This window comes from Gavia stellata, chromosome 16 (assembly GCF_030936135.1).
Source record: "Gavia stellata isolate bGavSte3 chromosome 16, bGavSte3.hap2, whole genome shotgun sequence".
NCBI lineage: Eukaryota > Metazoa > Chordata > Aves > Gaviiformes > Gaviidae > Gavia > Gavia stellata.
In genome coordinates, this window is record NC_082609.1 from 2,092,290 (window position 1) to 2,377,798 (window position 285,509).

General features: G+C 48.8%; 6 protein-coding genes across 8 annotated transcripts in view; 3 read left to right on the forward strand and 3 right to left on the reverse strand.

Annotated features, from left to right (window-relative positions):
- Positions 1-20,978: 20,978 nt before the first annotated feature.
- On the forward strand, positions 20,979-24,124 carry LOC104262856 (uncharacterized). Its single transcript, XM_059825571.1, has 4 exons — positions 20,979-21,104; positions 21,228-21,299; positions 23,555-23,689; positions 24,032-24,124. The coding sequence occupies exons 1-4, from the start codon at positions 20,979-20,981 to the stop codon at positions 24,122-24,124; spliced, it is 426 nt and encodes a 141-aa protein (XP_059681554.1).
- A 19,362-nt stretch (positions 24,125-43,486) lies between these two features.
- On the forward strand, positions 43,487-50,467 carry IRF1 (interferon regulatory factor 1). The gene is made up of 10 exons (XM_059825264.1): positions 43,487-43,574; positions 44,830-44,921; positions 45,841-45,940; positions 46,136-46,312; positions 46,659-46,708; positions 46,835-46,970; positions 47,157-47,282; positions 48,122-48,165; positions 48,762-48,897; positions 49,360-50,467. Exons 2-10 carry the CDS (start codon positions 44,835-44,837, stop codon positions 49,458-49,460), a joined length of 957 nt encoding a protein of 318 aa, XP_059681247.1. The 5' UTR covers positions 43,487-43,574; positions 44,830-44,834; the 3' UTR covers positions 49,461-50,467.
- A 51,457-nt stretch (positions 50,468-101,924) lies between these two features.
- On the reverse strand, positions 101,925-128,712 carry LOC104262369 (organic cation/carnitine transporter 2). 2 transcript variants are annotated; one of them, XM_059825218.1, is made up of 10 exons: positions 128,320-128,712; positions 118,812-118,915; positions 116,455-116,609; positions 114,969-115,140; positions 113,899-114,025; positions 109,452-109,552; positions 106,010-106,224; positions 104,601-104,783; positions 103,981-104,116; positions 101,925-103,362 (listed from the first exon to the last, which is right to left on the reverse strand). In XM_059825218.1, the coding sequence occupies exons 1-10, from the start codon at positions 128,710-128,712 to the stop codon at positions 103,275-103,277; spliced, it is 1,674 nt and encodes a 557-aa protein (XP_059681201.1). In that variant the 3' UTR covers positions 101,925-103,274. The 2 variants fall into 2 exon arrangements, with proteins under 2 accessions (XP_059681201.1, XP_059681202.1); XM_059825219.1 differs by having other exon boundaries at positions 103,337-103,362; positions 104,027-104,116.
- A 4,461-nt stretch (positions 128,713-133,173) lies between these two features.
- On the reverse strand, positions 133,174-158,257 carry LOC104261422 (solute carrier family 22 member 4-like). The gene is made up of 10 exons (XM_059825473.1): positions 157,865-158,257; positions 150,805-150,908; positions 148,933-149,087; positions 143,983-144,154; positions 141,193-141,319; positions 139,096-139,196; positions 137,884-138,098; positions 137,019-137,201; positions 134,487-134,622; positions 133,174-133,249 (listed from the first exon to the last, which is right to left on the reverse strand). The coding sequence occupies exons 1-10, from the start codon at positions 158,255-158,257 to the stop codon at positions 133,174-133,176; spliced, it is 1,662 nt and encodes a 553-aa protein (XP_059681456.1).
- Positions 158,258-167,250: 8,993 nt separating this feature from the next.
- PDLIM4 (PDZ and LIM domain 4) lies at positions 167,251-222,388 on the reverse strand. The gene is made up of 7 exons (XM_059825256.1): positions 222,296-222,388; positions 206,061-206,212; positions 194,535-194,619; positions 176,450-176,628; positions 173,186-173,343; positions 168,884-169,004; positions 167,251-167,917 (listed from the first exon to the last, which is right to left on the reverse strand). Exons 1-7 carry the CDS (start codon positions 222,386-222,388, stop codon positions 167,713-167,715), a joined length of 993 nt encoding a protein of 330 aa, XP_059681239.1. The 3' UTR covers positions 167,251-167,712.
- A 34,140-nt stretch (positions 222,389-256,528) lies between these two features.
- P4HA2 (prolyl 4-hydroxylase subunit alpha 2) overlaps positions 256,529-285,509 on the forward strand; it is a 29,834-nt gene continuing 853 nt past the window's right edge. Inside the window, exons 1-14 of one of the 2 annotated variants that reach the window (XM_009814784.2) lie at positions 256,529-256,624; positions 263,774-263,873; positions 265,606-265,702; positions 267,756-267,907; positions 269,709-269,846; positions 271,089-271,328; positions 273,042-273,253; positions 274,038-274,214; positions 278,163-278,233; positions 278,466-278,565; positions 279,748-279,801; positions 282,234-282,293; positions 284,545-284,613; positions 285,070-285,166. In XM_009814784.2, the coding sequence (XP_009813086.1) occupies positions 263,792-263,873; positions 265,606-265,702; positions 267,756-267,907; positions 269,709-269,846; positions 271,089-271,328; positions 273,042-273,253; positions 274,038-274,214; positions 278,163-278,233; positions 278,466-278,565; positions 279,748-279,801; positions 282,234-282,293; positions 284,545-284,613; positions 285,070-285,166 (1,549 nt within the window). In that variant the 5' untranslated portion in view covers positions 256,529-256,624; positions 263,774-263,791. Of the gene's footprint in view, positions 256,625-263,773; positions 263,874-265,605; positions 265,703-267,755; positions 267,908-269,708; positions 269,847-271,088; positions 271,329-273,041; positions 273,254-274,037; positions 274,215-278,162; positions 278,234-278,465; positions 278,566-279,747; positions 279,802-282,233; positions 282,294-282,361; positions 282,428-284,544; positions 284,614-285,069; positions 285,167-285,509 lie in introns of both variants that reach the window. The other variant, XM_059825159.1, reaches the window with a different exon arrangement.

Consider the following 285,509-nt stretch of genomic DNA (forward strand, 5'->3'; position numbering starts at 1 on the left):
GGCCAAAAAGAACCCTTGAAGTGTATGAGAAACATGCTTTTTTCCACATCACAAAACCCACACACACGTGCTTTCAGAATGCCCCAAACACAACAGAGGCCCCAATATTTTTTTCCCTTTAAAAATCCACTGTTGTACTGCAATACCCAACACTGGGCCAGCTTCACTACCGCCTCTGTTTCTCTCAGGGCCGCATTCAAATCTGCACGGGACGGCAGCATTACCTTAGTCCTGGTGCGAGGGGGAAGAAGAAAGGCAGGAGGCTTTGCGGGCCACAGCTGCAGGGGCAGGCAGGGCCCGCGGGCCTGGGCACGGCTGGGAGCTGCCCCTGCCCCGGGGGGGAACTGATGGAGGCAACTCCTGCCCTCAGGCCCGATACTGACCCATGGTAAACACGTGTAGTTCAAGCGCGTATCTGTGTATTTCAGCTATGTTTCATACGGCCGAGAGCGCGTTGCTCAGAGCGCTCCCACTCCCCCCTCAGGGCCCTCCCCCGGGCAGGGCCGAGCCCAGGCGCCTGCCGGGACCCCCGAGGCGCCTCAGGGGAGGCCCAGCGGGGCTCGGCCCTGCCCGGCCACCGCTGCGGCTGGAGACGGGCGGCAGCGGTGGAGGGGCCGGGCGGCAAAGGGCATTTCCTGGAGAAACCCCGCTGCCGGGGCAGAGGTGGGCAGCGGGAGTTTCCCGCCCGGAGCCCCGCGCTGCAGCGGGGGTGGACATTTTCCAGGGAGCGACGATGGCACCGCCGCAGCGGAGGCGGCCCTTCCCCTGCCCGCCGCCGCCGCCGCCACCCGAGCCCGCCGCCTCCCCGCTCCCCCAGCCCGGTCACCTCCGCTCGCCGCCACGGTCCCGCGCGCCCCGGCAGCCACCGCGGCCGCCGCCGCCACGCCCCGGCAATGGCGGGCCCCGCCCGGCCGCCCGCCCCGGCCCGGGCTCGCTACCGCCCCCCGCCGAGCCCGGCCGCCCGCCGCCGCGGACAGCGGCAGCCCGGCGGCCCCGGAGAAAGGGGCGGCCGCGTCGCTTCCCCTGGTCCCCTCCCCTGGTTCCCCGCCCGCGCTTCTTCCACAGGCCCTGTGGGGCGAGGGGGGAAGGGGCAACGATGAGGAAACCCCGTTCCGGCTCTTCCCCACGGCCCTTCTCCTCATACCCGCGGCCTCTGTCATCCCTCGGCCCCTCTCCTCATCCCTCAGCCCCTCTCCTCACCCCCACGGCCCCTCTCCTCATCCCTCAGCCCCCTCTCCTCACCCCCACGGCCCCTCTCCTCATCCCTCAGCCCCTCTCCTCATCCCCATGGCCTCTCTCATCCCCACAGCCCCTCTCCTCATCCCTCGACCCCTCTCCTCATCCCCATGGCCTCTCTCATCCCCACAGCCCCTCTCCTCATCCCCACAGCCTCTCTCATCCCCACAGCCCCTCTCCTCATCCCTCGACCCCTCTCCTCATCCCCATGGCCTCTCTCATCCCCACAGCCCCTCTCCTCATCCCTCGACCCCTCTCCTCATCCCCACGGCCTCTCTCATCCCCATAGCCCCTCTCCTCATCCCTCGACCCCTCTCCTCATCCCCACGGCCTCTCTCATCCCCACAGCCCCTCTCCTCATCCCTCGACCCCTCTCCTCATCCCCACAGCCTCTCTCATCCCCACAGCCCCTCTCCTCATCCCCACAGCCTCTCTCATCCCCACAGCCCCTCTCCTCATCCCTCGACCCCTCTCCTCATCCCCACGGCCTCTCTCATCCCCACAGCCCCTCTCCTCATCCCCACAGCCTCTCTCATCCCCACAGCCCCTCTCCTCATCCCTCGACCCCTCTCCTCATCCCCATGGCCTCTCTCATCCCCACAGCCCCTCTCCTCATCCCTCAGCCCCTCTCCTCATCCCCATGGCCTCTCTCCCGCCTGCCCTGTCCTGGGGAACCCCAGTGGCACCCATCAATTCCCGTTCCTCCCCCCGCCCCTGCTGAGAAGCCCTTAGTGCTTTTATTAAAAACGCAATTGTAAAATAATAATTTCAGAGGGTTTTAAAATAATGTTTCCAGGCTGCTGCCAAGGCTTGGTGCCCCCACAGCGCTGCTATGGCAGCTATGGTGGTGGAGATCTCCAGCTGGCCCCAGCTCCAGCCCTCGCCCCCGGAGCGGACAGATTGCCTGTTGGAAGACGAGTCCTCCAGCCCCATCCTCAAACGGAGCCAAGCGACAGCGGGTCATCCCACAGACAAGCACAGCCGCCTTTTTCTGACAGTCTGATTAAGCGATGAACAGACCTGGGGGTAACTGAGTTGTGGGAGCGTGAGGCTGTACTGCTGAGCCCCACTTTTAAGGCAGATCTGCAGATCCCTGCAGCATTCAGCTCAGTGCTTCTGGCTCAGAAACCACATTTCCGATGCTGGCTTTGATGTCCGCTCATTCTGCCCATTACGTGCTGTTGAATCAGAGCCAGCATGGGATCAACGACTGGCATGCAAAAGGGTGGCACAGTGTCATTGGAGCTGCCATAGCTACCTGGCTGGCTGCAGCACTGCCAGTCCTGTTCGTAAGTCTCCGTGCTCGAGTATTTCCAGCAATACCATGAGTCCTCAGGGCTGTGGGTGAGCAGTGGTTCACTGTGACGCTGTCGGTAGTGTAAGTGTGATGCATCCCTCTATCGCAGCGACAGAGGAGAGTCAGGAAATGGTTTACAGGTCTGAGGTGTTATGTGATCTGGTAATTCACCTTCCTTAGTAGGAAATCTAGAATACAAGCTGCAGAAAATCCACATCAATCTCTTTGTGCTCAGTGTAGGAAGAGGATAAAGTGTAGTCATATATCTGATTGTAGGATTGCTCCATTTAGGTTTAATTTGAGGCAAACTTTCCTTCAAGTCCACATGAAAAACAGGGAAAGAATGACTAAACTAAGTGGTATAAGATCTTTTTGAAGTTAACATCTTAGCAGGACTCAAAAAAGCGTTGGGCATACAGAGAAGTGCTGTTAGAGGAGATGAAATGCGTGAGGACCCTCCGCCACGTTCTCCCAAGGAGAACAGCTTCTCTTGCACAGGGCAGCTGTTGCGGGGCACTAGCCTTCGTACTTCAGCTTCCTATTTTAGAAATGTAATACAGGTCATTGTGATCGTTCAAATAGCGTTCTGATGCACGGAGTGTGAAACCCAGACAGGTGGCCTCTCACGAAGTAGAAATGTTTTGCTTAACAGCATGTAGTATTCTTTTCCACATTTTACACCTGCCTACAAAAATCGTTGGAAATACAATATAAGCCATTTGTAAAGAAACAGTATTACCTTCATTACCAAACCTACTTTTTATTTGCTCATAATTTTCTGAAAATCTGTCTTGTGGACTCACAGTTGTCTTGCACAAAAGTGAATTTTATCGGGCTTACCAAAATGTGAAAAAAAATTGCAGCAGCTTTTCACATTAAATGCAAACAGCTCCCATTCTTCCACAGACAGCTCAACGGTAGCTGAGCAAAGCAACTTCATGCTTCTAGGTGAGTGACTCCAGCAATCTCTAGAATCTGGAAAGAAACCCAAAGAAAAACCTCATTTTCCTGATTAAATTAGAAAGCATTCAGAAATGCCTCCTGTATGTATCTGAAGGGAGAATGCTAAATAATGTAGTCGAAACTCCATTGAGTTTTTTGCCACTAAGCCCAACTGTTTTATATACTTTCTTAGTCACAGTGCTAAGTCTGAATTTTAAATTTTTATTTTAGAAAAATAAGAGGAAACGAGAAAAAATGAAAACAGACACAATACCTTTAGCAAGGGTGCATGTCTTATACCACTGGCAGGTAGTGTAATACAGATCCTGCTCTGAACAGCAAAACAAGTACTTACAAAACTGGCATGAAATAATGCAACTGAAACAGCTAAGGAGGAAATCAATGGATAATATGCATGTCCGTTATTGGATACAATGACAAACTGCTGCAAGAGCTGTTGTTCCTAGCAGTGTTCACTAGGATGAGGAAATAGAAGTTCAAATCACTTTAAAATGTGTAAGTTATGCCTTACTCTGCAGAAGATAGGGAAAGGGGAAATAACCACTTTCCCTGCAATACAAAAAACTTCGGCTGCTTCCGGTTAAGTCTGCAATTATCTATCCTTTTCTGTGTACCTGTGAAAACATAAACTCTAAACATTGCTGATTTTCTGACATTAATGTATTTACTTTCAACATTCCAGTCTGTCCTGGAAAAGAATCTGAGGAAAAATCCTGGACATTAGGGAAGTCCAAAATTCTAAGCCAGATGTGGAGTTTTGCAACTGACCTTTATTTCCATAATGAGAAAGTTAATCTCTCACAATTTTAGATCACCAAATAACATTGTTAATAATGATCACATGCACAAAGCGCATTAAGAAGTCACCTAATAGAGCATTATAAGGATAACAGTGTGTCAAGAGCTGCACATCATCAAATCTAGAAGATGTGGTCTGTGGACTCCAGCTATAGCATAGCTAGTGCCTTTGGGCCCCATTTAATCAGAGGTTACTCAACACTTCATAGATGCTTTGAGGTCTACAAAGGGATTGGAAAGGAGAAGCAGAGTTTTGAGGAAGTTTTGGGGACTGTAGAGAGGTTCCAGGTGACTGGGGGTAGGATCTTTCCCTTTGGCTGCTCATTTCTTTCTAGGGCTCACAGACTTCCTCGCCCCCTTGTACCAGTCTTCTCCCACATCCATTGCAAGAAGCAACTCTTCCTCTTTGCTCCATAGCCCCTATTCATCTGTCAGTTAGAAAAAAGTCCAACCAGAACAAAAAAACCTCAGAGGACTGTCCCTTCCTCCCTTCTCTGGGGCTTGCTTACCCTACTCCTGAGGACCAGGAGTCCCTCCAGGACTAACTGCAGGGACAGGTTGCCGATGCCATGAACACCCTCACCTCTTCCCGGCAGCCCCCGGCCAGGCGGGAGCCATCTCAGGCTCACCTATAGGGAAACCGGGCAAGCTGCCAGTCTTGGGAATCTAATTTGCCTACGCTTTCAGCCAGCTCCAAAATTGATTAATAGCTTTATTTTAGTGCTTACTGTGCTTCCTCTATGGAGGGAAACAAAGCAGCCAGTCTTGTATCAGGTCAAGTTCACGGTTAGGTAACGGAGGCAAACTTTGGAAAACAGCCCTTTGTACTCAATCTCTGCATAATTTGTAATTAAAATGAGTAACATATAAATGATAGACGAAGTAAGCCTGGACCTTATCATAAACTGTTAGCCAGCAGGTGGTTTTGTGGCTAACAATTCAGGCTTTCTCTCTGGTTGTAGTCTGGTGATAATACTACTTTTTATGAGTGCGAAAAAGGTTCACAAAACTACAGGTCTTGAGACGAGAAGAGGTTAGTATTCACTTCACTGAGACGTTACTGGCACAGTAGGCTGTAAGAACATTGCCAAAGTAAAAGATAAAAGTCATACCCATCTTTCAGAAGCAAATACAACTCCTCTAGACAGATGATACTAGTTTATACTCCATTTGTGTGTTGTCTCCTGCCCTGTAGCTGCCTCCTTATGCCTCAGTTGTTCAGGAGCACAATGCTGTCAGTCTCTGTTGTTGCTGCTTTCTCCATGGCAATGCTTTTTCACCTTGCTGATGGTTGATGCACAGACCATATCCTGACTCTGCAACCAGTCGGACCTCTGGAATATTCTCCAAAAGTCGTTAATTAGAAGACTTCGTTATTGGTGTTGTTTCCTGTAAGATTTTTCTGTTTCGCACACACTATTTTCCCACCAATTTTAAATCTATTATCTAAATCAGTGTTTACGCTACTGTGAGATGGTTTAGTGGGAAGGATTTCTTCACTGGTGATCTATCTCCCTTGGCTGACACTCAGCACAGTTATCAGCCTTTCAGAGTATATAAATATGTGAATGTGAAAGTATGAACATGAAAGGCTGAGGAGCAGAAGAGACTACCTGAGTCACTGTTTCCAGTCTCCTGCAATGCGTATTATCGTGTTATCCCTTCTAGAAATCTGTCAACGCTCCTTTATAAAACTGGTTGGAACATTAGGTAGAAGACCAACTAGTGGTTACAAACTTTTATATTTCCAGTCTAAACATCTGGTGGCTGGAGTGTTCCCTGTTTGACTTTGTCTGAACGCTGTCCTGTATCTAAGATACCTTCTTCCTGCTCTTACCTCCCAATCTGTTTGTAGACTGCACATATTCTCAGCCTTCATTTTCCCAGATAATCAAGCCAAGCCCTTCCATTGTCTGAGTTCTGTGTTCAGCTGCTCAACAACATTGTTAATGAAAGTAGGACAGAGACTACATCTTGAGGCCATTCATTAGTTACCTACTTCAGCCTAAATAACTTCCCTTTTCAACACAACTCTTACCACAGCCCAGCTAACTATTCACCTGCCTTAGTACTTTCACATCTTCTCCAGATTAACTAATATGTTATCATTTGATACAGTGCTATACTAAACCCCAGATAACCTAGGATCCTTGTCTTCTTACAGGATGAACTTTCTTATCAAATAAGGATATCTGGTCACTCCGGCATGATCCATCTACAGCAATCAATGTTACGTTCTGTCTTATTCTACCATTTATTTCTATGTCTTTAACATATGTTTCTTTCCAAACTTGTTCTAAAGGCCAACATATCAGAAGAGCCAGCCTTCACTAGTCTAACTTGGTTTTTATGTGTAACTTAATGCATCACTTTATAGAGAATTGGGGGATGTAGATTTTATCATCCTCTGATTTGAAAAAGTTCAGCTCCAAGTCAGGCCTGGAGGAATGCCACAGACTGTCTCCCCAAGAGCAGCCAAATGATTTTGTCTTCTCATTTCTTTGCAGTCCACCCCATTGTTTCAGATGCTGCTTTTCACTCACTGCACCGCCTATCTCACAACATGTTATATCAGTATTTTTCCTCCGACTGCCCATCCTTCCTTGACACTTTTTAAGCAGTATGATATCTTCATTTATCTGATTTTTTCTGTAATTCATTTCTGATTTCACTCTACCCTACAGGATAAGTATGGACACAAAGTCTGACAAACAAAATATTGGCACTCAGCTGGGAAATGGAACCTTACATATTGATCTCATTTGTTTCTGCTGCAGTTGGGTGAATGTCATTTTACTGGGAGACACTTATCCTATGTTGCCTTCATACATTTTTTCCATTCTACTCCCACGTACCTTCCATAATGTCACAACTCTTTCTTTATTCAAATTCTGCAAGACTCATTGATACTGTGATACAAAGAACTGCCATGGTTCTATCTATGGATGATGGACAAAAGTCTTCCATTATTAAAAATCATGTGCATCTTTTTCCTCTCCCGAATCATACCTTGGTGGTATGTCACCATGGGTGTGATCAGTCTGGGGCAAAATTTTTCATTATTTCAAAACTGGCTAAGACATTGTTGGTGATTCAGATGCTGGTGACAGCCCAGAAAGATTCAATTATTGGCCAATATAGCAAGAATAAACAATTACGCCTTTAATTCTTGTTAAACATAATAAAATATATACTCTATTAGCATATGATATGATAGACGTGCTATTTTCTATACTAATAATTTTATTAAAACTACCACTATTTGTGAAATATAACAAAATGCTTGCTTTATATCCACACCGTGAGAAAGGGAAACCTTTCAGAACATCTGCTTTTCTTCTGCCTAGTTTATCATAGATACTTTTTATCCCTCTCCCTCTAGGAAAGAGTGGCCATACCAGGTCAGGCAAAAGTCCATCTTACTCAGCGTCCTGTCTCTAAGAGTAGTCAAATGCTGATTTCTATGGAGGAATGTAAATATATATTGTGTTATTCCCCTCGTGCTCTTGAAGGAGCCAAACATTTTCAGCTGGGGAGCCTCTTGTGTTCCGTGGGATGTCCTCTGACAACAGGATGCTCTATGAGCCTAGTGTTAAAAGCTTTTTCAGGAGCTTTTTCAGTTAGGACCAAAAGAGCCTTTCAAGAGGGTTTTTTTAACCTCTAGTTACACTTCTCTTGCTGAATTTTAGGACAAGAATAGGTATTTTAATAAAAAAAAAAATTTAAAAGCTTAGTGTAGTAATGTTTTCAACAAGACTTAAACAGATCTGTTCATAAAATTATATATCAAGAAATTAATTATTTGATGTGCACAGGGTCACCTTTGTTTCTGTGACTCTCAAGCAGATAGCTATGGAAAACCAGATGACTCTTCTCACATTCTTGAGTGATTTGTCTGATTTTACCGGAAAATTGTAACCTTTTAATGAGTGACTGTTACCCTCTCACAAGGACTTGCCAGATATCTGAAAGTAGTTTTTAGCCATTTATACACACTTCAGTATTTTTCAGTACATAGAATTTTTCCGTTAATGTTAAAGGACTTCTTTACATTCAAACAAGGTTTTTAATTGATGCCCAGGACTGCTGATTTCTACCATTAGTGTCTACCGTGCTTTCAACATTTGGCTGTTGCTAATTAAACCCATGCTTTTCCCAGCTATGTATTATATGCCGAATTTCACAGAACAGTGAGGGTGAAGGAGGAAGGCTAAAGAAGTCAAATTGGTTAAGTGGTCTTAGGGTCTGTGTATATCTAAGAATTTGCTATTATTTTTTACTATACCTAGAACTGCAGTTTATGTTAGAAAATCCTATTGAACAAAGGATGTTAGAGTGGAATTTAAGAACTACTCAGGTTTCCAGATCTCCATCTATCTGATTACATGATGCAAAAGTAAGAATAGAATCACATAAAGATGTGTGTTATACAAGGAAGACTCCTATTTCCTGTGATGAGTTTTTGATATCGTGTAAGAAAATGACATCTCTTATCTACAAAGGTATTTTCCCCTTATTTGATGTCAGAGGGAAGGAAACCCCCAACCTGTCCCCACTGAGGCATCCCACAGTGCCTATAATAATTCACACTCTGTTCTTGTGCCTTTTCCTATATGAGAAAACTTTCCCTTTGATTTAATATTCAAGGTGTACATGAGTATATATAGGCAGCATGTGGTGTTAAAAAGGCATAAATCAAACGTAGCTTTCCTGGAAGCAAAAATGCTGTTGCTCTATATCTGCTTATTGAGTTGCTGCTTATCTGGCTCAATGGGCAGTGCAATAAAAGAATTTCAAGTAAACTTCAAGGCTCTAGTGGATCAAGCGGATCTAGCAAACAAGGAGGTGGGTCATTATCTTGTCTTCTTAATTTTCTACCGTTCTTTTGATGGAAGTATAAAATCGAGCCTGGGCTAGATTCAGCTCTAGTTTGCGTGTCCTGTGTTTTGTTTGTTAAACTTGAGATGCTGAAGGCACTGCGTGTCAACCTCTCCTCAGAAGCTGGTGCTGCAATTGTTTCCCCAAAGGAAGTTCAGAAATAGAAAACCTGATGAAGACGATATGTACTTAGAGATGCTTAACAATGTGGCAGACACTTAGAAGAGAAATACCTTCTAACACTATTTTCTTTTTTAAAATTTTAGATCTTTCTTCCAGTACCTGTCGGGAAATTTCAGGTAAGACTTTTAAAGCTTCTTTATTACTGCTGTTGTTAATCATTTGGAAAATGATGATGCTTTGTAGCAGATCTTGAGACAAAGAGAGAGTTAGACTACTAAAAAAGACCGAATCTCACAAAAAGGGAATACATGTGCTAACAGTACGTTCATGAGCAGCTCTCTCAAATTCAGTGAAGTTCCTTGTATGCAAAAAGCTATGGAAATAAATAACCTATTTTGAGACCAGGGTCTCTGAGACTTGGATATACTCCTACTGAAATCAATCTCAGGAGCTCTCACAGAGAGCTTAATACTGAGGCTGTTCTCAACATTACTACATGAGGCGCAGACCCTGAATGTGACCTGCTGTCATTCAGAGCAGAAGGCAGTGAATACGGTTAGTACTGGAAGTAGTAAAATCTTCTTACCTCTCAGCAAACAGACGAGTCGAGTGTTAAAAAGCATAATGGAGTTTGTCTCCGAAGGAAGCGATTTGCAGGCATGACAAGTATTGCGCACTGCCTTGTTGATCAGTGGTTTCAGCCTGTGGTCTGCAGATTTCTCAGGCCCTGTGACCTGAAAAAAGGTTCATGAAAAATAATTAAGAACAGGCAGCCTGTTGCTGGCAGGCCTTATCTTTAGAGGAAAAAATATTTAGAGTTTGCAACTTTAAAGAAGGTGAAGAGCAGGACTTTGCAGACAGAAGAGTACGGTGCTTCTGTCGTTCCACACAGAGGTGGTAGCTGTGAAAGGCAATTAGCAGATCTAATCTCCTCGAGCTACTCAGAGTGATTCTGATAAAACTACAACCCCAAAGGATTTTATTCCTCTTTTACAACTCTTTTCCCTGTTTTTCCTTTATAATGATTTTTTTTAATATGCTGTAGATTTTTATCAAATCCCAGAAAATATAGGAAAGTACTGCTTTCCCTAATTCTACAGAAACAGAGTAGACAATAGGTAATTTCTGTATCTGCTCTGCATGCAGTTAGTTATTGAATTCAATGAAAGATAAAATTTAACTCATTTGACAGAATATAATTTTGCTGCTGTTTGATATATTTTTTTCAGTGCTACCATGTTCCCTGTCACCTTGAAAGAACCATAGAATGGCTGAAAGGTTACTTTAAGAATGATCAAATGAGAACACACGTTTCTCTGATGGAGAAAAACATGGAGCGCATAATATCAACGTTAAATAAAGCGCCTACAGTAAGTTTCTCGTCAGTTACTTATAGTGATTAAACAGGTAAAAATGTGAAATTACTGTGAATGGCTCCTTTGTTTTCAAAACATATGAAATTAAACAACTCAGCATCCTGGTCAACTGAAGTCAATAGCAAAATTTTGATACCATCTCAGTACACTCGTAATTTCGCACTGTTGAGCATTACAGCTGCTGCTCAGCAATGGTTTTATAGAAAGTACTTACCTGAAATTCATAAAGCCTGGATGAAGTTACAGTTTTCTGAAAGATGCATCAGCCTTAGACAAATTCTGGACTTGTCATTAGCCAGGAGATTAATAAGAAAAGGCCCTAAGCCACACCTCAGTAAGCAAAGTCAGCCAGGAGGAAGTGTTCCTGATTCTCAAAAGTCTTCTCTCCGTTCATTTGTGAAGATCTATCTTTCCTTTTGATTAAAAATTGCCTTGTATAACCACTGACAACTCCGCAGCAATATGCTCTTTTTATCCTCTCCCTTATTATCTCTATTACCTGTTGTTATTATTGTTATTATTCTAGAAACCCAAGAAAGACGGTTCCTGTCCGACCACCGAGTTGCCCCTGCAGAGAGCCCTGAAGCGCTACCAGAAGTTCTTTGAGAACCTGCACGAGGAGTGCTACAAGCCCTCCTGATGGGTGCTGGCAACCCAGCTCGTCGGAGACGTCTTTTACCCAACACTAGAGCCGGTTCTGACAGAATACTGCAAAGCCACCACAGAGCGCCGTGAAGAGACAGCACAACATTAACATGAATGTTTTATAAGTCTATTATCAGATATTTATGTCTTATTGCAGGTATTAACATATTTATTTTATTTATAGAGAACTTTTATATTTGTACGGAGTCATAATGGTCGAAGTGATAATGAATAAAATAACTTAAAATTTGTAATTCTGTTGTGGGTTTTCTCCACTATAATAATTAGAGTAAATGTCAAGGCTTGAATAAAACTGAGTGAAATGAAAAAAATACAGATTAGAAGGCAGATCCATTAACATGCTTTCCTGCAGCCATTCACAAAATTGTCAAAATCTTTATTTTCTGGAGGCAGGAGAAAAAAAGAGAAAATACTATCTTTTAAATATGTGCATAATTAAGTTAGAAATCAGCGTGTTTTCCTGAAATTCTATGACATAATTGCAGTGCAGTATAGCTGCATGCCACACATTCTTTATTTATTTAATAGCTTTATTGTGACAGCAGATCATATTTATTTTACTATTACTCCAAATTTATTTTTAACCCATGTTATCTTCAAACTTTGGAGCAAAGCGTGAGGCATTTCCATTTGTCAGCTCAGTGCCAGGCCAAAATGAGACCTTGAGCAGGTCTCTCAGGGGTTATTGCAGTAGAAATGTGGTCATGGTGATTGTAACAACAGAAACAACAGTGGTAGCAAAGGATGTCTAATTGGATTTGGTTTTTTCCTCACGACTGCCTTAAGCTGTATTTTTCATGAAGTGAAGAATGTATTTGCGAGTGCCTTTTCTTAAATAAAGATACTACATCGTAGTATCGTAACAGACAAGACGTGACAAGTAAAGAAATGAAAGGGTGCACAGCAAAGTGATTCCGCCCTTGGTGACTGAGAAAAGCCAGGATGAAACCAGACACTGTTATTAGCAGTGTGACAGTGGTTAATCCATCAGGTTGTGAAACTAATAAACCTTAGCTGGAGCAAATAAATACAGTGGTAAAGAGGAAACGCAAAGGACACTGTCCCACAAGTCAGTGCCCATACCGTTAGTCACTGCCGGAGGTTTAGCAAGAGCAGGCAACAGCAAAAGATTGAATTTTGAAAGAGCCAAACATGAGAAGGTACCTCTCTAAACAGTGCTCCTCTGACGCAGCTCCTAAGGAAACGACAGCGCATCCTCGGAGATGCAATAAGCCGGGAAACCTGACCCATGCAGAGGAGGTGTTAAACACATGAACGACAGCTTTCACAAGTAACTGGAAATTATGCACGACCGCTAAAATTGATGCAAGGGTGGAGACCATCAGTTTTTTCTTTTATTTTATGGTTCATTCCAGCTTCCTGCCTAAAACTGAAAAACAGCAGCAAAGTCGGCGTTTTACCACAACGTTTGCAGAAACAACATTATCTTAATCAAAATTAAAAAATAAAAACCCCTTTCAACCAGCCGTAGCTGAGTGACTGTAACATTACTACAGGTCATCCTAAAAACTCACCTTTCCTTCCAAAGCATGCTAAAACATGTTAGAAGTGTCAGCTATAATGTGATGTACCCATGGTTGGGGACGATATCGCTCACCTATGCCAGGCTAAACCTCATGAGGCAAGCACGGACAAATGCTACTGACTGCTTAGAAGACCACACTGGAGCTTAAGTAACTAATTAAGCAGAAGAGAGCTCTAATTACAGCATATTTTAATGCAAACTTGTGTAAGCCTAGCTCATACCTGCAAGCGTATTCTTTCCCTTTTCTTTCGCATTACCTGGCAGTGGGTCTCTCCACGCAGGGCAGAGCACAAGCAAATTTGGTTTCTTTCCATTTTGCTCTTCTGGAAGCATTTTATTTCCTGCATTAGCACAGGTTAACAGAGTTTGGAGCACCTGTAATTCTCATTTCATGCTATCTGCTCTTCAGGAATACTAGTGCCAGGATTAGAAGACAATTTAGAGTCCTCGGGAGCATTTTAAAGTACCCTGAGCGGGAGAAGTGGATTTTCGGTGTGCAGAGGGACTCTGCTGCCAGTGTGGTGCATCATCCACTTGCAGTCTGGCCAACCCATTGAAGAGTCATTTCAGAAGGGAAAGGAAAGCTGCTGTTTCAAACCAGAGCCATCAAGACACGTGCATGAGGTTTTTTAGGAGTCCTGAGGGGAAAGGCTGTACGCGCAAGGGCAGAGGAAGTTATGAGGCTGGCTGTGCAACCTTTCAAATTCACATTCAATATACACAACGCTGTTCACTGCTGCGAGTGAAGAGGAAAAGCCTTAAGGCTTTCATTTTCAAGATCTATAGGCAAAAAAATCAAACTCAGGCAGAGCCTGATCTTGGGAAGGTCTCTCACTGAATGCAGAGGGCACCCCGCACTGCGGCAGACTCCTTCTGCAGAGCCTGATGTGCCGTGTGGGAGCTGAAACCCAGCGCATCGCTTCCATGGTGAAATCAGAAAACAAAGAAACAAAAAACTACAGACAAATATACTGAATTGTTTAAGCTGAAAGAACTATCATCACAGGTTTCTGAGCTCCTACCAGTGTCATGGTCTGGCTGGGGAAGCCAAAGAATTTTAGAAACCAGAAGAGATGTTAAAGCTGCCAGAAGGAATTGCTGAGATCCGAAGAGGTGAGCGTCTGCTCCTCTGCCTCGTCGCTTCAGGGACTTACAGGACAATTGTTTAGATTTTCTTTTAACTATTCTGGTTACCATTCCCACGACACTGAAAAGTTTTCTAGTGCAGCCCGGGCCGGCCAGTGGTCATGCCTGTGCTCCAGACTGGGGCACAGAGCGAGCAGCAGATGACATCTGCGTTCCCATTAGTTTTAGCTGAGTGATGAGCAACAGCTGGCTCCTCTGGGTCCTCTTCCTTTCCCCGGCTTCCCTCTTCTCTTCGGCCTTTCATTTTCTCTGTAGGAAGCGTCCCACATTGGGCACCAGCTTGGTCAAGCTGGGCTTGGGGTGGCATCTGACAGTGTCCCACTGAGGACAGTGTCCAGTGCTAGACAGGAACTGTGCTGCTCTCCTCACCTACCCGAGCGACTTCTGCCCTGGCTCGCCTTTCAGAAGCGGCAATAGTGGACTGCAAATCAAGAAGTCAAGGTCATCTGGCCAACGTTTTCTCTTTTCTTCCAGGCGTCTTAAACACCACCGAGGAGCCTGGCAAAACCAGGCGTTTCTTGCTACGGGTCACTTTGTGCGAAAAAAGGGAAAATCTGTGAAAATAAAAGCCTTGGTTAGTCCTTGCATTGAAAATCATTTATGCTTTTGTGGTGTATTTGGTAATACATACTTAATAAATTACGTACATTAAGTAATTAGTACATAATAAACCTTACATACTAAACTAATACCATAAACCCCAGTCACAGCATCATTCCCAGTGTACCCCTGACCCAGTTCACCTCTGCGTGGCAGGCTCCGATCTCCCTAAGCAGAGTTAAAACCTTTCTCCCCACAAAAACTGGCCAGATATTGCACACGTTGTTTCCAGAAAACAGTCACTCCCACGGACCATTACAGAACTGTAAACAACATTCCTCCTAACAGCCTGTTTCCTAAGAAAAGATTTTGCTTCACGTAATTTAGGTCAAGACCAGTCTTTACAAAATTTCTCAATTTCCCTGGCTGGGGACTGGCCTTTGAACAAGCACCAGAGCAGTTTCTGTGGCGGAGGTGCTCCAGGAACTGCACTATGGAGCAGCACTTCTTCAGGATGCTCTTCTAGCAAGAACTAAGTCCAGGGGTTTATCTTTTATCTCCATTGCACGACGCAGGATTTCTGCTCGCTGCTGGAGCAGCCCAGCCTGGGTTTGCATGTGCGTACGTACCAGCCGCCCCAACAAGGGGCATGCGCTGGTGGGAGGCAGCGGATAGCTACGTAGTCACTCCCTAAATACTGTGAATACGACTCAAGGGCCCTGCTAGTGATCTGCTTTTTGCACTTACCTGGCATTTCTCTATTGCTGTCTGTTAGAGGTGAGAGTGTAGCTAAAGGTTAAAACAGTCTCTGCAACCCCAGGTCAGTTTGGGGCCAGAAAATTTGCCAGGATAAGAGAAAACGCCTTTTCAGCTGGATTGCTTTCAACTAAGCCCACAGCACAGGTTATTGAAACATAACCACGGAGAGAAAGCATTTCAGAGCATTTCTGCAGGTTAGTAAAAGCATATTGGTACCCTGACAGAAACGACAGCGGGTGGCTGGGAGCCCTCCTGGCCCCACCGAGTCACCGGCTCGTCTCTGCCCGCTGGGCTGGATCCAGCTCGGGAGGGGGCAAACCCTGCGGTCCTGAGCAGCACTGCTTTCCCGAGAGCGGAGCGAAGAGCCGGTCAGGAGGGGTTCCCACAAACCACGGTTGCAGCTTTTTATGTGGCCAAATACATGGCACTGGCTGCAGCTGAAATCCATACAGGGCCACAGAGCGTCAGCTCAGGTGGGACATCGCAGCCACGTCAGAGGTGCCCAGGAAACACTTATCTTTAACAAAAGAGACATAACATTTACTAATGAGGTTAACTGATGAAATGTAGTTTCCATGTGCGGGATTACATTAGTCAAAAGCTGCTCATTGATTAAGGACGGTTTAAAAAACAAGATATGGTCTCCAAAACCCCATGATATCCTCACACATCTAGCTAGCCTGCCCTTTCAGATAAGGGAGGAAAAGGACACAACGCAGAGTCTGTCACAAATGTCACTCTGCCCTAGGGCTCTGTTTACCCCCACACATTCGTCCCATTTACCACCGAAACACCCACACGTTTCGCACTGCGTCTCTTCGATAGCGCCCAGGGGCTGCACGCCCCAGCCAGCAGTGCTGGGGCACCAGAGGACCCCCCTCGGACCCCCCTGGGACCCCTCTGGGACCCCCCTTGCTCCTGGCACCTCAGGACAGGAGGGGAGGGGCAGGAATCGTGGAGGGCTCCCTACCCCGAAGCACCCGGAGCATTACCTGCGCCCTGTGGCGCTGCTCCGACCGAGTCCTCCACCTCCCCTGGGACCTGCCCCGGCAGAGGAGCGCAGGCAGCTTTGAGCAGCCATTGCCATCTTCAGGGGCAAGACAGTCTAGGGAATGAAGTCTCTTCCCTGATTGTCAGAAATTTCCGTTTTCTTGAGCCTGGCAGGCTAGAGGCGCAACTACTACACCGTATCCATGCTGCATTACGTACTCGCACCAGTGAAGAAACCTTATCTGAGCATCGTAACTTCATGCTTATCTAGATGAAGGAGCAAAATCAGCTACTGCAAACAGTTGCAGCTTCCAGCTAACGATGCCAGCAAAAAGATACGTAGGTGACAGTAGCATATGATAGCTTGCTAGTGCCTGTGTGCCCCTTTAGGTCCACGTCCCCTGAGCACTGCAGTGTTTCAAGCCGCCGTGGTTTCCGCAGGGGCTTTGTGGCACTACTACAGCTTGGGGGGGGGGGGAATCAATCCTGCACTGGGGACCAGGCAGCGAGTGCTGAGCAGCTCCCACAGCTGCCCAGGTGCTGGCAATGCAACTGAGCCACAAGCAGGTTGAGAAAAGTTTGCGCTTAAGCAAGCTGAGCATTAGTCTTGCCTGTTCCTGGCTTGGGGAGCACGCTGCAGTGGCAGACCGACTTACTCTATTCTTACAAGGCTTTCGCCGAGGCTCTCAAGCCTGTTAATGCAGGCACGCACCCACGGGAATCGCCATTTCTGGATGCAGAGAAGCCCTTGCCCCGGGTGATGATCCAGCTTGCAGCTCTGGCATCAGCAGCACCTTGCACAGCTTTTAGGATAGCTTTTCTTTTCACATTTGTAGCATCATCTCATTCTTTTTTCAATAATATTCCTAAATCAGCCATAACATGAACATTGCTTACCACAACCTGACTCCCACTGAAATACCTATTTCATAAGTATCAGAATTCATGAATTCACTAATTAATTACATTATTTATTCACTTCCATACTCCTGCTCATTCCAAATTCAGACTAGGTCACTTTGGATTAGTCCAACAGTTTGGATTTCCACTTACTGTCTTTTTCTCCAGCCTCAAGAGTTTCTTCAGAAATATTTTCTTTGCTTATTCTCATTCTCATTCCTATTCCTACCAATTCTATCAGTGTTTGTGGTGCCCTCGCTCTGCCCATACTCACAGAGCAGACAACTTCTAGAGCTATAGGGAGCAAAGGTGTACAGCATCGAGAAGGTCAGGACCTGTTCCTTACATTGCCCTATTTTGTGCTTACATCGCCCTTCAGCTTCTTAACCCTGCATTCCCACCAAAAAAACCCCAAATCATCTGAACAATAATGAACCTGAGGCTGGAAGATGTGACTACAGTTTGTGCAGGGACAGAGCCAGCTTAGAGAGAAAAACTAGCACTTCAGCAGTTCTGTTGTCTCAAGCAGAAGAGGGAAAAAAAGGGAGGGAAAAAAAGGAAAATAAAAAAACCCGTGCATTGCAAAGTCTAATGATTTTGGAGTATGTCACCAGAAGACAGAGTGGTTATACAATGATGAAGAGCCAGCCCTGTTCCTTTGGCAGCTAGCCAAAGCCCTGCTGGAAGACCAGCTCGAGCCACTGATACGTGCCACAAAAATACCCTATAATTCTTGGGAACTGGGAATTATCTCCTGAACACAAAGAACCAAAATTTGCCAAGGAAAAAAACAAACAATAATCACACGGTTCATACAAGGTTCTGGGACAGTGCTAGGATTCTGCAGAAGTGGTTGAAAATCCCAAATGCAAAAGAGGGGGGAAAAGGAAAGGCCTGAGGCATAAAATCTGTCAGCAATTGTGCTGGCCAGGAACAGAAGTGGAGACAGATGTGCTCTCTGCTCCCAGCATGGGGAGACCTGAGGTGGGGGGGATGGCAGCAGCAGCAGGCAGCTCCATGGGTGATCCCTCACAGTGGTGACGGGAACTGCTGCGGTACAGGATGGACCAACCGTCGGCCGAGGAAAAGGTGAAAAAGAGAGATTTCCCAACCAGGCTTGAGGTCCCACAGGAATTCAAAACCAAGTTGTCCAAGGAGGTCTCCAGTGGCAGGGTCAAACCTCAGCCTGGTTGGCAGGTGCAGCCCAGGTGCTGACCAAAGATGGCTTTGCCCAAAAAATCAGTAGGAGTTTGTAGGAGACCAAAAGAAACAAGCTGTAAACCACCAAAAATCACAGAATCACAGAATCACTAAGGTTGGAAAAGACCTGTAAGATCACCAAGTCCAACCACCACCCCAACCCCATGATGCCCACTAAACCATGTCCCGCAGTGCCACGGCCACACGGTCCTTGAACCCCTCCAGGGATGGTGACTCCACCACCTCCCTGGGCAGCCTCTTCCAGTGCTTCACCACTCTCTCAGGAAAGACGTTTTTCCTAATATCCAGCCTAAACCTCCCCTGGAGCAACTTGAGGCCATTTCCTCTTGTCCTGTCGCTTGTCACTTGGGAGGAGAGACCAACACCCACCTCCCCACAACCCCCTTTCAGGCAGTTGTAGAGAGCGATGAGGTCTCCCCTCACCTCCTCTTCTCCAGACGGAACAACCCCAGCTCCCTCAGCCGCTCCTCATCAGACTTGTGCTCCAGTCCCCTCACCAGCTCCGTCGCCCTTCTCTGGACACGCTCCAGCACCTCAATGTCCTTCTTGGAGTGAGGGGCCCAAAACTGAACACAGCATTCGAGGTGCGGCCTCACCAGCGCCGAGTACAGGGGCACGATCCCCTCCCTGCTCCCGCTGGCCACACCATTTCTGATACAGGCCAGGATGGCGTTGGCCTTCGTGGCCACCTGGGCACACTGCCGGCTCACATTCAGCCGCTGTCGACCAGCACCCCCAGGTCCTTTTCCTCCGGGCAGCTTTCCAGCCACTCGTCCCCAAGCCTGGAGCGTTGCAGGGGGTTGTTGTGACTGAAGCAGCAGACCAAGAACAGGGCTTAATATTTTCAGCTGCATGATAAATTCAGCCTAAGGGCAACTGGTAGCGCCGGGCAGGTTTTCCGCAGAGCTCCCAGTGATCCGCTGATGCAGAGTCCATGTTCCTGCAAGGATATGATGCTCGGAGCTGTGTGATGAGAAAGTTCTGCAGATAAGCATGCAGTGTAGAAAAAACCCTGCTGTTCTTGTTAGAGGTGACAAATTGGGTACAGTGAACTGGGCAGCAATCAGCTTGCAGGTTAGCTTGAGCGAAGCCACACAACCACTAGTGACTTTTGACTTTCCCAATTCAAAATATTGGGATGTTGAGGTGCTTACTCGTAACTGCTGCAGCATCGGGCTGCGAGCCACCCGGCCACGCAGAGCGGAGCCAGCAGGTCTGCTCCTGCCCAGCAGAACCAGGGCTGGACCATGTTGTGGGTGCTGGTCTCTTCTCCCATGCAACTAGCGATAGAATGAGAGGAGATGGCCTCAAGTTGCGCCAGGGGAGGTTCAGGCTGGATATGAGGAAAAATGTCTTTCCTGAGAGAGTGGTGAAGCACTGGCAGAGGCTGCCCAGGGAGGTGGTGGAGTCACCATCCCTGGAGGGGTTCAAGGAACGTGTGGACGTGGCACTGCGGGACATGGCTTAGTGGGCATGGTGGGGTTGGGGTGGTGGTTGGACTTGATGATCTTACGGGTGTTTTCCAACCTTAATGATTCTGTGATTCGGTGATTCTGTGGACCGCCTGGCGCCGCGGCTGCTGCCCTCACAGGAACCTGCAAGCAGAAAGCAAATGACAGCACTTTTTGAAAAATGACACCATTCTTTCTGAATAGGAATCGGAAAGGGCTTTCTCCAGCTTCCAGGAAAGAGGGAAACACAAGTCACTGAGCTGGCTGATTTGGCCAGATAACAAGCTGTAACACCTCCAATGAATTAAGACCTTAGATGTGACCCTCGCAAACCCGGTGGACTTCCCCCTTGTCAGCTGCTGGCCGGCGAGCGGGGCAGTGAGGGCACCACCGTCCTGGCACAAAATCAGCTCCCTGGCCCTGACTGCGCCCACGGGGTCCCGGCTGGCACGCTCGGGGCATCCTGCATCCCTCCTTCCCCACCCAAAAGGGGCCACTTCGCTGTGCCCACCCCAGGGCCACCCTCCTGTTCCAGCACGTGCTCCAGGGCAGCGGCTTCCCCTGCTGTGAATTAATGAATTCTTATGGAATACCTGCATTATGGCAAAACTTTTCCACAAGTACTGCAGAAACGCTGTCATTTTCCCTTTCTAGGCAGTGGTCCACGTACTTTGTGTGGGGTTTTGGTGGTTTTTTTTTTTCTTACATCACAGTCTTTTTCCTATTGTCTATCAGAAGACAGCATGCTGTTATCAGAGAATCTCCGATTTCTAGAGAAGTGCCGTGGAGATGGCAACTGCTCAGTCATACTTTGGCTGGTTCTATGTTTTACTGATCGTAAAATTAAAGGCCACGTCCTTATATCTTTGTTACCTACTTCTGTGGAAGTGCTGATTGGGTAAGGAGTGTGCCCCAAGGTTAAACACCAAATTTACTGGAACCTTTCTCTTCCAGAAAGTCTCAACAAATGGCCTTCCTTCTATCAGTTTCAAAAATCAAACTAAACTGTTATTTCCTCATAGAGAGACCATAAAATGGTAGAGGACTGGTCCAGCAGCACTTACAGGTTCTCTGAGCACATCAGGAGGATGAAGACCCATCTCTACCTTCTTTTGCTGGCTGCAGGCGTCTCTGCTGCTCCCCAGATGAGCAGCATGGCTGAATTACTGACACTGTTACAGCAAATGTGCGAGTCCGTGACAAAGGACATTCGGGTGAGTTCAACTTGCACTTTACTAATCTAAAATTTGATATTCTTAATCCTCCTCTTGAATATTTAACTTTTTAAAAAGTCAAACAATCTATGTGACATTTATTTTTTATTGGTGTTAATGCAGATGATTCTTGAAAGGCTTAATGGATACATTATTTTTCAGAATCTGAGGATTGAAACTCCAGACAATATAGATGTAAGTAAAACTCCTTTTTTTAAATAAAACTAACTTTTTCATAAATTTAGCCATTGGAAATTGAGATAGTTTTTAAATTGTTATCTCTTAAAATACTCTATTTGTATTTAAAGGCAAACAACTACTTTAAATGTAGCCATTATAAGATATTAAATGTTGTTGAAGATATTAAATGTTATTGAAGATATTAAATGTTATTGTAAGATAGAAAATGTTATTAAAAACAATCAAATGTTGAGTCAAAGAAAAATATGCTGTGATGTAAAAGCAGCCAAGGACAGCAAATATTCTTCTTCTATGTTTTTGTAAATCTCACAGACACAGAGTGATTTTCTGAATCAGCTTTGTAAACAAAGGACAGTTAAAAAGGAAAGAACAAACTTGTTCACATTTCTTGCTTGTCCGTCTGCAAAAATACTTCTTTTTAGTCTACTTTGTTTAGTCTACTTTTAGAAACGGCTTTTTATACCTTTACCATCAGTAAGGGGATTCAATAGCTGTATTACCACCTCTTGTCTGAAGGATGGTGTTAATGCCCCGAGAACAAGACGCCAGCTACCGCGTGTCCGTGACCGAGGTCTGTCTTAAAGAAAAAATCCCCTTTTATGTGTCTGCCATCTTCTTTTGCATCTCCAATAAATTTCTCCTGCTCCCTCTCAGAGTAAAGGCTCTTTTCTTTGCGAGCTGACTTTAATCAACATCCCCCTGATGCAGATGCTGCCAATGAGACTTTTTTCTGCTGTGCATCAACGGGAAAATTGCTTTCAACCTGAGATCACAGCCCAGCCCAGAGCTCTTCAGATAATATCACGACCAGTTGGCTATTAGTGGGAATGCAATCTGAGTCATTAATTTATTGAAGGAGCAGAATAATTCACATTTGTGCCATAAGGTAGCTACAGGAGGGTGGGGTTTTATTTTGGTGGCAAATCCAGCCTATGCCTTGTAAATTAGGTGTAAAGTTCCCAGCTCTGACACTTCTCTCTGGATCCTGTCTGGAAGAGCTCTCTTCCCAGGCTGGGGCTTGGGCTGGGTTTAACCCCGAGGTTTTAATAAGGAAAACAGACCCAGAATCAGCGGTGCCGAATGCCAGCAGCTCGCTCGTCCCTTTCCCTGCCGAGGTCCCCGGGGGTGCCACCACAGCCCACCGCGCCAGTGCCCAGCTCTCCTCCGGGGAGAAGAGCCGCTTCGCTCTCACCTGTGCTTCGGATACAGAGATGACGGAGAATTTCCCAGCATCTCTGCATTTATTGTTCGTCAGTGGCAGAAGCGAGCAGCTTCCAAGCAAGGTCATGGGAAAAATGGTCTTCCTCATCATGCAGCATCCAGGAATGACTAACAGGAGACCACGCGTTGGTCGGGAACACCATGGGCATGATGCTGGCCTTCGGCAGCTGTCTGCATTTCCTCCAATCTGCGCTGATTAGTTTTTGCTTCATTTTTCATCACTTTCTTCCCCCATTACACTTCAATCTGTTCCTGCTGCTGACTGTCGTGTCCTCTCCTTCTTTCCTTCTCCGAGAGTTGTGCTGATCTCTTCTAAAACAACTCCGCCCTATCAAGTGCAACCCTCATCACTCTGCTTCGCTTCCGCCCCGTATCCTCTCTAGCCCTTCTGGCCGCCTTGCCTAGACCATGAGGTCTCAGAGACAAATGCCAGCTACCGCTTTGTAGAAGAGGACCAGCGTGTCTGGTGCATGGCCACCCTTGGGACGGGACAAGGCAAACAGGGCTGCGAGATGAGAGTGTGACCATTGTCCCCATCTCCCCTGGCATGCAGACATCAGCTGTCGCAGAGGTTAATGTATGGAGTAGTTTCAGGTTCATTTATTTTCTTTCTCTCATGTTCAGAGAGCTCTAGCTTCTGGGGCAGAAAGCATCTTGCATCCAAACTGAAGACATTCACCAGAATTGTCTGCTGACACAAGCAGATGTGAGAAATCAAACTGGTCTTCATATGGCTGCAAAAGAGAGAGGACTAAGTCTTTAGGCAATTATATGGTTCATCTGGACATTACAAAACATAGCGCTAGCAGAAACTATCATCTGCCAGGTTTCTGTCTGCAGAGTAAATAAATGTGCACACCAGTTAAGCATGTTTGCCTAAGTCGTTTGCAAATACAAGCCCAGAAGTCAGTAACAACTTATTTGCCACCCGGACAGCTGGACGCAACTCAAGATGATTTTTAATAAACTTACCATAGTTCATGGTTACAAATTCTTGTATCTCAGTTTTGCTGTTTCTTCTATCTTAGGATGTGAATTGTGTCAGCACAATCTTTGAAGGAACAGAACAGCTGAAAACTAATCCAGCTATGAAAAAATTCAGCGTTTTTTTCCAAAAATTTGAAAGACTGAAGCAATCACTCTCACCAAGTCCGGCAAAAGAGGTAGGAAATTTTTTCTTGTCTGTCAGAGATCACGCAGCAGACATATAACAAAATGTGATCCATAATTCATAACTAAGGCCTTACGTTTACGAGAGAGAGTAATTTTTGTACTCGCTTGTGTTGAGTACATGGAAGAAGAAATCCTGGCGTTATTTCACGTTTCTACCCTTCCCTTGCTCTAGTCTTCAGCTTGACCCACCTCTAAAATAAGGATTCCTATGTGTATTCAGCATATTTAAGGTTTAAGGAAAATCATATCATTTATAACATGATTTCAAGATGAGGAAGCTCTACATAACGGTTGAATATTAAGTAATTTCACTTTCTTGATTAACTTTTCAGGGGAAATGTGATACAGAAAGAAAGAATGCAACAATATTCATGGAAAAGCTGATGACATTCATCCGAAAAGCATCCAAAAACGCAAGAGCATAGTGTTTTCCGTTTCTAGAAATGCTGTAAATTTAAACAAGCAGTAAAATGCGTATTTGTTTTAAAAGTACTCTTCCTTTGCGTTAAAATCTGGCAGGGCACATCTTTAGTTTCAGTGGTACTGTACTGGTTCGTGTTTGGCATGTAACCTCTGAAAGTATCGATGGCAAAATGTCATTTGTGTTTCTAGACAAAAATTTAAATGCTTGATAAAGCAAATAGTGCAGGGGTTATGGAAGGACCTGACTAGGCATAAAACTTCTGGGTTTCTCCTGAAAGGGTGAAGTTAATTTCTGAACAGTCAGAGCGAGACTGAATATAGATGGATGCGAGCAAAAGCAGCTGGTTCACACGAGGCGCCTTATCTCACCAGTGCCTCGCCCCGTGGGTTTCGCATGCTGTGCCATAAACACAGACTGGTATATCGAGATGTGACATGAATATACTTCCTTTGCCTTTCTTTAAGACCAGGGTGGACCAGTGTCGGGGGAATGGTGTGCATTCTAGCAATATGGGTTGGGGATCTATAACTTCTCACGTTTAAGGTCAAATTTCTGCTGGGAAGTTTTGCTGGTATCCTATAACCTCAGCAGAATGGGTATTATTCTCGATGACATGCCTAGAAGAGCAAGAACCCGTGTATAGACCATTAAACCAGTACACAACTGATTCTGCTGAAATACGTGATTTAGCTCAGGGAACTGGTATGGCTGTACTGGGAAAACCTCAACGTTGTAATACCCATCTACAGTAACGAGGATTAATCAATATAATTACGTGAGCAAAACTTTTCTAGCACAGAGCTGGCTTTGCCACAGCTTTGAAGCCACATGAGGATGAACTGCAAAAGTCGTATTCACACAGTATTCCACCTCTTGAGCTCTGCCTGAGCTTCGCTATCTATAGGTCTATTGCTTATCAGCAAGGAGTCCAAGACCATGGTGCTCACGCGTCTAGGGCCACCTTGATTTGGTATGCTTAGCACTCTGCCCAAAATCTTTCACACACTGAGAAACACATCTTGAGATTCTCCTCTACCTGCAGCTTTGTTAGATCAGTGTAAATTTGGCAACTAAAGATTTGTACGGATCTGGGCATATGCCACTTACAGAATTAATGTTTTTTCTAAAGCTAATGGTGATGATAGGCGTGTTTAGATCAGTATGAATTTATTTCTGTGGTGTCAATTAAATTATATTACATTTTATAGATATATGTGTTTTGGAGAAAATATTTATTCTGTATTTTTACTACTTTTAATAAAGTGAATAAATGTTTGTCTCTGACTTTTTTTCCCCACAAATTTCTTCCAAGCTATTTCCACACTTGAGCAAATCTAGTTCTTGCAAAATCTCTGGTGGGCAAGGGAATTAGACCCTCGAGGTGAGTGAGCAAGTGTCTTGCTAGAATCTATTGCTAACGACGCACAAATTAAAAACCAGAGAGACCTTAAGGCGCGCACCTCTGACGGAGCTGAGCTTGCACGTTTGGTTTTACTGTAACGGAGCTGTTGAGGAGCCCCTGCTAGAACATGGACTGATGGGCCACAGAGACCGAGGTGGCTGCTTGTAGGAAAGCTTGCTGGTCTCTCTCCCTCCTTTTTGACAATTAAAACAGAAGGGGAGAGAATCCAAGCGACAGTCTACCTGCAAAACCTGCTCCAGGTGGCAGCAATGGCTGAGGCTCGACGCTGAACGGTTTTTCAGTGCTTACTCTCAGACGCAGACACCTGCCAGCACCTGAACAAGCATCCCGCGTGCCCAGCGTCCGACTTAGCCTGAGTAACTCCAAGCAATGGGGGTAAACATGCCGCGATCAGAGGAACAAACAGCTGGTGAGGTTCCTAATGTAAAATAAACGCCTTTAAAATAAATAAGCAAGCATCTCCTCAGACCTGCCGCAGAAATTACAGCCCTCACCATTCACAAATGGACATCTGCAAAGAAGGTGCCTTTGGTGGAAAACGTCTTCACCCTCCTCCTGGGGGCTGGAGGCTGCCCCAGCGAGAGCAGCCCCCGAGCTGTCCTGACCCACGCCTCCGGAGCCCCCGGCTAAGCAGAACCCCCACCACGGCCAAAACGCCATCGCTGACCTCTATTGCTCTCATAGCTCAAAAGGAAACCCCAGTCCGCACAACCCCCTGACGGTAGCTCTGCACGGTGCAGTCCGCCTATTCAAACTACTAGAAACAGGACGTTGTAACGAAGAACACGTAATAAAGCAGGGAACGCCGAAGCTGGGTGCCGGCCGTAGGTTCCTCCTGCGCTAGCTGCGTGTCACCCAGAGCACGGGCAGAGCTCCCCGGCCCTACCCAGGGTTTTAGGCACCCAGCTACGATCAGCGCTCCAAGCAGGCAGGGAAAAATAACACCAATTAGAATGGATTAGGAAAAAAAATAAAAGAACCAAAAGAGATTTCCCAGCATTTCAGTCCGAATTGGGATAAGACAAAACATCTAAGTATTTTACATGAACGAAAACTAAGGAAAGGTGGGATTCAAAGGGTCAGCAGCTTTCCTTGCAGGCTGAGCTCCGCTGTCCCGCACAACAGATCCCACCAGACCCCAGCGGACCCTCCATCAGCGTTTTACCACCTTCTGTGCTCCGCTCCTGTTTTTCCCCCTTCGCCCCCTCTCCGGGGCAGGCTGGGCGGGGTCCCGGGGCAGGCTGGGGGGGGGGGTCCCGGGGCTGGCAGCCAGCACCACGGGCTCGCTGTGCCCTCCAGCGTTACGGCTGGGACACCCACACTACATGGACCTGCATTTCCTTCTTTCGTTTTTGGGCATGAGCTCCCATTGCTGGGTGTCCCTGCGGAGGCTGCGGGTGCTGAAAAATAATTTGCCCTGATTTTTTTTTACTTCATTTTGTAAATTATTCCATGGTCTCTTTTAGCTTGCACAATGGTGATTCTGCCTTCTATCTGCCAGGTGACCACCTGGATGCCATTTGGAGACAGTTTCAGCCTTCTGAAGATGCTTCCTAGCTTTGAATGCTCTCCTCTGCCCTGCTGTATAGTTTTCCTGGATTTCTTTCACATTTTCTCAAGGTATTTTGATCAGTGATATGCGCTTGTATACTTGTATTCAAAATACATGTCGTTAAACAGCTTCTAATCACCTGCAAAAATCTGGGCACGAACAGATGGAAGAAAGGGTTTTGATGCTTGTATTGGATGTATCAGCTCCTAGAAGGCACAGTAGGTCGGGGAATCTTAAACATCCAAACGGGCTTTACAGAAACCCTGCAGCCGGGGGAGTCCCGCACACTCATCCTCCTTCAGCTCTGCAGACAGGACAAAGCCACTCCAAAACTTCCAGCCAAAGCAGCTTTCTCAGGGAACACACCTGCAGGCTTGTGGCTTGTAGGGTGGGACTGTCCTTAACCGCAGCCCTAAAATCCCTCTTAGCTGCCAGCTCAGATCAGTAGAACTAGCAATTTCACCCCCGCAAGAGCAGCTACAAACCTGGTTAGCAGCTCCTACAGTTGTGGGCGATGCGTCTCCTCCCAGAAAACCCTGGTGTCAGGTGCCTCAAGGGAACCTGCCTCGCGTTCGTTTCTGCTTCTCAAGCAGAATAAAACGGGATTGTATAATGCATTAAAAAAAAATGAAATAAACTTTCTGAGAACCTGAAATCTAGTTGGCATTTTCGGGGCAGACTCCGTAATTCTCCCAAGCTGTTCCTGAGCTCAGGGCAGCAAAAATGGGCAGGTACTCACAGGGGCAATCCCCCCATCCGCTGCTGCGGCTTGGTTTGCAAATCAGCCTGAAATACGGCGTGCTGCCCGACGCGAGCAGAGCCTGGAGGAGGCAGGACACCGGTAATACTGTCACTCCACAACACTGGTGCCAGGTATATTTAAAACCCTGATACTAATCACAGAATCACAGAATCACTAAGGTTGGAAAAGACCTGTAAGATCATCAAGTCCAACCATCAACCAAAAAAACCCACCACCATGCCCATTAAGCCATGTCACACATTACCCTCCTATTGGTCTGTCTTCATCCCAAATTTCATTCATCGCTGCAAGAAAGGCTCCGATTTCAGCTGGAGAACACAAAAGGAGAGCTCTAGAGAAACATTTGGGCTGACTTATGAACGGGTTTCCTCTGACTCCCTGGATGACGCTTGCATTTTTTGCTATAAATGTCCCAGCGTAAATTAATTCCTTAAAAACAAGTTTTAAATATAGGAGAAAGGAATGAGAAGCAAATTGAGAAGAGATTTTTCGTGAGAGAGAGAGAGGGGTGGTTTCCTCCGGTGTCCCTCTAATCACAGAAAAAGTTTCTTGCAAAACTTACCAATTTTGATATCATAAAAAAAGAAGCTGAGCAAGGCACTTGTAGTCGCAGTGTTCCCAAGCGTTCATTTTCATTTGTTCTGAATTCCTGGGTCTGAGACGTCCTGATACAACATGTCAGCGTTGCTACTCCTTTTTCGGGTGCATCCCCGGAGATCGCCGCTGAAGCACAGGCGAGAATCCTGTGACAGCAGAACAAATATGCAGTAGTAAAACATTTTCTAGTCACATCAATACTGATTTTCCCAGTGTTTTCAAGTATTATCATCCAACTTTTACGAAGGAAAAATATGGTTTTTCACAGTATAGTTCCGTAAGATGGGGGGGCAGGCACAGTTGCTGGTGAAACCAGGATTAATCAGCAAAATCATTTATAAATTATTTGTGCAGGCGTAGATCTAGAAGAGTGTTTACTCACCCTGCCTGCAATCCAGTCTCCAAAACACAGCAGCGGGAGCAGCCTCCCATAGAGGAGCCGGAGCAAGGCGCCCGGGCGGCTGACGGCAGGTGGCAACAGGAGACCAGAAATGCAAAATGCACAGTCCGCGTCGGGCAAGCTTTTGGGCAGGAAAAATCACAGCCAGGGATTTCCTTCTGGTGTGCGTGGAGCCGGTGCCGTTCACAGAAGATGAATGACGATGCCCGGCGGCCCTCGGGTAAGGACGGGGCTGGGGGACGAGGCTCAGTCTCTGTCCCTGGGGCGAAGCTTTGTGCGGCTGAAAGCATCGCGGGGTGCCCACCGCCCGTCCTCGGTGGGGACCCCCCACCCGACTGCACCCCAGGGTGAACCCCTCCTGCCGGCAGCCCCGCGGCGGGTCCCTGCCGGGTGAAGCAGAGCCGGTTGCCCGTCAGGTCACCCCTTCCTCGGCTGCCTGTGTGAGCCACGGCTCCAAAACACGCCTCCCTCTCCCACACCGCCTCTCGGAAGCCAGCCTTTTTCCTCAGACGGGCTTTGAACTACAAGCCGGCTTCTGAGGGTACGGAAGACTCAAAACCAGAACCCCCAACGCTGCCTCTCCTCCTGCCCTGGCAATCCCTGCCGCAGGCTGTGCCCTGGGTCAGCGCGTCGCCGTACAACCCGGGGACACCGGCACCTGCGAGTGAACGCCGCGGTCTTTAACTGCTTCTCCTCTTTCGGCAGCGTGCCCTCCCCTCGACGTCTCCTGCCCTGCAGACTGAATCCAAGGCTCGGCCCCCTCCCAGGTCTGGTTTGGGCTTCACACAGCTGCTGTGCCCCCCCTGGGCCGCTGTGCCCCCCACATTCAGAGCTGTGACCCCTCCATATAACGGGGCGATGGCACTGGCCCTGGCACTCACCCCATCCCGGGGGCCCAGAGCAGTGAACCAGCCTCAAGGTGCTGGAAGGTGCCTGGCAACCCCTGATATCCTTGGGATATGGCGGATAAACGTCATCCCCTGGCAGCTGGGGCACCTCTGGAGCGATGCCAGGCATGAGCGTTATCCAGCAGGCAAAGATTTTGCTTTCCAGCAGTACCTGTCATATGGATGCAACCGCTCAGCACCTCAGGGAATGGGCTGGGAGAGGCTGTTGGTGTCCCCAGCCACCGGCTCATCCGGACATACGGATCCTCAGGTATCCTGGACTCTCTGGGAAAGACAGGAGGTGGGAGGCTGCATGCTGGCACCCTGGGCAGGAGCTGAACAGGAGCCGCTGTGGCCGGCACAGCCACGCCAGAGCCAGCCCCTTCCCACAGGTGCTTGTTTTCCACCTGTGCGGCCAACACGGGAGCAGAGACACACGCTCGGCTCCTGGACGGTGCCGCCGGGGGTCGGGGCTGATGGCGAGCTGGGGTCCTCGGCCCCGTGTCAGCACAGGCAGCACCCTGGGCACGCAGAGAATGGTTGGGGTCAACCACCCACCCAGGAGGGTCGGATCGGATACCAGCGTGGGACGTGTCGGAGAGAGAACGGTCAATGCCGAAAGAGGAACATGTGGGTGCTGGGCTGTCAAAGCCACGCGTTCCCCGGAGCTCACCAAAACCCTTCCGAGGTGTTTCAGTAACGCAAATGCCTGCTGACACCCAACAACAAACCTTCAAGCACTTTGCAATAGGATACACAGACCCGAACACTTGTACCGAGATGGGAAAGGCGGGACCGCGGCACGTCCAGCCGCACACAGCTCCTCCGTCCTGCGCCTTACCCTGCGCCCCACGAAGCAGCAGCACCGGGCAGCCCCGGCACCGGAGAGCCACCGCCTAAGCCAAGGCAGGGCTGGGCTCTAACTCCCAAAGGCATTTCTGAAGAGCTGAACTGTGACAAAAAGCAACAAATCAGCAGAAGGAGAAGGCAGCACTGCTGCAGCCTCGAAAAGTGAAAGGCGGTTTCCCAGTAGTGCTCCAGAGGATGTATAGACAGCCCAGCACGATGTCAAGCACAGCACGAGAAAACCTCCAAAAGAAGCTCCTACTGACACCGCCTCTTTCAGTATGTTAAGCTTTTTCGCGTTTTTATTGTTTTCCGTATTATTTTTTATTACCGCTGAATGGGATCAGGTTCGGAGATCTGACTGCACTGGATGCTATGCCAGCACAGGAGCCCGTTCTTGCCGCATTTCCACGTAGCTATCACGCTTATTTTGATTCTCACTACCTCTTATTCAACTAACTGTTCCTGCAAGACAGGTAAACCCCGTCACAGCCCTGCCCCTGACAGCCGGCGGAGCAGCAAACCCGCAGGCAGCTCCAAGCAGGAGCTGGCAGAGCACTTGGACGTGACGGCTCAGTCTCTCCGGCTCCGGCCGCTGGACCACTCCTGCCTCCGTGACCAAGCGTTTCTGTCGGGGCGGGCTGAGATGGTCCTCGGCGGGGTGCCCGGCCATGTCCTGAGGGCTCAGCCCAGCACTTCTGTTTGTTAGAACCAAGAAGCAAAGGTAAAGGAAGAAAAAAAAGTTTCTGCCCTCGTTTACCTACATTTTCATTCTGGGAAAGAATGACCCGGTGGTGCCCCTCGAATGCCACGGCCCCGTTTCACAGCGCTTCTGATTCCTGAAATGAACCAAAGTCCCGTTCGCCTTCAGCACATCTCCGCAGCAAGCGCTGCCTCCCCCAGCCCTTCCCGGGCCGAAGCCACGGCGGCCCCGGAGGAGGGCAGTCCCGGTGGGATGTGAGCCACCGGCCTCATCCGTATCAACCTTTTGCCCCAGGTTTAACTGGAGCAGGAAGGATGTGCCGGGCAAAAATACAAAGTCACTGATTAGAAAACAAGCGGGCACGAGAGTAACAAGTGTAACCCCGCAGTACAATCACGGCATAAAAGTTAAATATACACAGACCAATACTCAGGTAAAGATGCCGGGTGGGATTTCACTGGGTTCAGCGTGTGCGTTTCAGAAGGGCTGGAAAGGTGGAGAAAAGGAGAGGTCTCACCGGCTGCCGGCTGTGGAAAACACCCGGGAACAACAAGAAATCCGTGTGCAAAGACCTGAAAAGGTCAGGCAAAAACTACCTGCGACACAGAAAATATACTACTCCCCATCACTTCCACGAGCTGAGCAGGACAAGAGCAGTATCAGCTAAAAAAAGGAACTTTTTAACTTTAAAGCAGCCGGTAGCGCTACCTGGAAAGCAGCCTGCTCCTCCTCCTGCCCCAAACCACCTCCTCGGCTACCCGAGTCCTTCCTCAGGTGTGAACCGTTCAGCTGTGTTTTAAATATTGACTTTATATAAAAAGCTCAAAATAAACATCTTTTCCAACATGCCCAGGAAAAATCAGCATGTACTTCACGTAAAATAACATTCTTTTACCTTAATTAACCTTTTAATACTTTACTTTGATACTGTATTGAGCCTGGTAAGCATTTTACTCATTTCCAGAGAGCAATTCTGTATTTCCTATTATTATTTCTGCCGCAAACACAGAAGTTGTCTCTAAAATGACGATACAGATGCCCTGGGTGGCTTGGAGAGCGTGGAGGGGGGTCAGTTAGTCACAGTCCCTTCCAACAGGGACCCAGGCTCAAGGAATACAGCTCGCTCGGCACGGGCAGCGTCCCCGCGCCGCCTTCTCTGCCTGGCGCTGGAGCAGGAACGTCTGCCCCGGTCACATCGCCCTCCAGCTCAGTCCTGCCGAGCTGACCCACGGCACAGGGGTCTGCAAGCCCCAGATGAGACCCACGTTCTTCAGTGGGAATGAGCTCAGCTGTCAGCCCTCGCGTCTGTCACCTCCTCGCCGTCCCAGGACGGCCCCGCGAAGGGGAGGTGGGGAGAGCACCTCCATCACCGCCGTCTGCTCGAACCGGCAAAAGCCAAACCTTCGGGCTGTGCCCCGGGGGTACTGCAGCACCGGGACACGACCCACGGGGAGCTGCGAATCTGGCTGAAGGCCGCCATCTCCGGAGAGCGAGCCGGCAAAATCAGTCTCCGGCTGCCAAGAGGGGTTTCTGGGGAAGACGGAGCACAGCAGCCGCCGCAGAGCGTCAGGGTGCTGGTGATTTGGAGGAGGAGGGTGCCGGGGTCCCACGGCACTGGTGCGTCGGAGTCGGGGGCCACAACCCGCACGCACCGACTCCGTCTATAAAGCTTTTTACCAGCATCTTTATTTTTGGGACCTCACCAGCGTCGCTCCATCTGGAAAGCTCCATGCAGAGAAACAACCGAAAATCCTTGACGGTTTCTTAGCGCGTCTCCTGGCCGGAGAGCGGGGCCGCCGCGGCCGCCCACCCCCGGGCCCCCGCCGAGCCAGCACCCGCCAGCGGCGGCTTCGCCCCATTTCAACCCGCAACGTCCTCTCCCGTGACATAAAGGCGAGGGATGTGTGAGACAAATTAGAGGTGCGAGGTAACGAACTGGCCCGCCCCGGCGCGGGGGGTTGTGGCGGTAACTCATCGCTTCATCCGCCGCGTTGGAGGGCAGGGTGGGGCCGTGCCCCACCCCAGGCCCCGCGCCCCACCCCAGGCCCCGCGCCCCACCCCAGGCCCCGCGCCCCACGCCCCGGCTGCATGAGGCTGGGCCCCGCTCGAAGCCAAGCGGGTGCTCGGGCGTTGTGCTGTTCCTTTGGGTTTGGGTTGTTTCGGGGGTTTTTGGCTCGCCCGGGGGGGCAGCGGATGGAAGCGGTGGCAGTGCCCCCCCCGGGGCGAGCCCCGCCGGCCCCCCGGGGGTCACGGTCCAGGTGCCTCGGGGGGGTTCCCGGCGCGGGGGATTTTCCCGGCGGGCGGCTGGAAGTCCCGGCGCATTCCTGGCGCTGACTCACGGCCCGGCCCGGGCTTCCCCCGGCGCCCCCCCCGCCCCGGCCTGGCGCCCCCCCGCGGCCGCGCGCGGCACCGCCGATTCCCGGAAGCGGCTCGCGCTGCCCGCGCCGCCGCTCCTGCGGGAAACCGAAACTCGGCGGCGGCGGCGGCGGCGGCGGGGGGGGCGGAACGGCCGGGCCTGCCCCGGGCACGCGGCCACCGGCTGCGCTCGTGCTGAGGGCGCGGCTGCGGGAGGCACCGGGCGAAGCGGTTGTGCCAAAACACGGACGGAAATAAACGGGGTGCAAAGAAACGGCCACAGACCCGAAAAAACAAGAAAAAAGGGCAAAAGCAAAAGGCAAAAAAAGGCCAAAACAAAAAAAAAGCCCCCCCCAAAAAAGGGGGGGAAAAAGGGGGGGGAGAGGGGGGAGGAAAAAAAGGGGGCAAAAAAAAGGGGGGGGGCAAAAAAAAGGGGGGGGGGCAAAAAAAAGGGGGGGGGCAAGGAGGTGGGGAGAAAAGGGGGGGCAAAAAAAAGGAGGAAGGGGCAAAAAAAAGGGGGGGGCAAAAAAAAAAGGGGGGGCGGCAAGGAGGTGGGGAGAAAAGGGGGGGCAAAAAAAAAGGGGGGGGCGGAAGGAGCAAAGAGGAAAAAAAAAAGGGGCGAAGAGAAACAGGCAACGGGGGTGGCCGCGCTTCAGAAGGCCCTGGTGCGATGCGCAGGGCCGCGGCCGCTCTCGCCCCGGCCGCCGCGCAGCCCCGCTGGGCGCTGTGCCTCGCCTCGACGCCCTGCTGCCGCTCGGGCAGGGACCCGTCTGCCGAGGCGGCCCGCAGCCGCCCCGAAGCGCTGACTCAAGTCCGCGCCACCGCAGCGCCTCGCCTGCGCGTGAGCTGCCCACCGGCCCCCCGCAAAGGGCAACTTCTCCATTCCCGCCCGGTAAGTCAGCGATTCGGCGAGGAAACCCAGCCGGGAGTCACGCGCTGCCCGCCGCGGGCACGGCGGCTGCCTCGGGTGGCAAACACAGGCTGGGGGCTCTTGCCCGCCGGCCCGAGGGAGGAGAGGGCGGCCATGTGCCAGGGACGGCCACGCCACGCTGAGATTTCAGCCGCGGGAGGCGGGTTGGTGGCCGGGGGTCTCCATCGGCGCATGGGAAGATGTTCAAAAAGAAGAGTTAAAAAAAATCCCTGCTTTTTTCAGAAGAAATCGCACCCACCTGACGGGGGAAGGAGACCTGTCGGAACAGGGGATCCGCGTGGGACGGCCGTTCCCTGCGGGGTGTCCCCTCCCTGGGGGTCCCTCCCAGCCGGTGGGTGCTGCTGGGGGGGTCCCCCCCTTCCTTGGAGGGGAAAAGGATGCGAGGGGTCCTTCCCCCTGCTGCAGACCCCCGTGTCCCTTCAGCAGACAGTCATCTGCACGACCGTGAGCTCTCCAGTGTCCAGCCGGACACATCCCTCAGCTTTTCCCTTTCCCAGGTCGGGGGGAAGACCAGCACCTACAGTAGCCCCCTTTTTAGAGCGGCAGTGCCCAAAAGCGACAGCCGTGACGGGCCCGACCCCAGCCCAGCAGCAGCGTACCTGCCCCGGTGCGGGGCCCGCGGCTCTGCTGCCTGCCATGCTGGAAGGACACGGGTGTTTTCCACGCGCCAAATTTGCTTACGGAAGTCACGTTATTGTCAAACACAGCTGCTGTTCTCACCTGCGCTCTGCGTGGGACAGAGGTGTTTGCAGTCTGCTTCAAGGTTAATAGCCAATAAGTAATTAATAGCGAGGGACTAAGCTGCGGATGTTTTAATGTCTGTTGCTCGCAGCGCATGGTTTTCACTATTTGCCACAGACGCCCCGTGAGGTGCGCGATCCCAGCCTGCCCTGGTCCCTTCCCAGTGCCCGGCAGCACAACCGGAGCTCCCGTTCTGCCGCACGCCAGCGGAACCTGCCCCGGCTGAGGCAGCAGGCTGGGGGTGAGCCGCCTTCCCGGCGTGTCCTGCCTGTGTTCTCCCGGCCCTTGGCTCCGAACGGCGCTAACGTGACAAGCCTTACAGATGCTGAAAAGCGCTGTCGGAGCTTCCTTTCTGGCAGCCCCTTCACAGGCGGACGGGAGGGAGTATTTCAAACAAAGCAGGGGTTATTGGTGTTCCTCCCCAGGCAGAGCAGAGGTGAAACGCTCACAGGTCGCTGCGCTGCAGCCTCCGGATCGAGATGGCTTTTCCCGGAGAGCCACAGTCAGTTGCCGGGGTCTCCCTGCCTCCGTGCCCGCAGGTGCCCTGGCCCGCTTGAGCTGCCGGGCTGGGCTGGTAGGCAGCAGCGGGGTGCAGGCAGGCGCTCCGTGCGGGCAGGGGCATGCAGAGGCTGGGCAGGAGGCGGGTGGCGGCCCCGGTGAGCCCCCAGCCCAAGCTGGACCCTGCCTATGCCTGCGATGGGCTGGAGGCACGGCACCATGCTGCCGTGGGCAGCCCCTGGCTCGGCTGGCCTGTCCTTCCCTTTCCGACAGCTGAGAAGTTTGGCACCTTTTCCCATCAGTCCAGGAAAGAGAAAACCCTCCCAGCTCGGAGCCAGACACGAGGTAGCGTGCTGCTTGTCCGGTAGGCTGTAGCTCCCTTTGGTTTAGCTCCTGCTCTTCAGACGGTCGGTTGGGCGAGGGGGAGCCTTCAGACCTGTTACCTTCTGGCAGGTACTCTAAGGGCGTATAAAAATAAAAATCTTTAATACAGAACTCACCTTTCCTCTGCTGGGGTCATCCCCAGCTGCACCAGTGGGACTTCAGCAGCGTAGGATGAATGGACTCCCCATTCGACTTCACAGGGGTTAGCTGCCAGGATCACAGAGGTTGGAAAAGACCTGTAAGATCACCAAAGTCCAACCACCACCCCAACCCCACCATGACCACTAAACCATGTCCTGCAGTGCCACGGCCACACGTTCCTTGAACCCCTCCAGGGATGGTGACTCCACCACCTCGCTGGGCAGCCTCTGCCACTGCTTCACCACTCTCTCAGGAAAGACATTTTTCCTAATATCCAGCCTAATGGATGCCAGGACCCCCGGGCAGCCCTGGTCAGCGTGGTCCCAGTGCTGCCCCACTGTGCCCTCGGCTGGGCAGGCAGAGCACCTCGGGGAGGAACGCTGTGGCTGCGGCTCCTGACTCCCACAGGCACCAGGAAAGGATGGAGCCTCTCTGAGCTTTGACCGCTGCAGGCCTGCACCCTCGTTAGGCAAACTCGTCACAGCTGCCAGGTGCCTGAGCTCACAGGACTTTCCTTGGCAAATCATGAAAGGTCTGTGTCCTCCTGCAAGGTTGGGAGGAAAGTAAGGAGTGGGCAAAGTCTGAGAACACAAGTCAAATTCTTGGAATTTCCATTTTTCCCACCAAACCAAGCCCAGAATCTCATTTTGGCTTAGTTTAAAAATTCACCGTGCCATCAGTGGGGAGAACTGAATTGATTTTGGGTCCTGAGATAGGTCTTTCCAATTCCAGGAAACCGTGGCTGGCCCATCCCAGGATATATTTATTGTAGCCGGGGGATCAGAGCGCTCGCTAGTATTACCTCATGCCATCTGGGCAGAGTTTCAACATTTCTGACATTATTCATTCTCCTGCATGTGCTTCAACCAAACTTCCTTTCTGTAAGAGAGGCATTTATAAGAAATGGAAACAGCTTGCAGCAAGTCCTGCGCTCTCAGGGCTGCCGACCGAGAAGTGGCTATTTTTTGTTGTTAGCCTTTGCAGTTTTTAAGGCTGATACTCCATCTCTGCTCCTTAAAAGTCCGTTCTGCATTAACCCCTCTCAGCCCAGAGAGCCGGTGGGAGGGACACGCACTGCGGGCACGCAGGTGACCTGGGACACGATCCTGTGACGGTTGTTGAGTGCTCATTAGCAGGGAAGTGTGGCATTCCCCAGGTGCCAGTGAAGGCTCCGCACCCGTTTTGTATGCCCCAGTTAGCTGCTCCCTTGCCAGGGGAGGTTTAGGCTGGATATTAGGGAAAATGTCTTTGCTGAGAGAGCGGTGAAGCAGTGGCAGAGGCTGCCCAGGGAGGTGGTGGAGTCACCATCCCTGGAGGGGTTCAAGGACCGTGTGGCCGTGGCACTGCGGGACATGGTTTAGTGGGCATGGTGGGGTTGGGGTGGTGGTTGGACTGGATGGTCTTACAGGTCTTTTCCAGCCTTAATGATTCTGTGATTCCAAAAAGAAAGAATTGTTTCTGAGTTTGATGGGGAAAGGGGAGGAAGGCAAGTGGGGGAGAACTTGAGACAGGATTTGCGATAGAGCAGGTTTCTCTTAAAACAGGTAGAAAGGAGGAACAAACCCTTGCAGAGCGGGGTCTGGAAGGACTGTTGGGTGCTGGTGGGCATGAAAAGGTCACGATGCAGCAATGGAAGGAAGCAGCCAGGCCCGCGAGGAAGCAGATAAGAGGCTCTCCCTCACCGTGCTCCCGCTCTTCCCCTCCGTGAACCCCCACTCCATCCTGTGGTTGTTCACTTCCCCCACCCAAATACTGCCCCCCTCCCGGGGCTCGCTGCCATCTGCCAGAGGCAGATTTCTATGGCAGCCCCCGTCCCCATCTCCCCATCTCCCCATCGCCGGAGCAGGGATTCCCAACTGCAGAGCTTCTCCGCTGGTTGGATTCCCAGGAAGGGAAAAATCTTCAAAGCAAAGACTGCCATCGACACTTGGCGTAATGCTCAAGCTCTTTCCCCCCAAGACACCTTAGGGATTTAAAACCTGAGGGTCACCTGCCCTATCCACACCTCCTGCATAGCACCGGGCGAGCACAAGCCGATGCATCGGCTGCTGCGTGGTACGTGCACCAAACGAGGTGCTACGGAGGTAGCCATACGGGGTACGTATCTCTGGGGTGTCTACCCACTTCTGCAGCTATGTTTGCACTGGAGCGTGCTGGTTTTCTCCCCTTCGCTCCCCAGCTCCTCAGAAAGTGCTCCCAGATGCTCAGAGCCTCACGGGTTTGCCTGGGGGTAAAGGATGGAAGGTCTCATCCCCGCTCAAGGGTAATTTTGCAAGGAGGAAAGAGCATTGCAGAGAGAAGGTGGAAAAGATGCTCCTTCTGCACTGCCAGAAAAGCATCCTGCTCCCAGCAGCCCTGGCACCAGGCTGGGTACCCACGGGTGAGATCTGTGCCGCTTGTCCCGAGGGAGGAGATGGCCGGGGGCAGCAGGCTTGGCTGGCCGGTTCACAGTCCCACGGGCTGGAAACTGCCCATTTCACGGCACACGGGGTCAAATATTAGCCACTATTTATTTTCTATAGCACAGGAGCGAAGCCATCTCGAGCTGCTTAACCAAGCAGAGCGGTGAGGACAGGGAACAAAGAACCGCGTTAGAGCCTGTATGCCCGGTTCGTAACCCTCCCTTCTTGTAGGCTACGTCCGGAGCGCTGCGGTTGGTGCCATGCAGCTCGTGCTTTTTAGCATTACGTGAAATACAGCCTTCCTAGGAGCACCTTATTTTTATTATTTCAGGGCACTACTGACTGAGACGGAGAGGTGCCCATTATAGAATAATAAATACCACTTGCTGGAGCATCAGTTGGGGATTTGACTTGGGTTTAAATAAAAATATTACTAAATATGTCCTCTGCATTAGGAAAACAATCCCAGACTTGGGATCTCCCTGGATCGGGTAAATGTGAGAAAATATTTTAGCGGTCTGTTTCTCTGCATCTCAGTTTACCATTAAAACGAGAACTGGCAAATCACGGGGGGGAATATGAAAACGGGGGAATGTTAGAGGGTGTTTGGAGCCAAAAGGCCAAGCAGGTGTCCGAGATAAGGCTGCCGTGAAATAAAGCTGGAGCAGGGCTACAACTCTGCAGAGAATCCGAGATGTTGGCACTCATGGAAGTTCTTGCTGGGTGATAAACTGGGTGGAGCGGAAGGGTTTTATGGCCAACCATTTATTGACTCTTGAGGTGCGTGGGTTATTCCTTGTTCACACTTTTATACACGTACATGTCGAATCTAAGTGCATATTCTTGCTACATTAAGTCAGTCGCTAAAACAGTTGTTAGTGTAGCAGTGTAAATGGAAGGACGGAGTCGGTTTTGTAAGGAGGAGGCTTCGTAACCCTCGAGTGCGGAGAGCCTGACAGACAGTAACATCGGGGGAGACAACTTGTTATTTCCGTGTTTCAGCTGAGAGATGACAAAGAAGCAAACAAACATAAGGCATCCCCACTTGGGCAGGTCGTGCTCCATGGAAACTTGTGCCAATCTGGGACAGAAGACAGTTCTAAAGGTCAATTAAGTTCCACCGAGTAGGATCTGTATGGGTTTAATCCGGAGGAAAGAAGTGGAGGGTTAGGGCTGGGACTGTTAACCTTCCTTCGTGCATTTCTATTCTAGGTATATTTATGTGATGCCTGGTGCCAATTCCTGATGAAGTTACAGGCTAAGAATAACGAGTGAGGATCATAGCAATGCAGAAGTCACCTATCGAACAAGTCACTGATCAAAATTCCACCCTTTACAGTATTTAGGACACGTGTAGTGCCTGCACACCTTGGCCCCTCAGACCAGGAAGCTCAGAATTCTTTTTTCTCAAAGGTGGCCAAGGGGGTAAAAACAAACAATGGGAGGTTGGAGCTTGAAAGGAAGGACAGCATGATCTTTTTTGTCAATAATTAGGTTGTATAAGAGGTGTTGTGACTATTTTTGTAGATGACATTTGCACTAGACCCTCAAATACCTTCTGGCATCTCTTTTTCAGGCTGCTTTTATGTTACTTCTCATGACTCTAGATTTCAGGACATCTTATGCTCAGGAGTGAACCTATGACCTCTCACAGACCATGAACTACAAATGTCCTCGCACTGTCCCTACCTCCTCTGTGTTCCACTCTCCTTCTTTGGTTATTTGTTTAATTTACCTAATATGTTATATCTTTACCTATGGTGAAAGCTCGCTGAACGGTGCCTCACCCAGCACAAAGACCCAACTGGGGGATACTACCGCAAGCTAAAAGTGTCAAGCAGAGGAGAAAAAAATTAGTTTAGAGGAAGCGTGGCACACCTACAGGGTCTTTTTCTGCACTTTAATCCAAGTTTGGGCTTTTCTTTAATCTTTATGATAAAAAAAAAGAAGAAAACTTGCCAGGCAGGCGGTGTGGCAGTGCCCGGCTCTCTGGCTAGGCTGCCCACACATCTCTACCTCTCTCCCAATATACCTTCCCGTTGCGTATGACTTCAACCTTGCCCTGAAAGAATTGAAAATGAAATAACTAAAAGTGCTCTAATATTCTGCCGGATTGAAGGCACCTTGAAGACATCGGATGCAAAGCTAATATTGTCACCCAGATCCAGTGGATTGGAGAGAAATCCTGATGGTTTCAGTAGCCTTCTATCGAGCTGCCATTCCCCTTCTGCACCCTTCATCCATGCGCGGTAGGAGAGGCCAGAATACCAACGGTCACAGTTCATGTCTCCTAACGCAGTTATTTCGGACCAGCCCAGCCCGACACACAGCCCGGGCCAGGGGAAGGTGGGAGAAAAAACATTCTCAGGTTTTGCTCTCATTGCCCTGCCTCCCGCCTTTCGCCAGCTACGCTGAGAACGGATGATCAGCAGTAGATCTCCTACTATAATTGCATGACCTATGGCAAACGAGTGCTGTGAAATCAGAGCATCTGTTAGTCTTAAAGCCCTACAGCAAAGCAACTGAGACCGGGTCTCAGCTGGGAGCTTTATGAGAAAAAGTGCTGGAAACACACTACGGTACAGCTAGAACTCGGCTGAGGAATCCTGTTAGACTGTCGAGGCTTTCAAACCAACGGCAGAGCAAGTCCAGGCAGTCCGTAGGACTGCTGCTCACCTGAGAAGTGGTCTGCTGAGGGACCTGTGTCACACGCCGGTCCCCGGGATTGGGGGCACCATGATGTGCACAGGACTCTGGCGACTTCACTGACCCCTTTCCTTCAGCCGTGCGTTTAATGAGCGTTCAACACTGGAATGCAACTGCCACACTCCTGTACGTCCTGCGCCATTGGGAGGAATCGGGCTGGCGCCGGACAACTCGTTGCATACTGACCGCCACACGCCATGAAGGCGTAAGTGCAGAGGAGGCGGTCAGGAGCATCACTACAAGCTTCACGTATTTTCCTTTTCTATGGACCTTTCTACCACCCGTGACAGTTTCTATTACTGCAGGCGCTACCGCATCCCTTCTGCAAATCGCTAACACTGAATAAATAAAAATACAGGTTTGGCCCTCCCTGTTCATTAGTCCTGCTGTCAACAGCAGAAGTGCTCTTCGGAGCCGGTACCAACGCAGGGTCCCGCGGCAGCGCTCAGGGGAACCGGGCTGCTCAGGGGCGGCACCGGGGCCGGTTCCTCGACACTTCACAGCGAGTTGACCGGGAGCAGCCCGACTGCCAGCCGAGCTCCCACCCGATTCAAAAGAGCCTCATCCAGACCCTGCACTTCATTCATGTCCTTTCCTAATTTATGGGGGTTGCTATGGGCTGGCGGGAAGTCTGGGAGTCCACGTGTTGGCATTACCGTGCTGCCTCCGGCTGCCTGGGATGCGTGTGAACAGCGGCCGTGGAGGGGGAGCACGGGCCGGGGCTGAGCCCCTCGGGGGGTACAGGGGCTGGATCCCTCCGTGGGGACAGGGGCTGGATCCCTCCGTGGAATGGGGGCTGGATCCCTCCATGGGACGGGGGCTGGGTCCCTCCGTGGGATGGGGGCTGGATCCCTCCATGGGACGGGGGCTGGATCGCTCCGTGGGACGGGGCTGGATCCCTCGGGGGCTACAGGGGCTGGATCCCTCCATGGGACGGGGGCTGGGTCCCTCCGTGGGACGGGGCTGGATGCCCCCGTGGGATGGGGACTGGATCCCTCCGTGGGATGGGGGCTGGATCCCTCCGTGGGATGGGGACTGGATCCCTCCGTGGGATGGGGGCTGCATCCCTCCGTGGGATGGGGGCTGGATCCCTCCGTGGGACGGGGGCTGGATCACTCGGGGGGTATGGGGGCTGGATCCCTCCGTGGGACGGGGCTGGATCCCCCCGTGGGATGGGGACTGGATCCCTCCGTGGGATGGGGGCTGGATCCCTCCGTGGGATGGGGACTGGATCCCTCCGTGGGATGGGGGCTGCATCCCTCCGTGGGATGGGGGCTGGATCCGTCCGTGGGACGGGGGCTGGATCACTCGGGGGGTACGGGGGCTGGATCCCTCCATGGGATGGGGGCTGGATCCCTCCGTGGGATGGGGGCTGCATCCCTCCGTGGGATGGGGGCTGGATCACTCGGGGGGTACAGGGGCTGCATCCCTCCGTGGGATGGGGGCTGGATCCCTCGGGGGGTACAGGGGCTGCATCCCTCCGTGGGATGGGGGCTGGATCACTCGGGGGGTACAGGGGCTGCATCCCTCCGTGGGATGGGGGCTGGATCCCTCCGTGGGACGGGGCTGGATCCCTCGGGGGCGGCGCTGGATCCCTCGGGGGCGGCACGGGCCCAGGCTGGGATGCGGTGCGGAGCCCCTCGGTGGGACACCGGCTCAGCAGGGCCCCGAGCGGAGCCCCCCGGTGGCGGAGCCCGCACCCACGCAGGAGAGCGGCCGGGCGGGACGGGCGCGGGACGGGCGCGCGGCGGGGCGGGGCGGGGCGGGAGGGGCGCGCGGCGGGGCGGGGTTGGGGGGGGGCGGTGCTCCCCCCGCGCCGCTGGTGCTACAACAGCGTGATTTCCCCGAAGTGATGCTGGCGGCGGCAGCCAATGGGAGGCGCGGCCGCCCCCCGCGGCGGCGCTGATTGGCCGGGGCGCAGCCGGGCCCGGGGCGGCGGGGAATCCCGGCCGCCGCCGCGTTATACCCGAGGGCGCGTCCCGCGGGCGGCAGAGGCGGGTCGGCGGGCAGCGGGCGCGGACGGCTCGGCTCGGCTCGGCTCGGCTCGGCTCGGCTCGGCTCGGCTCGCGGCACCTCTGCCCAGGATTGCACGGCTTGGCACTGCACTGCACGGCACAGCGAGGTGGGTCGCGGTGCGTCCCGTCCCGTCGCTCGCCCCCCGCTTTTCACGGCACCGCGGCTCCGGATGAAGGCTCTCCGCAGGGCCCGTGGGAGCGGCCCCGGGGGCACGGCTCGGCTCGGCTCGGCCGAGCTTGGCTAACCTCGCCAAGAGGGGGCAGCGTTGGGTTTCGCCGTGCGGGGGCGGTTCGGGGGCGCGGGGCTCCCGGCGCCGGCAGCCGTCGGGTGGGCACCGGGCGTCCCTCCGGCGGGCGGCGGCCGCGGCCCCTTCCACAGCCCACGGGAGGAGACGGGACGGGGCGGGATGTCCGCTCGCACCCGCGGGGCCGGGCACGTCCGGCGCGGCTGCCGCTCTGCGGGCTCAGCCGGAGGCTCCGCTCCGCCGTTCAGCCTGTGCCAGCGCCGAGCCCCGGGGCCGGACCCGGCGGCCCGGAGGGAGCCGCGCTCCCCGCCGGGGGCTGACCTCCTCCCCGGGGCGGGCGCTCGCCGGGCCGCTCTCCCGCCGCCGCCGCCGCCGCCGCGCGCGTTGCTGGTGGAAGTGAGAGATGTATTGTTTGGGGAAATCTTGCTTGAAAAAACACGGCGAACAGGAAATTATTTCTGCAGAGGAAGGGCCGGAGGGCCGCGCCGCCCCGCTCCGCCTGCGCGGCGGGGGAAGGGAGGGGAAGGGAAGGGAAGGGAAGGGAAGGGAAGGGAAGGGAAGGGAAGGGAAGGGAAGGGAAGGGAAGGGAAGGGGGGTCCTGCGCGGCCGGAGCGGCGGGCGTGGTGCTGCCCGGGCTGGTGGCGCTGCTAATTGGGGCTCCCCCCTTGCGCAATCTAATTAATAATGAACTTTCAAGAAGGAGCCCGGGCAGTTAGAGCCTCTCTGTGGCCGTGGGGCAGGGGGGGGTCCCGCACCGGTCCCCGCGGGGGGACACCCGCACCCACGCCCGGGAAGCGCGCCGGTGCCGGCGGTGGGCTCCGGCCGGGGCCGCGCTCCCTCCGGGCTGCCCTGGCCCCCCCGAGCTCCCCCCGGCCCTGCAGTCCGCCCCTGGCCGCAATTCAAAGCTTGGGAGGCGGTTTCGGTGCTCCCCGGGCAGCGCGGCCCGACGCGGGTGGAAGATGCGGAAAAAGAGTTCGGAGGCTGGAAAAGGGGGTTTGGGGGCACGGGTGGCGCGGGTGGGGATGCCCGCGGTACAGAGGGGACGGGAGGAGCGGCACTGCGGAAGCGTTAAAATAGTGATTGAGTGATTTTTGCTGACCTGTTACTTCTTTCATAGACAACATGCCAGTGTCAAGAATGCGCATGAGGCCCTGGCTGGAAATGCAGATTAATTCCAATCAAATACCAGGACTGATATGGATCAACAAGGTGAGGGTTGTTTATTACTATTATTATCATGATTATTACTATTACTTCTGTATCATTAACCATCCTTGTTCTTAGATGATGCTAAACATGAGTCAAGATTGTAAAGGAAAGAACAGGGAGAAAACTTGCAAGCATTATGTTTAAAAAATCAATTATTTTGCTTTCAGAAAAGGCAGCTCTGGTTGGTACACAATGTAGTAGTTCCATTTTTTTTCCTGGGAAAATTCCCAGGAGGGAAATGGTAAATCAAAATAAAAGCAATCCAAACGTGATGGAGAGCCAAGAAAACTCCAAGATCTCTTTTAACTCCTGCTGCCCACTTGAGCCAAGTCACCTCCTGTCCCAGTTAAGTAGCTGCTGTTACACTCCCAGTTGCTCCCGGTTTTAAGATTTGGCCTGAAAGAAAGTCCGGATTTGCCTCTTTTTGGTCGGGAAGGCGCATCCCTGTACCTGCACCGCAGGGCGAGATCGCTGGGCTTGCTGAACCAGGTCTCTTCCTCTGAAGTTCCCGTGTCGGTCCCAAGGTGCTGTTTAAGCTTGGACGTGTTGCTCTTAGGATTCGTGCAAGATCTTACAGGCAACTTTAAAAAGGGATTCTCTACCAAAGTGTACCTGGAAAATACACTGTTGTTACTGATACATTAATAGATTAGATGCAACATATTTAAATTATTCTGGGATAGAATTGACACTATTCTTCTACTGTACCGTACCGCGTGCAGCTTTCCCAGTTTCCGAGCTCATAAAAACCCCTAGCATGCATTGAAAAAAATAGATGGACCAATGGATGCTTAGTTAAGATACAGAGCAGAGGGTTTATAAAATTCCTGAGCTGCTGCTGAGAACTCTTTGATTAAAATCCATCATTCCAAACTGGCATGTAATGCTTCAGTTCAAATCTCTATTGGTTTAACTTCAGGATAAGATGATCTTTCAAATCCCCTGGAAACATGCGGCTAAGCATGGCTGGGACATGGAGAAAGACGCCTGCCTTTTCCGGAGCTGGGCCATTCATACAGGTGTGTGCTGGCTTTATATTTCCATCAGTCATATCAATGTCTCAAACAAGGCGGTTTTTTGTCTTGACTTACACCTCAGGTAGTTATATTAACTACTAGTATATGGGTCAGGGAGAACAGAAAAATGGTTTTTCTCTTTGGTCGGAGGAACTAGCGCTGAAAAGTCCGAACACTCACCCCATCTCTTATTTACAGGCAGATACAAAGTGGGTGAGAAAGACCCTGACCCAAAAACCTGGAAGGCGAACTTCCGCTGTGCTATGAATTCGCTGCCTGACATCGAAGAAGTGAAGGATAAAAGCATCAACAAGGGCTCCAGTGCCGTCAGGGTTTACAGGATGCTGCCGCCCTTGACAAAGGACCAGAAGAAGGGTAAGCCCTCAGCAACCCAGCTGGGGTTAAGCAGCTCTACTTCTGCGCTTAAACACCGCTTACGTTTCCTGCTCCACATAGGCAGGGGTGTAACAGACCTGTTGGTAGCACCTACTGGGGTTAGTCACTGCTTACTGCCCTGGCTAACAGTTTGTACAGACGGTTCAGTTTATCCCAAATTCTTTAAACGTGCCGAAAGGCATCATCGGGAGGCGACCAGGACTCGCTGCTGCCGACAGCGGTAGCAGGGCTTGCTGAGCAGGGCTCAAAGCTGCAAGAGCTCACGCTCGCCTGAAACGTCAGCCATGCAGCCCTTTCTCACATTTGTCTTATTTTTATTTAACAGAAAGGAAGTCAAAGTCTTCAAGAGATGCAAGAAACAGGAGCAAGAGAAAGGTATGTGTCTATAGAGGCGGCTGAAGAAGCTCAAGGTTTTGGTGGTTTTCATGCTTAATTTTTTTTTCATATGGGAACTCGTGCATTCTTAGACCAGTCTTTCATGCTTTGCCCTTATTTTTGTAGTCGTATGAAGACACGAGGATGGAGGAGTCAGCAGAAAGACTAACCAACACTCCTCTGCCAGATGACCACAGTGGCTACACCGTTCATGACTACGCGGGGCAGGAAGCGGAGGCTGAGAGCACGTCCATCACCTTAGGTGAGACTCAGTTTTTAGCTCTCTGAGCGGAGTGGAAAGTGCTGTTCGTGCTAAACCCACACTCTCTGCACCAAAAGACAAAGCTGACTCTTGGGGCTGGGCCCGGCTGCGCCGTCAGACGGGCAGGGAGGAAACGGAGGTGGTTGTGTCTCTCCTGTGAGGGCCAACTCCTGGTGCATCCCGCAGACCTCTCCCCGTGCGAGGTGAGCGTCTCCCTGAGTGACTGGAGGCCGCCGATGGAAATCACCATGGCTGACAGCACCAATGACCTCTACCAGCTCCAGGTGTCTCCCCTGGCTTCGTCCTCGGAGGGTGAGTATTTCTTTTTTCCTACCCTGGTCTTGCATCGGTCTACTGGAGGCGGGTTGGAGGCAAGGCAGCAGGACGAAGGAGCGCCTGGGGCATCAGGAGATAGAAGAGTTGTTTTGTAGAAAAATCACCCTCCACCTGATGGATCTGAGTGCCTGGAGCTCCCAAACTGGCCAGGTTACAGACCGGCACGTGCCACCCGCAGAAGTAGTTGCTCGTGGGTGAAAGGCTCCGAAATGCCATTTACTTTCCACGTGTGGGCAAAGGGGCAGGCTTCGTCCCGCAGGCTCAAGGCGATGGCACGGACAGGTCAGGCTGGGAGGAAGAGGAGAGATTTCTGAGCCGGGAGGGTGGGACTGGGGGTTCCCGAGGCCGCTGGAAGGAGGCGATGCCAGAAGCAGGACAGAGATAGGTGCGGTAGTGAGAGTGGAGGTAACGGCACTTCCCAATGGGGAAAAAAAATAATAATTAACATGGGTATATCAGAGTGCTTCTTACTTGGGGTGCAAATCATCTTCCTCCCGCATACCAAGCGGGCTCTGCTTTGGTGACCCTTGAGGAGGCGTCAGAGCTGGCCGGAGCCATGCACCCCAGCGCGCGGTTGTTGAAGAGCATCTGAGATGAAGGGCCGGGGGAGCCTGGGGCAGGGAGCTGCTGATGGGCCTCCCCGCCTCAAACCCATGAGCCCCTCCGTGGCGGGGGGGCGTAAAAGGTAGTGGTGGTGTGTGACAAGAGAATGTGAAGTGGGTTGTGTGGTGAAGAAGCAGAAGCGCGAGGGCTAACGCGCAAAAGTTGACATCTGTGTCTGTTTTCTTCTCTCTTTTTATGTGCTTACAAAACAGTCACAGACGAAGATGAGGAGGAAATGAATTCGGAGATTTTTAAGGTAAACCCAGCCCTTACGGTCAGAATAAAACTGGCCAAAGTTGCTATTTGCACCAAGAGAGGAAGGGAAGCAGCTATCTGATCCAGTCCTATACGGGCTGAACATAAACACTTACGTAATCCAAGACCCTTATTTAATGAGGGAGCCTGAAAAATTAAAAAGAAGGCTGCTTTGCAGACGTGAGCTGGAGAGGACACATCCATGGAAATACTCTTCATGTTAAAGTCAGAGAAAGCTATTGAGTACTGCTAGAAGTAGAGGTTGCTGTATTAGAGTCTGCAAAGGTTCTCTAGACTTTTTTATTTTGCCCTTCCCTCTACCTCTGACACGTATGACGTTTAATCTGCGTTTCCAGACGTGTCACGTTCATCCCACTGATAAGACGGGGGTTTCATCGCCAAAGGTGCTCCAGCCCTCCCTGTTTTGCATTAACTTTTTTTTTTCAACTGGGAGTAAAACAAGTTTTATATAGTTTAGCATGAGAAGATATAATTTGATCTTTTTTGCTTACCTGTCTTCTAGTGAAGAGAAGGGAATAAAACATTGCACCCACAGAAGGGAGGAGCAGCTTTTACCGTCTCCTTCTTCTCTTACAGCTGCTTGAACCAGCCCAAGACTGGCACACCACCAGCGTGGGGGGGAAAGGCTTTCTCACCAACGAGCCGGGCACGCAGACCGTGTGCGGCACTTACAGCTACAAGGAGCAGGACGGGGAGATTGACACAACTTCAGGTACAGGCTCCGCGGTTATCAGCCAGAGTCAAGGACGATGCAGACGAGGGGTTTCGTGCAAAGACACTAATTGGGAGGGAGCAAAGCAAATGGAGGAATTCACACATCCCTGTATTCTGAGATTTCCAAGCAGGCTGTCAGAAGGCTGTAATTTGTTGATAAAAAAGGAAAAGGAGAAAAATGCTTCCAGTAAGAGTATACTACAGATTTGTCTTGGGGTCATATCCATGTGAGTTATGTCAGCTTTCAGGAACTCCTTGCAATGTAACTGAAGAATTTCCACTAGCGATAGCTTAAATGGGACAGTTTAATAGAGAATGTTTGGAGTATTTTAGCAAAATACTAGTCTAAAGTATTTCCTCTCATCTGAGAAATCTTTCTTTTTTTATATATTAATATATACTGACTATTTTGCTCTTGCTGCCTGTGATTCAGTACTCACTTTTGGTTTATTTTGTCTAGGAGAGCTGGAGTTCAGGTTCTTCGACCAGAAAAACAGCCTAGACTTCTCCTGGCTGGAGACAGTGAGACCTAGCATGCAAGTCATTCCCTGTGGCTTGTAAACCCCTGGCTTCCTCCGACCACGAACTGCTCTTGTGTAGAAACTTTGACAAGCCTGAGGAGAATGGAAGAAATTGTTTGTTACTGACTGAATGAAGAAAGTAGCTTTTATATTCCGTTTAACTTTTAGGCCTGAAAAGGTTAGCAAGAAAAACTCCATTATAAAAAAAGAAAAAAAAAAAAAAGGACTCCCATCTCACTAGCAGGACTCCTGGCACTGAAGATGCTCGGCTGCAGTACGCACCTTCTCATCGCTGCGGAGGTGAAGCTTTTGTGGGAAGGTTGCCGATGCGCCGCGGGGTCTGACCTGGTGGGGTACCGCTGAACGGCGGCGTGTGCCGGAGGCCTGGGGAGGAGGTTCCCGTCCTCCCCGCGCGGGACGTGATGAGCACCTTACCCAGGGAGCGCTTGGGAGAGACACCGCAGATGAGTCTCTCACCTATTAGTTTTGGTTGCTGCTTACTTGTGCAACACTGGTGACATTGAGCTTAACAACTGTCATTACACTTAGTAGAAAAATTGCACTAATTGGCCCTCTCTTCTTTGATTCACGCCATCACCTAGTTCATCTTTCAGATTGCTCAACTTTAAACCGTTTAAATAGTTTAGACCAATAAAATGTGAAAATTCAGTTTAGGCTTTGCTTCCACATAGTACACTTACCCAGGTCCACTCACAGTATATTATCTGCTCGTAGGCATGCCGTATCTATTTCCACGTAATAGTTGAAGAGCTGCTGCATCGAATAATTTTTGCACTGAGGGGGGCAGAGCTCTTTCTTTATAGCATGCCTTTCCGTGATCGAGTCTAGGGCTCACCGAGGATCCCGACAGCACTGTAGGCAGCGAGCTGTAACGCCCGCAGACCCCCCTGGGCCAGCGTGCGCGAGACAGAAGAGGATCTAGTTTGTCTCTGATACGTAGGAATCAAATCACTAAGCTGTAATAGACTTTTCTTGTACATTTTATTTTTGTATATAAAGTGGTGTATATTTGTTTTAATAAAAATGTTTTATATATGACATGTTTACTTTTTCTCATGGGAGAGCTGGGAGAATGCATTCCAGATTCCTTGAAAAATACCCAAACAGATGTGCTGTTGACAGACAGTTGGAGGGTTTTTTTTCATGAGTCACGAAAGCACAGGGAATTTAGTACAGTTTGCTCTCATTTTCCACCCCCCTCTTCCCAGTGCAGCTGAGGGGTGGAATCCTGCTTGCCCAGGTCCTGTGCACATCTTGGGCAGCGCCTTGTACCTGCCATCACCTGCAACAGTCGGACCTAACTTAGAGCCGGGTTACAGCCTACGCTGTTAAGAAAACCTAGGCACCAAGTCCCTGCTGTGGCTGTCCCCAGCAGCAGCACCCTCAGCTTCTGCGATAAGACCAGCAGTGAAGACCTTGCTAAGTAACTCAGGTTTGCCTTCAAAGAAAGCAGATGCACGATTCAGAAGGCACGGGAAAAGCAAGCTGGTTTTCCCCTGTGTATTTGATTAATTTATTTGCCATACTTTCAGGCTGAAAAGGTCTGACATGTTATTGCATTGTCTGGGGTGGGAGACAAGAAACAAGTGTGGCTGATGCAGTGTGTCTCCAGCTGCAGCCACCACATCTGACACTGCCTGGAAAACCCCCGCACTGAACAAAGCTGTGCCGTGATGGCCTTTGGGGAGTAACTTCATTCACTGAGCAAGAGCGAGGGCGGACGGAGGAGAATATCAGGCTGCGGGAGAGGAAGACCCAACCCAAAGGGCTGAAACAAAGTGGACATTTCCTACCGCCTTTGGCGCAGGCTTTGCTGCGACTCGACCTGCAGACGCGCAGGGACAGATGCGGGGTTTACCCAGGGAAGAGGGAAAAAATAAGCGGCAGAGGAAGCGGGTGGTGGTGGGTCTCAAATGCAGCACAGCTGAAAGGTTTGGCTACGGCTCAGCGAGGTGGACGGGCAGCCCGGGGAGGGAGAGGCTGGGCAGGGTTGCGGCAGCGCCTGTTAGTCATTAACCAGCCCTATCCCCCAGACAGCCCGAAGCGGGCAGCTGCAGGCAGCACCCTTCCAGGCAGCACCAGGCAGGGAGCAGCTCCCTACGGCCTCATCCTGGCTCCACATGGGTGGCAGCCTGGGGGGCGATGACCCCGCTGTCCCCCCACAGCGGTCACGCTCCCTGGCAGGGTATCTGGCCCACGGGTCCACCTCCCGGGAAGGGAGCCATCCAGCCGGGAACCCCCCCGGGTACCAGAGCAGAGGCCACGGCTGCCTCGGATCACACCCACCTAAAATCCCGCACAACTACCCCAAGCAGATCTAGAGCAGGAACGTTTTGTGCCCGGGCAAAGAAGATCACCCACCAGCTCGGGTCCGTGCCCTGGCCGGCTGCGGCAGCGGAGAGCGCATGGGCTGCGGGCTCTAGAGCCACCCTCGTACGCCCAGGAAGGGACACCACCTCGGTGCCACCACCTCGGTGCCATCGGCACAGCCAGAGGAAATCGGTTTGTTTAGGAACTGCTGCAAGTTTGTTACACCTGGGGGGGGGGGCAGGAGCGAGAAGGGAAACTTTCTGTGATGCAAACAGTGCTAAAAATAAAGTAGAGATTTGCCCATTCATGCATTAAAAAGACCAAGTTTTTCACAGTTATGCTCAGATTAAAAAACCCAGCACTTAAATTTTCACAGATAAAAGGTTTGCCCAAGATCTGAGGACAGAAGAAAAGAGCAGCTCCTGCCTCACGCCCAGGGATCGCAGACACGCTGCGCATGTGGTTTCACCGGGACAGAGGACACGCTTCCCTTCGTCACCTGCCAAGGCACCTGCGTGACCGACCGCACGTTACGTGGTTTGCCAGTGAAAAGTGGTGAAGTCCTACGACCGGGTGGAATTTATCTGTCCAGTTGCTTCACTGGGTGAATAACTGCCAAGTTCAAAGTATTTTGTTGTTGGTTTTGTTGGTTTGAACTCTTTGGGAGGGGGGAAAAAAGCAGAGTCGAGCTCCACAGTGCCAAGGGGTGTGACTTGCCGAACGCCGGCTGAGGCTCAGAGGCCGCTGTGCCGTGCCGATGCCCGACTGCCTCCTCCAGCACCTCCAGGCCGGTGGGATTTGTAGAAGCGCCATTTCTTCTCCCAGTGCAAAGTAAGGAGACCTTTAGGCTGCTTATACCCAGAGGAGCATCACAACCTCTTTAGGATAAACCTCCTGCATAGGCTATGCAAGGAAAACAGTTTTAAAACCTTGGCATTGGATTCTTCCAAACTTGCCTATCCTAATCAAACTCTTCATAAACCCAGTAAACTTCAGGTGGCTTTCCTGCGTTGGAATAGGAGTTGTTTTTCACCTCTACAGCTGGGAAGCAATTACATACCAGGAGAGCAGGTCAATGGAGAGAGTTCACTCCTGCCAAACCCAGACAAAGCTATAAAAGGAAAGCTTTTATGAGCAGGGCTCGAAGGGCAAGCGGCTCTTTCTTGTGCTATGAACGCTGCCTGACAGTGAGAAAGATCTATAGGCAATGCAACTGTTGTAAAAATAAAGAGCGATCACGTCTCTGTGGTGGAAAACAAAAAGGAGTCGTTATATGATCAGCGGTCATTTGGGAAATGAACGGAGCTAACGCTGCAGGCTTGGCAGGCTGCTTGCACAGAGGCTCTCCGTCGCTTACGCCGTACTTAACACCATTCACTGGCTGCAGCTTGCTTGCAAACCTTGAAACCATTTAAAAACAAATCCCAAATTCTCCTGATTTAGTTTTAGAGCTTTAGGGTGTCAACAGGAAAAAACCTCGTGAAAAATAACACGGCACTCTCAGACACAGTCTCCCAACCTGAACCTGGGAAAGCCCTACAGCAACTTGGGCACAGATTTTGCTGCTACAGCATCCTGCATCAAGAAGGCAGACCTTGGTTCATGCCGACAGAGATTTTCAGTGCTGCAGAGGCAAGGATGTCACACATCTGTTAACTGCAGCTTTTCCTAGTGAAAACCCTTGACCTGCAAATAAAGACGTGCTACTTTTCCCCCGATCTTTGTCCGAATGGCTTGTTAAAATGCCCTTCCATAATTAGAGGGGAACATAACTTCCTTCCCTGTGGTGCGCTTAGCCCATGGCTCATAATTTAATCGCTCATTAGGAGCAACCCGTGAGCGGCTCAGCACCGCCCTGTCTAAAGGAGCCTTTTGCTCTGGGTTGCCCAGAGCGGTGGCACCTTGCGTGAGCTTTGCCCAACAGGCAGCAGAGCCTGCAATTATTGTTTCACCTTTATTTGCCATGGTGATTGAATCCTGATAACTGGACACATTTCCAGGCAGTCACATGATTTACAGTATCACAGCTATAAAGGACCAAAGGTATGAATTCATAACTGCAAAAAGTAGTGGAGTATTTATGGTGCAAAGGCAAACTGTTGCTTAGCTAGCAACTGAGTGTCTTGGACTGCAATCGTGGTTTCTCTGCTCTTGTGCTGGATGGTTCCTCCTCTCCGGTTCCCCAAGGGTCTGTTTTTCCCCCCCCCGTCTTTACACACACAACACAAGGAGGACAGAAACATCTGTAGGACAGAAACCTCTCCTAGAGGCTCACAAGGGCCAAGGGAAGAAGTGTTACCTGTAGAAAAGTCGGTTTTAGAGCTTAGATGAGGAAAAAGCTTCCCCAGAAAGGAAGAAAAGTGAGGAAAGTCACATTTTCATGGATGAATTGTATCTAAGTTGTGTTTTTTCCTACACCAAGTGCTTCAGCCCACTCCATACCCTCTTCCACCGTGGCACCACACTTCAGAGCTCGTTTTCCTCCCACATTTTTTCATCTCCTTCAATATTTCTCTCACCGTTAAACTCACTTCGTCCCTCCCCAGCCTTCCCACGCGCGAAAGAAACAAGGCAATAATAAAAGCACATTTGTGCAGGCAGCATGGTGTGTGTAGCTCAAGCTATCTGCATGCTAAGTCCCTCTCCTCCCTCTAACCTTTGGTCTTCTCTGTTCCGGTAACATCAGGATGCCAATTCAGCCGACGCGGTTCCCTGCCACACCGGGCTGCGGGTGTCCACCCCATCCCAGCAGCTGGGAAGGGTCAGGGAAAGCTTCCCACGGCCCTTTTCAGAGCTCAAACAAGAGCATGGGGTGCGCTGCCACCGAGCTGAACACTCAAGGGCCACAGGAACCGAAGCCAGCAGAAGCCATAAATCACCCAAAACCTAGAAAACCTGCTCATCCCACAGGGATGCTCATGATCATAGAATCATTTAGGTTGGAAAAGACCTTTAAGATCATCAAGTCCAACCGTTAACCCAACCCTGCCAAGTCCACCACTGAACCATGTCCCCAGGCGCCTCATCCCCATGGCTTTTAAATACCTCCAGGGATGGTGACTCCACCACCTCCCTGGGCAGCCTCTGCCAGTGTCTGACAACCCTTTCGGTGAAGAAGTTTTTCCTAATATCCAACCTAAAGCTCCTCTGATGCAACTTGAGGCCATTTCCTCTAGTCCTATCTCTTGTCACTTGGGAGAAGAGACATGTTTGGTCACCAGCTGGATGTAAGCAGAGGTGTCAAACCACGGCATCAAGGACTCAGGACTGCCAGGCATGGACAATCATACACTCATTCCACTAACTGCCTTGCTGACCAAGGCGAAGAGCAGTGCCAAATCACAGACAGCATGACAGGAGTTAACAAGGAGGACGGGGTAGGCAGGAGGATCTGTAGCCACAGGGCTAGGAGACAGTGAGGGCCAGGGAGTGGGCGAGGGGGGCCGATCTCATCACCCGCCCGTCCAAAACCACTGCGGGCTGGGACCCAGGTGCCAGAAGCTACCGGGGTCTGCCTCTACGTGAATGCAAAGGCAGTGATCATCCCTTCTGGAATATAAGGCTGGTAAACAAAGTCTGGGCGAATGCATGGATGGAATAGGCATTGGACAACAGTTATCAGGAGACTTCCAGGAATAAGGAATCCAACCTGCAGGGAGCAAACAGGACAGCAGACCCAGCCTCTCTCCCTGCCCTCGGACAGCTGGCACAAGCGGTTGGGTTCTCTTCAGCCTCTTCATCTTGGAATGATCCACCCCGTTTATCTCACTCATGATTCATAGAGAAACTTCAGCACGAAGCCTCTGAAGAGCCTGACAGTCGGTACCCGGGCAGCCCGGGTGCGGCTGCGTGCAGCCGCTGTCACCCGCCAGCGGAGATGCTGGCGAAGGACGTCAGGCGGGGTTAGGGGTGAGATGCTGCACAGCCCGCGCAGCACAGCCCTGCCTCCCGCAGCTCACCGGTGTCTCCTCAGTTGCCAAAATCCAGCGGGGAGGAGAAGGCTGAGCTGGTGGCACGTCAGGTTGCTGGAGGCTCTTCCCTGGCAAGCGGCACCCAGCTCCCGGGCCAGAACAGCAGCTATACACATACAACACGAGCAGCCCGAACAACCAGCAAAACCCTGCCAGCGCCTGCGCAGAGGATGCTCAGCCATCGCAGAGGAACTCAGGACCTATTTCGGTATAGGAAATTTCACACTTCAAATAAGCACTCCTGCCTATTGTACGTTGTTCCTCACTGCACGGCCGCGACACGCTACGCTGCAGGCACGTGGCCACAGCATCAAAGCACAGAAACGCTGGGGCAAGCCGAGCTGCGTGCAGCAGCTTCTGGGGATCTTCCAGGGGAATTCAACCTCGACAGCTTTACACGACTGCCTTAGCAGAAACAGCTGCATTGCCAGCCGCTGGGAAAAGGAAGGACTTTGTTTTCTCTGTTTGCATGGAGCAATGGTTAAAAATACAAAAGCAAAGGAGTGGTTAAAAGGCAGGTTTCACTGGGAGGAGGATGGGGTAATGTTCTGAGGAGCTCCGGGCAACCAAAAAGTCGATGGAGGTTTTGCTCCTTTCAAAGCACGCGGTGGTTTAGCAGCAATAGCACGGAGAATGAAGCACAGAAAACAGCATAAGGATGCTGGCCCTAGTTCAACATGAATCCAGCACAAACATTACACATACTAGCTGTTTGCAAAGCTGGGCTATTAAATAACAAGAGCAGGCTAACCACAGGCATAAACACTGAACATGCCCAGTTTTACCATCTGCATTGCAAGAATACATTTCACTGAGTTTGTCATGAGCTAAATACTATAGAGTTTTCACCAACAGTCTTCAGGCAGAAAAAAATTAATTGAGAAGCCAAGTTCAGACAGGTACAACTTTGTTTTCACCAACTTTATCGCTGAAGAAAGCGGAGGGAGCAGAGAGTGGAGTGTGGACTACGCTGGCCTGTTCCCAGCCTTGTGGCTGGTAAACTGGTTTTTAGGATAGTTTTTAAAATTTTTGGAGGAAGATGGCATAGATTACCAGTGGCATTATTTAAAATCAGCAAGTGAACCCTGTTAGCACATAAACGTTTCTCATGGCAATAATTCAGTATGATATCCAGCAGCTGCCATTCCTGCCCAGAGCAATCCTTTGCCATTGGCTTTGGAAGAGCCTCTCCGGGGTTTCTCCTGCTCCACGTGCCGCACCCCACGCTTCTGGAAGCCCACCGACAGACTTTCCCGGGGCTGTACCTGGGCGACCTGCCTCCGTGCGAGTGATTCACACCATTTGCTCTGCCCCGCAGCTCCACACGCCTCCCGCCCTCACCCCACGGTGAGGTCCCGGCTCACCCGGTGGCGGCCGGGGCAGTGGCAAAGCTGTGCTTCATTTGCCTAATGTTCCTGTGATGGCTGTATCATCTCGGGCTGCGCGCCAAAATCCCAGCACAAGCTGCATCACATCAAGAGATCTCATGTAGTTTGTGTCTACTAATGCGTTAACATCCATCAAGCTCATGCCAACAATCAACAACTGCATCTGAGCCATACCAAAAGCATCTTAGATGTTGCCCGTAGAATATTACCCAAACGACGAGGGTTGCAAACATTTTACAACCACCGGCTGCACCAGAAACATGCTGCTTCCCAGCCGCTGTGCCAAATGCCCCGGGGTAGTCAAGAGGAATGGGCCAAACCAGCGCAGCTCACCAACGCTACACCCACAATTCCCACGCACGGCTGATCAGCCTGCCTCACCGACTGGCTTTTTCTCCATGAGGCAGGGAGAGGAAAGCAATCATCAAGAAGAGGAATTTAAAAACCCACAGCAATTAATAGGTATGTTTTTGGACCTATTTTTAATTCACATCTTGTGACTGACCAGAGTTCAGACTGGTGCTGTGTTTAATTAAGGCACTATTACTGAAACTGCCCTTTCTTAGCTGATTTAATGTTGTCTTCCCCTAGAGCTAAAGACAACAGAAGTTTTTTCCATTGATTTTAAAAGGCTTGGGCCCACCTAGATTATACCCTTGCCCAGCTGTACGCAGAGCTGACTAATTTTTGGGCCTTAATTCCCAGATCCTGTTTGCTTCTGGGTGCATCCCAACATTTTGCAACCCAATGGCCTCATCCCTGCGGCTGAAGTCCTCCCACACCTCCGCTCCGAGATGGGCAGTGGCACATGAAAGCCACATGCATGTGCAAAGCCAAGGCAAAGCCTGAATATAATTCCTATCCCTCAAAACATCAATTCCTCATGGGAAGGGGGGAGAGCTTTGCTGGAAGCACAGGCTGAGCCCCTCATCCCCAGCTCACTTTTCTCTGTATTTTACTTGTGATAAACAGGTAGCAAATCTCCTACCTAATTAGCATCTGGCGAGAAGCAACTCATTGAGGAGTTTTGAGCCAGCAGTGTGCCCAGGTGGCCACGAAGGCCAACGGCATCCTGGCCTGTATCAGAAACAGTGTGGCCAGCGGGAGCAGGGAGGGGATCGTGCCCCTGTACTCGGCGCTGGTGAGGCCGCACCTCGAATCCTGTGTTCAGTTTTGGGCCCCTCACTCCAAGAAGGACCTTGAGGTGCTGGAGCGTGTCCAGAGAAGTGCGACGGAGCTGGTGAGGGGTCTGGAGCACAAGTCTGATGAGGAGCGGCTGAGGGAGCTGGGGTTGTTCCGTCTGGAGAAGAGGAGGTGAGGGGAGACCTCATCGCTCTCTACAACTACCTGAAAGGGGGTTGTGGGGAGGTGGGTGTTGGTCTCTTCTCCCAAGTGACAAGCGACAGGACAAGAGGAGATGGCCTCAAGTTGTGCCAGGGGAGGTTCAGGCTGGATATGAGGAAAAATGTCTTTCCTGAGAGAGTGGTGAAGCACTGGCAGAGGCTGCCCAGGGAGGTGGTGGAGTCACCATCCCTGGAGGGGTTCAAGGACCGTGTGGCCGTGGCACTGCGGGACATGGTTTAGTGGTCATGGTGGGGTTGGGGTGGTGGTTGGACTTGGTGATCTTACAGGTCTTTTCCAAGCTTAGTTACTCCGTGATCACAGTGCATGCACCTTTACATAACACGAGCATCCAGGGGTTAGGGCTGTGGACAGCCCTCGCACTGTGCACAGGGATGAGGAAGCCGTTTTCGATGTCCCACATCAGGGTGCCATCTCCTGCTGCCATGGAGGAGCACAGCCAGGCTGAGCGGGCGGCCTTTCAAGGCGGTCTTCCTGGGATCAGGAATGACTCTGCTTTTGCCCCTTTCGCAGGGACTACAGACCTCACAGCAGCAAGCCCGCAGCGGGACGGCAGCAGGACCCTGCCAGTGCCGAGGCTGCGGCGTTGACACTGCACCACGTAAACACATTGCACAGTGCCTTACAGTCAGATCCAGGTAAAGGCAAAGCTCCTGTATTTCAGGGAAACCTGCTAACTGCCCTGGGGAAGGTTCTTGCCATGAACAAGAATAACTTACACCCCAAACCATGTTTAAAGGCTGTGGGGATCATGTTGCTGCAGAGGTGTCTCCCTGCCGGCCCCAGCAACAGCCGAGCACCATCCTGTACCCTGCGGGAGAGGCACGGGTGGGCTACGCTCCACTTTAACAACCAGCTCCTTTTCACTGCGTGGCCGCTGCAGGGGTTCTGCATCCCTGGCCATCTTGAAGGGGCTGGCTGAAGGCCACCTGTGGAGAGCCCTGGCTCACCTGCAGTGTCCCAGCCCCGTGACTCTCCCGGGGTTATCAGTGCTCGCCAAACCCGCACCGACTGCTTTACAAATTAGAAGGTCTCTGCAACCGCAGAAGTGGTGGGAGCAGCCGGGCTGGCAGGCAGCGGGGGGCTGCGCTCCAGCCTCCTCCCCAGGGCCCTTGGCTGGAAGGAGTCGCTCCATCATTTCCATGACCACTTCACATGGCCCTTGTAAAGGCGAGGAGGAAGACACTGGTCTTCCAGCTTGTTTCTTTTTGCTTTCAGTGCAGGACCTGCCCTAGTGAGGCTGTGTCTGGAGGACTGTGCCCAGTTCTGGGCTCCCCGGTTCAAGAAGGACAGGGAGCTGCTGGAGAGGGTACAGCAAAGGGCTACGAAGATGATTAGGGGACTGGAACATCTTTCTTACAGGGAGAGGCTGAGGGACTTGGGTCTTTTGAGTCTGGAGAAGACTGAGGGGGGATCTTATCAATGCTTCTAAATACTTAAGGCGTGGGTGCCAGGAGGATGGGGCCAGGCTTTTATCAGGACGAGAGGTGATGGGCAAAAGCTTGGTCATAGGAAGTTCCACCTAAACATGAGGAGGAACTTCTTTACTTTGAGGGTGGCAGAGCCCTGGAACAGGCTGCCCAGAGAGGTTGTGGAGTCTCCTTCCGTGGAGATACTCAAAACTCGCCTGGACGCATCCTTGTGCAACCTGCTCCAAGTGAACCCGCTCTGGCGGGGGGTTGGACTAGATGATCTCCAGAGGTCCCTTCCAACCCCTCTCATTCTATGAGACAGAGGACCCAGGTGTTGTCCTTACCACGGCTCTCTCTTCAAAGTCGAGAGGACAGTGCAGGAAACCCGCTGCTGCCCTCCCTCCCACGGGACGGGCACAGCATCCGCCCAGCACAGCCCTGTGCTTACCTCCTGACTTCTTGGTAAGGGCCTGAACAGGACTGACTTCACCGCGGTTTACAGAATAACAAATAACCCATTTCGGTGGCACAGTTTCACAGTGAACTCGCTGCGGTTCAGCAAACCTCAGGCACCCTGCGTCTGAGGAACAGGAACCTCAGCGACCGAGGTCTGCAGGACGCGAGCCCAGCCCTGCAGGAAAACGAACTCGCTACTGTGTCAAAAACCCAACAAAACACCCGAGAGCTTGGCAGTGGGACATGTCCCCTGCTGCGGGTGCCCCGAGCCTGCACGTGCCACCTGGGCTACATCACTGCCCTCTGTGCAGAGCCCAGGACAGCTTTCTGCTCTGGAAAACAAACTCAAAAAAATCAAGAAAACGATGAAAAAGGCTACTGTTATACTCGATAACAACTTGCTGCCTCCTGCACCTCTGCTGAGCAAACCACTATTTCCTGAATTGAGGTGTCAGGCATGAAATATTTCGCATGCTGGAGCAACCGTCACCATCTGCTAAGTGACAAACAGAATTTAAGTCTTTCCTGGTATGTAATGCATAAATCAGGGTGCGTCCTGTGTGGCTGTTTGCAATTCTGTAATTGAAAACTCCCTGTCTTGCTTGGGGAGGTGGCAGTAAAAATGCTTGTATAGCTACCATAGACTTAGTCTAAACCACGTGCTGTGAAAGCATTTCTATAGCATGCCTAACTGGAGTGTGCAGTCTAATGCTACAGCAGCAGGAGTGTTGCCAGAAGTGCCTCTGGGCATCAGGTGAGGCCATACCTGAAGAACCAAGAGCTTGCTTCCTTGGATATCCTCTTTTCCCCACAGCTAATATGGTTTTATCCTTTCCTCCCCCTCTACGTCTCACCAACCAGGTGAGTAGGGACTTGACCATTACGCATGGCCCCAGGCTGATCGCTGCACAAGCCTTTATTTTTGCTCTTATCCCTCCAGGCACTCTTTGATTGTCCTACCAAGTCCATACCCAACAAGTGCCCAGCAGACAGAGTTGCTGGGGCCACCAGCCACATGCAGCGAAGACGAGAAGACAGACCTCCACACTTGGAAAGCAGTGGCTTTGCATGATAACCCCCTACCCACAGGAGCTCTTGGGAGGTCTCCTGTGCAAAAGCCACATGTTGTGTATTGTCACTTAAAAATACACTTCACCAACATTATTCACAACACTTGGAAGAAGCACAGAGGAAAGGCTGTTGCTGGTGTCAGTCATCAGCACAGGAGGGTTAGTGCTGGGGGGGCACAGGGGCAGCTCCGGCCCTACCTGCTGCAGTCATGGGAGTGTCAAATTCAGCGTGTCCATCATTCATGCCCAAATTCAGCACTTCCCCTGCTCTGCTCTCCACCTCAGAGCACCAGGTCACCTCCTGCTCTGGTCTCCAGGTCACACAGACTTGTCTATTCAGATCTCCATGTCAATATACACAAAGAGAAGCATCCCCAGCAGATCCAAGGAAGGGATTATCCCCTCCACCCAGCACTCACTAGATCACACCTAGTGTGATGCTAGTGTGATGATCACACCTAGAATGCTGCGTCCAGTTTTGGGTCCCCCCAAAGACAGACATTGACAAACTGGAGCAATAAGCCCAAAAAGCTTGAAGCCACCAGTATGGCCAAGGGCGCAGAGCCCTTGCTGTAAGGGGAGGGGGCAAGGGGGCTTGTTCTGCCGGAGGGGAGGCTTTCGGGGGCTCATAGCACCTTCCTGCCAGGGGCTTATTGACAAAGCGCATGGTAGGAGCATGAGGGACAAGGAGGAAAAGCTGAAGCGAGAGGTTCAGCCTGGATATCAGGGGATTTTTTTTCCTGCAAGGACAGTCCAGCAGTAGGACAGGTCACCCAGGGAGGTTTCCAAGACTGGAAACAGCCCTGGGCAACTTGGTCTGACCTTGTGACTAACCCTGCTTGAGCAGGAGCTTGGACTAGAGCCCTCCCAAGGTCCTTTCCCATGTGAATTATCCTTCAAGATTATTCTGCTATGTTCTTCCAACAGCAAGCAGATCATCGCAGGTGGTGCAGTTCACAAGAAGCTCTTTGCTTTCTCCTCCTGATTAGTGCACTGATTTGCTATCTGTTTATCATCTTCCCTCAATCAGCAGCTGGCTTCCAGACCATGCTTTCAGAAGAGCTCTTTTCTTGTTAAGTTTTGATTATGTTTCAGTTAAGGTCTGGTAGTAAGTCTCCCGTTCTTCCATGCCTCACAGCCATAGAAATACAGCTATCGGTGGCCATTCCCCCACTTGTTGTATGATGTTTCTCTGCTGGACAGAAGTGCAGCAGCATAAAGCTCCCAGGTGAAACCATCTGTATTAGCTTCAACAGCAGAGGCGAATCCTAACCACACGTTAGATGGCATTTCTACCCAAGTCTTTCACACTAGCTAAGGCATTCTAGGCACTGAAGTGCTGGCTTAATATTTGCTTTACTAAACTGCAAAAAAAGGACCCTAAACTTACTATCTGAGTAAAGCTGAATCATCATCCACAAGAAACCCTCCACCCCCCACCCAAGAACTATCAGACCAAAAGCTTGCACTGAATTGGAAGGGGGCAATAACCTCCACCGGCTGGTGCTGCTGCTGGAAGACACAGAGGTCACAGAATCACTACAGCTAGAAAAGATCATCAAGTCCAACCATCAACCAACCCCACCATGCCCACTAAACCATGTCCCACAGTGCCACGTCCACACGTTCCTTGAACACCTCCAGGGATGGTGACTCCACCACCTCCCTGGGCAGCCTCTGCCAGTGCTTCACCATCTGCTCACCCCTGTTTCTGTCTCCAGAGGGACACCGAGGAGAGCACAACCAGCAAAGCTGCAAAGCCTTGAGAAGCCCTGCCTGCCCTGGGCTTTGCTGGCACTGCAGCTTTGCTCACGAGAGCTGTTAACTTCGCATTAAGCCTCTCAAAATAATCTAGATGGAGAATACTAAAGCACAAGAGATCCCTTGACCTCCAAACAACGTCAGAAGCTCTTCTGAAGGCACTTTCAATGCACGTTATTACTAGAGTAAGCCACAGTAGACAATTCCTCATTTCTTACTGAAGTATATAGGAGCAGAGGGCAATTGGCACAGACAGGTCAGGAAAAGGTATTCGGTGCCTTGGAAGTCCTTTCCTTGTTAGCATGACATTCCCATTCACCCAGGGGCAGACATTACCTGCCCTCAGGCTTGGCCCCCATCCAGAGCATTGCAACAGGAGAAATACACACAGGGGAAGTGTCCTGTAAAGTGGAAGCAGAGAAAAGAAGAGGTAGGGTGAAAGGAAGAGAGGAAAAAAACAGAAATACTGAAAAAAAACCAGAAAAGGAAAGCCTAGAGCCAGTAAGAGTTTGACTTCTGTCTATGAATGAGGGGGGGGGGGGGGGGGGAAGAGGAAGATGCAGTTTCATTTTGTCTTAAAATGCAACACCCTTAATGTGCTAGAGACCCATCTGTGCAGACAGCTCCACCAGTAACGTTTTCCTCTCATTCTCAGGACACTCAGCAATGCTCTTCAATAATTTTGATTCATGCCAATCAATTATAGCCCACAGCACCCACTGCATGGCAATGATTATGTTTATTTATTAATCTTCTGAGGGTAAAAGGGAATTAAAGCCAAGAACAACTGCAGCAGTTTTAAGCCACATGTAGTTCAAACAACAAGATGCAAAGTTCCTTTTAGACATAGGTCATGTCTAAAACAGGCATTAGAAAACCCAGATCAAGAGTTATTAAAACCCAGACCCTGTAGGTTACCTGCCCTTATTTCTCAACCCAGTGTCCCACAAAGTGAGCTTGGGGTCTCCTCCCTAACCCCAGGATACCAGCAAACCAGCGCATCCCCACCACCGGGCTTGCACTCCTAGTTTTTCTCAACCACTTCAATCCTTAGGTAACAAGCAACAAAAACTCCAAACAATATCAGAGTACCTGGTGCAAAGAGTAGCTGACGCGAAGCAGGCTCCCAGCCCGGCTCTGCTGCACATCGCTGCAGGGGCAGACCCACTCAGCCCACAGGCAGGGCTTTGCGGAGCTGGCCCAGCCGCCCCAGGAGCCCTGCTGTCGGATAAATGGATCTACTGGCTCTCTTCCTTCCTCCCCGTGCTAAATAAGAGAGCAAAGCCCTTGCTGATAGCAGGATGCAGCTGCTGAGATGTGCCCCTGGCTAAACTGCCCCACTGAAAACCCAGAGTATGGCAGAGCACTGAGCTCAGGTGAAGAGCTGCAGCTGCTGATTACAACATTCAAATGCAAATGGAACAAAAAATACTCATAAGGTAAACAGCAATGCATTTGAGCATACCAGCAGCATACAGAAATGCATTACAGCAGCTCTACTTCCGATTTCCTTTTCCTTACAGCTCTGAAAATAAGAGCTGCAAAGGTCACGGCTTTTTGGGACGCTTGCTCGTCATCAGCCAGCTGAGACCCTTGCTGCTGCGGGGCCAGCTGAGCACACTTGGGAGCCGGGTCCCAAGCCCCCACCGTTTCCAGCCTGATCTTTCCTGCTGATTTCCTACCTGGTTTCCCACCAGGGTGCAAAGCACTGCGGCGCAGAGGCTGGTTTATCAGAGGAGCTTTGGTGACAGCAATACCTGCAGTGGGGCACAGCGATGCCCAGGGTGGGGGCACCAGCTGGGTGATGCAGCTTGGCTCTGAATCTGCTCCTTTCTGGTAGTGCCTGATGAAGGGTCTCTGGGAAACAGGCAAATTCTTATTGAATTTTTATGTTGAAGCAGTACCAAGGCTCCGGGCCAAAATGAGCAGTGAATTGCGTTAGATTCTGTACAGATACGAGGTGTGTTCGGTCTAACAGCCTGGGGGAGAGAAAGCACAAGCACAAGGAGCAAGAATTAACACCCAGAGCCCGAGTGCATGTTGCACCCTCAGGAGAACCGCTTTCCTCCCCCTCCTCGCTGTGGTGCCAATGATCCCAAAATGGCAGAGCCATCCCCGGTGGAAAATGAGGCCCCTGGGCACTGTGGTGGAACTGGTACTAATTAAATACCCAAAAAGCTCCAAACTTGCAGAAGCAGCAACACAGGGAAGAGATGATGGGAGCGTGACTGCGGGTAGCGCTCGGCCAAGTCCAGTCTGAGTCCCGGCACATATCCGAGCAATTTTCTCATAGTGTGAGACTCACAAAATTTACAGGGTATTTGAGATAGGAGTTGGTGCCCATTTTACTTTAATATTAAAGGGCAGGGAAGTGGCACAAGGTTTGATAGAAGAGAAAGCTGGCAGAAAGGTCTAGCTAAAAGGAAGAGTGGGGAAAAGTCAGCTGTAGGCAAGAGGAGAGGAGGACAGAGGTTATTTCCATGCCCAGAGCCCTGCAGATAGCATGGTGTAAATATCTTACTCTATCTTGCATTGCTAGTCATTATAAAAGAGGGAAGAGACTTGTAGAAAGGATGAAAAATGCCCATTTGAAGGCAAAATGCAATAGGAGTATCAAAGATTTCATTTAAAATAGCTAAAGTATGTCTTGGTCCAAGGGTCCAAAATCCTTGGCAAGCAACTGGTGAAAAGGGCCTGAAGCTGATGAAAGAGGCGGTATTAGGAAACGGGAACTGAAGCAATATCTACTGATGGGAAAAGAGAAGTGGCCGGGATATTTCTCAGCTGGTTTCACATCCAGTCACCTCCTTTCACACACAATCACTCCTGCTTTATAATGAGTGGGAAAGCGAGAGGTCCGAGCCGGACTCCGGATCGCCAAGGGCATCAGGGTGCCGATGGAAACACACCATCGCGTGGGGACTGATTCTCGGGGCACTTCTTGTTTAAGATACCGTTTTCCCTCTCGTGCAAAAACTGCAATAGGAAAAGTAACCTCTCAGTTGCAAAGTCTGGTTCACTGCTGCCAACCTTGTCTCGTTTTCTACCCAGGAGAGAAAACACTGAAAACAAAAGGATCTGTTACTTGTGCTAGGTTTTAGGGACTATTTTGGTGTAGTAAATGAATGTGTAATGATAGAAGCAAGATGCAGAGTAACGGGCACTGCAGGTCCAGGTGACACGTTGCGGTTTGGTGCCCAAACGCAGATGGATGCCAGGAAGCGTTACGGAATTGCCGGTGCGCATTAGCACCGGACTTCTATCCAGCAGCATAGCTCCCTGGCCGAGGTACCCAACGTACACCTAAAGCACCAGGAGTTCCTCTGGGATATGGATGCGTATCAGGTTTGCACGCGGGGATCACAGGGCACCCCCAGAATGATGTAACCCCAGGCTCGTACCCGCGGGGACAGCACAAGCCAGCGCAGCAGGCTGCAAGCAGGGACACTGGCACTTGTCGTGGTTGTAGCATCTGTGTTACCTCTCTCAAAATATGTGGCTGCATGCGTTTATTTTAGAATAGCCAAGTACACAGGAGGGTTAATGTTTCTGCTTTCTTATATTTACATACAAATAAAACATACAAATATATCCCAGCACCACAACAACCAACCACATGCAACAAGCCAGCAGACAACAGCCTGGGCTTGGTTTAATTTCTAACGTAACTCTGCCAAACCGGGGAGTCCCCACTTCTTCCTATTGCAACTCACGGCTATTTATGGTCTTTAAAGACACGTATGGAGAGGCTGTTTTATTGCAAGCGTCTCTTCAGCACCAATTTGTAACTCGTATTCTCCCCTATCAGCTGCTTCACAGAATCACAGAATCGCTAAGGTTGGAAAAGACCTGTAAGATCATCAAGTCCAACCATCAACCCAACCCCACCATGCCCACTAAACCATGTCCCGCAGTGCCATGTCCACACATCTTTTAAATACCTTCAGGGATGGTCCCTCCACCACCTCCCTGGGCAGCCTCTTCCAGTGCTTCACCACTCTCTCAGTAGAGAAGTTTCTCCTAATATCCAGTCTAACATATTTCCTAATATCCAGTCTAACATCATTGAGTCTTCATCTCAATCTGCTTTGGATTTTGGCAATGAAGTGTAATGAGGTTAAAGCAAAACCTCTCAAAGATTGAGAAAGAAAAAGCTCTTTGCATTTTGGAAAGAAAGGGGTTTAAGAGCGGCTGCACAGTTCAGGGCACAGGCAGTGAGAAAGTGAGGTGCTGCTCTAGGATTTCTCGGTTCAGACTGGTCCCACACCACTTGAACACTTGTAGCTGATGGGGGTCCCGTGCACAGTGCCTGGGCACTTCCACCCGGGGCAGCTTTTTATCCTCCATCAATGAGAAATCTGGTGTCTCCATGACCACTAGCTAATGCAAAATTTCTGGTGCAAAGGAGGAAAACAGCATGGCTAGAGAGGCGCGGTTATGCAAGTAATTCACAGCAGAACGCAGCGGGTTTGCACCCACAGTGGGCTGTGCCAGCTGAACTGCGCCGGCGGCTGCTGCAGGGATGGGGAAGGAGTGCAAGGGAAGGCTGAGCGTGACCCGGATGCACGGCTTGTGTTGTGTTCCCATCCTAAAATGCATAACAAGGATGATGCAATTTACCACAGGTCCATTTTTCATAATCTTTTATCAGAGTCATTTAGAAACAGCAGCAGAGGCTGGTGCAGCAGCGGTGCGATGCCTGAACTTACACTCACCTCTAAGCAGCCTGGGAAATATTAACCACAAACTTGAAGTGAATATATCCAAAGCCACAGGGTTTTTTCTTTTTTTTTTCTCCTTTTTTTTTTTCTTTTAGCTCGTCAGCCATGATACTTTATATAGGCATTTGTAACACTGCAGAAAAGAAGAACTGAAAATTCCAGAGGTGCATTTTATGCAGTATGAAGTATGGTGTCCTCCAGTTTCATATCTTAAATTGGCCTTTTGCTGTATTCGAGTATAATATTCAGCTTGAAAGGAGCTGTATAATGGCATATCTGAACAAATATGTTACATGTACAAAGGAGAAATGAGTCCTGCCAACATCTTTGAGGAAATTGAAATTTGAAATCTGAACTAGAATAGGTATCTTCACAGATTTTTTTCCCCCAACACCTCTTTTCTTTAAACTCCTATTTAACACTCTTAATTTAATTTTCAGTGCAGCTGGTGTTACTTACCAAATAATTTCTAAATAATATCTGATTATTGTATAGTACTAGATTTTACATTGAGAAATCTATATGGAGTTGCAGAGTTAGTTAAGTGAGGACCCAATGCCTGCTGTGAGATAAAACTGGTCCCTGTTTCAAACCTCCTTCAAACAGTCCGACAACCCCAGAAGACTAAGTTATTAAGATACAATACGCACATTCATTTCACCACGTCCCCATGTGCCTGTGGGAATATGTGGTCTACATTTCTAACACATTCAAAAGCCCATTTTCTAATGAACCAGGTGGTTCCAGGAAGGCAAAGAGACCTCCTGAAGAGAGGGATTAAAGTGGGATGAATTAGTTCAGCACAGGTTGGTCTTTATTTTGTGTTAGGCAGAGGAAGCCCTTGCTGGGGGCCTCTGCTTTTGAGCGTTTGGCCACTGAAATCCGGAGACGGTCTGATAATGATCTTGGTAGGGTCAGAGTCTGAACGTCGGTGAAGATAAATCAAGCAGTAACAGATGTGTGGGCAAGGTCAAAAACTCCAACAGCAAGACGATGTACGGTGGAAACTGTCCTTCATCGCCATCCCAACACGCTGAGTCCCGAGGCGGTGGGCTGGTTCCATTTAAATGAATCCACTTCTTTGGAAGTGACCTAAAAACACACACCCGGCATGCCAGCGTTCCCAAGGCTCTTGCACAGAGCAGACACGGGCCGTGTTCTGGCTGCAGAACGCACAAGAAATGCCCAAAGTAAGATTTTCATCTTTACCGGTTCCAAAGCACATGGCTGTGAACCTGAATTCAGATTCAGGACTAACTTGACTGTCTTTCTTCCACGTTTCCCTGCGGTGTCCCCTGGTCACATCAGACACCCAACAGCTGCGTATGGCCAGAGCTTTCCCTTGGCCGTCGCCCAGCCGCTGGTCGGGAGCACCGGAGCTGCTGGGTGTGCGGACCACCAACTGCTGCTCCACCAGAAACCTCCGCTGCATCCCCACTTCCATGGGGAAAGTTTCCCAGCCTTGGCTTCATCCCATGCCTCTTCTGGGTATAAACCATGTATCAAGCGCTGTAAGGAAAGGGACAATGTTAATATATCGAATATTACTGTATTTCTAGTTCAGCTGATAAAAAGTATTCCTTCTTTGCCAAAGTGTATTCATTTCTTCACATGCTGATATCCATTCTCCCTGCAAGTGTTGTGTGTGTGTATATACACACACACACACACATTTTTACAACACTGGCATCAAGACAGCTGACAGAATGTTACCTTTGGTACATTTTAAAAAGCTGTTCTCCAAACACCGTCACTGAAGCAGCCGCTGGCAGGTCTGGCTTCACCCTGCCAACCACCTCCCATCTCACAACCTTATTCTGGCTATATTCCCTTAGAGTGGGAAACCGCCATCATCCTCCTCATGCTAGAAACCATCCCATGTGAGGCAGGCAGCGGGCTCTGCCCTGCAGAAGGCTTCAGCATGGCAAGGTGTGAAGACGGAGAACTGCATTTTTCTAATGCTCCTACCCTGAAGTCATTTCCAAGACAAAAATTCTCTCCTTGCAGTCCAACTGGAAGACAAAAACTTAGATCAGGGAGCCTAAAATTTTTGTAGCCCTCCACCAACAGCTGCGGGAGTCCTTGGCACAGTCTTTACTTCCCAAAAGTTTATCCATTCCATCCTACCCAGCCCACCATGAAAAATAATTTCCCATATTCCTCACCTCCTGCACTGTCTTAAGGTGCTTTACCTGTCTAAGATCTACTTTCCCCATGACCCGAGATAACGTTTAAATGCCTGGACAGACACACCTCGCACACCGTCCAGCTTGTAATAAGAACCAGCTGGAGGGGTCCGACCGCGCTGGGACTCGCAGGCTTTCCACCGCCTCGTCCTGTGCGATGGCTTGGGAAAAAAACAACAAACCAACCAACAAATGATACCTGGCTTTCTTCACCAGAAAACAGAAAAACTCTGTCTGGAAAGTGTAGAAGAAGTTGTTTGGGTGAGAAGAGGGAGGAAGCAGTGCAGGGGAGAAAGAAGAGAGCCAAGCAATTTTCCATAAATCACAAAAAAATGGACAATTTCTGAGGAAAGCAGATAATTTATACAAAGATTTTTGTTTGCTTTCAACCCCCTCTAATCCCTTATATTTTTAAATCAAATGTAAGATGAGAAACTTCACAGGAACTTTTCTCTGCTCCCCAAAAAATCACAAACCAATAATTTTCTCTTTGTTAATGAAGAAGGTTATGAAGTACACTGCATAGGAAGATGAACTTTGGAAAGATTATGGGGAAATATTAGCCCCTCCATCAGGGCCAGCGGGACAGAGAACACAGCAACCAAATCAGATGTCGATTTTGGAAAGTCCCACATCACACAAGCTATATTCCATTAGAAAAGCAAAGACTGATTACCCAAGAATGAACTTTAATTAAATTAAAAGTAGGAAGTTCTTTGCTTCCAGGAGCCAGAATATTTAAAGTCTGGAGCATCTCATAATGTTTTTTTACGCAAGGTGAGTGAAGTGTTTTGGATATCTGTGGCTAACTCAAATCAAAAAGCAAATTTCCCTTTACCTGCTTACGGGCTTGAAAAAAAGAGACTTCAGCTTAAAAAGATTAGAAATGCTTCTCCACATTTCCTGGCCTGGGCCAGAGTGAGAAATCAGCAATCCCACCCTTTCACTTCAGGTTTTAGCCACACCAAAGAGCAAGTACCAGAAATCCCAGTGAGACGGGGGAAGGGGATGGGACACAAGGTCCCTATGTGAAATTTTCTACATTTTTGTGTTTTTTGACACACCAGGAATGTTCAAAATGCTCAAGTATCTTTCAGCTAAGCCAATAACAAAATTTAGCCTCCAAGTCCTTCTTGAACGCCTGCTCAGTTCCAGTGGGTCCATAGTAGCATATTCAACAGGCAGCACCGAGGTTTGATTTCAGGCAGCCTCAGGCGTCGGATAGGTTTGGACACATCTCCTTTGCAAGGAGATACCTCTTGCAGTAATCTAATTTCCTACAACTCAGATGACACAAAGCCTCGTGCGCTGTAAGACGCCCGAGCTGCGCTTTGTCCCTCTTGCTCGTTGCCATGTTGAAGTCTTTGCTTAGCAGGTGAAAAGATGGGAGAAGTCCCTGGTGAGGCAGCACACCTTGCAGGGTATCTCCAGGCATCCGGGGTACCACGCAACTAGACCATTTCAGACCGTTCAGAATATCCATCATTTCAGACACTTAGAGAATACCATCTTAGTGGTTTTGCCTCCTAGTAAAACCTTCTCCCCAGGCTCCAAATCCCATATTGTCCAGTTTGCAAAGGATGCTGCTGAGGTCTCTGCTGCTTTGCCTCCCCTGACGGCTGTGGATGGCCGCGCTGGGCTCCCTTCCTGCAGGCGGGAGCAGACGGACATATAGGGGAGTCCTGACCTAACTCTTAGTCAAGCTGATGGTGGACTCCGGGATCTTGTTGCCAACCAGCAGAAACCAAACATGCTTTAAGGTGAAATGAGCCAGAAGCACTCGTGCCGGAAGGGAAGAACTGATTTCTTGGTGGTTTTGGATCTACCACTGGCATTGTCCAAGCTCAGGACTACATCTGAACTCTCCCTTTTGAGCTCTTGAAGCGTGCAACATCTCCACGTGAGCAGGCGGGGTAAGACTGGAGCCATGTCTAGTGTGGGAAGCAGAACTAGCGAAGAGCCTGACATTTAACGGCAGAAGTCACCATTGCCTGGACAGCATCTACAGAGAGCGGTCTTGGCCTCAGAACAACCCCTCATAGTACAACCATCAAGCAGCTCTCTGTCACATCAGATGGACTAATCTTCATGACCACAAGATCAGATTAATCAAATTTATCATACTCTTGCAAAAGAAGATAAATCTGTATTATTCTGAGACTCTTTGCTGACTGAATAGACCATTCCAGCATTCTGGATAAAAATGAAATGGGCCTAACACTGTCCTATTTTTTTCTCATGTAAGTGAGAATTAATTTAAGTGGTGTAATTAAGATTACATCAGTGCTAAGTGTGTAAAAAATAACATCAGAATCCAAAAGCCTGTCCTTATTTCGTGCCAAATACTGTAATGATAGATGGCCACTCAAAAACACCCCTTATTTGTGATAAATCTCTAAATTCTGTTGTACGGCGCCATGAAGTTCAGCACTAGCATGACGGAAAACTGATATTTTGAAGAACAGCTGTATGAAACAGAGGGAACATGCTATCGAGATACAGATATAAAATTGAACAAATAAATCAATAGACTTAAAATAAACATTACGTATTACAGCCGTAAGTTACCCCAAGTCTTTATGTCCTGTTATCTTGCACATTAAAAAACCAAACACAATTATTTTCTTGCTCAGCAGTGTCTGCTCATGTGTGCCTTTGGAGGAGCTGACTGGAAGAAGTCCAACAGCTGATGTATCTATAGTGTTTACATGGGGGCCCAATCCAAAATGCAATGAGATGGAACAGGGGGAATGATACAGGTACTCTCCCCACCACCTGGAAGACAGCTTCACATTAGTCTCTGAGCACGTGCACTGTTCATCTCCCATCATCAAATCTTTTTCCTTTTTTTTAGCATATGCACAGAACTTGATTTGAAGTGGTTTATTTGATAGAGGAAAAGCCCAGTTTCATACCTGCATCCTCTCCAGCACACGGGACTGTCGACACGACGGGGCAGACGGACCAGCTCCTCACCGACAGACAGCCACTATTCGAGATGGTCCCCGTGGCTGCGCACGCATCTCCCAAAACTCATTGATTAGAGTCTGATATCTCGAACCGAAGTCCTGGTGAGCCACCAGACCATGAATGCTTCAGGAACCGGTTCCAGCTTTGGCTGCTCCCTGTGACACCGGCTGAGCGGATGAGCCCCCAGCTTCGCCAGCGGCCCCGTCCCAGGGCAGATTTCTACTAATTTGACATTCAATCTGTAAAACCGCTGGAAATCCTGCAAAGTAGCTCCTCTCCTTTATTTCCGGCATTTTCACTCTCTGGAAAAGGGAATATAAATAACAAGTAGTAAGTCAGATTGTTCTGGTCCTCCAGAACTTTAGTATTTGGTATGTATTTCAGATTATTTTCTTCAGTAGATACGAAGGCACTGCTTAATGGTATCCTCTCAACAGTCATCTGGACGTTCCCGCTCCAACGCAAAACACGCCCTTTGAATGATGCAAAACTCTTTGAACAATTTTAATAAGCAACAACCATCAGATAGAATAATACTGGAAAAAAGAAAAGAACAAATTCTTACAAAGCCTCCAGTCAGTGATGATGGGATAATGGTTTTGACGAGTGGCATAAAAAGGCAACCCTTTTCCTAACATCTCTTTTCTTAACAGTATTTCTCACGCAGCCACAACCAGGTGCATCCATCACTCATTTAAACACGGTCTTTAAATCCAAAGTGATGGTACCATTTTCAGGACACATTCATATGCAAACACACATGCAGGACACCTTCCATGCGTGACTACAGAGGTCCTACAGCACACGCACATTCCTTGGTTTCCTCAGCCCAGCTCGTTTTCCTGTTGTCCTCTACATCAGAATTACCCATATTCCTATTTCGTAAGTTATTTCCCTATGCAAAATGTTTAGAGACAAAAGCCAGTATGCCTGCCATTTAAAGAACAGCCTCCGAGACTTCGAGCTGTGTTACCTGTAAAGATGGCTCACAACAGTGGACGGACGTTCCTCAGCCACAGGGTAAACGGTTTCAAAGGGTATATTATACACATTATTTTATTTTGCTAGTTGGCGTAGTTGCTCTTCCAGTAACAAAAGGCACAGCCACTAAAGAGAAGGCTGGAAATAGCTGATATAAACTCCAGGACAAGCCCTTGGAGAAGCTTGATCACTCCTCAGCCACCTCCGCTCGGTTGGGATTGACTCATGCATCATCCTGGGAAGAGGCTGCATTTGTACGCTGTATTTACGGGGCTTCAGCCCATGTTTAGGCTGAACTTCCCTGTATGGCAGTGATGGCTGGTGGCAGTCCTACTTGTTTATGTAGCTAGTGGGAAGTCATATAAACCGGCATTGCTCTCGCGGCATCTGTCACCTGCACCTTGTACCCAGCCAACACCATTTACGGGGAATAAAAAGCACATGAACATACAGGGATCACTCAGTTGCATCATGAAACAAGATGAAATCAAATACTTTAATGTGCAGAGCATCGTTTGTCTCGAATAACTAAAACAAACGTTGAAATATGAGTTGTTTGGAACTTTCTCATCACAGCACTTTTGTCTCAGAAAACATGATTTAGATCAGAAGGGGATTTCCCACAAGCACATTTGAATTTTGCTTAAATCACCCCATATAAATATAAAATCAAAATAAAATGTTTCAGTTGGGTTTATTAAAAAACCCCACAAAGAACAGCTGTCTTGTTGAAATGAGCTGAAATATTTAATTTTTGCTCAGCCTGACTGTGACCTGTGTCCACCTAAGCTACCATCAAGCCACGAAGTTTCTAAGTAATTTTTGCACGTCCTGACCTCACTTCTGTGGTCAGAGTCCTTTGCCAGACTACATCACTCATAACACAATCTATTTAACCTTTAATTACATCTTGGTGCTACCCCACCGATGTTCATGACCACTAATGAGACGGTTCCCAGGGGATGAAGCTCTGCTTCCCGACACACCCTGCCCTGTTTTGGTATCAAGGAGCACCACGGTGGGTGACTGCCCCCGGAGCGGGGCTCTGTGGAGACCCTTCCTATGCTGTATTTGGAAAGGGTGACTGAAAATCCTGAAAATTTGGATATTCAGCTTCATACCTGATAAATTCTTTTATCTCCATTGACGCCCAGTAGCACACTCACAAGACAAGATAAGAAAGCGTCGAGACCAACAGTTACATAATACTGCTAATATTAATAAGTTGAGTCACAGTAATTACGTCAAAATTTCCTGTGGAAATTGTGTTTCATTTGCCTTTTTTTTTTTTCCCAAAGCTCATGCAAATACCTTTTGAGCCAATAAATGCAAGTTAACCTTCAAACATGCAAGATGCTGAAACAGGTGAATTCCTCAAGACAGAGCGAGCCCTCGCCATGAGATGTGGCATCATCTTCCTCCTGTCACCCCCTGCTCCTCACGCTTCAGCAGAAGCCACAGCTCTCTGAAGCTTTGCTCACCACGACGCAGCCTGGCTTTTGCAGCTATTTTCGGCACCGACACTGTACAGCAGCCAAGTTCACAGATGCATTTGTGTGATTTTTTCATAACTTCCTCCAAGTAGGTTTTTTTTTCCATACTAAACCCAACATTTTTACTCTTCCTAGGTCAACAAGAAGGCATCTTGCCTTGGCACCATGCCTATCTGCCCGGCCCACTCACAGCATTTCTTATGAACGGTGCCAGCTCCCAGGGCGGGTGGAGCAGGCTGGGAGATGGGGACTGACTTATTTACTAAAAGCCCATCAGAAACTATCTCTGTAGAGCAGACTCAGCCCCTTCAGAGCTAAAAGGGCAAGGATTTGGGTGCTTCCCCATGGGAAGGCAGTTCCCAGGCAGCTTCCTGCTGGATACACGCTTTGGGGACTGAAGGCGATGCTGGTTTTCTTCCATTTTTATGACCGTTGTTGAGCCTGTGTTGGGTTCCCCGTCCTGCTGGGGACTTAACCGAGTGCCTGGTATGTCCCAAGGCTCTGAGCTATTGCCCTGCTTGAAAGCCGAGGGGAAGGCGGAGGAAATGACACTGGCGTGGTGTTAGTGCACAAGCACTGCGAGCAGACACACATCCCTGACATCGGACATCCGGCAAAGCACGGAAAGCTCTAACTGCCCTACAGCCCTACAGAACTCCAACTCAAACCCACGGTACACAAGATCCATGCAAGAGTCTTGGATGTACATGAAATGGCCTCCAGTTGCACCAGGAGAGGTTTAGATTGTCTATTAGGAAAAATTTCTTCACTGAAAGGGTTATCAGCCTTAGAAGAGGCTGCCCAGGGAGGTGGTGGAGTCACCGTCCCTGGAGGTATTTAAAAGCCATGGGGATGAGGCGCTTGGGGACATCGTTTAGTGGTGGACTTGGCAGGGTTGAGTTAACGGTTGGACTCGATGATCTTAAAGGTCTTTTCCAACCTAAACGATTGTACGATTCTACGATCAAGCAAGGGCTGTTATTACGCTTACACGTGCCGGTTTACAACAGCAGAGGATTGACCTTTAATTCTCTACTCTCGTACACCAATAAAAGGCTAAGCGTAGGTTTGGAGTGGGTTGGAGGTGCCCAGCGCTGTGGCTGAACTCAGGCTCTGAAACCAGCTCGGGGTCCTGATGGCCATGGACAAGGAGCTGCTGCTGGGGGGTTTTCCCAAGTGCTAATTCACCCCGTGGGGTCCAGAGCTGCCCCGAGCTGCGGCCGGGGCTGCAGCTTCCTGCCCTGGAGAGCTCACCATGTAGTTCAAGTTCAGAGGTTATTAATAAAACACACAAGGGGAGGGCGAAGGGCGAGTGTACTTGTGGGATGGAAGCAACCAGGCTGAAACGCTCAGAGCATCAAACACGAGCAGACATTTGTCGTAATCCAGTATTTTTCCTCCCTTTTTCAATTGCTGCTTTGATTCTTTGACTTTTTCTCTTTTTTTGACATGCAAATGTTACTTCAAGCTCTTCCTGTTCTCGCCTCAGGTGCATCTCAAATGCAGTAAGCTTTCTCACAGCAAAATTGCCCAAAAGCTTTAAAACCTATAAGACAGGGGGATTGCCAAGGAGGAGAGACTTCATCTACGCCCTTGTCTAACACCCTCGGCTCTGGAAAAACACCCCGGAGGCTCCCGAACCAGCCTGGCCCAACCTCCAGTGCAGCCAGCAGCGAACAGCCCCTTTCCAGAGATGCAGATGAGTCATTTGCTTTTGAGGATAGACAGCGAGAGTCTAATTCTCAGCTGATCCCACAACACTCGTTTCCTCATCCATGCTCACCAGTTTGCCAGCTGCAAAAAAAATCTGCTCTTCTTGGACTTACACCACTCGGCCACCAAGCCCCCACAAAAACCAGAGCTTTCCAGTTCAACTACACTGAAACCCGTGTGTAACCCTGGCCTCAGCCCCAGCTCCTCCGGACCGCTGTAACCCCACGCACCCCCCAGCATGCGCAATCCCACCCCTGCATCCTTCCCACGCAAACAAAACAGCCATGAAATTATAGGGGTATGAACGCTACCACCAGAAATTCATTGCGATGCTATTGGAAACACACTGTGGTTACCCTGCTACCGAAAATAAGCGACCAAAAACATTGAAATGTGGATATTGGTGTCAAGGCTTGCGCAGCCCACGATACTCGGGGTAGCTGGTCGATGGATCAAAAAGCTCGAGAATCGCCAGACCCTCGCAGAGCTGGGGTACCCATGCTGTACTTCCAGCTTCCTAAGAGATGTGCTGGGCAAAGCTTTGGCAGTCCCTGACGATGCCCTTCCAGCTCGAGGTGACTCGATCTCCGTATTCAGTTCTATGATTGAATTTTGGCCCCTCAAGCTCCCGGGACAGGTTCAGCCCTGGGCGAACTCCCGCTGTCCCCAGGCAGCACCCACCAGCAAGTGCAAAAGGCAGGGCAGGGCTGCCGGAGGGACGGGGCACAGCCGGCAGCTATCACAGCCCCGAGAAACAGCTGAGTCAGCTTTACCCCTGATAAACCCTTGACTCATATTTTCAGTTTCTTTTGTTTTTAATCAAAATGCATCTGTTGCAAACTCATGCAATGCCACGTTCTCCCACGAAACCCCCCAGATGGATTTGCATCATTTGGAGTAAACCCCTTATTACCTAATTACCTTAAAATGTTCACTGCAGCGTTTCTCGACAGCAAACGCAATTCCTGAGGTCATGCTTTCTGAAGGAGCCCAGACACCTAGTGAGGACAGAGATGCTGACAAGGACGAGCTAAAGCCATCGCTCACAGCTCGGGCAGGGAGATCTCAGCCCTGCGGTTCTGAAGGCGCAGAAGAAAGCAAGAGGCGATTCAGAGGGAATTACATGAGAACAATTAATCAGAGGTGGGAAATGGCACACATCGAGGGGGTTAACCGCAGGAACGTTCGGCGCTACCCGCCAGGATTACAGACTCCAGCAGGTGAGCTGGAAAATGGGCGCCTTGCTGGAAGCCTCCACCAGCTTCATGGCGTTCACCCTTTATCTGTTGTGCTTTGCCATATGGGCCTGTGCCAACACACATACATACATTTTCCTGCTTCCCTAGCAGGTTTGTTTCTATTTTTCAAGGAGGTAACAGGCTTACAATCCCTGTGCATGCCAACGTGGACGGAACCCCTGACTCTGAAGGAACCCCTACCCAGGCACTTCCCGCGCTCCTCTGACGTGCTCCGCATCAGCTCCCGTTAGACATTTCCAACAGCTCCCAGAAGCCGCCCAGCTAGTTGCCACTTCTGCAGGCTACGGGAGATGATGGGCAACAGCTCGTTCTGCGAGGCTGCTCGACGAGCTGTCAGCGGTGCCTATTTGCGGGTGCACGTGTATGTCCGTATGCCCAAAAGCTTCCAGCTCCCATTTTTCCTGCGTGACATAACATTTATTTTTCAACTGCCTGAGAATTTCTGTAGGAATAATGCTTCATCTCAGGAACACCTGAATATCTAATTATCACCTTAATCAAGCCTTCATTCATTCTAGCAATTAAATTAAAACAACAAAGCAAAACCAAGAGTATGGGAAAACCTAGGCTGCCTGACTTTCTAAGTAACTCCGATAATCTCATTCACCTCAATCATGTGAATCAACAATATAACGAAGGTCATCGGGGGAACTGCTCTGCATCAACAGGAAGCGCAATGTAACGTTTAAAGCAGAAAATTAGGATCAGGAAACCTGCCACTATTTGCTTTTCCTCTCCATTCTCTACTTTCAGCATCTATAAAACAGGACACTGACATTTTTCCTAGCCTACAGATGCGTACTAAACCACTTCATTAATGTTGATGGGGCAGTTGGAGAGGTTCAGATGAAAAGGGCTGACGATATGAAACCATGAAAGGTTGTGAGTGATTCAGAAGAGCCGGTGCCCTGGAAGTGCCGGGGCGCAGCGCGAGTGTGGGCAGCAGGTTCCTCCGCAGGCAACGCAGGGGCCACGGCGGGTGCGAGGTGAGCGCCAAACCAGGGGAGGGAAGTGCTCTAGAAACAGATGAGACAAGGCAAAAAGCTACGGTGAAGTACCTCGGAAGGTGTCCCAACCCAATATTCCTTTTCAAATTTATTACGTGACAACGCTGTTAGATATACCTAGCGGGAAGACTTTATTTTTCCCTCACTGCCTAGAAGTCGCACTTACGTAGGCCATTGCTTCCTGTCGCTGGAGTCTGGGATGGGAAAAGGTGCTCCACATGGCAGCTGGAAGGGTTACTAAGGGGTTAAAATGGTAAGACTAAAATAAAACTAAATTATATAAATAAGTCTAGGAAATATTGGCTGTAACACAACTCCAAAACCAAAGTGCTAGCCGGATTTGTTAAATAGTCATAATTAAATCAAATATATCTCCATTAGCAACTTATTATGCTGTAGAGCAGGATTAATTTAGCAAGATGGTTCACATTTTTTATGAGTACATTTTATTACACCTGGACATCAGAGCAGTTTTCTGCGTACACAGTCCAGCAGTCAAAATTACGATTGCTATTAGGCTGCAATTAATTGGGTACAAAGCACTCTGCCCACGTCATTGTGCAAGCACAAGGATGAGCCAAAACTTTTCTGTCCATCTGGGGTTTTTTAGCAGAACACTGAGTTTCTGGTGAAAGAGTTTCCTTGCAGCCATTATTTGCTTTCCAAGAAAGTTCCCTCAGTGATGTTTTTAATTTTCAGTGGGTTAAATGCTGTCACAGCTTTCTGTAAGAGAATTAAAATAGTTTTGCTTTGCCAGTTTTCTGGCGAGCGGGTATGCACTTGTACCCCACTTTGGGCTTAGTTGTGTTCTTTATCCAGACCAGCCCGAAACAGCCTCCATCAGCCTGTGTGCCACTCGGCTCTGCGTGCCTCTGCCACTTCACCCTGCTTTACGGGAAGCGATATTTTACATCTTGATGACTCAAGGTTCATGTAGCACATCATAACTTCTTATTTATGGCACAGTGACTCTTCACCTGGGTCCAGCGATACGCAGCACTACCCGTCCCAGCAGGTTTAAAGCGACCGTGGACGCTCCTCGCCGCAGTAACCCTGATCATCGTGGTTGGGTTTGTTCCTTCAGACCACAGGATTTACTCCCAGGGTGTCTAATTCCTGCTTAATTCAGCCTCTCCCATCCCTGTGGCCGGGCTTCCACAGCAGATTTGGGGTGGCCGTGGCAGGGGGGGGTTCTGTCGACCCACCGTGGTACAGGCGCGCACGAATCCCTCCAGCCCACCCGCACGCACTGAGCTATTTCTCATCCACTTATTGCCTTCCAAGTTATACTGAAGCTATACAGGATTTGATTACGTACTTCAACAGCGCTAACGACCAGCTCATGGGAGCAGGAATCAATGACCCAGCAGTGGTAACCCCAGGTCCATCACCTCGCCCGCCTCCTGCCAGTTCTCTGTGCTTTCATATTTGATTTGCTGATCAGCTTCAAACCAACATTAAAGTCAACACAGAATACTGCTTCATCCCTTTTTTTTCCCCTTTTTTTTCTATTTTTTTTATCTTTCCTTAGCAGGGTGTTTTTTCCAGATCATAACAGCAACAAAGGAGAGTTTCTGCTCATGTGGACTCGATCATCAGGGCTGTCTCTGCGTTGCAATGCAATCTGTTCTCAGAAACGGCAGCGCCAAGAGGAAACCAGACGCGTTCACAAATACGTGTCCAAATCAAACATGTCAACATTACAAGCCCTAACAAACAAAAAGCTCACTTAGAATCCACAATCCTTCCTGCTCAAGGCCATAATAGAGTCATGTTCTTGGGCTCACCTTCATCCGGCTCAAAATAGCCCGAAAGTCCCCAGCCGACCCAGCCCGCACCAGCAGCACCGGCAGCACCAGCCCGGCTCCCGCGGTGGGGCCATACAGCGCTTTGGGAAGGCAAAACTCATCCCGGGGCACGCACAGGGTGAGAAACGTGGCTGCAAGGTCTGCAAAGTCAGCCACCCTTCCAGCCCGGAGTATTTGTAAGGCGGTCTGGCAAACCTGGCTCCGCTCCTCCAGCTGTCTCCATTCAGATGGAGACCTGGATGCTCCAGTCTAGCCCGAATGCCCTCTAATGCAAAGCAGGGCATGAGGAGAAGGGGGACAGGGCAGTGGTGCACACCCCTGCTTTGATGTGAAGGAGACCCAAGACCAGGACTCCGACAGCCCAGAGCGTGCAGCGAGCAGCAGCTGGGGGCACGACCCCCAATCCAAAAGCTTATCCATATTCCAGCTGTATGGCTTAAATTAAAAAAAAGTGCTAGCCACCAGGGATATTTTTGTTTTCTTTTTCCTATCGTGCTTCCAAGGCAAAAGAACAGACATTATCAAGCAGATTTGCTGACTATAACAGAGAAAAGTCATATTATTGAACACTCATACAGGCTGTTTCTGTCCCTTGCTCCGTGTACGCTCGTGGTTCTAAGGAGAGGAAAACAGGCAAAGTAAATTAAGGGGGAAGATATACTTCAACAAGCCCATACACTTTTTTTTTCTAAAACTGTCTCAAATCTGTTTATACTGGCTAGGAGACAGCATCCTCCATTCTTCTCAAACAAACATACCAGACAAAACCCGAGCTAATGACGTGATTCCCGTAATCAAGGTCACAGGCCTCGTTTTGCCAGAGCGTGCAGCTGAATGTTATACCCGGGGCGGAACTCAAAACTTCATTTAAAATGGCCTAAGTATCAAAACCTTAAATAATTTGCTTAACAGGAGGAAATGCACTTAGGGAATGCTTTCCTCTCAGAAGAAAGAAGGACAGTTGGAAAGCTTGCGGGTCCTCGAGTGCTTCATCTAGAGGAAGCTGCAGAGTAAGCTGTGATGCTGCTAAAGGCAACAGCAAAGCTCCTCTCCACCTGGGTGAAACCAGGATTTTGCTCCATCTCCTTTGGGCTACACCCAGCTAGGAAGGAGGGTAGTTCAAAGAGAGAAAGGATGGCTCATTGCTCAAGCCCTTCAGCAAAACAAAAAAAAAAGGAAGTAATTTCTCAGCTGAGAAACTCACCTGGGGCATCAGTGCCTTAAAATAGCAGCTGTGACCCTGCCATCGCAAACAGCGGCCACTCCCTTCGTGCGCTGCACAAGACGGAGGCATGCCACGGCTTACGGGCAATTTCGCTCTAAACAAGGAAACCAACAGAAGAGGAGGACTTGCAGATTGGGTTGTTGACACAAGAAAACCTGCTTCAGCTCACAAGTCAATAGTTTGCTTGATACAGAAGAAAACAAGTTGGATTTGAACCGAGCGGTCCTGGTGATAAGGCTCGGCAGCTCGGCTGGGAGGGCTCGGGGCGCGGATGGAGGGGAGTGCGGTGCCCGGGGGTTTGCACCATGGCTGCTTGGAAAACAGGCAAGCACGAGTCCTCCCCTCCTCTCCTGCCAGCCCGACTCCACCGCGCTGCCATGCGTGCCAGCTGGAGAGGGATGCCCGGGGCTGGCAGGAGCTCTCGGGGAGGAGAGAGGGGAACGGCTTTTCTGCGGGTGATTCCAGCTCGAAGTGTTTGTGAAACACTACGTCTTGGCACCTGGCAGAGGTGGCTGGTTCTTCTCGAGGTGAGCTCGCGTGAATCATACAAGGAAATACAACCGTATAAAACTGGCAAAGCTGAAACTACTGCAGAGAGGGCAAATTCAAAGATGGGTATCTGTTCTTCTGCTCCTAGACCCACATTTGGGTGAGAGCAGCGGGACAGTCCCACGCTGAGCACGCTGCAGAAGACCATGGAGGCACTGGAGAGCTCAGTGCCTCTGACCAGCAAGGCTGCACTCGTTTAGATGATGAGCATCTGCTGACTCTCCTCTTCAAGGCAAGAGGCAAGAGACACTTGCTCTGCTCTCCCCAATAGACTTTGGTCATGAGGAATAACAAGGGAACACAGATGAGTCAAGTCATCTCCACTGATCCATCATTCAGGGAAAAAAACAGGTTTCTTTTCACTGCTGTATGCAGCAGAAAAGATAAGCAGAAAAAGAAAAGCCACAGGGAATCCCACACAAGTTTCTTATAGTGCACTGGACTTCATCTGTCGGAACTAATAAAAGCAGTTACAGCTGCAGAGCATATATTCATGCAGCTGGGTATAACATATCACAGTCACTGCGAGGAAATACTTCATCAGCACTATGGGAATAGGCTGTACCTTCAGACCAGCTCCTAGCCCTCCGTACAATCCAGATGGATGTGCAGGAGCATCCCCTAAAGCAGCTCCCGTAGCCTGTCCAGCAGCTCCGTGAGACCAACGCCTGGGTGCGTGTGCTACCTGTGCCTGCAATGCTTTCTGCACAGCACGAGCTACTTTTATTTGCACTGTATACTTGATATAAATCAAAGCTCTTTTAGAGACAGGTCCTCCAGAGCACCTTCATGTGCTGAGGGACCTCCTGTGTTTATGCTTGTTATTGCCGGCTTGTCACACACTACACTTTTATTAACCACAATACTTGTTCAGAGGAAGATGATGCAACGGCTGCATGGGAAGTGTCGGCTATTTTGTACAATGCTGCTTATTGTTTCAGAAAAGAGACTTTCAAAATGGAACAGTCGCTGCCGTGTTTACCGCCCTCCTCAAGAAGGCTTTTGGCCGTGCCTTTTCTTTCCTGAAAGGGAGGCAAAAACGTCAGGATGCAAAAATGAGTGCGCGCCGGAGAGGCAGCGAAATCAAGCAGCACCGTCCCTGACCCGTGATTCCCCCCCGCTGCACCCGCTCCGGCTTTTCCGGGGGGCTGAACTCCAAGGGTTGAGCGGATAAGACAATCCTTTTTCTCTATCTAATCTCTTCTCTGCTGCACTATCTCAGCACAAACACACGTTGGTTTCTCCACCGCTCAGTTCAACAGCCAGGGTGGGAGCAGCAGCCACGGCGCTGCTCAGGGTGCAAACAGGGCTGGGGGAGCTGGTCCACCCTCCGTTGTACGCTGCTGCCACGGAGCCGAGGTGGCACCGCTCTCCCCAGGAAAGGATCAGGCAGGGGAACTTCGATCCGTGCAAATAATGCATGTGGAATTAAAATCTCTGCCTGCTTTCTTTTATGTAGCTTGCAGTTACCCTTCTCTCATAAGGGGTATAAAATCAGTTCAGCTTCACCAGTTCCAGCCATCTCCACCAGTTCCAGCCATCTCCACCCCTTCCAGCCATCCCCACCATCGCTAACCTCACGGGAGCCTGCTGCATCCAGGCACTTTACATCATACGACAACAAAGAAATGACTTAAACCACAACATAATACATCGACAAACCCAGATATAGGTGATAAATAGTAACTTATGAATGTGCATGAAAAGCAGGCGGGTAAGATAATAACGAATCACTAGAAGCAAAATTATTATATCGGGGGCTGCTCAGCAAAGCCATTTCCTCAGCAGCAGAAAGCGGCGTGTTGAGGCGAGCGCGGAGCAGAGAGCAGCAGCTGCAGTGGCATGCCGGGCAGAGCACTGTGGTGTAAAGGAGCTGGCAGGCACGCTGCCGCTCCGGCGACGTTAAATAGTCGGTAAAGTAACCTTTCCACTGTATGGCTGAGAGCCATTACCTTTTATTGCCCTCTGGAAATCATTAACTCTATATCCAAAAGACTCCGCAGACAGAAGAGGATAAATGGAGACTGATAAAACTCAGTTTTCTCCAAATTAGAACTAAATTCAGTTTTCAGATTTCTAGTGTACTCTCACTCTCAAAAGTGAAATCGTGTGGTCGCCCTTCACCCGGCAGCTGCTTAATAACTCCTACCACATGCAAAAATCACAATTAGCACGAGTGGCCACGGAGACCCGGCTGCGGGTGCCCGTGTCCTGCAGGACCTGCTGGCAGCCACAGCGGGACTCGGACTCCTGCGGACATACATTCCTGCCGCACCTCACGGGGTTTTGGTGCAGACACGCAAGGATGGCTACAGTCAAATTAATTAAGGCACATTGACATCACGCTAAAACCAATTTCACGCTTTCAGAAAGCAACGTCAGGCCAGTTCAGTGCTTCCCGACAGCGGGCGTCACTGCCTCTGTAACGACCGGAGGGTAATTAGCAGGCTGTCCAAGCCCACACGCCGGTGACCGGCAGGACGGTGCAGCCTGTCCCCCTGCCCCAGCCTGGGTAGTCCCCCAGCGTCACGGCTCAGCAGGATTCGGGCAGGGTGAAACCCAGGACGCACGCATCTGCAGTGTCCAGGGCTCATAGCCCACATTCCCCAGGAAGGACCAATGCCATTTTTGAAACCGGCAGAAACGCTGCGGGATGTGGAGGTTACCGTATTTCAGTAATCCTGCGGGCAAGTGCTTTAGGCAGACAGAATACAGCTAATGCTTTTTAACCGGTACGATGGGAAACCCAGAGAAAAGAAAGCAGAGGCTCAAAGTTTGCCACCTCCGGATTTCCCCGTTCGGCACCTTCCACCATCAGATGAGGCAAAGGCAAAAGCTGTTTTGTCTGCAGAGTCAAGAGCAGACAAAGCTGCTGAGTCGCATCCAGGCGACAACAGACACCTCTGATTCACACAACACTTCGTTATGAGACTCTCCTACCTAAGACGATCCCTTTCCTGTAAAAGAGTGGCAGAACTGGTTTTGCAGCCCTCCGTCATGCTAACGTGGTGGTGGAAAACAAGGTGCTTGTAAGGCAGAGCAAGCAAGTGAGCTTTATTCAGCTTAATCACTGGGTTAATTAATTGTATACCAGATGAATACCATTTAAGTTGTATAACTAGTATAAAACCTCCTTAAGTAGGGTTCACTTAAAACAACAGCCTCTCGCCCATGAAACCATAGCCTTCTCTGCAACAGCACGTGACCGTCACTCCCAACAGCTGGTAGAGGTAAAGAGAGGAAAAGCTGCCCCGAGGCTTTTCACCACACCACTAAGGTCCATGAAGTCACACGAGGTGTGCCCCTTTCTCCAGGGACAGAGTCATAGACTCACTAAGGTTGGAAAAGACCTGTAAGACCATCAGGTCCAACCACCACCCCAACCCCACCATGCCCACTAAACCATGTCCCGCAGTGCCACGGCCACACGGTCCTTGAACCCCTCCAGGGATGGTGACTCCACCACCTCCCTGGGCAGCCTCTGCCAGAGCTTCACCACTCTCTCAGGAAAGACATTTTTCCTCATATCCAGCCTGAACCTCCCCTGGAGCAACTTGAGGCCGTTTCCTCTTGTCCTGTCGCTTGTCACTTGGGAGAAGAGACCAACACCCACCTCCCCACAACCCCCTTTCAGGCAGTTGTAGAGAGCGATGAGGTCTCCCCTCACCTCCTCTTCTCCAGACTGAACACCCCCAGCTCCCTCAGCCGCTCCTCATCAGACTTGTGCTCCAGACCCCTCACCAGCTCCGTCGCCCTTCTCTGGACATGCTCCAGCACCTCAGTGTCCTTCTTGGAGTGAGGGGCCCAAAACTGAACACAGCATTCGAGGTGCGGCCTCACCAGCGCCGAGTACAGGGGCACGATCCCCTCCCTGCTCCCACTGGCCACACCATTTCTGATACAGGCCAGGATGCCGTTGGCCTTCGTGGCCACCTGGGCACACTGCCCGCTCACATTCAGCTGCTGTCGACCAGCACCCCCAGGTCCTTTTCCTCCGGGCAGCTTTCCAGCCCCTCGTCCCCAAGCCTGGAGCGTTGCAGGGGGTTGTTGTGACCCACGTGCAGGACCCGGCACTTGGCCTTGTTGAACCCCATACAATTGGCCTGGGCCCATCGATCCAGCCTGTCCAGATCCCTCTGTGGAGCCTGATCCCAGCTGGGAGAGACTCATCTGGGCTCTTAAACTTAGCAGCGTAAGGATAAGTTGTGGACAGATTTTGCTAAAACAAATGCAAAGGCTCTGTAAGGCAAAGGGGACTGACCCAAACTCCTCTGAAGTCACTCAGCACTTTCACCAGCAGCTTAATTGCCTTCAGGTGAGGAAACCCCACCTCTCCCCGCAGATTTGCCTTTCATAGCAAAAGAAACAGCTACGAACATTACGATGAAGAAATGTATGAGCTCCTGATCAGGGAAAACTAAAATGCAATCCATATTGGGGGTTTAATGGTACATCGCCTACAGAAAAAAACATCCTACGGCAAATCAGCACAGAGTGTGCTATGCTGAAGATTTCTCAGTTGTTTTTTCCCAGCCATGGAAAGCGAACGGCCTTCTCCATAGCTATGCCAGAATTGGAGGAGGAATAGATTATGCATCGATGAATTAGAGGGGATTGACAGGCTCATTGGCAGAGTAATTTAACGGGCTCATGAACGCAAGTTCTACGCTGCACAACATGGACCGGGCAGCGAAACGGCGGTTACAGGAGTTCTGTATCATGATGAATTCATCTCGAAGCGGCGGCTGGATCGCATCTCTGTAAACAGAGCTTCCTTTGTGTGGCCTCAGACACTGATCCAGCGGGAAGATATGGCAGAGGGCGATCCCGCAAAGGCAGGCGACGGCTCTGCTCCGCTTGATCCCTGCAAACCACGGCCTTGGCAGCAGCACCCGGCAGTGAGGGCCTGGCCTGGCCAGTGATAGCACGGTAACGAACTGGAGTAATTTTGATTCATCTGCTGAAGAATGACTGTGCAGCGAGCGTATCTGAGCCAGAGAGGGAAGAACCTGCTCTTCTCTTCCTCAGCCGCAGTGTGCCAGCGAGGGCATACAGCGCTTGACATCTCCTCTGCCTGTTTCTTCAATCAAATCCACCTGTATTTTCTCCACCAGACCTGGCCCACTTCTGCAAACCTCTCTTCTGCAAATAACCCCCCTTCCAGGTTCCCTCCTGTCTCCCGGGTGGCAGAGCTCTGCCTGCATTCGGTGTCCTGCCATTTCCCCACAACGCTCCATAGCGCCTATATTGAAAAGCCTGGAGCATTTTTAAAAATGCACCTATTTGCCTTTTTTAAGCTATTGTGGCTGAGCCAGCTGCAGGATGGGGCTGTATTTGGCAAATGTCCACGGCTGCTACGAAGCGATAAGTGTGGCTGCCGCAGCAGCTCACCGTCCCCCGCAGCAGCTCGAGATGAGACAGGAAAGGGTGGGATGGGTGTCAGCTCGAGAACAAGCTGTGACAAACATGAGGCAGGAGACTGAAACTCCTGACATACCAGAGATGCTGAAAGGGCGACCGCAGACCTCCTGCGCCATGAAGGAGAGGAAGCCCCGCAGCACTGCCCGGCACACATTATGGGTCCCTGGGTGGCACAGATCCAAAACCAGATGTGTTTTTCGTGCTTTTCTACATGTTTCTCTCCAGCCATGCTGCAGCCTATGTCAAAGCTCTTTGCTGTCACACCACGGACCTGAACTTGTCCTCCAGCCCTGGGGATAAACTCAACATGGGGGTGAAGCCAATGGTTTCTGTGCGAGGGTCCCAGGCCAGCTGGGAGATGTGGCTCCCACCCTACAGCTCAAAGCCACTGCTGGAGGCTGACTTTGGCTTCCAGAGGGAAAAAAAAAAAGGGCAGAAACAAAACGGAACCATGGCCAGGCTTTGTGAACTGGGGGCTGCAGCTGGAGGTTTGGGCCCCAAGGGTAAGGAAGTCCATGTGGGCACAAGCTTGGCAGGGGCTGAGGGAGGATGGCAGACAGCGCGGCTATTGTGTGCAGCAGTTGTTGGGATTAAATACGAACAGAGAAACACTCTGTTGAGGAAGAGTGACACCTGCAAGCTGCACTTCCAGCAGGCGAGAGAAAAGGAGATGAGTAAAAGGAAGTGCAGAGAAGGGCAAAGAGACTGGCAGTAAACCACATGCTCTTCCAAGTGCTCAAGGCAAAGCTCTGGCACAGGATTTTGATCGCAGATGGGTAAAACTGAACTCAGTGCATTCATTTCTTCCTGACAGCTCTGATAGGACCAGCAGCTCTCTACCCTCAACCCGAGATCTTCCTCCAAGACCTCTCGGAGCTGCTGATCTTCTCCCAGGACTCCTCAGGATCTGGAAGCTCTTCAGAGTGTCCAAGCCCCCCACAAGCAGCATATGTTGCGGTCTCCTAGCTCAGCTCCTCCTTCAAACCCTTCCTCCAGATGCGGATGTGGAGGCTACCATGAAGCGACAGATGATGGTGGGTGTCTCCAAGGTCCGAGACCACATGGACTGCATGACTGCAGGGCCTCCCTCGTTGCACTTAGAGCATCTTCCAGTCTCTCCGCCTCTAAACCTCACCCCAGAAAACTCTGCACGTTTGTGCTCCACAGGCTCCACGTCCTCGCCCTCCCACCCTGCCCAGGCAGAGGGCAGCTGCTGCTCCCCGTCTTATTTCTGCATGAGCAACCAGCACCTGCAAAGAGAGCCCAACCGGCTGCCAGACCCCTCGTCTTGGGTGGGGAGATGCTGGGGTGGGGCAGGACGGGCGCTGTGTGTGCTCTGCAACTGTCCTAACCCGCGCCTTGCTTCAGGCATTCGGAGGCTCCTTCCCAGCGGAGCTGGCTCCAGTAATCCCACTGGGGGATGGAAAGAGAGGGCAGGAGGGAAGAGTGCACTGCACTTAGTCCACGTCGCCGTTCTAGCAGTGCTGATCTTGACCGCAGCTGTTTCTCATTGCGGTGGACAGCGGACCATGTTCGCCATCAGGGCAGCAAGGGAAGCATCATGGAGGTGGTGAAGGGAATCATCACAGAGGTGGTGAAGGGAAGCATCACGGAGGTGGTCACTTATGTCCTGTCTTGAGTGGATGTTCCCCACTGCCTTGGCAGAGAGGGACGGCAGCCCAGAGGCTGGGACACCAGGGCAGCCCTGGGAGCCCGCAGCGAACCACCAGCACGTGCAGTAACTTGCAGAGACGCTGCAGAGCACGGCAATCCAAGCAGAAAGACGGAGCCCAGCGAGGGATGCAGCGACCCGCGTTGCCGCCCAGCACCACCCCAGGGCTCCCACCCAGCTGCCAGGAGCTGCTCGGGGGCAGCCCCTCCAGCCAGCACCCAGGGCCACCCGCACTTCTCGTGGGTGCCACTGCCCTCTGCAGTCCCCAGAGGAACACGCAGCCGGGACGTCCCTCCCGCGTCCTCTCCTTCCAGCCTCACCTCACATGGGCCTCCCCACGAAGTCCCAGGCCAGAAGGGAATTCCTCCGAAGAAACGCATTTACCTGCAGCGGGAGCACTGGAAATGGGGCTGGGGCCAGCGGGGGCTCTGACCCCCCCACCCCGTGCATCGCACCAGCTGGGAACCCCCAGCCCAGCCGCGGTTCTTGCAGAAGGTGCCGAGGAGCGGCCGAAAGCCTGAGCAGAGAGCGTGTTATCCCACACTAATCCCTCCACCCATGTCCGTTCGCAGGAAACCTTCCCTCTTACAGCCGGTCCCAAGAACGCAGCTAAACGTGTCCCAGGCATCCAAGAGAGGAGCCGTGGCCACGCGCTGCCTTCGGTCACATAGTTTGGGACATGCCTGACTCAGCGCGGATGCCTCGGTCTAAACCGGCTACTTTAGGCTGCGTTTATAGGCAGCAGAGACTCCGTCAGTGGAGTGTAACACACTTGGCTTCAGACGAAAGTGGAAGTCGAAGCAGTCGAGGTGCGGAGGCAGAGAGCAGCACCAGGAGGGGACACGCTGCAGAGCACAACAGCTTTGGCAGCTCACGTAAAGGTCCTTATTGAAGCTTTCTGGACCGCCGAGACCTGGCTCGGTCAGGATCAGGGCAGCACAGGGGGCAGGGCAGCGGCAGCTCAGAGGAGCCAGAATTTCTTCAGCCACCCACGGAGATGCATCGCTCCAGAGGCAGAGAGCGGGTGAGCCATGAGGACACCTCCAGAGTCCCTCCAGCTGGCTGCTGAGTTGGGGGGGCAGTGGCTGGGAGCTCCCAGGGAGCCGCAGGGGACAGTGATCCTTCACCAGTGCCGGGTTTTCCCCTTTTCCAGGCATTGGGATCATGAGGTCCCAGCCAAAAGCATCTCCTGGGCCCTCCAAGGCTTTGGGGAGCCTGGCATCAGGGAGACGCCAGACCCCTGCCTGTCTTGCTGGGTGCTGCCCACGAGCCTCGCCCCGTCCTGCCCCAGCTCTGCGGTGGGAGATGCTGCCCCTGCACAAGCCCCGCTCCTTCTGCTTGGGAGTGGTGGACCCCCTGCAAACCCAACCCTATCCCTCCCACCACCGTGCTGTATTCCTGCTCTGCAGAGCAGAGCTCCGCACGCCAGCGGCTGGCAGCCACGCAAGCCCGCAGCTTTCCTGGCTTTCTCTTCCCGCGGCTGAGAAGAAACATGCCCTGCAGTGCAGCTGAGAGAGAGGACCGGCCTTGGGAGCACCGCGCCGAACCCCTGCTCTTCCCCAGGCTGCATGGAGAGACCAGGAGAAATCCCCAGGGGGTCTGCTGGCTGCAGGGGACTGGTTTTGGAGGCGCCCCGGCAAGCACCCTCCCTCCAGCCCAGCCTGGCACTCCTGCCCAGCCGCCTCGCAGGCTGCCGGCCGGGATGGACCTTGCTCTGAGCACATTGGCCATGCTGGTGAGCTAGCAGCTACAGTTTTGGATAAACATTTCTGCTTTGAAGGCTTTTCTTAGTAAGCCAGTCGAATTATTACATATAAAATCTACACCTTAATGCAAAAAGCAGAAATAGAGCCTCTTGTTTTATGTGTGTATCAGCACAAGCGCTGAGCACTATTTGCTTTGCAGCAGCAAGCGAATCATGAAAGCAGCCTAGTCTGTGGCTTGTTTGCAAAGTGGAAAGCAGAAGATAAGAAAGGGCTCTGGCACCCGGGTGCTTTCAACACCGGTCGAACAGAGGCTGAAGCAACAGCCGTGGTCCCGCGCCTGCCGCGTCCCACGGGGCACCCCCCTGCCTCCCGAGTGCAATTTTAAAAGCTCTGATAATATCGCTGTTATAAACACAGTAAGGGTAAGAAAGACAGCGAGGCTGGGCTCGTTCCCGGGGGAGAAGTGGAAGAAGGATGCTCCCTGACAGAGCTGGAGCTGAAGATTCAGATATCCACCACTGTCCCCTGATCCCAGTGCAGCGCAGAGCGCTCAGCTCCCCAGTTCCATAAACTGGTGCCCATTTTCAAGACCCGATAAGCTGAACAAGAACCTGTGGGCCAAATTCATCCAATGTTTAGTTGTGTTAGAGCTCACACAGTTTTACCAGTGATGAATTTGTATCTCCAGGTACAGAATCGTAATGGGCTCGAGCGCTCTGGGAGCAATGTCTCGATGGAGAAGCAACAGGACCACGGTCATGAACTCAGACTCTGAAATCCCCAACTCGCATCGTTACAGGACACTCGGGCAACATAAATGCACGTCTGTTGTCCCCTGCCTCATTCCCATCAGCAGGTGAATGGTGCCCGCTCGCTCTGCAGCGTTTCTCCGCATTGCTCGAGCCTGGCATTTTCCCTGTGCTGGTAAAACCCTGCTCTGAGGACAAACCGCGTCATCTCACCAGCTCTTCCGCAGGACGTTGCCAGAATACTTATTGTGTGATTCCAGGGCTTGGCCTCGCGGTCTCACTTCTTGGGCTGAGACAGAGCAGTGACAAGAATGCTGCCGTTCTAGTGACCAACCTACAGACCTAATTTTCAAATGACATCAAGAAGCACTTTACATATCCAAAGCTCAGCTCTCTCAGCTCTGAGATGCTCCAAGCACTTCTGAAAGAACATCTCCTCGGCTGCTGCTCCTGCCTGCACCATCACCACTGCCGGCTCTGTTAGCAGGTCGGGTTCTGGAGACAGCTGCCTCCTCCAGCCTCCGCTCCCAGAGCTCCCTCCATCCCGGCTCCTGGCCACAGCTCCCTCCATCCCAACTCCTGGGCACAACACACAAGCCTGGGAGAGGGATGCCAGAGCAACCTTCGCTCCGCGGTGGCCTGAAGCACGTACCCGACCCCGCAGCCTGGCTCAGTGCCTGCAGGGTACCCGGGGCCAGGCGCACACCTGGGGTCAGCACATGCCCTCGGTTTAAAAATAAGCAAACGTGAGCGCACGCTGACAGCCAGCCCACGGCGCGAATATTGGCTGAATGCAGACAGCCTTCCCAAACACGTTCGCTGGGTGGTGAAGGGGGTTGCCTCCCCAGCTGCAGCACCCGTTTTTGCTTGCTCCAACCGCCCTTGGCGGGGGAAGGAGAAGGGCGTTACTGTCTCTTCACTAACCTACAGCTGGGCTGGGGAAAGGCAAAAGTCCCGAGCGTGGCCTGAGCTGTTCGACATGTTGAGGGCTCTGTTCTCAGAGGGAGAGCTGTTGCTAGAGGAACAAACCGACCTGCCAAAGGCCAGGGTAAAGCCTGGGGCACCCAGCTCCGGCAGCGGCTGCCTGCGAGGGGACCCTGTCCCCACTGGTCTCCGTCCTCAGCAGCTCTCAGTCTGGTCTTAGCCTAGCCTAGCCTCAGCCTTACCCCCCTATCCCAGCCCCCAGGTCGCACAGTTCCACTGGTCTCCTCTAAACCCCCATTTATTTCTCACCTTTCAGGGTCCTGACCTAAGCTATCCTTCCCGCTGCGGCACCGCCAGCAGCACTGCGCACCAGAGCTACAATTAGTACTTGACCTGACATAGGCCAGAAGGAAACTAAGCTTATGGTTTACTATAATTTGTGTAAATCAGCTTATATTTGGGCAACAGACCTTTACAAAATCCGTTCTCCCTTCCCAGATGTAAATTCCTTGCTGGGAGCAGAGCGGGAGGCTGGGCGGGCAGCGCTGCTCCAAGGAAAGGTCACCAGAACTACGGCCATCCGAGAGACAAGGGTCAGTCCTTGCCTCCCGCTTGGCTGGAATAAAATAAATAAATACAGAAATGAAAGCCAAGCTGAGGCGGACATCCAGGACGGAACATTTTCAGCTCAAATAACTAAAGTTAGCAGAGTTATAAGCAACTGGAAACATGAAAACAGGAACGTGCAGTGGGATAAACTGAATGACCTGAGCGACGGGCAGCAGTGCCCGGCTCATCCACTGTGGAAACCCGTTATCTCTGGGATCACAACACACGTGCGCGAGAAAACTCCCCAAATGAGAATTTAAAGGTCAGATTTTCACAGGTGCCATGCTCAGCAGGAGCTCCCAGCAGCCGGAAAAGCAGGCCCTTGGGGTGCAGGAGCCTGGGGACCCCGGCAGCGCCGGGCGGAGGCAGCGGGGGGGACGCGGGGGAGACTTCATCACCGTCTCGTCCCCCCGCTCGGCCCTGCCCAGGGCAGAGGAGGGGAGCACTGAGGGGCCGAGAAGGGCGCCGGGGCCGGCAGCTCCCCTCCGTCCCCCGCCGCGAAACCCGCCCTGCCCCGGCCCCCGCCCGCTGCGGGCAGGTCCCTATAGACCCACAGGCGCCCGGCCCCGCTCCCCGGGCACGCGCAGCCCCTTCCCGGGGCATCCCGACCCTCCGCTCCCCTCCCCGCAGCGCCGGCCCCCGGGGTGGCGTCCGCCCCCGGCTCCCCCCTGCCCCGAGCCCGCGGGGGATGCCCGGGGCCCGGCGAACGGCACCGCTTACCTCCCCGGGGGGGCTCCGGGGGGTGCGCTCCGGCGGGGGGTGCTCCGGGGGAGGATGCTCCGGGGGGTGCTCCGGGGGTTGCTCCGGGGGGGTGCTCCGGGACAGGATGCTCCGGGGGGTGCTCCGGAGGGGTGCTCCGGGGGAGGATGCTCCGGGGGAGGATGCTCCGGGGGTTGCTCCAGGGAGGTGCTCCGGGGGAGGATGCTCCGGGGGGTGCTCCGGGGCGCGGTGCCGGCCGAGCGCCCGCCGCCCCCCGCTCAGCCCCGCCGCGGCCCCGCTCCGCAGTGGCACCGCGCTGCGCTTTCGCTTTCCCTTTCCCCGCGGAGGAGGGGCGGCCCCGGCTGCCGGCCGCCCTCCGGGGAAGGGGCTGGGGGGCACGGCTCGGCCCCCGCAGCCCGCCGGGCCCGAGCCGCAGGGCCGGGGGGAGCCGGGGCGGGGAGCAGCCCGGGGGGGCCGGGGGTCAAAGCGACTCCTCACCCCCATGGCACACGGGTTGCTTTCTTCCCGAGCTGCCCACGGGCGGCGATCCCCTGGCACCGCAGAGAGGTCCCTTAGCTCTTCCCGAAGAGACCGGAGTCCCTGTAGACGGGACCGCGCCGGCCCCTGCGAGGTGATTCACCATTTGGGACCTGGAATAGAGGCACCTGGGGCGCAGGGAGCGACCGCCTTCAGGGGAACAGGCTGCCCGGGGAGGTGGTGGAGTCACCATCCCTGGAGGTATTTAAAAGCCATGCGGATGAGGCGCTCGGGGACATGGTTCAGTGGGGGACTTGGCAGTGTTGGGTTAACGGTTGGACTTGATGATCTGAAAGGTCTTTTCCAACCTAAACTATTCTACGATTCTATGCAAGCAGCCTCGTAACAGAGGAGAGCTCCTTCTCACTAACCCCTCTCTGCAATTGTAAGCAGGAGCTGTGTGAACTCTGGTAGCTTGGAAAAAGCTGTCAGAGCCGTAAGATTTCTGATGGCTAAGGACAATTAATGAATAAACCAAAAGGAAATTAATTTGGTTCCCCCCCAGGGTCAAAGAACCCTCCAGATGGTCACAATTAAGACGCCTCGAGATGCCTCACTCCCAGCAGGGACCCAAGAAGGAAAGAGCTTCCCCCCCCCGTGACATGGCCACGGCCGAGGGGAGGAGAGCCGGGGCTTTCACGAGCAGCTAGCAGGAATGACAAACCTCCTCCTCAGCTCTTCCGCTTCAGTCCTCCCGCACGGCCGCGCGCTCCAGGAGGCAAGCTGCTGCTATGGGGAACGCTCACTTAATGACTGCGTGCGATTTTCTTCAGGAATTTTATCAGTTCCCCGGTGTTCTTGGGCATTTTCTGCTTATCGCTCTTATTATTTACCTTGCCTCGAAGTAAAGCTAACATAGGAGCTAGCAGCAGGTACACTTGCAGGTTTTTAGAAGGCAGGCAAAGAGGCGAGTGACGGAGGCAAGGTCTGCTAGCGAAAGAGGTTACATGGTGCAAGTGAGGCAGGCAAAAGGTCTCCCTACAGCTGTGGACACCCGTCCCCAGAAACTGCACCGGCTCAGCAGAGCACAGCCTCTGGTTTCGGGGTTTTTCAATCTTCTCAGAAGCGCTTGTTTCCACACGGGGATTTGCAGAATGCCACTCGCAGGCCCCGCACAGAACGACTCCAAACCTAAGAAACACCCCAGTGCACAGGCTGGTAGAGGCACCAAGGATTTTACATTCTTAGAAGGGTTTTGGTTTGTTTTCTTGATTTTTTTGCGAGGGAGGGGAATACCAAGGGGAGGGCTCGGCCTTGGATCCCAGGCAGCAAGTCATGATTGCACAAGTGCTGCTGGCGGCGGTCTGGGTCTCAGCCGATGGGCGCCTGGGGGCCTGCGGGACTGTTGCTATTTGGATGTACACAGCAACCCCTTACACAACAGTCCAAGAGACATCGGGCTGGCTGTTAAACAACGAAACCTCACACTAACAGCGCTGCAAATAGATTCTAGGATGTATATCTAAAATCTGTCGCAACCGGGTTAAATAAAAGGAGGAGACTGGTATTTGGTGAAGCAGCAATACCTTACCCTCCTCAGATGTTTTATAAACTTGCAGAATCATGATCCTTATTTTGCAGGTGCAAAACCAGCTGTGGGAAATGAGAGGAACTTCCCAAGGAAGCAGCCCCAGAGCTCCCAGTCCCAGTATAGCGTCCCGTGGACTACACTGGATTCCAAGAAGAGCTTAAGTGATCGGGGAATCCAAGGCACTGCTTCAAAGGTGACTCGTTACCTGAATTCTAGCTACTGGGGAGACCTACCGAACCTTCAGTTAGCTAAACCGTATTTGAAACGTGAGTCACAGGAACCAGCCACCCAGTTACTTAGGCCACCGCTTGCCGCTGCAATACCTGGACACACACGCCTCAGGGCTGGGGTTAGTCCCGGCACTCGGCTTTGTAAAGTTTCAGACCCTGGCCCAGGATCTGCTCCTGGCTGCCAAAAGATCTCCCAGTGGCACCTGGTGCACAGCTCAGATTTCTGGTGAGGGGTCTGGAGCACAAGTCTGATGAGGAGCGGCTGAGGGAGCTGGGGTTGTTCCATCTGGAGAAGAGGAGGTGAGGGGAGACCTCATCGCTCTCTACAACTGCCTGAAAGGGGGTTGTGGTGAGGTGGGTGTTGGTCTCTTCTCCCAAGTGACAAGTGACAGGACAAGAGGAAATGGCCTCAAGTTGTGCCAGGGGAGGTTCAGGCTGGATATGAGGAAAAATGTCTTTCCTGAGAGAGCAGTGAAGCACTGGCAGAGGCTGCCCAGGGAGGTGGTGGAGTCACCATCCCTGGAGGGGTTCAAGGAACGTGTGGCCGTGGCACTGCGGGACATGGTTTAGTGGGCATGGTGGGACTTGATGATCTTACAGGTCTTTTCCAACCTTAATGATTCTGTGATGACTCTTCTTTTATCCTTGACAGAATTGAAGGGGAAATAGGGAACTTGGGAAGAATTATTTAGACTGATGGATGTGGAGAGAGGGAAGTGGGTGTACTTCGTGATTCATAAACTCCTCGCAAAAACTGGAGTCCTGCTTTACCCGAGTCATGGTTCTGGACTTCTCCAAATACAGGAGAGCAAAGTGTGTTATTCCCTCTGCTATCACAGCTGCTCAGGGCAGCCTCTTCCTCACAGGAGACACAGAGCTGTGAACACCACGCAGAGACGCTTGTGACCCTCTGAAATAAAAGTCAGATCTCTTCTACAGCATAGGAGCTTTGTCTTACAGGTATCCACTTCTCTTCACATCTCAAGATTTCTGTGCTACACATCTGCACTGCTTCGCTTATTTTAAAGAATAAAAAAACAAAACAACCCACACCCAAGCTTTCACACATTGCCACAGGGGGAATCTCATCCCCTGCGCTGCCCAGGGCCAACACTGCTGCACCCTACTCCTGTCCGAGAGGAATGCCTGCCCTCGCCTCCCAGCCTTGGTGCTCCTTTCAGACAGGGGTGGGTTTCTTGAAAGCAAACTGGGAAGGGTCTCTCCAACCCACCTGCTGCTAGATAAGGGGTTCTTCTCCCTTTCTGCCAGCCTTGCCTCCACCCCTCCCGGAAGGGTTAAAATTAACAATTCAGGCTACAGCCAGCAAGGGTTTATTTATAGACAATCGGCCAAGTATTTAGTTCTGTAAACATCTTAAGTAAATTCCTGCTGCCCTGTTATCTCACCTTCATACTTCCTTACTGGTTTACTGCATTTATTTAAAAGGAAGTAAGAAAATGTATTAAAAATAGAAGTGACCCAGCTTTTAAAGATAGTTTATGGAGGTTGGTGCAAACTCAGAGGAGCTATTTCTTCACAAGATGGGCAAAGATTTTTTACAGACAGACCAGGCCTGTGTGTACAACGTACAAGATGGGCCAAATGCTAATTACTGATTAAGAAAAAACAGGCAATGATAGAGTGCCTAAACTGTTTCTTAAACCTGCTAGTATGTCAAACTCAGCTGACCTTGCCAGTGGTACTTCTGCTTATCCACAAGCATACAGCTTAACGTAGCATGGGTGGGGGGAACCCCACAAAACCCCAGAGACTGAATCTAGCAAGGATGTTTGCATGGCTTGTTGTCTCGGGCCACGTGAAGACTCCCATACCGTTTTGCTACCAGTATTTAAGTAGCACCTTAGAGAAACTCCTTGCAATTTTTCAATAACCTGTCATTTCTAAATAAGTGTTGAATCACTGGTTCTCTGTGTTGCTGACATTTGGAAAATGCTCCATGACAACAGGACCCACAAGCCGACCTTTCAGCAGATCACTCTCCGCAGGGAGGAGAGGAAGCAAGTGCCCACACTGCTGCTCCAGCACCCATGTCCCATTCACCTCTTCCATGGGCAGCAGCCACAGACAATGCTTAAGTTATGAAGACCACCTCTCTGCTTAGAACAAGTATTTAGAAAAAAAAATTATGGAAAACAGTTTTTATATATAATACAAGATTAATCAAGGTAAAGCCTACAAGACCACAAAAAAAAAGTAGCTCTGTTATACAAATAACACATTAAAACATGAAGATGTAAAAAAATTATAAGAATACTTCATTTTAAAGATTATTCCAGATATGATTTTATTCTGAATGTTACAAATAAGCATTTTTCTATAAAAAACTAGGGTAAGAATCAATTTAGCTACAGCTAGGAATATTTACATTCTTAGAAGAAATGTCTTTATCTTTCTATATAAAAGGCTGTGGCCGTTAGTAGTTTCAAGTACCTCCAAAGGCATTTGTAAGCAAGGCATTATGGTGCCTGAGCCGATTCTATGTTTTAAGAAAACCGTTTACAACTGCCAAGATTAAGGTTCTGTTCTACAAATACTGAAATACAAATTTATTCACAAAGACAGTCCCATCAGTTTCCTCACATGCTTACTGTGCTCATGTGCGTAGGCCCCTGGAGAGCGTTAAAAAAAGAAGAGCCCCTCTGGGTAAGACTATAAAATGGAACCGACTGCAAAGCGGAGATGGGCGTAACTCAACTTAATATCGAATTCCATGAGATCAGCAATACAGTATTAGCATCATCATATCTCAAAATGAAGGTTCTCTGAAAAAAACCAGTATTTTTACAATGTAGTTAGGTGCACAGTGGAAATGTTCAATAATACCTCACAGGTGGCACGCTGAAGGCAGTTTCGTGTACAACTATGAAGGGGTTGTGCAAGTAAAAGTATATGATTAAGCATTCAAAACCCAGTCCTTGGCTTGACTTACTGCAGTCCAACTCCCTGGGCAACGCACCACCTCCCCACGCGTTCTTCTTCCAACTTGGAAACCGGGGAGGAGGTCTTCACACCTCTTAACAAAAACAGTGTCAGAAGTCATCCAAAGTTTCCTGCTTCTGAAACATGAAATACTAAATGATGCTCATGTCAGCATTAAATTCACCGTCAGCAGAGTCAGAGAATCTAATGAATACAGACTGTGGAGCACGAACATCACAAGCGCTTTATTCTGCGGGTATATCCGTAGCCACACTCAGTGCTGCAAATCTCACCTGTTGCCAGCACTGATGCCACTCTACGATTTGCCAACAACTGGGTCAGTTCCTCTCATCTACTTCTTATTTGCACAGATCGGATCAGCCACCTATATTAAAATATTCCCTCAATTTCTTTTGGCAATAGGTATTAGCTGGAGCCTGCCTACCCACTAGAACAAGCTATTTGTTTTAGAGATAAACTTGAGAAAAGTAGAATAAAAAAGTAAATACAAAATAACCCAGGATGCTGTATTAAATATGACTCATAATTTTTGTTTTTAAAAAAGATGAACAAGGAAAAAAAAAAGGGGTTTTTTGACAAAAAGAGTTTGCCATTGTGTTTTGTACTATTAGGCATACCCAGGAAATTCCCCAATTTGGGTGGTTAAAAAAAAAAACAACCAAAAAAACAAACCACAAAAAACCCGTTAGTAAGTATCAGAATATTTAAATATTCAAGAACAAAAGTCTCACTGTCAAGGCACATACCTGGATAAAACAGTGGGTAAGAAACTGCAGCTAAATCGGACGTTAAATGGACTCTGCGCTTCAAGACAGGAATTTTCATACTAGATCGTGTATCAGGCAAACACGTATCTTACATTTCAGGATATTTTCTGGAACAGTTTACAGAAGAGACTTACGGAACACGGTTGTTTACACTGGTAAATTCATTACAAGGAAGTTGCAGCTAAATGTCTTTTGCCTCAGATTCCTGCGGTTATCAGATAATAATTCTACAACACACAGAAAAGAAGCTGCTTCTAAATGTTCCACTGCCTAGAAATTAGGTTTACAAAGAAAAATATCTGTACCAACTTTTAGAACGTATTCTGAAGACCATATTGCAATGAATATTTCAAAAAAGGTGGTAAGCCTGACAAATTGTATCATGTCTTGTGGGCAAGGGAGACTGGCTGTTACATGCCTTCTCCTGTCATGTAGTTGCTCATGTCAAGGCTATTATACGATGTGCAGAGCAGCTTGCAAAATCCAGATTCTCTATTTTCACACTAGCTTTGAATCATACGCTGCATTTTAAAACCGCCTGCCATGGGCATGTCAACCTATTAAACTGGAGTGACACTGAACCTGCCCAAATGTTGGGATTTCTCTCCTCGGAAGAACTGACAACACGACAAAACGACGTTTCTCTGTATCATTCTCTGACCCGGTGACATTGGCCAACTTCCTGCTGCATCCAGAAAGTAAAACACTAAACAGGTAGGTGAGAAAACGCAGGGAAAGCGGAACAAACCCTGAAGCTCAAGACACTGGTAGGAAGAGTTTAAAACCAAACCAAACCAAACCACACCACTATAGTCTATACAGTTTTTTCTACTTCCTTGTTTTTAAGACAAGCAGTCTGGAGGGCACGCACCAGTCTGACTACTGGAGCTGGTTATCAGGGACAGAACACAGGGTATTGTTTAACGAAAGACTGCCATCAGCCGATGCCATCTATGTATTTAAATACAGTAGGAAAATGCAAAACTTCCATGACCAGCTGCCGCAGCAGAGAGTAAGGCCCCTAACGGCTTTGGCTACAAAGGTTGAGGTTCTGTTTATTAAGTCTCCACAAGACAGAACACACACAAGCAAGTGCCACAAGAGAGAAATCTTTCACCACTCACATCTGTCAAAGTATAACATAATGCACGATCAGAACAGCACAAAATGAGGCTAAATATATACTCTCTATGTACACTCAAAGAAACACAGGTAATGCCGAGGGTGCTTCTGTGACCCAAGGAACAATTTCTTGGCAGACTGTCAACAAGGTTTTGGGGTTTTTTTTAAGAACAATTTGAAAACAATTCACTGATTACATGAATTAAGTAAAATAACAGCCCTCATAGCAATCGTACAGTTGGCACTTGAGAAATATATACTGAATTTTGTTCTCAGTACATTCCACCATGAGGTCAATGCAGTGGCATAGATTAACACAAAAATTTAGCTCTTAATATATTAATTGTGTGCGTGTGTATGAGGACGTGTGTGAAAACCACAGAACAAAGACAGCAGAATTGTTTCCATCACCCAAGTTGCACAGAAGACGTTGAAACAATTGAGACATAAAACTTCCAACACACATCGAAATGGAAGAACCCCAAACTAACACCGCTCCCTCCACATACAGATGAAACCTTCTGCAACTTTAAAAATAAATACGGCCTGGAAGCAGGCCACATCCAGGGTCAGATATAAACAACTTCACCATACAGGTGCCGTTGAAAACCAGCATTGGAATCAAGTGAATTTTGTGAGCAAAACTTTAGTGCTACAAATATTTTGTGCAAGACAATCCTTTCAGTCTATGTTGAGTTAAAACATATCAAGTTAGGATTAATTCTCAAAATCTTTCTTTGCATCTTTCTGAATTTGGTAACAAATTCAGCATGTGCAAAGTAATTTGAGTAAGACCGCAGAGAAGAACGTTCTCATAACCTTCACTATAATAAATAAGTTTCCTGTCCAGAGACAGAAGTCAAGGAATCAAACCCAATTAGCAGTTTTTTCTGGCAATCTTTACTTCTTGATGTGCATTACCTCTGGAGAAGGTCCACTGAGGAATCAGGTACCCTTGCCAGCCCTTGAACTCATTTTCAAGTATCTTTCAGCTGAACTATATGCTTAAAGTTACGAAGGATTGATCAGATACTGTTCCATTGTACTACTGCATTAAAACAACTGTGGCTGAAAAATCTCATTGAAGGCTATACAGTATTTATGTTCATATAAAAAGAGAATGTACGGAACACAGTGTTTAAATTAATAAATAAGGTTAAAATTACAGGAAACAAAAGTGTTGCCACTAGCCCTTCCTAGAACGAATATTAGAGGAAAAGTCCATTTAACTTTCAGTCCACCAGGAAGTACACAGAAGTTCCATCAAAAAGCTGTGCTTTTAAAAATCTCTGGATTTTCTTCTTCCTCCTTGGAATCCCTTGCGCTACTAGATGCAGGCCTGTATTCTAATCTGGGAGAAAAGAAAGAAAAAAAAAAAAAGAAAGAAAAAAGAAAATAACTTAAAAAATGTATGAGAACAGAGAAAAAAATCTTTGATATCCTGAGCCCTACTTGACATTACAGCCTCCTAATTTTAATATCCTGTTGGCTTCAGTTGGACAGGTGCCCTTCTTACACCAGGTGTATGCTACGTGCCATCTTCAACCAGAGCCGGGGCAAAAGGCCAAATGCTCTCAACACCCTTTTAGGTCAGTTGGACCGAATTGGAAGAGTTCAGCCCTTCACCAGTACTTACATGACTTTCAGAACCTAGAAAGATAGATTATAATCCACAAATCCCATACCTTTAAAAGCAACTATATAAAGCAATACACTTTTACAAATACATTCCTCATCGATACTTTTATTCAGTCCTCAGAATAAAATCATAAATTTGGAGACGAGATATGTACATACGAACATACACACTTAGGAAGCGGGACCAGGATTCCAGTCAAGCTTTTACATCTTCAACAGAGCACTAACCACACTACCGAAACCGGCCCCTCCCTCTGACAATACCTAGGCAAGTCCAATCCTCTTCTCAGAATAGAGAACAGATGTGTTAAGATCAGAAGGTGACACTTACCCTTTCACCAACAGCATTTGCTCAATTGTGTCTGGAAGAGGCATACCATAGCTTTCTGGCAGAAATAAAGTCAGAATTCCTGATAGCACGGTCAGGCTCCCCATCAGGATGTAAGGCAGGAATCGATCATAGGCACCTGGCAGAATACACACACACACACAAAAAAGCTAGCATCAGCTTTAAGTCTCTGATCATGTTTGTACCTAGGTGCAGAGCTTTATCCATGCAAGATTTATGCTTTCAGTAAAAAGCAAACAAACCAAACCCCCTCACAGTCTGGCACTCAAGGCATATGCTGTTTTAAATGTGGTTTTAGGAACTCAAGAGGCTGGGAAACAATAGTTGTAAGAGCTGTCCCTATTGAGTCAATAAGACTGTGAGTCTTCAGAGCATCTCTTCAACAGGACATGAAACACAATTTCTCTACGTTATGACTATTGCTCAGAGATGTTGAGACCCCATCTTCACCTGCAGTTTCACCAGACACCTAGATCTGGAAACCTTTAAGAACAGTCACAAAATCCCAATGACCCACAGAGGCAGGACACTGATCTGGGTAAAAAGCATTGCTTTCCACCCGCCGGCACCTCCCCAGTGCAGGCACAGATGAGTTAACTTACCGAGGTAAACGAAGTAAGGCGAGAGGATGCTGCCCAGTCTAGAGGCCATGGAACTTGCTCCAACTCCCATGTTTCTCACTACCGTTGGGTAGAGCTCAGCCGTGTAAACATAAACCATTGAAAAGGCAGATGTGATCCCAAATTTCCCTAACATCACTAGTAGAATAGATAGCGCACGAATATCTGAAATCAAAACACAGTAAGGATTTCAATAAAGCTCTGACAATTCATGGTATCTCTTAATTCCATTGTGTTTGTATAACTCCTGCCTAATTAATTCCAGTATCTAGTGTCTTTTTTTCTCTGTACATGTCTACAAGCATGGGCAACATTTTTTATTTACTTACTTATTTTTAAATTACTAGGACTCAACATTTTCATTTCCTTGAGAATGGGGCTTCCTGCCAAGTAAAACATAAGGAGAAGAGAACAAGAACTGGAGAGGTCCTCTCAGATTTCAGGGGCCAGATCCCTGCTATTGCAAACAATGCCATATACCCCTTTTTAATAATGTGAACAAAGTTAAACATTTGAAACAACTTATTTTTTGTTTCCTGCTCTGGTTTTTCATTAACATTCCTAGCTACAAGTCAGTAATTTAATTATAGGAAGCCGGGCTGACTTTACTTGGGACAGTTAGATTTGAAAATCAAAACAGATCGTATCAGTGTCCAATTGACTCAAAGGACTGGAGAAAGAGAATGCAACACGTATTGCCTGTATAAAATAAGGCACTTCTTGGGCATTCTCTTTTGTTTATTCTTTGATATGTAAACAAGTGCTAAGCAACAACACCCCCTCATCATATTCAACACCGTTACCAGTAAGAGTCCATAACCCTCTTAATCTAACTGGCCTAAAGATACATATGGTTTGATATCCAATAAATGTTATTTTGCCCTCCTTTCCAGTTGCCAAACATTATTTTAACTATCAACACTACTTCAGTACAAGCGTTTTTGCTTATCAAAAATACTTCCACAATGACTCCCTCAAATATAACTGTTTAAACAAGCCATAAAGAGACAGTCATTTACAGTTGTTTGGGATGTAAGTTCTGCAGCCTCTTGGTAACCTCCGCTTACCAAATTCTGGTTGGTCTAGTCCTAGTTTTACACTTGGACCTTACCAGGACACCTTGCCAGGGATGTATGTTAAGGCAAAACCGGACTACAGAGCTGATCCCAACAGATCACGAAGCCAATGACCCGCCTTTAAAAATGTATCTGAAGTGACGTGTTGTGTGAGCACCCTGTGCAGCAGCACTGAGAACCAAGGAAGAGGGGCAAAGATAAGGAATGAGTATCTGTATTTAGTCCCCCCAGGACACTTTGCCTCCTTATCTGCCCAATGCACGCTACTGCACTTCACCTATCATACATATTTGAGATCAACTAACGATTCCATACGTGAAGGCACCAGCTGAATGAAGAGAAGAACACAGCCTCCCAAGAATAACGCAGCAGCCATTGAATACCGTCGAGGGAGATTTCGAAGCAGCAGCCAGGAAATAATGTAGGCTGGAACTTCAATCACTGCCGAGAGGAAGCAGTTCACATAGACATCTCCATGCAAGTTAGGTGTGTCAAGAGAAAGTCCAAAATAACCAACAGAGATTATCATCCTGAAAGAAGCAGAGTAACAGGATCAGACAAATGTCTCTTCTTCCTGAGGTCGCCATAAACCTCTTTTACATCTCTGTTAAGCACGGAAATCACTGTGTAAAGCAAATTCAGCATCCGCCAGATTCGTTCACCTCTGATGCAGCTGACTTCAGATGCATTTCTGACTTCAGAAACAGCAAGATAACAGTTAAATGGTGCTGATGCTTTTCATCTTTCAAGTTGCTCTTGAATTCAAAGAATAAAACATATTTAAAATAATTAAAAATATCCGATTCAGCATTAACACAATTAGGTAACTCCAGAGCTGTTGCTAGCCTGGCTGAGGCACAGGCCTATGAGCCCACCAGCGCTAGATGGTCCAGCAGCTATAGTGGTCGTATTTAATTTCTGATGCCATTGCATGACTTTGCAACTGTCCACTCCACTCTCATTCAGACCTTGCAAGGAAGCTCTGGTTATTTGTCACTTTTAGACATCTTATTTGTCTCTGCTAGTCACCCACTCTCCCTCAGCATGACTACTTCTTATGTACGCCTCCATATTTCAGGTCACCCCTGGGAGAAAAGTGATAAATCATTCCCAATGCAGTGATACAGCAGTTCCTATTATTAGGAGTTAGAGCCTTAGCCTGAAAGTTTGGACTACTGACTGTTACTGCTGCTGAGGCCTACCATAGCTTGTCATTATGTTTACCAGGGAGCTCTGGGTGGAGAACATTGTTCCAGGGTCATTACCCTCCATGCTTTGTGTATAAAGTCAGAGAGGAGGAGTACGGTATCCTGGCAGACCCAAACAATCCGGGACTTTCTCTGCCATGACCCAAGCTGGCTGGGCAGCATCCAAGTCACGTTCGCGTGGCTCGGTGCCTGGGCTGGTCAGTGTAGCAGGACAGAGCTGCGCGGCTGGGAATACTGCCATCTTAACCGTGCCACTGCCAGATGAGAACTGGCTTCTACGTGATCAAGGGAAACACACAACTGGCCTTGGAGACAAATCCTGTCGTGTCTTGGGAGATGCTGGGAAGAGAGGGTTACGCTTCACCAACAAGCAACACGTGGCAAGCAAGGAAGTAACAGGCACTGGGTCAGGATGTGTCCAGGTGCAACGGTGAGGCACAGAGCACTCGGCACTTCATCTCCTTCAGCATCTATGTTATAACAGAACCCGGAGCAAAAATCACTGCACAGCACAATGTGGATCACTGATCAAAGATTAGTTCTTCCTCCTCCTCACTTCACGTGGGAAGAGCCTTCACGGCCCAACTGCTTAAAATAAGTTGCCTAGTGTACCTGGGAAGATACGAAGTCATACAGCTGAGGGTAACCCCCCCCGCTGCTGTGTGTGCCCTGCCAGCTAAAGCTATTCTTCTCAAAAGCAGTTATGCTGTGTTTTCCACAATGCTGTGCAATACACCCAGCCCTGTGCTCCGAGGAGTTCTTTTTATATACAATAAAACTGTGCTCGCTGGAACTCACTTTCAGTAGCAGTTTGCCTTAGCTTATCACATTGGCAAACCCTGGTATAGTTACGCATCTTCTAGGAAAACTTTAGGGGTATTTACACATCCCAGGGTGACATGAAGCCAAACTTCCTCCTCCCTGATGCAAATGCAGCAAAGGGATTAGTTTATCAGCCTGCTACTTACTCAAAATTAACAAAACACTCAGCAGTATATAAAGATGATATACTGCTATCTGCAACCATCCTCTTTTACAGAGCTTCTTTTACGAGATCTTTTAATTAATAACGCAGACTATACTATGGGTTGGAAAACATTGCTGTGAGTCAGCACGGGATGCTTTTATATTTTTGGAAATTAATTACAAGGAGGTTAGGCAACTGACATGCAAGGTAAAAATAGTGGAAAAACTGCCCAAATCAACTGAATACTTTTCTGCAAGAGGAGGCAAGATTGTGTAAGTCAACTGCACATGTTTGACTCTTTCTGCCTGTCATAAAACTTCATTTATCATGTAGTAAAAAGCCCTTCAGCATATGGAATGGATTACATACTGCCACGTATGTAATCAGACGCTTTGCCCTACCAGAAATGCTGTTCAAACAGGTTTTGCATTTGATTTCTACAACCACACACACAAAATTGGCTGTGCCTAGGAACTCGCTACTGATCCACTCCAAGCAGATTAGAAGTAGGGCAGTCTCAATTCTCTAGTCCACTTCCAATTAAAGAAGAGAGTCAGCAACTGGACAACAGTATATGGAAACTGCATTGACATTTCTGCAAAGAACCAGCATTACTTTTCTTTTTTGAGCTGTTTTCTGCTCAAGTTCCTTTCTCAGTGTGTTTGTAGCACTGTGCTTGGTGATGGGCAAGGAAGTCTGGCTTAAATATTAGCCAAGTCATCCTTTGACCCAAAAAGCCACATCAGCTTGTACGCACTGGCAGCCCAGTGGACTGAACTCCAAGGCTGTGCCTCACTAAAGCACAGGAGCATTGTTCAATAAGGCAGGAAATAGACTTCATTAGCTCCGAAGCACTTGAGAGACCTTCTTGGTTAGGACACTGTAGGTACGTGCACTAATTAAACCTCACTTTTATAGGCTCTGGCAGGCTGTAAGTTACCCTCTCCGTTTTCTCTCTTCTGAGCAATTGCATCTTCACCGAGATTTCCAGTAAAAGAAAATGACAACCATTTAATCAAATTGAGCATAAAGTGTGGCTTCAGCTAGGGCAAAATCAAGCTGAAGATGGCAGGTAGACAGAGTAGAGAGCAGGAAAGTCTAGGGAAATCTCAGATTAGAACTTCAAAGGCAGCTTTATCCCTTTAAGAGACAATACAAAAGAGATGGGAAGATTCTCCCTGTAAGTCAGGCATCACGGCGTTCAGACCCCTGGGCGGCAGTTCTCTGACTGGGGGACAGGGCATGACTCACTCCTCTTAAAAGACTTTGTTACAGTCAGATGAGGATTCCCCAAGGCCCAGTATCAGGCAGGATTCCCACGCATCATTGCCAGCTGATCTGATTCTTGCTCAGTTCAGGATACGCCTGACTGCCTCAGAAATAACAATCCAGATGTGTTTCTAGACTGTTACTGAAATGAAGAACCTACGTAACCAGAGTTTTGTTGCTTCAGCCAGCAGGTCACTGGTTTTTGAGCTGGTTTTGCCTGGTATTTCTTCAGAAAACCTTCGTGTTCAAAGAGTGGTTTTTTAATTGTTTTGCGGCTTTTGTGCTTACATACTCCTGAACCACACTTGCTTACCAAAGAATCACTGACATAATTGTGATAGTTAGGATATTTCGGGTTTTCATTAGATCCAAAATGGTGTACGTCTGTTGCTTCTGGGAATTCAAATCTTGCAGCTGGAAACAAACAAAAAAAACAGGGGAACATTAACTTCCTGTAAGCAGAATTACTGTGAAAATAAGTCCCCCCCAACTTATAATACATCAGTATTTTGATACGCTGCAGAGCTGAGACAGGTTCATCACTTTTAACCGAGCACCTGTAAGCCATAACAGCCAACTACCTGTGAAAGTAGTTACTCCTGCCTAATTTAAAGTCACTTAAAATTTAGGCTGAAATTAGTAATCATTTTCTCTGCCTGAGGCTTCACAAGGCAACTGCTTATTGTCAGTTAGTTGTTTTGAACAGGCATCAGCAATAATTCACAATTTATATGTCACCGCTGGCAGCGTTCTTAGGTCCAGTTTTGAGCAGTACCCCTTGAGGATCATGCAGATAACTGCATCCAGACAAGAAGAGTGCAACAAGGATGATGAGACATTTGAAGAAATGTGATCTGTAGAAGTAGAAGGTTTATTTAGCCTAAGGGCCAGAAGACTGAGGGCGTCTTAAAAGACCAAGAATTGTCTTCAAAGACCACCAAAAAAAAGTGATAAACTATCCTTTATGTCCACTGCAGACAAGGCAAGAAATAACAAGAATAAACCGCAGCAGGACAGATTTAGTAAACAACTCCTCATGCTGGACCTAATGGTAATGTACTTAAGCGGAGACAAACTGGCTAATGAGCTGAAGAGTCCCCATCATTATGTAGCCAGTTTTTGGGATCTTCTTCTAAGAATATAAGCAAAAAGGCAACAGACTTCTCCTTTCTCCATGAAACTTTCCAGCTCCTCAAAATAAAACCACTTCCATGTAAACAATGCAAAGATATTAATCCGTGAAGCATCCGAACAAGTTTTGTGCTCGCTAAGAGGGTAAAAAAGGAAAGAATTTAAGTTTTTTTCAATTTAGGACTTTAATTTAGACCCCTAACAAGGGAGAGATTTTTCAAAATTCATAAAAGGTGATTTAAGAGGACAAGTTCCACTGATTAAAACTATCAACTCTGATAAAGCAACACTATGTGGCTGAAGAACCACAGTCTTCTAGACATGTCATATTTTTGTTATTGCAAAAGATGGCATGTTTTCAGGATTTATCACAGGCTACTTACTCATCAATTTAGTGGTATTTTTAACAGTCTCACAGTAAGAACATTAACAAGATTTTGATCTTACAGTCTTCCACAGAAATTCTTTTTTCTGTTAGGACATTTTATATCTATCTGTGACTCTCTCAACAGCTAGAAATCTAACCAAGAAAGAATCAAGCATCCACCTAAGCAGGTCAACATTACCAAATGAAAAAAGGTAATACTGAAATATTGACACTTTTTGAATTGTAAGCTGCCAAGACCCCTCACAATATTTAAGCAAAGACTTCTCTTTCCACAATGAGAAGAATCACTCTTGCCTGACAGACTTCTATTATGTGCAAGCACAATAAACTGTACAAAGATTACTTCCTCCCTCTGTTTAAGTCACTGTGACCTGAAAACATCAAATTAAATTTTAATATGTTTAAAGACTGAATGCCTTTTGTGGGCACTGTGTACTCCTCCATGGTGTGTGCAAACAATTATCAGATAAAAGTAAACTATGACTGCAGCTTCAAAATAGTGCAATCACTCACTACTTGAAACTTGTCTGAACTCTTTCCGCCTGGTCTAATATATCAACCTCTACTCTATTAGTTCAACTTACAATACTTTTTTCTCCAAAACATCAGACTGGTCCAGTAGAAGTAGTTGGATGTATTGCAGGACAAAACATACCAATGAAGAGACAAAAGCAACCACTAGTTTAACTTAATTCCTCATCAACCTCTCTTCCATATTCAGTTAGTGATGTTTCTTTTGGCAAGCTAGTTGCTGGACACCGATTTGGGGCCCTTAACTCTTGTCGTTCTATTCAAATGTACATTATCTCCTCCATGTCTTGTAAACTGTATCTGAGCTAATGGGAACATGAAGTTTAAGTAACCCCTGCAGTCAGGTGAAAATTCATTCCGAGTGATATTTCATTCTGAAGACCTAGAGGATAAAATAGCTGCCTGATGCTTGTGCACGCCAAACTTCAGCGTATTTGCTTTCATAAATTCTTCATTTTCTATGAAAGGCAAACAGTTCTTTACATTTGATAGCTTTCACTCTGCCTGAAGCCAAACCTCCTGTCACACAAACTGCAGTCAGCTTTACAGCTCACAGCCCTTTCTCATAAATCACATGATCTTTCCTAAGTACTCTCCAGTTTTGCCACTATTTGTTGCCAAGAAACCAGCAAACAGGAAACAAAAAAAGGAGAAAAAACAAACAAAACACAATACAAAACCAGGAACAGTAAAATTCAGAGTCAAATGATGAGAAAAAAGGACCCTGCCTTTTAGCAGCTGGATAAGCTGACAACTTAATCCTTAACAGGACAGGCTAGAACAAGAAGCTATGAGAAGGGCAGGGAGGGCAAAACCATGATTTGAAATTAAACCTCTAATCCAAACATTTCTATCCCCCTCATATTCAGCCAACTAGGCCCTATTTGTGCTCCGCAGCTTGTTTGTGACTAGTCACCTGCTGGATCCTAACTGGTTTTGAAATCTCAGGAGCCTAAATATTGCAGGTGCAGCCCTCCAACTGCACAGGTTTGAGGAATACTCCAAGCCTGAGCTCAGGTTGCCTCTCCATCCAGAACTCACCTTCCAGCTGCACGAGGGCTAAGGGCCAGCTGGATTTCTGAGAACCTCTCTGCAGTGTAAACATGCTTCCTAAAACCTCAAGAGAGGCTGTGAGCCTTTGCTTTACAGCTCTTCAGAAAGCAGACAAAACAACCGTGTAACAGCGCAATGATGTAAAAAAGTTTTGCACGGATTTATTGGTCACAGAATTACTTTTACTTTAAAAAGAAAAAAGATGGACAGGAGTTCTGCATTTAAACAGCTCATTTTCCTTTGAGTGTCAGAATGTTAGTCGGTGTTTCTGAAAGTTGACATGCAATCGTTTATCTGTAAATAAGCACCGCATACTCCAGCCCACCCTGCTGCAGAAGTCAGCATTTCCCCTTGTCCAGTGTTCCCTGGGGCAACATCTCTACTCTTGTCGCTGTCTTCTGCTGCTTCATAATCCAGCCCCATTCAGAGATGGCAAACAGATCAGTATTTCTTTCTAAGAACGGGAGATAGAGGATTCCAGGGACAATGACCTCAAACGGATGTTGGAGCCAGAGCTTATTTTCCATTCTGCTGCTGCAGTGCTGGCAATGGGCAAGTTTTCATGCCTACAGCATGAGAAGGAAGGGGAGAAAAATGAAAAAAACCCCATGTTCTAATGAAAATCCAGGGAAAAAGCTATCATAAGAAGTTCTGGGTTTTCCTGGCATTCTCACTTTGTTCCAGCAAGACCAGGATGTCTGTCCTACTATCTACAAATAAGTCTGGACAAACAGGCTTGTTTGCACCTCAGCTAACTTGAACCCAAGTGAAGCTGTTTCTATCTCAATAGCAAACATGTTACAGTTTAATGGCTAACCATTTTCCTTAGTTTGGTTCAGAGGCCTTGTAAAGCAAGTGAGTATACAAGGGATTTCCACATAAGTGACAAGACAATGTCAATTGTGATCCAGAACACAACTAGCAACTGCCCAGACAGATTCTACAGATCTGCCTAGAGAGGTGCCCATTCTCCTGGCTTATGCAAACAGTTTGTCTGTTTCACTTTTGGAGGTCATGTTTGAATGAATGTGGAACTGGTTCTACACCTTAAGGTCACCAAACAGCTCAGACAAAGGGCAGATACCTAGAGGAAACAAGAAGTAGATGGGGAAGAAAAGATACCGCTAGCTACTCCATGCTAGCTACTCCAGCCGAGAGGAGCTCAAGTTTTGCTCTCCTTAACGTGAAGTAGAAACTGGAGTTGAATATGGAATTGAACTACAGTGACATTCTTTCCACTGCCACTGGCCAGGATTAGTCCTGTGTTACGACTTTTATAGAACTGTATTAGATTGCACAAGCATAAAGTCTGTTCAGCACAAGTATTCAGCTCACAAAGCAATAGGTACCTCAAATTCACTACCTTCCCCCAAAACTAGAGTTTTAAAGGAAAAAGGTGGCTGTAAACTGGATCAAAAAGATGTTTGCATTAGAATGCATGCTGGCATTCCCATGGGAATGGGACAGCAAGGGCTTTGCAAATCTTAATGAAGCAGGGAAACGGCATTCTGCTTTTCAGAAAAAGGATGACCTTTTACCCATTTGAGAAGTACATAATACACTGTAGGCATAACTCAATTCATATGTCTGCAAGTTAATCACTTTACACTGTCATTAATAGGTCCAGCAAACAACTGGACTGCTGAATGAATCTTACCTCGCTAGGGTCAAGTATTACATCTGGGGCTGTAATGCCATTAGTTTTTGCAGCCTTTCGGATGATGTCTTCTGCCTCTTGAAATCTTCCCTGGGAGATCAGCCACCGTGGAGATTCCGGAATGACCCTGCAGAAAAGGTTCAGAGTAACAAGCCTGCATTTCCACAGAAAGCACTGCTGCAAACACCAATACACATTGTTCCAGGCATGCAGATCTCAAAACTTGCCCCATCTTGCAGAAATTAGAGCAATGATAACAGAAATCAGATTTACAAGAGCAGACTAGCATACTGAACAAGAACAGACTAAAACGCATTTGTGGATTTTAGAAGTACTGAATAAATAAGCAATGACTCAGAAAAAAGAGCAACTAGAACCTTCAAAGTACAGGAAAACAGTTAAGTTAAAGAAATTCAGAAATGGGAATACACAAGCAGCATGCTGTATGTTAAGAGGCATATCCTTAGAGAATAAGGCATATAAAATTAGTAACTGTAAATACTGTCATATAAAGGCAAGTCAGAAAGTAGAATTCGCCTGAGTCATTCAACTTTGTAAGAAACTGGATGGAATCACAAACATAAATGCTAGCGTAAGTGAAGAAACACCACCACCATGTGGACTACTGAAACTTTACATGCCCCCTAAAAGTAGTATTTCATTAACTACGGAAGAAAACACGAAAGTCTCACAGATGTGCAAGTACTGTTTTGTAGCTTGTCATATCTACATCATCCTAGCATTGCCCAGCTTCCCAAAACAACTGGTTTCTCATTCTGCTCTTAGTTCAGGCCTACTCTTAAAAGTTCATGGATTTTTTTTCTTTGCATGTGCATCACTTACTTTTAAAGAAACCTACAGAAAATGAAGAATAGGATTTGCAGGCATAAGTCAGATCACCCACAAACCTATGGACTTGCAGCTAAACGACTGGGTAGAGTAAAGGACACAACGTCCGTTCTTCACCTGCCCATTCCTGAATTTCATTGGTACTGGCTGGTTGGCTTGGTGTCTGGATCTTAAAAATCTGCAGACAGGACCTTCTAAAGACAAAAATCAATTATACTCACCACCACAGTGGGATACAGAGCAGCCCAGGTAGAGTAAGCGCCAGCAGCAGCATCCGCCAGTCTCTGATGAAGTAAGCAAACAGTGGCAGCAACATGTAGCCAAATGCATAAAATATGCAAACGCCCAGCGTGCAGAACAGCACACGAATTGATTTGCCAAGAATTTCTGTGCCTGTTCAAAACAACAGAGTGAAGATTAGTATTTTAATTTAACAGCAACCAAGTAACTTACCAGAAATACCTCTAACGATTGGCTTTGAAATATACTACACTGGGTAGTTGCAGTATATAGCGTGCTCTGCCATCCAATTTTAGAGGCACCACAGATCTGCTTCATGCAGTGATCCTGCATCAACCCGGGTAAATACAGAAGGAAGAGAATCGGGCCATACAGTATTTCTGTAGCTCAAAGTAGCGAAAACTTCTGTAATTCTATGTTCTTAGCTCCTCAAGTAAAATGTAAGAGTCTAAACCCACCTGACATACTACAAAACATTCACAACACTTAGCCTCAGCTTGATCTCTATAGGGTCCTCTCCAGTTCATGGCAAAAGACCAGCCTCTTTACAGGATAATTCAGAGATGCCAAAATTAGGTTCCTGACCTGTATCACCCTCTAAAGGATTATTTCGCTATTAGCCAAAAATCTTGCAGTCTTATACATGTGGAGGGTCACTAGTGAAGGCCAGGCTACTGATAGTGGAATTAATGCCCTAACAGGGGACAATGCTTCCCTCTGAAACGCTTTGGGACCTGCAAATCAAGAGATGTTGTAAGAGATATCATCTTCCTCATTTCCGCAGAAATGGAAGAAGATTACAGAAGTTGCAGTAGGATGTCTGCAGTGAGGTTAGCTAAACACTGTTTTCACAGCTCCACTGCTCTTCTTTGGCCTAAAAGGAATTTCTTGCCCACATCTGGTACTTTGGACAGTAAGGCAACTGTAAATAACGTTAATTAAAAAACCCACTAATTTAAAAAATATCTCAGATTCATAACGTAATTCACATTCTCATCTGATCAAATATGGTCTTAGTTAAATTGAAAATATATCAAGCAGAAATCATTATGACATTTATTTTTTTACTACCAGCTGATTTAAGGAGACTTTATGACGCTTACTTGATTTTTTTTTCTTTTACAAGTTTTTACATCAATTAGGCATTTACCCCCCAAAATGGACAACACAAACACCTGAAAAATCATGTCTTACACATCTTATCTTTCCAACTGGAAGACAGATTTTGTTTTGAATAATCAGTTTCTGGGTTTTTTGCCTTTTTAGGATGGTAAGCTACAGATTTAATTCAGATTGCACTTCTACCAATTGGAAACTTCCAAGGAGAGCATGAGTTATCCATGCGTGGCGAGGGCACGCTCTTAACAGTGTTGCTTGGCAAAACAAATCAACCCTAAGCCAGTACTGAAAAGGGAGGAAAAGCACAAGATTAAAGAACGCATACTGTGCCCAGCAGGACTTGCATACCGAGAACAAATGCTGCCACGTAGTTAGATATCTGTCCCATGCCGACCAGCACAAAGAAGACTGAAAACATCTCCCAGCTGGTAGAGAAGACCTGTACAAAGCTGAAGCCAGTCTGCATTGCCAGAGTTGCAAACAGCACATTCTTCCTGCCAAACCTTCCATGGACAGATTAAAAAAGAGAAAAGAAAAGAGAAAAAAAAAGATATGATTATACAACAGCATGAATGAAATCTTCAGAAACAGAAAAGTAAGATTACTCATATGCATACTTTGGAAGATATAAAACATCTGCAAAAAACAGAGGTTCAGGAAACGTGACACAGGCACAACTATTCTACATGCATTTTAAAAATCCACTGGCCAAGAGAAAATAATATTCCAAGGGCTGCTAGTTAAGCTGCCTTTAAGTATGTGCTGGAACACTGTTCCTTTCTTACTAATAGGATGAGCAGGGAGACAAATCATCGTGAACAATTTATTTAAAATGCAAGAGTGTTAGGTGCTCCGTCTCCTCTAAGGAGCACACAGTTCATGATGCAGATCAGCACGTTAAAAAAAAGAAAAAGAAGGAAAACTTCTGTTCAGAGAGGTAAAACTCAGGTTTGTAAGATGCTATTATCAGTAAGTGATCCTACGCTGCAATCTTCATTCCACTTGGTAAAAAAAATGAACCAATTTAAGGGATTCTAGCAATTCTATTGATGAAGTATTAAGGAAAAGAAAAGGACCTGGGTGACCACGTGAAGGAGCTGCAGGAGGAGACTCCCGTGATGGTGAAGGTGGGAAACTCATGGCTTCTGGCGCCAGAACAGCTCTTGCTTCACCTGCTGGTCAGCCACCATGAAAGACACTTGGCACCCTCATAGCAGCTAAGGGGCTAGGAGCTCTGTTGAATGAAGTATTCAAGCCCTCCAGTAGCACCAGGACAAACTGGTGGGAGACTCCCCATGGCAAAGAGCGGAAATCGCCCCTCACATTGGAGAGCTACTGGAAGGCACGGAGCTGTGCCTGGGGTTGGATGACGAGCCAGCTGAGAGCTTATGGGTCAGGATTAGCAGGCAGACCAATGCTGGGACTGCTGCGGGTGTCTGCTGCAGACCACCCAATCAGAAAAAAGTAAACGAGGCCTTCTTCAGACAACCAGAGGAAGCCTGGCATTCAAAGGCACTGGCCATCATGCGGGACTTCAACCACTCCAATACCTACTGGAGGGATAAGACCCAGGAATTTTCTAAAGTGCATCAATGACAGCTTCCTAACACAGATGTCTGAGGAGCCGACAAGGGGAGACACTGCTGGACCCCATGCTTGCAAACAAGGAGAACTTCTTGGGGATGTAAAGATCAGCAGCAGCTATGCCTGCTGGCTGTGCGACGGTGAAGCACAGGATCGTGAGGGGAGGAGGAGGCAGAAGGCAGGATCACAGGGAGAGCAAACACTGGCCTGATCAGGGAACTGCTTGGAAAAATCCCATGGCATATGGCTCTGGAAAGAAGTCCCGGGGAGCTGGTTGATTTTCAAGGATCACTGTCTCCAAGCTCAAGATTGGTCCAATCTGATGAGCAGGAAACCACACAAAGGCCCTAAACGGATGCTGCAAGATTTGTGGCGTAGCAATTATGTTTCAAAGAAATAGAAACTCTGCAAGTAAGTCAGCAAATTAGAGAACCACATATTGTTCTCTCAGAATCAAGAAGACAGCACACAATACATTGCACAGGAAATACAGTGAGAGAATCAGAAAAACTGAGTTTTAAAAAAACAAACCAAACAACTGTCAACATCACAAAAAATTAATGGTGTCCTCCTGTTGGTTTTTTTTAATGTTTGTACTGATAAACAAGAAAGCCTTCCTTCTCTGGAGTACAGCTGAACAGCATTCATGCTTTGCAGCTTCCACAAATGCAGATCATCGGACTTAGATGCTGCATTTCATGATGAGGAAGAGAAGCTATGGGTGTTTGTAAGAACGGAATTTTAAATTTGACCTCAAAGAAATGAAAACAAGCCTCAGGGATCTCTCTGAACATAGTCCAAAGTAATTAGAAGAGAATGTCATTGATCTGATTTTTCCAGATGAAACTTATCTCCTACACCTGTTTTCTGGCATAAAACCAGTTTGCTCCAGAAGTGATTTCGCTGAAAAAATAAACAGCTAAAGATAAGACCCACTAACAATCTTTCTGCTCTAGTTCAGGACGTTTACTCTATACACTGTGTACATTCAGATTACACAGTCACAGAACAAAGACATGTTAGTAATTGCAGAAAGGCATGTATAGGAAACTTCACATACAAGGATTGCTTACAAAACAGCATCAAACAAAGAGCCAGCAGCGCTGGTGTATATACTTTACTTGTCTGAGAGCTGTCCTGATACGAAAGATCCAAGCAGGACGCCCACAAAGAAGAGGGAGGTGCTCAGGGGTCCCTTCCAGTCGTTGTCACATACGAGATTCCACTGCAGGGAGAGAGAACATGAAAGTCTTCTAATAAACAGGATTTCCCCTCCCTCCTAAACGCCCTGGCTGAGCCCAGATGAAAGTGTACCCTTTGGACAGAAAACCTCCACAACAGAAATTAATAACTAACCTATGGCACAGATGCAGCTCCGTGAAAACAACGGGAAGGGATGCTGGGCAGCACAGGGCAAAGGCCTCCCGCCCTGAGCCATCTCGGGAGCGCTCAGCTGAGGCCCCAACACCACCTTCAGGTGTGACCCGTGCGGCTTGCTTTACACCGTCGGCAGCTGTGGTATTTCCCCGACGTGTATATGAGTGACAGTAACTAACAATTTCATCACGTGCGTGGTTCAGCTCCCTTTCAAAGGCTCTGCAGCCCCTTAAACTGCTGCGGTTCTGCTGGTTTTGGAAGGAGTGAGAATAGTCCCCAAACTTGATTCCCCTGCATATGGCAAAGTTTGCCATTAAAAATTCACATTTCTAATTTAAGAGAAATTGAACTGTAACAAACAAGAATATAGAAAAAAAATACCTCCTCCTTTATGACATTTTAATATGGTTTTGAGAGACTGGAGACATTTCACTGCTCACTGGGAACCTAACTAACATCAGTTATAATCTTTGGAATACAAACTGAAATACACACCATGCAAACCAAGATTTCCAAAACGAAAACAAGAAAGAAAACAAGATATTCATTAAATGAAGACTGCAACAGTTCTAATCTCCTACCCGCTTCAGTCTGACGTTTTTGAAATAACACTCGTGTTATTTTTGTATCTATACCAACAGCTATTACTGAAAGAGTCTTAATTTTATTTTCATTATCTGGAGGAAAAAAGTGTATAAATATTAGAAGAAAGGACAAAACCCAGCAGGGATGCCTCGTCCCCCACCTCACTGCTACGCTGCGACTGGAGGAGTTCCCAGAGCTCTCCCTGTCCTGCCACGCTCAGCCAGCAGCCCCCTGGCCGAGGGCAGGAGGAGCTGCAGCCCCACAGGAGAGGAATTTGGAGGCAACCAACGCTTCTGATGTGAGGCCAAACCTTCTGGAGCTTAGTTATTCAAACAGCTCCCACAGGGCCCCTTCTGATGTTTTAGAGATGGAAACTTTTAGTTTTTAATCTCTGTTAAAAAGGTTGAAATGAAAATATTCACCCTGACCCCAATAATTAATCCCCCTTGCTCCCCAATTACAACTAATTAAGTATAGTGTGTTTTCCTCTTAGTTTTTTAGAATTCGTACTGAAACTCCCCGTAAGATCTGTGGCTGCAGCGTGTCCCAGCTCTGCCATCCACCTCGTCTGCGGTCCCGCACGTGGGTACGCCAGTGTTTTGCTTTGTCTGCCAGCTTCTGTCTCCTTAGCACTACGCCTCTGACTCCAGGAACCTCACAGCCCTCGCTCTATTAACAGTTCACCCTACAACTACATCCTAGTGTATGTTTTAAGGATGGAGGATCACTAAAACCCATGCACTGAGTGAAGAATACTGGCAATGGCCTTCCACCCCCAAATCCCTGTGGCAAAACTCAGCTGAACCACCATTTGTTCCATGGAAGAGCATCCAGTTTTGAATTAGAACTGGAAGTTTTTCTAGTGATGAATGATGCTCATTCATACAGGCTGCGCTCTCATCTGTGTTTGTGGAACTTTAGCTGCCAATCCTTAGACTATCTTATGAATTCACCTCCTCATTATTATTTTTTTAAGGTCACGGGAGCAAACAAAATCACCTTTTCCCAATTTGTAACTGTATTCAAGTCATTTCTTAACCTCTGCTTTGATAAATCTGATTGTAGTTCTGTGTCTGAAGAACATGCGAGACGTGGTTTAATGGGCATGGTGGTGTTGGGTTGATGGTTGGACTTGATGATCTTACAGGTCTTTTCCAACCTTAGCGATTCTGTGAACCTCTCCTTATATCAGATTTCATAGTCCCCAACATTATTCTTGCACTCATTCCCCAAACCTTTCCAGCCTCACACCACCTGAAGCACAGACACCAGCACTCAACGCAATGCTCTGACAAATCCTACCAAGACCATCAATTATGCACCATTACAGAAGTTCCTTTCAGAATCGTGGCCTTCTAATGTGCTAACAATTTTAAACCATTCATGTAAGGGATTTAACTTACTATAGTTATTAATATCACTTGGATTCAAAACTGAAATTAACATTTATAATTAAATCTATATTTATTCAACAAAAGCTGTACTTCATTACAGATTAAAGAAAGTTTGAGTAATTCTGTGACAACCGCAGAGGTTAATCCAGCCAGGAACCTTCAGCAAAATGCATCCGGCACCTTGGAAATACGCAGCAAATGATTGTTATCAAATTTATACAGGCCAAAGGTTTCAGTGGTTATCATATGCCTTCATATGGTGACACTTACCAGGAAAACAAATACCACTCTCAGTACAAATCCCGCTTTAATAAAGACTCGCCTACTCACAAAGAATCATCTTTGTATCAGGTACTGGAGCCAGACACCTCCAATAACACAACCAAAATCTAACTAGCCAAACATCTAGCTCGGTGATTTATTGTCTATCATTACTAAATACATCATTATTTTCCAGTTGATCACCCTGTGCTTGTGAGTTAGCCGTCTCCTTACACTCTGTACTTTGGCACAAGGCTGTACAACACTTGGCTTTCCAGACACTGGCGTGCTTGTGCCCAGTAACAAACATTTTCTTCAGAGCACTGAGGTAGAGACATTGCTTGGAAAAGTTCATGGCATTAAAGCATTTTGCACTTTCTGCCAAAAGCTTCTTGCGCTGGCAGGTGGAAAAATATTGGTCTGGAAAATGTGGCAATGATTACCAGCTTGTTTTTCTGTCCGCTCTATTAAAGCGACGGTAGGAACCATTATGCTAAAGACCACTTGAAGCAGGCACCAAGTGAACTTCAGTATCAAGTTTCCAAGGGAAAACTACCTTGGTTATGCAATACCAGTTATTTACAGACTCCACAGACGCACAACAATCAGAGCAAAGGGATTTTAAGGTCTGTTACCCCTTGCCCCAGTAAATGAAGACTGAAATCTTCAACTTTTTAATAACTCACCAACAAGGTCTACTATATTGCTGGTTAGTCATGGTGGCATCAGTCTTCCACAACCATTCTGCAAACAGACCCTTCCCTCAAGTGTATGTTGCCCAAGAAGTAGCCACCGAAGCATCACTGTTAGAAGACCAGCATCGCAAAGCGGGAGTGTCCCAGGAGCAGTTACTGATTGAATCCTGTTGCTGGCAGTGCCGTTTGGACACAGTATACTGTGACCCAGTGCTCTAAAAATCATGTGCTATTTTCACTTCTTCGTATCCTTTGAGTTAGCCTGCTAGCTGTAATGGCCTTTGCCCCCGTGAATGAGATAAGGTTAACCTCAGCAAGGTGTCATGGCTCCAAACAGGAGAAAAACATTCCAGCTTTGTTTGAAACAGCAGCTGCTGATGTTGCAAAGCATTGAGCTCCTAAATACTGGCACTCAACGCTCGAGGCACGGCACAGAGCATTCTCACTCTATTTTATTATAACTTTAGAAGAAGACATCCTTCGGCTGGAGTTTAAACTTATCTTCTTACTCAGACAGCTAGCTTGCAGATACTTCGGGCTGTAGCTACCTCCCAAACAATTCACCAAGTTGGGGTGATGTCTTCATCAGCAGCCTCACACCTAATAGTAATAATCACTTACGCATCAGAGGCAAGTTGCATGGTGAGATATGCACCTCCATAACGGGTTCCTGGCTGATACCAGCCGCTGGTGAGGACAGGTGGGAAGAGGGGATGGGGAAAAGAGGACAAGCTGTGGAGACAGCCAGAAAACGTGGACAGCTTGGGGAAGAAGGCGGGGGGACACCAAAACAGAGAGGGACTTGAAGGAGTTGCTTCTCGAGCACGGGTTTGGGGCCAGAGTATGAAACAGTCCCAGGTATTTACAGTCATCACTCAAGCATCACTTCAGGAGAGCACTTTCCAAGTTCTGCTTCATCTCCTACATGGCAAATCAGCTACCTGGAACCACATCTCCAAATCCCTTACTATAAGGCAAGCCCAGTTACAAAATTGAGAAGAATAAAAAACCTAAACTAGTCCCTCAGATCTCCTCCCTCCCCCAAACACCAAACCCTCCCCAGCCACACTTTATTAGCTTCCAGCCTTTTATCAGGATACAACCTGAACAAGAAGTATTATTGCAGGTTTAGCTAGAACTACACTAAGCAGCATATGTAGAAGTATGTCAGCCTCGATAGATTGATATTTCCTGTATTCTGTCTTACACCTTTCCAATATTAAACTGAACATTAATATAACACCTCTACACAAAAAGAAAACTACCCTACAATTTTCACACAAACCGCAATCACAATGAAATTCAGACTCTAAGATGAAATATTTCAATTCTTTAAACTGCAAACTGAAGAACAACCTTTAAAGCATAAAACAAGGGTGTCAAACTAAAGTTGCAAGGCAAGTTTAGGCATACAAGATGCCACAAGTCCAGCTGAAGATACTGCCATACCACAAGTAAAAAATACTGTTCCTCTAAGTTCTGTAGGCACTTCAAAACCTTAAGGGGTAAAGACTAATGTCCTGTGTACAGGCTCTGCATGCACCGCACTTGCAGAATACCACTTGCCTCGAAAGGAAAGCTGGCACTTCATGAATTACTGACAGCAAATCCTGCAATGGCTCTCATCCAGGCACTGATGCAGATCCCTTATCCTGCTTCACTTTCACTGCAATTATATCATCTCGTATGAGATGACAAAACAGGAAATAACAAAATTCTAGCTGCTAGCAACAAGCAAATATCCTATTTAAGCATAAAATTTGCCCAATATTTTTAACGCATTATAACATGGAAATGGCGAGTCTAATTATAGGGGAGCTCTTGAAAATACCAAAAGTTCTTGCAATACAGTGTCCAGCAAACAAATATATACCACCACCAAATACATTTGGAAAGTTACAGAAGTAGTTGCAAGGCCACCAACAATACAACTTAGGACCTCACTTGAAAAAAGCGTGTTTCTCAGACATAGAGAACTGTTCCACTGCAGCAGCACTCGCACTTCCCTAATGCCATTACTAGAACCCTAAACAAAGATGAACTATGACAAATACAAGAACTTCAAGAGCCTTACTCGGTTACAGCCCTGTTATATAAGGAAGAGCCTTATAGGAAAAGGAATTTTACAGCTACAATATATCATGTCCGCCCACTCCTTTTTTTTTTTTAAAAACTGTTTTCCTCTCTTGCTGAGAATAACACACATGATTGAAAAATGAAGTGGGATAGTCCCATGTGCTAATATTATTTTTTTTAAAAATCAACACATTAGCAAGAATTTTTGAAGCTAATCCAGTATCGTGTACTCTCTCCTATCACTCGCTTCTCTCTGCAAGTAGAGGCAGGGTCTCCAAAAAGTCTCGCAGTCTCACAACCGAGTACTTACAACCTTTGATTCAGAATCTAGTGTTGTTTATACCCATAGAAATATTCTCTGCTTACTTGAGAGCTATGAGTATTATTAAATACCCTTTCCTCTGAAAACACATTTGTATATTCCAAACACTTAGAGGTTCTAGAAGTTACATTAAAGCTTATTATCTAAATGTAAACAGAAGTCTGTACCTACAAAATATACACTCTGCTCAATTTCTCCCCTTGTAGTTGTTCTAAATTTTTACAGAGGTAAAACTTGCATAGAACAGGAAGGAAAGTGCCAAATATTTTATAATTCCTGTGCAGAAACTTAAGCCTCCCCCATACATCACATTTTTGAGATGGCTGGAGAAAAAGGCAACAGGGCACTGGTATAAGAAACTGAGAAACATGAGCTGAGTTTTAATCTAAAAGTAAAGACAGCATAATGGGAACATTACCCTATCACTAACTGTCCGTGGTACCTCTGAGAGAGCACTGTTTCCATTTTGACAACATCAACTGCAGGCCTATCGTTCTTTAATAATACTAACCCTATTTTATGTTGCAAGGTCAGAAACATCTGTACTTTGTACAATTCTGAAGAGTCCTGCATTACGTGCTGCTTATATCCCACCTTGAAAACCTCAGCATTTTAGAAGCGCTTTTGTACGTTTGTCAGATATTCATATTTACTTATTAAATGAAAACTAGACTTTTTTTCCTTCTTCTGACAAGACTATTAATACTAAGATTTTGTACCTGCATATCACCTAAAGGTCCTTCCATAGCTTTGTCAGCTCCTGGGGCTGAGAAGCTGTCAATATGAACTTCAGCCAGAACTGTCAATATGAACTTCAGCCAGAAAAATAAGCAGGTATTAGCCTACAGCAAGAAAGAGGATGCACTGATTTTAAAAGATGAAAAATAATGGAGGTGACTTCTCTTCCATGAGGCCACTGTGCTAACAGTGAAGAATGAATGAAGAAGTCGAGAGCTGAACCTGGATGACACCGGCTTGATTTACACTTTAGCTGCTGGCTCTGCTCTTAGAAAAGCCTGTGGAAATTACAGTGTCTACCACACGCCTGTGTTTTTATTTTGGTAAAGCAAAACAATACAGTCCTCTTTCTTTGTCATCCAACAAAGAGTGAACATCAAAACCTCTAGTTCGACAGCTGTACCACGGTGCCCATTTGTGTCATTCCAGATGTCACCGCTGCAGTCTCCACTTGTTTCCTGAAGGTCTGGCATATCTTCACGGACAGGGGTCCGACAGCACAGTGGGGCACTTGAATCCCCGGTGTAAAGGGAATGGAAACCTCAGGGCACTAATATTTGCCCAGAACGTTCTCTCCCTGCACGTTGTACGGGACCAAGAGCACCAGCCCTGCACCATGCCTCAGGACACTTGGCAATTCCCACCATGCGCATCCTTCCTCTGCAAAAACCAAACAGGCCCTGAAGCTTGTTAAGAGCACAACAGGCACAAAAAATGCAGCTCTGGAGCACACCACCTGCACTGAACTGATTTCAAATTGATGAACAATACCAACACATTTTTAGAAGTTTAGGATGAATACGTGTATACAAAATTTGGTGTCTATTTATGTTTCAGTATGTAAGAATTACTCCCGTATGGACTAAAATGTTCTGACTGCTGTATCATCTAACATCTGCTCATTATATCATATTTCTAGACCACTCATGCTCTTAGTAACTCCACTGCTCAATTCTATTCCCAGTTATTCAGTATAGCCCCATAACAGATACTAGCCTTTCACAGGTATGACCAGCAAAAGAAGTTAGCGTTTTTGCTTAATTACCCCTGGTTTTATTCCTTTTACTACCACATATGAACTTTTATTCTACGTTCTTTTTACATGGGAGTTATGGAGTAATAAGAATGGCACAAATGCCTTCTTGAGCCAAAGTAAAGCTTTTCTTGTCCCCTGAGTTACAGCATTTCAAAAAGTAAAAGACAAAGGGATTTTGTTACATGGGAGCTGGTTAAACACTGCAGACTGGCTAATAACAACCTTCTGTTGTTAGTCTGTGTGAGAAAAGGAAGTCTCTCTTCAAATGAGAGGGAACTGAATGTTTTAAGTCTCCACTGAAAAGCTGAACCATAAACGAGAACTTTCTCTAGAGTCACCAGAGATCCAGCAAAAAGCTTTCCTAAAAAAAAATTCCCCCTTCCCCCTCCCAGTGTCGGCAGAAATCTGGGACAAAGGTCCTCATGATTATTCAACAAGTTAGAGATATGCAAGCAAACACAAGACTAGTGAATCATAAAAGCAACAGCACCAAGCCATGAAATTAAACAAGTTCAACACTGAAAACCTGCAAGTATGTGAAAGGCCACAGCTCTTGCAAAACTCCCTCAGAAGCATTAGTATTAAAGGGGAAAAAAATCCTGCCTCAGTGCATGATGGGCAGACAAACATTACCTCCCACAGACACAAAACATCTGCCAAACCCTACAGACAATGGGCCAGAGCTGCTGGGGAGTCTCAGCAAAACGTTAGCAGCTCCTGTTTCTTACAGATTATAAGACTCCTGGGTGACACTCTATAGCTCAAGACTTTTTAATGTGGACCGAGACAAAGCTCAGCCAAGAAGTTCCAGAGACAAAGTACTGGCTGAAACCACGTCTAAGCCAGGTCAACCATTATAGTAAGGCACTGGGAACAAAACCTGTACGTTCACCCCTGAATGGGACTGCCCCAAGAAGATGCCAGTTGCCTTACGCTGCCCTAAGAGCGGCTCAGCCTTTTACAACAGTGCATTTCAGCAATGACCAGGGTCTAGAAATTTAGAGTAGCTTTCCTCTCAAGGAAGACAGCAGATCTTTAGAAACAGGTGAGGCAATGCCTTGCACTGCTTGTCAGAATTACTCAAGCCTTTGCTGCTGTGCGTGTTCATGGGAAGTTTCCAACAGCTCCTGTGTCACCATTTCCATGCCTCCCTCTGCTGACATGGCTCCTCTCCCATGCTCCCTTCCTTACCCCAGTCCTCCTGAGGAAGATTTCTGTGCTCAGATCAGCTTATGGTCGTTAAGTACACACCCACCACAACCCATTTTGCAAAGCAAGGAATAAAGGCAAATATAGTTCCAGCTCTGTAAAACTTGCCCACAGGCACAAACAGGCGATGGGACTGTACAAACGGTTTGTAAGCCTTCTGAAAAAAAAATCACCTATGCACGTTTTGAAATTCAAGTATCCCTCAAAATCCATGTCCTTGTCTCTCAAGTCAACCAGCTCCTGTGGGTCTGTACAGCTTTCACCTGAAACAAGAGGGACAATCAGCACAGCTTCAACTTTCTTTGGTTGCCCTGACCGGAGACTGGACTCAGGGCTGTATTTGAGCAGACGAGAACCCAACCTGTCCTGGCAGGTGAGGGGGAGACCAAAGCAGTGGGCACGACCAAAGCAGAGACATCGTGGGCACACAGCAAAGTTCAGGGTCCTTTTGGACACAGCATCAAACCAGGGCTCCCCGACCGCTGCATCTTGCACAACTCAGGGTGACTTCAGCCTTTTTTTTTTTTCTTAAAAAAAGAAAACAAACCCTTTTGATCTCCCGAGTTCAAAGAGACATCTCTGAACCACTGAGCCACTGAACCCCTTGTCCCGGTGCTGACCCTTGCTCCAAGCCCCTTCTGCAGGTACCAGATGAAACCCATTAAGCAGTTACCGTACACACGCCGTGCTAGTTAAGGAAAGGCCCTGGGTTGGGAGACCGCTTTTGCAAGTGGAAGCGAACAGCAGATCTCAAAATAAATTCAGCATGCCAGGTTTAACAGCTGGGCGATGCCCAGGCAGGAACCCTAGGCCACGGGAAAAAGCTGCACCGGTGCCACCACAACCACACGCTTCTCCTCGGCGCCCCGGGTGCAGCCTGCCCGCGGCGCCTGCTGCGAGAGGGACCCGCTCCCGCCGCCCCCCCCAGCCCCGCACCTCGGTGACGATGGTGGAGCGGTAGACGTCGCGGCTGTACTCCCAGCCGTCCAGGCACGGCTCCTGCTCCAGCGAGCCCAGCTCCACGTCGGAGCCGGGCCGCAGCCCCAGCGCCGAGAAGTTGGCGAGCGCGGCCAGGCGGTAGCGGCGGCAGCGGCTCGGCGCCGCCCGCCCGTCCCGCAGCTCCAGCGGGATGCTGGCGTTGCGCCACTCGCCGCTCAGGTTGGCCCCGCGGGGCACGGCGCACCGGTGCTCGGGGGTGCCGGCCAGGAAGACGATGGAGAGGCCGTTGAAGCCGTTGGGGACGATGCTGGCGCTGAGCAGGAAGAAGACGAGGCGCTGGAAGCGGCCCCACTCCCCCAGGAAGGCGGTCACCTCCTCGTAGTCGCGCATGGCGCGGCCGAGCTGAGGCCGCCGCTACCTGCGGGCCCGTCTGGCGCGGGCAGGAAGCGGCCGCCCCGAGCCGCCGCGCAGCCCGCCGAACGCCTCGCCATGGGCCGGGCCTCGCCGGCGGGGGAGCGGCCGGGGGTGGGGTTTGCAGGCGGAGGCCGCTCAGGTGGGGCCGGTCGCTGCCGGCGCCGGGGGGAAGCCGCGGCCCGGCCTGGCCCTGCCCGGCCGCCTCAGCCCGGCGCGGGCGGCTCCCGGCATGCCCTGCGCCCGCCCGCTCGGGAGGCGCGGCGGGGGCTCGGCCCCTGAGGCGAGGCCGGGCCTGGCGCCGGCTCCCGCGCCCTGAGCTCCGCTGCCGCGGGGCGGGCTGCCTTGGCCGGGCCGAGGCGGCCCTGGGAGGCCGGAGGGAGGGCCCGGCCCGGCCCGGCTTCAGCCAGCGCCTCGGCCTTGCGTCACAGCGACGGCTGGGAGAGGCGACCCGGCTGTGCCGGGAGATGCCAGGCAGCGCACGGAGGCCTGCCGGCAGGAGCGCTGCCTGCCCGGCCCGGTGCTCCCTGCCTGCCGAAGCAGGGCTCGGCTGCGGGCTCTGGGCAAGCATCGCCCTGGCCCGGGGCCGCCTTCCCGCTCCCCGCCCGGCCTGTGCAGCACGTCCCCTGCCCGCTGGTGACTCCTTGTCAGAAGCAGCCCGTTAATACAGGCGTCAGATCCCTTATTTGCTGCCCAGTGGGTTCAGGAACCGGGTGTGAGATGAATTTAATGATGATTCAGCTGCCTGCAAGCAACCCCCGGGGCACAGCTGCACACTACAGGTGAACCAGCCCGGGGTTCTTCGGTAAGGCCGTGGTTTGGGTCCTTGCCACATATGAGCCAAGAGCCTTCACCGATTGTTTTGCTCATCGCATGATCAAAGGCAGGCAGCTGTCTGCAAGTCCAAGTGTTACACGGTTCCTCACCTTGTTTCTGTCTGCAGCAGCACCTTCCCACAGCTTCCATAATCCCTTCAGCAGGGTTGTCTGCAGCTGTAAAAAGGTTTTGCTGACAATGACGCTGTTTTCTGAGGGAACATGTACTATGTGTTTGACAATAAACGTAGTAAATAATATTATAGTCTTAGGCCAAAAATCCCAGCTCATTACCTAGTGGCACCATCAGGAAGATCGTGTCTCCTGTAGAGCTCAGTTAAGAAGCTGCACGATCGTCGCTGCAGAATTTGGCCTTACTCTCCGTAAGGCCAATTCACGTTTCCAACTAGCTTTTTTTGGCTGATATTTTCTCCACCTTTAATTGATAAAAGCCAAATGTTTTCCCTTTACAGCATTTTTGAATGCTTGTATTTAAAAAGAGCTTTCATTCCATGTTGGAATCGCTCAGCTGTGACAAATCTCAAAGGTGGAAAATGAAATGGATAAAATAGAAGTTAAACCTCAAAATCATCCTTGAGCCTGGCTGGGATCTGTGTCCGGGGCTTCGTAAGATCGCAGAGTCAGGACTGAACCATCTGAAAGCCAGAAAAACTGTACTGCCGTAACAGTCTTCCTGTGTGGAAGAGGTTATTATTTGTGGAAGAGCTTATTTCAGGGGTTTATTTTTATACTTTATCCATGCTAAATACATTTTAAATTACTTCTTTAAACTTCTTGGCACAAAGCGTTAAAGTCAGGAGACATTATTCTTTAATTACAGTCCACACATAAAGTAGGTTATACAATGCCAGTGCACATTTTTATTACCATGAAGACAGAAGTTAACGAGTGACAATTACTACAGTTTCATATATGCTTTAGCAGATCCAGTAAGCCAGCTGAGGATCAAAGCTCGCACAGAGAGACCACGTCAACGTGACAGAGGTGACAGGCGAGGCACAGCGCAGTGGCCCCTGTGGTCAGTGGGAGCGATCCAGCTGGTGCTTCCCAGTCATCTCCCAGCTGCGCCTGAGCACACAGGTCCCATACTGAGCCTCGCCGAGTGTCTGACACACCGAAAAACTCACTGAAGATTGCAGCGAGAGGCTTAAATAGCTCACTAGCAATATATTTAATTTTTGGCAATAGCCTCTTTCTTCAGCTTCGCAATTAAAAAAATAGTAACTCGCCAGAAACGGGCACTCCTGCCCTCCAGCTTCATCCCTGTTTGATTCTTCCGCAGACTATTGCTCTTTGGGTTTCTTCAGAAATCCCCATGAAAGCCTGGGAAAGATGCTGGCAGGGGACAGAAATTCTCCTGGCAAATGCTTCACCAGCTGAAGCAATCTCCTGTTCTTGTTTTTCCTACGCTCAGACACTGTAAGGCCTTGTAACAACATCACATACTTTTCTGAAAGGCATTTTACTCTCGGGAAAGATTTTCTTTTTAAATCTGTCATTAAAAATACTAAAATGCCACACCAGCTTGAGATCAATGGTATAAGCAAGAAAAATGAGACTGATTAAAACAAGGTATTTAAAAAAAAATACAACCCTTTTTCATATTTCAAAAAGGAAAACTAGGTTTTAAGATACTACAAAGTTCAAGAGTACAAAAATATTTACCTTTTAGAAATACCCAAGCCTACGATCACATAAAATATCAACTTAATATAAAAATCTTCATAAAAATATGGCCATCTGTATTTAATCAAGTCCTCAAACCTGTCCTACGCTGATATAAAGGCTTTGTTGAGAAATTTAGTTATGTCTAAACAGCTATGCTATAGATTAACTTCGTAGTAAGTAAAACCAAGATTAAATACTGCTGCTGTTAAGAGAAATTCCAGATTGAGAAGGGATGAGAACAGCTGGGGTCACAGGATAATGGTTGTCCCATGCCACATTACGTTTATGGCAAAAGCATAACTACAGAAAATTAATATGAGAGTAAATAGTATTTCCGCATCCCAAAGAGCAGCTTGAAATAATTGCACAAGTTCCTTGCATTTAAATGTTATAAAGCTTTATATTTGTGCTTGAACTTACAGGGAGAACCTCATTCCTGTGACAAGTGCCAGCACAAGACAACTCGCCCTGAGCTCTCATGTTAGAGATGAGTCAGTGTGCTTTTGTTGGCCCTTACAGAAGGTGAATCATGGCTAATTGTTATTTATAGAGGATAAAAATCGGTCTACCGGGTCTGATAGACTTTATGTGGCCAAGAAGTGCATGCACAGCCAATAAGTAGAAAAATAAAAGGTATTTTACTTTGTTCAAACTAGGTAGTGTTCATAAAACAGTAGTAGCACAACTCTAAGCGTTTGTGTTTTCATGCAATCTAGCTTTGCTGACCTTTTAAAAAATGCATCCATAACCTGTAGGAGTTGAAAACCAAAACACGGGCTTTGTTGGGTTTGGGGGTTTTTTGTGTGTTGAAAAAACTGTGGTCCTTTTGCATTTTTAACAGCTGCAGGTGAACATCTTCAGTACAGAACATCAGCTTTTTGCGAGCATCAAATCCCCTTTAAATTAGTAAATGGTACAAAGGTTTTGCAGAGGCTTTTGAAACTGCAATGAGCTTTCTCCAAAGGTAAAAAACAACGTGGTATATATTCAAAGGAGAAATTAAATGCTTTAGAAAAAAACCCAAAAAAGATCTAAAGAGCTGCTTATGCCAATATACCATGAAAAACCTGAAAGCTAAAACTGCATGGCACGTTTGGATAGGATCATTGACTTGCTAAAGCCCGTATTTCTTTTGAAAGCGGGCATGGCCCATCGGAAGGTCAGCAAGCTATGGTCCTTTCTGTGTTACAGGCTTCCCCCGTCCCCAAAGACACTGAACATTCATGAAGCCCAAGGATTTCAGCGGGCTCAGGCTTGATGAAAAAGCATCAGCTTTTACAGAGATCAGGAGTGGATCCCAGGTCCTGGGGAAAACAAGCGACATCAAAAGATACTCTGAACTCTTGTTTAAAAACCATGTCCTTACAGGGAAGTCTGTGTCTGCTTTGCTACAAGTAAATTCTGATCCCACCTAGTCTTATCGGGCTTTGGTCACAGATCTTGAAGGAAGCTGGGATCTTTCCTTTAGGAGCATGTGCTGAGATTTTCAAAGACAGACACCCAGCTCCCCTCCATCCAGTCAACACACACAGTGAGAAAAAACACCAGCATTACATTTGCTAACTTTTTTTTTTCCTGTAAGCAGCTCTCATTGAAAACCTGACTGAGTGGAGTCATTGCTGTATTATTCCTAAGGCTCACTTCTAGCTTACTGCTCGAATCAATCGTGTTTAGGACATGCAGGCCCCCATTTCTCAACAGGGACTGTATCTGCTGACAAACCCCAGGCATCAGACACTGCATTATAGACTAAGAGTCTTACAGAGTAGAGAGTATCTGTTCAGTAAACTATGGGTTTGGGTACAGTAGCACAGGGGATAACAACTATGGTGCAGTAGCATTGACTGTTGGGTTTTGTTTGTTTTCCTCTGGCAGAAAACGCATTTTGGGAAGATCTTGTTCTTCTTTCAGCCCCTCTGAGAGTGTGCATCCTTCTTCACAAGGGTGTTACCAGAGTTTTAGGACTCTCCTTTGACTTCCTAATGCCAGTGGTTTGTTGCCCATTTCTGAAACTGAAAGCAAGTAGAAGACTGAGAAGCTAGAGAACGTTTTACAGGGCGTCATCAGACACTTCCCCCTCCTAATTCACACTGTTAAAATAACCATGTTACACTACTAATATAAACGTTAGGAAAAAAGCAAGCGCTCTGTAAAAGTATGCCTTTCTGGATCGAAGAAGCGATGTAGCAAACAACACTTGGAACTTGAACGTAATTCAGCACCGGTACTTCAGTTACTTCAGGCTGTTCATGCAAGAAGCCTCTGAAGGGAATCTGGTTTGCTGCTAGGATTCCTAGCTACAGTTTGTCAGCTGCAAAGCTGAAAAGCCATAGGTCAGACATACGAGAAGTCCCCAATTGTGATAAAGAGCAGCACGCCCCCCATGGAACCTGGCCTGAGAATTCTTATTCTGGGAGCATAATGACAGCTCCTTATAGCAACCAGGGATTAGATAATTCCAGCTTTTTCAAGCTATTATTGCTTACAAGGGCAAATTCTGTTCCAGCACAAATTCTCAGTAAGCTGGATGGTAGCTATGCAGCTGCACTTTGGCCAATTCAGTTTCCCTCCGCTGCTCCCAAGAGTTTTCCTTCCATGACAGTAACTAGCAAACACTGGACACCTCTGCTGCACCAGCACTATAACGTACATGCACAGATTTCAGTGGCGATGTTTGCTCAGGGTACCCTAAATAGCGGGGGGGGGGTGGGGGGGGGGGGTGGCAAGAGAAGTGTCACAGCTTATAGCTAAACAACATAAACCAGGAGAAACGCTGTCCTGGCATGCCTCTAGCCTCCCAAATTAAAGAGGCTAGAATATCGAAATCCTGTGTTTAATTTGGAGTAGTACCTAATGAGCTTACACTGAAAGAGTAAAGTGTTTTGTAATGTAAATCATCCTACTAAATGAATAGTTTAAACGAAGAGTTAAGGAGAGTGAATGATATAAAAGGATGGACAGTGTTGGGAGATACGAAGCAACACCCTCACAGTGACGTGAAGGTCAGCCTTGATTTGTGAGTGCCCGCTTTCAAGCACATCAGCTCTCAGGTTCAGAGGTTCTGGGGAACCTGCATAATGTCAATGTCTGTCAAATTAACAACCAAAAAAAATAATCTAAAGGGCACTGCGAAAGCTTTGATGTTTTGCAGTGGATCTGATGAAACATGTTTACTGATTGTGAAAAGGGACTATGTAGAAAGAGGTCCTGATTTCTTGTGACGCATGGGGTGGATGACAGCCACCTTACCATTTCACCTTCAGCATTTGCTCAAAGCTCTCAGGCAGGGGATTGCCATAGCTCTCCGGGAGGAACAGGGTAAGGATCCCGATCAGCACAGTCAGGCTTCCCATCAGGATATATGGTAGGAATCTGTCGTAGGCACCTGACAGAACACAGGACAGGACACCAGTACTTATATGTCCACAATCGAGGAACTCATGTAAAATTTATATTCCAGACATCGCTATAACGCAGAATTAATTTGGAGTAATTGGTATTTATGAAGATTTCAGCTAAAGGTGAATCCAAACCTGAGCTACGTCTGGTATCTGCTAGCAAAAAAAGGGGCTTTTCAATTTTAAAACTACAATGTATGCTCTAGGATGGTCACCACCTCCCATCAGTTACATGCCATCCCCCCTGTTTGTGTAGCAGCTAATAGGTTTTTTATACATTTTCAGCTGGGACAGCCAACATCTTTGCAGGGTAACGGCTCTGCTGGGGTCACTGCTGGAGTCTTCAGTACTACACTGTTATCAGGAGCCAAATCCTCCATTAAATAATTCAATGTGAGGGATTAAAAGTGCTCATAAGCAATCAAGCACTCATCAGCTGCCTGGGATTGTGCATCCTGCTGGGCTCGTGCAAAGGAAGGGAAGAGAGTGATGGCAGCTGAACAGGCCGATTTCAGACAAATGGGTCGTTAATGGGGGAATCCTTAAATACCTTCCTTATTGCAAGGGGAGAAAGCATCAGGCCTCCCGTGACAGGCAAGAGGCTGTGACCTTGGTCTACTCAGAATATTATTTTGGAGGAGAAGGCAGCGGCCCCTGCCAGCAGCCTGAAGCTAGCGCACAAGTGTTTAGGCAGGATGCAAGATCCTCAGGTCACAATAGCACAGCAACGAAAAGGTCTTTCAGTAAAGGGATTAGCTAGGAATTGAAGTATTTATAGATAGAGAAAATACCAAACTGAACTTGACAGCTTTATTTTTTAATTGGGATAAAGCAGCATGCTTTATAATGTATGGAATAAACTAGGATTAAAGTGAAGACCCCTGAGTATTTCACATAGAGCCAAAGTTTGTGATTTGATCTCTTCTGTGTTCATGAGCTGGATGAATTGCAAGGTCCTAGTTTAGCTGTAGCAAATAGCAGCAGCTGATCAGTTTCTCCTAAAACCTCCTAAAGTTTAGGAAACTATTCTGATGACTGGAACAAGATTTTTTAAAGGCTGAGCCTATGAAAACCTGGGAGGAAAAAAAGCCCCAGACAACAGTAAAAACTTGATCCTGTCTACATCTATTACTGCTACCTGTGCTGCAGCGGAGGCTGAAGGGCCTAAGGAGCATCACAGTCCTGCTGTCCCTTTTACTTTACATTTGCACTGTACGAGTATGAAATAAAGACAATGTACTTGCATCATTTTTGGTACAGTGTGTTACAGTCACGCTGGAGTGGAGGTGAGACAACACAGGTGAGCTAAGCATAGTGGTCTCCTCTCCCCTTTCCTGGCATGGTGAACCAGCATTAACCCCTTAGCAGTACACCAGCAACGCTCTGCCCCCGTCAGCAGTCCTGCTCATTTTGTGTCGAAGGTCTCAGCGGAAAGCAAAACTCGTTAGGTGCAGGGGAGAGCTGAGACGGGCCCAGTGATGGCAGAAGGAAATAAATCATGTGTGAGCCAAAGAAACAGGAGATTGAGCACTGGACTGAGCAACCAGTATTCACAGATACTTCCACCCTTAATCCCCTAATCTCTGTCACCCTTTCCTGTCTGCCACATGAGGATCATTTCCGTGTACTTCCTAAAAAAAAAAAAAAAAAAAAAATTGTGCAGCAGTCAGAATGTGATGGTAATGGGTGTCAAAAAAAAGCCTATGAGGAAATCAGTAATTCTGCTTACAGACCAAGGTGTGAACAATAAGAAAAAGCAAAATGAGTGCTGAGGTGCCTGGCTTAGTAACTCAGAAAAATCACTTCATGAAGGTCACAATGAAACACACTCTTGTGCTGCTTAATCTGCATATTTTCCTTGGATTGCTCTGGAAAGCACAGGTTCAGGGGATGTTTGGCTTCCCGCCTGGTTCATCTGCTCCTGACACACCCGCCTCGGGTTGCGCATGAAGAGTACAATGCACTAAATTTCCCACTGCTAGATTTCCTTACTTGCAAGATTACTTCTTGTCACACTCTCCTGGGAAACTGACTGGCATCCCAGGGGTAATGCCCATTGCCAAGATGTGACCAGTTATCATCCCAACCACTCTGCTTGCATGGTTTATAAACATCGGCATTGTCTTGGACCGGCTCTGACCCATTCCCGTGCTGTATGAACGGTCCCTAGCCTCAACAAAGGACAAAAGTGCCTCATTCTGTGAAACCCAAAGAGCCCCGCTTCATTTCTATGGTGTACGACAGTGAACTCAGACCCCAGGTGAGAGAAGGGACTTCAGTGACAACAAATGAAGGGACTTAAAGCTGAGCCTGCACTGCAGAAGCTCCGGTAACTTCTCTGGGCAGTTGGGTAGCGCAAGGCAAGAAACGCAGGATGTCTCACCCAGGTAAACAAAGTAAGGAGCAATGATGCTGCCCAGCCTGGAAGCCGTGGACGTAGCTCCGACTGCCATGTTTCGGACTAGCGTTGGGTATAGCTCCACATTGTAGACATAAAGCATTGAAAACGCAGCTGTGATGCCAAATTTTCCAAGCATCACCAGGCCAACAGACAGGACATTAAGATCTGGAGGAGAAAAAATAAAATACAGGTGAATAAACAACATCCTGTGCTTATTACTTGTATTTCTTCTACATCCCAAAGATCGTATCGCTGTTTTTTTTTCCCTAGTGGTTGTGAGCTTTGGTTTGTTTTTTTTTTTTAATTATACAATGTATTAACCCCATCCCTAGATGACTTGGCTCCATACTTCTCGCTGAGCATAATGTAGATGCTCAGGTTATTTTGTACTTCTCAGATTTGGGTCCTCTCCTGGTAAAAAAGCATTCTTGAAATGGAACAAAATTCTGGATTATACAACAACAAAGCACAAGCTTAAATCCACTCCTTTTTCACAAAAACCTGCGGAGATTTACACACAGTGAAATCTGGAAGATTTGCGGGTTTTTTTAGCCTCTACTCACACCCAGATAAATCACAGTACACTTTTGGCTTTCATTTTACAAGCTGGTTCCCTTGGACTATATAAAGCTCAGTAATTTGACCCAATAAATGAGAGCCGTGCATGACTCAGCATATACATATGCATATAAAAACCCCAAACCCCACAGCTGCAAGTGATCAGCATAAACTTGACCTCAAATTCTAAATTTGATTGTGGTTTCCAGTCATTTTACAGAACTATTAGATAGTACCATAAAATATTTCTAACGTTTTATATACTTAAGTCATGCACTGAATCTTGTACCTGCAGGAACGAGCTGAATGAAGAGGACAACACCTCCCCCTAAAAAGAAGGTGCCAGATAAGGAGTAGCGCCGAGGGAGGGAGCGGAGGAGAAGCCAGGCAATCACGTAAGCTGGAACTTCAATAACAGCCGAGAGGAAACAGTTGATGTGGGCATTTCCATGCCAGTTTGGAGTGCTGAGGGACAGGCCAAAGTAACCAACCGACGTGAAAAACCTGAGAAAAGCAATAAAACCAAATGATTCCAGGCGGTCTCTGAACGCCTCCAGTGTTGCCTCAGATGTTGTTGCAAAAATAGGATGTCGCAACGCATCGCCACAGGCATCGTGGCTTAAAAAAATTCTCAGTGGCAACCCCATCTTTCTAATTCTGTCATCCCTTCCAGTGATCATATCCACAGCAGCTTGAAGAGACCTCTGATTTCTCTGTCCTTCCTGCATACACTATACCAGGTAAAAGGCTTTGTGGAAGTCGTTCACAAAGGCTTTTCACTGCAATGGACTCATTAACGGCACAATGAAATAACTCTTGAAAGCTTCCCATGCCAACTACGTTCCTACTTGTAGCCAATTCCAGTGACAGGATCTCCCACCCTCAGCAGTTCCGTTACATCTTATTTAATCTTCGCAAGCGAGCTGGATGTTTGGGTTTCAAATCTCAAGAGTGCCTTACTATGGCATGCCAAGCATGCTAGCCAGTTCCTTTCTGCTGGGGGAAATATGTACAGAAAAGAGTCTTGGTTTGTCTATATGGTCTTATTGGGTCCTCATTCCTCATGGCTGCCCAGGCAGGGACCAGGATCTCACTGAGATGGGCACTGTACAGAAACAGAACAAAAACGCTGGCCATGGGTCTGGTTCTTGTTATGTTACTGAGTTGCTGCCTCTGCTTCAAGAAGGACATTTCTCTTCAAATAGAGATTATAGAGGTGGGAGCTTCTTAAAAAAAAACAACAAAAAGCAACAGAATTTAAAATACACAAGTTGTTACATATAGTTTTCTGACTATTTTACATCTGAGTCGAGGCTACTGTCTCCATACTCTTGCATATTAATGCAGTGTGGGTGCAAGGATGCTGAGGGCCAGGTACCGGCCGAGGACCGTGTGTAGATGGGCTCCAAGGCTGAGACTTACTATCTAAACCTGTGGCATGTGCCCTGAAATCAGAAATTGTTCTATTGCCTGGGTACTTTAGGAATACACATTTCCTTACCACAAAAGTAATGACATAATAGTAATAGTTGCAATGTTTCGGGTTCGAAATAGGTCCAGAAGGATAGCCTTCTGCTGCTGCTGAGGCTTCGAATCCTGCATCTGAAGGAAAAAGGAAAACAAAACCAAAAAAATTCCCACACACCTAAGAGCACAACAACCTCTGCACACCCACAGGTTTGGGCAGTTACGAAGTTACGACTCTATCAGGGGATAACTAGCCAGCCCAAGGGCCACTTCTGCACCAGGGAGGGCGGTCCTCAGGTCGAGCTTGTCTCTGCACCCAGCTGAACTCCGCGGTAGTTTCCAGGGTTTTGTTAAAAAAAAGGTGGCGTTGAGACACTGCCACCAGGCTGACTAATTAAAGAGGAGTATCAGCTGACAAGAAAGATGCATTAACACTTCCTTAAGGATCTAACACAGTACTTCCAGGAGTAACCTCGTTACCAAAGGCATTTTTCTCTGCACTGTCCACTCATCTCTCTTCTGTTCAACCTTCACAAACGGTGTGAAATAAATGCAGAAGGATCGCCCAGTTTTGCTGCCTGCCTGCCGGGGAGGGGGACGGATGCCAGGGCTCGGCGAGGTGGCCAGGGCACATCGTGGGAGCATCCACCACCCCAGATCGGAGATGGAGGGTCCAGTTTGAGGCTTGAAGCAGGAATCTTCTGGATGGCGTGAGGGTGCCCTTCTGCCTGCACGGAGAACCCTTGCCCCGGCGAAGCCAGTACTCGCGGCCAGGCTTCCCCCCACGCCCAAAGAGTAACTGCCCTGGCCCTCCCTATGGGGCTACCCAGGAGCTTTCCCTTCCTAGGAAGAGAGGATGGTTTCCGAGGAATGCCTTTCTAGCATTCTGAGGAATGTCTTCCTATTTCAATCGAGGATTTAATGTGCAAACATCATCCTCAGGCTTTTGTGGACAGACGCTTTGGCACGTGAGATTCCCTTGAAGTGAAAGGAGAGCTCAGCTGCTGCTTGGTCTCAAAGATATGCAGGAGTGATGAAAACTCATGTGCTGGAGCCTGAAAAAGTCACGTCCTGTAGGAAAGACAACTGAGCTCTGGCTGTGAAGTAAGGAAAGTGCTTTTCCATGGTTGCTGTAGGATGAGCTTCCCATAGCTGCAATGTGCACTTGAATTTACACTCGAACATAAACTCGGAAAAAGAGATCTTCAGCAGCCCAACCAAAATTTAAGCATGACATTCAAGAGATGGATCCTGCCCACAGGTGTAGCACGCAGCATCTCTCTCCCGCAGACCCTGCCAAGGAGCACGTGGTGCTTTGCTTTCTGCTCTGTCATGGAACACAGGTGCTGGTATAACGCAGTAAAATAAGATCTGGCATATAGACACGTGGTTATTGCTGACGCAGGGCTGGAAGCGTCACTGGTTTCTTTGCCCCAGAAAAATGCCTCTTCAGCAGGAGCTCCGGCGAGGGCAGAGCCACTAGAGGGGGAGAGGAGCACGAGAACCAGCCGTCCCTGCGGCCGTGCTGCTCCCGGCTCGCTAGGCTTTCTCCTTTTAACCAGTAAGTACGAAATACAAGGAAAAAAAAAAAACAGGCCTGGAGAAGAGCTTAATGTTCTTCACTGCCTTCGCTACAGTCACGCTTTTCAAGCGCCTTTGTAGCACTTGGGTTCTTTGACTGGTTTGTGCAACTTGAGGAGTCCCTCGGGGCTCCACGCAGCCCCGGCACACGTGGGTGCCAATTTAGGGTACCCTGCGCAGCCCCCCGCGAAGGACTGCTGTTAAACTGCAAACCGCTAATACTGCACCAAGCTGAAATGGGGACAAATGCATCTCCCCCAGGTCTTCTCAGTGCCCGAAGGATGAAGCAATCTGGGGCACCCTTGCTCTGAAAACCACAACCAACCACTGCTGAGGAAGAGAATTTTACTGCAAAAACCAAACAAATAAAAACCCCCTCTGGCTTCTCATTTTGAACTCGCTAACCCAGCACTTACCCACGCCAACAGTCACTGCCAGCCTCTCAGAGCTGCTGGTGCAAACCATTTCTCTGCCGGCATTTCCCAACAGGTCAACTGGCCAAAGGGGGAAACTGCCAGCGAGGTAAAGTACCAGGATGTATGAAACATACCTCCGCGGTGTCGAAAAGCACGGCTGGGGCTGGAACGCCATTTATTTTTGCAGCCTTTTGGATAATAACTTCTGCCTCCTTATATCTTCCCTGGGAGATCAGCCACCGAGGGGATTCAGGAATGATCCTGCAATAAGTTTCAGAATAAATGACTCAACATTTTCACAAAAGTAAAAAGTTATTAAAAACACATGTCTCGTTTTTATGAGTTACGCTCTCATCTCACAGATTGCTTGCAGCAGAAGACAGCGCAGAAGCATGTGGGCAATGTAATTCATGGATTTGTCCCACTGGGATCAGTGGGAGAATTCAAATACATGGGATGTGTTTATTCTTGTGCTGAAGTAGATGCACGCTTGGGCCCTTGTCCTGGGCAGTTGTTTTTTAGGGAATAATTGATGTCCACCAGAAAAAAACCCCGATGTCACCAGATAGACAGCAAAGATGGGGGTAGCTTAACCAGTGTTGAGCAAAAATATTCTTAGGAAACTGCACACAATGTGGAAATGCTTTAAATATGCACAGGGTGTATTTAAAGGCTCTGTGTCATAGGAACCTTATATACAAACCTCACAATTTTACCACAACTCTGAGGCAGGCTTCCCCAGGCAGAGGACAGTGGCAGTGTCCTGTTGCAGAGTTGATGACGTTTTCTAATCAATTCCAGGCATGTGTTGAGTGAATTAACACCAAACACAGGACAGAAAGTCTCACCTTCCCTTAACTAAATCCTTTGATCTTAACAGCTGCTACCTTCCTCCCTTTAACCAGCAGCGTGAAAACGCTCTGGCTCTTTCCTCTCCTTGGAAAAAAGCAGGTCAGACACTCCGTTTCTGATGAGCTCCCTAAAGGACTGACCCAAAGCCATGTCAACGGTTTCCAGCGTCAGATGATTTATATCAGATCGTTCAACTGCTGACATGACTTTCTGTGAGATGAGCTGTCTCCACTGCTCTTCTTCACGTGCTAGCAGAGGAACGCAAGACTGCAGAGATGATGCTGGGAACCTTCTGGAGAATTTGGAAGAGGAATGAATAAAAGAGCCACTCTGGCACGGAGCAGTGGGATGTGCAAGTCACATTGCCTGTGGAAGCAGTGGGTCCAGACGCCCAAATGGCAGCTAATACCAGCCTGCCTCGGCAGAGCTGTGCCAGGGCACCTTGATCCCCATCCACCCCCACATTAGCCCCAGACTGGAAGTGCTATCCGTGGAAATTTTTGGCGTGCTTTACAATGTATGCTCTTAAAAAACATGGAAATTCCCACCAAATACATTTCAAAGCAGGACTCTGAAGCCATGCCTTGGGGACAAATTTTTTGTGTCTCATAGCGCCTGTTCTATAGCAGGCATCTGAGGGGCTTCCACCCAAAAGCACCCTCCCCAAAGAGCAGCTGTGTGGAAGGAGTTTGAAACATTTCAAGTTAAATAAGCAAATTAACCCTTAAATAGAATCAGACTATCTTTAAAGTCTGCTGACAGCACAGATGGAGCTGAAAACCATTTTAAAGGTTTGCTTTGAAGACTAAGATAAAAAAAAAATCCAAACCAAAACCATCAGCAGAGACTTCTGACAAGACTGAGATCTGCAGAAGGTCTTTTAGACTACGGAAGAGTGGGTCTAAATCACTTAATTGTGATAAAGACATTAATCTCATAGGTATAACTCGTTCAAGATAATAGGAAGAAAGGAGTTCCTCAGGTAAGACTAATATGAAAGGAAGAAGCTCTTTTTATTGTAAATTTTCCTTATTTTGAGAGTGTGAGTGCTATCTTGCCTTTCCCTTCCTATTCTGTAAACACCTATCTCTTCAGAAAACAACAGATGACCAAGGCAGCAACAGAGCCAGGATATCTGCCCTTCTTCAACGCTTCTGTCCAGCTGAGAAGAGCAGGCAGTTTTCCTAAATTGTTTTTACCAGTCCCCGAGGGAAAAGCAACTGTGGGCAAGCGAGGGTGCATCTACACATCCATCAGTGCCTGAGAGCAGGGGTGGGCGAGTGCAAGGGAAAGACGAAAGAAAACATGGACTCAGCCACCAAGAAGACAGCGTGGGATGGCTCAGAGGAGCAGGGTAAGGAAGAGCCAACCTTTGGCTTAGCCAGACAGAGTTGCTATGGGCCGAAGGAGCTCACAAATCCATGTCCTGCTCCAGCAGCCAAAGCAAAGCCTGGGAGGACACATGGCTCCTGGCACGCAGAGCCTGTGGGAGAGCTCTGGCCCGGCGAGCTCTGCCAGCAATTGCCTCTGCTTAACAGCATCTACTGCAATGAACTGCTTAATGGCATCGAATGCAATAAACTGCCAGCTGCTGCGTGCTGAGTGAACAGGCTCAGCCTTTCCCTGAGATTTTAATACCAATCAGCAGGCGAATCCGCATTAAAAAATGACTTAAAGAAAAAAGGAAGGAAGAAAAGTTAGAATGAATCACCCAGTGGTACTACGGGTGTAAACCTAGAGGTGGTTAACTGTCCAGAGTTAGGAGTCGAATACAGAATTCCCAAGCTGCTCTGGAAAGCCGGTGAAAAAGTGGCCTCAAGCACCGGGCCAGCACCAGCAAAGCTCTGCAGGTAGTTAATTTAACTTAAAACTGGCAAAAAACCCCGAACAAAAAATCCCCCCAACTCCCGCCTCAAGGCAAAGCCTCCTCACACGGCAAATAGGAAAAAAAAAAACCCAAAGAGGAGAAACGGGACCCCCCGACACCCTGCCATTACCCAGCACCCGGGCGGGAGAGCATCAGGCGGGGAGGGGAGGTGGGGAGCGTGGCCTCGCGGCGCGGGGGCACTCACCACCACAGTGGGATGCAGAACAGCCCCGGGACAGTGAGCGCCAGCAGCAGCATCCGCCAGTCTCTGATGAAGTAAGCAAACAGTGGCAGCAACATGTAGCCAATTGCAAAAAATATGCAAACTCCTAATGTAGAGAATATAATACGAACTGATTTGCCAAGAATTTCTGTTCCTGTTTAAAACAAGGGAGGTTGGATTAGCATTTTTAACTCTTTCTGTTCAATCATGACTAAATACTTTACTGCATTTACAAAAAAATAAGCTAAACAATCTTAGAACAGAGCAGTTTCTCTTACAATACTTAAAGGGACACCACCAAGGAGTAATGGTCCGAGAGATGATCAGCACCACCGTGCTATTAATCTGGTGGGACATTCCTCCAGACTTCTGTTGTGCATCTCCCCTGGAGCTGCCATTGCAGCACCCGTGAGACCAGCACCATTTGGGCTCTTCCAGTGCCCCAGCAGTCTGTCAGAGTCTGATACAAAACCGTTTTCAATGCTAAGCGTAGTTGTAATGGCAATATCTATGCAGTTTCTCTGCTATTGCCATCAGTATTTGCTCACAGATCTAGCAGAGGACTCAGAGACCCGCGGGTCAGCGCGTTCTCCTCTATTGCAAAGGCTGGCAAAGTACACGAGAAACAGCCGACAGTGTTCTTTTAATGAAGTTGTCTTGTTCGCATCTGCCAGGAGTTTACATGAGTTGGGAACAGAAAATGATGGCTACCATGTGGAAACACACAGCGAAACGTGAACCCTCTGTGGTTTGCTCCAAGGCCCCTGAGATGAAGGAATCCCAGTACTGGTTGATGGAACGCCCAGTCCGGCTCCCATCCGTGGTCAGAGGCGGATGCGAGTGCAAAGGCATGAAGCCGCTGCAGTACCGGCCGTACGGTGGGGACGGGACCAAGCCTGCTGGTCAGCTACTGCGTACTTGCAAACAGGCTGAGCTTGGAGTTTATTTCACATTTTTTGTCCTCTGTGTCAGCCTGGGAATGTGCACCCGGACAGCTAAAGTAGCTCAGCCGACGGGCAGTAACTTGAATGTATGTTTAAAGCCCTAATGTTGCTTGGCACTGCAGTACTTCCCCGCAGCAGCAAGTCCCGTAGGATCCAGCTACATTAAACAGCTCACCATGTCCTCTCCTCGTGGGAAGGACTGAGCAGAGAAGATTTTAGTTATCTCCATTAGCCTCATTTCCAAAATACTGAGCGCCACGACTGTACACTAACCCCAGCCAAACTATTGCGTGAACTGAAAGAGTTATGAGGCACTTCACAAGGAGCTTCACTCCTCCCTGGTCCTTTTCCTTGCCTGGCAAATCTCCTTCTGTCCCACCCAGCGGTTTGTGGGATGGCAGAGAAGACCTGGGCTGCTGTGCTGCCCCGCAGTGCTGGCACCCGCGATAGCAGCGGGCACCCACAGCACAGCACAGACCCACCCAGTACAGAAAAGCTGCCGGGATTATCGGGGACCTTCAGATGAAGGAGCGACTTCTGCTTGCTTTGATTAATGCATTGTCCGAGACTGATAAGGGCAGGCATGGGGAATGGCAGGCAGACTTTCAGGAGCCTTCCCGATGTGCTTGGCTAGGACATAGCCTGCTCCCCCACTTATCCCATTTGGGATTTAAGGTGCAGTTCATTGCTGAGCACTTCTGGAGGAGAGCAGGTCTGCGGACAGCAGACTGACACGGCTGCTTCAGGACGAAAGGACGTGAATTTACCGTGAGGTGGGAACAAATTTCACGTTTATTTTTCGGATCAGAAGGCTGGAATGGCAAACCGGCACATCACGAGCTGTGGGACACAACCAGGGAAGATGCCATCTTCTACTAACACTACTGCTGCAGCAGCCAGGCAGCAGTCAATGAAAGCATCCTACAACCACTGCGTCATGCGCAGCCTAGTACCACCCTAATATCTAGTAATAAAAATTGAGACTGTTGTAAGCCTTCAAGAGCACCTAATGTCTTTTACGATAAAATACTTAGCTGTTGCTTAACAAAATCTGCAGACACCCTCTGGCCCACCTCACTTCTCGCTAAGCTCTCCGCCCCGGGTCTACAGACCTCTCTATCAGGAGCACCGCGAGAGCTGTAGCTCCCACAGTTTGATCTGGACTCAATTAAAAAACAAATGACACTCAGCGAACAGGAGGGTCTCAGGAAGTCTGGAGAGTATATTTTGGTTATGTAGCGTGGTAAGAACTCTAATATTTAATATTGGAGAGAAAATGGAAAAAATACCCAAGACAAAAAAAAATCCTATTCGATAGCTATGTGAATTTTCATTTTAGAAACTTGGAGTAAGTGAATAAAGTCACATTAAGAAAACTGAAAATAAGAACTCCTAGGGATGAAATGAGTGTGTGGGGATAAATTACACTGTCTTCCTCTGCTGATTGCTCTTGTTTAGAGGGGCTCTCTTGGGAGAGGTCTGATACTTGAAACGTTGGTTTATACCTATTAAACATTACATTATAATTTGTGGCAATTCAAAGCCAATATGAGATGACATCTTTCAACTACAATTCTCTTCTCTCCTACTCCCTCATTCTCCTGGCCAAGGAATAACGGTTCTGGGACAATACCAACATGCCTTCACAAATCTGCGTAGTGTTTTACAGTCCCAGAACCTGAACACAACAGTTTTGAGCACAGAAAACAACCGAGGCCTAAAGCTAAGGAAAAATGCGTCAGAGAGAAATTTCACAGGATGTGGTTGAAAAAAAAAAAAAATCTCTACAGAATTTCACCAACAGCTTAGGCGGAAAACTATTCTCATGAAGGTGGGCAGCAACAGTGCAAAGGGCAGGAAGAGCCCGGGGGGCTGAGGGTGCTGGAGCAGGGTCTGAGCTACGCACGGGGAGGCAACACAGGTTCAGACACTGAAAGCTGGAACGACAGGAGAAACCTGTGCTCAGGTGGCCACTTGAGAAAAACCCAACCCTGCTGGGGCCGGAGGGTGCCAGGGCTGCAGCGCAGCCAGCGTCAACGGGGACTTTACACGTGCCGGTGCCGCTGCTCCACTCCGGAGCGCAGTCACAGCCCTGACCGCTGTCGGATGAAAGAAGGGAAGCATCTCCAGCGCATCCCGTAATCAGGATGGGCTTTCTTAAGGAGTTGCTTTTCTTTTCGTGGGTATGTTCTCCTAGCCAGCACCTCTGTCGTGGGCGGCTTCCTGGACGCTCCTGGGTTTGCCTTGCCATGGGCAGAGGTCGGGGCGCTCCGACCCCGTGGTTACACAGTGTAGGGTGGGAAGGACCATCCTGCATAAGTGCCTCCCTCCTTCCCGATGACTCACTTAAATTAGGATGTCTAAGTTATTTTAGATTAATCCTGCCCTTAGTAACAGCCTCAGGGCTGCCGGGGAACGGCCAGCACGGCGAGTGCCCGCAGCACCTGCCTCTCCGCTCTCAGGGACTCATCGCTGCTGCGACAACTCCACAGAAAACAGGATGGCAAAGAGACAACACAAGGGGTAAAGCGCCAGCAAACTGCAGCTGTGCAATTAAACAAACATAACGTCGCTTCGGGAGACCCAGTCCTCTCTCTCAGCAGCAAGGGCATTTGGCTGGGGTGCTCCGGGCTGCCTGCCAGCTTTGCCTCTGCAGAGCGCCCAGGCAGCATCCCCATCCACATCCAGCTGTGTCCCACATTCCCGGGGGGAGCTGCGGAGCTAAATTCCTGCCTGATCAGATCCCACAACCCCTACACAAACCCCACGTGCTTCCAAGAGGATTTTCAGCCAAGCCAGCACTCCTGACCCCGTGCCGTACCTCCCAGCTTTCCTGCAGCAGGCATTCACTGGTGCTGCGCACACCCACACCCGCCAGCGACCCAGCAACGGCCCCGCACAGCCCCCCGGCTCCATCAGCTCCGCACAAGAGTTAACTACCAGGATGGAGGCGGCAGCAGCGGCAACAGCGATGGCAAGGGATCTCCCCGCTAACAGCCTGACCTATTTAATCCTCCCTCCGCCACTCGCAGCGGTGACTCACGGCTGCCCGGGGACACGATGCCGTATCCCCTCCATAGCACTGATTTCATATTGTGCTCTTCTGCTCTATTTTAACCCATTAGGGGTAGGAAAGAACAGCATTAACTATTAATATGTGTTTTTAGTTTAGGCTAGCTCATGTTACAATCTACAAATTGTAATTTTGACACCATCGCTTTAAAAGCTGATATAAACGTATACATGCGTATTTTAAAGACAGCTCTTGCAAATCCCAGCTCCCCGCCAAGGTCTGCATCAGTCATTCCCGTAATTCACCTGTGCAGTTGCCTTTCCTGAAAACCCCATGACTAGCGGGAGACTCTGCGGGGTCCCCCCTTCCCCACGGGGTCCCCAGGCAGCAACCGCAGCCGTGCAGCCTCCCCGCGGCCGCTGGCTCTTTCTGCCTACGCTCCCTGTTAGAAAACAAAACAAACCTTGGCCTCTCAAATTAGGGACTTTATTGCTAACCTCGGCACCAAGACCAGCGAGTTTAGGGATAACGGGGCTCTGACACCCAGCCGCTCCTCCGCTCCGGTCCCCCCACGTGTTTGCTGTGCCTGGAAATGCTGGTTTGCTCCAAGGCTTTGCACCCAGGTATGCACCGACCCTGCTGCAAAGGGGCGGAGAGGCAGGGAGGAACCTGAATGCCATCTCTATCTCTGACCTGCTTCTGCTGATAACAAACCCTGAATGCTGCCCTGAATAACTTCTCCAAAGAGGAGGGGAATGGATGTTTATTTAGAGTCTTCCTGCTTTCTTCTTTTTCTCTAAACCTATAGAAAGTATAGGCTTGAAGTATCCAAGAGCAAAAAAATCATACTGGCCTATATTAGGAATTGTACCAGTGAGGATTTACCACTGTCTGATTAAATTACGCAGGTTCAGAGTGAAAAAAACCCAACAGTACATTAAGCAAGCACTGACTCTCATGCAGACATATTCATACCCAGTATGAAGGCCACCACGTAGTTAGAGATCTGTCCCATCCCCACTATGAGAAAGAGCACTGTGAACATCTCCCAGCTGGTAGAGAAGATCTGCAGGAAGCTGAAGCCGGTCTGCACCGCCATCGTCGAAAAAAGGATATTCTTCCTGCCAAACCTTTTGCAAAAGATAAAGGAGATTATTATTGGAACAGTGTTTATTTATGGAGCCAGGTTATATAAGAGAGCACGAGGGAGCACAAATATCCAACCTCGAGAGATGCAGCTTTGAACAAACTGAAGTTTCATTCATTTTAAAGAACTTTGTTTATCATTTTCATAAGCACTAAAAAAAATAAATAAAATTTCCAAGTCCCAGGAAATAAACCAAGAAGAAAAATTAAGAGCAGAAACTTCAGGAAGCCACTAGACAGGGACTAAAGAGACTCGACAGCAGTACGTAAGTGAGAGACACCCGAAGGTTGCAAGCCACGCAGCCGAAAGTTAGGAAATGATGACATTTAGGCTACTGGCATCTATACATTGCAACACCATTACTCTTTGAATCTGTTAAATAGCTTTATCAACTGGTTTCAGCGCCTCTGAGTTGCCATACATATTGCACCCTTTCTCTCACCCACTTGTCTGCAGAAGTACGTACATTTTCTTACGGGAAGGTAAGAGTAAGCTAAGGTAGGGGTTTGCACGCCCGCGCGCTGGCCCAGGACACCCTTCCCTCTGCACGGACGCTGCACGGGCCGCATCGCCGCTGCCTGCAGCAGCCCTTGACTTCGGAAAGGTTTCTGCAGCAGCAGAGGGGAGATGGCTCAGCTACAGGCTCAGAACGTACCCCTTCACTGACAAAACATTAAAAAAAAATATCATTCAACAAATCGCTCATGCTAGGAGGTGACCGGGCCGTCGGACAGGCTGACCGGCCGCGCTGCCGCCGGGGCACACACGCTTTCTCAGGTGCTCCCAGTTGGGCACATGACACCAGTGGGATTTAGTGATTATCTCGTCTCCCTTCACACAGTAACACCGACCGACTTCTGCACTGGGGGCAGGAGTCACGAGATTAAATTCAGATCACACGGAATTTAACGCTGGAGGCTTTAGGATTAGGAGTCCCATCGAGTTTTGAAACCCCTCTGCTGAACACCCAGAGGAGCGCTGAAACTCTTATGAATTCCTCACTAACAGGCAGCAATCACAGTGGTGTCTGAGACCCTGCCACAATGATATGGAAAAAAAGGCTAAGGGATGTATAGAGAGGGACGCAGAGACTCACAGAAGGAACATACATTCTGCATTTGACACTTTAAGGCCAGAACTCCAGTGCTGCTGAGGTAATTGTGTCTGTAATAAAAGTGCCTGTAATGTTTTCTTGGTATTTTGCATCTCCTTAGCTGGATGGTATGACATGATTGCTATCCATTTACAGGTTATCTTTTTTTCTTCCTCTTGGATATGCTTACTTTATTTCCAGCAAACCATCTCTTCTCTGCAGCGCTTCCACTCAAAGGACAAGTTTCTATCCTGCAGCTCTAAGAATGGACTGTCAGTTACTGTGTGACAAAGAACAACATCTTTTAAACTACTAAAAGGTCTGGATAAAGAAACAAACGTGGTTTGTGAAGTGAAAACCACCACATCAGTCTGCAAAGCAGCCGCATGGGCTCCTTGCGGAGATCAGTTCTTGGTCTCCTGAAATGCCCGAGGCAGTAATCCTACGCTCGGGGTAGATCAAGGTTGGGATTTTTGAAGAAGCGAGGCCAGTAACCTCAGAAAACTAGCCATTTAACTCCTTTATGTCTCCTAAAAGCAAACACACCAGCCGTGGCGCCAGGTCTGCCCTGCTCGGCCCGCGGGCGGAGCGGGAGCAGCGGCGTTACCTGTCCGAGAGCTGCCCCGAGATGAAGGAGCCGATGAGGACCCCCACGAAGAAGAGGGAGGTGGTCAGCGGGGCTTTCCAGTCGTCCTCGCACACCAGGTTCCACTGCAAGAGAAGGGCCCATGCTCAGACGCAGCCGCAACGCCGCGTCGAGCCTCATTCAGGTGCCGGGGTTATTGTCTGGAGACACACACGTATTTCTGTGTAATTTAATTTAGTTACCCTGCACCCGTGTTTCCACCTGACGCTGGCACAGGCACTGTTTCCACAGCGAAGGTCGCTGCCGGGAAGCCAGGGAAAGCAGTCACCTCCTCCGGGCAAGCCCCAACAGGCCAGAGTACCCCAAAACACCAGCGGCCGTCTGACAGGACCCCATCACCTCTGAAGTGGGTGAGCGGCCAATGATGTCAAACCCGATGGGCAGTCGGTGTGCACAGCCCGGGGGCTGCCCTGGCCCCGTTTCCAGCACGAGCTCCCCACCATACACCCGTCAGGCCCCCCCACACCCAGGACCCGGCTCCCCGCAGCCCAAGATGCTCCCCACCCGAAAAGCAGAGTGATGGAGAAGGGTGAAGGACTGTCCCATCCCCGGCTAGGGACAGCTTCCAGTTTACCTGACCTCTGCCAGCACAAAAACTGCTGCATTTCTATAACTTCTGGGTTTGACAAAACATATGCAAGAAGATGCACAGAATGAAAGCTCCTTTCCCGAGCTGACGCGTTTCCAAATTCCTTTCCATCCCCACAACCTGCCGGGCTGACTCACTGCCCATCACGCAGCCTCGCGACCGGACCCGGCTGGGGCTGGAGGCTTAGGACAGGAGCCAGCGTGGAAACTTCCACCTACAGCCACTCGTAACCCCAGACAAGGTTTAAAAAACAATAAAAAACTGCATCATGAGTCTCCGATCACTGAAGTTATGGCTGAGCGTGTTTCTACCGCAGCTTGCTCCCGTCCCGGTGACTAATCTCCCGGTTAAGGGATGCCTGCCAGGAGCGCTTACGGATAGTTCAAACATGTCAGTCTCAGATTAAGTAATTCTACCACAAAGGTAAGCTAATTAGATCACAGATCAAAGTATAGCATAATTTTAATAATTAGCCGTGCTATCAGAGAACGGGGACGTTGCCCGCACCAGCGCTCACCCTCGGCAAGCGGTGGCCGAGCCCAGGCAAAGGCAGTGGAGCAGAAACCTCCCCTCTGGGCTGCTCAGGCTCCTCAGCTCAGCTGCAGGCAACAAAAAGGAGCAACTCTTGGATTACAGAGACCCAGATGCCATCTGACAGTGCCGTGAGTCCTGCCAAACCCAAACCAAACAAGCGGTGGGCCAGCGGCCGGGCTTCACTTCTGCTGCGGAAGAACAAGCAGAAGTAAACCCCAAAGAAGGAGGGGTTCGATGGGGTTCGATGCAGTTTGCTCTGGACTACAATTTAGGAAAGCGATGCAATCAATGCCTGTTTTCAGGCAGAGTGAAGGTACGCTGCCAGCGGTGGGGAGCCGGGTACCTCTGCCCAGCTTGCAAAGTAACACCAGCTACGGGGCAAAAAGAGATGAATCGAGTCTAAAAACGCAGCCCATGCCTCCTCCTGAGACACACAGAGTCTTTAACACGGGAACATGGAGACTGGAGAACTGAAACGTGCCTCTGATACTGAAATCAGATTAATAACAAAAAGAAACCTACAGGAGCCATGTCTGTAAAATATTTCCTCGTTCCTGCTGGGAAGGGAGAGGTGGCCAGGCGTGGGCTGGCCTGGGCGTGCACCTGCGTTCATCTTCGCTGTGTTTGATACGGTCGATGGCAGCGTGCGGGTCAGTCAGGCTCCGACACATTCAAGGATGCTAGTCATGAAAAATATATGCAGGGATCTGTTTCACATGTCAAAGAAAACAGATTTCTGTCAAGAAGCTTGGCGGAAATCAAGCTCCCTATTTAAAACAAAGAAAAATTCAGCTCCGGGGAAGACGGCATTAAAAGCAAGAGTTTCTTTACACAGTGCAAGCAGGGAAGAAGCAAAGGTGGCAGAGGGGCAGCTTCCGCAAGCTGCGGCAGCTCCGCACCAGCCGGGCTCACCCGGCCCCCACGCTACGGAGAAGTTTTGCCACGTCCTCATGCACCTCCCCTTCCCGGCCCTGGGGAAGCTGGTGACTAACGAGGTGGCAGAATTTGCAGCTAATACAGACTATTATTAATTATCTGGATGCTGAGCACAGCGCCTGCTCCCGGACCTTCAGACTTCAGTCGCTCGAGATTAAGGGTCAGCGTTTTTAAAATGCCTCCACCGTGCCAAAGGCACTTTGGCTGCAAAATAAACCCAGCTAAATAATAACTTGCCCATGAAACTGAGTTGCTTCCTGTGTTTCCTTGGTGCCAAACGCCTCCTGCCCAGCTGTTCACTCTACCTTTTCCCATGACATACTGCACAGACAGCAAAAGTTCACTGTACAGGGTTGAGTCTTTAAAATCTGTGGCATGTGGTAAACAGCACGCAGCAGCCGGCTGACCGGAGAAGGGTCGCTCTCTCGGGAACTCGCTGCATTTGACCAGAAAACACACAAACACATCAAATCCATCTGACTCCAAGTATACCTGAAGTTGTCGAGTGAAAAAACCGCACCACCTATTTTAGCTCCAATACCACACAGCACGTGGGACCTGGGCGATGATCTATACAGCCCTACTCTATAGGTACGCCTCATCTTCTCCCAAAACGCCAGCCTCGCCTCCCCTCCCCAACGGCGCTCGCTCTGATGGAGGCTCACGCCCTGCGGCTGCACGGTGATCGAGCACGTGTCGACATGGTAAGATTTCACTCGTGCTTGAACGCATAGGGCTTTAAGGTATTCACTGCACGCTGACTCCTCGCAAGCGGGACTTGGGGAAAAGTGAAGTTTAACTTATTTGACCTCTTCCTCCGAGGCTGCATCCGTCACAGCCGGCGCCGAGCACGCTGTGGGCACAGCAGCTACAGCCCAGCCACAGCTAAACTACCTACAGCTACAACTTCCAAACCTTCTGTTCTGGAATAATTATTCATTAACCAGAAAATAAGTAATTCTGTAATGTCCCTGCCTAAGCATACTGGAGAGCAAAGTTCATGTAAGCTTCCAAGCAAGTGCTTTGAAGGCTAGGAATAAGAGCTGCTCAAGATGAACACTGTTAAATCACTTTATTACCATCAAATCCCTCTGACCCTTTCCCACAAGCTCCCAGCTACCGGCTCCTGGAAAAGCCAATTCTGCCGGGCACTGCCGGCGGGAACGCTATGGATGGAGAAGCTTTCTGAAAAATGGAAGCTGCTGGAGAAGGTGCCCTGGCTGCTCAAAGTAACGTGGCTGCCTGAGTTCTCAATCAGAAATCACTAATTAACCACTCTGAGTATCAGCCCATTCAGTAGCGGAGCCTTGTGTAAGTAGCTGAGGCTGTAAACCAGGGAAAATCTGACCTTGTTTCCAAGGGTAAATCTGAAGACGAACAGCTCAAGAGATACTAGAAAATCTTCATGGGTTGCCCCGACTGCAGCAGCAGGGTGAGCTGCACCCTCCGTGCTGCACCCCGGGCACGAAGTCCAGCAATGAGACCGGTTCTGCTCAGTGCACGAGTGAAGAGCACAGATACCTCCATGCCCAAGCACTGGATGGGTTACCAGGGTTTGGTAGAGCTGCTCACTCACCGCTGCTGGAAAAAGCCTTAAGGGAGCAGAAAAATCCTTCAGACACCTTCAAACCACAGCAATTCATATCCAGCTTCTCACCTCTTCCCAAAAAGCTCCCGGTTTCTGCCTTCCCCAAGAAGCCAGCACCAGGGCTGGGACAGGGGGGCTGAGCAGGGTACCACAGGCGAGAGGCGAGCAGCCCCAGCAAAGCCTTCGGCACTCGCTCTGCCCTTCGCAGGGGTCTTGCGACGGTGCCTGGGGTAGGTGCCGTGCCCCAGTAGTGGCAAGCAGCCCAGCGAGTGTGTCCCCGGGGAGCGGTGCTGGAGGACACCCTAGCTCAAGGGAATTAGCTGGATGCTAACGCCTCGCTCCGGAGAGCAAAATCGGTGCTTGTGCTTGAACCTCTAATTACGGTCAGATCTCAGCACCATTATCTGGAATTAAAGCAGAAGGAGGTTAAGTTCCAGACAAAAAAAAAAAAAACCAACATAACAAAAATACGTATGTTAATGTTTAAATTAATTTCAAAGCATAGACGGTAGAAAGCAGGATGGGGTGGTGAGAGACAAGCAGCACCGCTTTGGGAATCAGGACCTGCTAGATCGGCTCAGGCCCTCTTGTGCAAGCGCAGGTGGCACCGACCCAGTGCAGCGGCCACCTGGTTAGGTGGAAAACAGGGATTTTACGTCAGGACAACCCAAGGAGCTGCAGCAGACAGGGAGCTGCTCTGGAGGTGGGGGGCTCCTGCACCCCAGGAACCTGCCAAGGGGCCCAGCTGAGCCCCGGGAAGCAAAAGGAGACCCTGCAGCCCCCTTGTCTCGGCCGTGGGACCACACCTAACCCCACACTGACCCCACATTTCCACTTGCTCATCATTACACTTACAGACTCATTCTTATCACCCTGGCCTGATGATCGCCTCTTCCACCTGGGCTGTGGACACACTCACTTTTCCGCCATCATCTCCATTTTAAGACCAAGCAGACGACTGAGTTTGGGATCCTCTGTTCCCAGGGTTTAGCACATCCCCGCAGACCGAGCAACACCGGTGCTGAGCTGGCATCTCCCAGCCCGCTCCTTTCAAGCAGCAACAGTAACAGGGCTTGATGCAACTACACGAATCAAGTAAAACCTCCAGCACTTAATGCTGTACCATCAAGTTTTGCTCCTCAATTGAGTTCTTGAGCTGAAGAGGTTTTTTCACTGAGCTTTCCTGATGGCATGTCCTGGCTTGTCTTTCCTAATACAGAGAAAATGTTGGGTACAAAAATAATCATCTGAAGTTTAACCGAGCTGCTTCTTTTCAGGGTTTCATCAGCGCCTGTTTTCCTTGTTTTAAAACCAAATTTTTTCCAAATGTCCATGACAATTTTAAAACAAAACAAGTATCCTTCTTTTCCATCTGGCTTACAGATGGGGACCCGGCACTTGGTTTCCATCTCTGAATGTGCTGTTGCCTCTCTGGTGTGCCCCAGGCCCCGTGGCAAACCCCTCTGCTGCGTCCCGTCCGAACCTGGCATGGAAAGCTCTTGTTTGGCATCTGCCAACACAAGCTGTTTGCTGCTCATTTAGAAGGAATAGCATTTCTCCCCCTTTTGCTTCATTTACCATCTCCCTCAGAGCAACTAACTCCCAACCACAGATTACGAGTTCAGAGCCGCCCCAGGGTAATCTGTCCTCTGGCAGCGAGCGCCGCGGCACTGCCTGTGCCGGCGGTGGCTACCAGGCATCTGCCACGGGGCCGTGCCAGCCCATGGGTTACGGCCGGACACGTCTGCATGCAGCGCGTGGGCTGCAGCCGGGCTGCCACTACAGCTCACCCCCGGCCATGAGCGGGACGAGCTCCCCAAGCACTCCCCGCCTTGACTTGGTGTTGTGAGGGATCCCCGGTGACTGAACCCGACTGCCAGCACAAATGGCAAGAGACAGGCACGCACGGGCGCCATGTGTGCCAATGGCTTTGCTTCGGGCATGCGAGAGGCGGCTGGCGTCCCCTGCCAGCATCCTGCCCTAGCCTGGAGCCGCTCCCCGCTCGCCTCCCTCCCCGCATGCTTCAGTGCAGCTGAGCCCGTGTCTGCACACCCGGGCACAGACCCTGACCGTGCCCCCGCTTCCCCCTGGGCACAGACCCTGACCGTGCCCCCGCGCCCCCCCGGGGCACAGACCCTGACCGTGCCCCCGCGTCCCCCCCGGGGCACAGACCCTGACCGTGCCCCCGCGTCCCCCCCGGGGCACAGACCCTGACCGTGCCCCAGGGAACAGACCGGCAGCCACACACCTCTTGGTCAGGACCTTTCCTGGCTGTGCCCCTGCGCAATATTCTTTGGTGGCAGATGTTGCTGCTGAGTCACTGGGACTCGAGACAGGGGCCAGACGTCTGCTCCGTGCCGTGCTGCGCACCCCGAGAGTGAGCCATCGGTGCGTGAGCGGGGCATCCCTCGGCCACCCGGCCAAACGACCGCAGCGCCCGCCAGCTGCCAAACCCAAACACTGGCTGGCATGAGGACAAGCCCGTTATTCCTTTACCCTGCTAACACAACACAAAAGAGCAGCAGCAACCCTGCAGCTTTAGGGGAATCGCGTTTTCCTTCTCTACCAGAGCTCCGTGCTCCCCGCCAGTGCGGGTGGACAGACAGCATGTCCCTGCCGCAGCACGGCCACAAAACCCAAACAAGTGCTTACACGACCCGTCACCGCTGCCATTCCCACAAGACACCCGGTACAAATGATACCATTGTACAGTCTTAACAACTGAGCTGACAGCTTGGCCGCAGCCTGGGGCCCAGGTTTGTGCAGGAGCCTGCCACAGCACGCCGGTGTGCCACAGACCGCTCCCAGGGCACCTGCCTCGCACCAACTCACTTAACCCAGCGCCGACGGCCACCAAAGCCAGTGGTGCGGCTGGCAGCGCTGGCACAGGGTGCTGGGGCCAGCAAGGGCCCGCCGCTGCCCTAGACCCGGCCAGGCTCTTTGTGTGTTTACCAGAAAGCGCCGATGTCCCCATGCGCAGCGAGACTGGGAACAAGGGATTCCGTCGGGTGGAAAGTTTACCGGGATGGTCAGCGTGCTGGCAGAAGGAAAGTATTGGGCTGCTATTTTCGGCCTTTGCCTCCCCCTCCACAGAGAAGCCCTCTCCAAACAAAACAAGCTGAGGTTTCAATGGAAAACACGGCCGAGATAATAGGGACGGGCGGCTCCTCCCGGGGCCGTTCACCCCACGCACCCCTCGCTCTCCCCGGAGCATCGCACCCATTCCCACAGGCACCTGACCCGCGGCTTGCTGCTCCCTGTTCGCCCCCCCGCAAGGCAGAAGGCCCCCCCAAACCCCGGCACAGCCCGTCCGGGCGCAGCCCCTCCCCGGGGGCACCGGCGGGGGGGGGGGGGGGGTCTCCGCGGCCGCGCACCTCGGTGACGATGGTGGAGCGGTAGACGTCGCGGCTGTACTCCCAGCCGTCCAGGCACGGCTCCTGCTCCAGCGAGCCCAGCTCCACGTCGGAGCCGGGCCGCAGCCCCAGCGCCGAGAAGTTGGCGAGCGCGGCCAGGCGGTAGCGGCGGCAGCGGCTCGGCGCCGCCCGCCCGTCCCGCAGCTCCAGCGGGATGCTGGCGTTGCGCCACTCGCCGCTCAGGTTGGCCCCGCGGGGCACGGCGCACCGGTGCTCGGGGGTGCCGGCCAGGAAGACGGCCGACATCCCGTTGAAGCCGTTGGGGACGATGCTGGCGCTGAGCAGGAAGAAGACGAGGCGCTGGAAGCGGCCCCACTCGCCCAGGAAGGCGGTGGCCGCATCGTAGTCGTGCATGGCGCGGCGCGGCTCCTCCGCGGCTCTGCGCGCCCCGCGGACGCCCCGCGCGGCGGCTCCGCCCCGCCCCGCCCCGCCCCGGCCCCCCGCGGAGGCGGCGCGTCCCGGCGGGCGCCCGCGGCCCCGCGCCGGGGGGGGCGGAGGGGGGGCGCTGCCGGCCCCTGCGCCCCGCAGCCTCCCCGGGGCCGGCGGGGGGCCCGGCACCCGCGCTGCCCCCCCGCTCCCCGGCGGCAGCAGCCCGCGGCGGGCGGGCGGAGCGGGGCCGCAGTGCCGTGAGCCCCTCCTACCCCCCGCGCGGGGAAGGAGCAGCGTCAGGCGCAGCTGCCGAAGCCCAGCGCGCTCGCAGCGCCCCGAAGCCGTCCCGGGTGTTTCTTGCCGGCGGTGCTCGCTCTGCGCAGCAGCCGAGGTCAGCAGCGGCTGCTCCGAAGGAGCCTGCAGCAGCCCGGCCTCGGGCGCGGAGCTCTTCGTGTTCCGGTTCCTACCCGTGAACTGTGATTCTCTGCCGCTAAAATGTGGCAAGGTCCCTTTGTGTGTATAGTTTATGGTCTAGCAATAGTTCTACACGGGAAGGAAGATAAAACGCCTGCTAGGCGCAGTAAACATAACTCAGTAGAGCCCCAAGGGTCTGTGGCCAGCAACGCTGCTGGGTAGTGCAGTGTCAGATCCAGCCTCACGCCTGCAGCTTGGGGAGACGCACCTATGGAGAGAGCTGGAAACTTGCCTACGGAAGAGCACGCCTTTTACCAGCGGGCAAAAGTCTCCAGCATCTGTCCCTCACACCTGCTGCAGACCACAGGGCTGCAGAGAGGATGCTTTGGCCCAGAGGATGAAGATCGGGACAAGAAGCAATGGGTACAAACTGAAACACAGGACGAGAAGCAATGGGCACAAACTGAAACACAGGAAACGCTTTTTTACTGTGAGGGAGAGCAAGCACTGCACAGGTTGCCCAGGGAGGTTGTGGGGTCTCCAGCCTTGGAGATACTAAGAAGTCGCCCAGACTTGGCCCTGGGCAACAGCTCTGGGTGGCCCTGCTTGAGCGGGGGGTGGTCCAGATGACCTCCAGAGGTTCCTGCCAACCTCCGCCACTCTGTGACTCTGTGACTGGGAACTGTCACTGCCTTAACGTGACCCGTGGCTTTGCCTGGAGTCAGACATGTGGACAGCTGGTAAAGCCGTTTCAGGAATCTGAGCGAACGCCGTCATCTTCAGAAATAACTCCAGGGGCACTCAGAAACACGGTGCTGCTTAAAACTCTCATGGCACTTGACTCGCTTGGACCACACAGCTCCCTGGAGGGGTACGGCGGGGTGCCGCTCGGGAACGCGGCAGTTTGATGGTGCAGAGCTGAGGATGCCTGTGCCGGCAGCGGGCGAGGGCAGGCCGGGGAAGCATCTCTCCGGCAGAGATGCTCAGAGGGTTATGTGGGCGCACGGGAAGGTGGAGGCTCAGAGCAGGGAGGGATCGCTGCAGCAGTGCGCAGGGAGGAGAAACCAACGGCAGCGTTTACCTGGGCCAGGCAGCGACCCGCTGCTACTCGGGGTAAGGGGTGGAGAGCCGATGCCATGCAGTAAATGGGGACGATTTGGATACCTCCTGCTTGGAGAGAGGCTGGAGGTGGCATCTCGATGCCAGGCCCAGGCCACCCCGCAGCCAAAGCTGTCCCCAGTGATAAGAGCGGAGCAGGAGCTGGGGCGGGGGCCCATTGGGGCGGATCAGGGGCTCGCAGGCAGGGCCTGCCCTGCCCTGCCCTGCCCTGGGGCTGTGCAAGAACCACGGTAAAGAGAGGCAACGCATGCCTGCTCCCGTGAGGAAATAAGGAATTGGGAGCGAATTGTCTTAAGCATTAATGTCAATGCAATCTTAATAATGATTCAGTCAATGGTAATTGTTTACAGAGGAATGATTTGGCAGTGCTCATAAATAACTGTGGTTAGAATGCAAATTTAGCGTGTCAGAAGTAAGTGGTAGACATGTATGACATGCTCAGGTTATCTGGTTTGCAGATGAATCCTTAATGTATTATAAATTCCGTGTGTTCAACATGAAAACACCACAGGGTTTTCTCTTATATTGTGAATCTACATAAATTAGTAGTTACAGAAATACCTTGTGTTCTCGCCAGCTCTGCCACAGCACCACTCCTAACGCATATGACCATTCTGGCCCAGAGCAGTGCCGCTCTCCTGCCAGCCTTCGCTGGGTGCTCCCAGACTGCAAACCCCACTCACGATCCGACATCAGGGACGCTTCAACCCGGGCACAGAGGTTATGAAACCCAGATGGAATTAGTGGCTGGTAAATGGCTCAGGCAGTCATGGAGCAAATTCACTGTAGAGGAAGGACCAGTCCTAGTTCTCCCAAATGGCCCCTCTGAAAGCGGTCAGTGCGTTTCACTGCAGCCTTCTAAAACACGCTTTCAGCTATGAGATGAAGAGCAGCGTGTGGGAAACGAGGTCGAAGAGATTCCTGTAAAGTGAAATCAGATGCTGAGGAGCCGGCAGAGCAAAGGAGGAGGGGGGAGAAGGAGCGAATCTTTGAATAGCTGAGAAACCACCTTTGGTGAAAAAAATTTGTTCTTGTGCAAACAGATTCTCTGACATGGCCTAAACCAGTCAGGTAAGGCTGGGGAGGAAGCGGCACCGATGGGCTGCGGTGATGCTGCACGCTGCCCCGCGGCTGTGGAGCAGCCCCGCTCCTGCCCGTGTGCGGTCACATCACCCTCACCCTGTGTGACGCTGCCGCCCGGCATGGGTTAGGGTGGTTACTGCCCGCGGCAGCTCCATTCTTTCCCTTCTGCTTGGGCAAGGCCTCTCCAGGAGGATCCTCTGCCTTGGTGGGACCCTCCCAGGAGCCATCTCGAGAGCTGGGAATTAAGAAAACACGTGATAATTTAGAGTTTTGTAACTCCGTGTTGTTTCCGTAGCACTCGGATCACGTGGAAGCTTGCTTATCGACAGGGCAAAGCAAAATCCATTTTTTTAAGTGCGTTTGCTGAGCCTGCAGCGTGTCCTCTGAGGCGCTCCGTGCCCTGGTGCCGGAGCACGTGTGGCACCCGGCTACAGCGTGGTACAGCCGTGCTGTGCCCAAAGCCCTGACTTACACTCCTGCCTGCCTGCTGTCCGCCCCGGCGTGGCTGGAGCCGGTGATCGTGTCCGTCAGGGTCACGTCCCACTGGGCTGACAGCATCTGGGAAAAAAATGGGCAACTCTTGAAAAGGGTCTTGGCTCGGTTCAGCCCCGCTGCTCGCTCAGCAGCGCATTTACCCACGGAGCAGCGCTGAGGATGGCCCGGTGCAAGGCTCACGTGAAACCATGTTCATTTACAGGACTTAGAGCTTTCAGGGACAGTTGTGGCCGTCACTTCCCAGTCCCCGGCAGCGGTGTGTGAACTTTTCCCTTCCTAAGCAGGGCTGGGCAGCCAAGCATTCAGCATGATTATTTTTCAGGCAATCATGTTTGTGGTAGGAATTCCGTAAAAGAGATGGAGCCAGGGTGCTTGCCTATAGCACGCATGTGAGGATTGGGATAAACCCCCCAAAACGCATCTGCTCGAGCAGAGCCAGCTTTCCCAAGGCCATCCACCACTCACCAAGGACTTCAGGGATTTTAGCGGGTGCGATGTCACTCCGCTCAGGTAAGACGCACCACTTTGGCCCTGCCAGCTGGTAGGGCACCAGCACACGCTTCTGCCGCAGCTGGAGCAGATGTGGAGATGAGGAGTCCTGCCGAAGAGCAGCACCCCTGCCGTGGGGCAGCACCACCCCGCCCTGCTTCCCTGGCCCCTCAGCCTTTGGGTCAGGGCGCAGCGATGTGGGTCAGGGCGGGCAGGGCTGCATCGGAGCAAGGAACGACACGGGATCTTGCCGGAGGAGGGACGGGATGTCTGACGGCACGCAAGAGCCCAGGGAATGGGCTCAAACCCATCGCTGCGGCTTCAAACCGCCTCTCCCGGAGCAGCCTTTGCCAGAGATTTCTCAGAAGCGCTGCCCTCCGCGTGGATTTGGCTGTTCCCACCCGGGAGCCACTCCACAATCCCGGAGTCCTCGCGGTGCAGGTTCATCTCTGCTCCTGCCTGAAACCGCTGGATATTTCGGTTTCCATCACTAGATGGTGCAGGAGACGGGCGCAGCGCTGGGCTGGAGCTCGGCCTGCCCCACGCCCCTGCACCCCGGGCCCCCATCATCTGCCCCCATAGACCTCATGTGCCCCATGCACCCCCATGTGCCCCATGCACCCCAGCACCCCCATGCATCCCGAGGCGCCCCTACACAGCCCGTATAGCCCCATGCACCCCCATTTACCACTGTCTACCCTACGCATCCCATACATTCCTCTGCACATCATGCACCCGATGCACTCCTTTACATCCCATGACCCCCCAGATGTTGGGAAACGCCCTGGGACACGCTGCCTGGGGAGCTGGGAGTCTCCGTCCTGAGGACAGATTAGACACCTCCCGGGAAGGGCGCAGGTGGCTGGCGCTGCCTGGGGACAGGAGCAGGGACCGGGTGGCCTCCTGAGGTCCCATCCAGACGGCTTTTCCAAGGACGGTGCTCAGCGTCCCCTGGGTGAGCCCCAGCCAGGCCGTCCCACGGTGCCAGCAGCTCGCGTCTCCTCTAAGTCAATGAGCTTGGGGAAGGACAGACATCCACCACTTGCCTCCCAGCACCCCTTGGGTTAGGAAGTGAAGAACTAAGGTGTTTCTTCAAAAAAAAAAAAGTACTTGTTTTCATTAATAAAGCTAAAAGCCTGAAACCTGCTTGAGCAGCGTCTTTGCGCAGCAAGAGAGCGACCCTGTGCACATGAACTGCCCAAAGCAGCAGCGCTGGCCGAGCCCAGGCCCTCCCCACCAGCTCTCCCTGCACGAAGGAACTGCTTTAGGACTACGTAAAAATTCAAAATATTTAACTGTCCCGGTGCGCGACACTGCTCCCGCGCTGGGGGAGCTCTGTGGGTGCCTCCTGACAGCCTGTGCCTTCCCAGGGAGAAACAGAGAGGCAAAAGAACTCGCAGATAGGTTCCCCTACAGTCAGGAGCAGTTTTGTCTGGTTTATTATACATGTGGGGAAGATTTTTTTCCCCCAAAGTAATTAAAATAGCCTCTTTCACACATGAGAAAGGGAGGAGAGGGAACTTTTCCAAAGAGCCTCTTTCCCTCTACCTCCCCTCCTGTGGCACAAGGACTTCTATCCTAATACAAAAGGACCAGCTGAGACTGTTTTTAAGGTCCTGGGGCAGCCATCCAGCAACAAAAGCAAAGTTAAACAACTCCAAACAAAACCAGCAGAAGAAAAGGGGTGTGGTGATGGAAATAATGCCCGGCTAAGTAGGAAAATTTAATGATGATACATGGAAAAAGTTAAACAATTAGAACTTGAATCAGTTTGGCCCCGGTCCCACCTCATTTAGTTAATAAACGGTGCCCTTCATCGTGTTTGATCTTGCGCGTCTTTTTTTCCAAAGCAGCGAGGAGCCGGGAGGAGGCTCCCAGGGTTGGGCAGGTCGGACGGCGGCGGCTGCCGGGGCTGCCACGGGGACAGCGGGGGGTCTCGGAGGGGCCCCAGGCTGCCCAGGCACCCCGTGTCCCCCTCTTCAGTCCCACACCCGGGGATCGCCCTGCGGAGCTCAGCCGCGGGGCTGAAGCCTCACGGCAGCAGTGCCCGGGGCAGAGGGGCAGGGGGCCTTGGTGGCTGTAACATATAAACCCATCCGACACACGTATGCATTCGAGGGTGAATGGAAAAATCCCTCATTGGAGAGTCCTAAGCATGTTAATTATTGGAATATGTGCACTAATCAGACATGGAGTCCCACAGACCTATATGAAAATCTTTTATGCCACATGCAGATCCTCAGAGTCTTTGTCTTTTAAAATATTTTTAGGCACATACAAGCAACAATTTCCATATATGAACGCTTTCCAAATAAAACCTTTAAGTATCTGTTGGAGGCACTTAACCGACATTAGTTCTGACTTTCCCCCACACCAGTGCCTCCAATACCAATCAACTATTAAACCCAGACCTACCGAGGTTTAGCTACGTAAGCAAACGTCCCTCCATGAAACCCCAGCAAGCCTGCCCTCGCCCTCCTGGTCCCGTGCTCCTACCACCCCGTGGGTTTCTGTTGTTCCAGGGTCAGCAATGACGGGGTGGGACAGGGCTGTTGGGACCGGTTTTGCCCCCACCGTGCCGATGTTGCAGCTCTGGGCTCAGGGAACGAGCCTGAGCAGTGCCGCAGCCGGCGCCGTGCAAGGGGATTTTCAGGAGCGCTGTTTGCTTACGGCTGTACCGTGGTTTACATCATCCCTGGGGAGAAGGGTGTTTTCCAGCCTGGGTGCTGCCTGGATCACTCCGACAGTGCTGGGGCAGGTGACATCCCCAGCCCCGCAGAGCTGCGGCTCCTGGGCCGGTGAGAGCCTGGGCCATCAGGTGGGAGAAGGCACCCTTGGAGCAGCACCACGGCTGGTTAAACGCTGCGTATAACCCCAATTCATTGGCCTTATGCAGGTGCAGATGCTGTAAAGCTCTGGACCATCGCAGGAGCTGGGTGACACCGGTGGAGAGGAGCTGGGCACCCGCAGGCGTTCATGTAATGGGCAGAGACGCGATGGCCCTTCCCATCTCTGCGCCCGATGGGATGCAGGGTCCCAGGAAGGTTTCAGGAGGTTAAAAAAACCCCAAACACAGGCCAAACCTCAAACAAGGCTCTCAGTGCTGTGAGAGGTGCAGCTCTCCGAGACGTGCTTTGAAGTTTATCCAGTGTCCTCCTTACTTGGATGCCGAGGGACCCCCGCACGTATGGGTACTGCTGCAAGAGAGACCCAGCCGCGGACCGGGCAAAGGCCAAGCTAAGTAATGCGAGACATAAAACCAACAATACAATTTTATTCTGTATTTCATACAAACGGTGCCCTCCCCACGTTTTACAGAGTTAAATAGCGTTACCTGGTGACACGGGAGGCTCGCTCGGCTTTAGGCAGCTCCTACAAACCCCGCAACGTGAATGAGGTGGCCTGAAGCCAGGAATCAACGTGCCCCGGGATGGGGTTGTGTGGGGCGGCTCCAGCTTTAGGCTCCTCGGGGGGGATCAAATGAGTTGATTACTCCTAAGAAAGGGTATCACAAGACAACCATCTGGAAAAATTGATTTGTGGGAACCTGGTTTTAAATTAAAAGGCCCACACCCAGTGCTCCCAGTGCTGTACTGGTGCAGCAGCCAGGGTAGAGCACTGAGGATGCCCCACCAGCAGCCCGCTCACTTCGGTGTTCAAAATGAGGGCAATGAAACAATTTATGAGTTTCTAAGGCATTCCCTGTGCCCGGGCTGCCAGACATCTGGCATCCCCACAGGACACAGCCGCCGCGCAGATGGAGTCGAACAGGGGACAAGAGCCGTGGAAAATGGGAAAAGCCCCGCCAGGGCCATTCGTGTCGTGAGTTTTCCATTGCTCTGCCGAGCTGGACTCAGTCCTGGGTTTGGGCGACGCCTGAACTTTCACGCTACGGGCACTGGAGCTTGGCCCAGCAACGCGCGAAGTTAATGGAGGAATTCAGAACGAATGTTTCTGACAATGGCAAACTAACGAGCTCCAAGCAGAGGCCTGCAAACGAGGGCAGTAATACTTCCCACCTGATTATTGTTAGTCTCCTCATCATTTACAGCTGTCCCAAGTATTTCCCTTCAGATGGTCCAACCTACCGAGCAAGGCTATGCTAATACAAGAAAAACGAGGCTCAGCGCTGTGATAAAATTCTCCACGTGTCTCTTGTACTTAATTATTAAAAAGTCCTGATGGCAGAAGGAGGGGGAGGCAGATGTTCTGCTGCTAGCAGGAATGCGCACAGCCAGCATCCCTCCGGCTGCGAGGCGGTGCCCAGCCGGGATGCACGCTCGGGCAGCCCAGCCCTGCCGGGAGGCTGCCGGGCACAGGGCAGGAGCTGCTTAAATCCCTATCAAGCACCACACGAAAAGGTCTAAATGTGGCCCTGTAACACCCTAAAATCCTTACTCCCTCTGGGGTGCAGCACCTGTAGGCAGAAATTGCGTGCCCAGCCCCAACTGGGCTAATGCTCCCGACCCTCCTCCAGTCCCAGATTTCTCGGACCCCTGTTACGGAGAGCCAGAAGGGGAAGGAGTGCTTTGGCCATCGCTCCATCTCTTACTTTCCTTTTCCACGGAAGGGAAGCGAGCACAGACATTTCTTTTTCTCCCCCATGTCCTCCCTGTCTCAAGTGAGGAGGGGGAAGGAGGCTGTCGCAAAGCAGAATTAACCTCGTGGTACCGAACACATGGCTCCTACCACCACATACAGTGGCATCCAGCAGCTGGGTGACTAAACTCTCTCTCCCCCAAACACTAACAAGAAAAAAAACATTTCTCCAACAAAGCAACATCCCAAGATCCTCAAAAACTTTTCCCCGTCAAATAAAGTGGACAACGGACCTGGCTGAAAGCGCAGCCTTGGGATCTGGGTATAAATCCAGACCCGCTGCCTCTGGTCTCGGGGCTTACAGACACTCCAGTTACTTCCTAAGTGCCTGGAGGGATTTCATCACCACCTCCCCGCTGCGAGGCAGACACAGATGTCAGCAGTCTGGGGATCTAGAAATAAAGGACTACAAAAATATAGCAAAAGCTGGGGAAGAGTCAGAACGGCCAAAGCAAGGACAGCCATGGGGCAGCAGCGCGGGAGGTGGGAATAGCCGAGGGGCTCCGTGCTATTCCGCTGTCCTTTAAAGGTGCTGCTCGGGTGATCAGATGACAGAGAACAACTGAATTAGGAGTGACAGAAGGAAGAAAAAAGCCTCCTCGCACGCTCAGTGGGAGATCTCTCGGGGAACTCTGACGGGTCTGTGTCAGCCTCCAATTGCCATGCCCTGATCCAGGGAATTTCACAGCAAATACTGTTTTAAAAGACCGCCCTTCCTTGGCACATCTGCTGGGCTGGGGCTGAGCCGGGGACCCCGACCCACCAGACTCCTCAGGGGGTCGGTTTGTAATCACCAGGGCAGCTGGAGGGCAGGAGATTAAGGTCAGGATATAGGAGTCAGCTTCTTTTGTTAAAGTGCCTTATATTCTTTGAGCTTTTAAAACACCTTTCTTGCTTTTTCAAAAGAAGAGGGGGGGGCAAAAAAAAAGGAATACTGGTTTTATATGAAACAGAGTAGAGAATTAATCAATATTTACACAGATCTTGGATAAGGTTATGGCACAGACTAATAACCCAACACAGCAACCCAAAAAGCAGAGTGTCAAAAAGAAGGGAAAAACCTGTTCGTATGCTTTCAACACCCTCCCCTGGCGATCCCAAGTGTAAACGGTTTTATCTAGGAAAAGGCATTTTAACTTGGGCTTTGGTAATTGGGGTTGATTACAGCCACATTGCGCAGCCGGCGGGGAGGACGTGGGTGGGCGCGCGGCCGCCCGACCTCTCCAGAGCACAGCCCGGGTTTAGACAAGTTCAACTTTAGCGTTTGGATAAACAGCCACCACGTCATATCCCTCGGGGGGCTTAACCCTCTCCTTCGCGTGCGTCTCGCAGTACAGCTGCTCTTCGATGAAGAAATACCCTCTCTGCTTCAGGTTGAGGCCGCAGTCGTCGCACATGAAGCACTCGGGGTGGTAGAGCTTGTCCCGAGCTTTGACGATCGTGCCCCTGGGGAGAGATGGGGAGAGCTCAGGTGAGATGGAGAGACAATGAGCATAAACAGCTTTTCCTGCTGCCTCGAGTAAAACAGAGTAAGGGAAGGAAAACGGCATGCAGGAGCATGTAAGGGTGTTATCGTGGGTTCCCACCCCGACATCTCAGCCCACCCAAAGCCGCTAGCCTGCTCCAGGCGCGGCTCCACCATATTTCCGCGGCAAGGGATGCTCCATTCCCGTTTGTCTGCACCCCCTCTGCAGCACCGCTCCATGGCTTGATGCAAAGCCGAGCCTCACATATGTACACTCAGCCCAGATCCGAACGTCGGGAGCCAGCATCCTCCAAGGGCTGCTGGCAGGGCTGGCTGCGCACGTGCCGGCACCACGGCTTTCGGAGCAGAGACCCTCAGCTCACAGCACCAGCAAGAACATGGTTACAGGCGTTTGCAGAGCAGAGGACTCTCAGCCAGGAAATCCGGCTTGAGCAGAACGTAAATGACCACAGACCATAAATTACAACACGATGAAGCAGAAAAACACCTATATTCTCTGAAATCAGACCCAACATCCATCCGTCGGAGAGTAACTCTTCAACAAACAAACAAAAATAATCTGCAGACCTCTTCTACTTGACCCTTGAAGTGTTTCTCCCTCCGTAAGGCAGCGAAAGAGTGCCAGCGCCGCCGGCGCTATTCATAGTCCCCGGGCAGTTACTATGATAAGCAGGGCAGAAACCATCCCATGAATCATCCCCGTTTTGCTGCAAGATTCCCTTAAAAGGGGCAATCCAAACTGTATTCCTCAATTCTAGGTTTATGTAAGGTTAGGAAAAACCAGAAAGGGATTCAAGGTATCCTGCTATAAATACAAGGTATTCTGCTAGAAATTCTAACCGCGTGTCTGGTAGGACCCGCCCCAGCCGTGTCCCTGCAGTACCGTCCCCACCGAACCGAAGGCGCCGGTGAGACGCGACACTTACACGATCCCGTTCCCGCAGCGGGTGCACTCGGGGAGCATCTGCAGCCCGGACATGGCACCGCCGAGCTTTGACACTGGGGACTTGATGCTTCGGGGGTTGCTCAGTTTGTCGAGTTTTTCACCTGCCAAGAATTTTAAACAGACACAGATTGAAAACCTGTCCTCTTGGGGCTTTTTTTTTTTTTTTCTCTTCCCTTCCTTTCTTTTTTTCTTAAGGAGTCAGATGAGTGTCTGCCTGTCACAACTGAGCTTGCAACTGCTCATCCTAACGAAGCACAGGTGGTGGCAGAAGCCATTGGCTGCATCAGCAGATGACCTACCCACATATTGTGATAGCACCAGCTCAGTATACGCACCTTGTCAAAAGGCAAAGCTGCCTTATTCTAGAGATGAGAGATGAATTTGTCTGCAATACTATTTCATGAGTTAAGAAACATAAATAGCAAAAATCTCAGAAAAGCTCCAGAAAGAAGAGATTCTATCCCACCAACACTTCAGGTGCCCTTGGTAGATCCACCATCAGGCAAGGAGACAAAGATGAAAGCCTTGTAGAGATTAGGCAAATTAAAACAAACAATAATGGAACTACATGCATTTTTCTTCCTAGAACACTCATGTAATCTCAAATAATCTAAATTATACTAAAAGAAAACATTGTGATAGAAGATAAGGTCTTCTGGGGTACCAAGCCTCCTTTCATAAAGGTCCAACAACAGGAAAGGAAGCAATGAAAATTTTGTGCATACGAACAACATCATGGCAAAGTTTTCAGTGTTGCAGCCCCCCTCCCTACAGATCATCTATCATCTGCCCTCGCACTTCAGACAATACAAACTCACTTGTTGCCAACCACTGGGACACTTAAAAGCTTCCAGTATTCACTGCATGGCTTTTCATGGCTCACAACTGACTGGTCTTTTGGGTATTTATTGATCTGTGGTTCCTCTGCGATGGCCTAAGGTTACAGAAAGGAAAAGCTCATGAAGAAGGACAATGTACTTTATTCCATCAGCTGACACAGTTTGGAAAAGAAGCAGAGCAGCTCTTGGATGAACAAGCCATTCTTCAGCGCTCGGGCTTCCTATGCTCCCTGAGCTTCCAGGGTATTTCAGCCCATGGTCAATCTTAAACATGTGCTTCAAGCCTGTGATGCCCAGCAGGTCTCAACAGGGGCCCAGGTGCTTTCTGACCCCACTGTCTGTACGCACTGCGCCGGTTTCGGAAACTTCCACTTGGATCTTGCTCTGAGGTGCCCCCCGCGGCTCCAGGAATGGCTCTGTATTTCCTGAAGTGAATTGTTAGGGAAGCGGTGCATCATTGCTGGTGGTCACTCACTGATCCCGTGCAGGTTCACGCACTATGTTTGGAAGGGCATTGCTGGGCAGAGCTTCCTTCCACGGAGAGACTCCCGCTCCACCATCCGCTGTGTCTCGGGAGCACCCGCTGTCCTGGGCTTGGCTGGGGAGGTGGGAACACGCCTGGCCCTATCCCCCCAGGATCACCCTCGGGATGCGCAGGCGTCCTTGCACACCCCATCTCAGCCGTGGCTCTGATCCAGAGACCAACGCTGCCAACAGTCCCAGCCAAGTGAGTAAAACCAAAAGAACTAACTTCTCACCAACCCCCCCTTTCCCAAGGTATAATATAGTGTTTGGAGATGCCGGGAGCCTCGGTACGTGCGAGACTGCCTGTCGAGGAGTGGAGCGGGGCTGCTCCACCCCAGGGGTTCTCCGAGCGCTCGGCTGGCTCCAGCCAGGCTCGCCTGTCGTCCTTCCGCTGCCTTGCTGGGAATAAACCGAAACAACTGCTCAAGCTGTTGGCTTCCCCCAGCGTGAGATACAGCATGCTTGGACTAGACACACTCATCTGCCAACATTTAACAGTTAAGCTGTCACTGTCTCTCAGACAGCGCGCTTGGATAAGCTGCTTAAGGGGGGGGGACGGGGGGAAGAGATTTTACAGCAAAACGAGCCCTGCAGAGAGGGCTGCTTCCCATCTTCCCAAACAACAGATCATTTCCTTCCATTTACCAGCCCACAGTCTCATCGTAATTTATGGTCCTCAGCAAGGCAGCGAGTTGGTTTAACTCCACAGTCTTAACCATCGCCATCCACATTTGCAGCTTCAGCGCTCATCCTTCCCACGCCAAGGATACCTACGGAGGCAACCGCTGCGATTCCTCCAGCTTCCACCAGATCCTCGGCACGAAGCTCCTTACAGGCGCAGGATAAGACTGGCGATGCTGAAGAAAATACAGCTTCCAGTAGAAACACCTTCCATATAAAACAGGTCATTGCCTGAGACAGCCAGCTCCTCAGGAGAGATCTGGACTTTAAAAGGACAACGCACAGCAGGCTCGGGCCAAAATGTGTAATTTTAGGCTTAAGCGAAAAGGAGCAGGGGTAGAAGCTGTAAAACAACCTAGCAGGAACACTCCCAGGGATTTCAACCCTGCTGAAACATCACAGAGCTTTATGCCAGGAAAGATCCTCTTCATTTGATTTCTCACCCCTTACGAAATAAACACTGATAGTGTCCTAAGGACCGAGGCAGGAGCGAGACCGTGCCTGCAGGCAGTCGCACATCCCCTCTGCCCGCTGCCCAGCGCAGCCGAGAGGGAGGGAAAGGGTTTGTGGCAGAGTCGCAGGAGGTGACCTCTCCAGTCTGCCGCCACGCTGGCCGGCACCCAACGGCAGCGTCTCAGCAATAGGCTCCAAACATGCGGTGCTGCATCAGCGATGGGCTGGCACCGAGACGCTGCCGGGGCGAGCAGAGGTCCAGGAGCGGCTGGGACAGTCCCAGGGCCCGGGGACTGCCCTGGCACCTCTTTGTCCTCCCCTTCCCCCAGCTCACACCCTTTTCTTTCTCCCGTCCTCCCGAAGGGCAGCGCTGGGTTTCTCCCACCCCAGGGCCGTGGGATGCCAGGGATACCAGCCAAGCTTCAGTTTTGTTCCCTTTCCCTGGCACAGAGAAGGGAGGAAGGCAGCAGTGTTTGTTATTAATCGGGATTAACACAGTCGCTTCCAATTTGCTTCTTCCTAACGAGGAGACCTGGGGGTGCAGCAGACGCCTGGCTGGGAAGCTGCTTGTGCTTGCTCTCGGTGAGGGACCTGAAGGCACATCTGGAACTTGTAATTAACAGCAGTTTTCCTGCCAGCCTCGAAGGGGCTGTAACATTTACACCCAGTACTTGCAAGACCGATCCCATCTCATGCTTTGTGGACATGCCCAAGTACCGCTGAGAAAACTAAAATTGGTAGAAACTCTTGATGCTCAGAAGTTACCTGCAATCGTGTGTCTTGTGAGGCAAGAAGCAATATCCTTCTAGTCAAAGAGTATCATTCTCCATCATTTTACATACACAGAAACTGAAGTGCAACAGCCTGACTCGCTACGTCTTGCAGCTTCATAATGAGATTCGCAGTAGCTGCTATTTTCCTTTAAAAACTAAGTTCCTGGATTCACATGATTGGAGTATTGAGGCTCTTGGAAGGAAAAGCCTTGCCCTAGTGATTGTAAAGCAAAGCCTGCAAGTTTGAACACAAAAGCCCCAATAGAGTTAAGGTTGAAAGGCAAATAAAAAGAAGCTGAGATGTATAGTTTGGGGATCTTGTTATTTAATGCTCGGATTTGGCTCCTGCCTGCATTAATGACACAGGCGGGAAGCTGTGACAGACCTGAGAAATGAGTCAAGAGCTCCTGATCTCTGTTCCGGCATTGCTGAGGACCATCCCACGTCCTTATGCAAATGCCATTTACTCAAACAGGTCTACGGTTCTCCGTCGGTGATCTTACCGAACCGCTTTAAGCCGTTGCATTTCACAAACGATCTCAGGCAAACAGCTGCCATGCAGAAGCTGTTTGCAAATCCAACTTTCACACAATGCCCAAGGAAGCCACAAAATTTGGTAAGCTCCCCAGATGCCGGCCTGAGCACCTAAAACCCTGATTTGAGACCTGCCATCCGGGTGTTCCCCCTCACAGGGTGCTTGGAGCTTCCCGCGTTGAGCTGAGCCTCCGCGGCACCCAGGCAACGCGCGGTAAAATGACAGAGCAGAAGAGTTTGCAAACCCACCCCGTCAGCTCTCGCAGACGGGTCCTTTAGAGGCATTTCAAGCTCCTGGACCTCAGCAAGGGAAGGAGAAGGAGGCTGAGCCTGCAGCAGCACCCTGGTGGGTGCGTGGCCATGGAAAGGGGTGCAGAGGGACCGAATGATGGTTCAAGCCCCGCAGCAGTGCAGTGCCATGGCCCTGGTCGTGGGGAGGTGCAGGGGACACGCTGGGACATGCTGGAACCTCCTTACCGTTCTCACCAGCCTCCAACATGCCCTGCAAGTACCGGAAGGATCCGGACTGCTTAGGCTCTAAAACGGGCTTTTCATAATCCTGAAGCATCTTGTAGACATCCGACTCCACATCAATCCCATTTCTGTTCCGTGGGAGAGACTTCAAGGGGTCAAGGCTGTTTTAAAGAAAAGCAAGAAAGGCTCAAGTCAAATATAAACAGCAATTGTCAGCTCATCAGGGAGGTACTGAAACCTCCACATTCCCACATATTCAATTAAGCACCTCTCTGTTCCCATGGGTTTCTCTGCCTGGAGGTACACCTGTCCCGGGAACAGCCACTGAACCTGGGAAGTTAAACTCCTTCCCTGTTCGGCTCCGATTGAGCAACACAGCCAGGGCTGGCCCAGCTACCAGATGCCTTCAGGAAAGAGGGCAGCTGCTTACAAGCACTGCAAATTGCTCTGCCACACATGGAACATATTGAAAAAAAATGGGTAAAACAATGCATTTCATTAATTATGTAGGGCCAGGGCGTCCACCCACCCCTTGTCCCACTGTTAGGGCATCCGGCATGGCACGGGGAGAGCGGGTGCTGCTGCCAGGCACAGGCATGACGGCAAATCTCCTTTCCATCCACAAACGCCTCTTTTGAAGTTAACATTTCTGTAGGCGACTGCATTAGAAGATTCATTTGCCAGACACAGCCCACAGCTTAAATGAGAAAACCACCCCATGGGGCCGCACAGCACTGAGGACGGGACACGAGAGCAGCCCCATAATTCCCCCCCAACTATGTGCCGACCTTCAGCATCCAGACCCAAAGCTGCTCCTTGTCTGTATGTGGCATGACTGGGGTATGACAGACAACAAATAATAATTTAAACCATTATTCCAGTTCATTCAATACATCAAGACATGAAAAGTGTAGCTTGGAATCAAAAATATTTTGGGTACGTGTTTAAGCGTCCTGCTGAATAGAGATGAATTCAAGTGCCGTTGTGCTTTGCTGAGGCCTCACAGCACAGCGTCGTGGGAAGCGGCTCCTCCGTCTTTTTAAGGAGAAGGTTATCAAGGTCATTACAGAACCAATAAAACCAGCAAGTGCCCTGAACCCCATCAGATAGCTGAAGTGTGTTAAACTATCATCTGACTCATTTTCTCCAACAGCATTATAGTCATGCCCGCTTAAAAAAAAAAAAAAGAAAGAAAGAAAATTCACTTTTGAACAAAGAAAAAAAACCAAACAATTCACTTTCCAAGAAAAACCAAAGCTCCGTTTTCTGCGAGCGACCCGCCAGCTTCTCCTGCAGCTCTGACGGCTGCGGCTTCTCGAGACGAGGGGCAGAAGTGCCGCTGCCGCAGATCAGGGCTGCCGAGGCAAGGACCCATCCCCGCTGCTCCCGGCCAGCCCAAACCCTCCACGTGAGCCCCCAGAGCCTACCTGCCCTGCCCCAGCCCCCTCCTACATCAATTCACATCCTTTTCAGTGAAAAAGGGCAGATTTTGACCAGTCCAGCCTGCTCAAAGAGGATGCACTTCTGACCCAGTTCCACTCAAACACCCAAGCTGATCTCCCGGCCTTTGGCTCGCACACAGATAACATCAGATTTTGTTCTCTGTATTTTTTTTGTGCGGTTCTCTTCTTTCCAAGTTCATTAACTTTCCTGGAGCAGCACAGGGAATAAGCTGGCTTGCAGCGTCACTGAAATATGAATTTGTGCAGGCACAGAGTTCCTGAGCTGAAAAGAAACTCTCTTTGCTCTTTGTATTTGATACAGACGTTACTTTCTTGCAGAATATTTTGCCAGTCTGGAGGAGCATAAATCAGCAGCAGCGTAAGCCATGTGAAAGCATCGCAGTCCACAACCTGGCCTGTCTCAAAGTCCGAATTATCCACCCCAACCGTTCTTGGCTACACAAAAGCTTTTTCTTTCCTACGAGCATTATTTATTTCGCAGCCTCCCGGCCAGCTGCACTGAGCACATCTTTCGTTTCTAAACGTCCCAGTTTACTGGGGTTAATTTTCTCTGCGGATCCCTCCAGTTCCCAGGCCAAGCGTTCGCTCCGGGGTCTGCGGAAGGGTGATCCCCACTCCTAGGAGAGCCAACACCTTCCATCCTGCCTTGGATATATACTTTGAAAAACCAGGATGCTAACGTCTGTGATGCTCCCTGGCATTAATCCCAGCCTGGGGACTGGACCTGATGCCACTAATCTTGGGGACGAGTGGCTGGAAAGCTGCCCAGCGGAAAAGGACCTGGGGGTGCTGGTCGACAGCAGCTGAATGTGAGCCGGCAGTGTGCCCAGGTGGCCACGAAGGCCAACGGCATCCTGGCCTGTATCAGAAATGGTGTGGCCAGCGGGAGCAGGGAGGGGATCGTGCCCCTGTACTCGGCGCTGGTGAGGCCGCACCTCGAATGCTGTGTTCAGGTTTGGGCCCCTCACTCCAAGAAGGACATTGAGGTGCTGGAGCGTGTCCAGAGAAGGGCGACGGAGCTGGTGAGGGGTCTGGAACACAAGTCTGATGAGGAGCGGCTGAGGGAGCTGGGGTTGTTCCGTCTGGAGAAGAGGAGGTGAGGGGAGACCTCATCGCTCTCTACAACTGCCTGAAAGGGGGTTGTGGGGAGGTGGGTGTTGGTCTCTTCTCCCAAGTGACAAGCGACAGGACAAGAGGAAATGGCCTCAAGTTGCGCCAGGGGAGGTTCAGGCTGGATATGAGGAAAAATGTCTTTGCTGAGAGAGCGGTGAAGCAGTGGCAGAGGCTGCCCAGGGAGGTGGTGGAGTCCCCATCCCTGGAGGGGTTCAAGGACCGTGTGGACATGGCACTGCGGGACATGGTTTAGTGGGCATGGTGGGGTTGGGGTGGTGGTTGGACTTGGTGATCTTACAGGTCTTTTCCAACCCTAGTGATTCTGTGATTCAGTAATCTACCTAGCCCCATCAGCAATAGAAGGATTTTATGTGGATTTGGAAAACCAGCACCTTCATCCATCTCCGAGATAAACAGCTGAACATTGCTTCAGCATCACAAGCTTAAATTCAGTGTTGCAGTTGCTACATACATACAGGTGGCCATTTCGTTCAGAACTTGGCATGTCCAAACCCCCTCTTTTTGGTTTGGTTTACTTTTTTTCCTCCCACCTACACTCGACTAAGGGAGCAGGAGCCGAACCCAGCGTCTCTGGAGCTCCGGGAGCACCACAGCCTCCAGGCACAGCCCTGAAACCCAGTTTGCAGGAACTGCAGAAGGACCCAGAGCGTGAGCCATGCTCTCCTCCTACCTCGGGGCAGGAGCGATGTGGAGCCCGCTCAGCTGGCCCGGCAGAGCTGACTCGGAGCCGCTGTTGGCGTAAAGCCGGGTTGGGTTGTGGTGCTGCACGTTCAGCATCTGCTTGTGTTCCATGGGGCTGCCCCCAGCTCCGTGGGGCACCGGTCTCCGGCTCTGGGCAGGCCCGTTGTCCTGGAAGAGAAGAAAAAGCAGAAAAAAACAGATGTGAGATTTATAGTTCTTAGTATGATATACACGGAGAGACTGCGTTGGGACGTGCAGTTTGCAGTAATAATATTTTATATGCGCTGTGGAAAATGGAGATATGCAGCAGGAAAAGGAAAACTCAGACCCGACCTGCAGTTAAATCTTGCTGAATCTATGCAGCTTTCCTTGGTCTCCTACCAAATGAACTTGCCTGTTTCTCCATAGTGAGACACTGCCAAGTATTCTGCATTTATTCTCCTGTAAAAGCATATTTGTTATTTCCGCAAAAGAAAGGCTGCGAGTCTGGCTTCTCGTTTCACGTTACATCACTCCGAGAGCACTTATCGCTCTCCTGACTTCGGGGCAATCACTGCTGATTTACATTAGCAAAACACGATAAAACCCAAGCTCTGCAGCTACCCGTACAGGTTGGGCAAGACCTGAAGGCAAGGGGCCAATCTGGTATTTTCACTTACATGCAACTACCCTCGTCCAGAAAGTTCTGTGTTCATTTCGGGAGGTTTTCTCCCAAAATAAGATCAGTCATTAACAGTGTGAGAAACGCATTGGTCAAGGGTTTAGCTCGGTATTTGTATTTTCATTGGCTTTCTAATTCCCAAGGCAAACTACGGAAATCTTTTTGTCGTATGACCTCAAGTCAGGAACTCAGATGCCATTAAAACGCAAGTTTTCCATATTATTTTACCTACGTAAACCATTACCTATGTGTTTTTCCAAAGCTTTGTTAGTCAGCCCCGCGCACACCCATAAATCCAACAGTACCTACTGCTAATCTTGCCACAAGCCACCTGAACCAGGCTTTACCAGCTAACGCTTAGCCTGGGGAGCGGCCAGCAGCCCCTTCCCTGGCGAGGGGCTAATTCCAGCTATCGGGAAAAGCAGCAGAAAGCCGGACGCAGCCTAAGGACATGTGCCGGCTGCTGCTATTTCCAGCCATGCGAGACAGAATCATGCCCGTACCGAAGGAAGAAAGAGAAGCTTGCATAAGAGGCTGCAATCTGTTTAATCTGGTTTAATCTGTTTAATCTGGTTTAATCTGTTTCAGGGCAGGTCCCCAGCGATGCTGCCTTGCACCAGCTTTTCAGTAGACTGAAGCTGATGCAAAACCAAGCAGAAAAAGAAAACACCGTCCTGTGAACAAATAACAAAGTGCATATTGCGGGGCTCTAATACAAAGCTTACTTTTGACTAAAATGATCCAATAAATACTAATTGGAAACAAATGTCTGTCACTGGTGCATAGCAGAAAACACTGGTGCTCCCAAGCCTTGTAAAAATGAACAGCTAAGAGAAATAAAAAACAGATCCTGCTAGAAAAAGATCTTGGAAGTCCAACCCTTCAGTTCTTCCTAAGGCAAAAGTCCCATTGATAAAAAACGGGCTTAATTAAGAACTGCAAGATGGTGCCTTTGAGGTTTTTTTCTGCCACCAGCTGAAAAACTGCAGACTCCGGCAAGCTCCCGGCACTTCCACCGCCTCGAAAGCCCCGCCGGCCGCCCCGAGCCCACTCGGCACTGCTCCTTTTGCTCCATGCATGCACGCACACGTGGGGAAAACTGCTTCCAGCATAATAACTTCAAATTATCTATTAAAAAAGGAATTTCGCTGCCAGGAATAATATAATTTTAACTGTTCCCCAATTTATATTTTTAAAAAAAATTACAACCAGGCTATGGGTTTCCAATTCCCAGATTTACATTATGATTTCAAGGGAAATAAAGAAAACACTTTCAACCATGACACAGAGAGGAAAAGAAGGATCATAAACATTTCGGGGGAAAAAAGCAATGGCCCACGCTGCCTGGCAGGCCAGACTTATGCTTTTAAAAAGCCATTATCGTTAATTATCTGTGTATCGGGGCCCAGATGTGCACTCGGTCTGAGGGAAGCAGCAGCCAGAGCCTCCGCGGGCGGAGGAGAGGGCAGAGTCCTCTGCTCTTCTCTCCTCACGGGCTCCTCCATGCCAGGGACACCCAGAGCCTTCGCCGGGGAGCACGGGGCTGGCGGCTGTTTCTGGAATGGAAACCTCCTCCATCCAAGTGCCCAGAGACCGTAATCTCCACGGCCTTGCTTTAATCCGAGGTAGTTTGTAAAGTGTTGGCCATTCGTTCCTGTTAAACTCAACAATTTCTACATCAAGAGCAAACGTTGCTATAAAGCTAAAACTTACTGCTTGGGCATTCTCCAAAGGGCGTGAAAGCCCGGTGATGGGAACGGGGCCTTTCAGAGCTCTCCCTGCGCTGCCGAGCTGCTCGGCGTCCCCGGTCGCCACCGGCTCCCTGTCCCCGCGGGAGGAAGATGCTTGTGGCGGTGGCAGCTCACCGTGATGTCTGCCCAGCTGTGTTACAAAGCCACAGCTGACCCAGCACCATCCATAGGGATCAACAGGCTCCTCCTGATGGACACCGGAGCGCTCCTGCTACCCTAACGCCCACCAGACCAAGACCATGGAGGCGAAGCAATGGATGTCCCTCAGTCTTTTCCACCAAGTTCTTCGCAGGCTTTGGTGGCTTCGTGTCGGGGCAGCTAACGGCTTTGCGGGAAACACACAGAAAGTATTGACCCCTCTGGGAGCACACCGGTCTTTGCCTCCCTTGTCGCTCCCAGTTTCTGTGCTACACAACTTTCCTGTTGCACAAGAGCAGCTGTTCCCGGGACTGAGCTCCGTCTCCTTTTTCTCCTCTCAAAGGCTGTTTCAGTGTTTTCCCGTGAGACCTCTGCAAGGCTTTGCATTGTGCAAAACACTCATGCATTCGGTCTCAGAAACCTAGAACCAGATGGATTTCTTTCCAGTTCTCAAATTCAAGATCAGAAAAAATTTCCCCCCTTCGGGACCTAATTTGTTTTTCTCTGCTGGCTTTTTTTCCCTGCTTTTTATGGCCTCTTTTAAATTAAGAGGGTTTGCAAACCCTTCCTGAGAGCTGGCCTGCAAAGTTTCACCGAGGAGAACTCTTTTAGCCTACGAAACAGAAACGTGCAATCTGTTTTCTCACGCTTGCCTTCTAGGACCATCAATTACGAAGCATAACCAACCTCCTGACACGCAGCATTTGGAGCTCCTGGAGCCCAGGCCTCCCCGCTGCTGGCAAACACGACTCACACAGCCGTCCCACACCAGATAAACAGGAGGCAGAGCTAAAAAGGAGCTGTTTGGACGGATGAAGTCCCAATGCCCGGGAGCAGGTGGGTTTTGGGGTGCTTTTGTGTGCGGCTGCGGTACCGATGCAGCACAATGTCCAGCGAGCACCCACAGCCAGCGTCCAGCCAGAGTGACCTTCTCTGGTCACCGCCTCGCTGGAGACCCCCAACCTGTCCCTTCCCACCGGGGGAAGGAATGAGAGGAGGAAAAGGGATTACTTGGAGGAGAATGAGCCACCGCAAACAAAAAAAGACAACCTGCAGCAAGCACTTGCCTTGGCCACCCCGTGCATGGCCTCATCAAACCACCTCCTCCACGAGACGAATTCAAGAGCGTTGCACGAACGCAGTCTGTGCCTTATCACGTACAGGTATGGGCTGCCCTTACCAACGTAGCGTTTATATCCCGAGGAACTATTTCCAGCAGAAGGAAAACACGACATGGCGTACGGAGTGTTTCTCTTGGCAGGAGGCGCAGGAAGCCGGGGTGGCCGTGTATACATAGCTGTGGTAGGAGCAGCGCTGGCAGCAAGCAGCGCCTCGCCCCGAGCTGCCGTAGGGATGTAAAGCACCCATCAGGCACGTTGGGTTGGCTATGGTGCCTGAGCCACGGCATCTCTTTCCACTGACCCTCGGACACCAACAGCCAGATGCCATCAACCCTGCTTGTGCTGAGCGCTACCTCACTCTATAGAGTCTCAAGCATGTTCTTGGGTGCCACCATTTATTGCGATAGGAGAAAAGAGAAGTTTAACTGGTTTTTGGATGCCTGGCTCTTGTCCCCCACACACAGTGCAGCATAGAGAGCATGAAAGGAATGCTTTTCCTTTTATGTTTAAGGGAAAGATGCTGAAGGACAGGTTGCTTGGATTTAATCTGAGAATTCCTCAAAGAGCCAGAAATAGGGAGAGCTTTTTTCCTTCCTTCTTCTACAAGGACTTATTCAATTTCTAGCAAGTCCTCCTGTTCCATGCCTGCTTACTAGCAAACCTCTTTTCCCCTGTATCAGCTGAAGGTATCTCGTTTAGCTACAGCATGATGTCCAGACACAGCTGGCGGAGCAATGAGCACGATCAGCAAAGTAATGAAGTTAAATGCTTTTCACAGGACATATGGTTTCCAATTTCAGGAAACATACAGGGAAGCACTAGAAGAAGCAAATTGAAGATTTCAACAGAAATACAAGTATTCTCTGGCTTCCCCACGCAGAGCTAATGCATGCTCTGGGTCACGAATATGAAGATAGGCTTTGCCTGCTCATTGCAGTTGTGCCGCTGACTCTTGCTGGAGTAGCTGAACTGAGGCACTTCTATCCCTCAGGATTTTTAGTCAAACCTGTAAGAGGACAGAAGACTCAAAAATGAAAAATTTTTATCAAGCTAATCGTTGCTGAAATAAGTGTTCCCATAAGTAGGAAAACATGTGGCCAACCAGGAATTTTTGAAGGGTTTAAAAATCAGTCTCAGTCCCTATCTCTTTTGGAAAGAGTTTACCATATTTTGAAACCACTTTTTGTAGAGTCAACAAAAAGCAGAAATCTCTTCAGATTTTTAAAATACGTCAAGGTGAGCACGCCATTTCAGCTGCCTGCTTAACAGGAACAACGTTGGGATCCAAAGCTGGGAAGAGTTTAACTCACAGATTTAAACCTAAGCCCGTCTCTTGGCAAGAAGTCCCCTGTGCTCGCCGCCTCAGCTGCTCTCGGTACCAGCCGCCCTCAGCCACGCTCTTCAGGGCTGTGTTTTGCAGAGCGGCAGGAGTTAACTGCCCTTTGCACTCAGAGAATATGCTGTACGAGATGCAATTTCTTAAGAGTTTTGGGAACTCGCATTTGTATTCTGATACGCTTTGGTAAAATACATCCAACCTTACTTTCCTAAAGTTTGACCATTTTGCTGCCTCAAGTTCTTAAGGAAAAAAAAAAAAGGATTTTTTTTAAAATATTTTGCAAAATACCCTCTTTGTCCTTCCAGGCTTTTTAAAACACAAGTCTTTAGCTCTAGAAACCAGAGGTTTTAGACACAGCTTTAGAGAACATCAGCCTTCATGTCCTGATCCAAAGCATTTAAAGTTCATCCACGGTGTTTTAAACTACACCCTTAAAAGGCCAGAAGTACGAACAAAATAAATAATTTCATTTTCCAGACTATCAGACAGAGATTAAAACTGAAGATTGCTAATCTGAGAGGCCAACGTTGGCTCCCACAGCCTCCACGGCAGCACCTACACCCGTGGCCCAATTTGGAAGTGCTTTGCGCGATGGCAGCTTTGGTGTATCTGAGAAACCTTCCCTGGGAGCAGGCCCACCAGCACAGAGCTAGACACACCTCCGAAATTACACCTCCCAGCCCCAAATCCATCCCGAAGCCCACTTGTGCAGATCTGCAGGGATAGGACCAGCCAGAGCAGGGATCGCCTGCAAGATGTTTATTTTGCTAAGCCCAGGGGAGCCAGTCCTGCTCTCGGTTATAAACACGCGCTGTGTCAGACTTAAACAGAGCTGAAGGTCATTAACGGCTTGGCTCAGCCGAAAGCAGTTTTCCGTTTGATGTACTTCAGATCCACTCTCTTCCTAAAACCAGAATACGATCAGTCAGTGTCAGCTAGACGTTTGCTGCCAAAATGCTGAATTAGGGATGCGAGCATTGCTATTTGTGCACCAGGAGGTCCGAGCATCCCTTAGCCGTGGGGTCACCTCGAAGGGGTACCTCTTGTGAGCAGGCTTGGTTACTTGTGTCCATCTTCCAGTGGCGGCACGACAAGCGCGAGCGCTCCGGCTCCTCACCGATATTTGACTTCTCTCTCCCTCGCTCCGAGTTTGGGTAATGGAGCCCAGCTGCGCTCCGCAGAGAGCCCGCCAGCGCTTCGCCAGCTGTCTGCAATATATGGCTAAAAGCTGCGTCCCTGGCATCAGTCCCTCAGCTGCCTACCACGCAAGAGAAGGCGGCGAGAATACCTTTCTGCAGAACTGGGATAACGTTTGCATGTCGCTACTATCGTTATTAGCAGACCATCAGACCATCTGCCGCAATAGCTGCACCCAAAGGAAGGTCGGCTTAGAGCAAACCCATCACGGCTCCTGCAAGGCTGAGCAGCGGTTTGAGACCCGTCCCCACCGTGCCTGCTGTCCGACGCGCCCAGACAGCCTGGTGATGGACTCCCTGGCTCCTCCAACGGGCGCCTGGCACCTCTGGCTGCCCAGGGCTCAACGGGACTAGCCCAGACCTGGCAGCAAGAGAAAGGGATAGGATATGGGCAAGGATTTTTTTTTAAAGCAAAGGTGCAATTTCTGCCTTTTCTTCTGACCCAAGGGGCACAGTTGGACTTCGATGACCCGATTCTGACCTCTCCTGGCAGAAAGCTTTTTGTGGGTGAAATTTTACTGCCTTCATTGCTGCAAGTCTTCTTTCATGCAAATGTGACACGCAGTTAAGCCTGAAGACATATCCTAGCATATCCTGACACCAAGACATATCCTAGCATAGCCCAACACCCTCAAGACTGAAATTCAACCTCTGCACGGAAGACAACTGCAATACAGAGATCCCTTCCTCTCCTGTCCCCCAGCTTTCCAACTGCAAAGACAGTGCTTTGTCTCTGATCAACTGGTTCAAAAGTCACAGAAATGGAAATCTTATTATTACCTGAAAGAGGAGCTATATGGGACGGACGGCATGGTTTTCATCTGAATGCAAATAACAGATTTACACTGTGGCCGGCGTCCGCAGGGGTGGGATCGATTCTCCAGCTCGCTACCTCGAAGGGAGTCCCATGGCGAACCCTTATGTCAAAGGCTGCCCCCAAAACTGGGGGAAAAGGATAAATTTTAAAAGCCACACACATTTTAACACATATTTCCCTACAAGCACAGTTCAATGTCCTGTTGAGATGCTGGTTTTACAGTCTAAGCAGACTTCAATCTAACTTTAAAAAGCTCTAGTAAGTACGATCCCACTATTTAGCTCAGCTCAGAAGATTAACAGATAAGAAAAAAGGGCGGGTGTAGTTTACTGAAGCTGGATGAACGGAGTGTGTGGGTTATTTTTATGAGACAGATTTCAAATATTCTGCCAAGTTCCTCTTTCAGCATATACCACGGTCTGAAGAAAAACTTTAGCTATCACGTCCTTCTCACTACGCTCCTTTCAGAGTCATCAGCTCAACACCAAATTCGTTTTTCAGATCTCTCTAAGTAAGAGACCAAACCCTTAAAATCAGATGGTCTTTTAGTTAAAAGGCCTCAGATAATGTTCACGTGAAACATGACTCAAGCTGGAGCCTGGCCGAGCCCCAGCCCGCCCGCGTCCCAGGACGGTCTGTACCCTGAGAAGGCACGGCTGTTAGTGCACAGCAGGTGAGATCTCAGGACAGGGGCTCAAAACAAGCCCCACGGCCTTGTGCCGGGTCTTGGACATGCTGAAAAACACCCGTGGGTCCTGTCCAGGCGGCCAGAGATGCAGCCCTTGCCAGCATTGCTAAGGTTTGCTCGGCTTCGTGGACTCAGACCTGGCAGTCAGACTCATTTTAAAGCGGTTATTTCTGTATTACGTTCTGCAATTTCTGCTGAACCCCCTGCAAGCAAAAGCGTCACGTGAAAGTCTCCACCGCTCTCTATTTAATTGCCGTTATGGCAGGGAGCAGGGTGAGGTCAGCCCCACCATCTCCCATCAGTGCGAATTTCCAACCACAGAACCCCATTTCCACAGGTAAAACACACATACCTTTACATACTGCAGCCTGGCTTTGTTTTCCAGGAGTAATTCCATAAACACATGACTCCAGGAGTTGGGGCTTGACCGAAAGCAGCCGCTGCCCTCGCCCCGGGCACTGCAGAGCTGCGGGGGCTGGTGCCAGGCTGCGGCTCTCCCCGCCGGGAGCACCGGATCAGGAGTGACAGCACCAGAGAGGTAAAAGTTGAAGGTTTCCTACTAGCTTTGAATGCTGTGTCACTTCTGACAGTGTTACAGCAGCCTTGACAAGAGTCATCCGAAACGTATTTGCATCGACGGGGAAGTTTCTAAACCATTTGTAAATGATCATTGGGAATTTCTTAACTTCCAGGAGGAAGACATCCACCCCTTTCTGAAGGAGTGCTCTCACGAGAAGCAGCTCTGTGATGTAAAATGAGGTCTTATTAAAAAAAAAAAAAGTGGTTTTAGGGTAAGCTAGGAAAATATTCCAGCTCTGTATTTGCATATGCACATGTTCTGCACTATATATTATACAGCACAAGGACAGCATACATCTAACCCAGGGACACTCTCTCACAATTAGAGACAAGGAAGCTACACAGACCCTTCTTAAAGAGCAAACACTCTTCCACCTCGGCGTGGTCATGCTGGTGGCCACCGGGCAAGGGTCTGATGGCCGCTGGCCGCTCAGCGAACAGCTTCGCCCCCCGGGAGAAGCCCCAGCCCTCATGCGACTTAAAGAGCTCAAGAGGGACTTGAGCTGCAATGCCTTGACTCTACCCCTTAAGCTACCTGGCTCCCCAGCGGTCTCTTAAAAATCCACAGCGATGGAAAAAAGTTACCCGAGAGAGGCAAGAATGATTAAAATGTGTTTCCATTTATCTCGCCTGCTCCAGTGCAAAGGGCATGTTTTTAATACCGGGGTGCAAGGGGGTGTTTAACAAGCAGACAGAGGAGGGCTTTGTACAAGTGGATCGGTTTTATTAACACTTTCATAAGAAAAGCAAGATAGCTGGGGATCGCAGGCTCTGCTGAACTGGAGCGCACAGCATATACTGGCTGTGCTTTCAAAACACCTTCGGGCAAAGCTCTGCAGACAAAGCCCTTCTGCGCAGGCAACATAAATACATTTGGACGTGAGAGTAACTACTGCGTTGCAGTAACACAATAAACCCTGTTAAGGCTCAGGCTTGGCCTGAGTATCTCCAGCTCTCGCAGTCTTCAGACAACATCAGTCACAGTTTCACCTGTGACCAGAACTAATATTCGTGGTAAGTAATTTTAGAAGAAATTAGAGTAGGTGAAGAAGCCTAAGAATAAAAGAATTTCTATGTATCCTATATGTAGTATTTAGCTTTCATCCACACAGGAAAACCTAATGACCATTAACAGAAAATAAACACCAGTGAAACCTCAAAGTAATTTTGCAATACTTTGGATAACAAAGGTAGAAGAGCCTCGAAATGTCCTCCTCTCTCCGGCGGCAGCAGCCGTGCCCTCCTGCCAGAAGGCCGTCTAGCCATTGCTACGCTCAACGACAGTCTAAACCCTAGGAGGGATTTTCTCTCTGCTTCCCAGTGTTCAGGGTCACCGTTCCAGCCCAGGAGCAGACAGCTACGGCGCAGGAGAGCACTGCTCCATGCCGGCATCAGGCTGATGCTCCTGCCAGGGCTCAGCTTCAAGCTGCCCTGCCGTGCACGGGCTGCTGCGTGTGTTGGATCAACCTCCCCACCGATGGAAAATAATGTCCACTACAGAGACAAAAACAACCCCAAAACCCATCACAAGTATCCACCCCGGTTTCCTGCCTGCTCCCCCTCTGCTTAGGGAAGATGCCGCTGTTCCTATTTCAGGGCCACCTGACCAAGCCACTGTTCAATGCTACCATTAAATCACTTTTCTCACCATCTGGTGTCTGGCTTAAAGAACAAACCCAGTGAGCCTAACGCTAACAGGCAATGTCCTGATTTCATCCTTTTCAGCTTACTGCCTCTCTCCTCTACTCCCAGGCGGGGGAATTGTTGCATTTTCAGGTGTTATCATATCACACTTTCAGATTTTCTTTCCATAACCACTACCAGCAGCTAATCGAGAGGAAAAAGGATCGCTGGCAACAAGCTAAGCTTCAGACTACAGAAATATTACATGCTTAAAACCAAAAGATGCCTACTTCCATCGGCGTGGCTTATCCGAATGTCTCTTTCTGTAAAAGCCAGGGTAAGGTACACAAGAAAACACAACAAAAGCAATAGGATATTTTTTTTTTTCTTCTTCCCCATTTGGAACGCCCCAACCCTTTGCTTTTACTCATTAATAAAGGAGATAAACTCAGCTCGACTCAAAAACGTGTCTCAGGCTTTCCTGCTAACAAACAAGCCCTGGCAGTGCCCGTGGGACATCCCAGCCCTCCGCAGCAGGAACCTGCTGTCCCAGGGGATAGGAGGCAGCTGCTCCAGCCCGGCCGTCCTGGGCTCTGCTCTCCACACACCCTGGCTGCCATTTACCAACCCATCCTGCCAAAGAGAGTTTCGGGAGCCGCTCCCTGCCCTCACCCCATCCCCTTCACCCGCCGTGCTGGCAGCCGGTCCGCCCTGTGCCACTTGGCTGGCTGCAAGGAGTCTGGGGTACCACAGCGAGCATCCCTCCCGCACCCAGCATCCCCCCCACCCTGCACCCAGCATCCCCCCCACCCTGCACCCAGCCACTCGGCAGGGCTCCCTCCGCAGACTCTCACAGAATCACTAAGGTTGGAAAAGACCTGTAAGATCACCAAGTCCAACCACCACCCCAACCCCACCATGCCCACTAAACCATGTCCCACAGTGCCACGGCCACACGGTCCTTGAACCCCTCCAGGGATGGTGACTCCACCACCTCCCTGGGCAGCCTCTGCCACTGCTTCACCACTCTCTCAAGAAAGACTTTTTTCCTAATATCCAGCCTGAACCTCCCCTGGTGCAACCTGAGGCCATTTCCTCTTGTCCTGTCACTTGTCACTTGGGAAAAGAGACCAACACTGCAAAGGAGCAATTCATTCCTCTTAAGTGAGCAACAAGGAAAACCAAAATGGGATAAGTTATTTTTCCCGACAGGTAAGAACAGAAACACTCAACTACACACGTGCTTCCAAACACACACTCAGTAATTCTGAGTACACAAACAGGCAGTTTCCTTACCTGTGTAAACAGAGACATCACTGAAACTGATGTTATCAAGTAAAATAACATGGTATATATCCACGTTAGCTCCTTATTCAACAGCGTTTCTGTTTTGTCCTCAATCAACCCACACTGCCACTATTTCAGCAGAGCTCCTATTCACCTTCGATGAGAACAAACTATTCAAGCTACCAGGACAGAAGACAACACCACCACCATTTTGAAGTTTCCATTCACCTTTTTTTCCCTTTATCCTAAGATTGTTTTTTCCTCTTTCATATACCAGGATTATTGAAGCTCACTTAATAAAGACGCTGATTTACACAAAAGATATATAGAGGATTTCACATAAAAGGTTACAGCTGCAACAGTTCGACAAGTTACAGCGGTACTGAGAAAATTCCATAGCTTTCAAATGATTCAATATTATATCACAGGAAAAAAATAAACACAAGTGCACACCAACTTGTGTTTAACCTCTTCACCCCGTAAATTAGATCAGCAGGTTTTGGCGGTGTGCAAACCCCTGATATTTGAGCGTGAAACGCTGCCTAAGCATCCGCAGTCCCAGGCTGACGCCACTTACAGCGGCCGTCAGGATTCAGCATGTTTCTGCTATTAAATCAGTCCTCAAACAACACGCTGGGAGTTCCCATGTGACGGGAACCCGGGCTCGTGCCAGGGCATTATCTCATCCTTTGTTTTCCCAAAAGTACGAGGCAGACATCTTCCCCCCCTTCTGCCCCCAGAGCACCGGTGGAGCTGGGGATCCCAGCAAGAGCTTTCCCAGGAGCAGCCATGGCCCATCCCGCCATGCCGACGGGGAGGAAGGAAGGTCGGTCACCTTGGGAAAGGAAATTCCACCTCTCCAGTGAGGAGGCTTTAGCCCCCGGTTCACAGAAATAAGTATGGTCTGTGCCATGCTTTTGCAAAGACGTAGATGGAAATTTCCTGCACAACAGCAACCCACTGAGAACCTAAAGCAATACTTGGAGCCAATTAATCAGGTGAGGAGTCGTTCATCCTTAATAAAAAAAAGTAATGATAACCTACTGAGACCAAAAGAATACATATGAGAATATTTACAACATTTTTAAAAGCTGTTAAAATCAGTGCTAAGGGACAAGTTAGCGTCAAACCACCCTCCCTGCTCCACTGCGGGACACCACTGCTGTCCCCAGGTGCCCAGAGCCAGGACACCAGAGGCTCACACTCACACCTGAAGCCCACAAGTGACTTTTACGTTTTTTTTTAATTTTTTTTTAATTAGAACCAAGTATGATCAGCAGTATAGTAGACTGATATTATTACAAAGTGGCTATTTCTGAGGTCAGGGCAGGTACAAAAAGCTCACGGGGATGAAGCTGCAGAGCCCACGCTGCCTGGAGGACACGTGCAACGGGAGGCAGCAGGTTTTCAGCCAGGCACCCGAAAGCCGGGTCACCCGTGCTCTGCCTCTTCAGCCAGTGTAAAGCTAGTCCTGCAACCATACCGACCTGAGCCCATCCGACAACAGTACTCTTAACAAAGCAACGGTCTCTTCTCCCCAGTGACAAGCGACAGGACAAGAGGAGATGGCCTCAAGTTGCACCAGGGGAGGTTCAGGCTGGATATGAGGAAAAATGTCTTTCCTGAGAGAGCGGTGAAGCACTGGCAGAGGCTGCCCAGGGAGGTGGTGGAGTCACCATCCCTGGAGGTGTTCAAGGAACGTGTGGCCGTGGCACTGCAGGACATGGTTTAGTGGGCATGGTGGGGTTGGGGTGGTGGTTGGACTTGATGGTCTTACAGGTCTTTTCCAACCTCTGTGATTCTGTGGGTAGTGGGTATGCCACATATAGCGCTGTGTGGGGTCTGCTTGATCATCTCAGAGAGCTCACCACCAGCTAACTCAGACCCAGATTAATTCTGTCAAGTTAAAAATTGACATAAAATTTGCCCCCCAACTTCATATTTTCAAGAAAGTGTTCATTTGATGTAACACAAAAAGACAGATGAGTTCACGTCTTAAAAAAAAAAAAAAAAAAAATCAAAAAATCACCAAAACAAAGAAAGTCTTTGAGTTGGTGTCAAGCACAAAATAACACGTTAGAGAGAAAAAACTTACGTGACGAGCAGAAACAACCTCCTCATCCTTTCTGTGCAACTCCCCGCACTACGGAAAGACCAGCTCTTCTCCACTCTCAGAGCTCACCCCCCATCGGGCGGTCGGGCTTGGAAAGCCGCTGCTCAGGGGGTGAGAGAGGACCAAGGGGAGCGGGAGCACCAACCCGCCGTCCCCATCCCTCCCGCCGAGAAGGGCACGGGTGCCGCTCTGCCAGCTGGGTGGCACTGGGATGCCATTCCCACAGGAACAGGGCTGACGACCGCCTGCGGGAAGTGCCTCTCCCTCTCTGGGCGGCCGGAGGAAACCCAGCCTTTCAACCCAGCCTTTCACCCCACGTAGCTTATTTTAGCCAAGTGTCCAGGTTTGGGAGGACTTGCATCCTATTCCAGCTCTGGCTACGCGCTGCCTATTTAATTTCTGCTGCAATTATTCTCACACCCAGACACTCAGTCTACTGTCAATTGGCGCAGACGGGGCTCTACCTCACGGCCCAAAGCCCACGTTTACAGCCCCCCAGGGCCAGAACGCTGCCAATTCTGGCAGTATGGGAACGGTCAAGAAAACAAACATCCTCTCCTTTTATTAGCACCACATGGCGATATTTTGACTAGCGAGCTCACACTACAAGAAGCCAAAGACAGTGGGATTTCCAGAAACTGATGGATTGGCGCTCCCGCTCTCCCCCTCTGCCAGGGAGGGACAGTGCCCACAGCAACACCGGCACCGGGCAAACAGCCGGTGGCAAAGCAAGACCAGAGATCCCAACATGTCAGCAGCGATGTCACGTCCGCGTGATGGGAATCCTGACATTACGCAATGGCACTGCCGGCTGGCAAGCACCGAGCTGCCCCGCAGCATCCCCGTGGGTCCCATCACCCACGACCAGGTCTGACAGACACACAGCCCTTCATTATTTAAGACGCAAGTTTGAATGTCACTGAATTTCTGTCCTCCTCTATAGACCCTTGCTGTTAAGGACAGACATATATAGTGTAACTAACTGATAGCCAAAGTCTGCTTTATAAAACAAAAAAGATTATTTCACGAAGGTGACTCACTAGCATCCTGTTCAGCATCGTTTCTGCAAATTGTGAACAAGCAGCTCTCTCGACTTCCAGCTTCTTCAGCTGTGAGGGCAGCTATTCCCTGCAGTCATGGCATTAATCAAAGTTTTAATATGGAAGATGGACTAAATTCTTGGTCTCTGAGTAGGGGTTTTTCCACAAAGCTCAACTGACAAACCACAACAGATTTAGAAAGAGAGGAAAGCTCACAGCTGGTCCATACCTCCAAGCTCCCTTGCGCAAGAGATAACTGCAAACCTCACTGCCTTCAAGACAAAGATTGCATCTAAATAAACGAAAAAGTAATGGTGGGGTACATGCTTTCCTAGAAATCGCACAAATTTAGTCATTCTGCTTATGCACACGTGTTTTGGGCCAGGGGCCCCTAGCAGGAATTACTGTAGTCGCAAGTCAAAAGACTTTCAAGACACCTTTGCCCAGGCCGATGTAAAAGTTGATAAAGTAAAACCTGGAGAAAGGAAAGACATGTGCTCCACATTACTGGAAAGGCCACTTGGGGTAAAACTCTCAAAATCCTTTTCAAGGACAACCCCAAACCTATTTTTGTGATTCGAGGGCAGAATTCCAGCAGATTTTTTTCCCCCCTGCGTTTCAAAGCAGATTGCTTTTTTCCAGATGCAAGGAAGTGCACCTAAAGGTTGCACATTTTGAGCCAAGCTATTACTTTACAATGAGTCTTTTCTTTCTCACAGTCTAATAAGTTCTTTTGCTACAGGGGCTGAATGAATACAGCATAGGACAGCCCTGGGTCATATGGCATCACTCCATAGGGGACTCCAGCCATGACCGGGATCTCCGCTCCCGGGGGACGGGATGCCTGCTGCAAGGGCCTGCGCTCTTGGATCCTGCTGATCCCCCTTAGCGTCATGCAAGTCAGAGGACATGTGCAATAACGCAGGGGTTAGGACAGCTGCTGGCACGTGTCCCGAGCAGTCAGCGGGAACCACGCTGAAGCCTGAACCACGCTCAAGGCACAGTTGGTTTGGGGAGGGAGAAGAGTCAACCAGTGCATCTTGGGTGCAACCACAGCAAGAGGACTCCGATGCGTGCACGGTACCTCCTTCACCTCCTCTCTGGGAAACCCAAAAAGCCATTAAGCAAGACGAGGTGGGGATACAGCCACTGAAAAAGCGAGCAAGAGCAGGAAGCCACTGTCTGTACCCACGCATTCTTGTTCGAACACCTCTCTCGGTGCCTTGCCGCAAACACATCTGCTTTACCCACTGAGCACTCCCCAGATTTACACATTTTCAGTGTAGGTCTGGATTCAGGAAAATCCATCTCTACCCCCTCATTATACTCTATGTAACTGTCTAATTTTTAAAAAGATCCATATGTAACATATATTAATAGTCAGATTCAAATCCAATCTCCATTAAACCTCAGAAATGTTGTATCTGGCAGTGGGACTGCTGCACATTTGTTCCTCATTTAATATTATTCATAGGGTTTTGGGCCCATCAAAGTCTGTTAAGAAAAAATATCTGTCAAAAAAGATTGCCGTAATTGATTAATGAAGCAAACACGGCCAGAGCTCAAAGCCCAAGCACACAGATCACCCTGCTCTGTCAGTCAGTGCAGGAAAGACAAGCAGACCCACGAGTCGCTCGTGTGAGATGCCGGGGCGGGTTTGCCGGTGCTGCCGTTCTGCAGTGCCAGCAGCCGCGAGCCCCTCTGCCCGCTGTCCCCGGGCAGGAATGCAAAATATCTGCAAATTCCACATGGCTGCGATGGCCAACAGGTTCACAGGCGTGACTGTACAGGTCTTCCTTCGGGGGGTTTGGAGAATCTCACCCCCCGTCCTCATCATTTGGCGCAGTCTCTGCTGCCAGTGCTCTTTCCCCACTCCTCGCTGAAGGGAAACGAGGCCAACACCACTCCTCGTAGCATCATCCTGCCCTCTTCCACCCTTGCAGGTCTTGTGTTCCTTCTGGACCGAGCAGAGGGAGGGCTGGGGGGGGACCTTGGGACCCTTGTCAGGACACTCGAAGAGCCACCTCTAGGAAGGAGCAGCAGAGCTAAGCCAACAGCATCTGCATGCGGGCACTTTGCAAGCTCTGGAGAAAAAGCTCTCACGAAACAGCCCATAACACAAACCACCTTTGCAGAGAAGGAAACCATATGAGCAAAATCTGAACACTCAGGATCAGCACAAGAGTGCTCCCCTGTTGCTGTGGCAATTGAAGGATTCTTATTTTTGTCAGCCTAAACTCACATACTTTTGTTTTCTGAAGCTTGCAGGCGGCTCTAGTGCCTCTGCCACTGCTCGGGGAGGGGCCGGCCAACCTGCAGCAGTGAGAATCACAGAATCACTACAGTTGGAAAAAACCTGTAAGACCATCAAGTGCAACCACCACCCCAACCCCACCATGCCCACTAAACCATGTCCCGCAGTGCCACGGCCACATGGTCCTTGAACCCCTCCAGGGATGGTGACTCCACCACCTCCCTGGGCAGCCTCTGCCACTGCTTCACCACTCTCTCAGGAAAGACATTTTTCCTCATATCCAGCCTGAACCTCCCCTGGTGCAACTTGAGGCCATTTTGAGAAGTCTCAGCAGGCTTCAGTCCTGCTGTCCATTACCTCGTGTGCCCTGGGAAAGCTTGCAGCACGTGCATCAGCTCAGCACCCATCCGAGGAGGGGCAAGACATGCTCCATCCCCTCCTCCTGATCACCTCCTCATTCCCCAGATACCTCTACAGCATGCACGGTGGGCCAGCACATCCAAAAACGCAACGGTCAGGTAACTCGGAGGCAGAAAGGGAGGAGCGAGACACCGTTCCTCTTCCCTTTGAGGAGCCACAGGAGAACAAGAGTCACCTCTGACCTTGCTAACGAGCTATTAGCCAAGAGACGGGTAGGAAAGATGGAGATCTGTTCAGCTCCATCCGCCTCCCACCGTAGCAGGCTGCTGCTGAAGATGGCGCTGCCCTCACCCCAGCTCCGGGAGACCACGGGTGGGAAGGCAGGGCAGGCTGCAGGCAGAGTGCTGGCAGGAGGGTCTAGGGAAAAGAGCTGAAGACAGAGGGAAGAGACAAGCTGCAAAACAGAGAGAAGGAAGAGAAAGAAGACCAAAAAAAGAGAAGAGACCATTACAAAAAAAAAAAAAAAAATCATCCAACACCACGTGAAGTGAATCACCGCCATGGGATTAGGAGGGTGCGGTGGATTTTGGAAGCAGCCGAGACGGAGGCACGTCGGCCAAGGCAGGTGCAAACAGACACCGGGCATGCTGCGCTCCAGAAAGGGCAGGTGTGGGGCAGCGCCCTTAGGAAGGCTCCCAATAGCTCCATCAAAAACAACGCTGATCACGAGCTTGGTCACTGGCCCCGAGGGGGGTATGGTTCTGGCCCCCCCGCGGCGCTGCCCTGCCTCCCCGTGCCACTGGCAAGCTGATTCAACAAAGTCTGACTTGGGCGGAGGGCAATTACGGAGCTGGGTTTAAGCCAGATCAGTTCAGGGACCTGGTTCACCACAGGAGCCTGGGCTTTACCAGCCCAAGGAAAGCGCAGCACGACCTGCATGGAGAAGTCCAACAAATGTGACGTTTTAAAACCACACGTAGAAACTCCTTAACCTCTGGAAGGACTGCAGGCAGAGCAGAGGGCTTTCCAGATTCCAGACATGGATCTCCTCTCCCCAGAAAAGCAAGCTGGAAGACCAGCCTGCGTGCAGGGCTGCTGCTGCCCTACCTGCGGTTCCGGCTCTATGTTGATCCGGTACGCTTGAGCCTTGCCATCTTCCAGAACGGGGGGTGACCAGGTCTTCCCTTCGGCTCTGCAATGGGAAATCAAGTAAGCTCAACTTAAATTGCATTTCAAAAAAAACCAAAACCAAAAAACCCCAAACAACCAGACCTTTTAAAAAAAAAAAACAACAAACCCCAAGCATACATCATATAGTATAGGCCTGCCAGAGAATGAATATATGTATGTGTTTGTCTAAAATTATCCTCAGAAATAGTACAGTGGTAAACAGAGAAGATGCCAGTTCCATGCTGTTAAAACCATGAAGCTCAAGACCATTCTTGAACTACAGGCTCCAACTCTGTGTGGAGTTTAAGATACAAACTTACTTTGGTTAAAAAAAAATTAAAATTAAAAAAAAAAAATTATTAGAAAGGCTTGTGGTGGTTCTTGTTTTGCATACTCCTGGCTTTGCCCCTTTATTCTGGCCCTGAATCCCAAAATGTATTCTGATTATGTGTGTGTGTATATATACGCATTCTCTGGCAGGCCTATATACTAGACGACAGCAGGAATTATATAAACGCCTTTGAGGCAGAAGGCTTACGTGACCCTGTATGAATCATCTCGACCCTTTCAACAGGTGCCAGATAGAAAAAACCCTAAAAAAACAGTTTCCATTCACGAATGCATCTCCAGTCCTGCCAAGCCGGAGCAGGACACTGCCACTGTCCAAAGATTTTCCATGTGCCTGATCCGTTTTCCCCCCGAGGCGTCTGGGGGCAGGGCTGGGGTGCTGGGGGCATGCGGGAGCCGCAGGGGCCTGGGCAAGGTCCAGCGGGCACATTCACGAGCTTTTCTGGGTGCTAAGAGGTTGAGTTGGGAGATGGAAACTGCAAGAAGTACAAGATAAAATTTTCGAACGCGAACTCTTGTGTTTATCCTCACAATCTGCGTATGCACCACTTCATAAAAATGGGAGGTCTCGTTCTGATCGGCACCGATCACTCGCTGCAGCCAAGCATCCTTCGTCTCGTCGGACTCTGGCCCCTGCCACATACCACGTTCGGCTTTGGTTTAATTATCTGCAGAGTCCAAGTTTGAAAAATAAGGAGTGTGGTTTTAACCCAGGAATCCTTGAGGTGAATTTTTACCTTTGGTATTTTGCATCTAAGCCAGTCAGCATACAAACCTACCTTCACGAATTCAGAGTCTGATCCAAAACCTATCGAAAGCAAAGACTCCCGCTGGCTTTAACGCACTTTGGATCCATCCCCTGAGGACCGAAGCTGCTTTTGTTCCAAACCACTACTCAGTACTACCATCACAGCTTTTTCAACAGGGAAAAACGTTCTCTCTCTCATAGCTAGACGTCTTGTTCTGGTAAATTATCTTTACTTAATGATCTGATTTTAGGCTGGGGCAATTCACTTTAAGCTGGTCTGTCCAGCTGTTTTTTGGTGGGATGAAGGAAGCCGGCCTTCCCAGGAACAGCAGCATTCCTAGCAATCCCAACTCGCTTTTTGCCGTGACCCAGCGCTGTGTATATTGCTTCCACATTGAGAATTTCATCTGGAGGCCCAGAACAATGAAAATGCCTAATGACATTGGCAGAGACCATCATCAGAATTTCCGTGCTTTTTCCCCTGCATCGAATCAGCCTGATGCGTGCTCGCGCTGCCGCCGAGAAGGGGCAGTTACGACATTCCCCTTCGCTCAGCTCCGGAGCCCCCATGCCAAACACAGCTTAAAGGATCCCTGAGGACTTCAGTTTGCCAGTAAATAAGAATCGAGATTCAGAAAGCGGTTCTGATTGTAGAAGATAAGAGCGATAGCCGTAAATTCGCTCTGCACGAAGCTACGGCATTCGGTCACCGGTACTGCCAGCACTTTCTAGTTGGAGTGTCCCAGTTCCCCATACCCCTAAATTAACAACGATCACACTGCCTGTACCAGAAAGCAGCTAAACTCGTGTTTCCTGAAAATCATTATAGATGTCTTCACACTTAATGAAAGACACGGTCAGACTTGGGTTTGCCTGTAGGAAGCCCCTTCGTAGTTAGTGCTTTTAATGATTAAACTCAAGGCTTCACCATCAGTTCTTTAGACCAACCAAAATTTCTTGGTATAAGCACGACGGCCCCGTACAGCTTCCAGCAATGGCCTGAACAAAGCCAGACTCACCTCAGCCACAGCTTCCACTGGAACTACTCTGACGTTAAGCTGATACGGCACAATTTAGGTTCTATTTGGCACTTTTAAAGGCTGCCTGCAAAGCAGAGGGGACTGGGAGAAACACCAGCCTCACCAAAGAGAAATGCAAGTTGTACGTTTGACGTTATGCTTACACAAAGAAACTCCCTCTTTTCCCCAGGAACAGCAGAAAACGAGGTAATCCAAAATAATTAAGAGGCGACTGCCCAAGAGTTCGATGCCACGGGCTGTTAGTGCAGAACGGCTGATGCTCTGGGCTCATTCCCTAATCCCGGCTGCAGGAACACCCCCGTGCCCACGTCCCCGGCAGGACCAGCAGCGGGGGGGGTCCCCTGCAGCCCCCCAGGACAGGGGAACCGAGCAAGCTCTGGGGCAGCACGGCCACCCCAAGCCACCCCGGCAGCAGGTTCACGCTACCAACAGTCAGAGCTTTGTGTTTAGGCAACAGCAAAAACTAATCACGCTTTTCTAACGCAATGGGTGAGAGATCAGACGTCGCGCTCAAATGTTCCGAGTCATTTAATTTACGGCTCAAGGACGGGAAAAGTGTTTTCAGATGTGTTGTAGGGGATTAAAGTCAGCTATGTGGAAATCATTACCCTGCACTAACAACGCTCTACTCTATTTTAACGGCTGCCATGACAAGCCTAAGAAAAATAACTTGACCTAGGGTAGTGCTAGGCCTTCAACACGGGGCTTCGTGGGAAACGGGCCCATTAACAAGACAACTAAAAAAATAAAGTCGCAGACACCTTTTATACCACGATTTGTTTTCTAAAAGACTCACATCATTCTCAAAAGATTACTTGCATATGCTCACATATTTTACCAAAATGTTTTTTCACCTGGTAATGATCTGCAAGTCTTGCTCTCTACACTTGTAGAGCTGCTTTTAAGTTCCAAGAATTCCTGGGTCTTATTGAATTTCTGATTTCTCCATCCCCTTATAAACTAACATTTAGCACTTGGGACAGTGCCAGACCGGACCCGGGACGCTGCCGTCTGCTATCGCGCAGCCACACAGGTGTGAGCGGGTGACAGCTACGCAGACCTCCAGAACAACCCTACTGCTCTATTTCACCCCAATCTGTGCAGTCCCTTCTGGGGGGTGACTCCAGGTTCCTGCCCATCTCCTGAATGCTATTTACCTCCCACAATGACACATCACTACGGTCAGGACTGATCTTGATCACAGATATGGCCATTAGCCTTCTAGGAGCAGGTACCGCTGGTAAGTCCCCGGAGCGTGAACCTCGCCGTGATAGCCGTAAGGCGATGGATCCGTCCCTGCAGCCTGGCGCAGGGCTGTCACCTGCCGTGCAAGGCTTTGCACAGGCGGCTGAACAGGCACAGGAGCTGAGCTCAGATGAGCACCCCCATGGACCCGGCTCGTCCAGGGAACATGAAGGAGAAGCTGTGGGATTCCTCCTCCTTCATTCCTCTCGGCTGAAACCATTGCTGTGTATTGAGGCTCTGGAAAACTGCCGGTTTTCCTCTCTATTAGTCCTTGAGGAGCTCGGGAGGGGAAGCTGTGATTCACTTTTTCAGCTGTACTTTTACTGGAAACTTGAGAACATCATACATTGTCATCCTTCCCATCTTCCAGCAGCGTGCCTGCGCGGCTCACAGCTAACAGACCCCGACAAAATCTCCACGAGCTGGGGGAGGCAGGAGGGGGGACTCGGAAGAACATCAACTACGTGAGGTTCCAGGGACTTTTGGGGCTACGCGTCCAGCAGGCTCATTGCTGGGCTTTCTCCCATAGAAACTTCCAGAGAAACTCCATCTCTGTACAGGGAGCAGGAATAAATAGAAAATCTTCATACTCAAATTCTCCAAGCACTCAGCAGAACTGGAATGGTGCATCAGTCCGTGTTGGTTCTCTGCACGGTACGTGTCCCCAGGGAAGTGGGGTTCGGTTATCCATCCGCACACATCGCGCTTGCAAGCCTCTCTGCAGTTCTGCACTTGGGCTGCTGCTTTCCTTGGTCACTCAGTCTCAAGCGAACGAGAACAAATCTGATCCGCATTGCAAGCGCAACGCTACGCGCCACTGCCATCGGTAAAGGAATTTGGGTTTTCCGGACCCACGCACAGTGGCTTGCTTCCTTCTCAGCCCCTCATCCTTGCTCTGCCAGGGTTGCACAGAGCATAACCGCCCCCCAGGTCCCCCGACCTGGGCAGGGGTTTCCACAGCTGCTATTTAAAAAGAAGAGTTCCCCTCTCTGAAACACCTTCCCTCCATGGGCAAGAGCCCAGCAGCGCCGCTCCTGCGGCACGCACACCAGACGGAGGGGAAAGAAACTGCTTCCAGGATTTATCGTAGACAGAAGGAACCAAACCCGAACCTTTGGGGATTCATGCTTTGACACCACAGTGAGGAAGCAAACACAACGCAACAACCCCGGGGTCCTTGGCTGTGCCTGGGGGCAGGCAGATGCTGCCAGTCCTCCAGCACCCACCCAGCCCCGTGCACAAACAGCCCCAGTGTTATTACAGGAAGAAAGGGCTGTAAGTGGATTGGACTGGGAAGAACGGCTTTTTTTTTTTAACAAGTCTCACAACACACATGAATTCCTCTCTGCACATATGGGATATGAACACTTTACTCCCGGGGCGGAGGAGCCAGAAAGCACACTTCTTGCCTGATAAGGAATGTCTTCATTTCTATAACTTAGAGACAACTTCACAATGAGAAAAAAGAAAAAGAACAAATTTTACCATGCGACCATCCTTATCCACACATTTACATTATCTAAAACTCTGAAATCTTTGGCCTCCAGTCAAATGCAGGCATTTTGTGGCCGAATACCAAGATCTCCATAACACGTTTCTTTGAGTACTAATTCATGGGGCTTCTTAACACCCAGGATCTTCTCCAACCAGCTGCCACATACCTGCCCTTACCCTCCCTCGCAGATGCCAGTAAGGCAGGCGAAGCAGACCCCGTGCTACCTTGCCTTGGGGTTCAACAGCTGGGAACACAACACTGGAACAGGCTGATTTATCATCAAGGCATCCTGAAACGTCCTGCTAAATCTTCATCGGCACCACCACCGCCTCCACCTGCAGCCCAGGTGCCAGGTGCTGCTCCAGCCTTACTAAGCCCACTTGAACTCCTGGCCTCACATTTCAGAGCCGTTAACCATGAACTGAACGCCCGCCCCTTGTTACAGGGATGCCTAGGTAACTCCTCACACGGTACATCAGTACCCACACGAACATTGATTACATCAATCAACTCAGAATCACGGAATCACTAAGGTTGGAAAAGACCTGTAAGATCACCAAGTCCAACCACCACCCCAACCCCACCATGCCCACTAAACCATGTCCCGCAGTGCCACATCCACACGTTCCTTGAACACCTCCAGGGATGGTGACTCTACCACCTCCCTGGGCAGCCTCTGCCAGTGCTTCACCACTCTCTCAGGAAAGACATTTTTCCTCATATCCAGCCTGAACCTCCCCTGGCGCAACTTGAGGCCATCTTCTCTTGTCCTATCGCTTGTCACTTGGGAGAAGAGACCAACACCCACCTCACCACAACCCCCTCTCAGGCAGTTGTAGAGAGCGATGAGGTCTCCCCTCACCTCCTCTTCTCCAGACGGAACAACCCCAGCTCCCTCAGCCGCTCCTCATCAGACTTGTGCTCCAGACCCCTCACCAGCTCCGTCGCCCTTCTCTGGACACGTTCCAGCACCTCAGTGTCCTTCTTGGAGTGAGGGGCCCAAAACTGAACACAGCATTCGAGGTGCGGCCTCACCAGCGCCGAGTACAGGGGCACGATCCCCTCCCTGCTCCCGCTGGCCACACCATTTCTGGTACAGGCCAGGATGCCGTCGGCCTTCTTGGCCACCTGGGCACACTGCTGGCTCACATTCAGCCGCTGTCGACCAACACCCCCAGGTCCTTTTCCTCCGGGCAGCTTTCCAGCCACTCGTCCCCAAGCCCGTAGCGTTGCAGGGGGTTGTTGTGACCCACGTGCAGGACCCGGCGCTTGGCCTTGTTGAACCCCGTACAGTTGGCCTCGGCCCATCAATCCAGCCTGACTCCTTTCATGAGCTGATGAGGATTTTCCTCCGCTCTGTTTCAGAACGGAAAGGTTACTGTGCTGCTGTGCTTTCCACAGTACTGCTGTCCAGAAACAGCCCTGCACATCTTGGGGCAAAAGGCGACCCCATGAAGCCGGGGGCAAAACACCCACTAACGTCATTGGGGACAGGGGTCTAGCCAAGAAAGGCGTTAGAGAATGGGTGTGCGACTAAAGAGGGTGAACCACCCCAAGAGCACTTAAAGTCCTCGGTAAAGGACGGAGTAGAGATTTTTTAAAAAAGAAATATATGTTAGTACAGCCTCAGAGCGGGGGCAGCCTCACAGATACCAACGCGGGCTCTGGGCTGCAAGGGACACAGGGGAGCCACAGCCCCAAGACACTTAGAGCTGCAACATCCCCTTCCCAGCAGTTTTCCCAGTGTGGGCTTGGGGCCAGCTCCTCCAGGAAGGATGCAGCACAAGCCTTCATGCTCCCAGCTGGCAGACAACAAAAGCTTCAGAGAAAGCTTTCAGGCTCGCCTTCTCCCTCTGGCACAGCCGGGCAGGTCTGGACAGTGCTGCCAAGGACTTTCCAGTGGTGTGCGTCAGCAGGAACAGCATGGGCGATGCCACCAGTCTCCTGTCCAGCACCCGAGGTCCTTTGGGCACTCAACCCTCTGCTCTCAAGTGGTGGTTTCAGCAAAGCAGAGTTCCAACCTGATTTTATGGCTGCTTTTATTTGAGGCATGACCTGATTTGAAGTAACAAGTTTTCCCTCATAACCAGGTCTGCAGCATAACCACAAGAGATGTTAACACTCGAAGGAGCTGGGAAGGCTTTCTTTAAAAGAGATAAGAAAAAACACAGTAATACGTAAGCAAGAGCAGGGCAAGCCGCACTGCGGAGCTGGTTATCTCTGGACCATAGATTGTTGTGTGCACTTGCCCGGACACTGACTGCCTTCCAGGACAAGAAAGGGTTGATTACGAGAAAGAATATTGATTTTAATGCGCAAGTACTTGTTCACATGAACATACATCACCACAGAGACTCTGATTTATGAAGCCTGTAATTATTTTGGTTTGTGTTGCTGGACCTTTTGTTACTGTTAGAAGACAAAATAGCTTTTCCCAGCCAAAGTGACCACTGTCTGGAGACGGAAGGCCCAGGCTCTGCTGGCTTCTCACCACCCTGTGTGTTTCGCTGCTGATGCCCTCCAGACACCTCCTCCCTCAGCCTCCCCAAAATTACGTGAAAGATCACATGCAGAGCTGCCCTGAGCCCTGCTTTTCTTTGCCAACCAAGATCCCACGTCTTCAGAGGTACCTCCTCAGCGCTGCACCCCCAGCCTTGTCTCCTGAGGGGTTCATAACCAGCCCAGGGAAACTGGAGTGTCCCACGGAGAAAAAAAAATGAAATGTTCCTACAGTTTCCCAGGACCTGTCACGCAACTGTGCCGGATACGCTAGGAAATGATGTGGTTCCTTTCTGCCGACACAGCCATGCTGTTTGCACCGGGGATCTTTCCCGCTGCCTCAAAACTTTGCTTCTCCAGGGGTCCCGGTGCCACTGACCCCCCCAGCTCCCCCCGGAGCTCAGCGCAGCTCCCAGCGAGTGAAGCCACAGCAGATGTGCTTCCCAACAGCTGGCACGGTCCTCCGGCCGGCAAAGCCATGGGGAGGAGCGCTCTGGGTGCTGCTTTCCTTTATGGTGTTTGGAAATTACACGTTCACATTTGATCAGAAACTCTCTTTTTTTCTCCTTCCAGACAAACTACGTGAACGGATTCTGCCATGCGGCCGGATAAGAGAAAAACCATCAAACCCAGTGTAACACTCCTAATGACAGACTGTGCTAACGATGGATAAGCCGATCTATTTGCAGTCCAGCCACACGGTCATGCCTGGCTATGGCCGAAGTTTGCATCACAACAGAAATCCCACCAACTTCAGTTGTTCCCTCCCAACTATAGGGGACAGATACTGACTGCATGGGAAAGTCTAACACGCTAATGATCTATTCCACCCACAAGCGGTCAGTTCTCCTGGCTCTTTACTTGTTTCCGCAGCGGTGTATCTAAATGTCTTAATGAAACAAATTTGATAAACAGGATAATCAGCATCTCCTCCCATCAAATTCAACGGGCTCTCTGCATCCCCAACACCTTTGAAACTCAGACAGGCCACGTTGGTCTCAGGACATCCCATCGGACCACACAGTAACTCCCCCTTCTTGCCTTCCCCCCCATTCCGACTTTCCTGCTTCAACTTCTAGTCAAAGGGCATTTACTGACCACAGCTTGAAAACAAAACCAATCTTGTTCTGTATCTCAGTAACACATAATGTCAAGTGTTCACGGAGAAAGGGCATGGGATGGAAGAAGCCCAGAGGGCTGGAAGCCCTTTGCTGCCAGGCTCGCTGCCCAGCTCCCTGCCCTCCCTCGGCTCACACGCCCGGCTGGAGGGAGCCTCCTTTGGCAAAACAGAATTAACATCAAATTTCATATGTCTTCAGTGAAGACATACAACAAACAAGCTCGTTATTTCAAATATATTTCCGACTAATGCACTTATTTAAAAAAAAAAATCTCCTTGTGTTGATTTGCAAACTGTATTTTGTTGAAGGCAGTGTACAGAGAGGGCACTGCTTGGAGAGCATCCTTCTGCCTGAAGGAGAAGATATAACCCACGCCTCTGCACGCGGGGCTTTCCTGGAGCTCAGCCCCATAGCGGCGTCCAGGGTAGTGATCCGCAGCTATCACAAACAGCATTTCTTGGACATGCACACAAACCAACAAAATCCCCCCATCACTGCCCCAGGACGCGGTTCCCTCGATAGCACCAGGTCACCCCACTCTCTGGGAGGCAAGTCCCGGAGCAGGGACCCACTCACACTGAGGAGGTAGTGCCGGACACGCTTCCAGCGATGACTAACGGCTGGGCAGAGTCGTCTGGACCCAACAGGTCACTCGGGAAACAGGAGAGAGATCCAAGAGCCATGTCACCGAGCACTCACTCTAGGCCAAACTAAAAATAGACCTAATAAAGCGTTACTGGAGCTGCTTTCCTTACTGTAGAAAAAATAAACCATTCGGTTTTTCCTACCAAGAGAAAGGCCACTCCCACGGACTTCTCCGGGCATGGCCAGGGTGTGTTTGCTCTTGGAGGAGCCACCTAACCAACCCAACAGCGGGATCTCCTCCCCGAGAGGAGCCACCCCACATGGAACAGTTCCTCATCGTCACCAGCTTCTGTCCGTTCCTGTCTCACAGATGCCTGAGCATTTATTTTTGCCTGACTATAAGATGTGAGAGCCTTTAAAATCTGCATTTACAAAGGCTTTAATGCCTGACAAAACCATTGCAATCCTCTTGCCTACCTTCTTGCCAAGCAAAGCCCAGGCCACCTCACCCACGAACCCCGCACCACTGCAAGGCTGCCAGCCATCACCAGCAGCGGCCGCTATAGAGAACCCACCACTCCGCCGGGTGTGCTGCGAGGCCTCACAGCTAAAAACACCCACCTTGGTAGGTGTAGTTGGGCAAACCCAATCTGAAGCCGCAGACCCTCCTCCTGCCAGAAGGCTTCCACGCAGCAGCTTCCAGACAACCACAAGGTCGTTAATGAACGTTTCTGTATCTCAGGATACACAAACTCCTTAGCTCCACCAAGGCACATTCCAGCACTGCTGCAAGACCTCTGTCCACGCCTTCGACGATGGAGTGGAGCTGTAGCAGTGTGACACAACCCCTGCCCTGTGTCCATGCAAGAAGTCACCTCTTAGGAGAGGAGATACATTTCCACGGAGATACCGCTGACACAGGGTACGCTGACACGGTAGCTGCCGCCACCAGTGTGGTCACGGCTACCGCCGGCAAGATTCAAGCACCATTTCCTAACCACAAGGACCGAGTGGACACCAGCAGAAAGCTGTGCACATACCGCGTGCCTCTCGCGGAGGAGGAGTACTCAAGGGTCCGATCTCAGCCAACAAACAGAGACCAACTGATACCAGTAGCTAAAATGAGGTGTAAAAGTGGGAATTCAGCCCATAAATTCACACACAGTAGAAACCCTCATACACAAGAATAAAATGCTGCTGTGCTGCAGGTGAAAGTTGTTTTCAGCAAAACCTTATCCTAACTCCTGGCGAAGATGTTCTGCTGCCAAACCACCTGAGCAGCTGCTAGCTCACCAAAACCTTCTGTCGCTACACAAGGATTCCCATTTCTTCCGAAGAGAGCTCCGCCAGCCTGTGGACAGCCAGCAAGGGAACCCTTGTCCTGCCCTAGGTACGGCCCCCGTTTGGGGTAGAAGACGGTCCAGTTTCCCTAAAACTGCTCCTAATGGAGAGGAAAATGACTCCTTGGCTATGGGAAATTCTACCTGCATGAAGGGTTTCCTTGTTTTTCTTTTTTTTCTTTCTTTCCTAATGCTGAAGCCACATCATCCCTACGGCACGGGCTGAGCTCAGGAACTCTGCTTTGGCTGGGCAGCTCCGACACCACCAGCTGACAAACTGTGAGGAACAAACGAGGCTTTGCTCCATTTACGGCAGCGCTCCTTCCCCGCTGCCCAGGCTTTCAGTCAGAAACTACGTGTTTTCGAAGAGAAGTATAAACAGTAAATGATAGCTCTTTATAGCAGGAAATGCCTTTTTAATCTGAAGTGGAAAATGGTATAAACTTATTTTAATCTATTACAGATAACATTAGTCATTTGTGAGCCTTATAAGGAGCTCTCATTTTGACTAGATAATTTGTGATTTGTGTTAGGAACGTTTAGCTACAGAATTAATTCCAATGGAAAGCAAAAAAATCCCAAGCCTTCGTTTTGCTGTGAAGTATTCTAAAAAAGTGAATTTGGCAGGACCTTTGAACATATATTCATTGAACAGATGATTAAGAAAATGATAGGTGGGTGTTAATGAAGTGGGAGGCTTTGCCCAAAGAAGATTTCAATCCCAGTGCTACGCTTGCTTGAGTCTGTAAAACCTCCATTGGGTTGAAGGATCTGACCCCACTCACAGCCTGCACGAGCCTTGCAAGGTGCAAATGATAATCCGGACTTATACAAATGAACTGGACCCACTTACTGTATCAGTGACCTTTTAAAAATAATTTTGTCTCGCTGTTTTTTAGAAACGCGGAACAATTACATGGACCATGGGGACGCACCAAGAACTGAACCTAAGGGCACATCTGCTCCGGGGCCAGCCGCAAGCCTTCTGCGGAAGAGCCAAGCAAAGCTGACACAAGAGCACATCAAACAGAAGAGGACCTACCTGTTCACGGAGAGCAATAGCTGGTCCATGCATGCCTTGATCTTGTTTTGTGCTTCTAGGTGTGTCATGTTCTCTGTGCTCTCTCCGTTAATTGCCAGAATGATATCTCCTGGGCACAGGTTTGCCATGGCTGCTTTACTGCCAGGGTTAATCTAGGCAGGGAAAAATAAAAAGGTTACTTAAAAGAATACTCGGTTTTAAAAAAATCCAGTTTCTTGGAATAAGCAGCAGAAAAAGGCAATAGTTATTTCTGGAGAAGACATGTGTTTTGCCTACACCAACGGCAGCTACCAGAGGTTGGATGTCCGAGCCAGGGCTCCCAGGTCAGCTCCAGTTCTCTGAGGGCCATACGCTACAACAACGCTCTTAAATCAAGAGATTTCTGTCAACCCCTGTCAGTGTGTGACCAGGTCCTCTCTTCAGATTTTTCTCTTGCTTAAAATAATGCAATACCCTCTTTCAAGAGAGATGCCTTAGACTGCTTTGGCTTGCAGGCCTTAAATCATGCTGTGAGAGTCAATCCCTAAAGAGCACACGCAACCCTCCGCTTTGGCTAACTACGTCATCGGAAGATGAGCGCAGTCACCCTAATTGCTTCCTGCGGAGAGGTTACATTTGACATCAGTTTTTCCTGACCGTCATTCAAATGACTTGTCTCTTTCTAGCCCTACATGAAATATCACGCAGCTCGTTAAGTCTCCACAACTCTTTGCTTCTGGTTTTGTAGGAATGCCAGAACCTTATAAAACTCGTAACTTCTTTCCTGAGGAACTAACGACAGGTCCAGGTACTGTTTGTGGTCAGCCATAAGACTAATCCTGCAGCTCATAAAAGAGTTACTTGAGAAATTACCATTTCATCTACATCAGTCCAAATGTGGTTCTAATTTTTGCAATAACATAAAATGATGCAAGGCATAGGCAGGACAGGTAATTGTGTCTGTTTAAACTCTTAATAGCTATGTGCTTGCCCTCTAATTTCCTCTCCAGTCACTCAGAGCATCTGCTAATGCTCTGCTAACCAACCACGTGGTTTACCGAGTGCGAAAGTACAGCGAGTCTGGCTTTCGGTTATTCATATCTCACTGCGCGTAGAGTGCGACGGTGCTTTGATTCTGTTTACTCTTGATTTACACGGGTATAACCCCCCACCTCAGGCGATGGGTCTCTGCTCCATCACACCCTGCTCGAAAGGTCCGGGAAGCAGGTTCACAACTCTGTCCTGGATCTCCCCTTGGACGTAGCTTACCTCGGTGCACGGGGCAACCAGACGATAACAGAACAGGTATGGTTCTTCAGGCAGCTTGAGACCAAGTGCCCGTCCATCTGCCTGCCCCATGGTGCCCACAAGCCCCCCGACCATCGCAGGCTATCATTAAACAGGCAGTCTTTAGAAAGGAAGGCACGCGCGCCTGCCTGTTTTCATTTTGATCTGTTTTTTCCAGTTCTGTTTTCATAGGGAATTTGAAGAGGGTTTAGCCTTACCACCACAGCCCTTTGGGGATCATACCCCGGCTGCTCTCAGGACCGAGGTCGGTAAAACAGCCAGCGAGAGGCAGACAGCACCCAGCATAAGATGGACCTGCTGCACCGCTCCCTGCGTGACTACAACCATGATACTACCGAAACATGAACCTGAAGGTGTTTGAGGAGCTCCAAACTGCTTTTTGCATTTAAGTAAAACTGGCAGCCTGAAATAAGCCTTTTGTTGCGTTGTCAGAGTAAATCAGCATTTGCCATTTGCTCTTCAATAGTTTCAGACAGGCTATTTTGCTCCAAAAAACCTGCCAGGCCAACTCCTTCCCTGCTCCCGGGCTTCCCTGTAACCCAGCTCAGAGCAAACAACAGGAGGTATTTCCAAACACAGCACGTTAGCTGTAAAGCTCTGACACAGGACATTTCAAACCAGGATGGGTTTGTTTTTTCCCTGGCAAGCATTTTTGTTGGGTTTACCCGAAAGGGGGTTGTGGGGAGGTGGGTGTTGGTCTCTTCTCCCAAGTGACAAGCGACAGGACAAGAGGAGATGGCCTCAAGTTGCACCAGGGGAGGTTCAGGCTGGATATGAGGAAAAATGTCTTTGCTGAGAGAGCGGTGAAGCACTGGCAGAGGCTGCCCAGGGAGGTGGTGGAGTCACCATCCCTGGAGGGGTTCAAGGACCGTGTGGACATGGCACTGCGGGACATGGTTTAGTGGGCATGGTGGGGTTGGGGTGGTGGTTGGACTTGATGATCTTACAGGTCTTTTCCAACCTTAGTGATCCTGTGATTCTGTTTTTTGAAGCTGTGTAAGAAGACATGGCATTGACAGAGCGTTAGCATCCTTCTACAGCCACAGAAGCTGCCAGACCCACCAGAAAGTCAACCAGAAGCTCAACCAGCACCTCCAAGGAAGCATCTCCACATGCTTGCCTGTTGTTATCCACCTCCCTCGGTGTCCGCCCCGCAGCCCCAGCTGCCAGCAGACTTTTGGACTAACAGACCTTCAGTCTGACCCAGGACAGCTGTATTTTGTTCTTGTCTATTCAATGCTGTCTAGATGTCGGATGGATTTTTCTCCCTGCACTGATCTTAACCAGATTGTAGCTTCCTCGGAGAATAAGCTGCTCGTAAATGGGGCTCTTAGATGTTTCCTATTTTTAGATTCTGGTTTGTTTCAAATTATTTTGGCAGTATCTTCATATTAGCATTTTATGCTAGCCGTGGAGATACTGAGGGCTTGAAATGGAGCTGCGCTCCAAGAACTCATTAGTTTGAGATACAGCATCGGTATTGTAATGTCCGTCAGGTCCAAAGTTTGTATTTTAGTGAATACTGTTTAAAATACTTCAAACCAACTTCTAACTCACAGCTGTGCAAAGCCATTGACACCAAACATGCCACAGAAAGCCCTATGAGCCTGGCTATGGGTCAGAGCTGCATTTGAATCCTCATGCAAGGGTCCTACCTGCTTCGCTCCATGCGGATCCATGCAGACAGCCTACTGCAAAACCAGGATCTCCCTAAGGACAAGGATGCATTTTTAAAGATAGTAATTTTTGTAATGGAGTCTATGCTTGGAGTGAAACATCCAAGCAAGATGACTCTCCAGTGTCACATGGAAATGAACAAACACACCAGGAAGGAGCAGGAGGGATCTGGGTGTCTCATTCAGGCACACATCGAGCTACAAGCAGCCAGCACCCACACCCAGCAGCAATCAGCTCAACCCAGAATGTTGCAATCAGCTCAACCCTTAACCAACTTCTTTCCTTGCAAAGGCCAGCTACTGCCCAACAAGCTGCTGAGCATCTACGATTATAAACAAGTACATTCACATTAAGGTTGGAAAAGACCTGTAAGATCACCAAGTCCAACCACCACCCCAACCCCACCATGCCCACTAAACCATGTCCCGCAGTGCCACGGCCACACGGTCCTTGAACCCCTCCAGGGATGGTGACTCCACCACCTCCCTGGGCAGCCTCTGCCAGTGCTTCACCACTCTCTCAGGAAAGATACAACCCGCCCCCCCCCCCCCCCCCAAAAAAAATATCAAACCTAAATCGTTTTTTGTTCAAGTGCTAAACCTTGTTTTGCACGTTAGCCCATTCTCCAGGGCTATGGCTACACGATGTAACGACAGCTGCACAGTGTATCGCCCAGGGGTGTAAGGTCTCTCCAGAGCAGTGACATTAAAGACCAGCAGCACACAGAGGTTTCGGGATGGAGCTTTTACCAGAGACACTCACGCATGCCTTGGGTCGGTTGTGAGCGGGAACCGCAGCGTGGGCAACATGAACGGAGCGCGCACAAATTTGAGAGTAACTGGGGATGTTCTGAAGTTAAAAACACCGCAAAGAAAACCTCCACCGAATCGCCGGAGCCCTGTGTTCCTAAAAGGGGCCTCCAAAGGAATTGAGGTCTGAGAATAGGATAGGCTTAAGGAAAACAGTGATAAGATTTATTTTTGTTTGCTTTTGAAGTTCTCCATCCATGCTAAGAACAAAGCATTTTAAAAATCACAGTTGAATGAACACAGACCAAGACAAGACCGATGGATACGTAACTCGGGGTGGTGTGAGCGGTCTCCCCAGGACCAGGACAGGTCGTGTCTCCCCACCACACACTGCCTTTCCATGGGCAATGCCCACTACCCTAAAGCAAAGCCCCAACTCACGCACTGGGGCCAAACACGGGCTCCATCCCACGGCGCCTGCTGCGCCCTGCGTGTGCCATGCCTCATCTTGCCTGTGCTGGGTGCCTGCCAGGATTTGGGCTGTTTGTCTGCTTTTTCTCCAGTGAAGAGCTCAAGCAGCACAATTACACGCTAGCAAGGAGCCAGACCAGTCCCTCGCACCCTGCTAACCCCTGGGGCTGCAGGGCCCCGCGCGGGCGCTGGTGTTTCAGGGCTGGAGCAAGGGGCTGGTGGAGAATGACGTGGGTGGACGGGGCAGTCTGAGCCCTCGTGCTGTTGGCAGCTCAGGGGGTCTTACTCCCTGCGAGGCACCTAGCATCCAGAGAGCTCTGTTTGCGCCGTGGGGTGACAGCAACCTCGATACACATTCGGAGCAGTCAAGTGTACAGCACTGAGAGCCAAACCCACAGCAAACACTGCAGGCTTAAAAGAAACATAAATATTTTTATTAAAGTTCCCCTAAAGGTTTTTCTTTTTCAACTAGCCGAGCATCCTGCCTCATTTGGAAGCTCTGAGCTCCCAAAGCCACAACTTTACGCAGCAACAAAGCAGCACTGATGTGAAGCCACCAGTTAACTTATGCTGCTAATTATTGTTGCCCTGCACTTGAAGGTATTTTCCCACCAACATAAATCCAAAGCCAACTGATGGAGACTTGGGGTGAAGCTGCACAAGACAGCTTAGTCAACCCCACAGTTCGCCCACGAGAGGGGAGAGGACCTTCTTCCTGCACCTTCCCACTCCTGGGTGCCATCCAGCCTCTTCCCTTGTGCCAGCCCTGGTGCTCAGCAGGTGTTTTTAAGCACAGCCTGAGATGCAATCCACCAGTACAGAACGGTTTTCTGAAAGGGAATCAAAGCAACTCAGAGTAACGGGTCCAGTGCACTGGACCCATCATCTGGGACCAGGGGAGGGATAGAGTTAGCTGGTGGTGAGCTCTTTATGAGATGATCAAGCAGACCCCACACAGCGCTATACGTGGCATACCCACTACCCACAGAATCACTAAGGTTGGAAAAGACCTGTAAGATCACCAAGTCCAACCACCACCCCAACCCCACCATGCCCACTAAACCATGTCCCACAGTGCCACGGCCACACGTTCCTTGAACCCCTCCAGGGATGGTGACTCCACCACCTCCCTGGGCAGCCTCTGCCAGTGCTTCACTACTCCCTCAGGAAAGACATTTTTCCTCATATCCAGCCTGAACCTCCCCTGGCACAACTTGAGGCCATTTCCTCTTGTCCTGTCACTTGTCACTTGGGAGAAGAGACCAACACCCACCTCATCACAACCCCCTTTCAGGCAGTTGTAGAGAGCGATGAGGTCTCCCCTCACCTCCTCTTCTCCAGACGGCACAACCCCAGCTCCCTCAGCCGCTCCTCATCAGACTTGTGCTCCAGACCCCTCACCAGCTCCGTCGCCCTTCTCTGGACACGCTCCAGCACCTCAGTGTCCTTCTTGGAGTGAGGGGCCCAAAACTGAACACAGCATTCGAGGTGTGACCTCACCAGCGCTGAGTACAGGGGCACGATCACTGCCATACCCATCACCTCATCACTTCTGCAGCTTCTGCAGGAAGGAACTGGGGATGAAATATGTGCAGGACTGGTCAGTGTGCTGGGGAGGGCACTGGCACTCATGTTTTCACAGCTTTTCATGCCCGTACAAGCGCATTCGTGTGTACTCTGCCCAAGGCACGCACAGCACGGTGTCTGCTCCGGGAAGGCAGCGTAAACATGCGTCATTTTTAGCGCTCTCCCAAAATTAAACAAAGCCAATAGAGAACAATGTCCTGCATTTAACCCATCCATAAAAATAAGCAGCTGCTTCTTCATTTCTCTCTCTCTCTCAAAAAAAGTGCAGATGCATAAGAATATTTATGAACAGAAAATACCAAAAGAAACAAAAACGGTGCACAGTTAACAATGTTGTAGGGGCAGGGCACAGGGTTTGCAGAGCGTGTGCCCCTGGTAAGTAACTCCAGGCTCTCGAGAGCACAGAGAGCAGCCTCTCCCCACGCAGCGCGTCTGCAGAGCGTGCCTCCTGCAGGGATTCACTCCAGTAGGAAGCCACGATGTATTTTTTTTTCCCCTTTTCTAAAAAGCACATTATTCTCCCTAATCCGCTCAGGGCAAGTCTCATTTGTGACACCTTTGTACATCCTCCACATAGCACTGTGCTTCAAAAAAATACTAGGGACCAATATTGGCGCCTGTCTTGGTCCTTTTATATTATTCCAGCAATAAAAGGAGCATTTTAAAGAAAGAGACCCCAGTGAACAGCCCCTCTCTCACTGTCTCTGCCTCCTCTGTCACCACGGGAGGTTCGGCCACAGTGCTGCGAGCATCACCCCCATGCTGAGGATAATGATAGCAAACGCGACCCGCGGGCTGTAGCACTGGACCAACATCCCATAACCGAGTATCTCCTTTTGCCAAGTCATCAACCAGTGAACTATATCTGCACAACTACAAACCAATTTTTTTCACATAGCTTTTTCCAATTATTTTCCCCCCCCCACCTTTCCCAATATTACCACCCACCTCCCTCCTCCCCTCCAAGGAGACCAGGATCAACGAGCAGCCCCCTCCCAGCCAAGCAGATACTCTGATGCTACGGAACAAATTGGAAAACCCCCAAAGCCAGCAGCGGCTATCTTATCTGGCCACTGGAGCCTTGTTAGGATTTGCCGAGCGCTAGCACCTGACATCAGGCCAATAAAATAAAGCACATTAAGGAAACTGTTGTCCTAAGCCAGTTGGTGTTGGAAGCTGTGCAATCTCACTTAGTAAGCAAGATTATTTGCACCGAGAGGAGTTTACTCTTGGAACACACATCCCGTTTATACTTTCCCCCCCGGAGACGAAGCACAGAAGCGTGCCAGGGCTGCGAGACCAGTCAGCGCAGAGCAAGTCTCAGGGGGCAAAGTCCCCGTGCACCTCGCTGCCCGCGCCGCAGGACGCCCGCGCGGGGATAACCCCACACGCCGCGGCGGGGGTTCAGCTCAGAAGGAGCTTTGCTCCCGCCGTCTCTAGAATTGGGGCAACATCACAAGCAGAAACAATCAACGCTTAAGTGAAAGGCTAATTTGTTATATTAACTTAACCTCTTTTTTACTCTTTTCCCCAGAAACCTGCCTCTGTACCATCACCCACATCAGGACCCGAGGATGACTGAGCTCGGGACGCGGCTTCTCCTTGCTGCTCTGCACAGCCGTTGGAGAGAACTTAGTATTTATTCTCCCAGCAGTTTTCAGTCAAATTAACAAAAAGGTACCTATTCAGGCCAATCACACTTGCATAACAAAAGGCAGCTTTCTCTCTCCTACATCTCCTTCACTTTTTAAAGAAAAAAAAGGAAAAGCACTACTGTAACAAAACACAACCCATCCCATCAATTAACAAAGCCATCTTTCCCAGAATTTAATGGGTTAAAAGGGGCAATCCCATACAAGCCTACACAGACCACACCACTCTTCTCTCAAATCAATGGTAGTTTGTTACAGGCAAGTCTGGGGAAATTTTCTGTTCTGCAAGCGTGATCAAAAGGGACGGATTAAAGCCTTCGAGAGGCTTTAAAGATAGTGTGACAAAATTCTCAGCTTTTAAACAAAGCAAGTCTGTTCTATTATCAGGAAGCATGCTACGAGGCAGCAGATGATCCTACAGTAGCAATATCTTTGAAAACAGGAAGAACCAAGAGTTAAATGACTAACTAATGAAGATAAATTCCCCAAATCCTTCAAGCATTCTTTCCAGGGATTCTCTTCAGCTTTTCAAAGCATCGTGCCTTGAACTGACATAGATTCCTCGCCAATCCATTTGCAGTTTTCTAACGTCTCAAGACATCATTTTGGTATGCTGCACAGCCTGGTCAATGAAGAGCACTGTTTATGCACTGGGAATTCATTTAACTACTGAAGAAAACAAGCAGCTTACGAGCATACAAGGGAAAGAACCAGGGTATGAGTGTTATAAAAGGCAAGATGCTTGAAATCCTTTTCAACCCAAGTACTGACAGATCCAAATCCAAATTTAGAATCGGATTTGTAGCGTCGATCCTAACCTAGCTTAAAAAGGCTGAGAATCAATGAAATCAGGTATGAATTTTAGAGCAACCAACCACATAACCTGAGTGCAAACCTCCAAGAGCTGATTGAGAAAGCCACAGGTTGTTCAGATGCTCGTACCTGGCTTATTTTGCCGAAAGCTTCCCTTGCTCGGCCCAAGGGCTCCCAGAACTCCGGGAGCAGCAGCATGCCACGCTGCCTGCCGCGTTCGCGTTCAGCCAGGAGACCTCTTACCCCTTCCTCTGAGGACAAGTTGGAGATACGCTGCTCTACTACAAAGAATGACCCACTCTTAACCCCTATGGCTGCTGTTACACTTAAATCTGCTTTATACCTACTCTGCTACCTCGGGGAGCAAGGCTGGGGCGGGACAGCCTGCCCCGGGGGACACCGGCTAACCCTCCACGTAGGTGCGCTCAGAGCATCACTGCAGTCCCTCAGACACCGCACCATTGCGTGCCACTCGGCAAACTGGATTCAGCAGCATCAGAGAAAGCGTTTATGATCATAAATGGCTCATTGTCATCAGACGTTTAGTACTCAGGTCTCCTGTGAAGCCTCCTCTCTGTTGGGTTGATGGTTGGACTTGGTGATCTCACAGGTCTTTTCCAACCGTAGTGATTCTGTGATTCCCCTTCCTGGACATCTCACAGCAGCAGCCGGGTGTCCTGCACCTTGTTTGGAGAAAGCCCTGGGTGCTTTGCAGAAGACATGCAGGAGCTGCTTGGAGCTCTGCCTTTCAAATCACCAACCTTCTCGGCCAGGAAGGCGGGTTGATTCCTTTTGATAGGAGAGAAGGTAAGCAGCAACAGAGGTTATCTCCAAACGGAAGAAAATTCTCCAACACAAAAAGTTTGGATTCAGCTGGTGAGCAAACCTGAAGCTTCGTTCTCGTGCACAGGTAGGCGTTAATCTCACACAGATGGTGGGATCTGTGCCTTTGCAACGCGGCTGCATTCTGCCAGTTTAATTGTGAATGCTAGATGCTTCACGGGGTTTAGTCTTTTGTACCAGAAGATTTACATCCGCTAAAGGCTCCCGGGAAGCGTTTTGTGGTCAACGACAGCATTCAGACTCTGCATACTGTAAACCTCCCAGCTGAGCCTCTACTCCTCGGTGCCCGTTATTGAACAGTCCTGGATTTAACTGTTCAAGACAGTTTCTCTTCTAGCTGTGCACTGCCCATATCTGATAATTAAGAATAATTACTTTAAATAATCTTCTTTAATCTGGTATATTTTGCTTTCTGAAGCTTGTACTGTAAAATGTCATTCGCACGTAATCTGCTATCAATCCACACGACATGTAAAACTACTTAAGGTTTAACGGGTGTGAATTTGAGTTGCTCTGGTTGACAAGGAAGATTGAGTGTGGCACGGGCTTTGAGGCATCTTTATGGTGTTTGGAAAATTCATTGGCTGAAATACTCTTGCACAGAGATTTTACTTTATTTTTTTTTAAATAGAGCTGTGTTCCCTCTGCTGAGAAAGCAGGATTTATTTTAGGTCTCAGCTGGCTGTAAAAGCTACTTGAATGCCACACTGCAGCTCGACATTTTTGCAATTGCTTCAAGTAACCCGATGAATCCTGGGGTTTGCTTGAAGTTCTTGTGTAAGTCCTGAAGTAGAAACCAAACAAAGCCTTATCTTCCAGGGCTTGGGGCAAGCGCGGTGTTAAGGGCTGTGTACAAATCCGCTGCATGAACAAGCCCTGGCGAGGTGCGCCCTGCTTTGCTTCGGCACACATCTGGCAGTGCTGCACTGACAACAAATCAAGCAGAGTATTTTCTGTGAACGTGTTTGTTTTAGCCTTTTTATCAACACTACCAGATCTGGAGAGATCTACTGTTTTCTTTCACACACTAGCACCTGTGGTCACAGATGACTTAAAAAATAAAAACGTTTTCACTAAGTGTTTGGGTATCTAAGAACCATGAGTCAATGTATTTTAAGAGCTCAGAAATCAAACAACAAATTCAGTTAGAAATACTGTATTTAAGAGGACTTGTGCCTTCCAGGATTTGCCATGTGACTCCTGCAGACTTGTAATATACATTTTCCCCCCAAGCTACAAAAAAAAAAATTAAATTGCAATACTCTGCACTAATTACACACAATCCATAATGGCATATTTGTATTAGAATTAAAGGACTGATCTACCCCCAGCAGGACCAGGATTATCACCACCTATTGTGCTACACAGCAATAAAAAGTTTAAGAAAAAAAGAGTAATTCCACGTATTTCCCCTTGTATGCTTCCTACACTAACAGGGCCATTTTAGTAAGCCTGCTCTCTAACTCTATTCTCTTTTATCCCTGTATCAAGTGGGATACAGCCCTGTGCTTCTCCAAAGTAACTCTGAATACCTGTCCCAACAGGCAATCTTTCGATCTTCAGGAAGTCAGAAAATTGACATTACCATCATTTAAAAAAAAAAAAAAAAAAGAAAGAGAAAGAAAAAGAAAAAACCCAAAGCACAACCCCGCAGCCCCAACTCGAAATCCCCCCGTTACGCTGAGCCCATTCTGCTTTGTTCAGCCCGGCACAGGCCCAAACTGTTTTCAAGGGTGTGCTGGGTTTATTTTGCTAAACTTGCCCCAAGGTCAGACCTTGCATGAATGGACCTACATGAATCATTCTTTCCGCCTGCTTTCCCACTCCGGATTATCAGTGTGCTTGATTACGGTAATTAGCTTTAGGCTTTCATTCCAGCATATTCTACCATTACTGTCTCCTGAACCAGCACAAGCATTTATTCTTCTCGTTCAGTTATTAAATAAAGCCTCAGCAATAGAAAAACTTCAGCAGCAAATTTATTTGTTACATGCTATTGTTAGTGCTTAATCTGTAGTTCAGATTAACTGTTAAGTACCACTACAGCTTCAAGTGTCCACCCCGATCTCTCACTCCAGACCTTACAAGCCGCAATCGTCGGAAGAATGACGAGAACAAAAAAGAATGACAGGCAGAACTATTTCCTTCCACTTAAAAAAATCATCCCACTTGAACTATTATGTTACAACAAACATTAATATGCAACCACCTGAGAAACAGTTAGCATCACTTAGTTCTGCACAGGCAATACAAACACCAAAGGTCAGCAGAAATCAGCTGGGGTCCGCGTTTTAGGATTCATCAAGACCGAGCAACTACTTCAGCCCATTTGGGAGCTTTAAACAGAAAGCGCATCATTTCCTTTTAATAAACAAACAAATAGGTAAAAGTTACACGTAAAACCAGGAAAAAGCCTTAGGGAAAGCAAAGAAAAAGCCCCGTTCCCTTTGGAGGCATCCCTGGTTCTTGCCTTCTCCGCCAACACGCGCGGAGCTCCTGGGGTAGCTAAACCCGGACCCCCCAGCACTGCCCAGCCACAGGTCTGCAGAGCCCTTCGTGCTCTGCCGTCCCCAACCCGGAGCATGCAAGAGCAAGCCTCGAAGGCCCAGAAATTACTACCCCGACATTCAGGTGGGATCACAGCAACGCACTCGGGCATCTGCCGGCCGCCCCGACAGAGTCAACAAGACAACTTTTACTGGAATTCCTTCCTGAGCAGAATTCCCCTCTCCAGTGTCCTCACCTTTAACAGGACACGTATTTGCTCAGATACGAAAGCTACTTAAGTTTAAAAGTCAACCTTAACTCAAACAATACCTGGATAATGGACTGCAGGCCAATTATTTCTCACCCTTCTTGTGTTACAGTTCCAAGCCAACACTGAAAAATGCATTTTTGCTGCTCTGCTAGAGACTAGCAGGTAAACCGATGTTGAGACCAGCAGATAAAGGAAAACTTTTAAAACTTTTTTTAAGAATACTGAAATTGGTCCATTTGCCAATTATCTGTTTAGCCAAGTAATTTATCTATGACTTTAAAAGCAGCAAGTGCTTGGATTAACGCTGGCAGAGTTGGGTAGATGACGACATTGACTGCTTTAGGAGCTGGACAAGCCAGTTCAAGTGATTAAACGCATTCAGCGCCTCTAGTTACGCTAATGACCGATTATCTTTTAATCCCAGGCAAGGGTAGATCAACTGTCATCCCACACAGAACCACAGCACCCACTGACACGGTTACAAGCACAGCGCTGAGAGCAGCTGAGCGAGTTATCCCATTTCTGTGCCTCAACCGTGGCTGCTGCCCAGCGGCGATGTAAGCCCCCTTTCCCACCAAGGGCAAACAGAGTCCAGCCCTTAGCCCGCTCAACCAAGGAAAAGAGGCTGTCAGCTACCAGAAACTTAATTAAGTCTTAAAACCGCTTTCTACCAAGTCATTAGGGCCAACTCCAAGCAGATGTTTTGGGTCATTCCCCTACCCCTATAAATATCACTAGGAGGAGGAACCATCAATTACATGATGCAATACACCCGGCGTTCGCTTACTGTAACTGTGGGCATAAAAGGAGCCGGGTTTCTTCCCCAGAGCACAGCCTTGGGCTGTAATTCCCTTCCCAGCACTGTGCTGACAACACACCGCTGTCACCCCTGCGAGTAGCCACTGCAGCACCCTTCGGGGCCGCGTGCCCCCAGACCAGCCCAGCGAACTCCAGCCCTGCTCAGCGGGGTCCCCCAGAAAATGCACAAAGAAACAGGCTAAAAACAAAAGGGTGGCTAACACACCTAGCTTTTTATGTGACCGCCTGAGAAAGATGCCCTAAGCACACCCTTCTGGATTTGCATTTATCTTTCCTTATCTTTAATACTGAAGAACTTAACACCCCACCTCGAGCCCTGGCTTCTCAGCATCAGCTGTTCCCAGTCACTTGGGCAATCAGATCTTTACCACTGGTCACTGAAGATTGATCAAACCACAGAGGGAAGTGACCTGCTTTCAAGAAAAATAGATCATTCCTTGGTTTCATGAGCATATTTGGAACAGCTGCAAGGGATGGGCTCCACACCACCGGCTGCACCTGCACAAACGCAGAGACCTGGCAGGGGGCTAAAGGCTAAATCAAGTCCTGGTGAGCGAGTCAAGTCCCATTCCACAGCAGGACTGCGTGATCGTTATTCTCCTTGCTGCCAAATCCGTATTTTTTTCAAGTTTATCCATGAACAAGCCACTTCTGGGGACTACCTTCAGCTTTCCTTCCCGCCCCACACCAGGCACCTCTCCCTGCCCGGCGTTCGGCCGCACCACGGTGCCTCCCGCTCAGCTCAGCCCGGTCCGGCAGCTCCAATCACACCGACTGCTTCATTATTTCCCCCCTACCAGTGATGCTTGGGCTTCAGGTCCCACAAAGGCAACGTTAAGGAACTCTGCCTTCACTTAACCTGGACCAGCGACACTCGGAGAGGCTTTGGAGAAGAAGCTGCACCCTTCTAGGGTCCCCCCAGCAGACAGCAAAGGATCCCTCGCTGCGGCTGCTGGGGCAGCGACACGTCTCTGCACTGTTACAGCTAGTGAGAGGTCTGGGGAGAAACTGTTTCATGTAGTAGCTTAGCAAAGAGTAGAGAAAACCAACCTATTAATGACCAAATAATTTTTTTTTCAACCCCTACACAGACGAATTTGTGTTTTGTAAGTAGGCAGCCAGCCTTTGGCACCTAGAACTGAATGTGGGTGACTTTTGGATGCCTCAAATCCCAAACTACAACCTATGACATCCCAACATAACCAGTCCAGGTAGGATGCCTGCAGAGCCCAAAAGCCTTGTGGCACGTCGCCTCAGCCTCCCTCGGGCACAGAAGCGGGGTGCAGCAAACCCTCACCCCTCGGGCAGCCCATCACACCCACAAGCCTGTCAGCATCTCAGGCTCGCAGCTGGATGCGGGAGTCCCAGAGGCTGGTCCTGCCGCCCGGCGGAATTTCTGCTTTTTGAAATATGTTTGTAATTTAATGGCATTTAAATACAAAACAAATTTTAAGAAAAAAGCACTTTGAAGGAAGAAGTCAGCCAAAAGCCTCAACAATTAGGCTACAGCAAGAGGCTCCCTCCCTCCTGCAGCAACTCAGCCTGGGCAAGGGGGCTGGGGGCTCCCCGTCCCCGCTCTGCAGGGAGCCCCCAGCCCCCGTGCCCAGGTTTCAAGCTGAAAAGCACAGATTTACCGGACAATTACAGAATAAAAGTGAATATGGCACCACACCAGCCACGCTCAGTCCTCTGCAAAGGGGCAGGGTTGCACGGACCCACCACCAAGCGAAGCCCCGGCTCCCCAGGGACCCCCCCAGCAGCCCCATCCCACATCCCCATGGCCAATTCTTTGCCAGTTTTACCATTTTCAAGTATTATTTCCAAAGCCAGTGAGGTCTCTTCTTGTGTTAAGAGACTAGAGCCCAAGCAGAGCACCCTACACCCACATTTACATTCCCAGCGAGTTATGAGCCTCCGGGAGCAGCCGTTAGCCTACGGCACATCAGAGCATCGCCCCGCTCTTCAGCGGGAGCAGAATTTTAAAAGGATCCGATTTAAAAGGCTGCCACGCTCAAGAAGATGAAATAACGCCCTACGACTGCTACTTGTGTTACAGCTCCTTGCGATCCCAGGCACGACTGGCCTGATGAGAATCATCCTTGCACCTCCAAGGTCTGCCGAATCAAACAAGGAGTTTGGCAAGCCACCTGCCTAGGCAAAAGCAGACTTTGTTTTTTCTTGTTTAATATTAAACCAAACTTTTTTCAAAGTAACAGGAAAACAGGCTCCCTCTGCTAAATTAAGATGTTCATCTTTACAACAGGAACACTTTTACAGCCAGCGAGAGGCGATTCTGTGTTTTGTTGCGAGCCATCCCACATTAACCGCGGGGAAAGAGGAGCTCCCCGTGCCCAGGAGGCGCAGGCTGAGCCCCGAAAGCCGAGGGGCTCCCCTCGCAGCCCGGGCACCCCGGCTGCGGGCGGACGCCTGCCTGATCCCAGCAGCACGGCCAGCCCCACCGGCTGCTGCTCCCTGCACCGCCCCGGTCTTTCCCGCTCCGCATCCTCCCTCCTCTCCATCCGTCCCCTCCTGCTACTCCTCCAAAAAAGCCCTCGCTGGGACGCTTGGTAAGGGACAGGCCAAAACAGAGACATAAAGCTGGGTAATAGGCGCATTTGAACCCGAATACAAACCAAGCCTCTTTCAAACACACTCTTTTCCACAATTGTTTCTTTAAAACTCAGGGTACGTTTTCCCTTTTCTGTCACAGCTTTGGCAGACGAATGAAAAGACGGCAAACAGCCCGTATGCGTTACGACGCTATTTTTAAGTTATAGCTCCTTCCAAAGCCTTTCAATACTCCCAGTGTTTGCTCACGCGTCCCAGCAGCAGCTGCCCGGGAGAACTCGGCAACACCATGCAGCCTCAGCATGCTGCGGGAAGGCAGGGTGGCTTCGGGTGCCCGGCCCTCTCCCAGGGCGGCCCGACGGCGATGGAAACACCAGCGCCCGCGGGAAGGTGCCCAGCACCTCATCCATCACGCAGCCCATCGCTCCACCTCGCCGCGCTCCCTCCTGCCCGGGGGATGGTTTTGTTTTCACGTCTATCTATGCACAAAGCCTATTTCAAGCTAGCCGCGGTGTCTTAGCAAAGAAGTTTCCAGAATACATCTTTGTGAGGTTAAATACGAGTGTGAGTACACTTACACAGTAATTACTACCAGCCCACAGGGAGCCCAGAACACGGCAGCCTGCGCGGAGAATGTCTCGCTGACTTTACTCGTGCCTTCCTAAAAAACCCCAGCGGCCTGTGAACTCGGTCCAGGGCACGCGTCCAAGCTCTCTGTAGTGCTGAGCACTAAGAAAAAAACACTTTGGAAGCGGATCTTTACGAATTAACGTTTAAAAAAGTTGGAAAATAGCGTTTTACGCGCTTTGTATCTGCTCCGCGTTAACGCGGGGAGGAGCGGCTGAAACAGCGCTGCGGTCAGAGGGGGAAAAAACTTACTTGTAGGGATTTGCGTGGGTATATATAATAATATGTATGTAAAACCAGCCCGAACGCTGCCGCCCGCCCCCCCCGGCCCCGCCGCCCATCACCTGCCGCCGGTCCCGTCCGCTCCCCCCCGCCCCGGCTCACCCTGGAGATGGTCAGCGGAGCGCTGAAGTCTTTCCCGCCCACCAAGCGAAAACCCCAGGGCGAAGGGCCGCGTAGGACCACCGAGTGGGACATAGCGACGGTGGGGAAGCTCCCTGCCCGCGGGCGGCTGCGGCTCCCACTCGCGATCGCGCCGGGAGAGTCACTTCGCGCGGCTCCTAATCGCCGGGACGGGTCGATCCCGCCTCCCCGCCACGCCCCGCAACGCGGGGCGTGGCGGGGAGGCGGGATCGACCCGTCCCGGCCGTCGTGGGGATGGTGGGGGGGAGCTTTAGCAGGGTTTTCCCCCCCCCGGACATTGCCACCCGTGGGGTCCGCAGCGACTGCTGGCAGTGGTAAAGTTAAGCGTACGCCTGTGGTGCGGTCAAAGCCTCCGCTTCCTGCGCCTTCATCCTCCGGCGTGGAAGGAAAATGATGTCATAGGTGGCTAAACGCATCGTTATTCCCCGCAAGCGGTATGCTGAAGGAGAAAACGTCAAGGAAATAATCAGGTTGGGTTTGAAGCAGTTTGGGAATCACTCGGCCAATGCACCCCGGCAGCGCCGTGGCTTTGCAGGGGTCTCTGGGGCAGCGTCCAGCATGGCAGAGCATCCCTCCTTCCCGGCGGAACGGTGACCGTCAGAGCACCCAGAAGATGCCCGCGCTGCAGAGGGTGTTTAACGTGATGGCTTGCAGGGAGGCGGCGGTAGCTGGGGGGTGGGACGGGTGGGCAGCCCAGCTGCTCAGCGTCTCCCCCAAAAGCTGAGAGCAAAACTCAAAATGGCTTGGGAAAGCTCCCTCTCTTCCTGGAAAGGGCTGGGCCAGAATATCCCACTTCAAAAAAGGACCTAACAAAGGATTCATTGTTCGAAAAGGCCAGTTTCATCAAGTTACCTTCTTGTTGCTCGGTTTCTGTGACTTTGATTTATGTGCTATTTGCTGTGAAATCTTTTTGCACGCGTTTGCTTGTGACATGGGAAGGTTTGTGTGACCTCTCACAGCCCTGCCCGTGTTATCCGGGAGGCTTCAGTCTGGGACAGGGGTGGGAGCTGAGACTTTTAAGCACGCTCCTGAGCTATGCTGCAGCCTTGTGATTTAGCAACGTGAATACAGTGAGCGTACTGTGTTACTAACCCGAAACACAATAAACTTTGTTTGCTTTGCTAGAAAGGTGCCTGCAGAGGAGCAGTTCAGCTGCAGCTGGCACCAGCAGAGCTTTCACCCGTACGCTTTGTTCCACGCGAGCGTGTGCCTCCGAGAGAGGCCGTAAACGCTGACTTTTGTCTGTGCAACTGGTGATGAATCATACCTCCTCGCTCCTGCATGATATCACCGAGCCTGCAGAAGTCTGGGAGCAGGCTGGCCCGAGGTTTCCTTGCTTGCATTAGAAAATCCACCCAGCCGAACACTGCAATTTGTCTTGCAGGGAGCTGGAGGACCATTTTATGGCCCACCTCTCCTGCTCTCGCCATTCGGTGACGAGGAGTGCTTCCCCGAAGGACTGAGTTAAAGAGGTGCACAAATGCGGTGTGTCGGCACCGGCATCTCCTTCCTCCTAGGAGGGAAAAGAAAAAAATCTTTTCTGTAAAAGAAACTAAGTTTGCTGGAAAATAGCAACAATAAAAACAGAGAAAAGGAAAAGAGCAGCGCAAAAAATGGAGACTGCAGCTCTGTGGAGTCAAACATTTTCCACTGGCATTCATCGGGGCTTCATTACCGGGGTGGTTTCTAAATTGCACTCAGGCTGTGAGCGGCAGGCTCTGCCGCGCAGCAAACCCTCGGGGTTTTCAAAGCCCTTCGCTGGCATAGGAAATAGATGATCAAAACACAGAAATCCCCACTATTAAAGTATTCCTTTCAAAAGCAGATGGGAAAGCTGCTGGCTCCGAGGCACTTTCGCTTCAAGGCCTTTTGAATGCTCAGCCTAGGTTATCCCTCACGTAACTTAAGGCTTGTTGAAAACTTAACCCCAGTAAAATACAATTAGAATTAGCCAAAATGATATAAACTGGTGGGTGTGCTTATTCCAAATGAGACTACATTCCAAAATATATTAACCTGCGCTGAAATAGAGGCAGTTTTACTCTGAATAAAAGTATCTGCAGTTGAATTGCTCCTGATGGAAATTGTCCACATGAAGAGCAGCCCTCAGATTTCAGAGCTGCATCAGGAATTAATTTGGCACCCCTCTATCAGTGATCAATGTTTTTTCCCAGGATTCGGGGGGGTCAGAACATTAGCTAAAGAGCTCCACGTTTCACAGGTGCCCCGTTTTCCTTCAGTTGCCCACACACCTTTTCACATGTGCGTTCTTTGAGCAAAGCCAATACAACCTTGCAGCCCGCAAAGGACACGGTTGTACTCTCACTTCAATCAACCAAAGCGGGCTCCTGCATTTCTGGTTTGGTCTTTGATAACTTGAGAATTTTTGAATTCTATTTTCAGTCATTTCCAAAAACTAATTGGAGTTCTGCTCTGGAACGGAAATCAACAGAGCCAACAGAAGATGACATGAACCTTGCTGTGGGAGCAAGCCTTAGCAGCCAGCTAAAATACAGTATCTCCCACATGCCCATTCTTCAGCCTGGTGCTGAAACCCTACAGCGAGCTCTAACAAAGACCACACATTATTCAAAAGAGAGGTCAAACGTGTTCATGAATTCAATCTCATCACTCCAGTTGCTTTATCTTTCCCCTCCCCAATATTTTCCTCGGTGTTTGTTTCCAGTATTTTTCCACCCCAAAGCCTTATCGCCTCTTTGTTTCTTTTTTGAATATTCCATTCTGGCTCTCCTTTGCCGCTGGTGACACTCTCGGTTTCCTTCCTTTGTTATCACAGACCGACTGGGTAAACTACGGATATGCAGCTCTGTGTCCCATTTTGAATGAGCATTCAGGTTTTCCATTTGCCACCCTCCCGACGTCTAGCAGAGGTCCCGTGCTTATCTGGGAGGCCCGATAATGATCCCCCAACATGTTTTTGAACATCTGCCCACATGAGAGTGGTTTCAAGCATCGTTATGGCTTGATAGTTCTTCTCCAGGTCAGGAGATTTTCTTGCTTGTTTCTCCTTAGAGCGGTTTCAGGAGGCTGAAGTTAGCCATGAGTCCTCTATAGCAGCAGGCTGGGTCTAGTGGAAGTAGAAACGAGATCCTCTGATATTTCCACATCAGTTTAAGGGTGGTAAGTTGATGTACAGGTTGTTACGAACATTTGCTTCAGTGTTTTCCTTCTTATTAGGATAGAAGTTAGTTATTCATAAATTGCTTGATAGACACAATTTGATTATCAGTCAGTGATAAATCGCTGTCCTCTTTGCACCGCCCCCAGGCCCTTCATGAAAGATTTTATTTTTAGACGGTGAAAAAGATACCTGATAAACCTTGTAAGTTCAATAAATGACTACATTTGTCAGAGAGGTCTGCAAAAGGCTTGCTAAGATAAAGCTTCTTTGTTTTTCAGAGTTTAAGGTAGAATTCAGCCACTCTAGAGATGGATGGGTTTTCCTCATGCGAGAGCCTAAAAATCCCTACCCGTACAGCTCTGCTTGCCAGAGCAGGGGCATCTCTCCTGGTTGTGTGCAGCTCAACTTGACAAGATGCTCAGTGTATCATCATGCACTTTCTGCTTTACTCCTGGCGGGCACAGCTTGGGTTTTGAAATGGCTTCATGACATTCATGTGGCACTTATGTCTCCCCTAAACCTGCAGCATCTTCTTGTAGAATCACCCAAATGTTTGTGGAGTCCCCAGCAAGGCTGCTGGCACCTCTGTTACCTGGTAGTTACGTCAGCTGCCTCTTCATTTCTAGCTGGAATTTGTTTCACCGCACGATTAACTATTCAACAGGAGTTTGTGACCTGTAACTGGGAATGTGCTGGGAATGATAGTCGTCACTCCTCCATCAGTCATGCCTAATTTACCTTCTAGAAAGGGCACATTTGGAAACGCTAATCTGGTACATTGATGGAATGGCATCTGAAGAAGATGGAGTTAACAGTCAGACATTTTTTGGCCCAAGACATAGCTTAAAAGGGCATCTGAAGTGTGGGAAGGTGATTATTTGGTACTAGTATAAATGATGAAACTGCAAGAAGTTTTAATAAGGGTTCATTTGGCAGGTCTCCACACAGAAAGCTAGCGAAAAAAGTATTAACTGCACTTCTGTTGCATTCACATGCCTTTGGATGAAGATAGGTCTGTAATGTATTTATATTACAAAGACGCTTCTCCTCATATTCCTGCGTAACGCAGAGATGACCTTTATCAACAGTCGGTTCTCCATGGAGTCCATGCGATGCCCGTCCCCCTCCCCTGGTCCTTCTCCTGCCGCCTGGACCCTTGGATGTCCCCCGAGCCAGACCGTGGGCCAGAGCTGGGCACGGCACAGCTCCAAGCAAGAGGGGACCCGGAGCGAGGCAGCGGGGTGGCAGAGGGGACTCGTGACTAACCAGCCCAAAGACATCCTTCCCTTACACGCTAGAAAGTGCAACTCCCCGTACTGCTCATTGAAGTAGCAAACTCCTATATGATGAAAAGTTCATTTTGAAGTAACACTCATCAAGTTCAGAAATAATTCTTGCAGCTTATTTACCCGAAGGTTCCAGATGGATGACTTCCTGAAAGAGCTTGTATCACACTGATGTCTAATGCAGCGAACGTAAAATTCCAAACTCCAGTTAATTTTATCACCTGAGAATTTAAATATTTTTATCATTAAGGTAAGGAAAATATTTTTTATAGCCCCTCTGTTTCAACTCATGGTGGTTACCCACGGCATGTGATCTTTCTCTTTCAGCGTAGCTGCTGTTGGTAATATCTTAAACTAATGTACCTATATGTTTCATAGGATGCACTTTTTAATCCATAAAATTCATTTTTAAATGAAGGTGGGAATCTAAGATAGTTCCTTGGCTGCAGAGCGGAACAATCAATAACGTCCCTTTAGACCATTTGTGAACAGTTTAATACAGTCGTGTGAGATTTAAAAGTAGCTTTAAGCACCAACCTAGATGGATGTTAGCTTGTGGGTTGGGTTTCAGAGTCAGTGGCTCGTGGTTTGTGTTTGAAACTCATTTGTTGCGACTGTTCAATTGGACGTTCTAAGGCTGGTTGTTCCTCTTAGTATTTGTGATTGGAAATGGTCCCTGGAAGTGATGCTGATCACATGAATTCAAAATTCTTGTGGGAATGAAGACTGCAAGCAATGTTTCATGGCATTTGTGCAATTTGGCCTTGCAGTAGTCAGTGTTTCTCGGAGTATAACCCCTTTTCCTTTCTTACATTCATCAGTAGCCCTTGACAGTTTCATCTTAATTTCCATTGCCTTAAAGATGGTGCCTTCCTAACCCCATGGAATTCACGTACAACAGATTCTTAAGGGTTTCGGTTTATTTCTTTACTTAGTAGTTAAAAAAATCCAAAATACCCAAAACCCCAACATCCTGTGAAAGCAGTTAATTTTGAAACTCATTATTTGGATTAAGTCCAGGCAAATCTCAACCCTATGGCAGATTTAACTGCAGGTTTCCAAAGGATTGTTTAATTTATAGGCTTTGCAGGGTGTCTCAGATCCGAGTTATTATTTTGGCTTTTGAAAGTTCCTTGGCAGATGCCCAAGTGCGGGGAGCTGTCATTCGGAATTCTGTTGAATTCATTTGTTTGTCTAAATCATTTCTAAAAAGTTTATCTCATGGATCTAAGTGTCCCACAGAGAAAAATCCAGCTGTGATAGAAATCATTAGGATAATGAAAGAAATCTCGTTGGTCCAGTGAAATTTCTTCTTCTGTGATTGCCTTCAGGTGGAGCAGCCTGCTGTCTCCCAAGGCTTTCTAGCTTTGTAGGACTGCTACGGAGAAAACCGCACACAAGAAACCATACTGTGCAAGGTCAGTTCTATCTCTGATTCTCTTAAACACCGTGCCCCAGACGCAGATGACAGTAAGGACCAAGGTAAATCCTTTGTTTTTGTAAAATATATTCAGAGGGTAAAACGCAGCAGGGCCTGACCCAAAAGGCAGTTTATTCTTCTGTTCTGGCAAATATTAGCGAGACATTTTTTACCCATTATTCTAATCCTTGCTCATCAGACCAGCCGTGTACCAGAACTTCATACGGTTGGGGTTTTGCAACCCGCTGAACAGCAAGGATAAATCCCTACCTCGCAAACGTTGCAGACTAAACACAAGATAAGAGCCGGTGGATGGATTTCCCAAGGGGGAACACTGGGAAGCAATGACACAGCGTGGTCGGCTCCTGTCGGAGCACAGCGGCAGCCTGTTCTTGGTGAAGGGCAACCTCAAGGAAGGCTGTGAAGGAGAAGGACAAGGCAGCTCATCAGCGTTCACGGAAAGCTCACAAAATGTTCCAGCGTTCTGTTTACAAACAAAACACAGGCTTTTTGTGTTTCCTGCTTCCTATCAATTTTGCTGAAAAATGAATTGGCTCCGTGTTCACCCCATTCTCGGTCCTGCTTTCCATCTCAGGCGGCAGAGCAAACAGATGAGCAAGTGCCTGTTAGCTCGGGTCTCATCTTACTCCCGGCCCCAATCCCCAGGCTGAGACTAACCCGATGACGGTTCCTTTTCATCTCACCCGTGGGGCTGCGAGCCGGGAATATATTGACCAGATGCAAGGAGCTGGTCTGTTTGCTTTGGGGGTGCATGACCTCCTCCCGACGGCTTCAGCTGCTGCCCTGGCGCTGACAGCGAGGGCAGGATTAACCCCGGCTCTTCCTCTGCACGAGCTGCAACCTCTTCACAGGCATGGTAATGTGACTGATGAGCAGCAGTTGAGAAAATAAGAAGAAATATTGGCATAATATTGTAAGCAGAAGATGAGATTACAAGCGATCTGCTTTTTTGTAACGCTAATTGTTCCCATTATGGGATTAAACTGATTGATTTCCCGTCAGAAACGGTGCCTGGAAGAACAAAGTCAAAACCTCTGGTATAATGTGAGTCACTTCACTGGGCAGCTAAACACTGAGCTTTTGTATTTTTTTCTTGTGAAATCATGACAGATGTCAGCTGTTGGTATATTCTGCAAACAAATTTGGAACATTTTTAGTATCATTGTTTCATACAGTAGAAACCAAGCGATTGTACCTATTTGGCAGAGGAGGTCCCCAGCCTTTCTTGGGGATTTCAGCATTTATCACCCTAACTCTTGACTCCATTGATAGCGATGCTTCCTTTTTTGGGTGTTGTACAGCTCCAGAATGCAGACAACTGGAGAAAATTAAACTGAATGTTCCCAATTTATGCAGGTCAAGGAAAGTTTGCCTTTTATTCTTCAGAGATAAGTACAGTAAACTAACTGTTTTTGAAAGGCTGAGTTCCACAGATGCCAGTATAAAGCCTCAGTAATCACAAAGGTTTCTGTAGGTGGGTTTCACCGAAGCTTCCCCATTCTTTTCAGAATATCCCACAGCTTTAAACTGATAGGGACAGAGGGACAAACAGTGCGCTAAAAAATGGGGGGATAAGCCTTGTGATATCTTATCCCCACACATTCTGCCAGAATTCATTTAGCCCAATTCATCAGCTGCTCTCGCCCCGTGCTAAGGCATTCACGCTGTGCCAAGGGCATCCGATACGCTGCCCAGGGAGAAGCCGGAGTGAGCAGTCCTCATCCAGTGTAAAAGGCTGCACTCTGTAACGTGTGAACTGCACGGCAAGGGCAAAGCAACGCTGATAAAATTGCTTAGGACGTGCGAACAGGGCGTAAGGCACAAGTTCAGCTCAGTACTTAGCGTAGATGCTTTCTCCCTCCACTCAGGCTGTTCTTCACCGTTTACAGGACTTTTGCAGAAGTTCTCTATGGAGGCACAAGCATCTTCACGCCACAGGTGAAAACCACTAGTACGCAGTCACAACATCACTTTTTATTGCCTTGGGGGAACTGAACAAACATCCCCTAGAATTAAATGGAAAATGCAGAGCATAGTTGGTGGTGTTTATCCTGGATGTGAGAGGTGTGTTTAACAATTTGAACTCTCCCAATTTCCTGAGGTCATTGGATTGCTGGAGGAGGATTTCCAAAAATCTTTTGAAAAATATTTTGCTTGAACTTTGAGGTAAGATGCTATGAGGTGCTCAAGCTAGACAGAAGAATAAGCATTCATCAACCATGAGCATTAAATGAAGAAACTCAGTAACAGTAACACCAAATGAAGAAACTCCCTACTGATGTCATGGGCTGTAGCTCAGCCCTCATTTTTTGGTTTCTGTAAAGAGTCAAATGGACTAAGCCTTCCTCTCACTACCAGGGCCTGCAGGCCAGAATTAAGATGCTTTGGTGTCCAAATCCTGCCATTTCTGGGAGTGAATCTCCTGAGCACCAAGTGAGACCAAGAGCAGGCAAATAACATGCAAATATAATTTTCAAGGTTGCCATAACAATTCAAGATTGGTCTTTTGAATTACTATGTCTCGTGTCTTATTTCTCTCTTAATATTCTCCAAGTTTGCATTTGTGCACCCAGATTACACAAATGTAATAGCACAAATTCAGGAACCCTGAATACAGGCAGTAACTTAACTGAGTGGGCAAAAAATAGAAGTAATTGCCAATATGTGTATTCTAGCACACAAGCAGGAATTCATAAATGCTTGCAGGAATGTAACACATCAGCCTCCTTAAACAGCCATATCCTGTTTCTTTTGTTTCCTTCTTTGCTTTTGCAGTGACTGTTGCTACAACACCATCCATCACTGCTCCTTTCATCTGTCAGGCCCTCCAGCCGCCCGCCTACAGCTCCGTACCTGCCCCCTCAGGTCTGAGCTGTCTGGATTTCCCCCGTGTTTGTCGTTTTAGGGTGTAGATACCCATCCTTCTCAGCTGGAGCTGTGTGGGCGATGAAGTTATCCCCTCCGGTTCCTCAGCACCCTTCCCGTACCTGCTTGGCTGGTTGCATGAATAGGTTTCAGTCAAACAAGATTAGTTTTAACAGGTTTTGTCACAGGACATTCTTACTGGGGACTGAAATGCCGGTTAAGATGGGCATGGTCTAGGCTGAGATGAGCACATGATGGCTGCAGCCTGAGGACAACACACATCGACATCCCTGTTCAGAGAAGTTCAAGCGAGGTTCAAGCACGTCTTTGTCCGTCCCTTTCCTCTGGCATCATTAGCTTCTTGACACATAATTATGTAGTTGATAAGCTGCAGGCTCCTGCCACTGAAGATGCTCCTCTGATCTCAGAGCATTGCGCTAGGTTACCTTCTGGAGCATATTCCTTGAAGAAACTAATTCTGCACAAATGGTAATTTAATTTTCTTCTTCCCCTCATTCCAAGCATGCAGTTACTCGGACATGGAAAAGGTAAGCCTGAACCAAACGTTTAAAGTATTTTGAAGGATTTGTCATTATTCAGAGAAATAGGTCTGACATTTACTGGAGCGCAAGGAAGTGGAAAGAAAGAAATGCGTTACTCAGAAACTGTATTGGCCAGGCCAAAGTTCTGCCTTCGGCTGCATCTGGGCAACTCATTTAGGTTGAGAGCTGTGTTGCATGATTTAGAGTAGAATTTGCCCTCAGAGTTTAAATAAAATGAATGATATTTAAGAACCTGCAAGGCTGTGAGGTGATACTGTACAAAAACCTGTCTAACAGCATTGAAAACTTTGATCCAATATTCAGTGACATCAACAGAAAAGCTCCCACCAGTGATGGGAGTGATGGTGGGAAGGTCGTTTCAATGAGCAGCTTGGCCGTTATCCCGAGTGTTTAGTGGGCATTAGGATAATCAACAATTCCACCTAATAAAAAGCGGGATCTCACTATTTCTTTCTCAACACATGCCGCCCCTTATGTTCTTCAGGCTTTTTCTGGCTTTCTTAAGAAAGGATATGGCTGACCATGGAGTAAAGAGGCCTTATGTTCTGAAAAAATAACAAAACCCACTTAAAATACAAGGAGCACAGAAAGCAACTGTTACGAACATTTGAAGTATTTCTCTGCTTCAAGCACAGTATTACATTATGGTAATGAATCAATATCTGAACTTTAATTTATTATTAAGAAAATAACTCCCATCTGCTTTTCTAACCCAGGCATGTAAGGGCCTTTTGCAAACGTCATTATCTCCAAATTTGTCCTCGCAGACCGGATAAATAATGTTTCTAACAAATGAGTGAGACTGTGGCATCAAATGGTTAAATAACCAGTTCCGAGACAAACAGGCAGCTTGTGCTAGAAATTGTACCCCATCTTCTAATTCGCTCTCCTGTGGTGTAAGCAAAAGATGGTTGTGTCTGCAAAACCCACGCGGGCCTGAGGGTCCTCTTCTGTCCCATCGTTTGCCCCGAGGTCCGTCTGGATACACCACCAGTTAGCAGGAGAAGCTAATGGTATTCCACCAAAAGGAAACGATTTCATCTTTTAAAGATATCCTACAAAATAACTCTTGGTTGCCAAAGAATATGGCATTTTTATGGATCTTTAGGCATGCAAGGTGAGGTGTCACGAGATCAAACAAATCCTAGCAATTCTGGGGGCTCATAAAATGTGCAGGAAGGACGAATTGTTCAGCCTTTTTAATTCCTTTGTGCCTCTTTGAAGACCTAAAATGGTTATTTGGTTGGCTTTAAACCTTAACGGTGCTCTAAAGCTCGTTAGTTCTTCTCACAGCAGCAACGTCGATCTATCGATGGTTCTGCTGAGCGTGGCCAGCGGCTGCGCTGGGGCCGGCTGCCCCCGCCGCACGGCACCGTGGCATTGCCTCTGCTTGCCTGTTTTCAGGAAAAACTCGTCAGGCCCAAGTTGCATCGTTTTTCTTTAGTTCACTCCAAGAACTGTTCACTGCTTCTTGCAACGTCTTAATTTCAGCACTACTTTTACAGCAATCGGTGTCACTGCCGGGGGAGAGAGAATACAAATACTTGGCGCAGGTCGATATTTACTTTTCTGTTTTCGTGGACGCGGAGTCTATTGTGCCTGTTCGGAATGTCTCGGGAGAAGCATGAATAGTTTAAACATGTGTTCAAGGAAGCTTTTTAGTTTATGGATCCCCAGGTATTTTTCCCAGTTGTGCTTTTGTAGAATTTCTTAAATAGGTGTACTATTGTTCTTCTAGAAGAGACTGAAAAAATAATTCTGGACAGAAGAAGTATTCTTTAGACCGTACTTCACAAAGGAAGTGAAATTGCTGAGTTAGTGCCAGGGACAGCCCAGCACAGCTCCAGCCCCTCGCCCGCCTTCCCGGGGGCTTCCCAGGGGCTCCCGCGCGTGGCCCCTCTGCCCGGCTCCCGCGGGAGGCACAGCTCAGCCACGCTGCGGTCGGGGGGAGCATCCCTCCAGGACAGCGCAGCCAACCTCTTCACGCTTTTCAGGTATGTGTCAAGTGAGTATTTCTCAAATCCTCTTCACCAGAGGTCAGTGTAACCTTTTGGGGGAAATAAAAATTCATTGGATTTCTTGTGTAGCATTGGCGTAATGGTTTTAATTTATGGCCAAATAAAGAGGTTACTTTGGGGGTTGTGTTTTCCCCCTGTTTCACTTGTATGCAGAAACATGTGTGTATGGGTTTGGGTGGGTTTTGGCAGCAGTTTTGCGGATTCTTTTGGGATGTCTCCAGTGGTCGGTGGCCCAAAGGTTGCGAAGCAGTGGAGTGAGGAACGGGGAGCACTGCGGGATGGGTGCTGGGTGATGCACCCTGCCGGGGAATGGTTGCTCCTGGCCCTGCTCTGCTCGTCCCCGACGGATGCTCATCGTGAATGCTTGATTAGAGAAAGATTTTACAGTTACACAGTTATTTTGTGTCGGCTAACTCAGTCTGGGAGGGTAGTGTAGATGTAGCTGCGGGAGCCCAGGCTGTGGCTTTTGTACGTGCTACAAGCTTTACCCACACTTGCCTTTCAGAAATGCACTCGTTAGCGTACACTGGCCAGCACGCACTAACAAAACACCTCGAAGAATCACAGGGCACGTGCGGCTGGACTGGACCTCTGGAGGTCATCGGACCTGAGCTATGGCTCAAAGCAGGGCCAGCTCTGTGGTTAGGTCCCTTTCCGAGTCAGATGAGGTCTGATGAGCTGAAGAAGGAGAGAAGCCTAGCGCTCTTCAAATGCCACAGAAACCTCGAGCGTCTTGACGGTTCATAAACTGAAGCTGGGATGGAGCAGGCGCGTAGCTGAGTTCAACAGCAGAGAGGTTCCTCTGCATCTCGCAGTCACTGAGCACCAACTGCTGATGACTCATTTGGAAATGATTTGCTGGCAGCGTGTCCCCAGCCAGCACGCAGCCTCCATCCGACCGTTCCCGCAGACCCCCGCGCTGCACACGCCGTTTCCGTGCTGTTGGGCAGGGATGAAATCCAGCTGACAACAATAGATTCCAGGGGAAAAAATCCCTCAGAGTTTCTGATCCTGTAAGGGATTTGACAAAGGAAATAGTGGAAGCCCCTTTGCTGAACTTGGCAAAAAAAGATTGGACAGTGCTGTCAGGAAAATATTCTTCACTGAATGAGTGAGGCAGCTTATTAGGTCTTTTCTCTATTTCTGTGACTATAAAGACAGAATTCATGAGTAAGAGGCCGTTACGGCCGGTGTCCAACTGAATAGTTACAACATGCTTAGGGAAGCACACTTTTTCTTTCCCTTTGGACAATCAAACATGGTATTTTTAGTCTCGGACAGAGCTTGCTCCTCTGTAATGACGTAAGGTTCCTGTTAGCTCATCAGATTGGGCTGCCCACTGTGAAAAGCTAAAAAGAGACAAAATTGCACACCCCATTAAGTCTGAGCATCAGCTTGAGGCGGGATGATGGGGAGACACTTTCCGCTGCTGAATCGCACCCAAGTGGTGGAGCAGGCAGGATGCAGAAGCCCTAACAAACCGCAAAGCCTGATTCTGGTTTGAACTGAACTCTTGTTAATTTATCTCCATTTATGGAGTTATTTTATGACAGACAGAATATTATGCTACTTTACTGCTGCTTCATATGAGACAAAATATGTGATGACCTAAACAAATACTGAAATCCACAAATTATACCCAGGTGGCAAATTTATTGTTCGTGTTTTTAAAAGCCTTTTTTATATAACCCTCCTCGTGGACGGCTAATCAGCGAGGCTGGATCTCTGGCTGGTGTCAGTCTGCGTAGCTGTGTCCAAGTGTATTAATCTCTGCTGCTTTATGCCAGCTAACAGTTTGCCTCATATATTTTCATGTTCTTATACTGAGAAAGCTCTTGACTTAGTTGCGATGCAGAAAAAGAGGGCTTAACAAAAAGCCGGAATGGTTATTGTAAGCGGTAAAGAAATATCTTAATTTTGTAGGGGTGTTGGTCCGTGAGAGGGGCGAGGAGGCTGTCCCGGTCGGAGCTGGTGGGGGGCACAGCAGTCCCCGGCGGCTTTTCGGTGGCTGAGACGTCTCAGGCTGCAGTGGCTCCGGTCCTGCAGCTGCTCAGCAGAGCCTCCTCCGTGGCTGGACCGGATCCGGCCCTTCGCGTCTCCCCCTTCCCGCATCCCAGCATCTCGCTGCTTTGGACTGGTTTCTCTAGAGCTGGAGGTCTCTGCTTCTCCCAGCTTGCACCCCCAGGGTTGTGCAACTCCACTATAAAGCGTTCCCAGGAGGGGTTTTTTCTGTCTCCTGTTTTTTCCTCTCATGGGCAATCAAATCACATTCACCTAAAGCTTTCTATGCGAGAAACTAAAGTAATTTCCTTTGAACATTCATTTGAGGCTTGTTAGTTTATAAAGAAATCTGGTTCTCTTCCATCGCCCTTCCCAGGCACTTCCTCCGCATTCCTGGCCTGCCTGTCAGTAGGAAACGCAGGTGACTTAACCTTCGGCTGCTGGCACCCGTCGCTGTGGGAGAACAAAAGTGCGAAGCTGTGTGCCTTGAATATTCAGCCTGATGATTTCCTAAATCCTCCCAGCATGGAAAGATTGCAGCTCCTAGCTATAGATCCTTAGCACTCTTAAAAAAACGTTTTCCGAGAGAGCTGTAAAATATATAGGGTCAACTCCTCACGTGCTGAGTCAGCGTAGCCTTGGGGACTTGAATGAGTGGCTGCTGTGCCCTGTCGTGCATGGGGACACTTCCACTTCCCCTGCTCGGCCGCGTGGTCCCCCCTCGGCTGGCCTCTCACGGAAAGCAACAGGAGGCTTTAGGCGGGTGGATGCAGACAGGCAGGAGTTCCAGGTGACGTGTCATGCATAGGTGCTCACAAATGATTTCTGGGTGTAGAAAAGGCCTTTCTGGCCCATCGGAGGTGCCTGAGAGGGAAGTTTCTGGAGCCTAAACGGGATTTACTTTTGCTGAATGCACTAAGGGGCCCCCAAACATTTTGTGTATTGGCTCCGATCCAACCCACGTGAGCCTCCCCGTCAATGTGGCTTTTCAGAGCAGGCCAGAAGAAGGAATGGATTGCTTGTGATATTTCCCAGGCATTTGCTTTACAGTCACTGAAGACAAAATGTATTTGGCTTCTAATGAAAGAGGGATGTTTCTAAGCGTAATGAAGTTCTTGCCTTTGTTTTGCTTTTCATAGCCCAGCATTATGTGACATATAAAACCACCCATTTGTTTTCCATTGCCTGTACGTAAATTCCCCCATAAGACCACCACTGAGCAGATACTATCGAGGAGGCCAGCCCTGCTGCCACAGTCCCGTCTCCCGGGCTCAGCCGGACCCCCAGTTCGCCTCACCGCAGAGCGTTAACCGCTGGGCGATGCTGGGTGCGTTTGTGCAGCGTCCGCCCCGTGCAAACACTGTGCGCACTTCCTAGCATGGTGTAGCCCATACAGGCGCAAGACCCATCTCTATCATGAATGTGTCACTGTTACGCCACAACACATGCTTAGTCCTAATTTCCACGGGCCTTTTTCAGCCAGACATGCTCCGTACTCCATCCTGCAGTACGGCTGGACCAGTAAATGCATTTAATATTTTTGAGTCAGTGCAAACGCATGTGCTTTGTTGAGAATGGGGCTCTGTCTCTTCCAGAAGCAAAACACACCTGTGTCATAAAACGTGATTGTAGTGGATAAAATCATATGGTGGGTGTGAGTAGGATATTGTGGTTTGCGCCTTTGAGTGCAAGGAGAAGTTTCTGTGGCAATAGTTCCTGTTTCTATAGCATCGTCCATCCGCAGGTCCGACAGCGGAGCTGTAGGGAGTGTTTTGGCACCGGGGCAGCTCTGTGGCTCCTGGCTGGCGGCTCCCCCGACCCCCCTGGTGCGTCCCTTTGAGCTGGCCCGGGCCCCGCTCCGTCCTCCTGCCCTCCTGCGACTGCAGGCGGGGGGAAAACCAGCCAGCACAACCTGGCACCGGGTAGGAGCTGGTATGTCCCCCTTGCCGGTATTGCCAGGGCTAATGGATGGAGGCTGGAAATCTTGCTGTGGGGTGGAGAGAAGGAAGAGCTTTTTTTCAGGATGCAAAACTGGGACGTGCAGGAACGAAGTGACCTTACAGAGGCCTTTGGGAACAAAAGCACAGTCTGTGCCTTTCAAATTGCAATCCCTTGAACTACAGAACCATCCTTTCTGCTCCCCTGGCCGGGTTGTAGGTGTGCCTTGGTCACCCAGGGAGCCGGCACCGCTCCCGGAAGCTCCCTGAGGAGCAGCGGCGTGGGAGCAGGGGGTGGCAGAAGCCTGGAGGCTCCTCTCCCCTGGCACTCGCTGCTCTCCCAGTTGGGTGTTTCGAAAGCACGTGGAGAATCAAGCACGCCGCGATGGATGTTTTCCGCGTGAAGTCTGCTTGCCAGAGCTTACGGGCTGCGCTGGGTCTTCGTTTCCTTCGGTGTCTGGAAGTCACGTTAGGAGCACCTGCTTCTCTTCACGGACGATAACCAACACACAGGCCTATATTTCTTCTGCATTTAATGAAGGAATTACTCCCTAAAGGACTCGGTACAAAATTCCTGTGTTGTTAAAGATGTGCCAACGTTTCCTTCGCAAACCTTTGATTCCCACCGAAGTTAGTGGAAAAAGGTCTTTTAACTTGCTGTGGCTGGGTTGAGGCCCTGAATTGAGTTCATTTCAGGATAACCCCGAGGAAACCTGTTGTTTTCTAAATGTGGAAGAAATCATATATTCCACTTGCTGTGATTGCCAAGGAAAAAAATGTAAGGATTTTTTTTTTCGCTTTAGGCTTTTTGCTTTTATGCTCTAGGACCAGGTGCTCACAAGTGCACGTATGCTGATCTACACTGTTGGTGTAAAGCTAGTATTAATAACAATGTGACCGGAAAAATAAGAAAATATGTTAAGAAAATATGTTCCAACAACTCCTAGAGTATCTTGTGTATCTTGAGTTGAACTCAGCTGATCTTGATTAATTTGAGTTTGACTACTGAATATCCGTTGTAATTGAATTCAGGGCAGCAGTAATGCTCTACAGAATCTGGGTTTCTAATTAATTCAAATAAATGTTTTATTAAAGTGACTGGATCTTCTGCTTGGATCTATCAGCTCTTCCTTACCACAGCGCTCAGTGAAGGAGAATAGACAGCTGCTGAAATCCAACATACATTTGCAATTAGGGCCACAGATAATCTCTCATGAATGTGAGATTTTTCAGGATAGTCTCTCTGCAATCAGTTTATAAACCAGCTAATATATAAATCAGCTTATTAGTCATCACAGGTCAAATCTTTGGATGAGATCGTCATCTTTGGATAATGATCGTCAGCTTCTCCTGTGCTGAGCATCAGCCAATTCCACACGTAAGGAAAACCAGCCTCCCTTCAGACTTCCCCTTTTCAGAACCACCAAAGTAACCCGTTCTCCTTGAATTATTCAGATGACAGAGGGGGACAGCCCTGAGTTGACCGTTGAGTATCTGCGTGGCCTGTGTTGGCAATCGGTGCAGCCACGGGTATCGCAGGCTGCAACCCGAGAGCGTCTGCTCCGGTCCCGGCTCTGCTGCTGCGGGAGCCACACAAGCCCCCTGCTCCTCCGGCCCTGCCGTAAACCAGGGAAATGCCTCCGGCTTCTGCTGGAAAACTCCTGGAGATCCACAGAGAGGGAGCAGCATCTCAGACTGTTGCTGTTGCTCTGGGCATAAAAACCCTCTGGAATAGCCTCTTCCTTTTGGAGTCTGCCCCCCGCGAATAAACCACAGTATTCTGGATTATTAGTTCATTTAGAAACTCCAAAAGGCACTATGCTTCAGACAAGTTTTAAAATAAGGTGTATTTTATTTTATTTTATTTTTAAAATAGTCTCTGAGGTTCATAAGGATTTGCTCTTTATTTATTCCTTGAGCCCAACCTACAATTTTTTGCCCCTTTTCTATGTGACAGTAGCCAAATACAAATCTCGGACTGCAGTGTTTTGTGAGCCAGTGTCTGCTTCTACAGCAGAAGGCCAGCAAGGGTTACCATTGGGGTTGTTTATATGGAATCACGTTAATTAATAGCTGAAGATATGCTTCGGGTTTACATCACTTCATTGTTATTGGGCTTTGCTCATCCTGGCTAAACGCGATTTATTTTCAGTTGCTGCCCTCTCCTTCCAGCTGTTCGCGTCGCCGTGCCCCGGCGTGAAATACATGGAGGCGTTTTAGCCAGAACCCCCAAATTCCCGTCACCACCTTCACGGTGGTTGCAGCTGTGAGTCCTGGCTTGGGAGAACAACTCCAAGAGGCTGGAGCCAGCGGTGCTGGCCACAGCTGCCCGAACCCCGGGAGCAGCGCAGGGAGCAGCTCCGCGGCCGCCCTTCCCTGCGGCTGGAAAGTGCCGTTCGAATTAGTCACTCACGCAACTACTGTACGCAGCTCGCTCGGGCTCTCTGTTTGCTTTAAAGTCTGGAGAGCACCTCTGCAAACGAAGCTTTGCCAATTTGTCTCAGCTAAGCTTCTGGCCCCACGCATTGATTGACTCATTGCTAATTATTTATTTGGAGAAATCAGCGGTGGTTCTTAAATGTGGGTTTTTTACTGGCAAAGTCAGCACAGGAGTCTGGATTCTCGAGTGTATCCATTTTACCCAGAAACTCAGAGGGGGCAGAGAGGGCAGGCCTGGCCGAGCACCACGATCAGCAAGGATGCCCGTTTGCATGGAAAACAAGTGGGTGTCTAAAAGGAGCCCACCGGGTGCACCAGTGGGGACGGGACGGGCTGGGGAAGGCAGAGGTGCAGCCAGCCCCGGCCGCTTGCCGTGAGAGAGCGGGGAAAGGTATTCTCCCTCCCTCGTCGCCGCTCCCCTCCAGGGTGAGCGGCGTTTGGTTATCGGCTCAGCTGCAAACATCCCCTTCTACAAACAGCTTGGCACAGCCGGGCTGCTCCGTGTTGTGCTGGGTGCAGGGTGGTGGTGTGGGAGCTGGGGCAGATCACAGCCCTTTGCCCTGCCTCCTCCTCCCTCTCCCTGTGGGACACAGGGCTTCCTCTTCATCCTCACCCTCATCCTCATGCTCTGCAGGAGCAGGGCGAGGGCTCCCTTGCCTCAACTCCGCACCCTGGTAATTCCCAGCGGCTCTCCTTGGGGATGCTCCCCGCCTCGTTTTTCAAACTTCTCTTTAATCAAGTCAGGAGGATTTACAGAGGCAGAAATGCACTCGACTCCCCCTCCAGACTCAACACCATGCAGAATTAGGAGCGCTGGGGCCATATTTCTCATCTCCGAGGTGGACAGCAGATGTGAGCAGGGACTGCAAGCTCTCCTGATAATTTAGCATAACAATGGGGTTAGCAAGGGCCAAATTGCAAATTTGATTGTGAATGAAACTAATTACCCTGCCAGAGCATTGCCGCGAATACTTTAAGACCAAAGTATGAAAAACAGACTGGCCCAGAATGAAATCCACTCATTATGTCAAAATGGCCATAACATCTTGTGCATATTTATTGCCAAGTATGTTGGCTTTTGGGTCATTTGACAAAATACGGCCTCAGCTGCTCTCTGCTGTTTGGCACTGTGTCAGGAGACCATGGAAAACAGGGAATCCTATTCCAGGGGCTTTTAGAAAGGAGGTGAAAAAAAGGAAAAGAAAGTCAACCTAGGGTATTTTTTACAACAACGTCTTAATTACGCAAGCAAGCAAATTGATGGATCTTATTTCCTGGCTACAAAGAGGGGATTTTTTTGGGGGGGAGGGTGTTCATAAAGCCTCTCTGCTATTTACCCCTTTGACCTCTGCATTACCCCAGCTGTGGCTGGGATGACAGATGTACATCCATGCACTTGGAGCAGTGAGGTTAAAAAGAAAAGTGACTCATCCAGTATGAAATCCCCAGGAAAAAAAAAATCCCTTTGGCTGGAGAGAGGTGTTAGATCAGCAGCTTAATTTTGGCCACTCGCTGGACTGACTTACGGGTTCGTGCTGTGCAGCCACAGCTGCTTTGGGGTAGACTTTCTGGACTAAGTCTTTAGAAGCACGGGTGCTCGGGGCGGGGGGGTCGTAGGTGTTGGCATCTGCATATAGGTCACCCAGGAAACAGCCTGGCTCCAGTGGAAGGGGGGAACAGGAAAATCCGCCAGCCCCAAGTGCCCTTATCGAAGGGCAATGCAGCAGGCGCTGCCCTGGCCTCTGCCAAGGGCAGGCAGCCCCTTTATCAGAGCTGGAGGAGCTGCAAAGCTGAAAGAGGCTGCAAACTCGTCAGAGAGAAACGTCTGAAATACGTAAGATCCAGCTCAGTGGGGACACGTACCAAGTACAGAAACTGCACAGCTGCAAAGTGAGGAACAACCAGTCACTTCTGTTGCTAATAGGTGGGGGGCAAATAAATCACCAGCTGCACGAGTCCTGCCGGGACGCACAGCACCATGCTGGAGCACAAGCAGGAGAGCGTTATGCGGGATGAATGAAGGAACCCTTCGCCGTGCCTGCTGCGGGAGAGGCCTCAGCCGGCGTGGCTGTGCATTGTGCACGCTGGGCCTTTTCTGGGGCAGAGCCATGAAGTAAGTGACCTTTGGCAGCCTTTCGTCGACAATTCCACTTTTTGGCACGCTGGGCATGATCTCGCAGTTTCTGTGGCTTGTAACTGAGGTTTGAAATCAGGCTTTTCCCCCTTGTGCTTTTGGTTTTAAAAAAAAATGCCTTTATTTAAGGAGCAAATGGGGCATTTACAGATCTCTCTGTGTAAATCAGCGTTTTACTATAATCACTCTGGGGACAGCTTCATCCAGGGGGTCACAGTGCTGCGCTGGGGATGTGGCATGTAATAACCCACCCACAAAGATTCCCATGGTGGAAGGAGCACCTTAAACTATGTAACTATCCCAAGGTAGGTATTTGGAGAACTTTCGATGCTCTTAATGAACTGACTGGAAATGGAGCTGTAACAATAGAGCTGACCACCATCACTCATATCTGGTTTACACCCTTCAACTCCACTCATTTCAGTGCTCTTCCCATTCTGAGCTGCACCGATGTCAGGCAGTTCTCAGCTGCCTGAGCAGTCTGGGGTGACTTTGGGCTGCGATATCAACACAAGAAGCTGCACGGGCTCTGCCTGTCTGCCTCAGCTTGGTGTCTGGACATTACCACCATCACGCTGGATTTCTCTCAAGCTGAGCCTCCAATATGTTGCTGTTTGCTCCAACACTTCCAGAAGTCCTTGCCTGCCCACGTGCTTGGATCCCCTCGGCGGTCACGGGGCCCTCCCTCCCCGGGCAGAGGGGAAATTGCACGATCGTATGGAAAATACCAATAATGTTGTTGAGTTTGGTTGCCATGGGAACGGGAGCTCAAACCAGAAATACGGCACATCGGATGGCGGAAGGCTGCCTGTTGTGGAGGATGCCCAGAGTTCTGTCTTTAAACAATGACATAGCAAAAGAATGAGACACGAAAGGCCAAGAGCTGCTCCGCGGGTTAGTCTTCGATTTCTTTTGACCTTTAACTATAAATTGTCCCTCTATGACTGTCTCATAATATAATCTTAGATTGTACATGATTTTTCATACACTTGCATTAATAAATGGGACTACGTATTCCGCTCGTTCTCTCTTTGTGTGACTTTCTGTGAATGAAATACTTCATCAAGAAATGAAAGACTCTATTCGCCTTCAGCCCACATAAAAGTCTTATGTTAATGCACAAATGCATGAGACCTTCTGCAGTCTGTACCCAGATGTTAGATATAATGGCTTTTCATCTTTCACTCTTATCGCTAGGTTGCTTTTATTTAGGAATGAGTAGGATTCAAAGAGGAGCTGAACACTTCTGTGGCTAGCGAGCACATCTGCAGCTATAAAAACGCCAGGCCACGGAGGAGGAGGAAGGTCAAACTGCCCCACACATGTCCTGCAGACAGCAGGACTCTGCTGAGCTCCCCGGTGCTGATGGAGGAACTTTGAATAGCCGGAGCTGGTTCCCACCGACGCTGGCAGAACGGAGCTCAGCATCACGTCCAGCTCCAGCCCCAGCTTCCTCTGTCCTCAAAGTCCTTTCCCACCAGCATCTACTGGGATCCACCCTGTGCTAATGTACAGCGGGTCTGATGTGATTAGAACCAAACTATGGACTTCTGCAGCTCTGCAGTGAGGCCATGGCGAGGAGCCAGTTCCCATCATTTCTTCGTTGGGGCATTTCCACCTGCACGAACACAAGGCAGGGGAGCGCAAGGCAGGGATGCTCCAGTTCAGCCACTGCCCCAGGCGCATCAAGGCACGGAAAACACCCAGTGAGAAGTGGGGTCCCAACAGCCCCCATGGTGGACACTCAAAAATTACTGTTTCTTCAAAGCTGCTGGGAATTTGGTCTTCTGCTGGCTTACGACATCCACATCTGTGATGCATCACCGAAACGCACAGCCAAACATCGTATCGATAGAGGAGGAGGAACGGAGAGCTTGAGCTAGCACGGAGGAGCGATTTTCACATGGCAGGGTGGGGCGATCACGCCGCGGCTCCCTCGGCTTTGAGCCGGAGGCCCATGACGGCAGCGCTGAGCGAGACCTCGGCCGGCTGAGTCAGCCGTATCGGCCGGGGCCGTGCGGGAGGGAGCGGGGTTATGGATGGGCTGTCAGGCCCTCCCGGCGGGGCCTGCCTTTATTAGGTAGCGTCACAGCTGCTGGCCGCTTTCCACAGGAGTTTTGAAAAAGCTTTTAAAAAATCTTGTAGGGAGGGTGTATTAAACATACTGTACTACAGTGAGAAACAGACCCAGCTGACAGGAGTGTCTGCTCAGGACTGCCTAAATTTCTGCCGTATTTTTAACATATTCATTGCCCTTTGCACTATCTGCCTGTGTTAGCTTTCAGGAGTCGTGTTAGATTTCTTTTTTACTTTCTCTCTCTCATGAAGGATTTCAGCCCTGGCTCCTGTGCCCTCTCCCAATGGGTGGAGGTTACATGTGGAGTGCGTTTGTGTGTCGGGCTCTGATTGTGCCGGGCAAGGGGCCGAGGGCGGCCACACTCCGGGCAGCCGCGGGGAGGGGAGGGGAGGGAAGGTCTGACCCAGGGCGGCGGGCGGTGGTTCCCCCCGGCTCGGCCGTGCTCCGGGATGCATGCATAGGTTTTGCAGGTGACTCCATCCCTTTCTCCCTCTGCCTGATTCCTCTCTGCTTCCCTCGCACCCTCCTCCTGCAGACACCCCAAAACCAAGGCCAGGAGGGCGCGGGGCGCTGCCGCGGTGGCTCTGAGCCCTTTGCCGGTGATGGCACCGTCGCAACCCTGGGTGTGCGCAGCCCACGCAGCGCTGCTGTACAGAGCTGGGACCAGCGGTGCCTGGCCACAGGGAGAGGAGCTGGTGCTCATCTCACGGTCGAAAGAGGGGCGGGGATGCAGGGTAAAGTCCGGGCAGTAACATGATGAACTTTGGTGTCAATTCACTTTGCCTTCCTTGAGCAAGTGTCTGTCAGACCATGCAAAGAAACAGTCCTGCTGTGTCTCAAATGCTTTTTCAGCCAGCGGAGTCTGTGATGCGACTCCTGGCTGGCCAGCGCCAGGTCAGTTGCAGAGCAGCTAATAATAACTCCCACTCACCTGAATTCCCACCCAGCAAGTGACCATGCCAATTTAAGTACGTTAACTTAGAAACAGGCTCTTTCAGGCCACACAGTTTCTGTGGGTCCCTGGGCAGGGGTTGCCAAAGGGGAGCTCATTCTTTCATGCCCATTTGTTTGCTGGCAGCCCTGGCGAAGTGGTGACAAAGGCTGCATTTAGCAGGAGCCGTGGCAGCGGCTGACGCCATCGGACATTGCTCTGCTCGTGCCAGTGATTCACAGAGGCCGTCGCAAACCGTCTTCCGTTCATAGCCAGCTTGGGCTCCTGCACTGACAGCCTGGGGCGAGCAGATTTCCCCTTCAGCTGAATCAGATTAATCCAAAATAATTCTGTCAAGCTCAGGAGGGTAACCGTGGCATTACCATTCCCGGGGTGACCGAGAGCCTATTGATCCCACTAATTCTGTGTTTTGCTGTCAAGCTGCTGCATCTGTATTTGGGTATGTTTAATGTTTTTAAGGACAAGGTCAGGATCCTTGGGTTTTGCAGAACATACTTCCATTCTTTTACTTTAAAAGAAGCATGGCACAAATCCTAAATACAGAAACACCCATCGTTTTCCGGTTGGGTTATAACAGAACCGTTGGAGCCATTAAATCTACTTTCTGAGTTTTGTGCCAGAGTTACTTTGTTAGTACCCAAACTATGTATGGTAGAAGCTGGTATCGTGTTAAAAATTATTTGTGTGATGTGTAGTGAAATAGATGGCTTATATCTAATATAAGCCATCTATAAGCCATCTATATAAGATGGCTTATATCTTATATCCCCTTCCCTTTGGGGATAACAGCTGTATTTCCACGGCTGTGCTGAGCCAGCACAACTGCCGGCGGGGGGAATGGATTTGTCCCGAGCCCCTGCCGCAAGAAAAACGTTCATTATTTCAATGTTCAGCTTCAGCTGTGGAAGTTTGTAGGTTGGAAATGGATGCACGGAGATGGAGAGCTAGACAAGGCGTCCAGTCAGCCCCTCGCCCTGCTCCAGAGGGTGGAAGACCCGGTTGATCCCGCTCCTCCCTGCAGACGCCAGCCCCAGCTCCTCCGCCAGCTGGCTGCCAGGTCACTCCTCCCGCCGGCACCGCTGCCCGCAGGAGCTGCAGCCCCCGCAGCTTGATAGGAAAATACTCATTTCCAGCTTCATCTCTTCTGCTGCGAATTAAACCTGATGCTGCTTATCCCCCACCCGGCCTCGCGGGGGGAGCCCTTCGGCCCAAGCCTCCGCTCCCCTCCGGCCCCGCCCGTGCTGCAGCTTGCCAAGGGCGGCCGAGGGCCCCCGCCCGCCTCCGTGACCCGCCGCGGGCCCTCGGGAGCGCCGCGGGCCGCGCTGAGGGAAGGGGCCGGAGCCGCCGCCCGCCCCGCGGCCCGAGCTCGGCGTGCTCCCTCCCGGCCGCTCCGGGAATCGCAGCCTGGCAGCCGCCGGAGCCTCCCGGGCCGGGCCGGGCCCGCCCGCCGCCTCCCTGCGGGCACCAGCCCCGGCTCTGCCCGCAGAGCCCGAGGGGCGCCCGCAGCCCGGGCCGCGCGTTCCAGAAGGGCCTCGGCCGCAGCGCCCTCTCGCCCCTCCGCGGGGCCCGGGCATGGCTGCCCTGCCAGGGCGGGCGCTCCGCGGCTCGCCTGAGGCCGGTAATGGCGCGGGAGGGCAAACCTGAGGTGGACTTCAGTGGGTTAGGCGGAGGCCGTGGCCTGCCGGCGGGGAAGGGGAGGGCGGCTGGGCCCAGCGGGAGGTAGGGTGGTTCTCCGGCACGCGTAGGGTCTTGCAGCAGCGTGGATGTGTTTTTCGGGAACCCTGGCCACGGTGAGAGCCGGTGGGTCCCCGGGAGAACGTAAAGCTGAGCTGTTTGTGGCCCTGGGGGTGACGATTAGTGCCAGCTTTTACCGAGATGCAGTTCGGTGAGGTGCAACTAATGAGCTAATAAAGTATTAGGAACCACATTTAATTCTGCATCGTGAAAAAAGAGGTGTTTTGCCCCCGTGGGAGAGGGCTGGTAGGCTGCCGTGGCCAGAAGCCAGGGCCTGGGGGAGAGCAGCTGTAACACCTTCCTTCGTGGGAGGAAACGCAGCTGGAGCCCTTGGCGAGCAGTGACGTTTGAGGACACTTCCCAGGGGTCCTGCGGAGACCCGGCCGGCAGCGCGGGGCCAACGCCACGCTGAGCGCCTGCTAGAAACCACAGCGTGGCCTTGAGATGGCTCCCGCGAAATAAACAGGTGATGCTGCCACAGCGAGGCACGGAAAGTCGCTTTGCCCAGCCAAATCGCTCTAACGGAACTTTCCAATAGCCCAAGAGTGTCCTTTAATCTCCCGCAGCAAAATGATCCCTAAAAAGCGACGTGGAAAGGGCAGATCCTGGCACACGAGGCCACGGCTGTGTTCCCTGGGCTGCCCATCCGGCAGCGTGCGCGCTGGAGCGTAAAGCTGCCGTTGCAAAGCTGTGCCACAAGCGGCATCCTTAAAGAAAACCGAGCACAAATGCTAGTTTTGCCCAGGGTGATTAATTTAATTTTTGGCTCCTCAAAATCATTACAGGGACAGCATGTTAGGCCACAATACCAGGGTCTGATGCACAGCTAATTAAAAATAGCTTCGTCTCTTGGGGATTGAAACTTTGCTAATTAAAGAAGATTCATTCTCCTGAAATTAGTAGGGGTTTACAATTTGTAGTAGCTGAAGATTTGTCTGTAGGGCCAAAATTATTTTCTTTGCGGTAAGTTTCCTCTGTCACACCCAGACATGCAATATAAGCCAGATTCAGCAGACTGGAAAGGTGAATGAAGATTAATTTTATGGTATTTTAATGTGTTACTTGAATTAGAAATGAGAAAATATAGTTTCATTTTTGTTTGAATTCCCATTCAGCTCCAGAGAAAGTAAAAAAGCTAAGGGACATTTTTTATGTTTACAGCAGATACTGTTACTTAGCCTCTTGGTTGCATTAATACAAATTTTCCAAACATATTATTTTTCTGCATTAACAAGGGAGCTTTAAATCTTCATTAACTAGAGTGCCTCAGCTCAGTAATTGCTAAATAGAGCTGAAGTAAAGACATATATAACAAAGAACAGACCAGGAAATAAAACCACACAGTTATATCATCGCAATTATATCAGGAGTTATGAAAATGCCTATAAAGAACCCTTGAATCTGCTCAAATGTCAGAAATTGTTGAATGTATATATTCTTTACAGATACGGAATTACATTTCTTGACATTGCAGTTTAAATCCTTCACCTGTCTACTTCTTCCTTTCTCTTTTTGTTGATGATTTTATAACGTAAGGGAAGAACACACCCCATCCCGATTTAAGTGTTTTGGTTTATTCAAATGTGCTCAGAAAACGAGGAGCTGAACGGTGCTTCCACCACACACTCTCTCCTGTAGAACCAGCCATTACGGGAGAAGTTTCCGACTGCGACACTTCCCCCGGACCACGCCAGGAATGAGCTGTGTCCCATCACAGGCAGAGCAAGGAAAAGCATTTGCTCTGAAATAACCCCAGCAAGTGCACGGTGTGAATTCCCGTACGGAATTGGAGCATGGGTGCATGTAGAATCACAGAATCACTAGGGTTGGAAAAGACCTGTAAGATCACCAAGTCCAACCACCACCCCAACCCCACCATGCCCACTAAACCATGTCCCGCAGTGCCACGGCCACACGTTCCTTGAACACTTCCAGGGATGGTGACTCCACCACCTCCCTGGGCAGCCTCTGCCACTGCTTCACCGCTCTCTCAGGAAAGACATTTTTCCTAATATCCAGTCTATGCGCTAACATCCAGAAGATACGCTTTCCCCTTCCAGCAGCTGAAGTGAAAGCAATTCACAGCCTTATTTAATACCTCTATGTGAATGGCATTGCTCAGGCATCCACTGTTTACTTATGCTGAGTATACAGTGCACACACTGTACTTCTTCTTCTGCCTGGGAAGGAATAAAGATCTACTGTTCAAGTCAGCAAAATATTTTTAAAACCGAGTGATGTGCCAGAAAGGATTTCTGGCACTCCAGAAGTTAACAATTCCACCACTGCATTTTGCTGGGCAGATGTTGCTGCTCAGAGGAAGGATCAGGACTCACGCTGCCAGGGTTGCCCTGCTTCGACACTGAAAGGGGAATTCAGAAAAGACCCTTTGCAGGAGCAGCTCCTGGTCGGAGAGAAGGGGAAGGACCTCTGACCCTCACACCTTCTGGCTTGGGAGGCTGCGCGTGAGCCACGAGTGATACGGAACACAAATGAAGGGGTGTCGTGTGTGAGAACGATGAGAAGCCGTAGGACTAAGTGCAGATGGAGGAAAGATACGTTCCCTTTGCTTGCTCATTGCTGGCAGGCCTGGGGGCCATGGGTGAACGTCTAGGAAAGTTTAGGAAGGATGCTATCGTCCTCTCTAGGATTTTAATTCTGAGATCTGAAATTTGAAGTCTCAGAGCTCGCACAAAGCTAACGAGTCCTCTGCATGAGCATTTTTCATCAGCTGCATTTCCCTTCTAAGGTGTCTGTAAAATATGTTGTGTGCGAAGAAGGGATGTGACAAGCCAGTGCCGGCTGATGCAGAATGAGTGAGGACATAGGGCTGATAGCGCTGGAGCTCGTCAGCAGTGAAACCGCAGAGCCTGCTAGCAGTCTTTGCCTGGGCTGCTCTCTTTAGTACAAGAAACTGAGATGCGGTGACCCTTTCCTCATTTGTGGAATCTCTTCTGGATAAATATATCTCAGATCCATGTGAAAAGCCCACACACAGAGAAGGAGCTACGCCCAGAAGATGATAGTCACCTAAAGCACAGTGACTGTAAATTACCCTCTCTGGGGAGAGAAAGGTTTCATACTGATCTGACTTCAGCCTGGTTCAGTATGTGGTTTTTTAAGGTCTGGTTTCATCCGCTAATTAGTAGCCTAAATAAAATACAGGTTGAGATTTTGTTTGGGGTTTTTTCATGGTCTTGTAATGTCTTTTACCCACATTTCTTAACTGCATCTTTCCCTAAACCTAAAAGGAATAATGTGACCGGCTGGTCTTTCCTATTTCTGGATCTGATTTATGCTGGAGTCTGCGAAAGAATGACTCATAGACCCTGCTTTACATTGGCCGCTCAGTCATGCACAAAGTCTGTGTTAAAAACCAGGGCATGCGGGGAGGAAGGTCCGCACAGCGCAGCACAGGGTGACCCGAGTCCTCTTCCACGTTCCCTCTTGAACTTTATTTTGTGTCAAAATGTGCTTCTCCTCCACAAACATCTACGTGAAACGTGTTGCAAGGCTAAATCCCTTGCAGGTTGCTTTCTGAGCATCAGCCAGGGTGGTCTGGGTGCCTTACTTCAAAGCCTTTGCTTCTTTCGGTTGTTAACAATGAAAAATACTGCTATGCGGTGAACGTAGAGGTCAGACGGGCAATGCTCAACAGCTGCGTGCTTGCCAGCCACCCAGGTACACTCCCCATCACAGCCACCCAGGTACACTCCCCATCACTTACACCCCGGGGTGCGGTGACACGGGGAGATGGGAATGTGTCTTTCTGTCACAGCCAGGGCTGCTGCGGAACTTCGCTGCGGCTATCAGCATCTTCCCCCCGGGGCTCTGACGGCTTGCAGTATTTTCTCCTTAGTTCAAACAGGGAACACAGGGTGATTCATCCTTCCTGCCAGCCAAGTTTACCAAAGAGCTTACTCATTTGCTGAGGAGGGGGCCAAACTTCGATTAAAAAGCATAAAACATGGATATGATTGAAAAAACGTTTCAGCCTGGACAGTGCCTCCTATGCATGTAAACAATCAGGGCTGCAGTTGCTCAGTGCTTTTGCAGAGCTGCCTGCCTCAAGTGCCCACAGACAGATTTTGGAGCAGAATATCAGAACATCGTTTACAAAAGCTGCCTCACTCCTTGCAAGCCCCTCCAATACTTAGCAAGGGCTACGATTTGCACCCCTACATCCCCTGGTCCTTCTGGGCATCCCTGGACAATTTGGAAAAATCTAATTAAAATATGGACAATGTCATTTTAAGTAAGATAAGAAGGGAAGAATATGTGTCTTTTCCTTTCCCTGTAGTCAGACACTTCTAATTCTATGTGGGTGTGCTTAGACAGTTTTAAATAAGCTAGTCAGGCAATTACTAGCTATTTCTATGTTTGCAGAAGTTTAAATGACCTTGCGAACGTGCAGCTGGGCACGGTTCAGAGCGCTGCCAGACCAGCCTCCGCTGTACCATAATTACGTTAAACAGGAACACAAGCTGTCGGATTCCTCCCCAGGCTCGCCTTCCCGACACTCCCGGCGAATCCAGCTTTAGTTTCCCAAACCTGGCACAGAGACAGCTGGAGCTACCACTCTGTATGACAGACCTTTTCCATCTGCACGCTGTGCATTTATCTCACGTTAACTCTCGCCCAGCTTATCTGCAGCAGAATTTAACAAATAAATCCCATCCTTTCGTTTCTCTTGATTGCACTTTGGTGTCCTCAAGGGGTGCAATCTTGAATAACACTGACTGCTGCCTGCAGCCTCCCCAGTCTGCTCAGCTCGGCTGCGCACCAGCGTCAGGGTGGCTTGGGACCTCGCAGGACCGAGCTCCCAAACCAGTGTAAGTGCAAAGGGCTTCTTGCCCATTCCAGAAGGACCCTGGCGCAGGTCTGACTGCTCAGGAGATGTTCAGAGCAGGAGTTTATTTGCAGCCAAGGTCTCTGAGTGTTGTCTGAGGACAAAGCATGGTGTAGTTGACCCCTCAGTGTTTCATGCACAGTGGGTTTGTTTAGCCTGTGCAGGGCAGCCTTGTACAGAGGCACCTGAGCGTGGCCTGAGCTGGCTGCTGGACAAATTTACTTGCAATCCAGAGAGCAGGTGCCGAACGGAGGAGCAGCATGAGTGCATGGAGCAGTGGGCTGTGTGGGTTGTGGTGCTGCACGATGGATGTACATTAACCTGGCGTAGCTTTCCATTGCTGCTGTGCGCAGTGTATCATTTGGAGAGGAAATTGTACCGAAGTCTGTTCATAGTGAGGTGCGTACGCCCAGCCGTGTAGGCTTTTCCCCCTGTTTGGCCAATCTTGCGTCTCAGTCACTCCTTTTCCTGGTGATGGACCATGTTTCTCTAATGCTCGGGGGTTCTGATTCAGGATGGCTTCCTGACAAATGCTCAGGAATTTTGCTATCAGCAAATGTGCTGTGATTTTGCTGTCAGCTGGGTACAAGCCAGTGACTGAGTAACACCAGTGCTGAGCCCATGGGCGCAGCCAGCGCAGGAGACGCCTCCGAGTCCTGCACCCATACTCTCCCTCACTTCAGAAGTCACAGAATCACAGAATCGTTAAGGTTGGAAAAGACCTGTAAGATCATTAAGTCCAACCACCAACCCAACCCCACCATGCCCACTAAACCATGTCCTGAAGTGCCATGTCTACACATTTTTTGAACACCTCCAGTGATGGTGACTCCACCAAGTCCCCCTGCTTCTGCCCGTCATCGACAATGCAGTTTGTATTCCCTTTGGTGCGCCAAATCCTCAGCTTGTAAGATCCATCTGCGCACACACTAAAGGAAGACTAATAGTTAGCTGACACTTCAGCAGATGCCACTTCCGTAGCACAGCACGATCTTCTAGCTATGGTAGATGTAAAGACAGTGGTCAGACTTTTGGCTGAATCTTTCAACACCACAGATCGGATGTTGGCATGCCTTGGTTTTTGGCTTCCATTCTTGCTCTTCTAGGATCTGGCATGATTATTTTTTCATTCACAAAAAACAAAGAGCAGCAGACACACAGCTAAATTTAGAATTTATTCATGTATGAGGTCTTGTTACACATGTACTTTTTAGCTACAGTTTCAGGGAGAAACCTGAGCTCCACTGAGGTCAGAAAGAGTTCTGTTATCCAGACATATCCCTGCCTCCTCTGTTCTGACTCAATGCATTGTTTTATGGGAAATACTATACTGCACTATGTAAGTACTCCTACATAGTTTTAATATTTCCTTTGCTAAGGTCTCGGACAAAAGCTTTGTAATATGAGAGACAAGGGGGCATCCAAAAATACATGCATGGTGGTGCATCCAGCAGCCCAGCTCTCTGCAAAGTGATTTTGACTCCACTTTTAAGGAAGGTAAGGGCTTGAAATGCTCACAGGATGCTTGATTCTCCTGGTTTTAAACCAGATCTCCATGTCATAGCTCTCCAGGTGCCAGCTGGGGTTGTGCTGAAGGAACATCAACCTGGACTGCTAGAATCAGATGCTAAAAAACCACCTCCAGCCATTGCCCCCTGCTCTCTCTGGACCGTGGCTTAGTGAGCACTGTCTCCTCCTTCTTCTCTTCTACCAGAAATCTCTCAGCCTCGTTCCAGGGGCAGAAGCAAAGGAGCTGTTTTTAACCTGAGACATGCTCCCGGTGCCAGCCAGGTTCACTCTGCAAGCCCAGCAGCTTCATGTAAAAGAATTTCAAAGTCAATAGAGCAAAAGCAAAACCGGTACTTTATAAGGATAACACTTAATACAGTATTTAGAAACATTAAATAGTCAAGGCTCTTTGTGCTAATACTACATCATATGGCCTATAGATACAGTCAGAAGGACTGCACGGCTCGTTATTTGCATGAGCAAAGACAGATTCATGTGTTCTTGTGTTGCCTCTACAAACACATTTTTAGTCCTTTCCACTAAAACAGAGAAAAAAAAATCTCTTTCTCTCATAAGAGCAAATAGTCTATAATAAAAACAGATTACCAAAGAAGCATCAGAACTGAGTAAGAAATCTGGCTCTGAATCCCATCATGGTCTCTGAAGACTAATGCCATTTTTACAGTCTCTAAAATGTACTAATATATTTAGTGCCGTCACAGACTTACAGATTGCTTCTTTCATTGGCAGTAACGCAATCTTTCCTAAACATATGATGGAAATTAACTTCACCCAAATAAACCTTAATGTACAAAGTGTATGTATGTGCAGCATATGGAGCTCTGTTAGGATGTTCTAGTGACAGGAGAGCCGGACCCTTTTATTGAGGTTTATGGTATTAGCAGTTGCTAAAAGCTTCAGTGAAATTGCACCCTTATGTTAGATATTTATTTCCCTATTTTCCACTTTCTTTATGGTTTCTGATACGGTGAGTCATCTCCCAAAACCTTGCCTTTTCAGACACATTTTGGTAAATCTTTGTTCAGCGGCTGGACTTGTGATGGTGGAGTGAATGTAGCTTGTTCTTGGTGTCTTGTATGGTCTGATTCGGTTTCTGACTCTATTTAACATTGGAAAGATGTTATTTTTGGCTAAGGTAATCGTTATGATGATTGGTAATGATGACGGTTGCTCTTAATTGGTGTGAATACTGGTTCATGTGGGGGAAAGGAAGTAAATTAGATGTTCCCGGTGAGCTAGGGAAATGATCTTCTCTGGCTCTGTTTCAGCCCCGTCCATGCCTCAGTCGTGGACTCCGTCCTCGCTCGGAAGTGTGCCGTGACCCCTCGAACCGCAGCGGGGGCTCGGGCCGCACCTCGGCGGAGCCCAGGCCGCCCGTGCCGCCATGGAGACCGGCCCTTCCTTCCTTAACCTGTCACACACCGCTCGTCCCTGCGGTCACGTTCAGCACAGAGGTCACCTTCGCATTTCCCCTCTAAACGTAGTTTTCCTTCTCCTCATGAGACTGCCAGCTGCCTAAGGCTCACAAGGAGAAGCCGGGTGGTGGAGATACCCCCACCATGCTGGCTTGGAGGCCGTGCGGGCGGTGCCGGAGCCGCAGGAACGACGAGCCCGCAGGGAAGCCTTTCAGAGCTGGGCAGGCAGCTTTCAGAAGGCAAGCAGGATTTACAAGTGGTGTTTAATTTCTTTGTGGAACCCGCTTTTAACGGGGGAACACCCCGCTTCCAGGCCAGGCCTGGCCCGACGGCCGCGCCTCAGGAGCCTGAGGTGATCCCGGGCGGGGCGGGGCGCCCCGGGGCTGGGCGCCGCTACTCGCGGCATTACGGCAGGAGGGGCGGGGCTGGGGGCGGGGCTTCAAACGTGGCGGCGGCTCAATAGGAGCGGGGCCGGGGGCGGGCCGGCCGGGCGGGCGGCGGCGCGGCTGGAAGGGCCGGGGCGGTTCTAGAAGCGCGGCGAGCGGGGCTGAGTGCCGCCGGGTGAGCCGGGCGGGGGGCTCGGGCTCGGGCGGGGAGGGGGCGCCCCCGCGGCCGCAGGTGACGCCGCTCCCCCCCGCGCTGAGGGGCCGCGGGGCGGCAGGTCACCCCGGGCGGGCGGCGCCCGGTGCCGCAGCCCCCTCAGGGCTCGCAGTCCCCTGGGAGTCCCGCCTGCGGCGCTCCCGGGGCGAGCGGCGGGGCTGGGCGGGGGGTCAGGCCGGGGTGCGCGTTTGGGCAGCGGAGCCGACTGGGAAGGGGGATCCAGCCTTGAGGTGCCGCGGTGAAATGCTGGAGCGGCCCCCGGAGGGCGCGTTCTCCGCTGCTCGGCGTCCGCGGCTGCCGGGCAGCTGCCTCGCAGCAGCACCCGCGGTTCAGCGCCTCGTAGCCGGCTCTGCCGGCGGGGTCAGCAAGTGGCAGCCTCTGGCCGGCCTCCCTGCTGCGGGCCTCGGCCGGGGAGGGCAGCTCAGCTGGGGGGGAAAGCCGAAAACGCCGTTTCAAAAAAGTCATTGGGGTTTTGTAAGTGTGTTAGGAGTATCCTCGCTACCAAAAAAGCGGCAGGGCTGATTCCCCTTTTCCTTGCACTTTGGGTTTAGATGTGACTGATACTACCGCAGAACTTGGGCAGATTACAGTGTGTCAGCTGCAGTAACTGCCTGTATGTGCGCTTCCAGCCTGCCCTAGCATGGGGATGGAGCAAACGATGTCTTACGCTTCATAAAGGTGTTCAAAACCTGCTTGTTCTATCCCTATCCCATTTTCTTTTAACCTGAGATTTGTTTTCCAAAAAATGCTTGTCCTTATTTTTCTCAAAGCACGCGGATGTGCAGCCCAGCTGGAGAGCGCGGACAGCCGTGCGTGGCTGGTGCGATGCAGTAATCGAAGCCTTGGAGGGAAAGGGTGGTGCAAACGCAGCGGAGGGCAGGCTGGCCTGGAAGCTGAAGGCTCTACCTGGGGTGTTATCGCAGCTCACCTGGGGAACAGTAGCTTGCTGTGACATAGTAATGCAAAACATGCTTTTGACCAGGCAGGAATAAATTTATTTCAAGCAGCAAGGAGTGTCCTTATAACCTGGAAGCAAGGAGGAAAGAGGATGTGTAAATAAAGACTATGTTTGGAGCTGTGTGGCTTTGTGATGTTTGATATTCCTAGCCAGTAAACACCCCTGCTCCTCAGTAGTAAGTACTGAAGGTAAGCTTCCCCAGAAGCCATTTTTGTAACAAAACCTCCTGCCCCTTAATTTTATAGGTGCTCTGTGAGGGCGAAGCTGAGCTGAAACGCCACCACAGCTGTCTTTACCAGGGTAATACTTCAGCTTTCTGGCATTAAGGACCTTGGAAATAACCCCGCAGGTATGTTGTAAATGTATATAGCAACCAATAACTGCCAGTTGTATTTTATAGGCAGAACATTATTCTACGGTTGTAAATTGGCATTGCTGTGACACTAACAGACAAGAATTTTGCTTCTTGCTTATGCTATAATTTCTTGAGATTAATTTTTTTAATGTAGCTAATCATACTCTGGGAAGCAGTGCGAAATAAGAGCCCAGGGTATGGTTATGTATTTCAAAGACGGTAACAGCAGAGGGAGCATGATTTACCATTTAGTAGAAGAAGTTTTTCAGTCTAGGTTTAAGTCAGGAGTCCAGTCTGTTTATAATTTCCATGCTGTGCATATTGGCAGACTTCCAAAGAAGCAAGCTGTAAACATAGATATTTTTCCTATGACTAGTTCTGATTTTTGTGTATGGTTTTCTATATGTCTGAGAAATGAGGATGCGGAGTGTGGTAGGAGGCATGTTCTAGGATGATCTTAGAATAGAGTCAACCCCCACACCTCTGAGATAATGTCTGATTTTAATTAAATTGCTGATACTAATTGAAAGAAACAGTTCACTGATGGTAGACCTTTTTTACGAGAAAAAACCCCTCCTTCTGAACAGGAAGATTTTTTTAATGCTGTATGAGCATATGGAAGGTTAAGTATCAGGATACATTAAAATTATGGGCTCTGCACAGTAAAACGCAGTCTAAATTTTAATGCTGAAAAACACGCTGTAATGGGAAAAAGAATATGTAATCTTGCTGTCTTACCTTCACTAACAGTGTGGGATTTGACTCTAGGCTGCTTCATATGGGATGGGCTTGCAGATGCTGCAGAGTAAGGTGAAGGCAGATTTGCTGTGCTTTAGCATGAATTTTCTTGCCTGCTGGAGCGTGGAAGAAATATTCTTTGCTATGGTTTTAAAAAAACTGTTGGGAGCTAATCAAGATGATCATAGTTTCTAAGGTTATTATAATGAAGGGTAACACAAGCCATTCTGTTAGAAGAAATGCATGCAGTTTTGCGTGAAGGTACTGTATTATCCTTGCAAATGCATGCAAATGAACAGCTTTTCCTCCTTTTCTTTTGGCTTGCCTTGAAAAATACAAGGCAATCATGTTGTATTATTTGCTAGGCAATTATAATTGTTTTCAGATGCACATTAAACCCTTTGGCAAAAAAGGTAGCGATGTTGGCATAAGCTGCTTTGAGCAGCAAATCCAACGTGTGCTGGAGGAAGGAGCTGGGAAGCAGTTATTTGATGAAGAGAGAAGACAACTCACTTGAGAGGAGGCACCTAAAGTTGAAAGGGAGCAGTGCCTTTTGTGTCTCCTGGGTATGACTGAGAGGTAGCTATTTGTAGCAAGGTAACTGCATGCTGCACTGGCAGTGTCGTGAATCCTGATGTGAGGTTCAAGATACGACAGTGCGGTCTGGGTGGGGTACTGACAGGCATTTAAATCAAAAGTTTGTTGGGTCAGCGGAGTGGTTGAACGTTGGAGCATCTGAGTTCACATGGATAAGAATTTTGGCCCTGAATTACTTGTTTCAAAGTCCTCAGCCAATGGTGAAGGATTGCTTTCTTCAGATAAAATTAATGTTTCCTTAGTATTTAATCATTTCTAAATAGTTTTATAGCTACCATCATGTGCCAGGCATCTCCTGACTAATGTGTCAGCCTAATCTGCAAGACTTGAAATACTGCTACAAGCTGGATGTTTTTTATGGCTGCTTTTCTTATAGAGGTATTGAGAGAAGCTCTTCCTTGGCAACATCCTGAAAACCTGTTTACAATTCTGACCATGTTTTGGCTCTGAATATGTATGTAAGCAATCTTACAGTTTTCTTGTTTGTGCTGTTTTCCACTTAAATATAAGTAGCCTTATCTACAGCCATCAATACTGAGAGCAAGTTGTTGCCTAGTTTTGAAGCTCCGTTGTTTGTGGAGGGGAAAGGGGATGAAGCCAGCTGTGCAGTCAGTTCAGTACTTCTTGCTGTGTCTGCAAGCAATAAGACAGTGGGTGGAAGGCACTGGCATTTGGAGAAGCCCCAAAAAGACCTGTCTCATCCAAGAGTCAGCCTCAAATTGCTGTTTGAGGATGGACCATTCTTCAGAGCCTGGCATGTGGGCCTCAACTGTGTATGTGCCAAGAACCCATCTGTGGCCTGAGGTGACTTTGAAGTAGTGATTTGCTTGTTAGATTTCACCATGATGCTTTAAATTTAGATACATGTGGAAGCAGCTGTTTTAGCAGTGATTTTTTCCAGGTGTCTTTAATAGCATAGGCAAGTGCAGAAGAGGAGGCAGGCTGTAACCCTTATTTGTGTCATCAACTTGTAAGTTGTTGTGTTGTGATGGTTCAGAAAAATGGTATGTTAATCAGATTTTGACAGTATCTAGCTATGATACTTTGTCTCACAAACTTTATTCCCCTGTAGCAAATGGTGGGTATAGGTCTGTAAGAATGGAAGCAAACCAGGGATTAGTAGTCTGTCCTAATTGCTTGGAAGAAACCATTGCTGTATGCTCTGGGGAAAAAAAAAGCAAAAATGTGGAAGAAATAGAAAACTAGATCTGTGAGGAGTAATTAAATTTGTCATGAAGGAAACATGTTGCAGAGAATGACTGATGACCTAAGATACTGACAGAGCAGTGACTTGTGCTGTGATCTGTGCTCAGTATTGTTAACATTCTGAAGTAGTGAGTTGGCAGTCTGCTGACCAGTGATGTACAAAGGTTTTTGACTGTAATTTCATATGGATCAATGGAGCATTGCACGCTTAGTCCTTTCTTTTCACTTTTGATCTGGCTGTTATACCTGTTTTAGCTGTTATCCAGCTGCATTGCTATCTTGAATGTGAATTACCTCGGAGTGGCTGTGAGATAATGTCATCTGAGTTTTGTGTGTTAGAGACTGAAATACAGACTTAGAAAGAAATGCATTCACAGGGGCTGAAATGAACTCTGTGAAACTTCCTGCCCCCCCCCCCAGTCTTTGGAAAGAGAGGTGACCTTGCCGATAGCAGTGTGGAGCAGCTAAATCACACCCCAGTTCCATACCTCCCCTGGAAAAGCCTGATAGCAAAGGGAGTGCTATCACCTCTAAGCAGTGGAGTGGAAGAATACTGTGTTTTTTTTCTGGAGTTCATGTGATCAAAATGAGAGTTCACAATACAGCAAGAGTCACACTCTGGCCTGATTTGCCATAATAAGCAACAATAAGGGGTGTGGCTTCTATTCTTTAAATTACCTGGACTGGTCTTATGTTGGTTCCACTTAGTTTAATTCTTCTGCATAAGAAGTCTGTACAAATTTTGAGCCTGGATGAAGGACTTGCTTTTGTTAGTCCTTGTTTTTAGTTAGGCTGTCAGGCAATTGGTGGGCTTCTTCTGGCTTGTTTTGTTCTTCTGAGCATACCCTTATCTGGGAATGAAAACTGACATCAGGAGTGAATGATCAGCCATGAGATAGGTAATTGGAGATGCAAGTTGCACTATCCGGTGTACATTTTTTAAAAAAAGCTGCAGAATGCAGATGAAGTCCCCTTATACAACCATTGTGCCAACTGAATGGTACTTGCTGAGGCTCTTTTGTGGGGTGAAGGGGGAGTGAGAGGGGTTCATGGTTTGTTAGTCCCTCTAGCTTCAGCATATGTGGGTGGATGTGCTGCCTCCTGCCTAAAGGAAGGCTCTGTGAGGATGATGCTGTTGTTCTATGGCATATAAAGTAGGCTGCAGCCTATCAGTTTGATCAGAAGTGGGAGCCCTAAAGGGACTGGATGAGTAACAGGTATTTGTTTCCTCTTCTGACCTGGAAAAAGTCCTCCCTCTGGCTTGTGTGGGAGCTGGCTTGAATCCCCCATGACTGAATATGAAATTCAGAGTAGGTGAGGAACTGATAACCCTGGTAGATTTGCAAGTAACTTTTCTTTTATAGGTCAGGTCCATGTTTTTATGTCTTTTTGATTAAGAATCTTTAGAAAGCTTATTAAATAAGAATTCAGTCAAACTTGTGGAAGAAAATTCCATCCTGGTCTATTTTGTCTAGAAAAACCTTTTTCCTTCTGCCAGTGCTCTCTGAAGCCTGACAGCACTCTTTCCAGTGGGAGCAATGATTCACTGAGGTCTTACACTCTAAAGAAGTAAAGTGTTTGTACAATATCCATTTGGTTAGCTTTTTAGCTCTGCTGCCTGGGTGCATTTAAGGGAAGGAAAGGAGCAAAACATTAAATATCTGTTACTGTATGCAGAGAAGTTTAGTTCTATCAGTGTTGCTGGAACAGTTTCTCACTACAGTGAGAACTGTCTCTCAGGTAAGGCAGTGGTGTAAGTGCTCATCTCTGAGGAACACACGGCCTTAGGATCCCTGTGCTGATGGCACTTGACAGAGCCTGACGAGGCAGGGCAGCAGTATGCTTGTTGTCCTGAGCTGTCTTACAGCCCTAGCTCAGGGCAGTGTGAACTGCCCACTCTTGGTTCTTGCACGACAGGGTTCTTACAGGCCACAAGCCTTCTTGGTCTGTTGCAGAGAAATGTCACTATTCTCACTTAAATAAAACGAGATCTTAAATTCACCTGTCCAGCATGTCTTTGTCACTTGAAGATGCTGTTGGAAAAAAAGCCAGGAATGTAGGCAGTATTTGTCCTACACAGACTCCCTATCTGCCATTTCTGTGCAACTAAGTTCTTCCGTTCTCTGGTTGAATAAAACACACTGGCTTTATAAACATGCATCTCAGTTGTTGAGGGAGGAGGTGCTAATGTCCTTTCTGCCTCTCTTACCCTCTTTGTTAGCAGATGGTGTAGCTGCAGTGGGGTGGGCATGCATACGTGTGTGTATGCACACATGCTTGTGCTGTCCAAGAATGTGGTTATAACATTATGTTCAGCCTCCTGTAATTCATTATTTGTGCTGATTTTCTGAGTAACAGCTGTGAAAAGAATGTGTGCAAACAATTTGAAAACCCTGCAGCCAGGTGTCCTGCTTGTTCAAGCAAGAGCTGATTTTTTTCTGTTTACTGAGGTTTCTGTTTATTGACTCAAGTAAATCTGAGTAGGATGGCAAAGCTGTTAAAGATCTGCTATAAAGACAAGCTGCTAGCTGTAGTAAGTGTTCTTCTTGGCAGATATCCTCAGCCATGAGAGAACATGGTGGGGAGGTGCAGGGCAGAGGCTGTAGAGTTGTGTTGTTTTAACTGGAAAATTCCCTTGTAATCGTTTTGCCAGGCTTTGTGTACTGCATCCAAAAAACCACTCCATGAAATAATGACAGACTATGCAGATGGACAGTTGTGGCTTAATATATCCAAATTAATGTACTTCCCAAGTGCTCTTGACTTGCTGTGCTTTCTGCTACATCACTTATTGTGGCTTTTAGTATTGGCAGACCTCTGCATGGTACTATTCATTCAGCTTTACTGAATTCTCGGATTACCCATGTACTAGTTCTGAACTAACTTAAACAAGCAGTTTGGGAATATGTGGTTTGCAGGGGGGTGAGAAACAGAAGAGGGAAAGAAGCCTTATTATGATGCTGTGAGACATTTTCCTGCTTACTCATGCTTGCAAACTGTTGTGGTAAATGTTTCTGATTCCTCGTGTAGTCTTTTAAAGCAATCAAAAGAAAATTTAAAAACAATCATCTTGCCATGTAATGATACATAGCAGAGAGCAGAGCTATTTCTACATTCTTAGTGATAGTAGCATTATTGACAGTGTGTTTGGTGTTTCTGTCCATGGCACCAGTGAGCTCAGCTGAGGGTGAGGTATTCTATCATGCTGTGGGCTTGAAAAACCCAGAAGGAAAGGGCGATATCCACCTTTCACCTTCTGTCTCACATCGTACAGGCAGACACATAGAGCCCAAGGGAACGATGAGCTAGAGTTGTCCTAGAATTATCTTACTTTAATACCTTCCCACTTGCTGCATTGCTTGAAATTTCAGGATGTTCCATGTTTTTTTCCCTTCCCTTCTTTCCTCCATCCCACTTTCTCATCAGATTTAAGTGATTCCATTTTGCCTCAAATAGCTGCATGTTGTTTAATGTATTTGGAGTAAGAGCAGGTGGCAAGTGGTTGTTTCCAGCCACTGGTTTAGCCGGTTACAATGGATAGGAAAAAAGAATTGCTTCTTGGATTAAGGTGGGCAGTTGTCATCTTCCTTTTGACACTGTGTGCGTGGGTGTTGTGAGAGCTGAGTGTTTGCTGAGCAGCAGTGCTCATACCTGAGGGCTGGCTGTGGTGGCTGTTCCTGCTCAGGGAGCAGGCAGCTCTGGAGTGAGCTGTGGGCTGATCCAAGTGCAGTGCAGGCTCCTCGGATTGCCTGGAAGAGGCATCCTGGCCATCAGAGGTACCAGGAGAATTACAGCTCCCAGGAGACTCTTCTGTATGGACCTTGCATCCCTTACTTCACTTGTCTACTATCTTGTCTGCCTATCTGCTCAGACTGGCTTTCCCTTCCATGCCCTTGTGGGCTGTGCTCTTAGAAACATAACATCTGCTTTCAGTCTCCATCTCAAGGGTCTGAGTTGCTAAGCTGTCGCAGCCTTTGAAATACAGAAGTCATAAGGGCTGTGCCCAGAGGCCAGTATGCTGGGATGATGTATCTTGAATAAGCAGAGTTGGAAATTTCACTTTCAACTTTTCCAACCATTGCTGCCACTTCTGCACTACAAAATACTATATTTCTCTATTTGGCTTTCTCACTATTTGTATTTCTAGACACTTTTTATATAACTGAGTTTCACAGTCTGACCATTTAATTTAGACTTTTATTATTATTGGAAGATGGTACAACTTTGTATACTCTCTTTTTTCCAGCTGTAATTGTGCATGATGTGGCAGGCATTGAGCTGCCCTTGCAGAAGATCTTGTTCTCATTGTCTCTGTGGACAAATGTATTGCTTCCATTGCTTCTGTCATGTGGGCCTTCCATGGACTGCAGTAAATCCCATGTAAATCCCAGAGTATACCAGATAGCATTTGAGACTGTTAAGTAACAGCCCCTGTGGCTGAAGAAGACTTTTTTCAAGCTTTACCAATTAGAATTCAGTATTTCAAGGACCTAAATCATTTTAATGAGGGTGAAATGACTGAAGATGAAGATTAATGCCTTGGGTTTTTTCTTCACAAATAAGTTAATCATTTTTACTCCTTTTCCTTTTAATTTGTTACAGGTTTGAGCTACCTGGAAGATGAAGCCCTGGCTGCAGTTGGTGTTCTTTGCCTGTACCATCTTGGTCTGGCACACAGAAGCAGAGTTCTTCACCTCCATAGGTATGGGAAGAACCAATGCATGATGCTGTGATGTAGTTAATGTGATTGCCAAAACTGTTAAAGCTTACAGTTGAAGCATATGGCTTTCTTCATATGTCCCTATGAAACACTGTCTGCATTAGGAAAAGCTATTCTTCTGCATCCTTGATGCTATTCTGCATTGCAGGTCTTGCATCACTGCAATCTGTGTGCAGTTGGGTAACTTAGCACGTTGTGACCAACATGATACAAGTTTCTCTGGGGGCTCTGTCAGTAAAATAAGACAGTGCCTGTGTTATATTGTGTACCTGTTGTAGTCTTGAACACAGCACAAACCTTATGCTGAAAAAGCTTAGTCCTGAATTTATGATTTATGAAGAGAACTTGTGATAAATATGTGAAATATTTTCTGTCACAGAACCTGAAATCTCCTGTCTTCTCAAAGCCGGAGTTAGGTATCGGAAGGAAAAATTAGTATCGCCCTTACCTTATGTGTGTTTTATAAGACCTGAGTAAATGCTGAAGAAGTCACTTTGTTATAAATCCTGAAAAAGATTGATTTTTATGACAGTTTAGTTCTTGTTGTATTGCAGCTATTAGAACACCAGGTATGGTTGTGGGTGGAGCCTAAAAATAAGCACGAATGAAGTTTTCTGCTGTGACTTGGTCTAATGTTTTCCTGTGGAATTGTGTGGGGAATTTACCCCCCTAAGGATAATGGAGATTAACTACAACTGGCTGATCTCCAGAACATGCATTGAGCTCAGTGGAGCTATGTTTCTGAATGGTAAAACTCAAAACTCCCGGTGGTTTATTTTGCACCACTGTGTGGAACCGCTCAGCCAGAGCAAGGCAGAGTGCTGTGTCACTACCAACCCCAGCACATGCTCCTGTGCTCTGGAGTTGGCTAAACAGTATTTAACTACATGCATATTATTTGGTCTCTTTTTTCCTAAGTAGCTTTTTGTACAAAGTCACTGTGAAGGATCACCTTTTCTTTACACTTACCTGTTTCTGAACCTTCCCTAACTCTGGAAACATCACAGCCTGCTGACTTCCATCTGATTAATCATGCCTCACTAATAATTACTTCGGAATGCTGAAGCTGTGGCTCCCTTTATAAGTCTCATCCGGTCTTTTAGTGTTTGGTCTTTGAAAAGCAAAGTTTGTCATAGCAATTAGGATTGACATGCTAGCAATTTCCACTAATGTTAATCAGGAGAGAGTGTGTGTGTCAGTCTATAAACATTAGTCTGAAATTCCTCTGTACTTAATGTTAGGTTGTGTTTCCACAGTTACCCATATTGAAAAGCTGTAATTTTAAGTGATGCCAATCGTTAGACTAATTTATTAGTGTGACCTAATCTGTATCCATATGCAGAACAGATGCTTTGGCAACTATTTGGATCTTCCATTGCTTTGACATTAATGCAGCTATTGAGTCAAACCTTTCTTTTGAATGTCTTGCACACAATTGTAATACTAAAAGTAATTCAGAGGCAGTGGAAGGGTCACAGCAAAGCTACATGAACCATTGAAGTTGGGATTTTAAAAGCCCCTTGAAGCATTTGAATGCCAGACCTGTATGTATAATAGCTTTTGTGGCTTACAGGCCTTGAAGTGCACACCCTTAATTTGTCTGTTCTTTGTGGTGGTTTTAATAGCCCTAGAGCATCTGAGGTCTGTCTTCTGTGCTGTTGGAAATGATTACTTTTTTAGGTGTGATTAACATTTGCTCGTACTCTGTTTTTAGGTCAAATGACAGACCTGATTTACGCGGAGAAAGACTTGGTACAGTCTTTAAAGGAATATATCCGAGCAGAAGAGAACAAGCTCTCTCAGATTAAAAGGTAGGGGAGAGGTTGGCATAATGAAGGGTGACAAAATGGCTCGCTCATCTGTTGCGTTCAGTTACACCACACCTTTCTGTCACCACTCTTTGCTGCTAGATCCTGTTGGTATTTCCTCAGATAAACGCAGTGAGACCATAGGTACTAACTTGGTTGTCATTTATTCCCATAAACCTGCAGAGAGGGAGCCCTGCTTCAGGTACAATTTAGACTTTGTCTGCTTGTTTAGAAACTGTTTGCTGGGCTCTTCCCACTTTTCCCTGTCCTTGTACCATCACAGTGCTCCTGTGGAGAAGACACTACTCATGTCAGAGGAGCCTTGTCCATGTGAGTTAATGCCTCTGGGTGCCAGTGCTCTGTGCTACCTGTTGTTTCACGGCACCAGCACTTCTTGCAATGGCAAAGCGTGCCAGTTGCATTGTTTAGCGGAGTGCACACCAAATCCCCGGCTTCCTTCCCATGTTGGCTTTGCTCTCAGGCACAGCTCTCCTGCTGCCTTCTCTTCAGTTGCTGACCTGGCTACAGCACATCTCGGACATTATCCTGATTGCTGAGCTCACTTGCAAGGCTCTTGCTGACAACCAAGAGTTTCTGTGTCCCTTAAGATGACTGTTAATACTTATCTAGCTGAAAGTAATATCTAATAGGGCGTGACACTAGAACAGTCTAAATGAGGTCCAGGTTCAGAAAAGCTGAGTGCCTGTAAACAGAGTCATGCTTTCCGAAGAATTTCTAAACTCTAGGTGATGTGTGGCAGCTTGATCTCCCTTTGGGGGTGTAGGGTGGGGATGGGGCTATAGAGAAAGTGAAATGATGTGTATACAAGTGACAAGGAATTCATAAGTGTTCATTTCTTGAAAAGCAATCTCCTCTTCAAGTATTGTTAAAGAGAATGTCAGTTCAATCTATATATAAACTGGTCTTTTTTCAAAAAAGTCTTTTTTCATGGACTGACATGCACGCATGCTCTTTTAATGTGTTAAATTTTCAGTTGACTTGTATTTTGGTGTATTCAGAATCAAGAGTATTCTACCACTTTGTCAATATTTGAGCCCTTGTGCCTGCTAATGTATGAGGCATGTGCTTTGTAAGAGGTGCTAAATGTTATCATTTGACTACGGTAACAGTTTTCAGTATTTTGTCATTAGTGCCAGAGATATGTTTATGATTCAAAAGCATGCTGTGATGTGCATGAAGAGACTAGAAGTTAACAGTATTTACTACTTTGCAAAATAAATATTAGAAGTAGTGAAAGTCTAAATTAAAAAGGGAGTGCAGGTGAGACTGATCTTAATATATGTTGTTAATCTGATATCCCTGCAAAGGATCTCTGGAAAAACCATCTTACTTTTTGATCTGTTGCAACATCATAGTATAGAGAAGAAGCCAGGTAGTCTGACAATATTTACCTGGATTTATGTAAAATTGTTTTCTTGAGTACTGAGAGAGGAACACACAGGCAGGCCAGATGTTTGTCTTAAGGGGTAATATGAAGGGCAACAGAAGTTCTCACTGTGGCATCAGCAATGTAGTAGGCAGTTCAAATGTGTGACAATACAGAGGGTAAACTTTCCCACTACTGCTTTGAAGCTGACCAACAGTGCAATATAGGTGACTGGCAGCACTGCCACCATACTGTCTGAAGGCTTCCAGTCTGAAAATCAAAGCTTATGGTTTAATTTCGATAAAGCTAAAAAGCTCTTGGGGTTTTATTTATGCTTGTATTTTTACAAAGACAAACGACACTCATGTGATCGTGTGCTATATCTCATTATTTTCTGAAGTGCAGTGGCTAAGACTCATTGCAAGTGAGATGCATGCCTACTGTAGTAAGGTTTAAAATAGTAACCAGGGAAACAAATTCCTTTAAAAGAAAAAGGCTATTGTGATTGTTGTACTTCACTTAATCCTTGTGAAGTTGAAAGCTTGAAAGCTAGTTATGATGGCGAAAGCAGCAATAAATTGATCTTAGCTGTGTAATTAGGATGACTTAAGAAGGAAGACATGTGTTCATAAATTGCTCACAGACTGACGCGTACACTTCTTGTTCCAGCTGGGCTGAAAAAATGGATGTACTGACTAGCAAATCAACCTCTGATCCAGAAGGGTATCTGGCACATCCTGTAAATGCATATAAGCTGGTGAAGCGTTTAAATACTGACTGGCTGGAATTGGAAAACCTGGTTCTTCAAGATACTACAAATGGTAAGGAGTTACAGGGGAGAAGATATCATAAGAGGTAGCCTTACAACACAGTTGCTTATCCTCCTTGTATTCTGGAAAGCTGCAAACTCAGCTGTGGTTTAAATATTATTGCCAAGCTTGTTTGAAACTTCACAGAATCACAGAATCACTAGGGTTGGAAAAGACCTGTAAGACCATCAAGTCCAACCACCACCCCAACCCCACCATGCCCACTAAACCATGTCCTGCAGTGCCATGTCCACACATTCCTTGAACACCTCCAGGGATGGTGACTCCACCACCTCCCTGGGCAGCCTCTGCCACTGCTTCACCACTCTCTCAGGAAAGACATTTTTTCCTAATATCCAACCTGAACCTCCCTTGGTACAACTTGAGGCCATTTCCTCTTGTCCTGTTGGACTTAAACTAATGACTGGCCTCTTGTTTACTGTTTACCCAAGTGAGTGAAACTTGCTACTGAAACACATCTGTCAAGATGCAAAGAAACTGTTATCTGTCGTAGGCCTGTTACGTTTTGTTTGGCTTGTGCTGTTTGGGGCAAAGGAGAGAATAGGATATACTAAAGTGGTCAGCTGTGTTGGTAACTATTTGTTTTACGCCTAGTCTTGAGCTTTATGTTCCTTTTTATATAAAAACTTACTTGTCTGCTTCTCTTGGTGATCATTGTTTTTGACCATGTTGTTCAGTAGATAAGAGTTAAGAATCAAAATATGAGACCCATACTGAATTGGTGAAGGAATTCATATCAGCCCCAGCATTAACAGTTGGCAGATGTTGTGGTCAGTCTGATAGTAACAGGGTAATAAACAATTACTATCTGTAAACCTATCCTTCTATATCAAATGCTTCCAGTACTAATCTTTGCTTTTGCATCATTGTCAAAGGGTCTGCCTGAATTTGCTTCCATAGCTAATTTTTTTAAACGCAGGTTTATTTTTACTGGACTCCTTGAAAGGGAGGGAGCAAAGGCTATGCTTTTCAGGCAGAACACTGCATGTTTTCCCTTTCTACTCTGCATATGCTAACGTTTAGGTACTTGGAAGTTTTTTCCAGCCAAGATTTTTATTGCTGTTTGGAATAGTCATCCTAGATGGAAATAAAATACTCAATTCTATTGAGTACTTCTGTCATTAATTCTTTTTCTAAAGGTTTCCTTTTCCAGTTCTGCTTGCTGCATAACTAGAAATGGCTGGGTTGTTTTCCTTCGGTTGATTGCCCCCATTTCTGCCCAACCAACCTGCAGTACAGCCTTGAAATATTTATGTAGTGCATTTAATTTTATTTCTACACGTCACCTGTTTTTACTTGTCAGGCTTAAAAGCCTCTTACTGAGTACGGTCCTACCCCTATTTAGGGGATCCTGGATCAGAGATCTGAAAAGTTCTCATGGCTTTACAGGTTGCAGTACAGATACTGAAATCATTGTCCAGTGCTATGATCCGCCATTGTCTTTGTGGATATTGCAGGAGAACTGATGAAAGCCATTACGTTTTCATGCTAGAAGGAGACGTTACTGGAGAATGAAGATCACTAAATTCACATTGTACTTTAGTAATTGTGTGGCACAAGAAAACGGAGGATTTTAATAATTTATCCTTTATCTCTTGCTTGTGAGCTGTATTTCTTAAAATGAGACAGAAAACAGTGTTTTTGTAACTTGAGAGCCTAGAAAGAGGCTTTAGACTTCGATTATTTAAATCTCAATTCCTAAAACAAAGCAGATGTTTCCTCTTCTGTGTTAAATCTAGTGCTGATGTTTATTCAAACTCTGGAAGTAACATCTTTCCCTTTTACTGCAAAGGCTTTATTGCAAATCTTACAATGCAGCGTCAGTTTTTTCCAACTGAAGAAGATGAGACTGGAGCTGCGAAGGCTCTGATGCGCCTGCAGGACACATACAAACTGGATCCTGAAACTATCTCTCGAGGAAACTTACCTGGTAAGTGCATAAAGGTCTCCTCTCCTTTAAAAGGAAGGAAGTGGTAACATCCTTAAACTCTCTCCAAAAGTCCTTATTCAGTAGTGAGGAAGAACCATGGCACAAAGTTCATGTGGCTTAGGTGCTTGGCAGCATATCTACTTCAACACTTCCAGAACAACCTTGAGGTTGTTCCCACCCAAGCCAGGGTGCCATGGTCTACAGTGACCACCTCAAGTAATGTGTTTTTAATTAGAATTGCTTTAAAAGAAAATGCCTATTTTTATAATCACTATACCAAAACAACAAAGGACGGCATACTTTCTTGTGCTGGTTACTGTGTACGCAAATACCATGGGTACTTCCTGTCCCCAATAACTTACGAACCGAGGCAGGGAGCTGCTCCATAATTCATTGCTCTGATGGCTCTTACAAAGCTTGGCTCTGTTGTTTGCTGTGGTCTTCCAGTGAGGCTTTGGGTGAATCACTTTGCTCCTGTTCTTTCTGTGAAATGGGGACTAACAGTTTTTGCCACAGAGATATTTTGGAAAGTACATAGGTATATTGGGATGCTTCAGTATTTTAGCAGCTGAATCCTGATAAATGTTTGCTGCTGCTGCTTATGAGAGACTTACTGAAACAGGTTATGGTTGCTAGCCACACACTGTTTACAGACTGAGTAGGCTTCCCTAGAGTGTGGGTAGATGAGTTGACAAAACAGTTTTAGTTATATGTAGGTTATTAAAAATGACCTTAATTTTAAGTCTTATCTCTGCATCTGCTGGGCTGGAGCAACCGGAAATCAGTGCACAGTTACAGCCAAATGGATATTTGTCTAAATAACAACCAGCTTGCTTATGCACAAAGATACATCTCCAGTAAAGAGTGAACAAGCTGGCTCTGCATAGAGTCAGGCTTCTCTGATCATCCAACAGTGTTAAAATCTGTTAAGCTGTTAGTCTGCTCTGCCTTTGTCTACAATAGAAAACACAATAGTGTAACACTGTAATTTCCATGTTAAACTTCTCTTGGGTTCCAAAGGAATTTATGCCACAGAATTATGATAGAATGTGTTCTCTAATTCTGAAGGTGATGTTTGGTACAGAACCTAAAATAGTGCCAAATTGTCTAAAAGACAATTCTTTTAGAAGCCTTTTTGGATGATAAAAGTGTGTATTTACAGATACTCCTCAATGTGCCCCATGTATTTGAAGGTGAAGATGCTTCTGTGTGGATTGCTTAAAGCTATCTTTTTGTTTTTAGGAACAAAATATAAATCCTCTTTGACAGTAGGTGACTGCTTTGGTATGGGGAAGACTGCTTACAATGATGGAGACTACTATCACACGGTACTCTGGATGGAACAAGCCTTAAAACAACATGATGAGGGGGAAGATACAACAGTCAGCAAAGTGGAGATCCTAGATTATCTCAGCTATGCTGTTTTCCAGTTTGGGGATTTACACAGAGCTATGGAGCTTACCAGGCGTCTCATATCCCTTGGTAAGAACGAAAAACCCGCTATTCTAGTGCTGGGGAGTGTTGCTAGCCACAGAACCAAGAACAGTCATGGCCCATACATACTGGTGAGCTGACTGGAAGGGTGTCCTGCCAGGTGACTTGTAATAAACATCAGTCCTGGAAAAAACCACCCAGTCTAGTTATGTGTGAAGTATCTTTAACAAGCTATCTTATAGTCCATGCTGTTACTGCCTGAAGACCAAATGTGTGTCTGGCTTCAGCACCTGTGTGCTTTGCTTCAGTGTACTGAGATGTTGTGTCTGCTAATGGTTAAAGCCTGGGTTGTCTCAAGTGGAGAACAAAGCTGCCACAGACTTAGGCAGAGTGCTGTATCTTCTGTAAAGTCCTACTGACTTCACATGTTCGCCTTGTTTCTCAGTGCAGGTACTCTTTGCTGGAAGAATACTTTGCCTGAGATCTTGAAGTATTTGTTTCTGAATATTCAGAACAGATTGAGTTTCTTAAAACCTCCTTTTATCTCTGGTCTGTTTCTAGTTTTCTCTTGAGTAAGCAAATAAGCATTGCTTCCTATCCAACTTTGCCTACTTCCTGCATTGGAAAGGTTTATCCTCCCCAGTTAGAGTTCACATCTACTGTGTTATATATTTGTACGGGTTTTTTAATCAGCTGTTGTTCTTAGATGTTAGCTGCATCCTGAGTGTGGGTGAAGCCTTTCTGTTGAAAAAGATGTATCAGTCTAATTTCTGCAGACATTGGAATTCATAGCTTAAAATTTACAAAGAGTATGTACTGAATTTAGCGCTCTCTGCAATAGGGTTTAGCACTGATAGCAGAATGCAAATCCTTATCAGCACCAAACAGTGGAACAGACTTGGCAGTCCCCTCTGGGAGCAGCGGCTTCCTCTGCTCTGGGCTCAACTTCCTTATCTGGCCACGATTAGCCTGTGCTCTAATGAGTGGTTACTTCAGTGGCCTTCTGGGTTAGTTCCACAAGATAAACACAATAAGCTTGGGAGGGTCAGAAGGGAACGAAACTGTTCTAGGTGCTGGTGTCCAGAAACATTGGTGAACAGGGAATTGTTCCTTCTTAGTTAGGCTGGGTAAAGATCTATTGATGATGTTTATTGATTCATACCAACATCATTAATAAATCACTAATGATAGGTCCAGTGATGCTAGTGATCCAGGATACCTCCTGTATAAACCTGTTACATCTAGAGACGGATGCTGTAGGTGCGTGTTAAGTGTAACACATACCTTCCTGACTTTGGAGGAAGTCTTTGGGACTGAAGTCTGTGGCTGGGTCTCCACCGCAGTCCTTGGTTAAAGCATGCTTGTGCAGTGCAGATGAGAAGCACGGTGGAGAAGAGGAGTGCAACAAGTAGACTAGCTTGATCTCTGCTGATAAGCTATATGATCTGCTGATCTTGGGTAGAACTGGGCAGAAAAGTTGAGAGAAAAGGAGGGATGTGAAGACCAAGAACTCCCACTCTTTTTTTCTGGAATACAAGTTTTGTGACGGGTCCTTCCAGAAGAGATTCTTTTGCAAACTATGCCTACTTTCCCCCTGAAAGACAAACTTCCCACCATTCGTTTTCAGTGGAGCCAATACCTTTGGTTGCCTGATAATGCTTTAAGGAGAGAATTATTGCTGTCTGAATACAAAGACTTGTTTGTATTAACAGTTCCTGAGATTGCATAAATCACTGGTTTTGTCTGTTTCTCCCAATGAAGACAGTACTCATGAGAGAGCAGGCAGTAATCTGCGGTACTTTGAGAAATTGCTGGAGAAGGAGAGAGAGGAGAAGGAGAAAGAGAAGCCAATGAACAACACCATGACAACGACAGAACCAGTGGTCCAAAGTGGTGCCTATGAGAGGCCCCTTGATTACTTGCCGGAGCGTGATATCTATGAGGCCCTTTGCAGAGGTGAAGGGGTAAAAATGGTAAGAGAGAGGCAAGAATTTCCTGACTATGCTGCCTTTGCATAAGGGTGATCAAGCTTGGTGGGACATGTTAAGCTTTTCCTTCTGTGAACCTGTTTTTTAAGAAAAAATTAAATGTAGTTCCGTCCAGGCTGAGACTTGCACCTTATCTTGGCCTCTCTGTCTTTAGCTGTTAATCCTAGACAGAAAAACAGCTCTCAACTGTAACTCTTAAAGGTTGTTGAAAACTGGTTCTCCTCAGTCTGTCTACTCAGCCATTTCAAAGGCTGGCTGTACAGATATACTAGGAGGCTTTTTCCACTGACAGCTGGCTATGCTTTGCCACACTTAAGGAATCATGTTATTCCTTCCCTTTTGCGTCTTAGACATGTCCTTCTGGGGTGACTATTCTGACCAATCAGTCTCCAGTACTTCTCAACAAGCATGGCTTTAATTCTCAGTGCAGGGAAAGGAATCACTTTATTCCATTTGCATAGTCTTAATTAAAAGAACCAGACTTTTCTTACAGCTTGCTGTTTGTGTTGTTATTTGCTTAATCTGTAACCTATTATGATTTAATTCTCCTAAAGGTGTTTCAGATGTTGCTCAGTGGTATCTTGAGTGGCATATGATTTTTTTATTTGCAGTAAATTGCAGAATCACTCATGCTTACCTCTTAAATTTGCTAGTCAGCTGATGGCTTTTACAGTGTTTGTGGAATGAAGCCCATTTTCTTTTGTCTTGCCTGTTTTAAGTTCATGAAAAGTGGTTGAACAAACAATGTTTTGTTTGGCATTTTTTTCAGACACCTCGAAGACAGAAAAGGCTGTTTTGTAGGTACCATGATGGAAACAGAAACCCTCATCTGCTCATAGCTCCCTTTAAGGAAGAAGATGAATGGGATAGCCCTCATATTGTACGATACTATGATGTCATGTCTGATGAAGAAATTGAGAAAATTAAACAACTAGCGAAGCCAAGGGTAAGGTTCCCCTCTTCCATCTCACTAATGACTGCTAATTCCATGCTTTAATCTCTATTAGCAAAGACTAGGCAAAGGATTTGAAAGATCTGGTTTCATACTACAGATGATACACTGCAGCTGTGAGCCTAAGGGGAACGATTTCGAAACTGCCTGGTGATGTAGGACCATAAAGCCCAGGCTCCTGAAGGTATTTATGCATTGTTGCACTTAATTATGCAAAGTTCTCAGTAAATGGCTTAGAAACCTTGTAGGAAACAAAGGTCTAGACCTGAAAAGGCAGATGACTGACTGGCTTACAGTGATAGGAGTAGGTGTCCAATATACCTTAAGTCTGCCTTTTGAAACGGAGCCAAACTTCAAAACAAAATTTTAAAAGCCCCAAAACAGAAGTGGGAAGAAACAGTGTTAAGTTATGTGAGAAGAATATCTAGGAGTTTGGTGTTTTGCTTCAGGTAACCTGGAAACCACTGCTTCTGTTTTAAACCATAGTCTAGACCTGCATAGAGGCAGACACTTTAAATGCCATTAAATGCCATGGTGCATCCACGAGTGGAACTGCAGTGTTCTGAAGCCACACACAGCTCATTGGGAATAGTGTGATACAGTTAACACAGAATGGAGAAATCATTTGTGCTCTTGTAATTCCCAATCTGGGATTTGGGAAGGACAGAGTACTTGTAAGGATGAATGCATAATGCATTCAATGTCCAGAATGCACATTTTCCCAGAGCACTTTAGATCTGACTTTTCCACCTAGATAGCTGTCTGTTGGGCAGCAGAGAAACAGATGTGGCAGCTTCAGTATGCTAGATGTAGATCCAACTCAAAGGCAGCAGCTTTGAGTGGGAACCCTAGTTTTGGTGCAATACCTGTTACCCGTGGTGTGAATTCTAGTGACTCTGCACACAATAAAAAAGTAGCTACCTAAAGCAAAGCTAATAATTATTCCGTCTGATTTTTCTGGAGGTGGAATTTTCTGTCTGTTTCCTTTCTGGCAAAAAAAGTATGGCAGTGTGCAGTCAGTAGTAGATGCTGCACCTTACTTTTTACATGCTTGTCAGACCTGACAGAAGACTAAACATTTCTATTTTTATAGATGAATGGTTCATTTTAGCACTCTTCTAGCTACCGCTGTGAAATGTGGTACTAAAATTCCAGTCAAGAATTACCCTTCTGTATGTGTTTCTAAATGTAAACATAAATATCTAGTTAGAAACAGACCGAGGAATTGATACTTCCTAAGAACATCAATAATTTGGGATGTTTGAAGCTGGACTTCTGCCACTACCAGCCAGCTATGGGAGTGTTGGCAGAACACTCCTGTCTCGATAAGGACTCTCACCTCCATAAATGGAGACTTTTCCTATTACATCATACTATAAAACTCCAAGAGCTTCAGATAAAATGGAAACTTTCAAATAGAGCATATCACTTAATCTATCAAATTAAGCACACTGTAAATAAGGCAGCTATTAATTTTTGTTTGGTGTTTCCTTTCTGTTCAAAGTTGAACATAAGGTTCAAAGTTTTATGGAAAGTCTTAAGCCTTGCTCACTGAGGTTTTTCTTATGTTACCAATGTCAGAGGAATTCTTCATCTAATCTATGTGGTGTAGAACTGGGATCAGTCCCTGTAAGAGTAGGTAAATATTGTAGTCTTAAGATTCAGGTGAAAGTTGTCAATTAAAAAAAGCAACGATTTTCTTATAGCTTATTTTTTCCAAATCTGTCTATAGCGCAGCTGCAGGAAATAGCTTTAAATTCTGCAGTACTGCTGAAAGAATGGAAAATGCAAGTCCTGTGATGAGATGGTCCTTAATAAATATAGCAGAATTTCAGCCAGGAAATTTTAGTTGTAATCATGGAAGTTTTCAGACAGAGCTCTGAAGTAGTATGTTAGTTTAGGGCTCAAAGATGAGCACTTCCTTTGTTCTAAAATGCATTTGCAAGAAATTTCTGCTTTTGGGTCCAAGCACTTTAATATTAATCTGTAGTTGACACTTGCCCAATATTTTCTGTTTTGTAGAGAAACAACATCTGTACGTGATTGAGAATAGCTGTATTCAAGTTGGTTTTCATGATTGCAAAATGCAATCACTTTTACTCCAGTTCCAAAAAGTAGTTCCAACTTTTTAGGCAATACATGAGAGCTGACTGGGAAGGGTCGAGGAAAATTCTGAACTTTTTTGGTGTGGATAGCATTGGGACAGGTCTGCCATGAAAGCATGAGAACCTTTATTCCCAAAGTTCTGGATGCTACCTGCGATACAGGCGTGCCTGAACAGGCAAGAATATGGCATGGAGGGGATCACTTGACTATCTTTGAACTCAGTGCTATAGGATTTCAGCAATACAGCATTTCAGAAGGAAAAGCCAATGGAGTGCATGTTAATCCAAATGCAGGCTCTAAGAGGAACACTGGATGATGCTTCTGACCAATGCAGTGTGTTACGACGAGTCTTCAAAGCCCAGCAAATGTCTATTATAAGGCTGTTTTTCCCCCTGAGAAAGGAAGCCTCACGTTTATCAGTTGGTTGTACCAAGTGAGGTGTAGATTGTATGTCTTAAGTGAAGAAGCCTGCCTATCAAAAAGAGAAGTGTTCTGTTGTCATACAGAGGAGATACAGATAGTAGGAATGTAGTCAGGCTTATTGTAGTTCTGATTTATTTAGATCAAATGCTAGGTGCAGAAATCAAGCAAGCAGACGCTAGCTTGAAAATGGCAGTGGAATGAAAGGTTTGGGAAGCTAAATTATATCCTAAAAGCTATGCTCCATTGCATGGGTGAAGCACAACATTCAGTCAGCCTGGCTCTTCTGTTATGATTTATGCAGGAGAAATCTGGAACAAAATAACTATGACTCAGAATTACAGGAACAGCTGTGCCAAGAACTCTTGTATAGGGACAAGACAGCTGACATGGATTGTAAAGCTGGCTGTAGACTTATTTAAGGAAAAATGAAGGAAATAATGACTGCATGCTCCGAAGAAAATGCAAATAAAAAGGCTTTCTGTGACCTATAATAAAGTGGAAGGAAGGAGGCATGATTTAAAGTGTTTGTGGTTTGCAGGAGTTAAATTTAAACATGGTCTGAGCTTACAGTCAAAGAAAGAAGTCTCCCAGTTCACGTTCTCAGCTGCAAGTATAAAACAAAAGTGACCTGTTGTGTTATCCTAGCAGTAGTCTATCACTTTGACACCACAGCAAATCTGATCGGTTTTGCTAGGTTCCAAATTTTTCCTAAAAATATGGCTATGTGGCGTAATGATGATGCTGCATTACTCATTGTTTAAAGTGGATAGGTGAACCATACATTTGCAGAGTTAACTTCATAGTGTAGTAACGTTATCTCAAACTCTCTCTGAATTAGATGTTCCGGGCATCTTCCAGCTGGAAAATCTGAGCATGGTAATGTTGAGAGTTGCCCTCAGGAGTTTTCTACCATAATTTGTAACTCATTCTGTAAAAGTTTTCACTTGTTGTTTTTCATCTGGGAACGAGGTTGGGTTTTTTTCAGTCCATGTGAGAAGTAGGCTGATTAAATTTATGGAATATCCAATGATTTATCTCTTTGCCAAGAACTTGGGCTTCATATGTTGCTGTTGTTGTTCCCTCTTGTTAATACTGACCCCAGCTGTTTAAAAAAAGTACCTTCACAACCTGTTCAGCAAGCAGTACTCATGGATTTAACGAATTTCATGGCTTGTGCAGTCAGTCAAATTCTTTTTCCAGGATCAAATACAGGTGATGGATTGCATTTGTGTTTCTGCATGTACTGTTCTAGCATGAAATCGGAACAAACTCTTAAGTTGGAGCTGTAACTTTCATCCAGTCATATATTGAAGTTGGACAAATCAGGTGTTGATTTTTGGTTAAGATGAGAGAAAACTTTTTCTAACCTGTAGTTGATGTGTTTCTTCCCTCTTGGGATTTTTTTTGACACAGCTGGCACGAGCCACAGTACGTGATCCCAAAACCGGTGTCCTTACAGTGGCTAGCTACAGGGTATCAAAAAGGTAAGCGTAGAGAAGAGTTTAGCTTTAAGGTTTTTGTGCTTAACAGCTGCCATGTGCTACCTACAGCTGAAAACTTGAAGTGCTTTGCATGTAGCAAGAGCTTGCACAGCAAATGGATGGTAAATGGCTCTCAGCCATCTGACTGAGGGCAGAAGAATCCTTCTGCCTTGGGAAATGGGTCGTTGTGGTTGGTATTCCAAAATAACGTGTTTCAATCCTTCTTTTACCCTAGCTCATGGTTGGAGGAAGATGATGATCCTGTTGTGGCCAAGGTGAATCAACGAATGCAGCAGATCACAGGTTTAACAGTGAAAACAGCCGAACTATTGCAGGTTGGTACACTTGTTTTGTCAGATTTCATCCTGGTAAAATTAGCTTCTGGTCAGGGTGGCCTGGTGCTTATGCAGATATAAACAAGGCTGGCTTTTGTCCGGTCCCTTGTAGGGGTTCTGTTGTCTGCTGACTACACACATGGAGCAGGTGAGGTGTTTATGAAGAGTGTGGGGTGTTGCCAGCTGCTGCTAGCTGTAGGGAGCTGGCAGGTAGACGTTTTCCCTTTGTGTGCCAAGCAGAGAGGGTGGAGATGTCAAAGAAATAGAAGATAACTTTGTGCAGGAATCTCTGATTTACCAGTTTGTTTTGAGGGAAATGCCTGCTGCTTATTTTCAAGTCTGCAAACGTTGAACCTCCTTCCTAGTTGAACCTTTCAAGGATGCAAATATTTTTCATAGTCCTGCTGTATTCTCTTTTGAAGTCTGATCTCTGGCTGTCTGTTGGGCACAGAAAGGAGAGTAGAAGTGGTACAGCACTGCCAGAATAGCTGTGCCTTAGCCTATTTAGTGCTTCTCTTCCTCCATGCTCCTTGAATTCCTGTTTTAGAGCCCGATTGAAGTCCTGTTGATTACTGGCTATCCGCAGAAACCAGGTAATTGTGTAGCCATCTGGGAGACATGTTAAATGCAGCCTCAGAGTAACTAAATCGTAAGTTATGTGATCTTCAGATAAAGGAAGCAAAGTGGTGCTTTTAAGCACATTTAAGCTTTCTGTGTTTCTGGATGGGTATGTGTATGTAATGGATCGTACATGTGTGACACAGTCTCATTCTAGGCTGTGTATCTCTTAGTTTGGACACACGTACTAGAGAAATACGAGCACTCAGCTCCTTCCTCTGAAGAGGAAGGAGGGAGCAAGAGTGGTAAAACTATTGCAGCTCATTCATGTTAAACAGGCTGTTGTAGTGATAAGTAAAGAGTGCTGCTATTGAAAAACTTTTGGTCTCGAAATATTCTTGGTGAAACCCTTAAACTATGACTGGGAAGAAGCACTTAAGTTGTTTCTCATCCACATACCTCATTTCTGGCTATCTAAAGAGAAATTAAGTATGTTATAGATAACAGTCTTGCCACAAGGTGCTGTTTCTTAACACATGTTTTGGATCTCAGAGCAAATGGTCTCTTCTGCAGCAGTCACTTGCAGTTGAGTGGATGTTTATGCTTCCTTCTTCCATGCTGTAGGTTGCCAACTATGGTATGGGAGGACAGTATGAGCCACACTTCGATTTTTCTAGGGTAAGATTGCACTTTCAATTATTTGTTGGTGGGGTGGGGAGGGGGGAAACAGTTTGTTTTGAGAGAAACCTGTTGAAACTGTTTTCTGTGAGAACACTTAATGATTAGCCCTGTTGCATGAGATGAATTAGGATCTTTGGAAAGCTTTCTCACTGCCCTCTCTGATGCTGGAAGTTCAAGAGAACAATGAACAAATCTGACTATCTGCTTCTCTTTGTCACCTTAGTTCCTTGCACAGTATAGATACGCTAAAAGGTAGTCATGTGGCACTTGAATATGCTCTTTCCATTACTTTATTAGGAAACTGATGTCTGCAAGCCCTGGGTTGTGAGTCTGCATTGTTCTATTAGGCTTCAGAGTTCAGCAAGGCTGTCTGAGTCCTCCTTGGTGGATATTTTGAAGTACTTTACAGGAGCTGGCTGAGCAGGAGACATCCCTTTGCCTCTTTACAAAAAAGTATCCATTATGGAAATCTTCATAGGTCATAGGGCCCTTCTGGCAAAACGCTTAATGAGGCTGCAGCGGTAGGGTCTGAGGAGGGTTTGTTGGGTACGGTGTTGGAGGGCAGTGCTACAGTGAGCAGGAGAACTTGCAGCTGGTGGGTGCCAGAGCCGCACTAGGCACTAGAGGGCTCTGCCTGGCAGATAACAGCTCTGGTTTGCTGCAAGTGGGGAGAAAAGAGGAACAGGAATTCTTAGTTGTCACCCTAAAACCATTTATGAACATGCTAATCATACTGAAGAGCTGTGGTGACTGGTAACTTCAACTATAAAACCCATCTGATGCCTTGGTTTCCAGCAGAACTGTGGCACTTCAATGGAATCTGGCTTAATTCAGGCTGTCACGGTGGTTTTACCTGGTAGAAGGGATTGCAGCAGCCAGAGCGCAATCCAATAACTGAGTGCAGAATTGAAGCCACCCTACTTAGCACTTAAAAAAAAATAATCCTGAACTTCACCGCTATGGAAGCTCATATTCGTTAGCTTTGGCCTGTTGAGAGAATTTTCCTGTTAAGACAGCTTCGTTTCCCGAGTCAAGCAAATGCTCTCAAATTCTCTTCAAAGCCTTTGAACTCAAGGACCTCAGCCATCAAATTGGCCAGTGTGGACTTTGCTTTTGGATTAGGCAGCTGGGGCAGAGCTCCACTTGGAATGTAACTTTGGCTGCAGTCATCAGTTAAGGCAAGGCAATTGCAGAATACGCCATAGTTCTGGACTGGTCCTCCAGGCTCTCTGTGCATCACAGATTTCAGTACTGAAATACAGAGGTACTGCTGTGTCTCCCAGTCTCCTGATCAGCCCTTCAGCTCTTTGTTCCCTTGCAGTTCTCAAACAGGGACACATTAATAGTTGCATATTGCAATTTTGAGATTTTACTGGTTGCTCAAAAGTTAGAAATCTTTTGATATTGAAGTTCAGAAATACATGGCTGGACCTGGGTTTGGCAGTGGTGGTGGAAGTCAGGGAATCCCCTACATCTCAGTGCTGTTATGTTGGCTCTTAGATGGAATTTGCATATGCAGGTGCAAAAGTCTTTTTTATGAACCCATTTCAGGAAAGACCTTTTATTTCTTGAAATATGCTTCAAGTAGATTGAACTATAACATCTTAAGATATATGGTGGCTGTGGTTTTCCTTGCTGTTTTTTTCTTACATTGATTTCTGCTTTTCTTTAAATGTTGAAGATGATTCTTTTTGTATAGAAGACTGCATCTTAATGTCTCCTGGCTGGAACTACTTCCTGACTATTAGCAATGTAAATAAACCTTTAATTGCGTTGTTTTGAAGGGAGGAGAGACACATTGGTATTCTAGATGTGCTTTCCGCTTCTAAACTGGCACCAATGTGATCTCATACTTCAACAAATGAAACTCAATGTTTCCTACAGAGTAAAGACAATTTGATCTTTTTGATGTGGTCCTTAATCCTAGACAGGCAACCATCTGAAAGAAGGTTATTATTGCTCTTCTGCAATTCTGCCTGCTGGCAAAAAATGCATTTTTCTCTTCTCATGCCAGTATTTCTTTGAGTCAACACACTAGATTCTTGTAAATGTAGTAGTATCTAAAGCCCACTGAAGTTGAGTTTTTCATATTCACCTCAGTTCTTGACTTTGGATCAGTGTTCAGTACAGCAATGGCCTGTTGTTAACTTGACTTGGATAACATCTGTGCCACAGGACCTGAAAACATTGCTTCTACTCTGCCCTAAGAATTGCTTCGGTGCTACTTCCTATAGCATCTGAGTGCTGTGTGCATGCATTTATGCACCCTGGCTGCGATTTGTAATGGCTTTAATGTTGCCCTGTATCAATTGTCCCCTTTCTGTTCCAACTCTTTAAATTGGGCTTAAGGATCTCTCTGCAGAGCTACACATATGTAACTCTAGTGTGAGCCTGTTTGGAACTTGGGTTAAAGTTGTTGTCTGTTACAGCGACCCTTTGACAGCACACTCAAATCGGAAGGAAATAGGCTAGCGACGTTTCTTAACTATGTAAGTACCTGTGTTTGTCTGCTGTCTGTGAGCTTGAAGTTTGCAGTTATTCTCATTTAATTTTATAGAAAGATGAGCCAGATGCTTTCAAGCGGTTAGGGACTGGAAATCGTGTGGCCACTTTTTTAAACTATGTAAGTATGATGCTCCTTTATGCATTGAGTGTAACTTCAGCAGCATCTTGTTTACAGCTTGTGCAGTTGGTTATTTGTAGAGATTCCCTGGCATCTGGAATTAGGGATTTCATTATTCTTTCAGCATCAGGTGCTGTCCCATCTGAGTTGATAGAGTTCTGATGGTATTTAACCTGAGCAGAAAATTTGAATATAGGGCCCAGCTTCCCCTTCTGGCCTCTCTATGAACTCTTTGACTTCATTGGATTCCTGTTGGTGGGGGAGGAGAATTTGGCTTATTTCTCAAAGGCAAGTGCTTGGGGTATGCCTCATGTGGTACACTGTTTGAGAACTTGACTATCAGCCATTTCCTGTGAGACAGTCATGTTCTTTCACCAGTGTTTGACAGCACTTGATGTTGTGGTCTGTCAGCCTCCATTTTAGCTGTTTGTCAAAGCTAGGGTTACTCTGGCATAGCTGTCGCTTCAGCAAATGGAGGAGACATAGCTAATAATTCGGTGCAACTGGGTTACAAACGCAGAATTAAAACGATTCATTAGTTGCATGCATTATACAGCCTACAGACCATGTACACTGGAATCATAAACATAGGTGCAACTAATACTAGTGGCCTAATATTTTCACAGTAGTCTTCTGACAATCTTTTATCTATCAACCTATACTTACTATATCAGTAATTAGGATCACCTAATCTACTATTCATAACTTTTGAGTGATACAACTTCAAATTTAAAATTCTGTGGTGAAATATTTATGGCTGAGCTGGTATTTTGAATGTGCAATGCAGCTCAAAACAGAACCAGAAATACTTTCAACTTGATATGGCGGGTGAGGAAATATTTTGATTCTTGTTTCGGAGATTAAGATGATTAGCTGTGAAATAGGCTGCTGCTGAGAGGTTTTAATTTTAAATTGTCTGTATTTGTATATTGTTTGCTTCTTGGACTGTTGGACAAGCCTTGATTTGGAGTGATTGGTATGCACCTTATTCTCTGCCAGTTGTACATGGTCAAAGGTGATTTACCCTTGTATGTCTCACACAGAACATATCACATGTACCAACACCCTTACTAAAAAGAGTGGTTGTGTTGCTGACGTAGGTATTAACTTGCAAAGTTGCATGCACATGCTTTCTAGTTGGAAGGGGCAAAAACCTGTGCACCTATGGCATCTTATGCCCTTTTATTGTAGGTACCAAGCAGGAGGACACCAGAGTGGTAATAACATCTGCTTTAAACAGAAATCCAAGTTGCAACAGGGAATGTGGGGACTTGGGGAGTGTATTAATAGTAGTTCTGCTGTTTAAGATTGGTGGGAGCTGTTTCTTTTAATTAGAATCTGATCAAAAACTCACTGAAATCAGTGGAAAGACTTTCTATTTTTAATGGGAGTGTTTCCAGGAACTTCAGTGTGTTTCAGATCAAGTCTAGAATTTATAGTGAATCCATCATAACTGATGAATTCAATAGGGTTAAATTCATTCCAGTGTAGAAGGGTGAAGGATAAAGATACATGCTTTTCTTTAGAGTCCCGTAGCTGTATGTTTTAAAGCTTGATGCATAAAGCACTTGACGTGGTGTAACATAACTGGTGAACAGTATAGAAACAGTGCAGAAAGTGAGGTTTTCTAATAGTTTGTATATTTTTAAGTGGTTGACCAAGATGCATAAATTGAAACCATGTCTTTGGAACTGATTTTCATTATTTAGTTTATGAGGAAACATGTGGTTTAACAGACACTTGTTTTCCTAACTGGATCATAAACTGGAATGAATTTCATGAAAGTGACTTACTCTGAAGTCTGGTCCCTTGTTCTAGAGTACTAGCTTATTAACACTGCAGGTACACAACTTCTTATGGCTAATTGTTTGTGCAATAAATCCTATATAATCTAGACAAAGTGCTGAACAAAAGCTGTCAGCTGACATAAAAGCCTTCAATAGCAGGTACTGTTACTTTTGCAGTTCATGCTGGTTGAAGTGCATCCTTTCCTCATCAGTGCCTCTGTAGAGGTGCAAGTAGAAATCTCTGTTAGGGCTTGGGGCAGTTCAGTTTGTGGGACTGCATGTACAAAAAGCGTTGTAAATGGACAGAGTTTGTGGACTTTGTTTTCTCAGATGAGTGATGTAGAAGCTGGCGGAGCTACTGTTTTCCCAGATTTTGGGGCAGCAATATGGCCCAAGAAGGTAAAGTCTGTTTACATGTTTTGCTTGATTTCTTCTCTCTCCTGTTACTGTCTCTTCCTCAGTGCAGTCCTGCATCTATTTAAAAGTCAGCTAATGTGACAACGTGCTGCTCATGGCAACTTGACTGACAGGCTGCTGTATCAAGGCAGCTGTAGCTCATCTTGTAGACTGCAGGGCTGCTTCCTTTGTTTTAGTGCATAATGTGAACAGTTTCTGTGTACGGCTGTTATTAACAAAAAAAACTTGTGCTCAGATCAAACTCGTCTCTGCTCTGAACATGGCTGAATTAATAGAGTGGGATTAAGCTGGTTTTTTATGTGCTCTCAGTGGTGGCCTATGTTAGTGTTTCATAAAAGCCTGTAGCTGAGTTCATAGGCATTTCCCCCGTCCTTACTGCAACCTGAATAACTATATTGACTAGGTTCTGACTAATCCAGATCTGATTTCACTTTTCAGGGAACAGCAGTGTTTTGGTACAACCTTTTCAGAAGTGGCGAGGGTGATTATAGAACAAGGCATGCAGCTTGCCCGGTACTAGTAGGGTGTAAATGGGGTAAGTAATACTCCTTCAGGAACCAAACCTGAAGGAAGGCTTGTGTGTATGTGAAGCTGACGATATACTGAACCCTTGTAACAGCATTTAATAACCTGGGTGTTAAAACTCCCATCAATATCATGTAGTATTATGCAGCTACATTGTTCAGCTGTAGCTTTTCTAGTGAGTCTGTTCTGTGTCAATGACAGCACAAAGTGTGTAAGAATGTCACTGAGTTCATGTAGTGATCAGCATCAGGATGACTTGAATTATCACTTGACTAGAATCAGGTCTGTTCCTACAAAGACTTGTGCATAGTTTTAACTGTAAAAGGAGAGGTCCTTGTAAGGTAAATGTGAAT

Excerpts from the sequence above, each read along its gene's own strand:
- LOC104262856 (XM_059825571.1), top strand. The coding sequence starts at position 20,979 with ATGAAGACCCATCTCTACCTTCTTTTGCTGGCTGCAGGCGTCTCTGCT. Across the intron at positions 21,105-21,227 it reads CCGTGACAAAGGACATTCGG|ATGATTCTTGAAAGGCTTAA; the intron begins GTGAGTTCAACT and ends GTGTTAATGCAG. Across the intron at positions 23,690-24,031 it reads CACCAAGTCCGGCAAAAGAG|GGGAAATGTGATACAGAAAG; the intron begins GTAGGAAATTTT and ends TTAACTTTTCAG.
- PDLIM4 (XM_059825256.1), bottom strand. The coding sequence starts at position 222,388 with ATGTCCCACTCGGTGGTCCTACGCGGCCCTTCGCCCTGGGGTTTTCGC. Across the intron at positions 176,629-194,534 it reads ACATAGAGCCGGAACCGCAG|GACAACGGGCCTGCCCAGAG; the intron begins GTAGGGCAGCAG and ends CTTCTCTTCCAG. Across the intron at positions 167,918-168,883 it reads CGCTGCGGGAACGGGATCGT|GGGCACGATCGTCAAAGCTC; the intron begins GTAAGTGTCGCG and ends ATCTCTCCCCAG.
- LOC104262369 (XM_059825218.1), bottom strand. The coding sequence starts at position 128,712 with ATGCGCGACTACGAGGAGGTGACCGCCTTCCTGGGGGAGTGGGGCCGC. Across the intron at positions 114,026-114,968 it reads CTCTGTATCCCACTGTGGTG|GGTCATTCCGGAATCTCCAC; the intron begins GTGAGTATAATT and ends CCTTTTCTGCAG. Across the intron at positions 104,117-104,600 it reads GCCTTACTTCGTTTACCTCG|GTGCCTATGATCGATTCCTG; the intron begins GTAAGTTAACTC and ends GTATTCTGCCAG.
- IRF1 (XM_059825264.1), top strand. The coding sequence starts at position 44,835 with ATGCCAGTGTCAAGAATGCGCATGAGGCCCTGGCTGGAAATGCAGATT. Across the intron at positions 45,941-46,135 it reads GAGCTGGGCCATTCATACAG|GCAGATACAAAGTGGGTGAG; the intron begins GTGTGTGCTGGC and ends TCTTATTTACAG. Across the intron at positions 48,166-48,761 it reads TGAATTCGGAGATTTTTAAG|CTGCTTGAACCAGCCCAAGA; the intron begins GTAAACCCAGCC and ends CTTCTCTTACAG.
- LOC104261422 (XM_059825473.1), bottom strand. The coding sequence starts at position 158,257 with ATGCACGACTACGATGCGGCCACCGCCTTCCTGGGCGAGTGGGGCCGC. Across the intron at positions 149,088-150,804 it reads TCGGGGCAGCTCTCGGACAG|GTTTGGCAGGAAGAATATCC; the intron begins GTAACGCCGCTG and ends CTTTTGCAAAAG. Across the intron at positions 134,623-137,018 it reads TCCTTACTTTGTTTACCTGG|GTGCCTACGACAGATTCCTA; the intron begins GTGAGACATCCT and ends GTGTTCTGTCAG.